Source organism: Musa acuminata, chromosome BXJ1-9 (genome assembly GCF_036884655.1).
Source record: "Musa acuminata AAA Group cultivar baxijiao chromosome BXJ1-9, Cavendish_Baxijiao_AAA, whole genome shotgun sequence".
Classification (NCBI taxonomy): Eukaryota; Viridiplantae; Streptophyta; class Magnoliopsida; order Zingiberales; family Musaceae; genus Musa; species Musa acuminata.
The window spans coordinates 5,302,587-5,579,819 of record NC_088335.1 but is presented as its reverse complement, the minus strand read 5'-3'; the positions used below and the strand labels follow the sequence as shown (position 1 = coordinate 5,579,819).

Genomic DNA, 277,233 nt, shown 5'->3' with positions numbered 1-277,233 from the left:
TGGCAAGGATCTCAAATTGGAGTTCAGCCTCTGTTCTGGTGAATACTTGAGGATAGGGAATTCTTCAGTTCATATGATAAGACTCGATTCAGCTTATTGCTTCAAGTAATGATCTGTGGATTCCTCTCAGATGAGCAATGTGCTAAGACTGCAGAGATGGTTCTTCTCCAAGCCGTGAGCACATTTGCCTCAAAAGATGAGTTCACTGGTTCAATGTGCCAAGACTGCAGATTGAGAGTCGCAGCACTCAAACCAACAGCTTTTGCCACAGCAATGCATTCCATAAAGGCATTCCATTTCATCTTTAGCAGCTGTAAAGTTCTTCGTCACCCAACTGGCGGCCAGATCGTGGATCACTCTACCTCACTTTAGGGCAGCTTCTCTATACCAAAGACTGCTCTCCTGGCTTCTTCAGCTGACTTGGTCATGAACTCAGAGATGCAAACAGAGAACTCATGTTGTTAGGGGGGGTTTTCTCATTACAGTGAAGTGTTATCACTGAGAAGAGAACAATGATTTGAGCTTCTCTGTGCTTCCCATGTGCAGCTCTTCTCCACTGTCAAACGTCTGGTGCGTGAACCGGGCTTATCTCTTCAGGTCCAACTGCTGCAGTCATCCCACTGTGTCGGGTGAATCCTTGAAAGATTTGGTGTTGTGAGGGGATCCAAAGTTAGATCTTGCGGTGTTCAAGTAGACTGCTGCTGAGTAGGAGTTGGAGACTTAGCAAACAGGCTCACAGCCTCATTCAACTGATGGGGGGAATGTGGGTTGTTCTGCTGCTCTTAAATTTGATGGCCAGGACAACAAGGCATGTCCTCGTCTTGTTCCAGGGGTTGGTGACATTATTGCCATTGGCTGGACCGGTCAAACCATTCAATTTTTTTACCTCAAATTTACTATGCATCACATTCATCTTATGCCATCAGTAATTCTCCGTATTTACCAAAATTTAAAGCTATAAAAATAATCTATCTTCTTATAGGGACAAAGCCACACATTAAAATTGCAGGGATAAAACTAGGGCAAAATTTTCAAATAAATATCTTTTTTCCTAAAACATTCTTTTTTTGATTTATTTTTCTATAACATCCTTTACTTTATAAAAGACGAAAGTGCCTCTAGCCTTCGTCCCATCGGTCATTGCATTCACCCTATCATGATTGTCTTTATTCCTCCGCACACCATCTCTACCTTGCCACCCTCACCTCTCCCCTTTCTCTACCCTTGCCTCTCCTCGCTCTTCCTTACACTACTTCCTCTTCGTCATCGCCCCTTTTTGTTGCTTGACACTTTCACTTCCACTTCTTTCTTTCTATGATCTCTTTCTCTCTATCATCACAGTCATTAACATCCTCTCATCCCCTCTTGATCAGTGGCTACTAGATTGATGGAGAGCTGACGATATCAAAATCCAACAAAAAAGGATGAGACATAAAACGAGTAGAACAAAATCGAAAGCTATAGGTAAGAGACTTCATAATCAGCTTGAGAAAGAGAGATTTCGAATACTGAAAAAAAAAAAATACATGGATAACTTGCAACGGTCTATTCATTCAAATTTTCAACGGAAAATGGAAAAAAAAAAAAAAAAAAAAAGGAGGGGGAAGAAAAGTAGCTGAAAAGGAGAGAAGAAAGTTGTGTTGAGCAAAATGTTTGTACCTCTGCAAAGGAGATTCTTTTTTTTTCTTTTTGCTTTTGTTCAAAGGGCTGCTGTACTCTTTTCAGGTTCCAAAGGAAACCATGGTCACGTCGATGATGAGCTTGTTGGTACTGCTCAGAGGCAGCTTCCAGACCTCTCCATTCGGTGGGGATCTCTCACATATTTATACCTACCGACTCCTTAACCGGCACAAATTTTGCTAACAAAATCAACTTGGTCCCTTTTAGAAATCTCGTACTCGAGGAGCGAGGCCGACAGAGGTCAGTTAATTCTCAATACATTCTAAGAGGCTTAAATGGTGATGCACACTGAGGCCTCGGCCTCGGTTCCGAGCTCAAATCCAATGGAGGTGATTCTGCCCCCCTTATCTTTAAAAAAGGGTCTATGATGACAATGATGGATCAAGTGTTTTTCCAAAAGGTCTATGATGAGAAAGATGGATCAAGCGTGATATCTGGTTTTGGACTGGGTTACCTTTTATCTTTTTTGCTCGAGTAGCGAGTCGTTTAAAAAGCAGCAGCTTGGGTTCTTTTTTCTTTCTTCTTCTCTATGTTCTATGCTTCCAAGTCTGAGGCGTATGGCTATTCCAAGGGCTGTACAAGTTTTGATCATTGGAACGAAAAATAGTAGGGTTTGGGAAATCCTACGGTTTTAAATGAGTCATACCGCCTGTTCATGAGCATCAGCTCGTTAAAAGTTTTGTTTATATACCAAGTTTGAGTATGACATTAACCCAATGAACCGAGGCCGAGGTTTGATCTAATACATGCTCATTGGGCCATATAAATCATTCACCCTCTAAGACCCATCATGGGTCCCATAATTGTCATGATGGAAAGCAAAACCAAATGAAAGGGACCGGATGCCATGTCATTTAGCATTAGGTTTAGCACAAACAACCAATAGATTGTTTGTGCTAAACAGCTGATTAAATGAACCGGATAGACCCAAAAAAGAGATCCAGTACCTCTAGCTTGGACCAACCCTTAAAACTTACTGCATATAGTTATAACCAGGATTAAGGAGTACCAGAGCTTGTATCTCTCATCTCCCTTGTCTAGGAATGGGCCTTTCATATGATACCTGCTCGTTCATTTTCAAGCTGATTAAGAAAGATCTATGTATATTTAGTAATATCTGGCACAACAGATGGTTTGTAACCAACAAAACACACTTTGAGGAGCAAATTATATACAAGACTCCAAATTATATGCACAACAGATAGTTCTTTATGTATCTTGATAACAATCTCTGTTTTTCTTATAGTACTATTGTGACTACATTTATCAAAATCTCACATTGATATTTGAGAATTTTGCAAATGGTGCCAACAAAAGCTACCATGAATAGAAAAAAAAAAATCCAATAAAAAGGTCTTACAAAAATTGAACATAAAAAACCAAAGCAATATCATCCTCATCGGAAACCTTCTCAACCACTCGTGTCTTAAAGGTAAGAATGGTGATGGGTGTTTGCAGACTCAACAATGTTGCTGATGACACTGATAACTATCGGTTCTGATGTCCTGCCCCTAGTTTTGGAATTCTTCTTTTAAAACAACAAATCTGACAAGCTGCGTTTCTCACTTACTAGTGTTTCATTTGCCAAGAACTAATCTGTCCACAAATATGAGCTCCAGCTTTTCACTTTGGTTAAAGCTCAATTTTTCACCATACATAACTTATTTTATAACAGAACACAATTGCTAATCATGACAGAAAAAGACAGGCAGCCATTATCTTTCTCTTATTTCCCTGTTGGATCATATAACGAATCATCTAAAGGTTAAGTATTCATAATTCATCAAGAAAATAAACCAACCACAGATTGCAGAATAATTTAGTCCATAATTTCGTTTAATACAATTGAAAAATCCTCAGCAACAAATTCCTTGAACATAGCCTTGTTCTTTTTTACCTATAGTCAAACTTAATATAGTTATTGATATGCCAATCAATTTTCAAGCCTTCGTATCCTAATATTTATTCTTTTCTTTTCCATGTGAAGTAAGGAATTAGTGCTCAAATGCAGATCACAACAATTTATCTCTATACCAACCACAGATTGCATCAAGAAAATAAACTAATCACAGATAAAAGAATAATTTAGTCCATGATTTCATTTAGCGCAATTGAAAAATCCTTGGCTACAATATTTCCTGAAACATAGCCTTATTCTTTGTTACTTATAGTCAAACTTAATATAGTCATTGATATGACATGAATTTTCAAGCCTTAGTATCCTAAGATTTATTCTTTTCTTTTCCACGTGAAGTAAAAAATTAGTGCCCAAATGCAAATCACAACAATTTATCTCTATACCAACCACAGATTGCATAAAAAAAATAAACCAATCACAGATAAAAGAATAATTTAGTCCACGATTTCATTTAGCACAATTGAAAAATCCTCAGCTACAATATTTCCTCAAACATAGCCTTATTCTTCGTTTCTTATAGTCAAACTTAATATAGTCATTGATATGACACGAATTTTAAACCCTTAGTATCCTAAGATCTATTCTTTTCTTTTCCATGTGAAGTAAGAAATTAATGCCCAAATACAAATCACAACAATTTGTCTCTATACCCTATTATATCCTTAGTGGGCATAAGCAGTCCGGTCCACAAGCTTCCCACCAATTAGTCCGATGAGGATCAACAATGCAGTAATCCCTACAAGAAGATATCTCAACAAAGTATCCCTAACACCATTTTAACTCAAGCCAAATTGGGCAATCCATTGTATGAGGCTTCCATCACTGCAAAGTCTATAATGGATGTGCCTAGTCAGGTCATTTCCATGACTCGGAGTTGCAAAGGAGGAATGTTACTATGGTGTCAAGGATCCTTGAGAGTAGATCCTACAATAATAAATGAAAAAAGATCAACCAGATCAGAACATCATAGATTCAAATCTTATGTAGGTATAGAGCCCTAGATTCTTAATTCGCCCAGCGGCCACATCTCGAATAACTGGATTTAATGCTATCGTTGATGTTTATATTTTTCTCGCACTAGATCAAAAAATCACTTAATTTCTGTCTTAATTTAATAAAATTTGACTGGGGGCCAAAATTAGGTTTATGATCCATAACATTAAGATGACCAATACAGACTCACACGGATCCTCAATCAACTTCACCCTGTCATTCTCAGATCGTTCCAAAGATGGATGAAGAATCAACATCAAAATTTGTTGACCAAACAGTCGCAGCACGAAGAAATTTACAGCAATACGAAACAATGCATCCAAGCAATCTTTAGCAAGAAAAATCTTACAATGTACTCTTCTGATCTGTAAAAACTCGCTCTCAGATCTCAAAAAGAACAATAGCTTCAACAAGGGCGAAGAGAACGGAAAATAATTTTTCGAACAGCTTCTCTGATAGTCGTCATGCTACACATTGCAACTTGAAACAACAACATTCGGGACACTATCTCGTCGACAGAAAGAAACCATTCAAGATCACAACGAGAAGAAAAAGAGCGAGAACCGAAGATTACCGAGGTTAGAATGAATAGAAGAGACCGGCTCTCGGGGTCAACAAAACGCGGATCGTTCGGAGTCGGTTAGGGCTTCGATCCGGGCCAGATCTTGTGGAGGAAGTAGCAGAGGAAGCAGAAGAAGACGAGGAGGAAGAGGTAATCCACCGCCATGAAGAAGGCGGTGGAGCCGTGCCGCCTGTTGACGGGCTCTCTTCTCTTACTCCGCTCCTCTCCTTTGCCCTCCATCCTTCGCCGCTTCCCGTGCTTTCCCTCCCGTCTTTCCTATTCTGTCTTCGGTTTGTATAGATATAGCGATATCGCACATTAATTGGACTCTCGCACTCAAATTGGACCGACCCAACCCGAGCCGAATTATCCTCGCACTCGAATTCTTCCCAATTGAATCCACATATTTATTTATTTATTTCTATTTTTAAATATATTTATTAATAAAAAAAATACATAATTATGCATAAAATAAAATAAACACCTACTGCAATGATACACACAAATTTCAACCTTTCCAAGCAAAACTAATAACTAATTATAAGGTATAAAATTATTGGTGAATACCCTAATTTAATTTGATCTATTAAAAAACTTAGAAATTCCTAATCCCTAAACGCGTCGAAAAGAGTTTTCTATCCCTAAATAAGAAAATGAACTCCATATAAAATCAACAGAAATAAAAAGAAAATATGATATTAGGCATATCTTCCACAAAAGGTAATTGTTTTGGTAATTATCTTCTAAATTTATGTTTCATTTGGTTAATTTATGATAATTTGACAACGAAGATACACACAAATTCTCTCCGAGTCTTAAGGTCTTCTCTCCCCAACGAACATCAAAATATTAGAATAATAATTTTTGTTGATACTAATTCATAAATTAGAATTTATTGCATTTATTAATCTAAAATATTGATTAGAAAATTAGGAGTAAAGTTATTAATGAAAATATGATTGATATTAATGGTAATTAAAATTTTAATGTCTTTTCAATTTGATTGGCAATAGTAGTAAGTAGTAGTTAATATATATTGAAATATATATATATATATATATATATATATCTAAATATATAAGGAGAGATATGCTACAAAATTTGGAGAGACCAATATACTCTTCCTAAACTTGGAAGGATGAAACATAGAGATAAGTCATTGGCATCTTATTTACATAATTTTACTTAAAATTATCTTTTTTTTCATAAAGAGAAGTGATAGAAGGTAGGATTGAAATCCTAAGACATTATGATAATATGATTAGACCCTATCAATTAAACTAGTCATAATATTTAAAATTTATCGAATGAAATTTTTGAATATTAAACTATTTATAAGTGGATTTAATACAACACAAAGACTTACTCATCATGACAAGAAAGAAAAATATTTGAAAGCATAAATTATTTATACAAATACCCCTTTCATATTGACCAAAGGCTCCCTTGGTAATTGAGACTATGGGATATTAATAGCCTCCACAATAAAAAAAAAGATATCGTAAAAACAAAGTTTAATTTTCTTGATAAAAGAAGCAGCTAAAAAATAAGTCACCAAACAACATTTATAATGATATCAATGCACAATAATCTTATGATTATATGTAATATTTTTTATAAATGATAAAATGATGAATATGAGGTTTGATCGATAATCTTACAGTAATTATCCAACATTTTTTGATCAATTAAACTAACTAACACATTCATGATTATTATTGTTAATCTTTAATTTATCGATAACAACTTTATTAGCCGTTAAAAGTAGTCGAAGTGATCGATAAGAGAATTTTTCGAGTTTATACGGATATGAATAAAAGTAAATAAAATATACTTATGTCACGATCATAAAATCCAGAGTGATCATAATTAAGGTATGTAATGCTGTACTGTATCGATGTTTTGAGGTTGGCTCAGTATAGTACGATACCGTGTACCGCTCGGTACATCAGGACGTACAGAATGATTTTAAATATTTTATTTCTTTTACTATAGTACCATAGCACTGTAGTACATTCCGTTTGGTAGCGGACGATTCGCGTACTGATATATTATCGGATCGGTACGTACCTATTTGAAATTGCATATTATGGTCATGATTATAGTTTGATTTAAATTGAAATGGTTATCGGTTCTTATATAGAATCGAGTGATTGATTTCTGTTTCTTATTTTGAGAAATAAGAATCATGATTTAAATTTTAAATCAATTAAATATAATAAAAAATATAAATAAAATTTATTGTAGTCTATAGTTTGATTAAAAAAATTATAATTTTATTTTATCATAATTTTTTTAAATATCATTACACTTATTATAATTATGCATATATTTTTAAAATTTTAGAAATAAAATTATATTTTTTATATTTTCAGATAATTTAATTAGAATATAAAATTATAATTTAATCCCTTAGATATTCGATTTTAGCTCCGATTCTAATTCCTAATATTTCGAAATCAAAACCTACAATTTTAAACCCGCGATGAGCAGCAAAATTGTGTGTATTGTTCAAACAGTATTTACGATTTTACCATCTCAGGAATCATCACGGATTTTTAACATCATCATCACCTACGCTCACGGATTTTAAAGTCTCCGTCAACCCACCTTTATTTAATGGTGTAATAGTGTACGTTCACAGCGACCGCACGATCTCCTGCCGACCCGAACGAATCGGACGGTTCCAGTGGTTTAATCGCGCGGATTAATCAGACGGTGGCCCGCCTCCGCATGGTCTAAATATCTTAGAAAGGCATCTCTGCATGGGGGTATTTTAGTCATTAGAGACCGGTCCGAGGGCTTTATTGTATCTGACGGTACCTGTACTTGGGCTTTACTCCATGTATCTGATAACCGAAAACAACAGCTAAATTAGTCCTTCACCGCACACACCTTCCTCTTACCTCATTTCTACCTAAATCTTGAATCTTAATTTTTTTTATATTAAATAAATAAATAAATATATATATATATATATATATTTTCTGTAAAAAAATTCATATAATCGATCTCAGATAATTATAGTTTAACTATTTTATCGTTATTATAAACTTGCTGACTTCACGCATGACATCATAATTAAGATAAACATGCAAAGTTCCAATGTAGAAAATATTTAGATAAACTGTAAATTTCCACCATTAAACTCCCTGTTAAATATTTAATTAAAGGTATATGTTTAGATTTTTATTTTTATTTTTGTGCATTTCGCTCTACCTGTCACGCCATTAATACGTTTCATTTCGTCAAACCATCCATCTATACATCTTTTCATTTTAATCTTATTTAAAATATTAATAAAAATAATATTGTTATTTATGATTTTTCATGATTTTTGGGGGGTAATTTACCTTAAAAATTACCATCCATAATTGCTCTCTCTCTCTCTCCATAATTTCTCATCAAATGGGCCATAAGTGTAAATAATAATTCTATGCAATATTAAAATATAAATAATTTTTTTAATGTTTTGCTCAGCAATGATCATTCCACTCATTTTAGAACCAGTAAGAACTTATCAGACTAAAAAAATAAAATAAACCTAATGGTATTGAACCCTTCAAAATTAACTGTAAACACCTATAATAAACATTATTATATTTAAAAATGTACGATAAAAATAATTTAATTTTGTATCTTACCGCTTGTGACGAAAGCATCCAACCATGCCATCCGTAAATATCTCGATGTCTGAATTTCTGTTTTGTACTTGTAAATACATACGAATTTATCTTTTATTTTGATCTTTCTAACTTTTAGGCACATAATTAGCCACGCAAATCCATCTCATATAGACATAACGGGATAAGTCCTTTTTTTTTGTTTTTATCTTATCATAAAAAAATAGATTTAAAATCATGTAAAACAAACACCCTTTTTCTCGCCGCTCCACCACGACAGGGACACGATGGCCTTTCGCGCGGGCCGCGTGGGGCCCAGAGGTGCGCCTCTCAGCGTCACAGCAGGTAAGACCGTGGGCGGGCGGAAGACGTGTCGGATTCGGATCCCTTCTCTGAAACCGTGGAAGAGAAGGAAAAAAAAAAAGAGGAAATTATATAAATCGCTCTGTGCGCTTTATTGTTTTTATTTCTTGGCTCCCTTATTTTAATCGGGAACACCAACCGAGAACCGAAGAAGACGAGGTCTCATGAACGCCGGCGAAGAATAGATCGTTGGCTGAATCCTCCTCCCCCTCCCCGCGTCCCCTTCGAGCGTCGAAGCGGCTGCCCCCCTCCGCCGCCGTCAGGTCTTCCGATTTTCCTATTCTTGTGACGATTTTATTCTTTTCTTATTGTATGTTATTGACGATGAAGATCGGATTGCTTTCTGGTGCCTTCTTCGATCTTGGGGTTGGATGCTTCTGGGTCCGTGATTAGGGTTTTTGTTTGCCCTCGTTGGATTATATTGGGGTTGGTTTTTTGGACGTTTCAAGGGTTTTCAATGTAGGTTTTGATCGATCGAATTTCGCCGAGGGGTTGCTTGTTTCCGTTGATTTTAACGATTGTGATTATTTCGGAGTTTGGTGCGGGAAAGGACTCGTTTACGTGACGCGATTTGTTTTGTGTTTGTTGCAGGTTGCTGGATCTTCGTCGATTGATTTGGGTATGATTTTGGTCGTCTAGGGATGAGGGAGTGTTGTGGCGATCCACATGCCGTGCGTGGATTGCAGGGAGGAACCGGTGAAGAAATTTCGGGGGGGAATCAAGATGGAGTGGTTGATGGTGAGGAGTTCGAGGGATTGCCGGCCCTTAAGGTGGGCGGCGCGTTCACAGATGGCAATGCTGGTGCAGGTGGTCAGGGATTGGAAAATGTGAGCGGTGGTTGCTCTCCTTGCGACGGTTGTTGCTCTCTTTTGGTAGTCGTAAATGAGCATGAAGCATTGGTAAAGGAGACAAAGGAGGTGGAGGAAGATTCTGGAGGTTTTGTTGAATCTGGTAAACAAAGTAATCATGTTGTTCCAGAACAAAGAGTTTCAGTTGGGAATTTAAAGACAATTGCAGCAGCAAATTCCGTTGTTGAGGTCGGTGTGCTGGTAGATGCCAATGCTGGTGTAGGCAACCTGGAATTGGAAAATGCAAACTGTGGGTTTTCTTCTTGCAATGATAGGAGCTCTTCTTTGGACGTTGGAAAGGAGCATGAAGTATTGGATAAGGAGATAAAAGAGATGGAGGATGATGCAGCAGAAGATTCCAAGGTTGAGATTGGCATGGTAAAGGCAATGAAGGAGATGGAGGAAGTTAATGGGAGCTTTGTTGATGCTGAGAAACGAAGCAATAATCTTGACCTAGAACAAGGAATCTCAGTTGAGAACCCAAAGGCGGTTGAATCTTGCTCTTCTCTTCCTGGGAAACCTGTGGGTTGTGTGTGTTGCAAAAGAAATTTGGTAGATGACAAATATGAAGATTTACTCCTCTCAAATATAGAGAGAATCAAGTGTAGTGCTTGCAAAGAAGACATCCTTTGCTCAAACAATGGCAATAGTGGAAGACTTGAGCCATTTAATTCACAAAATGATAAAGGGCTAGCTCCAAGTTGCATAGTAGGTCAGAAAGAAGGTGTCTGTGATGTGTCAGAGGAAAATTCTGTTTCCTCATGCATAGCCAGAGGACTAAGTGGAGTTTCACTTGATGAAGTCACATCGTGCTTCTCAGTGGAAGTATCATCCTTTCTGCAATCATCTGCCTTACATACCGCTGCACGGGATCACTCTTCTGACCTTCCGCTGGCAACAGATTGTGAGATAAAAGTCACTGATGCTTTCAACACAGCATCTACTTGCTGTAGCAATGTAAAAGTTTCTCGTGGACAGGTAAGCAATGGAGTAATTGGCATTTCAAAATCTGTTCCTTCTTTTGGTTCAAGGCGAACCAATCCAAAGCGTGCTGCTTCTTTAAGGAGCATTCAGACTGATGTGAGGTCCGATCACTTGACCAGAAACAGGAATAATATGAGGAAACATAATAAGGCCGCTGACTTAGGCACATTATTTTCAAGCATTACAGACAAAAAAATTGAAGTCAGAAGGAAAAGAAGCTGCTTCCAAAGAATGACACGAAAATCTGTATGGGGAGGAACTAGCAGCTTAGTAACACATTTCATGGAAAATGATGAGCTTGCTGTATCTAGTTTTCATCTAGCACAGATTCAGAATACAAATTTAAAGATAAGTCAGAATTCTAGACCTAGAAGGAAGAAACAAATGTGTCATGGAGACAGAAATTTGATATCACCGAAAAGTGAATGTGCTTTTTTAACTCAAACTATGCACTTAAATGATCAAATATATTTGCAGTCGCAGATTCCTAATATGGTTGATTCACAGCATTCAATCGAAGCCAATAATGATGCCGTGCCTAACATGTGTCGCCCTTCTCATCTGGGCATTTCAAGTAAACGTGGTGAAGCTGATTGCAAACCACTGACAGATAATCTTGCTTCTAGTGAAAGGTTTCTTCGACGAGATGGACAACAAGGTGAAAAGGATATGGATAGTACTTTAACACAAGATGCATCTTTGGATAACATGCTAGGCGAATGTCCTGGGGTCTCATCACACTCTGGCTCTGAAACTTTGATGGAAACAACTGTTGACAAGCACTTGGTGGATCCAGAATCGTCGCCTGACTCTGATATCTATAATCCGGTTGTTGATGTTGGTGTTGCTCTTATAGAGTCTGGCACTTTTCAGGACAATGTTGTGAATCAGAGTGTGATTGTTCCTAAACTGACTGTTCTAAATGGCACGTGTGCTAAACTTTTAAATTCCTGTGACGCTATTGTAAGTCCTGAATCTGCTTCATCCTTGGAAGTGCAGCTGCAAACTGAGAATAAGGAAGAGAGTAAATTCTGTGAAGCCAGTGCAAAAGCATATGCCTCATCAGAAGAACATGACTTAATCAAGGAGAAGTTGCATGAGTTAGATATTCAGATCACAGATGTGGAACCTGTGAAGTATGTTAGGAAGAAGCGTAATGGCTTTAAGGAAAGAAGTCATATATGTTCAGATGCCATAAAAGAAGCTAAGGGAAAGAATTATAGAGGGAAGACCTATCCTGATAATACTACAAATGGAGTGGAAGAGTTGGGCTGCAGTGAAGGATCCAGGAAAGCTGATCTTGGTCTGGGAGTGTGGGTATTGACCAAGCAGGATACTGTCAATTTACAGCCAGAAGATGGTGGATTGTTGATCACTGATAAAGCTGATGCGCACAAACTTTCTAGAAGCAGCAAAAAGAGAGTGGGTAAAAACAAATTAAGTTTAAAAGGTTCAACAAGAACCCGAAGACCAAAATCCCATGGTAAAAAAAACTGCACTATACAAAGGTTAGGGAAGAGCAGAAAGAAGGAAAATAATCAGACACTTGATGTGGATTGGGAAGCATGTGGAAGCTTGAAGTTGCCTCCGGGGAGAGCTTGTAAGACAGCTGTAACTGAATTAAGTGAATGAACATTTATCTAATGCATGCATTTCCTTTTGGCCTCTTAGACAAGTTGTTACAATGATAGGAATGCCTGCTTATTGCATTCTGTAGATGTAATTCTGGACATAGATTTTCTCAACCTCTTTATTGTACCCTTTAGGTAACAAATCGAAACCCAAGGAAGGTACTTGTGGATTGGAAGGTCAGTCCTTACCACAAAGGCGGGCATGGGTTCTTTGTGATGATTGCCACAAGTGGCGTTGTATACCAACTGAACTTGCAGATATTATTGGGGAAACCAACTGTAGATGGTAAAGTTTCCAATAGCATTTTCATATATGTATTTCTCTAGAACCTAATGCTGCATCTTATGAATCAATTTCACAGAAATTATCATGAAATGGGATGTGTGGTATGATCAAGAAACATAAAGTGTACAATAAAGCTTTTGCTAATTAAATGTAACATCATCAACCAAGTTAAGATGTTCTATTTATTTGATTCTTGTAGGCTTACTTTTGTGATGAAATCTTTGGATCTTTGGTGTGTGTTTGGTTCTGATTTGTGTTCATACATTTCCGAAGCACTTTTAATCTAATTTGTTTTTACTATTTTTTAAGGACTTGTAAGGACAATACAGACAAGGCATTTGCTGATTGTTCGATACCACAAGAGAAGACAAACTCAGAGATCAATGCTGAATTGGAGATCTCAGATGCTTCATGTGATGAAGGTGTTCCTAAACCAAAATCTTCTGGATTTGCAAAGTCGAAGTTAGCTGGTAAAGGAAGTTTGAGCCTGATTACTTTCATATCTTGTAATTATGCTCTTGGATCTGATGCAAAAAATTTTCTTTTGGTGCATGTCCTTGCTGTTATTTGCAGCCACCCAACCAGCTCCTTGGACACCTATCAAGTCCAACTTATATCTTCATCGCAATCGGAAAAGTCAAACAATTGATGAGGTCTGGGTGATATGAGCTGTTGTTTTTTTAATGTAGAACTGTGCTATTTACTATATGTTCATTGCTTGCCTACCTTTATGTTAATCTATCAAAACTTATGTTAATCTATCTTCTTATGGAATGTTGCTGAGTTTTTATTTTTTGTGCATCAGCATGCATATTTTTGATCGATACCTAAATCCTGTTTTCAGCAAAGGGCAGCTTCAACTGCATGTTATCTTTACTCATAGTCATGGATTAAACTCTCAATCTAGTACTGATACAAGTTGGTGGCTGGACTAGTACAGTGATGCATGAATACAAGTTGGTACCAGTGGGACCAGCAGAGAGAGTGAGTGAGAATATGCAAGAGAGCGTTGAGAGAGAAAGAGAAGGATGAGAAGAAGCGAATGTGAAGTAGTAGAAAGAGAGATGTAGGTAGGTTAAAATGTTAAATTAAAAATATAAAAGAACATGTGTACCAATACCAAGTAGTAGGGTTACCACCTTGAGCTTTCTTGGTAGAAATGTGGGTGTGAAATGGAGCTTGAATGGATGACAATGTCAAATGAATTTTGGAGCCAACACCAGAATCGTTTTCTTTTCCCTTTTTCCTTAAGTGTCTGCTTTTGAAAACTATCCATTTTATATACTTCTCTAGGCTTCTTATGACTTCTTGTTGTCATGGCTAAATTTTTTATTTATTGTTGCTGCAACTAAGATATCTAAAGTTGAGAACTTAATTGCTTTAAAAGAATGTAGAGGAACTAGTGAATTGTGGTTTATATAGTCTTTTGATGCTTTTAGGAAGTAATTAGAGTTTTGCTGTTGAATTCGGTGGATATACAAGGGTGGACGGATACTACACATGATTAGAACAGTGAGCTGTCAATCTTAGATCAGATTTGAGTGAGAATTAGAGGAATGCTTGAATTAGAGTTCGTACAAGTGAGATAATGAAAGGCAAAGTAAAAGAAAAAGATACAGGATTCTTTATCACTTTATCTTATTTTTACATGGGAAATGTGTATATATAGAAGAAGATGAAGAGAGAAATCAATGAAGAAAATGGAAGTTTAGTAAGTTGATTTTACTGGAGATGTAGATTGTAGATTATATAGATATGTGGAGAAGTGAAAAAAAGCTGGGTAATTGAAGGTGAATAAATATAGATACAAAAAGTTTAATTTGTAATCTCTCCTAATATAAGACTTGTAATCTAAGATTTAACTTTGAAACTGAACAATCCGCAAAATTTGTGATTAATACAAAAAAAGGGGAAGGGTTTCTGTGTAACTCAGAAATTTGATCATGTATAGTGTCATTAGTTATGTGTTTGTACATGCTAGTTATATTTGATTTGATTTTTGGAATACTTGTCCATGTTGCAGCAGATTTTATTTATTTTTTGCAAATAATGTTAGTAATCAGGATACTAATTCTTTTCTTTGCTGCTTTGATAACCGGTATACTATAGCTGCTATGAATCTCAGTGTCTCCCACATTTGCTCATCTTTTATTTCCTCTTTTTGCTGTGTCACTCTGTAGTTGCATGATATGATCTTAGTTCTATGCTTTTAGATGCTTGTCCAGATTCTTTTTCTTTGTATTGACATTAGTTTCATTTGTTATTTTTTAATTTAGACCATGGTTTGCCACTGTAAGCCTCCATCAGATAGCTGTTTGGGTTGTGGAGATCAATGTTTGAATCGGATGCTTAACATAGAGTGTGGGAAAGGAACCTGTCCATGCGGGGAGCTTTGTTCGAACCAGCAGGTTAGTTTTTGCTCCTCAGTTACTTGCACATCAATTACCGCATCCGTCTCATAAGTAAACTTTTTTGGGAAGCAGTTTCAGAAGCGCAAATATGCCAAACTCAAATGGATTCCTTGTGGGAAAAAAGGATTTGGCCTCCAGTCGCTTCAAGATGTATCTAGTGGGCAGTTTATTATTGAATATGTTGGAGAGGTAGGCATGAAATTTCTTTCCCCCCTATCTTGATATTTCTTTTATGCCTTTTTCACAATGGATTGGAAATTGTTTGTGTATGGGTTTTGTGAATTTATGTTTTATTGACTATCTTCCAAGAGTTCCATATTTGTTTTTGGTACCTTTGGTTGACATTATTCACTGCTGTGTTACTTTGCCAACTCAGGTGCTCGATTTAGGTACCTATGAAGCCCGTCAAAGATACTATGCTTCCAGAGGTCAGAAGCATTTTTACTTCATGACGCTGAATGGTGGTGAGGTTTGTTCTATTCATCTTACCTTATGCTTTAAATTCCATCAATATCCTCTCTTTAGTATGTTGCAATGTTTGGCAATGGAATACTATATTTTATTTTTGGGATGTAGACATTTATTTCATTATCTTGACAAGAATTGTGCATAATATGGCATTTTACAGAATTTTTTTTTTATGGTTGCTTGAAGTAAGTATAAATTGATTGTATGATGCATAATTTTTCATAGAAAATAAGAATTTCACTGAAGTTTTTTCTGGTTTTTGTATATTGGTTGGCCCAATTAGTATCCAAAGTTGATCTAAATATTTTGCTAAATGTTTGCCATGTAACCGTTGTTAAATTACATGGTTCTCTAACTTCTCAATAACGTATGTGGGTATTTGACCATGTACTCTACAGCTAGTGGGGTATACTAGAGCTCAATTAGATAGGAAAGAAGTTCCTGACTAGATCAAGTATTAAAATCTCGCTCCAGTTCCAATACTTGTTGGCGGTGATTTAAAAAGCGCTAGACGCCAAAATGTGCCAAGGTCTAAAAACGTCCGAGGCGTTAGGCGCTCGCCCGACCGAAGCGAGGCGCTAAATTATAAAAATATATAATATAATTAATAAATATTATTATTTAAATAAAAATATGATATTAAATTAAAAAAAACATACAAAATCACAATATCACATTAACAAAAAATCTCAAAATTCAAAACAATAACAATAATTTTAAATAAATAAAAATTAGCAGTATTAAAATCAAAATAATATATTATTAATCTAATAAATAAATAAAAAATGGTATTAGTATACAGTTAATAGTATACTGTTGATATACTGTTAATAGTATACTATCGAGTCGATGTGAGAAGAGGTAGCAGCGAGCAACGGCAGTGGGAGCGGGAGAGGCAAGCGACGACGGCGGCAACGGGAGCAAGAGCAACGAGCGACGACAGTGGCAGTGGCAACGGTAGCAGCGAGCAGTGGGAGTGGGAGCAGGAGTGACGAGCGGTGATAGTGGCAACGGTAGCGACGAGCAACGACAACGACAACGACAGCGGGAGCGGCGAGCGATGATAGTGGCAGCGGTTGCAGCGAGCAGCGACAGCGATGAGCAGGGTTAGGTTTGGGAAGTCGCGAGAGGAAGCACTGGTTCGGTCGCTTGGTTTAACCCGGGCGCTCGCCCGAAGCGCCCGACGCCTAGGCTCGGGCGAGCGCCCAGGCAACGCCTCTTTGAAGCGCGCCACCTGGAAATGAAGCGAGGCGCTCGGGCCTCATCTTGCCCGAGCGCCTAGGCGAGCGCCTATTGAAATCACTGCTTGTTGGCCGGATTGACATGAGTCAATGGCAATGCTTTGTATGAGTTAGGTACCAATTAGTACCAACCCAGACTTTAGATAGATAAATACGTACCGATAGGAGTAGGAAGCATTGTAGATTTGTAGGTGAGGATGCGGTGATGACGTGGACGAGGCGACGATGGTAGGACGTGGACAAGGAGGCATCAATAATGTTGACATGATAGAGGCGTCAATGTGGATGAGAAGGCATAAGCACAGGTGATGGACGAAGAGAGGAAGAAGAGGAAGAGATGGCAGAGGAGGAGGATGAAAAGAAGTGGCAAAGGAGGAGAGAGAAAAGTAAATTAAGGAAAAGATAGTTGTCAACAACCAACCATCAATAGACTACAAACAAGGAGGCGACAGCAAATGCAGACAAGGAGGCATCAATAATTTTGACATGATAGAGGCGACAATGTCGATCAGAAGGCATAGGCAGAGGTGATGGAGGACAAGAAGAGGAAGAGGAAGAGGAAGAGGAAGAGGAAGAGATGGCTGAGGAGGAGGATGAAAAGAGGTGGCAAGGAGGAGAGAGAAGTAAATTAAGGAAAAGATTGCTGTCAACAACCAACCATCAATAGACTACAAACATAGAAAAGAACACAGGCCCATGCTAGAAAGATCATATACCAATTTCAAGTAGTATGCGCATTGCCTGGTACAGCTTGGTACCTGTGAGTTTTTTGCTCAATAAGCCCATTACAATGAGCTTACTCGTGGTAAGCTTTGTTTTAGACTGTATCAGGCAAAATTACATCGTTTGTGTATTGTAAAATATCGGTCTGTTTCCACTGGCATGACTGAAATTAAAATCCTTGGATGACATATTGTTGCACTGGTTGTACTGCTGGGTATAGGTTGTATGTACAAGTCCAATGAAATAATGGAACAGGAACCAATTTATAGGCTTGTACCAGGTTGGCTTGAAGTGGACTATGATACACCTAAGATACAAGTAGGTGCTAGTCCAAATAGTACCAATATGGACTAGTAGCATTCTGTACAGGCCAATATTCTGTTTCATAGTAGCCATTTGAATACCTGATCCCCAACCTAGTCCATGCTTTTTGCTGGTCACTTTATCAACATAAACTATCTGTAGACACTGGTCTAGGACTTGGCCAAGTGCACTCGACCTATCTAATAGACTCTGCCAAATTAACATGCTCTAGGATTAATACTTGGTATATATTAGAAGAAATATACACTTGTGATTTGCTATCATTGGACCACCTAGCCACCAAAGCCACTTGATGTGATTATACATTTATATAGTGGGATTTATTTGCTTTGAAGGCAATATAATTTGTTTCATGTACAGCTTTTATATTTGAATTATGATTTATCATGATTGTCTTCTTGGCATCTTAAGCTATCTGATATTGTTTATATTAAGATATTGTGCTCATGATATGTTATTATAGCTCTACATGATGCATATAGTCATGATACATATCATAAATGCCAAGGACTGGTATGACACTGGAATTTCTGCCTGGCTGTAATAGTCAACCCAGCCTTTGGAGAACAAACATCAATATGAAGTCTTTGCAGACACAAGGCCTGTCCCATTACATTTCCCTTCTTGGTCATGAAATTTTCAGTGAGTGAAGCATTGGATAACGTAAAGCTAGTTAAATGAAAAAACTTTTTGAAGACGGTGCCCACGAGATTCAGGATAATGTCCAGTCTCATGATACATGACATCTCTTTTCTCTGTCATGACACTTATTCCTTTAAGAGGCTAAGAGCTAATTTCTGCCTTCTCTGTGTCCTCTATCATTATTTTCTATTTGACAGTAGAAAAGAATGTTGCAACAATGACAGTAGATGATGAACAAAATCATGATGGCGAATGTCATATGCAATACTAGTGACTCTGTGATCATTCTGAGGTTTTCTCATCTTCCCGCAACTTCTCTATTCTTCTCCCCTTTATGTGGTTCTCTCCTGGACAAATTGATTGGAGTTGGCCTAAGTTGACCAGCTTTGGGTGAGCCTGATCGGTTTTGGTTGGTTCATGCTAATTCTGATCAATTTCTGGTGATGAAGTATGGAAGTTAGCTAAAATTGTGCTGATTTTTTGGCCGTGGCAGATGCTGCTTTGAATTGGGCTAACCGTTGGCTGATGCATGAACTATATCTATAACAATTAAGTTTATCTTTTCATTGCAATATATCAAATCAAGCTATCCACTAGCCCAATAGCTTGTGTATTATGTCTTAAGAACATAACAAAGTGGCAGGAAGAGCCAAGGGTTTTTGTTGGAGTAAATCTTAAAAATATTAGGATATGTTTGGTGTTCAAATGTGTGATAATGTTGTTGCTGCCATGAGACTCTTTTGTAAGAATATGAAGCTACGGAAGGAATATAAAGGTTATAGAAAGAAAAATGAGAGATCAGGGCTAGAGGTCACATAATCTTAGTAAATAACTGTTTTGTATATGACCTATAAATCCAAAACTTCTTAACAATGCTAGTTGTCATTCTATATATTCATTTAAAAATTACTAATACATATTTGATGTATGAGGGACAGGGCAGGAGTGGTCTCATTCAAATGCTTTGGCTTTAAACTGGCTTTTTTTGTCCTACACTAATTGGTAATATCAAGTGCTTACTTTTCAGCATAGTCCTACCTTTAGGTAGGTACTAATTCAGTCAAAGTGGTTTTTTGTAGGATGGGTATTTAGGAATGCCATATTTACTCTTTATAGGTATATTTAAAACCTTGTTCATGTATCATGGTTATCAACAAACAATGATTTGTGGGCTGAACGTAGGAGATAGAAATTTTGGAGACCTGCCATTTAAAACCATGATTACCATTGTTTTAAAATTTTAGAAATTTTGAATTTACTAAACTATTTCCCTTGCACAAAGGAGGAAGAAATCACCAGAAACCTCTTAGCAAGACACTTGTCTGTCGATTGAAGCTTTAATTCTGCATGTTTGCTTCTTAATTTTTTTATATAACTACTGTTGTTTCAACTGGATTCAGGTAATAGATGCATGTGCAAAAGGAAATCTAGGTCGTTTTATCAATCATAGTTGTGATCCTAATTGTCGCACTGAAAAGGTAAGTTTTGTTTGTAATTTCATTTTACCACAAGTTATCAAACATGAATGTGCTATATTTATTGTTTTATCTGGGACTCAGTTGTATTTTTCAGTAATTATTTGCATGTTGATATTCATATGCTCTTACATCTTTTTGTTTATGTAGATTTGCAAGTTAGGTCTTTATTTTTTGTTACATGTTTAACTTGGCTGTTAAATCCACCCTTGATGTGGCAGAAGTGCCTCAAATTCGTAGATAACTTGTTGAACTTCCTCAGATTGATAACATTACGTGTCTTTCTACTAATTTCCTTTTTCCGCAATGATTTTTTTGTACCTTTTGTGAAAGATGTGACTTGTTAAACTTTTACATGTTCAATTTGGGATGATCATATTTAGTACATTTAACCCATTTACCTTACATAGTGATTCTTGATTCTTATAAGAGTAGCCCATTGCTTGGAAAACAAAGGCAGAAAACTAGCTATCCGAAGTACTTGCAAAAAGAGACAATATGGAGTCATTATATTTTCCATCAAATAAGTGATGTTCCTTCATCTTATATGTGGAAGTGGAACTAAATTTATTTTTTACATAAATTAATGCACAATGCCAATTTCATCAGTTTGCAATAGCATTATATTTACCTTTTAGACTTTTCAACTTATAACTTTACTGTGAATATCATCATATTCTTGTCTTTCTTGAGGAGTATTCTTTCCAATTGTAATACCCTCTTAGATTTCACAAATATCCTGTCATCTTTTGCTTTGAATCTTCTAGGGACCTTTAGTCATGCTAAAAGATAATGGTACCCACTTTAATATCACTTGATGCAATCACGAGTAGAATAAATATTACAAAGGGTGAAGGTGTGGAAAGTCAAGGAGGAAGAGAAAGGTTAGAAATGGGATAAAATATCGAAGGTGAAAAGGGAAAACCAAGCCACACATCCTTAGAACTCAAAATTTTCATTAATTAAAAGGTTTTTAACATGGCATGTGATGCATGCATGCTTGTGAATCCTATTCTCATGGAGTTGAGCGACAATCATTGTGCAGTTGTAATATATCATAGGATAGTAACTAGACATTTAAATTTTAAAGGGTTACAAGTCATATTCGAGAGGGGATTGGATGTTGGAGGAGCAAATCTCAAAATGGACAAGAGAAGAGGTGATGTAGATAGATAGAAAAATAGAGAGAGAGCAAGAGAGGAGTGAGATTAGAGAGGAGAGTAAGAGACTAGTAGAGAGAAGATATAATTTTTTATTCAAATTAAAGTGTTTAATCCATTGATAAGCTTCACTGTTTATAGGGGTTTAGGAGCCTTAATACAATCAATGAAGGCAATCATTACCAAGAGCAACCTTCGAGATATCCTTTGACTTCTAGGAAACTTGTAGGAAATCCAAGATGTGATTTCTAGGAGACCTAAATAACTTTTAAAAAATTGCCGTAGCAGTTGAGAAGAAAAAGAGTGCACTTAATACAAAAGTAGAGTCCCAAGGTTAAAACCTAGAAAGTTTAAAAGATCTTCATTTTTTCACACTTATAGTTTCTAGGCCAGCAATTGATGACTTTTGTTAATTTCTTCGCCTAGAATAAACTTTTCTAAAAATATTTTCTAAACCTAGATGGTTCTCCATCATTCTCCACCAGTGCAAAAGAACTCGACCTCAAAGATTGGTATGCAAGGTAGTAGTCTAATAAGTTTGGTGCAAAGTCACGAAGTTCCTCTAAAGTAATATAAGTGACATCGAAAGCTAGATGATCACATTACTTGACAAGAAAGTGCTGAGTGATACTAGTAGTAGATGTAACAAGGCGGCGATCAAGAATGAACTCTACATCATCCATGTGTTGTGAAAGAGTTGGTGCTTTGAGAGGATTGTCACTTGCAGGAACACTGTTAAACAGAGAAGGAGGCTCAAGAGCTCTCTATCAAAAATTTTTACATTGAAAATTGGACTAATATTTAAATCGAAAGACAAATCGAGCATATATGCTAGTTTTTGGATAATGGGAAAAGGACCATTGTCTCGGACATGTAACTTTTTGAATGAGTTTTTCGGATCTCTCAGGGCGAATGCGAACTAAGATATAATTTTAAGTTGTAAGTTGAAACTCTTTGACTTCTATGATGTGCATTAGCAGCAAGCTTGTAACTTTCATTACTTAAGAGTAATTTTAAGTAATTTTTCATCGAATCTTATCATGCAAATGATGGATATATTGAGCGAAGTAGTGGACTGGTTTTTGCTACTAGGGGTTGAAGCCATAAAGAAACTCAAAGTTTGATAGCAAATTCGTAAGTAAACATCTTATAGAAAAAACTATGAAAACTTATACTTGTATTAAGATAAAAAATTCTATAGGAAAAAGAAATACATATTATAATCGATTGATTTGCTCCTTTTTTTTCCTCTTTCCCATCCATAATCTTCAATATCATGTCATATCAAGCCTGATCTGTTGTTTTATTTTGTCACATCTATCCCAGTCAAATGTGGTGCTTGTTTTGGCATGGCAATGAGCTGATTAATTACCAAAATTTGTATATTTAATGCCTTACCAAAAATGAAGATGACATTAGAATTCTAAGCTAGTTAAAATATGCCTATTACTTATTTAATTACCCTCTAAAAAAATAGTAAGAATCTTTAAAAAGTGCTAATATAAATTAACTCTAGAAGTTTATAGTAAATAAAAAATTGTCTCAAATTAAACCCTTTGACATATCCACAAAAATAAATCCAAAGATTATAAAAAATGAACAAAACTCAAGTCCTGACACTTCTATACTGGACTTAAATCTAATTAAGCTCAATTTGTATTTGGGCTCAAATTGATCATCATCCTAGGTGAAGTAAATCTGTAAGAGAATTATAGAGACTATATATATATTTTGAAACGTTCTACTTCAAATATTTCTAATATGCAATATATATTTTTTTAGAAAAGAATCTAACAATGCAACTCTAGTATGCAATATATTTTATCTGCATGCATGAATAAGGGCTTTTTTATTCTATAAAATGTGCTTAAATGTCTTCCCTAAAGCATTAGGAGAAGGCAAATTCCTGGTGGTTTAGCAGTACAGCATATTGTTCAATTCAATGGGAACCAAGTGGCTTCTTAGATTTTACTATTCATACATATGTGCTACTTATCAGAATTTTAGATAAAAGATTATAGCTATCAGATGGAGAAGCTTTCAACTAGAATGAGATTGGAGCCATCAGACTTAGAGTGTGGTGCTGTCAAGTGTCGATCACTGATGATGGCTTCTCCTCCACATTCTTCTTTAACCATGTATGCTGTATCATATTTGGAATCCCTAGAAGAAACTAGCTGGGAAATTTATGTTAGCATGTTGCTTAACTTATATCTTGGTGAGATTATATTAGTTCCATTGTTTTTCCCTTGTATTATTGGTTATCTGGACAATGGTTAAAGATATTTTGCTTACATAAACAAAAATGATATTTTATTTTGTATGCTTATTATTTTTAATTCTTGCCTTTATTTTCTTATTTCCTTTTATTTGTGGAAACAGTGGATGGTAAACGGAGAAGTTTGTATTGGACTATTTGCAATAAGAGATATCAAAAAGGTATTCATCTAGATTTGCTTGTTACATGTGCTGCTCCAGTTGGATGTTCATAATATTTGATGTTTTAGTATTTCCTCCCTCATTCTTCAATTTTCCTGTTTAGTAATTTTGCTGCTATTACATTAGTGAGGGAATGGATCAAGTAACCATCAATTGTTGTCCAAGTTCTTGTTAGGATGTGGCAAGTATCATTAGGTATGGGTTTTGAATCACTGCACACAGAAGTGGCACAAAGTAAGACCAAAGCATCAACAAGGATCGACTTCTTTGGGTTGCAACATTTCAAGGTATCCGTATAAAGATTAAAATGTAAGCCACACACAGAAAAGTATCACAAAATAAGGCCAAGGTATCTGTATAATCAACTTATGTAGATTGCAACATGGACTATAATGTGGTTAAAGTGTAAGCCCCTCATAAGGGTATCAAATTCTAGGTTCCAATATTGTAGGAGTAATATGGGAGGAGAATTATCAATGTGTGGATTTCATAGCAAATGAATTATGAGCAGAATGCTCAACAAAACTATCACTCATGATGAACAAGCTTATTAATGTCAGAAAGATAAACAGATTGTCACTTGAGGAACACTTATTAGTTATTACAGAGGAGGTAATTGAACTCCAAATTGCACAGACCATGGATGGGCAGCACCTTGGTTGCACATGATGCCTTTTTGGATGTGAAATACATTGTTAAAACTCTTAGAAACGCAATCATCCCTTTCACCTTCTTCCATATCATAATTATTTATTATGATAGGTTTCATACAATTACTCTTCCGCTGCATTTCTTCCACAAGCATGTACGTCAGCGTGTCACCTTGATTCCAAGGAACTCAATAAGTTACAGAACCTGTTCCTGGACTCATTACAAATTCACTCTACATATGTTTTAGGTTTTCTATGGTACAATGCACAATTTGAGATTAAACAAAAGGAATATTCCAAACACCAATTTTAGCCATTTTGTATATAAGAAACTACTCGCGTGTTCTACAGTTGGCAAATTTAATAGTACTACCAAGTCCTCTTATGAACTTGCATTTCTTTTGTGCCAATGATAGATGCTACAAACTAAACATATTGTGCAAATGACTCTATATATTCGTAAGCTACTGTTGAATCATTTGATGGATGTATGACACATTATATCCTTCTGCAATTTAAAACTGACACTTTGCAGAATAGCAATTCAACATGCTGCCTCTGAGCAAATATACAGACACATAATTTGTTGGATGACACATTATATCCTTCTGAAATTTAAAACTGACACTAAACAGAATATCAATTTGCCATACTGCCTGAGCAAATATATTGGCACACAAATTGATGGATGCATGACATGTTATCCTTTAACAATTTAAAACTAACACTATGCAGAATAGCAATTTGACATTACTGCCCGAGTAATTATATGGGCACAATTATTCTATGGACCAAAGCAAAGATTTCATTACTGGTCAGATTGTTAAGTACCAATCAATATTTCTAGGTGCAGCCAGTGTTGTTAAAAGGCCCCCGGGCTCACCTAGGCGCTTGGGTGAGGCGAGGCCAGGCTCGAGCGCCTCGCATGATGCTCATGGGACGTGCTTTAGTGAAGTGCCACATGGGCGTTTGCCTCAGCCCAGGCATCGGGCGCCTCGGGTGAGTGCCTAGTTAAATGTAAACTAGATTGTCAATTGGTTCAATTGAACTAGGCGTTAGTTGGTTCAATTAAACCAAGTAAGCACGATAAACAAACCCTTCCCCCATACGACCCATGCACGCATAGTAAAACCCTAACTACTGTTGTCGCCATCGACGCACCTCTGCTCTGCTGCCATTGCCTCCGTGCACAGCTCTCTCCTCCATTAACGGATACCTTTGACGCTTCCTTTGCCATTGACGGACAAGTCTGAAGTTCTTGCCGCTGCAACTCTCTTGCATAGTTCCCTTCGCCACCCCTGCTTTCGTGTGTAACACACATTGCTATCGAGGGACAAGTCTACAGCTTCCTCCTCCACCAGTGGATACATATGAAGCTTCCTCCGCCCTCGACATCGTTGTCGTCTGCAGCTTTCTCCGTTGTCATTGTCCTCGCCCGAAGATTCCTCTATCTATTACTGCCCTCTCATTCCCCACCTTCCACCGTCGGTGACCCCTCTTCTCACTATTACTCACTGTTAGAACTGTCAACCCTATTACTCCTTTAAAATTGATATTAATCCTTAAAACTGTTAACCCTTTTTAGAACTACTAATCCTTATCAGTGATATAAAAAGTGCTAGGCGCCAAAAGGCGCTAAAGTCCAAAAACGCTCGAGGCGCTTGGCGCTCACCTGAGCGAAGCGAGACGCTAAAATATAAAAATATATAATATAATTAATAAATATAATTATTTAAAATTTTAAATAAAAATATGGTATTAAATTAAGAAAATCTAAGATACAAAATCATAATGTCACATTAATAAAAAGTTTCAAAATTTAAAATAATATATTATTAATCTAATAAATACAAATACTATTATTAGTATACTGTTAATAGTATACAGAAGGAGAAGAAGGAAGAGGAGTATAAGGGGGTGCTGACTGAGAAAAGAGGAAGCGACAGCGGGAGCGGCGACAGCGACAACGGCGAGCAGCGGCAACGGGAGCAGTGATAGCAGCAACGAGCAGCGACAGCGGCGAGCAGTGGGAGCGGCAGCGGCAACGAGCAGTGTTAGGGTTGGGCAGCGACAACTGATATTGGTGCTTTAGTTGGTTCGATTGAACCAACTAAAGCACCGGAGACCTAATCATACCTAAAACGCTGGTTCGGTAACCTGGTTTAACCCAGGCGCTCGCCCGAAGCGCCCAGCGCTTGGGCTCGAGCGAGCGCCCAGGCGACGCCTCTTTAAAGCGCGTCGCCTGGAAGTGAAGCGAGGCGCTCGGGCCTCGCCTCACCTCGCCCGAGCGCCTTTTTAAATCACTGATCCTTGTTTAGCATTGTTAATCGTTATTTAGAAATGTTATTAATTCCTATTTAGCATTGCTAATCTCTATTTATTTAGAATTATTATTAGAGTTTCAGGAATAATGACAAGTCTATAAAGTAATTCAGAAGATTGGTTAAAAAAACTCAAGAAAGAATCTTGGTTGAAAATACAATTATTTGAAGGATGATAATGATTATGATGATTGAATTTGATGTAATACTTTAACTTTTTTGTTAAAGTTTAATATTTTTGAGTTTTTTTAACATTTTTGTTATATGGACAATGTGACTTAGTACTCTATATCTTTTTAATCTAATGTTGTATTTTTATTTTTATAATTATATTATATATTTTAATATTTTAATATTCTAGAGCGTCTCACTACGCTCAGGTAGGTGCCTAGGCGAGGCGCTAGCATCTCGGGCATTTGGGGACTTTGGCGCCTGACACTTTTAAAAACACTAGGTGCAGCCAAGTACCAATGTCGAAACATATAACTCAGTATGAATATTTGTAGTCATTTATTATTATTATTTTCAATCATATTGGACGATACAAGTTAGCATACAAGTGTTGTACCAGTCTGATGGGTTATTGAAATCGTATTTGACCTGTGTACTTAAAACCTGTACTTCTATAGAATCATTTGGTGATGATGTTTTCGAAAGCTGACTAGTGGAAGTGGCTTCTTACCCAATGTTTGTAATACCATTTGGCACCATTCGATATGAGTGGTATTTACCAGTTCGATAGTCTATATGCACATGGAACAAGGTGAACTGGGTGGTTTACTCTTGATATTAGGAAGACTGCCTGACTTGGTCTTGCACTGCTCTATATAGATGTGTTTTTCGCTGGGTGTATTACTTGGCCTAGGACTTGTATCGAACGGTAATTATTTTTTTTCAGTCTTCAAACTTTTTCCTAAACTCTCAGTAGGTACTGATGTACCAACACACGACATGTTGGTACAGTTCAGATTCATACAGGTCTGAGCAAAGATTTGTATTTGTCTGGTATTCGAAATTTAAACCCGTGTTCTTACCATAAACTAGGAGTTAAAAATAGCACTCAGAGTTTGTGCATATATCTGGATATCCAAATTACATGAAAGGGCATGACTACACCTTTTTTTTGTATATGATGCGTAAGCTTAGTATCAATACTTAATAAGCTAGTGAGTTACTAGCATGAGAGTAGAGGTGCCCAATGGTCCTTCAACTGTGCATGAAGTCAATCTAATCACTCTGATATGTGATGGCATTTGTTCATTTGAGTTACTTGACATATCATGACATTTGGTTGCACACATTCTAGTATGGCCTATCAACATATGTATTTTCTAGGCCCTAATCATCAAAGACACTGCAAGATGCCTTTTTAATTTAAATTGCCAGTGTCCATTTTTGAAGCATATATAACATTGTATCTGACCCAAACAGTTGGAACGATATGTCTTGTTAACTTTGCACCTTGGAAATTTTTTCTGATATTAGCGTGTGATTGAGTTGCACCTGTAACAGTAATGGTTGCATTGTTGTTTACTATCTTTTCTTAAAATATAATAGTTTTTGATAGCTTGGATAGGCCTTATTTGTAGGATTCTCTTATATTTATTGTGGTCTGATGTTTGTTTTCTTTCCCAGGGTGAAGAACTAACTTTTGACTACAATTATGTTCGCGTGTTTGGTGCTGCTGCCAAAAAGTGTGTTTGTGGCTCTTCTGTATGCCGAGGCTATATTGGTAGTGATCCTTTGGATGCTGAGGTAATTGTGCAAGATGATTCAGATGATGAAATTCTTGAACCTATGATGGCCCATGAAGAAAATGAGAAGGCACTAGATATAGATGTGTCGCTCTCTTATGCTAATGATGTGGTTGAGAAAGATTCTGATTCTTCTATTAAAAATAAAGTTCAATTAGATGACTCCCCCCTTATAATCTCGGAGACTGAAGCTCATCAACAGTCATGGGACACTATATGCAAGTCATCTTATGATGTTACTCCATTGAGCATTACTTCTAATGGTCTGGACAAAGACACTATTTCCAGATCCATATCTGAGATCCAATTATCCGAAGACCAATCACGAAACTTGGATGATGTACACAACAAAGAAACCTCAACGGTACAACCTTCCCTTACTGTAATTGACCCCATTTCTGGGACTGCTCTAAAAAGCATCTTGGCATCTAACATCATTGATGAGCAGCAAAGTGTATCAAAACCTTACCTTGCAAAATCATCCCCTTCAAATCATATTATAAGGAAGAGCAAGTTGAGTGCAAAAGCTAAGCCGGCCCAGAAAGCCAAAAAATCACACTGGCGATCTGGTAATGCACAATTTGCAGGAGGTAACAACTTATTACTTCATCCAACGGTTGTTTTATGGAAAGACCTGTACATGGTATGTCAGTTAACAGGGTCCTGTTTTTGTAGTTGAAAATGAATTGAATGAGTTGTTAGACGCGGATGGTGGCATTAGCAAGAGGAAGGTAATAATTACTTGTCTTTTACTGGAATATACCTTTTTCTTGATCTCAAATTCTTTGGCTATATTGAACCTTTAGTTGTAGTATATCAACTGTTTTCTGTTATGGGTTTGGAGAAGTTGTGCTCTGATGGTAAAACTAGGATTTGATAATTATGTGCACTGGGATAACTTTGCTTTGATTGTAGCTGCTACTTGTTACACATCCATTCTCATCTATTCTTCTTGTTATTCTTTCTGCTAGATAGAGCATTAAGTTCTATTATCCTGTCCAATGATCTGTATATACATCTCTTCATAATGTATTCCTGTAAACAGATGTTAGTATATTATCATGTAATTTGTTTCAAGGCCTCACTGAAGCTATTGTTAGTTCTGGAATGATGTTTTATTTGTTGAACAATTGTACTTGGATCTAGCATGACCAGTTGACATACCTCAAGGAACACTTCTCTTCAAAGTTTCCTATGTAGTTACCCTGCTGGTGGAGTTTCTTAGACTTATTACTTTTTTGCAGACAGATACAGCTTCTTGGCCTGGCATGTGATACCAGATGTTTACTTATTGCTGTTAAATATCATTTCTTTGTTCATTTTGTTGAACACATCGACTTACTAAGCAGTAAATCATGTAATGCTAATTTAAGCACTGAATATCTTGGGACTTACTATGCCTTATTACCCATCGAGTTTTCCCAAGAATGCCTCTATAAATGATTTCATTATTTATATTATCTAACTGTGACCTTTTATTACCATTGATTCATTATTTATATGCTTTATCTTAGCATGGATGTTTTTTTCTTAATATTTGTCATCTTTAAATAGGATGCTACAAAGGGCTATTTGAAGCTTCTGTTTGTGACTGCAGCAGAAGGTGATAATGCTGGTGGTGCATCTCAAAGGTAGTATTTGTGCTACTTATATGATCGATAATGTTATATCTTATGACGGAATATCCTAACTGCTTGTGTATATTGTTTAGTATACGAGACCTTTCCTTGATTCTTGATGCACTTCTAAAGACAAAATCTCGGACAGTTTTGATGGATATAATAAACAAAAATGGTATGTTGTACTTTCATTGTGCATCTTATAACTTCTCCGACAGTGCTAATTACATTTCTTGTATAAGAAAATCATGAGCTTTCTCTGGTTTCACAGGACTGCAGATGTTGCACAATATAATGAAGCAAAACCGGAGTAAATTTAATAGAATTCCTATAATCCGGAAGCTTCTCAAGGTTAGCAAGTTTATTTCTGTTTATTGTGTCTTAGCCTTCCTATAAGGTTGTAGATAGCTCATTCTGGCTGCTAAATTGAGATATAACATTTACCAATCTAGTGTCTGATGACTTCATGCAGTCTGTTTTGAAATTTATCTTTGATGCCATATCAGGAACAGTTTAGATATCTGGACTTTATATATTTGTTCACTAACCATAAGCATTGATCCTTATGACTAATTGAATCAATATTTGTTGCTATAACATGCGTATCTTCATTTCTAAATAACCTTCTTTTCATACAGGTGTTGGAGTTTCTTGCTTTAAAAGGAATCCTTACCCCAGAGCACATAAATAAAGGTCCTCCATGTAGTGGAATGGAGAGGTTAGAAGCAACTTTGGTTAGAATATCTTTGCTTTATGTTGGTTAACCGTATATATAGTGTTGGAAAGCTTCTGCATATTTGAACTTGTTGTGGTGTCTTCCTTTGTTTAACTAGTTAAAATAGTGAATTTCAAGTTTCTGGAGTAGATGTTGACTCTTATTCTCTAATAGTTGACTGTGCACAATAATTTGCACAACTAAGAGATTGTACCTGAAAAATTACTTTATGGTTAAAATAATCAGGTGAAACTTCTATTTTGTTTGTGTTCAGTGATGCTCTTGCCTTAGCAGTGTATCAAGAGTTCCGTGTGTGTGACCTGTTAAATCTTTCTTCATGATAAAATATGGATTGTCTTGGTAGTTATTGGTCATTCATAAGTACTTTCAGGACTTATTAATTAAGAAATAATCTAGTCATGAAATATTGCCTACGTACATTTAATTAAGAAATAATATAGTCAGTTAATTCAAGTTTGTGCATCCAATATTGCCCACTTACATTTACTTAAGAAATAATCTAGTCATGCAACCTCAGCATGTCATTTTGATTACAGTTCATGTTCTAATGTTACATCATATTAGTTTCATTTTTTTCCCTTTATGAAGATTCATTTTTTTCACTCTTAATTTGCACAGATAATTTTCTTGGCCTTGAACAATCTTGTATTAAGTGTTGCTGATTGGATCTTTTTTTTTTCAGCAAGAATGTTGCTGAAATAGTAAATCTTGAAACTAGAACTTCTAAAAGATTGAATTTTCTTTCTTGAATTTACACCGTACCTGTTTTTGTGCACTCAAAATATCTAACCCGGAGTAGATCTGGTTACTTGGTTTCTGCAAGCTCTTTGAAGTAGTGCTTTCTTTTTCCTTAAGATAATGCTCTATTGATGGATGTCTTTTTTTGTTGAATTAACATATCCTCTTTTGATTGCTCTTGCTCATAATGGTTTTTTATCTGTTGTGATTATTTGTATTATCTTTTAAGAGAAGTGCGTATACACTATTCCATCTGATCTTTTTTTAGATTATTTAATAATGCAAAGTAAATATGTTCATTCTAGATTGTTCAAATCATATGTAATTAATCAAACTTCATTTCTCGGTGCAGCTTGAAAGATTCATTGTTGAGTTTGACCAGGCATAATGACATTCAGGTAAATGGTGGTATAGGAATTACTAAAATTTTTCCTAATGTTACTTGATTGCTATTTGTTATGCTTCTGGTTAGTTCCATCTTCATGTCTTTTTGAAGTTATGTTAATAATCACAATGTTTAATCAGTTAAAGTTGCATGGTTTTCTCATAGGTCTTGTCTAATAATTCATGCTGTCTGGTTCAGATTGTGTATGAGAGAGAAATAAATATGTATAAAGTAACAATAGTTTATGCAAGCTGTCCATCCTTACCAATTTTAGTTGTAAACGTATATCAGATGATCTTCACTTTGACCAGAATTTCATGTACATTTTATTTCCATTTATAGCTTACTACCCATTATTTTTCATGTTTTCATTTCTTTGTATTAAATTAATTGATAATAATAAAACCAGCCACCATGATACCATATCACGATTTCCTTGGAGTTATTTAGTTGTGAAAGATATCACAACTTTCAGATTGTTTGGCTTATTACATCATGGGCTAGACAAAATTTGCTATCCATAAAGAAACAGATTATTGGTGGGCAACAAACTGCAGAATTATTATTCCTTGTACAAAGGAAAAGGAACTAAAAAGTAGTGATTCTTGAAAAGGGGGTTTTATAAGAAAAATAAGGTACAGCAGTTCTTAATTGATGGTAGCATTAACTTAATTGAAATTGCACCCTGGTGGAGTTTAAAATCGACATTACTACTTCAGATAGTTACAGCAGGAACGACTGTGAAATAATTTTGGTCCTAGTAAAGGAAGGTGTAAAAAGAAAATTGTGTAACGCAGTTATTTCAATATAGCAAAATGGTATATCAATGGTGCTAGCGGTAAATGAATTGAAACTGCCAATGAAATAAAATAATAAATCAATTAGTATTTCTATAGGTAGCAATAGTAGAATGGCAATTTTAACTTGGGACCTATAGATGTATTATTACTTTCACTTTTATGATCTGTTCAAAAGTAACACATTGTTTAGCCAAACTACTTTGGATTCTATTTTGAGTGGAATTCTGGGAAAGCCCTAAGTACTTCTGTAGATTCTTGACTTATCTTACAGTTAAAAATTGTTCGTTTTAAATCTTGCGTGTTAGTTTGAGTTATTAATTGATTGACTTTGCATAATTCTCAACGGTGATACTAAAGACTTGTGCTTATGACATATGCAATATCTTCTAGAAATCTTATAATTGACTTGTTAAGAATTTTCATAAGTATGACTATTCGTATGGCTGAGCTGAAACCCTCATCCAAAAGTACTGCAAAGTCTGACTATTCTTGTCATAACTCTGAGTTGAATGTTATTACATTGGCCATTATATATCCATTCTGAACATTCAAAATTTAGTCATTTCAATAATTTGTCCATGCTTTGGCCATTGTTTGTGCTATTTATGAGTATGCAGTGTTAGAGGATCTGTTATACAATTGTTATCAAGAATATACGGCGTTTAACAACTAACCCTATTCATCTGGTTTTGGATTCTTAATATATTAATTATAGTTATCAGCTATGGATTTATCCGTGTTATTTATGAGGATGCACTGATAGTTTGTTGTGTCGAGTAGTTTGTTCTTTTTTAGTCTATTGATTATTTATGTGCCTAGCAATATTGTGCATAAACAGGTTCATCAAATTGCTCGAAGTTTCAGAGATAAGTGGATTCCTCGCACAATTAAACGAGTTGAACCATCAGATCGAGATGAATTTCAATTAGATTCACAGCGACCTTATCCTTGTTGGTTTCAATCATCTCCGTTTAACCACCACCTTGATCAAGGAGCAAGAGACAGTGATGCCATTGTTTGTGTTAGTGAACCCATGGAGCAGGTAACATATTCAGGTGTAGTTGATATGCCTGGAGAAACATGTTCACTTTCGTCAACATTGATTGATAATAATACAACAACTAGAGCAAGAACTCGCAAGCGCAAGAGTCGGTGGGATCAGCCATTAGAGTACAATGGTCCCGACCAACAACATTTGTGGTCAAGTCAAGACCAAGCCACAGAAGCTGGCTCAAAGCTTTTCAAAGCTTCATTTTCAGAATTAGAGCTTGGCTCTAGGACTGAAGCTCAGAAGCGGAACCTTGATAGGCCGAATGAGGATGGTTGTTCTCTCAACGGAGTTGCTGGTATGAAGAACTTTCTGCAACAGAACATGGATGATGAGGCACCTCCTGGATTTGAGTCATCACAGAAGTTACATCAGCTTACTTCTGAAACTCTAGTCCCTAGAGGTGAAGTGGTTGTGGGTTATCTTCAAGAGAGGTACCTCTCACACTTGGGTGTGTCATATGGGATTCCTCTGGCCTTTGTTCAGAAGCTTGGAACCTCTGAGTTAAAGGGAGACACCAACAGACACCAATTTTGGCAAGTTGCACCAAGCATGCCCTTCCATCCATTTCCACCCTTACCTTCATATCCTCGAGGAAAACCAAATCCTTTAACTCTTACATCGGATTCTTCTAAGAATAGCACAGTAGACCAGGGTTTGAATGCAACACAAGTGTGCAAGCTAGATGATGGGGACTCTCAGGCAACAGATGTGCCTGTTCCATCTACAATAGGAGGAAGGCCAGCAACTCACTTAGAAGCACCATCTAGGGACCTGCAGATTTCAGAAAGAACAAGTTGGTCTTCAAACAGCTATGGGAGGAGGTTATTTCGGACGCACAGATGGAACAACCAGAAATTTAGGAGACGTTGGTCACCTTGGCCCCAAGAAGGCAATGATCATGGATTTAGAGGTACCGTAAGACACAGAGATAGTGGCAGAAATTTCAGAGATGAGAGGAGATACTGGCCTCGATGGCCCCAGGAGGACAGCGGTGTTAGCTCCAAGCAAATGTGAGGGATGGTGGTGGAAATTGCAGATGGAAATTCAAGTGTAGGTGTAGGAAATGTGAGGGATGGTGGTGGTTCCACTCCGATGGTGTAAGAGATGATGATGTTAGCTGTAGCTTTATTCAACAGCTAAACCATAATTGATGTCTTCATTTAATTGAAAAGAATCAAAAGAAAAAAAAAAGGGGGTAGAAGCAGCAAAAAGGCGCTTCTCTATGTAGTTGTAATTCTTTTACAAACTAAGTTCATCAGTTGAAGTTTGCTATTTATCTATTCTTTGGCCAACTTTCTAACTCAGTCATTGAATGCAGTTTTTTTGCCTTCAGATATCTATTGAAAGAACTTGTATCTCGTTCTGGTGTGATCATTAATCAAGTGCTGATGGTAGAACTTGTGCTGTAAAATACGAAATTAAGGTACTCATTTCAAAACATCTCAATGCGTCTGCACATTTGCATTCAGCTCCATCTTGGTTTCAAATTCAGGATATTGTATGGAAGCAATAAAGGTGTTGCAAATTACTTACTGTAAGAACCGAGGTGTTAATTGTTTGATCTTTTCATGCTTTCTTCGGAGTTGTTGGGTTTTTGCTACATATAAAAGCTGATTTGGTTTCAAGCTCGCTGGTTTGATTTTTCTGAAGTATTTTGAGTCATTGTTTCCTAGAAGATATCCTAGTGGTTATAATGCAGTTTGATTCTGCAAACCAATAATTCCAATCGTGGATCTATTTGCATTTCTAAATAAATCCGAGCTTGAATAGAACGTTGTCATGCATTGTTACTGTGCTACATGGAGAAATTAGTCTCCCACCACACAGCCATGCTTTATTCTGTATTTATCTAGGTCTGTGTCCAAGCTTCATGTCTTTCCATCAGAAACATGAAGCTTCGTCGTTATATTATTTCAGATGTTGTGCTATTTTGGCATCCCTCACAACCCTATGCTAGTCTAAATTGCTATGTTACATGTATATGTTTTCACCGGATCAAAGCCTTGTTGGAGCTGCTACTTGTCTAATTTGGATATGTTTGACAACAAAATAGCAGAAGAAGATGGTAGTCACAAGTCCATGTAATGGCATTTCAGATTGTTGTGTCAGATTACTAGTTAAGAGGGAAGTCTGAAGAAGAAAAACTTAAGATTATAAGGAGTCCTCTGGACACAACTCGATTGTAGTTCCATTATGTGTTACACAACTATCTTTCAAAACCAAGTAGTAAAGAATCACCTGAATTGACCAATACTTGCATGCAATGGTGGACTAATTTCTCAAGTTGTGAAAAAGCAATCTTCAGCAATGGTAAAATAATATCCAACAAACAATATAAACATTAGCTACAAACAGATGCTCCTAATGCCACAGCAATAAAATTTTCTCTAATCAATTCAACTATGTACACAAGAACATGAAGCATATTACAAGGGCAGGCGCAGAGAGTAATACATGAAAAAGATGGAGGTGCCCATCCAAATGGAAAAGCTACACCCAAACTTTACTGTCTGCTTTAGTATCCTATAAAAGATTTTGGAGGAAATTTATCTCTTCAACAGCAAGCAAATCCCAAACACTGCTTCCGCTTATTCCACATTCAGTTATTATTGGACACTGCACAAACTGGTCTCTTTGAACAAAAGTTGTCAAGTGGCATTTTTTCTAGTACTTCCGGAACATGCTTCTTATGCAAAGAAAGCATGATGTTTTAGAAAGTGTTCGGTACTTTCTCCATCCACCGAAATATCTCCCAATGACTTTTTTGTAGCTCGGCCTGAGCTTTACCAGATTATAGTAGGCTGCTATCTTGGGCCTGCAACTTATATACTCCTCTTCTAGATTCAGAAGAGCAATTCTTGCCAGAATTGGCACAAACATTGAATCTGCCATGGTAAAATATTCACCAGCAAGATATGTCGTCACACTCAGTTGAGCTTCTGCATCATCAAGAAGACTAGACAGCTCTTCCTCACTTTGCTTCAAATTTTGAGGGTCCTTCAACTTGTCTTCTGTTTCATAGGCTTCTCGAAGTTTTACATGGTAGACACTAGCCAGATCTGGAGCTTGGGCCATCCGAGCAATTACTACACGCCGCACAAATTTGGAAACAAACAGCCTACATTTGGCTGGGATGTGAGCGAGAGTGAATATTTTGGGACTCCAATCTTCGATTTTCTCCATCCATTCCATGACTTTGCTACTAATGGGATTATCTTCACCACTTAGGGAAACCGAGAGTTTCTCTATGTACCTTGTTACAATCAGGTGCTACTATGAGTGACTTTTCTTTCGCGAAACATGCCATAAAGCAAAGAACTAGGCCACATATTTAAAGAAGATACCATTAAGATAATAAACTTACTGGATAATATCAATAGCACGGAAAATGACATGAGAACCATTTTGGAAGATAGGAAGTTTTGCAGATGGATTCGTGCGGAAGAATGACACATCCATATTCTTCCCGGTCAGAGGATTAACATGATAGGATGTGTAATCAATCACCTTCTCTTCTAGTGCTAGCCGCACTTTCTGGCTGTCCATCGAGTAAGGATGATGATAGAGCTGCATGACTGCATGATCATGTAATTATCCGATCAATTTCAATTCCCTAAATAATTATGATACCAGAAACAAAATAAGCTAATTGGACCAAGACATAATCAGTCACATAAATCTCAAACATCTAGCAGATTTCGAAAATTGCTTATCTTTTATCTTAGAGATGAATGTTGAAAAGGAAAAGATGGTGCCAAATCTTTGTTTCTCAAGTGATGATGCAATATCTATTATTGGAACTAGGTCATCATAAATGGTATAGCTACACTTGGACAGTCATCTCTCAGATGTGTTAGCCATCACCAAATGTGAAGCAAGGAAGTTTGATAATGGTCATGGAAGAAGAGAAACAGAAGCTTTTCGCTCGAGGAGCACTTGTTGTATCATGTGTCAATAATGGCTTAATGAAAAAAAATTCTAAATCAAGTAAAACTAACAAAGGTGCATACAAATATGCATCCACAACAACAAGGGGAGAAAGTACTGTAGCAAATATTCCAGAGATATCAAGAAGAACCTCAGACTTCCAAAGATCTTGTTGACAAATTTGATATTAGAACGAACACTTATTTTTGAAAAATGCTAATTATAGAGAGAGAGAGAGAAGAAACTTAGCCACTGAAGCTAGCTTGTCATTAAACTAAGTTGGAGAAAATGTCACTATCATCCCTGACATTCAAGATCAAAATGATATGTAGAAACTTGACATGGAAGCAGGACACCACAATTTTGATAAGAATTGAGGGTGAAAAGAAAAAATTGCTATGCCATTTACCACACCAAAGATTGCCATGCTCATGTCACCTCCCTATGCACTCTATTTTCACTACAAAATCAAAGGTCAATTTTCAAATGGATCTTTGTCATGTCTACTCCATTACGTCTCTCAAGATATAACTACGGCATAGTTAAAAACAATCAGCAAAAGAATCAAGTGTGTCTTCTTTTTTACCCAACTCCTAAATTCTTATTGATTCATGAAGGCTTAATCTTTACATATGTCGCATAAGATAGAATCCAAGAAACGTAAGCGCATACAATCTTCAGTAAGTGACTGACCACAATAGTTAACAGTACTAACACAAGTTATGTCAACGAGTAGCCTCTGCAATCAGTATGATCAGGATGCCGCAATCGGCAGTTCGTCGCATTTCCCTAAAAATCGACACCCAATTCGTGGTCCTTCGGGGTGGGAGAAAGTAATCTATCTCCCCATGGAAATCTTCCATCATTCAATTTCCTTAACATCGTACATATATGGCAACCGAGAAAAGGAAAACGAATCAAAAAGGAAAAAAGATTTCTTGATCCTACAAAGCGTCGCCTCTCCATCTTTGCCTCTTGGGAAACATCACCAAAATAACAGCAATCGAGATGCAGAAAGCAAAATCCAGAACAGCATGAGGAGAAGGAAGAGGAGGAGGAGGAGAGGGAGCGTACCTTGAACTCGGCGAGAACGGAGGAATTGCGAGCAGCGTGGCCAATTCGTGGAGATCCGCCGGGTGGCGTCGCCTTTTGAGCTGCAAGACAATAAAGTAGGGGGGGAACTTTTTCCTTGCTTCCCTTCTTTCGGTCGCCTTTTCTCGTTGCCTTCCACCGCAGCGTCGTCGCCGCTCTACTTTTACATATATACCCTTCTATCCATTTGCCTACAGGAAGAAATTTCTTGTCGTCGGAAAAAATATATATAGAACGCGTAAATTCACTGAACGATATAAAAATATTACTTGATGATTCTCTTTGAGACATTTAACTTTGGAATTCAGTCGCCAAAGATTATGGGAGATTAAGTGCATTATAATTTCATATAGATAATTAATTATATATGCAATAATGGTCTTCTTGAGGATAAATAGGTAATTTCAACTTTTTTATATATATTACGCAATAAAGAAATCGTATTTGGGGCATATATGTAATTTCAAAGCGTCATAATGGTGGCATCACCTGACAACGTTGACCAGAATCCGGTCAAAGTCACGGGATTCCGTCGGCGTAAACGGAAAAGGACACGTGTCTACGGAGGATGCGGCAGAATTTGCTGTCGGCTGTTCGACAGCAATTGTTGGTGGTCAAAGAAGTAGGAGCGGAGTTGACCGTGAAAGCGAGTAAGTGATGAGCTCAAGCAGTGTAAGGCAATGTTTCGTTGGGCTTCTGTGATGTCTGCGTCAATTTGCTGTCAGCATTGGTTTCCCCATCGGTTCGATTCATAAATTACCCTCTTGATTTCATTTATTATCAAATATATTTAATTTCGTTCATCAGCATTAAAATATAACGATGACCGAAAATAATTATTATTTCTTATCGCCCTTCCATTCATAATCTCTCATTATTATTCTCTTCTTTCTCTGTCACCTCACCATACTGCTATGATCATTGAGTTCCTGCTTAGGAGTAAACGAGTCTAACGATGACACCAAAGAATATATGTTCCTCTCTCATCTGCCAGTTTAATGTGCAGCAAAAGATCACGATCATTAACTCATTTGATCTCACAAGCATAGAAGAAAGATGACACAGCGAGAGTCCGATCGGTGACACTTACAGTACAAATAGAAGGATGAAAGCTTCTTCCTTCGTCCACAAACCCTTCTATGCTGAAGCTGGAATAATGTATTCGACGGAAGGATGAGCCAAACTGTAGGGTGAAGATTGAGATAGAGGAAGAAGTAGTCTCAGACAGCATCTCTTCCTCGATGATGTGGTTGGAAGAGAGAAGGCAAGATCTATATGAGTCGATGAATAACGATTTTAGGAACGAATGGCCTTCGATCACATTCTGGAGTTGCCTCGTTTCATCTAATGCTTCAATGAGTTCACGGGAGCAGAGGAGGAGTTCAATTCATGGTCGCAAAACTGGGGCTGGTCATCCCATGGTCAGGAAATGGCGACGGCCAAAGCCGTCTCGTTCTCGGGCGAATTGAGAGACGAACCCTCGCTTGATGCAACCGTGGCATGCGTGTCTGCGTTGGCCTCTCCTCCCGGCGAAGTCGCGCTTATATCTACCGCGTCGGTCTTGGCGCCGATGGGGGTAGCGTTGCCGAACCTCACCCTCCTTGCACCGCCAGGAGAGGCAACAGGGGAGTCACCTGCGGCGGTGGCAGCCGCTTTAGTGGGCGTTGCACCACCCGGCACAGCTTCAGCTTTGGTCGGCGGTCTGTCTCCTCCTCCGCGTCTTTCTGGCGTAATGGATCGGTAGATGCATGTCATGAACCAGAAGACCCAGGGGATGCCCACTAGGACCATGCCGGCGATTGGGAACCAGACTGTGTCTTTCGTTTCAGGCAAGGTGACGAACAGCACGAGAAATGCTCCTCCGGCGAGGATGATGAGGAAGAAGAGGCAGGAGATGAACCAGATGCAGATGTTACGGGCCCTGCCCCCGCTGGGCGGCATTGGTGCCAAGCAGAGGCTGCCGCCAACACGATCTTTTCGATCTGTGGATGCACTCCGATCACATCTGCATCGATTGTCCTCTGTGATGCGCGCGATCTCCAGCTGGTCGCTGGAAGTGGAAGGAGGGAGAAGACCGTCTCCCTTGGAGAGAGAAGAAGGTTGAAGCATTCAACAGAGGCTCACGTAAAACAAGGACCACCCATGAAGCAGAGAGAGGAAAGAGCGGAGCGACATCTAAGCTTCAACAGCATTCTATATAGGGCTGATGCTGTTGCATGAGATGCTCTGGCGAAGCCCCATCGCCAACTGCAAGCCTGTAATTGAAGGTGGCAGGAACTTTGGATCATACGTAATCACGAACACATTCTTCTTCTTCTCTCATGACATAAACATTTTCTCGCTGATGGATATCATAAGCACATTATTAATTGGATAGATTGACAAAAGGCTTACATCGATGTTTACAGCGAGCAGAGTTCATAGCACACACTACAGGAAGCCAAAGGGAAAAGTGCATGGAGAAGATTAGCTAAAGCTGTAAAAGGAAGAGCGACTGTAAACAGAGCTGTTGAGATCAGAGGACTCTCTTTCCCTGGACAAAAGATCTCCGAGCAGTGGGATGATTGGCTTCCTCTTTCGCAGCTTGATCTTTCTTCTTCCACCCAAGTGGTCTTCTATCTCCGCAAGACTGAGTGCTTGACCCAAGCATGGGAGATACTCGAGTCTTTCTTCCATGTCCCTTGGTCTGTCATCTTGCCATCGCTCGCTCCGAGCTTTAGCATGCTGCTCTATCGACACTGCACTCTCTGCCGCCTCAATCTCTGCCAGTTTAGACATGCTCTTGTGGAGTTGGGAATTGATGGCGGCAATTGCTCTTGCGGTCTCAGACTCTCTCTCCTTCAGAATCCTGAGCTCTCGCTTCATCTCCTCCAGTTCTGCCGCCAGGTTTCTCAGACAGCTGAAAACTGTGGTCTCATCGTCTTTACATCGGATGAAGTGAGAGGCAGAAGAGGTGTAGGAAAGTGGTGAGGAGGATGCCGAATAAGCTGGCTTTGGAGCTGGAAGTGAGCAAGTTGGCCTCAGAGTGATGTCAGGTTCGGCATTTGCATGGGCCTTATGAGGAGGAGCAGCATCGCCTGCAAGAAAGCGCTCGCCGAAAACTGCGACGGCCTCCTTCACCGAGCGGAAGGGACGAGTCGTGTCCACCTCTCCAAGAACTGAGGATGCTTGGCCTTCCATAGTTTCAACGGCAGAATCCCTACGCAAAGGAGATGAACGCATATATGTGGCGAAGAAGAAGAAGATGATGATGTGTTCGATGCTTTGCTTCTACTTCATTGTCATACCTGTAAAATACTGCCTATATTTCAAGGAAAAGAAGTTGCCCAACAGCATGAAGAGAACTTGTCAACTAAGGCCCCTACGTGGATCTGTTGTTGAAGAGTACAAAGCAGGGAAACATGGAACTGAATTCTACTTGCCAAAACCATGCATTCATCACACAGAAAACCTGAGGAAGTCGACATAAATGCATTAGTCCGAAAGAGATGATTTGCAGGTTTCACTTGGTTCTTTCTTTCGAGAAAGGAACATGGCAGAAAGCCATCATGACTCCTTCATGAGGCTTGGGTGAAACTGAAGCAAAGATCAAAAGGTCATCTCGGTGAGGAGAGTTTGCTACATCATTACTGTACAGATACTGATCAATGAAACATGCAAGAACCAGAAATGCAAAGCCAGATTACGGCACAGCACTGTTGCTCACTGATCCACCAACCTTTCTGGTGACACCAAATAGCATATGATGAAGGAGGAATTCTCGCTATAGAGAGAGAATATAATTAATCAATTGTTATTCGATAAGTAACCTCCGTTTAGTATTCGAATCAGAAAGAAAAAGACTAATGTCACCTTTCAGAAAGAAAAAGACTAATGTCACCTTTATCCACGTAGATAAGGGTTAAAGACAGACGATTATAAACTATTCCCGCTTTGTCGCTCGTATAAATAAAAAATTTAAGAAAAATTATTAGATGTAGTTAGAGTCATCTTTTTTACAATAATTTTCTTTTATAATTAAGTATAAAAATTAATTTTTAAATAAATATAAAGAAGATTATTTTTTAACACTCTAAGTTAAAAATTTCTTTTGACTTTGGTCACATAGACACCTTGAAAGTTTAATATTTTCACGTCGAAAATATTTCGAATAATCGTATGCATATAAGTCTATGTCATATTTGGCTGATCACAATGTTAATAACATCTTTCCTATAATACTGTACGACGATGTGTATGTAAAAGAAATCATGTAAGGAGATATTTATTTGTACAAATGGTATAGCCATGACAAGCATCGAACCCGAACCCGAATCCAAATCCGGCTCCGATGGTCAGAGAATCAGGCGAGCCACGATCGGATGTGGTTGAACCCTGTTTGTGTACGTCGTGCAAGATCATGGCCGTACATCATTTGAATAACGCGAATCTCGATGACACATTCGTGCCGCACTTGACGCCGCTGGTGAAAGCCAAAGCCCTCCTCGGAGCCTCCGCCCGCCCTCCCTCCCCACCGTATCTACCTCAACTCCTCCTCCTCCTCCATTAATTCCCCGTCTGGTTTCTGGTTCCCCAGCTCTTCGCTTTCCCCGACTTAGTGAAGTTGGTATTGGTCTATCATCCATGGCGGCTCTCCTCCATCTTCGACTTAACTCCTCCCTCCTCCCGTCTTCCTCCTCCCACCCTTCCCTCCGCCGGCGACCCTGCCGCCGCCCTGCCGCTCCCTCGACGCGGATCTCGGCCAAGATCCGCGAGATCTTCATGCCCGCGCTGAGCTCCACCATGACGGAGGGAAAGATCGTGTCCTGGGTGAAGTCGGAGGGCGACCGCCTCGCCAAGGGCGAGAGTGTCGTCGTCGTCGAGTCCGACAAGGCCGACATGGACGTCGAGACATTCTACGACGGATACCTCGCCGCCATCATGGTCGAGGAGGGCGGCGTCGCCCCCGTTGGCTCTGCCATCGCCCTCCTCGCCGAGTCCGAGGACGAGATCCCCCTTGCTAAATCCCAAGCCTCCTCGTCCTCCTCTGCCGTCGCCGCCTCTCCTCCTCCCGCCGAAGCGCCCGCCTCCACCACTTCCCAGCAAACCTTGGCCCCTTCGCCTCCAGAACCCTCTCCGGTAGCCGCTTCTTCTTCGACCCACCCGGCGTCCGACGGTGGGCGAATCGTCGCCACACCCTACGCGAAGAAGCTTGCCAAGGATCTGAAGGTGGACCTGGCGGGTGTGGCCGGCACAGGGCCAATGGGGCGAATTGTAGCTAAGGATGTGGAAGCTGCGGCAGCAGCTGCTGTTGCTTCTGTGCCGAGTGTTCCATCGAAAGCTGTGGTGGGATCTGTGTCAGCGAAGACTCCTACTCCTCTGGCTATTGAACTGGGCACTGTGGTTCCATTCACCACAATGCAGGGTGCCGTTAGTAAGAACATGGTGGAAAGCCTCTCGGTTCCAACATTCCGAGTAGGTTATACGATCACCACGAATGCACTCGATGATCTCTACAAGAAAGTGAGTATTTTTCATTCAAATTTCCGTAGTGTTCTTTGTTCAAGCTGATATTATTTATTCAATGCTGTTCGGGTTCTACTCTGTGTAGATCAAGTCAAAAGGTGTCACCATGACTGCCTTGCTAGCAAAGGCAACTGCTATTGCGTTGACAAAGCACCCAGTTGTAAATTCTAGCTGCAGAGATGGCAAGAGTTTTACATACAACAGCAGCATCAATATTGCTGTTGCTGTGGCCATAGATGGAGGTTTGATCACACCGGTCCTTCAAGATGCCGATAAGGTATTGATGTTCTCTTGAGAGCTTGACTGGTCTTTAGTATATCCGATTTAAAGTTGGAATGGCTCATTTTGTAGGTTGATATCTACTCATTGTCAAGGAAATGGAAGGAGTTGGTTGATAAGGCGAGGGCCAAGCAGCTGCAACCTCATGAATACAGCACAGGTACCTCGTCTTCTGCTCATATGAATAAATAGGTAGCCCAGTAGTGTCATTTTTTAGTTTGAATTTGGTTATCTCTGCTGTTGCAAAAGATAGGATTAGTTGTTTAAGAAGCTTTGCTTATGCTTGTCTTTTTATATGCCAACTTATAGTACTTATAATACTATTATGTATGTGTTTTTTACATCTTTGAAGCTTAATCTGCAAGTCAAAACCATACATAAGGTCTTATCTAATGTAAACAGGATCTGATGTAAACGATCTCTATATCAACTGGCAGTTCATACATCTAGTCAAAGACATTGTTCTGTCAATGAACAACTTGTTGGTTGCAATAATAATAGTATTCATCTTCTTATCTGGTATTTTGACTCATAGACACTTCAAACATTCGAGGTCTTATTAGGTGGGTAATGGTAATTTTTGTTAGAAACACATGTTGCACAATCCTTTGAGTTGAAAGTTACAAGCTGCATGCGCATATTTGGAAGAACGATTCTGCTCAAACATGCAATTATTGTCATTGTGTTCACCAGTGCAAAATAATATAAATCAGAATTTGGGGTTTGTGAAAAGTGATGGATGTAACAGATTCAAGAGTAGAAACTATGTATGTGATCCATCAACTTCGAGTGATGGTTAAGTACATTCTGAATCTCAGTTATGTAATTGATTCTCATAAGCATATTAGGAAAATAAGGCTCTTGGACCAAATTAACTAAAACATGGCAGTTGTGATTTATAATGAATGAAGACACCTGCAAAGTCGACAGCTTTAAGCATGTATTGGAAGAAATAGGAGCCATTTCCTTTGTTTGGTTCCAAGATGTTGATCATCAGGAAAAGAGGGATGACAAGAGAAGTTTCTTAATAGGTTAATGATTTTTTTTCTACTCATTGGATCTCGAAATTAGAAAAGATAAGAGAAAACAGGAAGCTTGTATTCATTCCAGATCATGTAGAGAGTGAAGCGCAGATGCACTTCTAGCCTGCATAACATCATTAATTTTTAACATAAACATTAGAGAGTGGATACCTTGTGACTTGATTGTTTTGCTTGCACTAGTGAAATATTGAGATTAGACTTGCTTTTCATTTGCTTGCACAATGGCAAGCAATTTCTGATTTATAATCCCAAAATGGACAAGAATGATGCGTTCTCTTTATTTTAAGAAATAAAGCTATTAGAAAATGCTAAGCTCTTTTTTCTTTTCAATTAAGGATCTAGAAATCACCAAGAGTGATAAGTTTGCTGCAATGGATGAAAGTTTTAAGCCAATCAGGACGCCAACATCCAACTTAAGATATAAGAAACAAGAAAAATTACAAACTTCATTCACAAATTTAAGACAGTGAGCTGTAAGGTCACTGGATATTTACTACTGCAATTCAATATTTGGATGAATCAAATCTAGAAACGAGTATGTTAATTATATAATTTTTTATATCCTTTTAGTTTGGCTTTTGACAAAGCTATCAATTTTTCAAGACGAGTAGCTGGGTTTCAATCCTATTCCATCAAAAGAATGAATTATGGGAAAATTGCAAAAAAAAAAGAAGGAAATCCAATATATAAAGATAGAATTAGATGTGTCTAGATGAGTATTTATATTTGCAATTGGCAACATATAGAAACAAAATTGTTTTTGTGTATCATTGTGTCAACTTATTTTGTTGTCTGCAGGTACTTTCACTCTTTCAAACCTTGGAATGTTTGGTGTTGACCGCTTTGATGCAATTCTACCACCCGGAACTGTAAGTTCTGTTCCTAAATGAATAATTCTAATACTTCTGATGACTGCACTTACAGAATGAAAAGGATTACGTACTTTTCATTATTAAAATTTCACCGGACCTCATTGCAGGGGGCAATCATGGCTGTTGGTGCATCTCAACCAACTGTTGTTGCCGTCAAGGATGGCAGAATTGGTCTAAAGAGTCAGATGCAGGTAAATTTTGTTTTGTGATACAAACCATGTTAGAGATCCTCTTAATTATGTTGAAGTTCCTCGGTGTGGCTTAATTCATAAACATAAAAAATACAATCCTTGCAGGTCAATGTAACCGCAGATCACAGAGTCATTTATGGAGCTGACCTTGCTGCCTTCCTGCAAACACTAGCAAAAATCATTGAGGAGCCATCAGATCTCACCCTGTAACCGCTGCTAAAAAGTTGGTGATCCATAGCTACCGGGAACTTCTTGACCCGAAAAAAAAAATGTTCTCTTGGGCATCATTTTTCTCTTGGTACTGTTTCTACAGAAATACTTGCAGATTCAAGATAAATTGAATTTTAAATTGGTTTATCGAACCATCCTATTCTGGAGATCTAAGTATCGGTTGAACTGATATTTCAATAAAAGTTTTGTTGTGCCAATAGCTACATAATGACAATTTATTTACTGCTCTATCTTTTTAGTAAGTGTTTATACGCTGTTCTCCAAAGATGTCTAGCAGAGTTAACAATTCATCTTTGTTGCAGAGTAATCCATTTGTTTCAGTATCGGGTGCTGGTACTGCCGTTCCAAAACAGCTGAAATGTAGCCGGCAAATAATGATCTTTTTCAGACACAGTAAGGGAACTAATCGGATGTGTAATGTAAAAGTATATTTATGTAATTAGTTATTTAGTATATTTTTAATATATTTTTATAAGTAATTATTTTTAATCTTTAAATTTTTAAAATTTATATTGGAATCTTTATATTTATAAAAATATAATTAATTATCTTTAGTATTTTAATTTTTATATTTTTAAAATTTATATTAAAATTTTTATATTTATGAAAGTAAAAATATTGAGATCATAGAATTAAAAATATAATTTTATAGGATTAAAAATCAAGAGAAAGATTTTTTATATTTACGAAAGTAAAATATTGAGATCCTCAAATTAAAAATATAATTTTATAGGATTAAATCAAGAGAAAGAGAAAGATTATTAAAGCAACAGGTTTAATTATTTCAATTTTATAAGTACGAAGATCCCAATATAATTGTTAAAAAATATAAATATTCAAATATTAAAGATAATTAATTATAAAAAATAATTTGTAAATTAATGATTGAAATGAAACAGTTTTAATAAACCTAAACATATTTATTTCTACAGATCAATTCAATAAATCCTCAAAAGATATTTCATATATATACACACATAAATATACACAACAGTTTATGGATAAAAAAATAAAAATAATTAAAAATAATTAAAAATAATAAAAGAAAATAAATTATTTAAATATTATATTTTTTTAACTTAATGTCAATATGATTAGAAATGATGAATCCAAATTTATTACATGGTTGATTGATAATGAAAGTGTCATAAAAGAAAGCTTTAAATATTTGAAGGGATGTATTATATGCTAAATCAAAAATTGGAAGGTTAATTACGCTATTTTCAAAATTTAGAAGGATAAATATGTAAAACGAAAAAACAGGCTCTTCTTCGCGCCGCGTGCGGGCCGAACCTTTTGCTGGCCCAATTAATCTATCCTTCGAGAGTATTCTTCGCGCTGCCTGCGGGCGGACGACGGTGCTGACCCTAAACCTGCAAGCCCCCTTCCGATCCATTTGTTATTCTCCCCGAAGACATCATTCTTCGATTCGATAAATCAAGCAGTTGTTGACAAGAAATCGTCCCTTCATTGGGTCGAATTGGATTTTCCTTAGCACCGCGGGAGAGAGAGAGAGGGAAAAGAGGAGGAGAAAGCGATGGTCTTTGGGCAGGTGGTGATCGGGCCCCCGGGATCGGGGAAGACCACCTACTGCAATGGCATGTTTCAATTCCTCAAACTCATCGGCAGGTGAGCATGTATATCCGCCGGTGATCGTTAGGGTAAAACCTCGATGTTCACGTTACACTATGTTTTGTTGAAGAAATTAGAACCGTACGGTTGTTAAGTCGATGGTCGTCGGTTTACCCTAAGAAACAATCTTTTCCTTGTCATTTTGTAATAAAGGTTGTCACTGTTTGCTTCGGACCAGTTGGGTTTCGCTAGAAAACCTCGATTTTATCTTAAGGGTTTATTTGTGAGCTGCTAATTGCCCATCGGACGAGTTCTTGATAGTTTGCTTTGTATGAGTAACTCCGCAGCACGGATCAAGAAATGTTCACATGACTGCAAAATTGCTTTTTGCCTTGCAGAAAAGTAGCTGTCGTCAATTTGGATCCTGCAAACGATGCGTTGCCGTATCCTTTGAGCTTGGCGTTATTGATGTTCACTTAATCTTCACGTTGGTGTGACAATAGAAATATCAAAACGTTAAAATGGACCATCAGTTGTAGGTTTCTTGACCAACTACAACAGATATGAATGTGCCGTGAATATTGAGGATCTCATAAAACTTAGTGATGTTATGGCTGAACATTCTCTTGGTCCAAATGGAGGTAAGATCTGCACTGAAATAGTTCTTTGTCATTGATATTTGTGCTCCAATGGTGAAGTTCTTAACTATAGGGTATCTTATTTCTTGGATTCTCAAAATTAGCATTTTATGTGTGTCTATAGGTCTTGTCTACTGCATGGATTACTTGGAAAAGAATACTGATTGGCTAGAATCTAAACTGAAACCCTTTCTTGAAGGTTCGTACAAAAAGTCTTTTTTGCTGAGATATTTGTTGTTGACACTCCGATTTAGATATTTTCTTTTTCTTTAAATTCATGAAGCAAACTGTACAACAAAGTATCTTGCATATGATCTTATTAATAAGAGGTGATTGTGTCATTGACTTTAAATAAACTATATGTTTCCTTGGCCAGTTGGTCACTGTGGTCTCTCTCTCTCTCTCTCTCTCTCTCTCTTATGAATTTTTGTCCTGCTTGAAACCTTTTCTTTTTTTTTCCATTCTGTAGCCTGATTCTCTCATTCTCTGTCCATTAAACATTTAAAAATTGCTTCTGCAACATCTGCTTCGTCAAGCATTGAAGTTTTTCCTTTTTTCATTTTGGCTCAACTGTCTGACATCTATACTTTAAAACTGTAGACCACTATCTTCTATTTGACTTTCCTGGCCAAGTTGAGCTTTTCTTTCTTCATTCAAATGCAAAAAACATGATCACCAGACTTGTGAAGAAGTTGGACCTTCGGGTATGGTTTTCTTTCATGCATGGTCATAACTATTTTGCTTTAAAGTCTTCCTTGCGGTTGTTAGTTATTATTTCACGATGAGTTATTATTTCATGCAGTTGACTGCAGTTCATCTAGTTGATGCTCATCTATGCTGTGACCCTGGAAAGTATGTTAGTGCATTGCTGCTCTCATTAACAACAATGTTACATCTGGAACTTCCTCACATAAATGTGCTGTCAAAGATTGATCTCATTGGGAACTATGGCAAACTAGGTATGGTTTAAATCTCGTGTACATGCTGTTGACATATACTGAATAAAACTGTGTGAAGCTGAAATCATAATCATGTACATTTTTTGCAGCTTATAACCTCGAGTTCTACATGGATGTTCAGGATCTATCTTATTTACAACACGATCTTGATCAGGATCCTCGTTCAATGAAGTACAGGTTGCTATAACTAGTTATTTTATAAATGTTAGGAAACCTGATTCTTGTTGTCTAAATCTTTAAAGATATAAATAAATCTTCGTTTTGCACATCTCAGGCCTTGTAATTCTTATGTTATTTTGAACATGGTTTATAGTTATACTGCTTTGTCTTTAATATTTGTTTTTCTATGTATTCTCATGTTACATGGCACCTCACTGTTAGATTTGACCTTTCTAATGAGGGTTTTCTTCAGTTCAAGGAGGAGCATGTTCTCCAAGTATTTATTCAAAGGAGAATTTTTTTAACTGCGGGGAAAATGTATGATAGATGAAAAAAAGAGGTCTACAAGTTCACATATGTAGACTACTATGCTTAATAAACTAAGATATGTGAATCAATGTCAGAATTCCTTTTGCTTGTCAAGCTGCTGCTGCCACATTCCTTATTTTTGCTCTATGTTTGTTGAAGCAATATATCTTTGTAGCTGATTACTAGTGGCCCCTACAGTTGCCCAATTCCTATGGTGTTTGTATTATGCTCTATTCCTTCTTGGAAGCAGGTTGTTATAAATACATGGTCACTATGTGAGGATGAGAAGACAGGATGAAATGTGTATGCTGTGATAAGCAATTCTCCACCACCATGATCACCGAGTTGCCAATTTGGGAAGGTCACAGTAGACGCCATAGCAATATCTTCCTATGCCCTCTCCTGTATGAACAATGGCTTTAGCAAACTGTAGGGTTCAGGCTTTATATTTGACATTTTGGAAGTGGCTGGAACATTAATAGCAGCAGTTAACTGGTTGAACCCCCATCCACCAATACAGTCGCCAATTGATTCTTGCTGTAGGAAGTCAACCTCATGTCCTTCGGCTTCTGAGCCACTTTAACATGGCATTTGTGGACATATCTGCTCCACCTCTTTGATTCTTTTCTCTTTAACTTGCTTGAGGTTTTCAAGAAAAAAATCTTCACCTGTGTCTTTATGATAAGCTTTGGAAGTAGTCTTATATTTGTCACCAAGAGTTCATTTATTATCATAATGACAAAACAGGTCTTTGCTTCATTGGTTCACCAACTTGGAAGTAGTTGCAATCAAGTTGGCCTATTAAAATTTACATAAGGAAATCAGTGGTTCTTCCCTGATTTCCTTGCCTCAAGCAAGTGGCACCTTGTTGCTGTGGTTAGGGTGCACCTTTATAGAACCTGCGGCATAATGCTCTCAGGAACTGCATCATGAGTAACCTGTGGTATGACTTTGTAGTTAACCACTGACAGTCAAAGCAATTTCTTTTATGTTGATGCTGATCCCTTCGTGCATTAGCAAAAGGCTTTGTATTTGCAACATAACCTGAGCAAACATGGTGTTCCATAGGTGCCGACACGAATGCTTCTATGATGTACACAGTGTCAGTAGAGGATTATTGTCATAGAAGCTCATTGGTGTTGTAAGTGATGTATACATCCTAGTCAACCATGGAAGTTTGTTAATCACTAGTTATGTATGTAAAAAGACAGGATTGGTGTAATTACTTAGTAGCATGTCACTATGACAATATTTTGCCATCATATTTTAGAATCTTGCGCTGATTCTTGACCCATACACATTGTTTCACTACATTACATAGATCAAGTTCCCAATTTAGATGATATTTTTGACTCAGTATGGGATTCTATATCACTTCTAGATTTTTTTTCTAGCAGTTATTTGTTTTCAATTTTTGTCAGTCCTACATATGAAGATTTGTCCTATTGTACTAAGATATGTGCTATTGTGTTGACCTGATTGAAGGAAACTCACCAAGGGGCTTTGTGATGTGATTGAAGATTTTGGCTTGGTTAACTTCACAACACTAGATATTCAGGCAAGTTGCCTCTTTGGTTTTCTTTTCACTAGATTCATTAATAACTTGGCACTAGACATTATGCACATCAATTTCAGGATGAAGAGAGTGTTGGGAATCTTGTGAAGCTGATAGACAAAAGCAATGGATACATATTTGCCGGTATACAGGGTAGTGTTGTGGAGTTCAGCAAAATTGCAGCAGCACCGTTAGACTGGGATTACTACAGATATCCTTTTGGTAGATGTTTCTTTGATTTTATTTTGTTGCTTAGCTGTTGCTAACTTCTTGAATGATGATATGAATGAACAATTCTTATTATTGCCACTGTTAAGAAATGCCAGATGACAATAACAACTATAACTTATTGGGATAACCCATGAATTATTTCATCTGTACTGTGAAATATGGAACTTTCCTTGAGAATAAATAGACTGCAGGAGATAATTACTAAGCTTAGTTGGTAGGCATGAAATCTCTCTTTGTATACTGTTCAAAATTCTCGTTGCAATGCAACCTTTTATTTATCTTTGCTTCCAGAGTGATAAAATAGTCTTTCGATGATTTAAGAATATGGAATATGACTAGTTTTCTACCATGGTGAGAAGATTTTTGACTACTGATGGTCTCATGATGTTATCTAAAAGGTTGTTTTTAATATTGTGTTTATGTCAACCAAAATTAAACTTATGGAGTAGAATCACTTCTATTTATTTTGGTTTGTCAATGCTGTTGATTATTGAAGTTACTTGAATGGTCATTCACCTATTCATAAGGAAAATTCTTGTTTTCAAATTTCATTCTGAATTCAGCTGTGTTGTCTTGTGATGTGTAACATGTCAGTGGCTTTATTTTTGCCTAAAATAAAGTGGAAGCTATTTTAACTGTTTATATATTTCTATGTTCCACTTGTACATGGTTTCATTTCTGTAGTCTTCTGCCTGTTTCACCTTAACTGGTGGTTACAACAGCAGCCATCCAGGAGAAATATATGAAGGATGATTAGCAATGCTTATGGTTAGGTATCACAATCAAGAGTGCAGGTAATCTGATATGCTGCTCAAGATGAAGTGGAGCCGAATGGTATAATTGCCTGAGTTTTTGTGGATGGAGACTATTTGATTGCACTCTTCTTCCTTTTTTTAATCTGATGTAGGCCCATGTGATGCTTTCAACCCCACCAACCTTGTACTTATCTGGAGCCTGCTTCGACCCTGTAGATCTTGGTGATGATAAGTTTACGGATGGTTATTTCTAATCTTCATGTTTTGTGTGGTTAAGCTTCTGTGTAGTCTCATTCATTCAAGAGATGACTGCAGAATCATGGGGGGTTCTGCACGTTGCATGGCATGTAACAGAGTGTTCCAGGGTCCATAACACCATAACTTTGTGATGTTCAAAGTGAGAAATATCAGTATTGTAGAGTTGATTGCTGCTAGGAATCAATCTCACTTCATCGAAGACCATGTTTGAGGCAATACACCCATTAGTTCTTTGTTGGAGGCACAAGCAAAAATATGTTGTCTGGTTTGGATGCCCATAACTAGTCTTCCCAAATATTAGACACCATGGGACTCTTGCTGGGGATGTTGGAAAATGGTTTCAAAAGGGAAAATAAGGTAGCAAACTATTCACTATTGAAGCTTCAAATTGAAGTTATTGAAAGATAGGTTAATTACATATTATCCTGTTTTTAGTATCTTGATTTTTATGACATCTATCTGCCTTAGTTATTTCTACTATCTCAATTTTTATGGTATTTATATAGAGACGAAAGTAAAACATTTAGGTATATTTATTCTAATGTTATTAGTTTTATAAATGAAAACATAAAAACAAAGAATAAAAAGATAATTTTAACGTTTCAGTTATTGATGGCGGATGACAATGTTGTTAGGGGTTGCAAATGGTTATTATGGATGAGGAGAGCAACGACGAGAGATAATGATTGCTCGACATCTGTGTTGGCATTGACGCAAATGTAGAGCAACATCGCTTGGTATCTGCATTGACGATCTTTTCATCGCTCAGTAGTTGTGTTGGCGTTGACGCAAACGTAGGGAGATGAAAGTTATGCTTGGTAAGGCATTAAAGTATATATAAAATAATTTTTATCTTTCGTCGTCGCTCTCCTCATTCACAATAATCAATCGCGACTCCTAGCAACATCGTTATATGCAACTATCGATGTTGTCCGTCATTATCAATTGTAATATTAAAATTATTTTTTTTATTTTTTGTTTTTATATTTTCGTTGATAAAATCGACGATGTTAGGATAAATATTTGTAATGACGTAGATGCCAATATAACTTTTTAAAATATAAGAATCATAATATTAAAAATAGCTAACCGAAGGGGAGGGGAGGTAATAAGAGGGTAATATATAATTAGTTCACTCAAGACTCTTATGAACAATGAAATGCCAGCTATACAGTGATCATATGAGATCTTTAAACATAAAGTTCACTCAAGACTGTTATAAACAATGAAATGCCAGCTATACAGTGATCATATGAGATCTTTAAACATAAAGAGGCATTCAAAGTAATAAAAAAGCTACAAATGGCAATCCCTAATCGCTTGTGCATCCAAGAAGAAATCACCTAAATTCGATGTAGAACAACATGGATTTGTCTAAGATTCGCCATTTTGCTTCTGCTACCATTAATGCTCTCTCCAAATCAATCCATGGCCAGTATTCACAGAGTGAACAAAGAAGAACTAATACATATACTTTGAATCATATTTCCAGATCTTTCTTCCGGAAATGCTTGATCAATCTTTACAGGATGAGCGGGTGCAGAACGGCCTCGAAACCTGACCTTCGTTAGAACCTACCCACCCCAAGACTTCACTGGGTAGCTGTGGAGATGACATAAATGATAACTAGGTTTTTTCCACAGTTGAAAGTGTTTTGAAGTAGACAAAACTGGTTTTGCTGTTGGCCTATGTTTCCCCACCATCATTGGGAATTCTGAGACCATCATAAGCTCTCAATATCTGTGAAGTAAAATCCTCGAGTGCTCCGAATAATGGAGTCAAACCAGTTTGCAAAGCACTGGAAGCAACATGCTTAATTCGTCTTAAAGCTTCCTTGTGCTTATATATTTTCTCATCCAATTTCTTTCTCAGCAAGTCCAATTCCACTATGCCATCATCATGGTGTTCCAGACCATCCTTGGTGACTGACACAATGTCTAGATGCCCGTATCTTCCTTTCTCCTGCAACGATCCTAACCTTCGATCGTAAGCTCCTGATAGATACTCTGCCTCAAGTCGTTGGCGTTGTTCCTCCTCCTGAGACTCTAACAGAATATGGAGAATTTTAATGAAAGCACGCATAGATTTGATGACCTCTTTTCCTGAAATGTTCTTGTTAGCATGGAACCAATCATTAGAGAGGACGTACACAGCAGGAGCACCAATTCCACCTGGTGAGAAAGGAGCAACTCCGTCAGGTGTCTGCTCCTGTTCTTGAGGCAGCCAGCTGATTAACCATCCATTGAGGGCCTCAATGTAGGATTTCTGAATGCCAATCCAGTTGTTGAAACATTGGTACCAGTTTACCAGCTCCAGTTCCAATTCCTTGGTGGCCTTCGCAATGGATTCTTTTTGGCTTCTGGTTTTCACAACCAGTTTACGGCTTGTGGTGTTAACTATAGCCTGCAACTGCTTCTGATGGCAAATCAGAACAGTCTTCCACATTCTGATAAATCTAAATTCAAGAATAATGACATTGTCAACATAGGTTTAGGTAATGGCTGTGGAACCATAAAATGCTGTCTTAACAAAAAAATAAAAATGAAATTATAAGGCACCTATAACTAATCAATATCAGAAATCATTCATATTCTTTTTCCTATAGAGCACAACAGTCAAATTTGAAATAAAAACTTAGAACAGTTGCTGACAGAACCTGAGTGATTAGTGATTCAAAATATATAGATCCCCTCGGGCACTACATTACTGCAATATTGTAAATTAAACCTTCCCTTATAGGAAAGAACATAATAATTTAAAACTTCAGCATAATTACAATTATTTAGTCAGGAATGTAACTCTGGGGGCAGTATGTCTGAGCTGAAGGGTGACATTAAGTACCTTGAGTACAGTATGTATAACCAACACAACCTATAACTTGAACTTACCCAATTTTTTTCCCCAGCTCAAATCAAATCCTTGATTAGTTGGTTAGTACTAAAATCCAATCTTCGTTCTTCACAATCTGCCATCCAAAAGTCCCAGATAGTGGGCTTTAAGGAAGGACAACCATGCTCACAATACTATATCGTTTGGATGTGGCATTCCTCTTCCCAAATTATTGTCAGGTTCTGTTATCCCATCTAGCTTGAGAAATCCAAATGCCAAAATCAGTTATTAAGGTTCAAAGGCCTTGGAACTCTACAGCTGAACCTGCAACCCTTGTCTAAATTGCTACAACTTTGCCTCAAACAACTAATTGTTTGTGAAATAACAAAAAGAAAATATTCTTTTCCTGGAATGTCCATCACTGAGCATCATGCAGCCTGAGTATCCTCAGGCTGAAAGGACTGGGGGAGGAAGGGAACTTTTAAATCAGAGAGGAACTTGATTGTTTTCACAGCGTGTGTATTTTACTGGGCTATGAAATTCTAGATTGTTCTTTTATTTCATATAGAGGTGTTTTATCCTAATATCACAATAGTGAAAAATTCATAATTAATTTCTATAGAGAATTTTTTTGTCAAAACTGCAAGATAGTATACTATATATATTATACACACAACAAACACAATGAATTTACTTTCAGAAGACTAAAGGTTTTTTTCCTTTGTTTTCATCATGATTGGTGGCATATTGATTTAAGACAGAGAACATACCACTTTGAAATGAACATACTGTGAAGGCGAAGAACAAAAATTAACCAAGTAAAAAAACAGAAAAAATTACAGTAGTGATAATCAACCTATTTTTTCAAGTGTTGCATGTGCTTTTTTAATGTATGAAAGCACCACAAAGATTCTTCTTATATTCTCATCAAGTCCAAGAAGTGCTTAATTAACTATCATGACTTTCTTTCGGAACTTTTATTAACTCAAAGCACACACTACACTTATCTGAACATTGATAACCACATTTTGAAAGATGATTCTTGACCGAAACAGGAGATGTTTCATACTCAATTAAGTAAATGAAATTAGTCCCAATTATCTTCTAATTGTCCTTATTTTGAGGGCTGATGCCCAGAGAAAAGTGAATTAGGGTTCACCTTTTCTGGGCAATAGAATGTTATTAGGATAGTTTCCAATTATCAGAGAGATCTACAGAAACTACCAAAACAAATTAGCTTGGTAAGACATGTAAGATATCTAAATGTCAACCCACACTATTTATAACTGGTCCAACGAAATAGACACTAATAAATACTAGGTTGCCACATGCCCACAGTTCAAGCTTCTAGTCATTCCATTTTCCAGAATGGAGCATATTAGTGCTTTTTCCCAAAATGAGAATATAAGACTACAAACTGACATCAGCCAGATTTGTCATAGTTGATTACATTATGAACTAAAATAAATATAACCTATTTTTCTTTAGTTTATATAGGGACATAAGAAGTTGCCAACAGATGAGTTTTTAGAAGACTTTTTTCGAGTTGAAGTAATTCCAGATGCATAAAAATGGAGAGGGACAACACCTTTATGAGTTCTTTCCTCGTGCATGGATGAATAATTAATGTACTTGCAATATTAAGGTGATGAATTAAAAAAATATTAATTGGATAATATTCTTTAATTGGTGTAAACATTGAGCTGATATGAATAATTTTCTATCATTAGCCTTGAGCAGGATTGATACGACAAGTTGTGGAATGATCAACGTGTAGGCAAGCATATTAATTACTAAGAAAAATAAAAGGTTACCTCCTGGAAGATTTATCATATAGCTCAGTGAAAATAAATTGTTCATTAGTTATAAGAAACAAGATGAAAAAGATTCATAATAGAACTCTTGCGGTTTCATACCCTTGGATCAGTTCAGTAAGTTGGGGCTGCAATTCTTCATCTCTTATCTTGTGCATCCTGTTTGAAATGGAATCAACTGACTTAATGATGACACTAATTTTTGTGTGCAGCTTCCTTACTAAAACTTGAGTCATATTAATCTCAGATGGCTCTGCTCCTCTAGCATGTAAAGCTTTTAAATGCTTGTACTTCTTGTCATAGATAATCCGGAGCTTTTCTTCATCCTAGAACAAATGCCTAGAAATTAATACATAGTTCAACTAAAAGAGGATGACAAAGGAATACAGACAACACTCTTAAAGTTTTCATAATTACACTGGTGATAAAAGAGAATATATCAAAGACAAACAATCATTGATTTCCTTAAGTAAAAGGCTTGATGCTTACGCACCCACCGATGGGTCTGGGAAGGTTTAGTTGTATGCACCCTTATCTATGCGTGGAAGATGTTTCTAGACTCAATCCTTGACACATAGGTACAAAGGAGCAATCCTATCGTAGTTCCAAAAGTAGATCTTTTAACATAATTTTATTCACTCTTTGTATCACAAACACATGTACTATAGCTTACCATAACTAAAGAACCAGAGCATGGTAAGTACATTAAACTTCAATTTAAACTCAGCAAAGATCACATAATTATTCTACTCCTTTCAGTTACTGACTTCTCCAGGATGAAGCACTCTTGGATTGATCTAGTAAGACAATTAAAATAAAATAGATGATGCCAGTAGACCCTTCACCATGCCATGGATCAAAACTTTCTTTGCTAAGTTCATTGATAGTGCATATACCAAAGCACAGCACAAATGCTCTCACGGTCTCACCCATTATTGATGCGTGCAAACCTGCTTCCTGTGCTTTTAGTTGCAGATTTCAGTAATACAATATGGCTCTGGGAAACTTGAAAAGAGGAACTTTCTTTGTGACAGTAAGCTAACTAAAATAAAACATGTTCGCTGGCTATAAGTACATTCAACAATAAAGATGAATAAACTTAGGCCCCACCATAACTCCCGACATAAAGGAAGGGGATATCCAATGTCCTTCAAGCCATGAAAACTCCTGTTCTACAGCCTGCTTGAATGATCAATTTTCTGGCAACACAAACATTCTAAATTTGATTTCTTCAGATTTAAGGACTTGACTATCCACTCCTATCTCAAGTCCTACATGCTGTCCTATGATACAAGTGGTCATAATTAAATAAAGGTCAATTCTATATTCATGTCTCTACATGAATATTCAAATGTTTGTGTGTGTATATACATGGCAAACTAAGCTGAACTCTATAAATTCAAAAGGATAGCTAAAGATGTGAAATGCTTCATCCACAAACCACATTGTTTACCTGATGCTAGAAAGGATGCTTTGAGCGTATTATGTATAACTGGTATATTTTCCAACAATGAGACAAAGGTCTAATTTAGAGAGAAAAATTAATTTCATTTAGAAATAAATTATCCTACGTCCTTCAGAACCAGCATCAATGTATTTGAGAAGGCAATGAATCAAGTAATGCAATTTGAGCACCATAATAAATTCAGAAAATAGAAAAAAAAATATTTAGTTGGACCATATGTTACCTCTCCAAATACGTTAAAAGAAGGATATCGTTTAACTACTGAAAATGTAATACTCTTTTCGCTTGATCACTTATGTTTTGCCAAGAATTGCCATTTCACTCAGAAAGTGTAGGCATGGGTGGAATTGTTACAATATGTGCCATGCTAATCCATGCTGAAGGTTATAACCTATGGCCGAGTTACTTTGGGTGTATTAACTTGAATGATGCAGAATTGTACCATCATTGTAGAATTTGGGTGTATTAACTGGCATGATGCAGAACTGTGCCATGCTAATCCATGCTAAGGATTATAACCTATGGCTAAGTTAATTTTGGTGCATTAACTGACACGATACAGAATTGTACTATGCTAGAAAAGTATCAGCACATACCCAAAATGGCAATTCTTGTATCTTGCATCGAACTTCTGTGATTCTAACTCATCATTAACTTTCTATCCAACTTGACAGAAATGCTAGAGATAAACGTATCTCTTGCTTGTAAGCAAGGATATACCTCAATAGCTGTTAATCTATAGAGTATAGTCCATGCTACAGATTTTCATATTAATGTTTCCCAACAGCAGTTAATTGGCCCTTCGTATATGCAATTAAATAACTAAGTAAAGCAATCTAATCTTGCATGAATGTTATTAAATCATACCATATAATTAACGACACCCAAACTTTCTCATGTTGCTGTGGATTATTTTGTTTTAACCACCCAAATATAGGACTTACAATAGATGACAAATCATATGATATCAATTATATAAATTCCTACAAAAAACTGAATGGCATTGCTGAATTGATCTAATGATGCTTGTACCTTCACTTCCTTGTAGAGTTTCTGCTCCCATAGATATAACTTCTCAAGAGTTGATGAAAGGTTCCCAGACTCCACAATATCATTATTTTCAGGATTGCAATTTCCTGCTTCTCTACTCACTGAACTCATATTTGTCTGTTGTTGTCGCTTAAAAGGAAGTGGAACAGGCAGAGTTATAGGATCCAGAATCCTGGAAGAAATATCTGCAGCAAGATTTGTTCTAGATTATATAGCCTTTCAAAGCAACACCTGTTCCTATTGTTTATAATAGGACAAAATTTAAGTCTTGGTATAGCAGAATTTCTTCCTTTTTCCAATTACAAAAGTCAACATGGAAAATAGGCAACAAGCAACAAAGAACACAAAATCAATTTTTAAGAACGTAAGTTTGCAACACAGGCATACTACAACTTTGCAATATAATGACCTTTTTAAAATCAATTTTTAAAAAGGTCATTCATTGTCAAAGAACAGAATAGATAAAAACTTAATCTCTTGGAAAGAAAGACCATCAAATGAAATTCATATACAATCAAGTAGAGAGGATACTAAAATCATTGATTAAAAATAAAATTTCCTTTGAGCTATTTTGCAAGCAACTACCATCTGGAAGATCATGGCAGTGCATTTTTCACCAAAGGCTCAGAAGAAAAAGTTAGACCAACAAGGGCCGTGCATGATAAGGTCCTGATGAGATATACCATAATGAAACATAATCAAGGAACATTTCACACTAAACCTAGATCTACAGAGAAGGTTTGAGAAGTAACTTAAACAGATGCCTTTTGTGGGGTAGGGAGGCATGATGAAATAAGGATCTCATTATACAGACTGTTTCTGGAGGGGCTGCTATTGTTTTTTGTTTTGTTCAATAGCAGTTCTTTTGTTTTCTCTTGGCATGTAGCTTTATCTGGTGGTGGTTCTCTACTATATGTTCTTTACATATTCTTTTAATTAATGATGGGTCCATAACCCCATTTTTCTCCCACAAAAGCAAAAGAGAGAAAGATATGCTCCAGGTCAACAAGCATCAAGTGATCCCCTGGACTTACACCTGGCTCTATGTTAGAGCAAATACCAATTCATGCTTCAAATGTGGTGATCTCTATGTAAACTAAAGGATTTACTTATCTTAGGAAAAAGACTAATAAATATACTTGTGAATTAGTAGAATAAGAGAACTTGGAAGATATATGAAAATGACAACAATTCTAGACTGTGTCACTATGGTAAAAAAAACAATATCGGAGCATTAAATTAAATTAAATGACCACATTATATGTGACCTAGTTCCCTCTAGTATGTTTTTTTCCCTTTTATTTTCTGAAGGGGATTGGATACAGTTAATTTCGTCCATGGAAAAGTAAAATTTTTTACTCCCATTGACAGCCAATTAGAAGTTAGAGGAATGACTGCTAAGGAACTTGAACTGTGCCAGGATCGGTCATGCCACTGCTGCGCAGCTATTTGTTATACCACTCAGGTACATAAACTGTCAAGATATCAAAGACAATCTTAGACCTTGCATCGTTAAAATCAAATTATAATGCAAATATTTTGTCGACAGAAAGCAGATAACTATGGAACAAAGAACAGAAACTATAAATAAAAAGAAATCATCAATGAAAGACCAACCTCCAAACCTTTTACTTCTTGAAGGGTAAGGAAACCTGTCCCCCTCAAGCATCTTTGATACCTCCTCACCACAATCAGCAGCTGAAGTGAACTGCTTCTTAATCTCTTTCACAACGTCTACCACATCCCTTGTAGCATGAAGGAAAAATGATTGCTCACTAGTGGACAATGATTTAACGCTTTGTGGTGCACTTTCCTCCGTTTCATAGGATTTATCATAAAATATCATCACTCTGTCCTTCCCATTGGATTTCTCATCCTCTCTGATACTTCTTCCTTTGCTAGATGCCCAACTATTCTTTCTCCCTTCCTTTGCAAGTCCAACAATACCATCCTTCGCATCCTTTCTTCCGACATCCTCTGCTGGTACAGCAGATAACTTTTCAACGCTAAAGTCCTTTCCTTCCAAACCATTATCCAGCACATTCTCCTTCTTCACCTCTAAATTCACCTTCTTCGCCTGTACATTCTCCTTCTTCGCCTCCTTCATTGGTTTCACGTCCATTTCGAATTCAAGATCAGGGATTCCTTCTTGCTTCCTCACTTCCCTCAAATCAGGACTACTCGTGAAGGAACCCATGCGAAGCTTTCCCTGAGAGTAATGATGCAAAAAGTGTTCATACATATTGAAAGGGTCAAGAAACTCCCAACCAGAGGTTTTGGCCGGCGACGGCGGAGGAGGCGTAGCAGGTGCCAGCGTCGGCGTGGGAGGACCATACGTCTCATCTCTAGCTGGAGTTTTAAATCCAAATGGGGCGTCATAGGGAGGATAACCGAATCCATAGGCGTCGCCATTGTAGGGAGAATTTGACCAAGGTGAGGCAAGTGGGTCCTGGTAGACTGTTTGGGGGATCTCCATGGATGACTTCAGGAACGAAGAATTAGAGCTTGAAGAAATATGCCGGCGTGGCGAAGTCGAAGAATCTCTACCACCATCACCAGCGACAGCGGCTCCACGGCCTCCACCAGCTTCACTTGCACCACCGTCTCCGCCGTCAGGGTCAGTCTCGGACTCGGAGATATCTGACAACGGCAGGTGGGAGCCGTTTCGCGAGAGGGAATGAGAGAGCGGCGAAGCGGAGGATGACACGGAAGCAGCGGCGGAGGCGCTACCTCGCCCCCTCTTTGTTTTCCTCTTGCCGTCCGACGAGGGGAGGGTGAGGACGGGGGATCCCGTCGGCGAGGAGGACGCCACCGTGAGTTCCTCCTGAACGAATCGCTGGAGCGCGTCCCCGACGGCGGCGAGGGAGTCAAAGTAGGCAGCGTGCGCAGCGGCGAGGGCGTACCGGCGGTCCACCGCGGTCGCGATCCGCTCCCTTCGCTCCCGGCACAGCGACACCGGCTTCGACTGGTCCACCTTCGAGCTCCCGCATCCCATCTCCAGCCGCAACCACCCTCAGCCGCGCCTCCGCAGGAGACGGCGCCGCCCCCCTTCGCTCTCCGACATCAAGGAATTAAGTCAAACACGAAACCCTAACCCCAGCTCACGTTCTTCTTCGCGGCCGCGAAGCCGTTTCGTATCGCTTCCTTTGGAAAGAGGAGGAGTCGGGTTCGTTACACAGAAAAGAGACCAATAGGTGGGACGACGGCGCGAAGGCGAGGAAGTGGCGTTATAATATATTCACAGAAGACTTGAGGGCACGACGAAGGGGGAGGCTCGGCTGTCCTTAGAGAAACTGCTTTGTAAGCTGTCCATTGACGTGCCAAAATATAAGAGGCTACAAAAATGGGCCCCATTTAAATATACCCAATAGAAATACGGTGTGACTTGAATACTCACGCGAAATGGACAGATGATCCGCTGCTGAAGGAGATGGCTTTGTCACGCTGACAAGGATCCAAGGTATCAGGCGAGGTCGGTTCCATTCCTTTTATTCGATTCACATACCTGCCTCTCCGTTGGATGAAATTTGAGGGACCCGCTCGCAGGACCACCAATAGAGCCAATCAGAGAGCAGGTAGTTGGTGGAACGGGCGAGGCTGAAATCGCCGACTAAAGGACAACACGGTTGGGTCAAGTCAACGAAGTAAATTGCCCGGTTGGAAGGATGACGTCAGCTGACAAGACTTAAAAGGCCGGTCAACGAGAAAGCCTGACGTACTCTTTTTCTGACGTGGTAAGCAGCGTCTATTCATTAACTCCGGAAACGTGCCACCCGCGTGCATTGGCACGTCAGCACGACCAGAAGACGCGTAATTCACACTCTTACATCACCTAACCCGTCACATTTTATTTTCTCATGTCATTCAACATATTCGGACCTCTAAATTTTTTCTATTAAAATCTTATGATTTATATATGAAAGGTCGGATTCATAATTATCAAAATCGGATCGAATTCAAAACAATCAATCAACATTATGATTTGATTCCATAATCCCTAAAAATATAGAGACTTGATCAAAATCGATCTTCCAATGATCAACTATGCGACTAAATATAATATTCTAATAGCCCAGTTAAACTCTATTAAAGAATATATATAGAGAAAGATGTGATATAGGTAGATCTCACATAATTTTATATGTTTGATAGTGACTACGAATCTTTAGATGTGTAAGAAGATAATGTAATTAAAACCAATACAATCAAACAACAATTTGTGTCATTAAATTTCATGTTAGGTGGCTAATTGACAATTTGGTATGTATGTCTCCACTCTTAACATTGATTGGAAGTTGACATGAACATATAAATACATTTCACAAAATAATTGAATTAATATGTCACCTATTATTATGAGTATGGAGATATAAGAGAATGAAATGTCCTAAGATTAGGAAGCATGAAATAAATCGAGCAAGTACGAGTTTTAAGTCGAGATGAAGACGGTTTTGATACTACAACTTTATAATGAACTGTTAAAATTTTTATCAAGTTAGATTATTTTCTTATTCATGAGAGGACTGATTAATCATCTTCCTTGTAAATTCATAATTTGACCAACAAGATTCGTATATCCTTTTCATAATTATATGGTTTCAATGCTTTGTTCCTCACAAACATATGAATTTGTAAGGAAAAAGAAGTTTCAATGTTCAATTAAATAATTTGACTATCATATTGGCTGAGTTGACCCACCTTTTCTTTTGACATCACTTATTTTTTGGGTTCCCTTCTAGCTTGTGTATCAAGATAAACTTCATGGCTTGTGTATGCACAGAATGAAGAGATATGGGATTACAGCATGAGGTGTAGATTAAACAATTGGAAGCAAATATCTGTAGAATGTGAGAATAATTATGCCTAATGAGCAAGAAAAGCTTGGTCATGTGGCTTACCTCTTCACAATAAAAGAACAAGTAGATGGTTTAGAGTTTTACATGAGCCCAAATATGTCTCTAAAAATTATAGATGGATTAGTAATGTCTCTTTATGAAGAGGCATGATAATGATTAAAATAATCAAGTTATGATAATGACAAAGGTCTATCTTACATCTAATTTAAATGAAATGTTTATGTAGTATGAGGAAGAGATAGAGGAGATAAAAGACTTATGATGGTCCAACTTGCTTAAAGGCACTATCAATGCTCAACAATTGCATTTAGATGATGGCTAGTTGGAGAAATATTATAAAACAAGTTACAATAGGCAATACAAATCTTTATAGGGTGTAGCTTTTCATCTAATGGAGCATATACAATGTGATCCAATGAGTCACTTCAACCACCTTTGAGTTCATGCTCTTTCTTTTTTGGTTTTATTTGAACCTTGTGATGTTATTTATCTTAGAAACTGGTGATAATTTCATGGCAAATAGAGTACATTAAGTGAGGATAAATGCATATAATTTCTAGGGTTGCACATACTATTATCCATTTTGCCCCTTTGAATTCCTCAAATAAATTGTTTCTTTTATCCATATAGCCAATGATACAACTTTTATTTTTTTACAAAAAACAAAAAATGGGGTTGAAATGCTTTATCAATTGAAATGAATATGGCAACTCATAAAAATATATTTTATGTATATATCATCTATTTTATGAGTTATCATATTTATAATAGTCTAAGGAAAATTCTTCTAAAAAATTATGTTTTCTCACCAAAAAAAAAAAAAGGGAATTGATTTACCTCCTATTTATAGTTTCAACTATGAATAAAAATGGATTCTATATACATTTCTAAATAAACTCTGTTTTTAGTACACATAAAAATATGAGGCGTATAGGGGAGTTGAATTATCAAATCCTTTGATTCCACAATATCTCTTCTCATATCATTAATATTAATTATCTTACACCTTACTATCTTAGATTATTCTTTCATATTTTATTATAATATTATTCATCTTTATTTTTTTAAGAAGAAATTGAATTCAAACAAATAACAATAATAATAATTATTATTATCTAATAATATCTAACGTAAAACTATATCGGTGATGATTGCATAAACCACTAATAGCTAGCATAAGACTATGTCAGATTTTATTAAAAAATATTAATAAGTCACAGAGATAACTTGAATAAAATTAAAAATTTTAATTTAAAAATATTTTGTAGTGCAAAATTAAAATATTTTGCAGCACTAATTCTAGCTGGTACTTTGCATGCAAAAGAGAGTACCTCCATACTATGGTATCATTGTTTGTTCTCTCGTTACATAATACTATCAATCATTGTTGAAGTGCATTCATGATATTAATATTATTCATGTAACATCCATCATGACTTCCAAATGTGATGCTCATATAATGTTCCACCGAATAACACAGAAAGGATGGTGAAGAATATTGTAAGCACAAAAGGTGTGTACCATTGAGTACATCAAGATTTGGCGAGCTCTAAATCCAAATAGCTTTCACAGGGAAGAATGGAATACAGGAGAGAGAGAGAGAGAGAGAGAGAGAGAGAGAGAGAGAGAGAGAGAGGTCAAATCCCACTCATCTCTCCTCTGAGGAGCCACTCGTATGGAACGTATTATACACGTAAAGTTATCCTCGACGCTACGCCGTACCGCACGAACCCTTTGCTTTGCGATTCGAGCCGTGATCGACAGCGGAAATCCATCGCACTACCATCGTTTGGACGGCTGGTGATCCGTTGCGGATGGATGAGCGGGGCCCACCTTAGTCACCCAATAAGCGCTCGGGTGGCCGAGCGGATACGATTCGGATGGGCGCCGGCCGTCGTCCCCATTCGCCGCGCGCGTCCATTTGGTTCCCGTTTCCTCGAAGAATGTTTTCCACCTGGGCGTGAGTACCCGCGTGAGATACTCTTATAATGACTGGCTCCGGGGCGAGGAGTTTTTTGTGGGACCCATTGGGTCAAAATGGGTACGTAGTGGCAGTTTTTTATGGGGGCAGCGCAGCAAGAGGGAATGGTCCCATTTGCCAGCTTCCTTTTTAAAGGAGACGCGAGCGGAGAGGCGTCGCTGACGCTGTGAGTGCCCTTCCGACGTCGAAAGATACCCCTCGGCCATCTTCTTTGCCGAATCTCGCCTCTTCTCCCTCTTTTTATAATCCCATCCTTCTATCTGATCTGATTCCTCCCCCTCTATAAATCCCCCCGTCTTCGCTCCTCCTCCTGCGTGCCGCGCTCGGGAACGACTCCAGCGAGCCAAGAAAAGGTGGTAAGTCTTCACCACCTACCTTCCATTCGATGGCTTTGATTTGTTTGTTTCCTTTGATTTCTGGATCCTTTCTCTCGAGAAGGACATGGGTTGGAGGTGTGGTTTCCCACCATCGATCTCCTTCTTCTTCTTCCTCGTTCGGGCGATTCACGGTGATTGGACCCCGTCCGTCCGATGAAGATCGGTCGGACCAGGGGAGCCTGTACGTGGTCCCCTCCGGCGTTTTCTGCAGCTTCTGTCGCGCCGTGCGCGGCGCTGCAGCGGCAGGGCGAAAAAAATATTTCCTTTTTTGTTCTGCACTGCGCACTTGCTAGTGGCCGCACCACATGGGCGCTCAGAGCGGGTGCAGATCGCACGCTCCCCATGTCAAGTCTTGTGCGTGCCACGGTTTTCCTTGTTTTGTTTTATTGAACGAACGGACGAGGCCAGGCCACCCACGGTGTCTGCGTGCGAGAGCTCGCAGTGGAGTCCGGAGGTTGGAGAAAGGGGCAAAGAGCTGGTCCGCATGAGGCTGTTGTGCTCGTCGCATTTTGGTCACACAATTGTTTCGTCTTCAAGATGCCATGAATTCATCGCATCAGTGTGTGCGCGCGCGGGGTGGACGGTTCTCTACCGCGCACGGCTCCGCTGTTTGATGAAATGACAGACAATGTTTGATTAAAGAAAACGTTGCTGAGCAGTTGGGCCAATGGCTGCTTGCGCAGAGCACCTGGTGAAAGAGATTCTTGGGCGGTCTAAATCCGCCGGAGAATGGTTTGGGACTAGTTGCCTCGTAAACTACAACGCAACGAGACCAAAGTACGTCCGATGGCGACGCGATTGAACCTTTGTCGACCCAGGGACTCCCGGCTCGTGGGGCACGGGATTCACTGTGCACTTTTTGCACGCAATCACAGCCATCCAAACCCGTCTTTTTGCTCCACCATAAGGGTTGAAGAATGCACGCAATGGGTGTGCTATGATTTGCACCAGTCGTATCGCCTTGTCAACGGTCGCACAAAAGGTTGCTTCCCCGCCCTACTTTGGGCGACCACCAGTAGTGTTGTCTTGAATCTGTCTTCTGGGCTCTTTATTCCGTAACGTTCAGCTCTCTCCTTCCTTCAGCACCAAAGCTTGATGCCTTCGTCTGTGAGTTGGACACGAGATGGAATTTTGCTTTCTCTCTCCGCACAGTCACATCTACGTGTAGTGCTATTCTTTATTTCGAATCTGCTTGTTGGTTGGTGGAGCTCAGTGGGAGCACTGCACGCCTCTCCTTAGAAAATTATTGTTCCCACTGGTCCGTAACTCGTGATAAGCTGTGCTTCAGAATGCAACTTGGTGTTGCTACTTGTTAATCCGTGGTTGGTTCTGGTTGTTGTGATATTATTTACTTTGATTCTGGATATCAAAGCCACGATGGGTCCAAAAATTTCTCCATCAAGTGCCTTGATCTGTCAGCTTTGTGAAAGCAGAGCAATCGATTGCGACACGGAAGACCATATGGAACGAAGTCACTTAGTTTTAAACTTAAGGTTCGGAGAAGTTTTAGGGAAAGCATTTAGTGTATTGACAATGAGTTTTGTTCTAGAATTTCGTAGTGAAATTGCCTTGAGGTTTTCAAGGTTGACTTGATTGGTTGAATCTGGATTTACAGATTTTAGCATAATTTTTTGGACATATTCTTCTCAATTAGCTGTTCATATTATGTTAGAAGAAATTAATTGACTTTGCCAATCGTCATTCCACAATTCAAACTTGAAAAGTTCTTACATAATAACCCATTTGTAGATTGAAAAGGGCAAAGTAATCATCTACTTACAATATCAGAAGACCTTCAACCATTTAGATTTCAGAGTTTATGTCCTACAGATCAATTTATTTTTCTTTGTTTTTTGTTTAAATAATTATTTATTGAGATGTGCAACACCTCTTTGAAGATCTTTTCTATAGTTAATAGTGAGTCGTTATGAATAGGGATCAGAGTGGAAACTTCTGGCTGAAGTTATTTCCTTCAAGTGTATACTTGCTAATACAAGATGCAAATTTCTATTTAGTTAGTTGCTCTCTGCATCTATTAACATACCATGCTATATAAGCATAGTGCAAGTTCCTTAGCCTACAGGATACCTAATCGAGATTAGGCTGCAATTAAAGGTAGGTTGTTTTGGAAAAGGAAACGAAGGTGTTACTTTGAAAATTATTGGTAACTGTTGCTTATAGCTCTTATAATGATTGTTTCTTTTGAAAAAAGGATACAATATTATCCTTTTACAATGTTAACAGCATCTATCTTTTGTTTCCAGAGAATTGTGTGCCTTTCTTGGTCCTCATGCGACCTTACTTCGACCCTGATTATGAAAATTTCAGCCAATGGATCAATCCCCCAAGGTCTCTCTCTCTTTTCCTCTCTCATTTCTTTACTCCTAATAAAGATTCTATGTTGTTTCTAGATGGCCATCAGCATTTTCTGATATATGGCATCACAGAGTACAATAAGAAGTGAGATAATTTTGTTGACATTATAAGCTGAACACTTACAAGATCAGAAGATAGTAATATCCATAATTCCATATTTTACATGCATATCTGTGCTATTAGTACCTAATCAACATATGCTTCTCATACATTGTCATTGTTATTTTGATATTTTTCCTTCTCTTCAAGATGATTGAATAAGCTGCTTGTGTAAATAATTTGCAGAGTGTGTATAGACAATGTTACCTGCAATGACTGTACACTTGTTAAGGTAAGATATCTTTATCTTTGTACCCTTTAGATCCTCAATCAATCAATATTATTCAACAGTGTTCAACTACATGATTCACAATCTTTTGTCTTTTAAGGTCTCCTATGGTTGTGTTATAGAAAATGATTATGTTCCATGTCTAGAATCCTTGTGTAATTAATGGACCTTTTTCTTTATGGTGATTATTCCAGCAAATGCATAATCATCTAAGCAGAATGAATAAGCCTTGAAGGGCCTACGCCCAGTGCAAAAATCAACATAAAGAAAGTAAAAAATACTTTGTCCCACACAGTAGATTCAGCAAAAATAATTCAGGTTAGCGTACTTTGTGAGGAAGTGGTCCTCTGAGCTGGCATGAAAGAAAGAGGAATACAGAATAAAAAAATCAAGGCCATCATTTGATAACAGAGTCTGAAGAGAAAGGGAGAGAGACAAAGGAGAAATGGAAAAAAAGTGATCTCCTTATTCGCTATATCATCATCGTTCAGCTCCAACTCTGCACTAATATCCAACCTCATCTAAAATAGCTTGACTGCCTCTAATGTTGTTGATGTAACATGGTCTGATACCAGTTCCTCAAGCAAAACAAAAAAATGCAAAAGTTGCAGTCCATTAATCTTCTTTTGTAATATATACTAATTTATTCTCTTCTTGTGCTTAGGTGGATAGTGTGAACAAGCCCGGGATACTTTTGGAAGTGGTGCAGGTTTTGAGCGACCTTGACCTAGCCATTTCTAAAGCTTACATCACTTCTGATGGCACATGGTTTATGGATGGTACGCTCATGATACAATCAACAACAATCTTTGTGAATTTTCTTCAAAGTAGATGCATTGAATTTTCTTTGGATTTTGAATGAATCAGTATTCCATGTTACTGATCAGCAAGGAAGAAAGATTACCGAGAAAAAGACTATCGACTACATTGAGAAGGTGACATCAATACTTATTTTTTAATAATAATAATAGTAATAATTTTATGTTTAATATTAGTGCTAACTGTTAAACAAGAGAGTAAACTTGTGGTTCATTTCCTTCTTCAAGTAGACAGAGTTCATAATAGAACTAAATATCTGCTTTGCTGAACATACAATGTTGAAGTTGTCTACACCAGTTAGGAGGTTAAGGTTCTGAATGTTGATTTAACTGAATCTAGCAGGCAATATAATGGTTAAATAATTTAGCAGGCTTCTTTTGTCTTCTCATTTTGATCACTATTATAATTTACTAGTTTTCTGAGATCATCATCCATTTTGAGATCAAGCATCATTGGGCAGACCTCTAGAATATAGTGTCAGATAAACCAGAATAGCATTGTCAAGGATGGCCTAAATTATCCCCACCAGGCAATGAAGGGTTGCTTATAAACAGTTATTCCTTATGAATCTAAAGGAATGAAGGATATCTGAAATGAAGAGCGTTTTTTTTTTTTTTGGAACCGATGCTTATGAAATGCAGTTTCATATAAATTTCTGTTAATTAACATAAACTAGCCACACACCTCATTGTCACCAACAAACCTAATAAACTATTTTTTAAAACTTGATGACAGCATGTTACAATACAATTATATTTATGATCAAAACTTAGGCAGAGAGGCAAAAACAGATTACTCGTTGCAATCTCATGGATTGTATTTAGCAGATGCTATCTCATTATACTAAATAATACTTGCTCTTACAACAACAACAAAAGCAATAATATCCCAGCTATTTGGGGTTATCTAAATTTTATTTTTTCATGTCATTGAATACTTGCTCATGCTGGATTTAGAATATTCTACAACCATAACTTACCTGATGAAAATTGGATGCATAAATTATTCACTTGTTTCGTAGTGTTCCCTTTGTTCATTTTCAGGCTTTAGGTCCAGAAAGCCTAAAGGCGGACTCATGGCCAGGAAAATCAGTGGGAATGCACTCATTTGGTAATCACATTGCTATAGAACTAATTGGTACAGACCGTCCAGGCCTCCTGTCTGAGATCTTTGCGGTCCTTGCAAATCAGCATTGCAATGTGGTAGCTGCTGAGGTTTGGACCCACAAAATGAGGGTTGCTTGTGTTATATACATAAATGATGAGGCCACATCTGAACCAATGAAGGAACCTAGCCACATGTGTACAATGGAAGAGCAGCTACGGAATGTTTTGCGTGGTTGTGGTGATGATGTAAAAGGTTCTTGCACTAGCTTTTCTATAGGTTCCACTCATGTGGATCGTCGCCTTCATCAGCTAATGCTTGCTGACAAGGACTATGAAGGTTATGGTGGCGCTATAGAGGAGAAAGATGACATGCTTTTCAGGCCAGTCATCACTATTGATCAATGCGAGGACAAAGGTTACTCAGTGGTGAACATAAAGTGCAAAGATCGGTCAAAGTTGTTATTTGATATAGTCTGCACATTGACGGACATGCAATTTGTTGTTTCCCATGCCTCAGTCTCATCTGATGGCCCCTATGGTGTACAGGTATTCACACAACAAACATGATGAGAAAACTTGTCCTTTTTCCTAACTACAAATCATAATATTTCAGTTGTTACGGAGGTATGGAGCAAATTTCTTTTGTTTAGGTCATGTTATTTTCGAGCATAAATTTCCATTAATATGTTGAGATGAACTAATAGTTAAGTAACTGAGCGTGTTAGATGGTTGCAAAATAGATGTTAGTGCATGGCTAGCATATGATTATCATTACAGTTGATAGAAAAGTTGAATGTTCATGATTCTTGTAAGCACATTTTGTTGTATAATTCGCTGCTGTGTTTCATGTATAGGATGCAAATTTCATCATGTCAATTTAAGTTTCCTTCTATTCTCTTTGCAAATTAAGTGGTGAGATTTTGTGCACCTTGCACCATTTTAAATTATAAAAGCCAGATTCCTCTTATGTTCTGAATCTTGTCTTTGACATGCTTTGTAAGATTCATCTAACACCGTCAATTTTTTTGGTTTAATTTATACGTTCATATATGCAATTTGGCATGTTCAAACGGATTTTCAGTTTTGTTGGTTAAGATATTGCTTGGCTGATAACGATGCTAAGCATGGTTTAATGATTGCTCAAGATGGTTGTAAAAAAACAACTCTTCATCTGCAGGAGTTATATATTCGTCACAAGGATGGAAAGATCCTTGATTCAAAAGATGAAAAGGAGAGGGTCATCAAGTGCCTCGAAGCTGCAATTCTTAGAAGAGTATCTGAGGTGAAGTAAAAGTTCTTTCCGAGTCTAGTAAATGTGTGATTTCTGCCACTTGTGATAGAGGTATATTTGAATATGGACACTAGAAGATTACAAGTTCAGCCACATTGCTATCTAATGTTTTTGACTGCTTATAGGTGCAATAAAGAGAATCTGTAGATTGCACTAAAGTCAATTATATGGACTGCTTGAGGTATTTATTTGTTGATCACTTCCTCGTAGAGGTCGAAAATTGAATTCCTTGAAAACTGGTTTGATGCATCTACTTTTGTTCCAACTTGACCAGGATGTTATATAATGCTCAGGTTCATATCAGCTAAATGATGATGCTTTGAAGAAAAACATTTTTTTTATCAAGAATATAAATCAACCTAGCATTTTCTGCAGTCTTTACATTGACAATGCAAGAAAAAGGGCACCATGTGACCGAAACATTCATTGCATTTTTTTTTTTATCTACTTGACTTGACATTGAAGAATACTAAGTTGTTTGTCAAGTCTACAAACTCACATTATATCTGAAAGATCAACTTAACAATTTAGTATTTAGTGTACAATCATAAAGAGCTTGCTGTAGGATTGTTATATGTAAATAGACCAAACAAAAGTTCAGAATAATCTTTTTGATCTATTCTCATTTTGCTACAAAATTCTGATCTAATTCTCATTAGTTATCCTTGTCATCTTGCTATCTTGTAACAATGGCATGAAGTTTTAGTAAACAGGAATATTGTTTCTTCTGTTCAATCAATCTCATCATCCTAGGACTTGGTCAATTGCAGGGATTCAGTTTGGAGATTTGTGCTAGAGACAGAGTAGGGTTGCTCTCTGATGTGACAAGAGTTCTTCGGGAGTATGGCCTCTCGGTACTAAGAGCAGATGTGACGACCATAGGAGAGAAGGCCATGAACGTGTTCTACGTGAGGGACCCATCCGGGAATCCAGTGGACATGAAGACCATCGAAGCTCTCCGACAGGAGATTGGACACACCGTGATGCTCAACGTGAAGAGGGTACCTTCCACCACCAAGTCTCCCGAGGCCAGTGGCTGGGCCAAGACCAGCTTCTCCTTCGGCAACTTGTTTGGTAAGTTCTTGAGCTGATCAGGGGCACAGGGTTGGCCTCTTAAGGAATGAGGCTTGTTAGTAAGACCTGCATGTAGATTAAACATCCCGCAAAATGTAAAGTATTCAAATATGGAATGAGAGGGACTGCTAGTAAAGCTGCATGTACCGAATGGATTCCAGAATTATCTGTTTGGGGTCTTGTAGACCAGATGGTGCTTTAAAGGTTCTGTCCCATGGGATAAGGGCATTGATCTTATTACTTGGAGACAGGTTTTTCTGCATCATTTTGTGTACATTGAAGTCCTTGTTGAATTGTCTTCTGATACTAATATAACTTGCTGAACCTTTTAGGTCACTGAAGCAGATCAGAATCATTCACTGACATGGGTCAAAGAGAGAACCAATTGGCAGGAACAGAGGTAACTAACAGCTTCTTTCTCACCCTCCTTTGCAAAGTGCATGCATGAGGGGGTTGACTGCTTATTAGCTTATGCCTTGTCATTATATTCCTATGCTTTCCTCTTCTTTCTCTTCCAAGAAGCTAGATCTAAGAGTAAACAATATAGATGAAGACCCTGGTTTATTTCACTTTTGTACCCTAATGTTTTCCAGGGCTTTTAAAATCGGATCCATTTGGTTAGTCAGATTGAAGACTTTAGTTCTGTAGAAAAATCAGATTTGTGAAATCAGAAACCAAAAACTTGGAAAACATTAGAAATCAGTGGAATACTTGTAAAGATCAAAACTAAACATTGTTTTCAAAATAATATCACTAATTTTCTGTGGCTTTATATATATGGCAATAAGAAATGATATTATATAAAATATTTGACAAAAAGATAATTTTTTTGCATAGGTAAGCGGCAGAAGTAGGATTTAAACCCAGAAAATAATATTTGTACGGGCGGTACGTACCGGTCCGACAGGCTTTCGATACGCGGACCGCCTGTTTCCGCCTGTTTTTGATACGCGGTCCGACAGGCTTCCGATACGCGGACCGTCTGTTTCCGGTCAAGTACTGTAGCAGTACGATATTGCAAACCTTGTGACAAACTGTCAATTATCGGCTAAACTAGTTAGCACATTTAAAATATTACACAAGTTACTATGATTTTCATTTTCTATAATTTAAACTAGTTAACAACTATAATTTTCATTTTCTAAAATCATTATGTCCTATGTAACTATCATTATATTTGTATGAGGATCCGTTCTTAATCAAATCTATCTCTTATTAACAACTAGAATCTTCATTTCTTAGAATCATTATGTGGCATGTAATTATCAGTATGTTTGTATGAGAATCAGTTCTTAATCAAATGAAACTAAATGTATTTATCAATGTTCGTACCAAAGTCAAGATCTCTTGAGCACATAAACATACAAGAAATTATTTTCTCTATATGGTCCTACATCGTTTTCTTTTAAGGGTCCTACATGAGTTTTCTCAAGGGTTTGGCTCCTTTAGGATTAAGCATGCTTATTAATGCAAAACCATCATAAGCGACGATGAGAAATGAGATTAATGCAGAACCCTGATATGTATGTTTATTCTCACATTGATTGAGTATCAAAATTTACATCTATGCTTACTGGTGACAAAGAGCAATGTCAATCAAACAGTCGACTAAAAAAACCTTCTTGGACGAAAATGGAGTCATATCACATCCCATATTATTTATTTTTGCTGATAAGAGAAAGAATTGTATAACTACAAGCGACTCACACACAACATGGCACACTCAAAATGACAAACTACAAGAACAAAAGGAAAGAAAACCTCACAGTAGTAGCTCAACTCCTCACAACAACAATAACTTAATCTCTAGACACTCAACTATGCTTCATGAAGATACCACGATTGATACGTTTATTCTGCGCTCAGTTCGATGGAACTCTGAATTTTTCGTATCGAGCTCCGATCTCATTGTATGTCTTCAATCCGATCAAGCTGTTGAACTCCTCGAATGTGGTCAGCTTGTGGAGCTGGTCTCTGCTGGTTCCTTCTTCCTTCATCACCTTGAGGACGTCGATTAATGCGCGTGCAGATGCATAGACGGCCGTGGTGGAATGCACGATGAGGTGGAAACCCATCTCTTTGAGTTCCTTAGGTGTGTGCAAGGGTGTAAAGCCGCCTTCGAGCATGTTGGCCGCTCGGAATCCATTTGTCTTTTTGCAAACTTCTCTCAGCTCATCGTCACTCCTCGGTGCCTCGACGAAGCAGGCATCTGCTCCAGCCTGCACGAGTCAATGAGCCAGTGCCAAAGTCATCAGTTTCTCTACGAATCGAGAGAAAGCTTGTTGCTTGTTGGAGAAACCAATCAAAGGCAGTAGGAGCTTTATGCGTATCAAAATGCGTGTGTGTGAGAGAGATTTTACTGTTAGTGGATCTTGATGCAAGATTCAAAGCAGTCTACAGAAATATGTTAACAGTTTCGGTGTAAAGTTCTTCAGAAGAATACTGAGTTTAAATTCTTACAACAAAGATCAAGATAATGATACCCAACAATTTTTGAAAGTTTAACAACTGCAACTAAAGATGTCGAATAATTTTTGCAGTGACCCTCTGTTTCTGATTCACTTACTACCTTATGTACCACACAAAGAATAGCCACATTTGACATCTAGAAGCATCAGGTAATGACATCTCAAGTATTATATATGGGCATGCTCAAAAAAACCTATACCAATCAACACATAGTAAAAGAGAGATTCTCAAAAAACCTACATCGAAGTTTCTAGGCATGTAGTAATTCGGAGCCTATCATGGAATTATAGATATACCTTTGAAGGGCAAAAATCACTATCATATAACTTCATTCAATTGTATGGTGAGGCAAGAATTGGCAAGTTAAAAACATAAATACTTGCTGGTTGTCAATTAAAAATGAATAGACCTAGTAATTCGATTAATATGATACCTCCATGTAGAGGTTAGCCCGTGCAATCGCTTCAGGTAGACCACCTGCAGTGGCACGAGCATCAGTCCGAGCAATAAGAAAGAAGTCAGCATCACCAATGGCTTCTCTTGCAGCTGCTATTTTTGCAGCATGTTCCTCAGCTGGGATCACCTAAGACAAGTGACACGAAGCAAAGTTTCATGCCTGAATTTAAAACATTATTGAAGCTGGGAAAAGAAAACAAGACAACAATTCTCGTTTTTCATGTCAGATTGTTACCTGTTTACCCTGCATATGCCCTGGTTGCCAGAGAGCAAAAAAAAGAAGCCAAAAAAGAAAACTCTCGTCACACAGATTCCACAGGAAACAACACAGTTAAGATCAGCCACAGTTGAATACCAATGGCTAGTTGTAAGAAAAGATTAATGTTCTCTTACCGCACTTCTTTGGCCAAACTTGATCCTGTAATCAATGTGAAAATAGAAAAAGTTAGCTCTAAAACTAAGAACTAAATGAGAGCAGACTGCAATTCCTAGCATGGAGGTAAGTCATCATCATCGTACCTCAAGAAACAGACCAGCGGCACCAGTAGCAATTATATCTTTGACAGTCCTTTGGACATTGAGAGCATTGCCACCTCCGGTATCTGAAATGTTTCAGAGAACTAAAATTATAACCGAAGTGCATTTACAAGATGGATAAAACACATCAAATAGACCTTTTTTTGGGCAGAAAAACAAAGAGTGAGCTGATTAAGCACATCTAATGAGATCAAAGATTTCGACTGGCTAATCACATATACATATTTCACCATGAGGCTGACAATAAATTCCATGTGTTGGATATGCTAAGCTTGCATACATATGACAGTAATAAACAGCCCTCTTATCTTTATTCCTTAATGATATTAGAAAAAACTATTCATTGCACACAGGTTTCTTTGAGATAGCGGAACCGTTCAAGTTGCAAGTATTACATTATATTTTCTTCCAATTCTATTAATTTACATATATTTTTTATTTTCATGCTGATTACATAGGTTTCTTTGAGATAGCGGATTCATTACTCACAATTCAAACTACTCGAAGTTCCAGAACTCCTTGAAAAGATTGTGGTAAAATATTATATTCATCAAATCAATTGGTCTACCTAAACTGTGAAAAGTGAGCATAAACTGTCGTGGTCAAAGTGCCTGCAAATTGCCATATTTTGTAAGCTTCAAAGCTACCAGTAAGCATCAAAAGTGACGACCAAGCACATCACTCTTCGCCTTACTGGTGCTTACAGACACATTAGGGTTTCCTGCTCAAGTAACAACAGAGCAGGACAAAATTTGACAGAGAACTGAAGAAATGCTGTTGAAAAGGAGCAGAATAATACGAGCGGAAGAAGATGATTACCAGCGTCAACGATGAATGCAACATTTGGAGCCGAGGCACAAATTGCTCGAGCTGCATCCGCCATCTCCGGCGGCCTAAAATTCAAGAAAGACAAAAGGAACAAACGAATTAGAGAAATCAGACGAGGAATGGGGAGGATGGAGGGGTTGGGGGTAAGAGGGAGATACGTGAGGAGGCCGATGTCGGGCATGCCGAGGCGGGCGGCGGAGACGGCGTAGCCGGAGATGAAGCCGGCGCGGAACCCTAAGCTCTGGAGGACGGCCGCCGAGAGCGCGTCGTAGATCCCGGGCATCAGCACGATGCCCTCCTCCTCGATGAGGCGGTGCATGCGCGTCTTCCTGGGGCCGGATAACGCAGAGATCGACCTCACAGTGACTGCCACCGGGGAGTTCGCCATCTTTCTTCTCGCTTGCAGCACTGGGAATCTTCGCACTCGGGACTGGGAGAAGAGAGAGACAGAGCGAGGGATGGAGTATCCCGAAGGGCGGGATTTATAGAGCGCGCGAGGGTCGAAGGCTGGGTCTGGGTTGGCCCACGGCGGAGGACCGTTGACCATGCGAAGGGCTGAGATTGTTCCAAAGCCCAGACTGATCTAATCATGACCGTTCAAAGCGTAGAGCGCGGTAGGTGAACCATTTATTCACACGTCAGCTGAATCATGTGCACACAAAAAAATCATCGTAGCATTTCACTCACCTGTTACGTGGCCCGATTTTCTACCAGTCTCATAATTCGTCGAAATTATGGAGCCACGTGGGACCCATTGAGATGTTATGGCAAGAGGCTTTGATTGCAGAAGGCATTCCGTGGGGCCAAGCCAGCCTTTTTATCTCGACCATTCATCCTGTCAGACTTGACAGTGCCACGTGGAGGGCCCCGACACACACGACGACTTCGGTCGCGACAAGCCCGCCAAGTCAACGTGGCTCGAGTCGCGTCTGAAGTCTGGAATTCGAGCATTGCTGAATAATTTATTCGTCCCAAAATTCCATCCCCCACAACCTTCTCAGCTCTCTCACATGACAAGCGGAGCCCACACGTCAAGTTACCGCACATAATGGATCCAAACCCGCAACACGAAAACACGTGTCATTAATCACTTAGCTTATCGTGCCAATTGATAACTCCATGTGATTCATGAAGACGTGCACGTTTTGATCGACGACAAGTCCGTCCTGATCTCGATCGAACGCTCTCTTGTCCTCACCCAATCTAATGCTCCTCAACGTGTTCCACAACTCTACCCTCACACGTGCACAATACAATAAGGAAGGATGACTTTTATTGATCATATTAAGGAGCGGTGATTATTATTATTATTATTATTATTATTATTATTATTATTATTATTATTATTATTATTATTATTATTATTATTATGAATACTTATATATTTGTTTTCGAATAATAATACTTATATTTTAATTTTTAAGAATCGAATTTAATCAATCATCATCGTACGTATTATTCGATCATCGTACGATGATGATCGAATAATTATACTTATATTTGTTTTCGAATTGATTTTGATTTGATTTAGAATCATTCAATCATCATCGTACGTATTATTGATTCGATTTAAATTGAATATCTTTGGGTGACATAATTATTCTCGAAACGTGGCACGTGGAAGTCTCTCGATCTGAACCAAAACATCGAGTACATCAAGTACTTAATCAAATACATTCTACAACATTAAGGTAAATATAATATATCATTAACCTACCTCTTATTATCTATTAATCATATGCTTGATGGTTGTCACTTGAATCGATATAGGGGAAAATGATTGCATGGATTTGTCATTTGATTTCAATTATTGTTGCAAATGGGGGGACATTTTGCACTATAGATTGCTTGGCTATCCCTATCGTTGTTGACCTCTATCAGTGATTAGTGTCGCTTCCGATTGTATTGGACACAAACTTTGTTTGTGGTTATTTTATGCTCTCATTATCATGAATTGGATTGTTGTCATTAGAGACAAAGTGGTTGAAAGGGTTATTCACCAACCGAAATTGAAACATGTCTCATAAGTGGTTAGCAATTGGTCGGGTATATCTAATTTGCTAATGTTCTATATAAAGCTTTTATGTTCATTTTTCTTAATTTTTTTGGTAGCCATATGCTTATATTCCTCCAATTTTTTAAGACAATTATATATAATTATATATAAGGTTGATCATAAAATCAAAAGAACATAAATAATATTATTGTTTTTTTTTTCGACCTAAGTTTAATCTTGTAATTCTTCTTGTGAAAAGAAAAGTATGGCTAATTACATATTATCCCTTATAGTTAAACTACTTTAGCATTCTGATCCTTAAATTTAAAATTTTTTTATTAGAATCTCTATAAGTATGAAAGTGAAACATTTAACCTCGTTTACTCTCGATTTTACTAACGAAAGATATAACACGTATAGGAATGACATGAAAATAATATGTAAAAGGTTATTTTTAATATCTTAATTATGTTTTTTTTTTGTTATATCTTAATTAAAATTTCTTAGTCAACTATTGGGTCTTCAACCCAAAATTATTACCTCGTCACATGATCATATCGCTAGCATTATGGACCCATAATGATGGTGGGAGAAGAGGAGGAGCGAAAGGAGGTAGCCACAAAATTGACATGGATTGGAAGCTAGTGGCGAGTGGCCCGGTTGCAATCTAGGCAGCAACTGACAAAGCTCTCTCTCATAGTCCGAGCTATGCTGATGCAAATGCCTCACCTCCTGCCAATGCAGAGGCAAAGCGATGTCAATGGAGGAAGAGGAGTGAGAGCGACAAGCAAAGGGTGTATCGATCAACGTCCTCCATAGGTCGAACCTTGAAATACTTAATTGAATGAGATTGTGGGAGCTTCACCAGTTATCACTTAGATTGCGACAAGGCTGCCCACCTCTAACTTCTAATCCACACCAATTATGTGGTTGCCTTTTTCAGCTTCTCCTCTTTTGCCGCCATCGTTGTGGGTCCATGACGATGGTGACATTATCCTATGATAGGGTAGTAGTTTTGGGCTGAAGATCCGCCACGTTTATAACAGGGGTGGATATACGTAGCAAGTCGAGATTATCATCGACGACTTGCTTGGTGAGGTTGGCATGACAGATAAGGCAAGTTACATGAGAGGCAAGCCAAGCATCAATATAATCCAAGTGAAAGATATTACTGCAATGAGGGAGGAGACAGAGCTCCTCATCATCCTTGAAATCATCGAGGCACACTGCACACTCGAGCGTCCTCTTTCCCACCTTTAGCCCTTTAATCTTAAAGTACACCAGCATGGAGAACATCTCGAGGACCTCGGGGCTCAGCCCCTACTACCATCAAGAGCAAGTTGTGTCGCCCGTAGTGTGGCAATGCCATCATTTGCCACTACTGCAAGTTGACTAAGAAATTTTAATTAGGGTATAACAAAAGAAAAGGTAACTAAAATATTAAAATTACCCTTTTGTCCATTATTTTCGTGTCATTCCTATACTTTATATTTTATGTCGGTAAAACCGACGATATTAGGATAAATTGGGTTAAATACTTTACTTTTATAACTATAAAATTTTTAACATAAATTTTGAAGTTTAAGAATTAGGATGTTAAAGAGGTCTAACCACAAGAGATAATATATAATTAGTTTATAAATCCCTCACAAATCTAGAAAATAGTAAGCAACATAGATAATTTTTTATCCATGCATAAAAAATTATTGCCGAACTTATAATATAAGCTTAGTTGTTCCATGTGGCATTAAAATTGAAATCGAGCATTCTTCTTCCATTTCAAATAAATATCTACAAATATTCAAGTCCTCCTTAAAAATATTATTGAAAAGTCGATTAAAATTTTCATAGCTAGGGATGATAATTGGTTGTGGATCATGTTCGGATATCCTATAATCGAGCCTATAATAATTTTGAAAATAAAGAAATTACTTAATTCGGATTGGATTCAAATAAAGGATGGGCACAATATTACCATCCCTAATGGATCATGCGATGCTCGTATCCTCCATTAGATTGGGTTCCATCTCATGGCCCAACACTTCACATTGTAAATAGTCCTTCCATTTGCATGGATTTCATCATCGTAAAGTTCCTGTTCATTATTAAGAATCACAAAATAAGTAAACTAAGAACCAAGAACAAGCTTTGATACGTAATCTATGGAGAGTGTTTATAAATACTTCTTTTCATCAAAACCATATATAGGTTTGGTAGGCTTATTATGATTACTATATTTCCAAGTCGTTCCTTTGATGCAGATCAATATAATGAAATCAGGTTGGTCGGTAAGAGAGAAGAAGATTGATGAAAGCTCGGTGAAACACCTCTACCAAACAAGACCGAAGAACTTGGATGTGACATATGGACAATTCCACAAGTTGTAGATCCTTATACATACCTTACTTCATAAAGCTAATCACTTCATAAATCAACACTCCACTTAATTCAAAACGTTACGCATTTATTACTCTCTTTTATCTTCGATCTTACTAATTTAACCATCGGAGGAGTTCTTATCGAGCATATCGGATGTAGTTTTTACAACTTCATTTGAATCCATCGATCACTCGACACCAAACTTGCGATAGGCTTAGTTGGCGAGATAAATTTTAATTCCGAACTACTTAACGTGTCGGGCAATCAATATGTATACTAACAATAAGATTCAAAGCTACTAATTGGAGGAGAGTAAAGATTCAAAGCATGACCATTAAGATTGTGACTTCATTCAGAATCTAACCATCTTAACGCTCAACACGATCTTTCATCGACGGTGGATGGAAATTCGATGATCATGATGATGATGTGAAGAGGGAGTTCAGCTTTCTTTATGCCTCAACATGCATGTTTAAGGTGGTAGATTTGTTCCATCATCCCTCTACCAACGAGACCCGAACAAGAAACCCTATTCGATCGCTAAATCCATCCATAAGCTTATTGTATCTCATTAGGGGGAATGATTACACATTACCTGAGTTTGACCTTTGTAAAGACGAGCTTTGGCAACACTGTAAGATTGCAATTTAGACGATAAAGAATCCAAATCAAAAAAATCAATTTACATTGTTTGCAGTTTTGCTAGTCTAATTATCGTGGATCATGAGGTGTTGGGTGATCTTAATTACGTAGCTGAGGAATTAAGTGATTTTTCTCATCTTCATTTCTTGTGTGTTCACGAGAATGGCGAGTCTCCATCGATTCAATTCCTCTCCCAAATTAATCCAAGACTTTGTCAAATTAATTACTCTTCTTATTAAAGCATATTTACCAATTGCTTCGCGTTAATTTCAGAATCATGGTTAAAATGTACACCTTAGAATGAATTTTTTTTATTTTTTTCTTTGAATATAAATAATAATATTATTAGTATTATAAGTTTTAACTATTTGAGGTCGATGCATGTATCTCTTATCGCAATTGAGATTCGTAAAAAGTCATATGTTTAATTAAGTATAAAGTATTTAAATTCTTATTAATAATTTCTATTAAGATTCTTTTACGTCTTTCTCTATGTCTCCTCTTACCCCCTAACATTAATCATCATTTTACTTATTCTTACAACATATACCCATATTAATTTATCATAATATCTAGTTATTCACGAATAAAAATATATTTTTTCTATATTTCCTTGTAACTCCAGACATCAATCTCCAAAATAAACTTTTTTTCTATATATATTATTTTTTAATTACCCAACACTTCAAACTATAAAACATTATTTGTTTTATAAAATTTTTATTATGTGTAATAAGAATGTTAGCCAAAAGACTTATAGGTATATCTAAGAGAGAGAGAGAGAGAGAGAGAGAGAGAGAGAGAGAGAGAGAAAGAGAGAGAGAGTGTTTGTATGGCCATTGAAGCTCACATAGTTTTAGTTTAGTAGGTTGGCAGCATTGGCTACATCTCATGTCAAGTTAACATGCAATGTTCCATAACTCGGATGGTCTCAGAGCAAACAATACATATCAAGATCCTCGTTTTCCAGTTCAGAACCAAATCTACCGAGACACTTGGATGTTCTTGGATTCAAGATGTAATCCCGACACCCAAAAAGTCTATGAATGGAACGCCCTTGCGCTTCGAGGATCGATCATCCCCTCCATGCTCTTCATTAGGGTTCGTCGACATGGCCGAGTCATCCCCCGGAGAGAACACCTTCATGGAAACACGAGGAGGCACCCACTCGTACTTTGCATGGTAAGGGTGAAAGGACCGGCCGTGGAACTTGCAGCTGCCGAGAATGGAGGCGGCGTCTTTCTCCCCGCCCAACGGTCTGGGCGGGGACTGCGTCGCCGATCCGGAGAAGACCCACGAGCGCACGGAACTCGTCTCCTCGGCAGCACTCCCGAACTGGAAGACACGGTTGGGCGAGCCGTCGGTGTAGTCGAGAAGAAGGTCCCGAGGAGCTCTCTTGTTGAACAGCCTCGATCGTCCTCTCTGCCGTCGAGCCATGATCACATGCCAGTGGTTCTTCACGGCGTTGTCGGTTCTCCCGGGGAAGACCCGCGCGATCAACGCCCACTTGTTTCCATGGATCCGGTGAGCTGCCAGCAGCCTTTCTTCCTCTTCTTCCGTGAATGGCCTCTTGTTGATTCTCGGGTCCAGTTGGTTGAACCACCGCAACCTGCAGCTCTTGCCTGCGATCAACCCGAGCTTTGGTGAGATCCACGGGGACTGACGTATTGAAGCGAGCTCTGAGCTACGCAGTACCTGATCTCCCTTGGAGCTTCTCAGCGATGGAGTTCCAGTTCTGCGGCCCAAACTGCTCGACCAGCTGCCGCAGCTTCTCGTCCTCGCCCGGCCGCCAGTGACCTCGGGGGCATGGCTTTGTGTCGTCTGACCCTGCCGTCGCCGAAGCCGATCCCATAACCTCCTGCTGGTAGACGAAAGCAGGCTGAAAGAGGAGGAGGAGGAGGAAAAGGGGGGGCCGAGGATAAGTAGAAGAAATGTGGGATTAGGGTTTGGATGGCAAGTCCTTTTTGTTAGTTTTACACGACAAAGTGGGTTAGCATTGTATCTTTCTACATGCCACCTTCTCATCAACTTGCGTGTCTGCCAATTGGTCCATCACCTTCCCCTATCAATTGCCTACTTATTTGCATTCTATACTCTCTCTCTCTCTCTCTCTCTCTCTCTCTCTCTCTAAGCTATCATGAATTTAGATTCACTTAAATTTTGAGGACTAATCAAATTATTTATTTTTAAAAATTGTAATTAAAAAATTTTTATTTTTAAAATAAGAACTATCGAATTCGAATCGAAAACCGAAACCGTAGATTTTGGTTTGATTAGGGTTCCTTAAAAAATAGGAACAATGAGGTTACGATTGAAGTATAGTTTCGACTCGAGTCGAACAAACTAATTAAATGACATGATAATCTCTCTATGGGAAGGAAATTGGGGTATGATTTAGCTGTTTTAGGTCATGTTCTTCTCTCGAAAATGGCAGACGGTTGTGGCAACAGCTAGACTACCTACCCACAGTGCCACTGCAGTGCATTGAAAGGATCAACAATTGTGGTGTTCAATAAATGGCGATCAGGTACATGTCTTCTGTTTGTTCTTCCTCTTCCTCCTCTCAACATTCCCATTCCGATCCACCTTTCTCCGAGATGGCAAGTGCTTCTGCAGACATGCAACCACGCTTTCCACATACGTATTAACTGACCGCCGAGAGTGGCAAGAGTTGGGTGCCATCAGCTCGAGGTATAGCAGGTTTTTATGGCTTCCACATGATTCAAAACCTCTTCAGAACTCGATATGTAGCACGGCATTTAATGCAGAAAAGGTGGAAGAAAATAAACGATCCGATTAAGCTTATTGTTGCTTAACCATTCATTCGTATGGCGTGTGAGAACGGCATCAAGATAGGTATATAGGTAGCCCATCTCCCTTTCTTCACCCTAATGGAGATGCCAAGTCCAACTTTACTGATAGAGAATCGGTGATGGAGATCTCAAAACCCATTTAAACGAGACTGTTCTCCTTCTCCTTCACTAAGCTTGTGCTCTTCACCACCGAACAGCTGTAGATGTATGTTGTGTGTGGTAGGAACCATACGTACCCCAACCGAACATAATTCCCAGATGTTTTCTTAGTCAAAAGTAGTTTTACCGGTCAGCATGACAACATCAGTTAGCTGCGGTCTGATGTGAGAATGGGAACCGCTGGGACTAATTAAATGGCACTGTGCTACCTAATCCAGTTTACAGCCATCTATTCTGCACAGGTGGAGGATGCTTGCTTCTCTCACTCGCCATGGGGGGGAGAAGACTGGGAAATCTTGTGGTCTTTTGACGAGTAATGGTCAAGTTTGTTCTTGGTAAAAGATTCATCTCAACAAGAAACGCTTGGCAAATGGATGAACAAACACCTGGTGGGATGCATCGGAAGCCATCAAGTCCACATCAAAAGGCAGCAGGGATGATGCAGCGCATGGGATTTTGGCTGGTCCGACAAGGAAAGGTGGAGTCTGTTTTGTTCGAAGGAGTATTGCTTGGCATATACTTAGAAGGAGCAAACAAGAAGACTTTGTCTCAGCAATCCAAGTACACCTTTTATGACCGTCTCTCCTTCGAAGATGAACTACAGTTAGTTCTTTCTTTGATCACGCAACATAGGTTCTTGGGATCTTTTTTTTTTATTATGATCAAATCATGTGGTATCTTTGTGACATTCCTCCGAAAACCTCGTAAGGTCTCCTGAACACATCGTTGGGTCAACAAGGAACTGCATTTGCCACTGAATCAACTCACTGTTGATTCATGCAGCAGTAAGAACATGGTTTCTCTTTCATGGAGATCACATCAATGCAACGAGTTCGTATCTGTTTCGAGCTAAGGCCATGTTCTTCTTCCCCACCATACATACCTGTTCTCGATGCCCTGAAAGCAACAAGAAACCAGGATGATTCGGCCATACCAAAACGTCCCCCCTTCTCATTCCCACCATCCCTTTGACCCCTATCTAATGTTGTCTTGGCACATATCTCAACCATCACCACAAGAACATGGAGACATGCAGATGTTGTATGGTACGAGAGAAAGAAGAGCAATTATGGCATCTCTGTTTTCATGCAATAAAATCGAAACAACTTCTGGTTATTATAACATCAAAGTTTATATGTGTACAGCTGATATAAGATATGAGAAAAAGTAATAATAAAGAGACACTAATTGCTACAGCAAGTTGGGATAATTACCTGTTTACTCTTTGGTAAAGCCAACTGGTTAACACAGGAAACCTGACCAGTAAACATTTGATCCAACTTCCAATTTGAAACAAGATATATCTATCCAAGTTGAATATAATAAACCTTTTAAATGACATACCAATAAATAAGAATATGTAGTTATGTGGTTCTGGAATCCAGGTAGATAAAAAGTGAGACAGAAAGTGCAAGCAGTCTTCTGATCTGCATGGATGAACAAACCAAATAAGAGTTTCTCTTCACACATTTATGTCCACCCCGTCAATCCTAACTTGTCTGCAAGGTTGTACATAACAAGATCATTCCATACTGGACCAAAAAGCTGCTCCCCTCCGATTAAGAATGTAAGGGACCATGAACCAAGGAGCACAGTGAAGATCGTAAAGCCAATTGCAGAAGGCATTACATCTGCATATGAGCCATGATTAACATGATACAGAATGATAAAAAAAAAATCATACGAAGCATATATATAAATATAAAACATAAGTGAATTACATATATCTATATACATACAACGACGACGAGCTGTGATGTTCCAACTATTTCGAAATAGCTACATGGATTGTTTCTTGTCATTCAGCTCTACAAAAAAAAATGTAAATATTCAAGAGTATTTGGATTTCTGGTTATAGCTTTTCTAATAAAGCATTCTTGGGTTTTCTTATAACTATTAATATTAATTGTTTTACCTCGACTATTCATAGCATTTATAGGTCTTCTACTAGAGCTACGTCTTGTTGGCAAATGAATTCACACATTCACCTAATGAATTATATGTATATACAGAGATAAAAGGGTTCGATTATAAACCTAAAACAAACCATTGGAAAGTTAGGTAGAAAAGAGCCTGTAAAAACACATCCAAATCTTTTCCTCGGGAAAAGCACACTTAGAGGTCTGTCTTTGGCTATGCATATACATGTCAAAAAACAATCCTTTTATTCTTCAGTGTAATCATTTTCCTTTTACCTCATAAAAAGATAAAACTTGTACTTCATTGCTAACCTATGCATGTAAGCTACAAAGACACATGCATATTACAAAAATACTTTGATGTTCTACATTATATATATCATCAGATTAGTTAACTGTTTCATAAGAGACTTCACCAACTATTTAATTTTACAAACCTATCTATCAGCTTAATTTCCACTTTACAAATACTATAAGAAAAATTAACAAAGTCAATGAAAGAAAATACTATTATGAGCCTGATTGATAGCAGTGTACACAACTTCAAAGAGATCACCATTCATATCACCCTATTGTTAAATCTGAATGCCAAGGAACAATTAAGCAGTTGACATTGATCCAACAGCAATATATCTAGCAAAAAAAACTCAGCCTGCTTGAAGCTTCACTATGATGTTTTTTCACATAGTAGTGACAAGCAGAGTAGCACCATTGAATTAGGTCAAAACCTACAAAATTTTAACTTTAAACTTATGGAGCAAAAAGCACTATGCTGCCAGCTTACACGAAGTGAAAGTGTGCAGTGCCATGCAATTTGAAGGGGAAAAACTGGTTGTTGAGATCAGGTAACTTTGCCACTCCATATAACATTTACAGATGCTCGCATACTGTATTGGAATGGACAAATTCAGGATCAACTTTTAGCTAACAAAGGATGTTCAGATAATGCAAAAACAAATTACATGTCTGATATTTCATGATAGCAGCAGAAATGCAAAGTGAGATTCCTAACTTTTTGTTTTGGTTGGTCAGCATGATACTTTAGTGTTCAAATTAAGTTGACATCCTCATGGAATGACAATGTTTTCTAGAGTTATCTCTAAAAAACTGATCAATATGTGGAGATATGTAAATTAGAATATGCTGAAAAACTATCGAGACTCGATTTCAAAAAAAAATAATCTCTTTATTCGTCACCCAAGCTCTTCTTGTTAGTGTTATTTTCCATTTTCTGTTAATAATTGCATTATTCACCAAAAGTAAAGTCCACAAGGACATGTGTAGCCCTTTCCTGTGAGATAGTTGTGCTATCCCATATTATCCATAACTAGGTTTACCAAAAAAATCACTTTTCTCCCCTAATTATTATAATTCCAACACTCACTTCCTCCAATGGATGGTGACAATACTGCAATCTGTAGCCATTATTTATCAGATCTATGATATTCCTTCCAAAACCTACTAGACAATGTATTAAGTCAATATTCACTTAAGGTTCTCATGCATATCACGGTCAAGATGGTCAATTTGCATAACTCAATTCTTTTGGGATCAAATATTCCAAAACTTTGTTTTTATTCTATTGGGAACTAAGAAGATAATTCTATTGCCACAAAATAATTTGAACGAAAAACCATCCTGGCCAAGCAATTATCACTTAAATCCAGGTTATATGCTCATGAAGCTATCAATCTACCAGAGCTTAACAAAGAAACAGGTTAACCTAAATGCAGCACAAATATACAAAAACGATGAGCAAATTCCATGGCTTCAAGGATAGTCTACTCCTCTAGCTCTAACCTCCACTTTTTGTCTATGGGTTATAACATTTGTCTTGGAAGAAAGACAATATGCTAAAAATTCCAAAATTTATTTCGTTCCAGAAAGTATACCACAAACAAACACTCGTTTTCTTCCCAATCTGAAATCCAATTAAATTCCAATTGTAACACAAAATATCACAATGCAAAACAAAATTTGTTCACTAGACCGAAAGCTAGAACTCACTGGACCTACATTCCCATATCCTGCGTCTCAAAAATCACTCATCTGTCCTCGATTAAAGTTCATAGAGAATAGCCACAATTTAAATTGACCTAATTTAGAGGATTTCACCCGACAAAGAAGAACTTCAACAAAATTGTCAAAGGAGAATTAGAGCAATGAAAATCCAGTTGATGACAGTATATAACAGATAAGACAAGAACAGCTTGCTCTAAGTCAATCGAACAGCAACAGGCAGAAAAATCACACTTTAATTGAACGAACACAACTAGGACGAGACCGAAAGCTTACAACGGCGAACGTGAGGGGAGGGATGATAGTTCCTCAGGACGGGCCAGAAGTAGCAGCAGTTGACGGCCCAGAGCAAGGGAAGGAGAGCGAATCCCCAGTAGAAGTAGCTACGGGCGTAGGCGACCGACTCTTCTTCCGACAGCCCATGAGGTCCGTCCACCGTCGGCCAGGTGCGTCGGCCGGAAACCCCTTCGCCTCCGCCGCCGGGGCGGGGACGGGGGCCGATAAGGCCCTGCTCCTCGTCGATCGTCTCGCCTCGCCGCTCCATTTCGCCCCCCCTTCTCTCAATCTCTTCGACGAGCCCTCGTCTGTTGAAGTGGGGGAAGAGCGAAGGGGTCGCATGCGCCTACCGTCGTCCAATCACCGCCATCCAATCGATAATGAGCGGCTCTGATGAATTGCTTTGATCCTTCGGCCGGTCTTTTTAGTTGATATTTTACCAATAAAATATTAAAGCAATAGTCACTGACTAATTAAAAATAAAAAATAAGAATACTTCCGGTTGGTGTAAACAACTTTATGCCGTGTCTCGGGGTCGACACGACTTGGTTCGAGGCGGAATGGCGGGGATCTTTGCTTGGGGTTTCTTGGGGCTACTGGGGTGACCGACCGCGCGGACCGGGCCACGCCTGGGATCGTCGAGATGCCTTGGGGGAAGGCGCCTCCTTCTTGCGTCCCGGGGAAATCGCCTCGTCTCCTTACCTGCACACAGGTCGGGTCGGATGCTCGGTCCGACCCCTCCGACGATCAAGTTAGATGATGTGGAGTGGAGTTTGCTCTCGATGTCGGTCCCTCCCCCCTCATTTAGAACTCGGGGATATTTATAGGGAAGTTCGGTGTTGCCTGATGTGCCTGCCCGCAGGAGCAAGATCGTACCTCTGATGGCGTCTGACATTGCTGTGGGCGTTGCGTGAATGACCAAACTACCGCAGGGCATGGGTGTGCCTCGGTCGGCGTTCTCCTCTGCCTCGGCCAAGCATATTAGGTCAAACAACGACGAAGTCATTGTCTGAGAGCGAGTGACATCAGCGTACATCGCGTCGACATTATTGCCCTCTTTGGGCAGAGTGTCGTCCAGGTGTGGCTGACGTCGTGGCGCGTCACGACGCTATTTATTATCCCCATCATCTCCCAATAAAATATTAAGACAATATTAATTAACTAAAAACAAAAAGTGAATATCTTCCAAAATAAAAGACAGTGGAAGAAAATGTAGCAAATAACTATATATTATTGTTTTCATGGATTTAAAAAATATTTGACATATAATTACAAATAAAATAAAATAAAAATTGAGTTTTTTTTTACAAGATATGATAAATTTGAATAATTATTATCTAATATGAAACAAAGTGAAGTTCTGAATCTTGATTATAATATAAAAATTCATGTATTAAATGGTATAAATGTCAAACTAAACTCTGGTGATATGTCAAAGCTTAACATGAAGTCCTGAGTTTAACAATCCATCACAACTCAGCTTATTTACATTTGAATCAAACTCTATGATGCTGGAAACTGTAGACAGCACAGCCACAAGAATTCACCAATGCCTGCTGTTTCTGCAACACATCAGCTGCTAATTTGCATCCACAAAATTCATTTCAAAGAAGGTATGAAGTAGAATGAAATCTTGTCTGTATTTCCCTTTTTTCCATTGTTTTTACTCCAAGAGGGCTCTGCTATGTATTGCATGCTATGAACACAAATCTACTCTATACAATGTGGAATCTGTCTGTCTTTGGCTGCTACATCTTTATGAACAGAACCAAGAACATTAGGAAAAATAAATCATGTTCCAACCATTCCACAAGCAATGGCCCTTATTTCACAAACCCATGCTCAATCTTCGAGGAGAATCATACTGTGATTGGGGCTTGAATAGTGTGATGTCAAACCAAGGATCTTGTCGGTTGCTGCATGGTCTGGTTGAATGGAGTGCTAAGTTGACTGGGCTGTGGTTAGCTGCTCCAGATGAATAAGTTGGATGTGGAGGAGAAGGTAAGCAACTTCTATTAGACTGTTTGAATTGCCTTAATGGACTCGAACAGGGGGACACAGGTAGGGACATGTTCATTCTCATGCTCGGCAAATCACTGCAAGAAGAAAAGCAGTGTTAACACCAGCTTAGGAACAAACAGGGGTTCATTAATTCCAGCTTGAACCTCAAAGTACCTTGGGTTCTTGCATGCCAGAGGAAATGTCGAGCGTAAACCAGATGCTCGTCTTGTTCCGCAATCTCTATCATGAAGTGGTGAAGTACTCTGGTTGGAAGAAAATTCCACAGTGCTCTGTGCATCAGCAGCAAATGGTCAGTGTTTGTATTGTCAACATCAACCAAAATAACCACTGAGAACTTAAGAATTACTTCCCACATAAGTTTCTAAGTTTGAGTTGTAATTTGCAAGTTAATCGAGCAAATATGTGTACACAGCAGACTTAAGTGTGCGCATGTAAACCAGTAAATATGAGAAGTAATTTTAGGCCAATCGAGCATATGAGTCCACATAGACAAAATTGTGAGACAACCAATTGATCCAAAATATACCCTCAATTTCATTAAAAAGCATTCAAAGAAACATAATGCATGGTGAGAATAATGAAGCAGATATCAATTTTTTTCTTGGGTAAACATACACTAAGAAAATTATTTGAAGTTGTCATCCAAAAACATAGTGAATAATACTTCATAAAATTCATCAAACAATATAGCTGAGAAAAATGTGGAACTGACTCCTAATAGAAATGTCATTATGAAGGAACAAGAAGCTAATGGGATGAAAGACCTGATGCACAAAACCCCCAACATTGCAGGGTTAAATTTGATGTTCTATAAGGATTTTGAGCACGAACCAACAACATTTTAGGAATTAAACATACCATGAAGAAAGAGCTTATCATGTAAAATATTCTAAGAGAAATTTGAGAGGAAAAAATATTTTATCATGCATCAGAAAAAAAAAGGGGGGGGGGGGATCGTTAAATCAGCCTAGTGAGTTGGCAATCTGAAGAGAATCATTAAGTCTTTCATTTATCTAAAAAACCAAGGAAATCAAACCATGGATGTAACTCTGCCTAGTGAGTTCTACCTTTTCACTATCAAAAGCTGAAACACATAAGCGGACATAGAAAAAAGAGCGCTTCCAACAAATTTAATAACCTGCTCCATTGTTTGGCGAAGAAAAACTTGCTTTTTGACCAATTGTTAACTAAAAATAACAAATCTTGATGTAGATAAAATCAGGAATTTCAAATATGCTTCTGTAATTTTTTTTTAAACTTTACCACTGCATGACTTGCATCAGAGGTAGATTGTGGCACATCCTTCATCATATTCAATTTTGCAGCCTTGATTATTGTTTGATCTCGAACAAAAGGGTGATCCATCAGTTGAGCTGCTGAGGGACGAGCTGATGGGTCACGCTGCAAACATAGCTTTAAAAAGTCCTTTCCAACAGGCGAAAAATGGTCTGGGAGTTCTGGTACATCTTTACTATTGCCAATTTTAAATATTGCAGCAACCTGTTAATTGAATCATAAAATTAGAATTACAAGAAGTTAACTAAGTAATCATATAAGCTTGAAAAACATTCATGTTGGAGATTTTGTTTAAGAATTAAGTGCAAAGTATGCAAAACACACCCCTTCAAACTGGCTCCAGGGAGGTTTCGAAGTTGCCATCTCAATAATTGTACACCCCAGGCTCCATATATCTACTGAGAGGTCATAACCACTGCAATTCATGATAACCTACATGGTGTTTATCCAAAAAAGAGGAGAGCTTAGCGATTACAAAAGTATTGAAAGAAGGTAATAGCTGAAACTTTCATGTAACACTACCTCAGGAGCCATCCAGTAAGGGCTTCCTTTAAAAGACCGTATTGAAGTGTAAGCAGATATCTGTTACAAGGCAAACAGTGTAAAAAGCTGAGTGAAGTTGACCAAAACAATAATAAATTAACACAAAGAAAATGGAATTTTCAGCAAAGTACAGTACTGCATAATGCCTCATACATGCCAAAGACAGCAGGAGCTACCCAAGGCTAACTTTTTCTTAAAGTGACTGCAGTTTGTTCTTGTGTTATTTTGAAATATCATACTTACATTTCTATACCAATTCAACCTATTTGCGAGCACTAATGATTGCAGAAGCTATTACCATTATTTGCAAAACAGTCATCAAGTTTTATTTGGTTGCTAGTTAACCACTGGTTATGCACTCTTGGAATTGGATTCCATAACAGAGAAAAGCAGAACTTGTTTTTTCTTCTTTATTGCATGTCCCTTTCATTAATGAAATCAGGTGATGTCACATGCTAGACATTGATCTCAATTATTTTCTCCTCACCAAAATCTTTTCATTTTTAATGTTATTAGTTTCTACTTTTAGCATCTTATTTTCACTTTTAAGGGCATTGGCTCAAAATCCACAGGGAAGGACATATATCAAAAAGACAGGCTAGACTCCAAAGTTGCCATCTCAACTAAACTCATACGATGGCACTAGATGAGATGTTAACCTTTACCAAGGATTAGGCTTGCATTTTCTTTCCTTTTAATTAGATATTAGTAAATTGAGAACCCAGTAGTTAAAGAAACAGTAGTTAAACAAATAATGTTTATTCTTCTTCTAATCATTGTATCTTTCAATTCTAACCCCTTTGTTCCGACATTCCAAGTTACTAAAATGTGTTTATGGATATTAGGAGACTGAAGGTGTAAGTTTCAAAACAAAAGGATGAAGCCATAACTACCACCAAAAGTCAATAAAGAGAAGAAAGACAGATTATTTAAGCTACTAAGGATGAGGGAAAGTTTTAGCTTACAATAGATGCAATCTAAAACTGGAATTTGTCTTTTGAGTCGAGAAAAAAAGGTTGTAGTCACAGTTCACATGATCTTTAATAAATGTATCTGGCATTTGTTAATATCTTTCATAATTTTAACAATTAATTTGCCTTCCAGATTATCCCATTCTACAAGCAAAAAAGAAAATTCATTAACTAAGAACCTTACATGTTTAGCCATGCCAAAATCAGCCAGTTTGATTTCACCATTGGGATCTACCAGTATGTTTGCGCCTTTAATATCCCTGCAAGGTCACAATCCATCTTCAGTCATCATAGCAATAATGAAAACAGAAGGTATTTCCTCTGCAAGGATGTCACCAGAAAATTGAGTTTTCAAGTACCTGTGCACAGTTTTTCTCCCATGTAAATAAGCAAGTCCAGAAAGGATTTGAGCGGTGTAGTTACGAGTTAAAGATTCCCCAAAAGGACCATATTCCTGAAGTAACTTGTGAATAGAACCCCCAGAGACATACTCAAGATAAACTGAGAGTGTGTCTTCAGCCTGTACAGGAAATGAAACTAATCCATGTTATACCTAATTAAGCTACTTAAGAAAGCAAAATTTTCATAGAAAATTCTAGCCAAAATTCAGTATATGAGTTCATTCAAAATTGTTTCTGAGAAGATAAAATACTATTCGTCCCTTATAATGAATTATAAAATACATACAAACCGTATTAGTGGGTCAAAACATAAATGCACATGTACTGGACTGCACAGTGAGACAATGATGTTGAAGTTTAAACACATTTCTAACTTCATTCATGGATAGATTAGCTGCAGGTAAAAGCTCAAATAGCCATCTTTAAACAATATTACTTCCAGAATAAAGTATTGTATGGGTTTCAATTTCTTGCAATTGTAATTTTTCTATAGATAACATTAGGTGATAAATATAACATCAATAGATTGATTGTCACACCAGGAGATTGATTCATACAGGAGTGCTCCAACTTGCTTCTTATGGTAAACTTGATCCACAATTTTTGGGATGTACCAACAGAAAAGATGGAAAAAAAAAAAAAAAACTCAAAAGACTTCCCCATGATCTAGAGGGTCGAACTATGAATAATTAAATGGCATGCTGGATTACAAGCAATGATTTCTAGTGGGTGAATTTGTTCATTCTTTTCGTTTAACTTTGTCTCTCCCTCAATTTTTTACTTTACTTGGATTGTCATTATGCAACCTAATTTACCGGTCCATGCACCTTCCAATTGTCACTACATGTCCATGAAAGGAACTTTAAGCATAAATCAGTGTGAACTGCTCCAACAAGATTCTTTATCAGGAAATTATAAAATATATGACATAAGGTCCTCACCGAAGAATGAAAACAAATAACTCACTAGACTTAAATTTACCAGTTCGCTGCCATAGTACTGCACAATGTTTGGATGTGAGAGCTGACTAAGCAAGACTATTTCCTGACAAAGTGAAGATAAAAAAAGCCAATTAATTACTTATTCGATGACTAGCTGTACTCAAAAGGATTGCATATTACGTCAATCAGTAAATAGTGGAAAGTAATTCAGAAATGGGAATTGATGTTATCTGATAAATCAAACAAGATAAGAAGATTGCCTGGTTGAGCTGCTTGAGACATTCTTTAGAATTTGCATCATCCGAAATGTCCTTAACCTCTTTAATCGCACACATCTGCCCACTTCCACTGGAGCATGCGCATTTAAAGTGAGATATAAAATAATTTAATATTCTGGATGTAAACAGAGAAGAAGGCCTTATTGCAGAAGAATGTAACTGAGGAAAGAGATATTCCTAGTTGAAACACTATGTAGGTTCCTTCATCTATCATTAGAACATTTAGCTTCTCTTAACCAGTACAGAGTCCTAATACAAATTTTTAGGTGCATGTGCAAAATTAAGCATAACAAGTACCTGTTGAATCCAAGATATACGTGACCAAAGGTTCCCCTGCCCAGTAATTTGCCCTTCTTCCACAGTGACTTGGGAGTACGTGAAGAAGAAGACGAACAAGACGAAGGAGAAGCAGAAGAGCAGGTGGGAGAACTTGGAGGAAGAGGCAGTGGCTGAGGTGAGCTCCTCAGATTATCCTGCCGGCGGTTAGGGGATGCTGAGCATAAACCAAATGAACTGTGGTGTACAGGTGATGTAGGAAAAGGATGATGCCCTGTCAAGCCAGGGGAAGGACTTGCAGTCCTTCTACTGTAAATGGTTTCTGTGGAATTTTGGCCACGAGAGTATGCATTTCCACCATGAGACTGCTCCAAAACTGGGCTGCATGAGAAGAGTTGCCTATCTTCAGCCGCATGCCCGTGCCTTTGCGAATCACGTACTCCATTTCTGCCCCTGGGCGTGTTGATCGGATCCGAATACCTGCAATACGAAGACAAGTTAGATGTACTTCTGATGCAGATGACAAGCTCTTTCATTCCAAATCAAGAAAGGAAAGCCAAATCCTTGGTCGTATAAAACGAAGAATCGCAAGATCAATACCCAGGAGCACCAGAATAAGCAAAGAATGAAACTTTACCTTTGACAAATAATCAGACGTGATAATTGCCACTATATCATTAAGATCTCCGAGGTCAAGTGTCTAATCATCACTTCTACACGAACAAACCCAACCAAATCCAATCTTTAGACAAAGAGAGCCAAAAATCAAAGGAAATCCACAAAAAATTTCCAGCTTCTTTACATCTAGTCGAACAGGCACAACCCGATCCAGCCTCCGAGAGATCGAAACCACAAGAAAAGAAAGGAAAAAGAAAGACCAGGTACCTATACAGCCCAAGATCCGGCGTCTCCTCCGACGAGCTGGAGGAGCTGACGCTAGACGCCGACACCGTAGACACGCCATACGACGAGATCGAGGTCGGAAGCGGGAGCGGGTGACCGAACACAAAGCCCGTCCCAGCTCCTAATCCTCCTCCGCCGCCAACGGGAGAAAGGTCTCCGCTCTTCCTAGAACCAAGAACCTCGTCAAAGCTGTTAGCTTTCTCCTTGGTTCCATGCCTGGCCACCGCCACCAGCTCGTCATCCGGAAGTACCGTCGCCGCCGCCCGCGGCGTCCCCGGCGTCTCCGGGTCCTTTGTCCGAGGGCTGGCAGTGGACTTCGACTTGGATTTCAACTTCCCCTTCCACCACGCCGGCATCTTCGCAGTAGGAGAAGCTTCGGCAGTAGAATTATATGGAATTCCGATAAGATGATAAAGAGGATCGATTTTGGGGGAGCGGAACAAGAAACAAACGAGAGAGAAGAAGAGAACTTTCGATTTAGAGAGAGAGAGAGAGAGAGAGGCGTCGTGGACTCCCGTCCTTCAAGCAGCGATGGGACATCCAGATGGAGTATGGTCCCGCATGTGTCCCACGCTATTGTTCCAGTCACCGCGCAGGTAGACTTCGGCTGGGAAAGGAACTGTGGGTAAAAAGTGATGTTCGCTAGGGAGCAGCTTACGGTGACAGCTCAGCAGAGCCCCGGCCGGCGCTTCCCGCGAAGGGGCAATGACGTCAGACGGCGTGGAGAGGAATACCTTTCTTTTCTACCTACTCGGCCGGCTACCGGCGCGATAATTGCAATAGTCTCGGTGGGACCCGCCAGTCAGCCTTAACTACTTCTCAGGGTAACAAAGCGAGTACGATAAACGCTGGTAGTAGAAAGACGCACTGGCGGCAAAGATTAGAATCCGACTCCACCGATGTATGCATGTACGTACATTGGACGGACGCATCTTAAATCGGTTGAACATTGCAGTCCTTTCATTAATTATATCCGACACATTCACATGTAATTACGATCCATTTACGTCTCGGGGAACCCACTTCAGACGCAATCACACCCATCAACGTGCACTTGAGCTGCAACAAGTGGGATGTGACTTTTCCTTCAACGCCGGTGTAGAAACTTAGAAGGTTCCAACCACCACCAGTGCAGCTTTCTGCTGCCGGGAATGTGGCCATGAGAGGTGCATGGAATCTGCATGCCGTCAGCTCTGAACACCGCAGTCGGACGTCTCGTCTCGTCATGGGCTATCCCGAAAGGGGTAACGAGGACAAAGGCTTCTCGTCCTCATCATCGACGCTGCCACTACTCGACCCTGCACACAGCTCCTCGCCATGACGAGGCGAAGCTTCTCACTATGATGGGATCGTCCACTTGTCAGGGATGAGCCGACCCACCACCATTTGTATAGAGGGAACGACGCAGGACACCATGTGAAGCACAGCGAGGGCAAGGGTCTCGTCGTCGTCTTCCTCTTCTTCTCCTTCTCGTGACGTCAGTTTTACCTCACGGAGGGGGCCATGCATGATGAGGTCCGTGGCGTTAGGCATGGTTGTATTGTGTCTGACATTATTGGATGCCTCACCCACCAAGGCGGGACAGCACGAGATCTGCCGTTGAGATCCGTGCAATGACTTGATACATAACTCATACAGTTTGAGTAGGTCAAATTAGAAGGATTAAAACCTCGAAAGAACGATCACAATCCGTCCTCATCAGTCCACGGCTGATCTGAGAATAATCGACGTATCACATCATCGTACAAGAATTCCAAGGCATGCAAAACCATATGTTTGCTCCAAAGGAACTGTACACCAAAGCTGACTCGATCGGTCTCTTGGCTTTCTACCAAAGCATACCGCTCGAAGGTTATAAATGTGGAAATGGCAGCAAGTTGGTGAGAAGAAGCAGACACCCATCACATGATGGTGCAGCTGTCCGACACATAGTATCTTCCTCCCTGTAGCAGAGACAAGAGGACTTCTTGGGACAGCTGAAGCGTCGGATTCTATGGGTTGCTGTGCAAGTGGGCGTTCGTCGGCATCGATGGTTTCCGGGGACAGGTAGAATTAGTGCCCTCAGAGAAACTGCAATTGGACGTCTTCGCCAAGAGGGAGTGGGACAAAGGAGAGTGTTGGATTCATGCTTCGTCTCCGAGTCAAACTAGCCTTCTTCATGCTGCTGCTGCAATCCAAAGAGTAATCATCTTTGATACATTTTCCATTTGGGTCTACTGATATCCACTGTACAAACCCTCCACCAACACCTCCATTATGTCATCAACAGAGTTCAACCTTTTATACAGAGAAAGATGTGAGAGAGAGAGAGAGAGGGAGAGAGGAGAATTGGACTTTGGCCTTGTAAGGTACAGTTTTGACTTCCTAATTATGCTCCTCAGTATATATGTATCACTGTGTGTGATGGTCAATTATCTACATAGAAATATCAAATATAATGATTAGCATATGATACTGTGAATGAGGTAGCAGAAAGGCCAAAAATTTGATTGCATTCTTCACAGCAATGAGCACCAAACTTTGCAAGTTCTCCTCTCTGTGTGCTGCCCAATGCATGCAGGTTAGAGATGCTTGGATTCTTTAATAGCTTGTCAGTGGGGTGTGCAGAAGAAGCTTCACAATCATATTGAAATCTCTTCATGTGGTTGGATCCAATTGCAGACTTTCTTTAGGTTAAAGTCACTGAGACAACAAGGATTGCATGTCCACAATGAGTACCATTTGTTCTCAAGAACTTTCTGTATCATTCTTCTCTTCTTTTTATAGCCATAATAATACTTCATTCTAATATGTTTTGTTTGGGTTAGAAGCAGTTAATAAGAGGGCCGGCATCATCTCATGATAAGATTGTTCCTTTATGACCTAAATTCATCTTCTCTGGACCCTACATTGATAGGATCTTTTGTGCTAGACCAACAATTTTGTATCATTCCTTTCCATCACAACCTCTAATTTATTTGTGAGGGACCCAAACATTAATATTCTCATGCTATAAAATGTGGTCCAGTGTCTGTATACTGATAGTTCTTTTAGCCCTATAATTTGGAACTATGCAGTAGATTGCAATCAATAATACACACTTAACGGCGCGTTTATCGCCTTGATTACGAATCGAGAACTTTTTGTTAATATTATTGTGATGATTGATGATTGCACATCAGATCTCCTTTCTTTTCTTTTGGGTGTAGGCCATGGCATTTGGGATTGGGATTCCATTGGCATGGTTAGGTTCTTGGGGAAGGTATCTGTTCACTAACTATAATGTAGATAGCACACAGCTTTCTGTCCTCATTCCATTGTCCTCACAGTTGTAGGGGACCCTTGAAAGCTCCAAAGCCTCTGATAGAAAAAGCCAAGTTGGAGAGAAACCAGTTTGGTTGATGATTTGGTGGATTAGGCTTTGTTTGTTTCCTGATCAAACCATGTGGTTAAGTAGTCCTAACAAAATGTTCTATCCAGAGGGATTAATTTAATCTGGATTGTTTGTGTTAAACTATTCTAAGATGATTAATCTAATATCTACACTAACATGATGAGGCAAGAGCCCTATACTACCTAAGATGTAGACTATTGCTTCAAATATTTTTGATTTTGTATATATATATAAGATGTAATTTTTATATCTTTTGTCAGAAAAATATAAGATGAGCAAAGATAACCTAAACAATCTTGCAAAGGAGAGAGAAGAAATAGGGTTGACTTTGGTTCTGCCTGAAGGCAGCATCAATAATTGCTACAAAGAAACCAGGAGACAGGAATTAGGTTATTATGGATGAGCAAAAATTTGTGTTTTGACTTTGAAACAGGAAATTTTGGGGGTTTGTGATATACCTGATTGAGAATGTTTGTGTTCTTCAATTATATATGTGGTTGAGATATAACTCACTTTGATTTAGCAATAATTTGGTCTGAGGATTAATGAGGAAACATCTCAAGAGCAAAAGCCCAACTCATGGAACCAAAGAACCAACAAGCCTCAGAAGAAACTATTGACAATATTTAATAGCCAAGTGAAGTACAAGCAGATCTCATTGCAGAATAGAAATTTCAAATATAAGAGGTATAAAACTACTGATTTTATTTACCATTTCATACAACAAGTTGTCTCATCTAATTACCAGAGAGACTGCTTTCTCAAGGAAAGAAAGAAGCATAAAACCTGTTCTATTTCATTCTGAACAGGTTCTGCTTGAAGCTTGTTTGTTTAGGAGTACAGAACAGCTCTATCCATCCATATGAATGATGCACCGGAGGCTCTCACCTTTGAGCATGTAGTCGAAGGCCTTGTTGATCTCAGAGAAAGGCACACTATGTGTGATGAACTTCTCCAATTCCAGCTCCTGCCATATTATGGATGGATTACATTCGTATCGCATTCCCAACATGTAGCTGAACTTTGTTCTGAATTCATTTACCTTGGCCATATACTTCTCGACGACTGCAGGGATATCGGAGCGCGGTTTGTAGTTTCCATAGAAGGTTCCTTTTAGAGTCCTTTCAACCAGGAAGTTCACAGGGTGTGTCTTGAACACAGCATCTTTATGAGGCACCCCAACAAGTACAGCAACACCCCAACCCTGATGTTGAAGATCAAATTTTCAGGATATGAGAATGCGGCAGCGCAAACTATATGTAGAAGTTCCGAAAAGCAAGTCTGTGGAGCAAGAAAATACATCATGGACACATTCAAATGCAGATATCATGGCACTTGTGCTGCCAGAACATTCAATGCTGCGATCGACTCCACCGTTGGTCATTTCAGCAAGCACCTGTAATAGATTTAATTGTCAGTGATCAAAATGATGCATGTACTTGAATCATTAACAATTCTATTAGTATCATGATTGAAAGCATTCATCATCAAATAAGCAGTCGTTAGTATTTTATAGCCCTCTTCCATAGATTATTGGCTTTGGAGGAGACAGAGAGGGCACCTATACCATGCTCAGCTTTCTTGCTACTAGAATAAGGAAACACCAACAAATAAATCGATAAATGTATGCTTGAACTGATAAGGTGTTAAGATTCTACTTCCAAAGTGAGGTTTCCTATCCTATTGTCCATCTTTGGTATTTTGGCTCCGATATGTCTATGCGCCTCTGCCTCTGCCTTTCTTTATGTGTGAATAGATACTTCCCTAGAGTTCTTATCCTGACAACATAGAAGAGTTTAATTGCTTCGATTGATGCTTCTATAAATTTTTAACATAAAACTTCTACAATTTATTCTCTTTTTTTTTTTCCATTTTTCAATAATATTATCAAGAAATCATAATGGAAATTGTTCTTTCTAATAATGGTTTATTATTGTGCTTCTTTTCTTATTGAGTTGCATGCATTCTGACAATCTTGCTGATGAGATCATTCTTGGTGATGACATGGTGACTAGTTTTATGTAAAATGACATAAACGTATGGGTTTTGCATAATGATGTCAGGGATGACAAAACAGAATCTAATATATGAATCGGAGTATGAAACCAGAAACAAACCTCTTGAACTGGTCTGTCATAGTCTGCTGGATTCACAAACTCGGTCACACCAAACTTCTTAGCTGGTGGCAAAATATAACAGAGAGATTGAAACCAATAAGGATGTCAAAAGCATACAAATTATACAGTAAGTTGAGCACAACAGATGACCCCTTAACTAATATAGTGAAGAAAATTATGCACATGATCTAATAGAAGTTACTTATTCTCACCTTCCTCAAATCTCTTAGGATTAATATCAACACCAATTATTCTTGATGCCCCTGAGGCCCTTGCCCCTTCAGCTGCCTAATTGTGCGAAATTATATTTCAGAAGTTTGCAAGATAGAACAAAATTTTCACAAGAAGATGGTGTCTAAAAGATATCGACAGTTCTCCATGGATTGACAGGATCTGAGGAAGAACTCACTGCAAGGCCTACAGCTCCAAGGCCAAAAACAGCCACAGTTGAACCCTTAGGTGGTTTTGCAACATTCACAGCAGCACCATAACCTACAAAAGAATCAACAAACTCAACATCACAAAGTGTTGATCCTGATCAATCTTGCCATATATATATGAAGTTCATAGCAGCCTATGTCACTCACCTGTTGAAATGCCACAGCTGATGACACAAACTTTGTCGAGAGGAGCCAAAGGGTTGATCTTGGCAACACAGCCGACATGGACGACGGTGTACTCGCTGAAAGTAGATGTTCCTAAGAAATGGTAAATAGGCTTTCCATTTATGGAGAACCTTGATTGCCCATCACTTATCATCACTCCTCTGTCAGTGTTTATCCTGAGGAGATCACACATATTGCTCTCTTGGGACTTACAGTGAGCACATTCTTTGCATTCACCCATGAAGATAGGGAGAACATGGTCTCCTGGAGAAAGATCAGTCACACCTTCTCCAACACTCTCAACAACTCTAAAAACACAAGCAACAAACATGAAATAACCTCAGAGTACCAGAGAGAAGCCAGATATGACATGATCAGAGTTCTTTTGGAAACTTGACCACAAAATGCAACTTTTTGCTACAAAACTGGATTTCCAAGAAGTATGAGATGGTGGTGTCAGCAGTTTAACATGTACATATTAATGGAACAAATCCTTGAAGTATGAGATGCATTAATTAGTAGGGAATTGAAGGGCCTAAACCAACCATAATAAACTAAGCCTTAGAATGAATAACATAAAATGAGATGTTGTCTATGTGGATTACGTATCTGAGACAAGGGAATCAATACCCTCCAGCTTCATGGCCAAAGATCCTGGGAAACACAGGAGTCTGGCCCTGCAAAGCACAAAACAAGCAACTCATTTACAGTACTTCCAAACAATCCATTTGCAATAACATGGCTCCTGTGACAGTACCTTAGCTTCCCAGAAGTAGACATCAGTGTGGCAAAGGGAAGTGTAGAGGATCTTCAACCGTACCTCCATGGCCTTCGGAGGTGCCACCTCGACCTCTTCCATTACCAATGGCTTCCCTGCCTCCCAAGCCACCGCAGCTGACCCAATGAGTTAGCATCAACCACAGTCAATTATTGCACCAAGAAGTAATCCTTATCATGCAAAGTGTAATCTTGTAGGAAAAGAAGAACACATATATGTAATGATAACACGAGATCATAGTACAGACCTCTGCATTTTATGACCTGACCAGCTGTGCTGGACATCTCTTCCACTATTGTTCTTCAGTCTTTTAGCTTCTGCAACTAAAGAGGCAGAGAACAGCATCGAGTAACGCAGCTATATATAGCCAACAAAAGAGAGAGAGAGAGAGAGAGAGTGTGTGTGTGAAGTGCTAAATTTGCTTCTCTAAGAAGGGAAATTTGTTCAGGTAAATAAGATGTGGAGGATGGAGAAGAAAATTGGATTAAACGTGTCCATCATCATCCTCTCACAATCACAAGATGAACAGCTAACACACGAATTCCTACAGGAGTATAAGATTCTTAGCTTAACATAGTGTATGTGTTGCAAACTGTTTACAACGTACATAAACGGATAAACTGGTCGGATTGGAAGAATCTTGAATTAGATTCTTGGTCGATTCGGTTTACTAATTAGACTGTTTCAGTTCCCAAAAAGCTTGAAATCTATTTGCTACCAAAGATATTTATATTTGTCAGAACATTCAAAATATTCTTTTGGATGTCTAAATCCACACATCAATTTCCTTCGTAATTGTGGTCTTTTGTGCTCTCTTTTAACATCTTTGTCAACGGAAGAGTTTGATTCTTCTACCGAAAGGATAACTCAAACCGAGTCATGAACTGACAGCAGTGTGGCAATTGATGAACTGATTCGTTGGATCTCACAACAGAGAACAGTGCATGAGCTGCGAGTCTTCTTCATCCGGTAAGAGATTGATTGTGATGTGATGCGTGTAGAATCGGATCATCGCATGCGTAGCTCCACTAGAGCCAGAAGAGGTATCAATCCCACCTTCAGCTACTTTTGTCGGATCATCATCATCTTAATCTTCTCATTCATGAGTGTGACGCTCCTCTTCGATGAGTCGTTTCATTTCATCACCTGCAGATTTTTCGATGTTGAAGTCATAGATTTCTTGCGATGAAGGATAGTGTGAGGTAGGAGAATGAAAGAGACATCCTCTTTATGATTGGAGTCTATAATCGCTTGTGTTTGGTGCATCTATAAAAGATACGATTCTTCGTCATTGCAATAGTAGACTTGTTACAGTAGATTTTAGTTTGTTCAATCTTTTTTTTTATTTTAAATCTACTAAAATTCTTTGAAATCAAATTATTTAGCATGTCATATGTCATAATATATTGTCTATGAAATCAGTCCTAAATCAAGACCGAACTAAAATCCTAAAATAAATTTTGTATAACCAGCCCAATCACTATTAATATAGGAATACAACTTAAAAATTTTTACTTGTTCATAACGAATATCTTAATTGAGACTTTATTTGATATATCTATGAACTCACTTAACTGCTCCAAATTGATGTTTGCTAGGGTTATACATAAATTTGATAAGCAAACTAACTACAAATATAATATCCAACCATGCGTGAGATAAATTAGCCCTTCAATTAAACTTCTATACTGTTTTTCATATATTTTTTCAACTCTATCATATAACATAAATTTATTATTTATATTTATTGGAGTATTCACTAACTTGCAAGTTATTATACGAAATATTTTTAATAAATCTTTACTATATTTTTCTTAACATAAATTTTTTTCATTTATATCTTGAATAATTTTTATTCCCATAAAATAATATAAAAGTCATAAATCAGTCATTTCAAATTTACACATCATATCTTTCTTAAATTTAATAAATATTCCTGATGAATTTTTAGTATAAATCATATTATCCATGTATAAATGGATAATAAGAATTTTCATACCTTGGCTTATATATATAAAGTTGGCTTACTTTTAAGAAAATATGTGAAAATATGTGAAATTTGTTTATTTCAAGTCATATAATACTTTATCTAATTTATACGCTTTATCTTTTAGTCTTTTAATCTCGATGTTTATTTCAAGTCATATAATGCTTTATCTAATTTATACACTTTATCTTTTAGTCGTTTAATTTCAAATCCTTCGTACTGCTTTACATAAATCTTTTCTTACAATTTTCATTCAAGAAGAATGGTTTAACATCGAATTGATAAACTTGTTATTTTTTTAGGCTACCAATGCTAATACTATTTTAATTATATCAGTTCTAGCAATTAAAAAAAATTCTAATTTTGTTAACAATAAAGAAAATTTTCTAAACAAATGTAGCACATATTTATATTAGATTAATTATAACCTAACAATTCTTCTCATCCTCATCTATATATCTTAATTTAAATTCTTATCTTTTATTACATCTAATCTTACTATTTAAATTAATCTTATAAGATAAAGGTCTCTCTCACTCTCGTTCTCTCATCAATCTTGAGCTGCAACTACTGACCATTAAGTTGTTAGATTTGGTGAATTCATACGCAATTTATCTGCAAAATCCAACTATTTTGTTGGCCCATTCAAACAGCATACATAATAATATCACACAAACTCTCTTCCACTTTACCCAAATTTTCCGAGGCATGTGTTTGGGTAGGTGATGACCAAAAGCATCATCTCGGACAAGTTTCTTGGAGAAGTGGTAAGCAGCATGTCCACATCCCCACTGATTTCTCGGAGAAGGGATTAAAGTAGAAGAAAGATCACACCATTGCACAACATCAACGACGACAATAATTATCAGCTGTATATTATCCTCAAAGTTGGCCACTTGCTACCACTACTTGGCCCGAGACGAGATTAACACAGGAGCTACTACGCCTATGAAGAGAGGAAAGATGAAGGTGGAAGATCTAATAAATCAAATTGGTTGAGTCCTCACAAGCTTTCATTCCTACAGCAAAAGATGTTTAAGACAGTACATCTCTTGAGATGAAGAATAGTGAAAGATAGGAGGGTGAAAGAGATGAAGGATGGTTTTGCCACTGGTGTCGTCAAAATGGTTGTCATCGTCCATCAATCATGACTCAGGCAGACAAAACAAAGCAAGCATGACTCAGGCAGTGACCTCATTTGCTGGGGAGGGAACAGACCAATACATAGGTGGCAGGATGGAGAGACATCAGCTAAACCAAAGAAGGGATAAGAGATGGACTCCAGTGGTGGTGAGGGGGACGGGTATCGTTCTCACATCCATGGAGACCACGAGAGGAACACGGAGTGGAGGTTCGGCTCTCCTCCCAACTACGATCTCGTGAACAAGCTCTTCGAAGAAGGCCGAACGAAGGTGATGACCTCTCTCCCAGCAGAAGATGATGCGATGATGTTAACTCTCTCTCTCTCTCTTTCTCTCACGCACAGGTATGGGAAGCAGGGTCCTTGGAAGAGAGAGTGCAGCACTTGGTGAAGACATGGGAGATGGAGATGTTCCACAAGAGACGATTCCAAGACTACAAAACCGTGAATCCGGATAACTACACCTTCAGCCTCAATGGTGAACACGAACACCATCTCACTAAATGCATCTCATCGTTCGGATTCTACTTCTCGAAGCATGTATAACATGGTTTGGTGATCTGATGACGAAAGGGCGAAGACCGATAACGCTAGAACAGAAGCGGAAGTTGGGAGGCGGCTACAACTCGCTGCTGCAGACGTCGCTGCCGCAAGGCCTGCGCGTGTACGACCCGTCGAGGGAGACGATGGAGTCATCTCACGCCGCCTTCACCACGGCGTTTCCTCGTGGGTTCGCGTTGGAGGTCGTCCATGTCTACAGCGGCCCGCCGGGGATCGTGTACAAGTTCCGGCACTGGGGCTTCATGGAGGGGCCTTTCCAAGGCCATGCACCGACGGGGGAGATGGTGGAGCTCTATGGGATGGCAATATTTCAAGTACTGATCGATCACTTCACCTCTACGTATAAGTTTCATCGTCTGAGACAAAGATTGTTGTGTTGTTAGGTCGATGCGGACATGAAGATCGAGAAGGTGGAGTTCTTCTATGATCGTGGTGAGCTACTCGGTGGCCTCCTCAAGGGTGCGAAGATGGAGGACGCAGGACTGCCCGCTTCAAGCTGCCCATTCTTGAAGAATGTTTAGAATGCACACGGATAAGTATCAGAGATTATGATGCTGTCAGTCATGCTATAAGAATATAATGTCTGTATAAGAATACAGAGATCATGCTATAAGAATATAATGAGAATAAACACAAGAAATCCTCACTTGCGACAAAAATGAATCATCAGAAGCACAGAGTATGCAATTAAGCTTCTCGACAACAGCTCAAACAGTGGTGAAAAATAAGTTCTGGTTCAAAAAGTCTCTGATAAGTGCCAATTTTAGACTAACCTATGTTGGTAGAATTGCTTTGGAGATATGCCAGCTTGATCAAGCACGAATCAACAGGCAAGGGAACTACAGGCAGCATCGAGGCCTGAATATAATACAGACGTCGAGATCACTATGTTAATTCTTGCATGTCTTTCCGCAAATATAACCAACGGAAACATGGATTTCAAGAGCTTTCCTGCCACTGTCATCAGAGGAAACATGAATCTCAAGATAAGCCTCTTACCGACCTTTGTTTGTGACCAGCCATTCCATCAGACGTACTTGCCTCTGTATTTTGGTTTTGAATCTCTGTCAAACTTGTTGGACTTGGCACCCAAAGCTTCCTGAGAGTCTGCCGGACTGAATACTGCAGAGTGAAGATTACCATCTTCTAACCATTTGAGATGGTTCTCCTTGAACTCCAAGTGCCTTTTCTGAGCCGATTCTCTGATTTCTTCAGTATAAGCACCTGTCTTCACCATGGTCAACAAATAACGGCTATACCGTAGGCTAAGTATCTGCTCACAGGACGCGATCAAGGTGAAGCAAGGATGCTCGGGAAACTGTGCATTAGTCAAACCATCCTCCCTTACTACAGGGAAGAAGAACACGAGCCTCCCACCCATCACCAGCAACTTTGCAGAAAGGTCGAGAAGATCGTGCATGCACTCTACTAAGCTGTACGGAGCAGTTGATGGTATGTGGTCAAGCCTTTTCTCCTCTGGAACAGTGTAAGGACCAACTGTGCCTCTCAGCAATTTCCGGCCACCAGATTTCCGACCTCCAGCACGGACTCCATAAGGTGGGTCACATATTATAGCATCGAATACCTTAAAAAGAGATAAGATACTTGAATTATTATACTGTCATTTATCGATATTATAGATAAAACATCAAACTGAAAGTTCTATTAACCATGAAACATGATGGACGGTTCAGTGCCTGAAGGCCCTGAACATCGGAATAAGCAACACCCAAGTACATCTCACCAGTTGAGCAGTAAATCACACTGAATTGTTGCAACGATATTAGTCGATGGTTCACAATACCAATTGTACTAAGAACTCCGAAATATTAGGAGCCATATTTTTTCTGAAGTTAATAGACTTGAGAAATTGAACATGCAGTATTTTCTAAGTTGTGTATATGGTTAAACATACTGATTGGAAGTCTTGGACAATAATGATGATATCTCTAACATCTGGAATACTTGAGGCACAAAAGTTGCACCTAAACTACTATGATCTTGTTTCAACATTAGTAAAAATATTGGGAAATAATTATGACACTGTACCTCGAAAATTTTCATGAAAACAAGATGCCTATGCATGTACATAGTTGACCTAGAATCCTATTACCTCAAATCGATTACGGGCTGTCCAAATCAAAGATTAACTATGTTAAGCATGATCTATGATGCTAGAAACATTTAGAAATTTGTGTGTTCTTCAAACCAACACAAAACTAATGTGTAAGAAGAATCACAGATGAAAAGCTGATCTAAGACTAATTTTATTAGCAATGAAGATAAAGTGTACCTTGATTCAAATATTGTTCAACAATGCATAAAAAATTTCAACTAAATTTGATACTTCTATGATATTGATCAAATCAAATATATTGTCATTAAAACTGCTTGTTTTTTCATCCATTTGATCTGTAAATTATAATATTTTGAAATTTTAAATTTTAGGATCAGGGATTATATTCAATGGAGCTGACTTCAATGTAGAGCTTCCATAATTGATTTTGAGGTAATAGGATTGACACCATGAATCTTTCTAATAGGATTTTGACTCCCTCTATACGTAGATGTATACACACAATTTGTGACTAATGCTGCCCCAAAAATAGGAAACAATCATTAGTATTGCAGAATTCTTTTGACATATATATAGCATTTATCCAGAATAGAGTTCACATCAATATGTACTTATGTGTTATCTAATAAAAAATAATAGAAAGTGATTTATGTTGTATAAGAAATCCAGGACTAAATTAAACATAGATAATAATAGTTCATTAGTGTTTGAATATAGGTAAAACCAACAGTTGCTATATCATTCAAAATGTCAAGCACAAGAAGCACCTCTTTTAGACCTGAGCGCCAAGGGGGCATGTTATTGTCTGCTCTCAACAAAGAAATTGGCATTGGCAGATTATACTGCAAAGACAATAAAAAAAGATAGACTTAATAATACTAGAAATTTCAAAGCACAAAAAAGACTGTTAATATTATATGCCAGTAGTGAAAAATCAGGAACAGAAGCTTTCTTATACTGAACATGTGAGGCTTGTGCATTTTGGACAGTGTTGGCAAGCCCATTTCATTTAAGTTACTGATTATAAGGTTGAGTGGGTTTGGCAGTTGAGGTGGCAGTAATGGGCTAACAAAGTGGCATTTAAATATCATTTATGTACTATGTAAAGAGTCGAGTCAAATTAACAAAATCTTTTACTTGCTGAGACTTTTGCATTTAGTTTCCAAAATGTTTTAGACTTTCATAACAAGCTTCTCTATACTTCATGTGCAGAAATTAGCCCATAATTTTATAACCATAATGCATATTGTTCTTAGTGTTCATTAATGCTAACAAAAGATCAGGAAATTTTGCAACGATTGGACTCAAGGAACTAAAGACTCATTTAAGCATCATTTTTTATCTTGCCTTTTGCTCCAAAAAGTAAAGCACAAAAACATAGACGAAAAAGTAGAACAAGACCAATCTGGTAAATATAATGCCTTTTTTTCAGAAAAGCATTTGCATGGTTTCTGATATTCTTAAAGCTAAATTTTTATGCTTCCAAAAATGTCCATGAGCTGGATAAGCCTTCATCTCAACAGGATAATTATGTATGTAGCTACACTACTTATTTCCTCCAACTCCCATCAAATTTCCCTTTCTCCATCAAATTTGTTACTGTTTTTAAACTATTAGAAGCAATAAGAGAGAAAGTTTTTCTTTTCCGTTGGCTTATAACATTAAAAAAACACCATCTCAATAAAATGCCCTTAAAATATAATTGAAATTTTGCAGAAGTGAACTAGGAACATGAACTTTCAACAAGAAAATGGTAAGAAAGAGTACACAATGTGCAATCTATTTCTTTCTGAAGTTGCTCTATTGTATAAGATGCATTGACAGCTTATGGAAACACCAAAAATTAGGTCAGGGATGACAACAAATTCTAAAAGAAGAGGAAACTGTACAAAATGGTGACATATCTATTAAGTATTGCCAGGGTTTTGAAGAGATCAGAGAGTTAAGAACAAGAAACCATAAATACTCTATCAAGTGAACAACCATATCAAATCTCCTTTTAACAATTATACATAAAAACCCTGCAAAATATAACAAATGTTCAATAAAGTCACCACTTCCTTGAAAACTCTGAGAACATGTATGATGAGAAACCAGATACCTGTTCAAAATTGCTCCAGACATTACAATTTGGTCCACGCCCATCACGTACTACTCTTATATCAATATCTGCACCCTGGAAATGTTTTATCAGAATCTTCAAGAAATATTATGAATTGTAGGATTCTTAATTATGAGCAGAAGTAGGACTTTGTCCAAACAAGACGGACCATTGTCATCGCTCCAAAATGTGCAGCAGCAACCAGTATGCTCCCAGTTCCAACAAATGGGTCATAAACAAGTTTGCCTGGTTGTGCAAGGCCTTGATTAGCCATAAGAAAGGCCATTTCAGCATCCATAGCTGTAGGACCTAGGTACCTGCGACTTTTCAGCTGGTAAGTAGGCAATAGCTTCCTATCTGCAGCTCCAACCTCTCGGCCAAAGAAAATTGTCCTCTGAACAACGGGAGGAAGGCCATTGTTTGATCCATAATCATCAGTTTCTATGAGCCAGAACCTGTGCTCAGGTTTCCGAAGATCAACTCGTCCCTGGAAGGTACATGTCAAACTCAGAAGCAGAAGTAATAGAGAATTCAATTTCAACCAACAACAGAAGGGTCATTAGCCTCATTTAATGAAGGAATTCACATTCAACTAGGAAAAACTCTCTATTAGCACAGCGCAATTAAATTTGTAGCCAAATTAGTTTCAAAATCTGGGGTTGTAAACCACCTAAAGGCTTCTTTAAAGTCTCCTTTCTTTTAAACAATTAAAGCATTTATCTTTTTGTTGGAAGAAGCAGCTCTGTATAGATATTTGAAAGGCCTTTCTCCTTTTTGAACAAGAGAAGCCCTTAGTTAGAATGGCTAATCATAACACTTTTAACCAAATTGACAGGAAGTTATACTATTCCATAATAAAAGCCACAGCACTAACCATGAATGGTATATAGCTGAGTCCTTGAATTCGTTCATTCTGTTCCTGAAAGCTGATCACCTTGCCAAAGCTATCAACAGTGATCCGGAATGTGCTGTCTGATGTCAAGTATGGCAGTTTCCTTTCATCTGGAAATTCTTTTATGGCCTTTTCCAATTCCTCATAGCTACTTCCTTGCCCCCAAAGTTCATAAAAACCCTTGACAAGTATACCTGTACATTTTAATCAAGCAACTTTGTCAGATTCCACATCTATATTTTCTTTGAACAAAATGTTGAACAAATGTTTCAGATTTTCTTCTGATAATTAAGCAAATAATTTCCAATAACATGATACATTTAGGCGGTCTTCGGGTGTTCCAAATAAATAAGTTATTCCCCTAAAGGTCCCATTGAAACATTAGATTTGGTCCAACCAAACTAAATCCAGCTTATATAAGCAGGCCTTTAGAGGTTATTTGCATACAAACATATGACATCTCCAATATTTACATAGTAACACTCATATTATTCACAGTTGCTTTAGATCATAAAATTCAAATTTACATGTCTTTTGAAAGGGTATCTGAGAACAGTAAAGAGATGTGTTCATAAACTTCATTAATTAACAACGTATGTTTCTTGATGATTTAATCCCTTTCTTCATTCCTTGAGTAATGCACTCCAAAAGTTAAAAACATAAATTTGTCCTAATTTCACTGAGATTAGACCTTACATAATTTCAATTTCAACTCCAATAATTATAAGAAAAAATTAGGGTATGCAGCACAATTGTTAATCCTTCTGTGGTGTCTACCATGTCTTCACTTAAAAAAGGTAAAGATTTGCAGTTTATAAAAGCAATTGGCCAGTGATGCCGATTCCAAGGATCCTCATGCAAATGATTTTTCCTCAGCCTTAACATGGTTAACTTAAAGGCATTATACATAAATTCGAGTTCAAGGACATGCTTAGACATGTCTAAATAAGATCGAATTGCAATCTCTAAATTATAGAAGGATGATCCTTCAACTTATCCCAGCTGGTAAGTTTGATAAACTAATAGGTAACCATGATACTTCAGATTATTTATAAAGGGAAGGCAAATCAGTCAGTCCTTTCTAACCAATGTTACCTTACCTAGTTCAACCAAGAAGAGAATACGACTCTTCTGATTCTAACTATTTACATAACCATTCACCATCAAGTAAAAGAACAATACTACTGCAGAAAACGATCTAAATGCCAACGCTCTTAAAACGAAATACTAGATAAGCATCCTGAAAACCCATACAAAACCTGGATAATATAAACAATCACTCAAATCCTTAAAACAAATGAAGGATACAGTAGGCTCTTCTTACCTTTGTATATTCACCAAACTACAACATAATGCTAAGTCGAATGGAAAAAACACACAATGCTATCAACCAAACTACGACAGAGAGAAAAACACATATGCTAAGTCGAGGGAAAAAAAGGATAAGATCATCTAAACCACAAAAAGGTTTGGTGAAAATAGTGACTCGTTTTCTTTCTCATTGTAAGAAAGATTATATGAATTCGACGAGATAAAGATATGGCATTAACAAGAAACAAATATCCCAAAAACCAACAAGCTCGTGCAAAATCAAATTTCGCCTACAACACAGATCAAACAGATGCGTTCATCTCGCCTTTGAGCTCCACCGAAGTCGCATATGTTCATGGATCCATGCACATCAACTATCTAGAACTAAAGCAAACATGATGCAACCCCAGGGTCTGCAAGCATCAAAGCTCCTGCCGAATTCCATAGAGTAGGCCAAATCAATCAAAAACTGCACCATGGACAAGAGAAATGCGAGAGCCTTACTACGGTTGGCGATGTTTCTGGCAATCTCCTCAGACGGAAGGGAGACGAAATGGAAGGGAGAGTCTATGTGGTGGTTCTCCGGAAGCTTCCATTCCAAGGAGCGCGTCGAAGGGGACTCCTCTCCGCCGCTGTCGCCTCCGAAGGCCCCAGAGAGCTCGGCGAGGGATTCGACCTCCGGCCTCCTGTAGTCCAAGAGCCTGTGGTAGAAGACGCAGAGAAACCACATCTCTTTCTACCCTTCTCCTCCGAAGCCTCTTCTCATTCGTTTGGGGGCGCGAGCGGCGGCGAAGACAAGTAACTTCCTTGTGTCAAACCCTTCGAGGAGTCGAGTGGGCGACGGAGAATGAAGGGTGTAGGGTGTCCCGCGATCATCTTTCACGAATCGTAAAGCTAGCTTGATTCCGATGCACCACGCCTGTTCGACCAATGTACCCACGACAGAGATGTAACTCTGCCTTTTTGATCTTTCTATTTCCAGTCTTATATATATTGCAGAATTATATGCACATATTTTACTGGATCATCGTATCCTGAATGCGAACATATTTCTCGTTAAATCAACCATTCAAATACTTGGATGATAATTCCATCTTATGATATATCTTGCTGCAATAGAATGATCATACATTTCTATAAGATCAGTAAGCATCAATATAATGTTACTTGTGTAACGTGCATTTGATGCTGTTGCATGTACAACGCAAATAGGACTCAATATACCATCATCAACTCAAAAAATAGTTTAAAGAGAGCATTATGATCAAGCTACCATATTTTGCATCATTCACACCATAAGTTCTAGCATGATCTTGTTGCCTGACATAATTCAAGAAATCCAAAATTTTGCTACATTAATTTTACATCTTTAACTTGTCATGCTCAGAATCCTGTGTAAATCCATTACGGTCAACAATTCTGGGTTGCTGAGCAACTATTTGTCACAAATTGATAGATCTGGAGGCATAATATGAAGAAAACAAATTGGCAATCACCAGAAGCAAAGATGAGAATTTATTTCAGTGTACATGCTTCATGCTTTTATCGCTTTGAGATCAAGACATCATCCGAAGAAGTTGATAGCAATGCAACCTTGAAACTACTCGATCCAAGGAAGTGATGCTGGATAAGGAACCGGACCACAGTAGCTGAACAAGCCTTTCAATTCAGGGCATCCATTAGGATAAGGGATAAGCCGATGAAATGGGTCTCTCTTTAGTCGCTTTCTGTGAAGTGAACCTAAACATCCGTAAGGATCTTCTTGAAACTGGGCCCTAACATGAGCCTCGCCTTTCTCTGCGGCCTCTTGTGCACCTGGAGCAGCAGGGGTGCCGATATAGAAGAACCTCCCTTCAGGAAATCCAATTGCTAGTCGATGCAAGTGAGCAAACCTTTCTTTCTTGAAATCATAGCTTACAACCTGAGACCATCATTCAAAAACAATAGAAATTTTTTTTAGAAACCATGACAAACACTAAACAACAATATGAGAATAGCAACAACGATTAGAATGAGGAAGAAACAATCTGAGAGTGTTGAAATGATTTGATGAGATAAGAAATTAGTCAATAATGTAGCTTTGCATTATGACTGAAATAGTTCATCCTAGTGGGACTCAAAGAACATTCAAGACACAGGAAGACTCTGGCCAACAGAGAGAATTTTACATGTTCAATATTTCAAATGGAAGAAATATTCAGCGCTCAATCTACAAACTTTGTTTGGTAAGACATGTTTGGGAGTAATATTAGGGTTGGCTCTTATGTAAAATGATCAGATTCTGCAATTTCGTAAGACATTTTTGCAATTAAACTCCATCCTCAAACACACAGCAGAACAAAAATAATGTGCATCTCATAAATGGATGGTATAACTGAAAAAACATTTTGTCATTTAGTGGTTTTTTGGGCAAAAAGATATGAAATGGAATGGCATCTCTTTATTCATGCTCTTCCAGGAAAATAAATTTTCTAACCTTGAGCTTAGAAAGGTACAACAGTGTACTAAAATTTATCTTTAACATTTATTATAAATAAAACTTCAATGTTTCAGAATATTCTACTTGCATGATATCGACAACTTTTGTCTGTGAACTGGAGTGTGAGATCTTAGGACTCATAAATGAAGCATCCAAACGAATAAAATTAGTGAAAATGAATTTGATCTAGTAAGAAACACAAACCAAAATCCTAAATAGAGAAATAGTGTCACCAAGTGGAGTGTTATAGATACAACCTAAAGGACAACTATTCTGTTGTACATAAGAGGCACAAGGTATTATATTGGTTGCATATAATAATACATTGTGCCTTATTCTGTTGTACATAGGAGGCACGATGTATTATATCGGTTGTGTATATTGTGCCTCCTATGAAATGCATGTGACAAAGAAGCATTAGATAGAAGAAAAGAAATGACTATTGCAAAAGAGAAAGAAGCTCACAGTAATATTCTGTGGATAAGTGCCTGTAAGTTCACGAAAGCGACAAACACTAAAAAGAAGGTTCTCAAAGCTATCTCTAGCATGCTCCTCTGTGAGTGCTCTACTCCTGACACTATCTTGCTGTCCTGTCAAGGCAAAGATAATAACAGAGCTTCTCAATAAAAAGATCAAGCTTAAAATATACAAAAAAACTAATGACAGACTATTTAAATCTTTGTGGCCTCTTAGATGCAGGTTATCTATGTAAATTCAAATTATACAAAGCACTAGATATTTGAAACCAAAAAAATTAAAAATATACCGATGTCCAACTCTCACACTGCTGCGATTGAAATTTCAATATGGTTGATGGAACAGAAAAGAGACTGCAGAAGCATGAGATGGAAAAAGCAAGGGAGCCAATTGAAGGTATAGCTCCATGTGTGAAAAGAAAACACAGGAGACAATTTCAATGATCATGAAAATAATAGTGGAGCACAAGCTATAAGATAGATACAATAGACGCCAAGCAATACCAGAGATAAATAAGATAACTAACTTCTGAGTATAACGTCTGACAAATATACATCAACAGTCCTCTAACTATTAAGCAATTACTTTAGTATCAATTGTAAGGTCCGACAACCATAATTTCCAACTAATAAGTCTAACTCCTATGAGCAGTGAAGAATACTAGGCATGCTACATTGGAGTTGGAAAGGTCCAGATGCCATAGCAATTATCTTCATCAAGAAAACATAACTGCAGAACATAGTCACATGATGAACATAGTACATGCTGCTAAAATGCTAGTAATAATGGTAAAACCAGGTTAAAATAGATCCCAAGTCACAGCTTAGAAGGATATGCAAGACACTAAGACCGGAAAGCTCAGTGGTTATGCAGCTAGTACCCCACTCCCAACACCAAATTGTGGTCAGAAAAGCTTGGGGAAGGATCAACAGGTCCTTCAATGTCAACTGGCAATAACTGGCCTCCCAAGAAGACAGAGGGATTGTAACCCAGCAAAAACATTTTGTTGCCGTCAGAGTATGCCATTCAGCCAGATCAAAGAGGATGGTAGTGAAATTGAAATTTTCTCCAACAACATCATAAGGAGCTTGGTGAATGATGGCTTTGCAATGAAAAGTAAAACTATATAAGGTCCAAGTCTTTTTTCCTTTCTTTTTACAGCAAATACATTCCCAGCAAAAAATGGCAAGGCCAGACAGATTACTTCTTTGAATATCATCTGTACTATCAGATCACATGCATATTAAAAGTTGAAACATCATCCTTGTACAATGTATTATACAAATCAGTCCTGACAAATAAAATTAATACCTAAAATTTGAATCCTTTACAGCTTAGATCTAGTTTCTACATTATGTTTCATTTTCAACCATCAACCATGCACATGCATTAACGAGAGGATAAAATTGAAGATTGGCATTCTACAGGTGAAAGTAAGTGTGTTGGTAGAAACAGCTTTAAGTTTTTTCAGTAAACTCATAAAGAGTAGGTATTTTGTTATCCGACTGGAATAGTGTTAAACGAAGAGAAAAAAAAAACTAATTTATCAAACACAGCACATGCATTAACATATATAAACACCTAAGACACGACTGAATGTCAACTGTAGCATCAAAGACAAACGAATAACATACCAAACCAGCCTTGGGACTCGGCAACAGACCAATAACTCTGTGCTTCGCTGCGAGGACCAGCATCCTTCCGAGTTTCCCCACCACTAAACAAAAGAAGTGATCTTTTATCCTTAGCTGCACTCTCTACTCCCTCTTTTATATGTGCCAAGAACGTCGCCGCTTGCCCCGGATTCTTCTGATATGGCTCCAGGAACCACGAATCCTCACTGTCGACCTTTCCGCAGGTGGTGCTCGTATAGATCGAATGCCCAGCAACCATCACGAGATTGCGAAGATTCGCCAACGGATACAAGCCCAAACTCAAACTCAGGTCATCGTTCCTCCGGAAACCCATCATTCTGAACCGGGTCTCGTATACCGAAAGCACTACCAGCATGGTCAGACAGACGAACAAAGAGGCAAGAAAGACTGCAACAGGGTGAAGCTTGCATACGTAATGGATCCTGTTCACGACGGAGTTTATCTTCCTGATTGGATCAATCAAAGGCGTACTTTTAGACTTTCGGAAGCTCTTCCGGGCGTTTCCAGATTCCAGATCAAAGTCTACCCTGGGGTAAGCATGAAAGGATTTGGGGCTTCCTGTTCCAAATGATTGGTTGTTCATATTCGCATGTACAAACCAATGGATCAGGCATCAATTAAACGAAAAATAGGAACTCAACAACCACACACATCGTCTGAAATTGCCATAATTAACTGCTAAGATCCCACCAAAATCACGGAAATAGATGAAATTCGGAACCAATTGCAAAATTGGATTTCTGATATGATGCCCTATCAGATCTAGGAAGGAAAACGAAAAGGGAAAAAGAAAGTAAAAGTGGGAAGATCGAGTCCCTCGGATTGAGAAACCTCTGATCTTCCAGCGCCGAATTCCAGAAAAAGGTTGACGGAAATCGGCTGAGATCAAAGAAGGAACAAGCTTTTACTGATCAATGAGCATTCTTGATCGAATTAAGTGGCAGGAAGGAAGCAATCGAAGCTACCAGATCGGAGTTAAGGGCACCAGATTCGCTCGGTGAGCGTGGAAGAAGGAAATGAACCGTCGATTACTGCAGCGCAAGAGGCGTTCCCACTTCTGGGGGTAATATTTCATATTCATACCCGTTTTAAGCGTTACCCCTCGCTATACTGCTCTCTGTTATTGGGCCAAGTTATGAGCCCACACAAAATTTTCCAGAGGCCACAAACAGTTCCACTAACAACCGAGGTACACAGATTGGTAATTTTTGAAGGAGTAGAGAACGCTTTCTACAGATTTAGGTTGCCATCGCAAATGCCTACCCGCCTTGTGATGGGATCAGGGTGTGGCTCCAAGTATGGGACCCACCTGTTCTGGCTCCCTTGTGACAAGGTGGGTGGAGCGGGTAGAAGACATATATCACGATAGTATTGTTATCGTCGCACGCGTACGTACGTAAGTAGAGATGCAGTGCAATTAATACTACACATTCATTCACGTACACGTTCCACTCGAGATGGCATCGCCGGTGGTGCCGCTGTACGAGCGGGTCGCCTCGGGCCATGCGTAACTGGCCGCTCCCTCCCCGCACCGGCATCTCCACCTCCGCCCACGCCTCCATGTAGCTCGACAGTATCGCGAGCGTGCCGCCACCGTAACCCCCTCAGCGAAGACGAGACTTACGGCCTCTCGCTGCCGTGAGCCGCGAAGAGAGGAGAAGGAGGAGGAGGAGGATGGAGTGCTGCAGAGGAGCCATGGGGGAGACGAGGGCGGACTCTTCTCTCAAGCAAGACTCTGTACTGAATTCTCTCCAACAATATCTTGAAACGCAGCTCAATCAACAATAAAATGATAGGAGCTCATCAACGACCGGACAAAGTCACGGGATAGGTAACATTCCATATCGTGCAACATTCTTTTGTTAAATTTATAAATATAAAAATTATAATTTTATTTTTGTATATAAAAAAATTTAATATAAAAAAATGAGATAAATATCAATAGATGGAAGATTAGATATGTATGTACCTTCAGATGTCATTCAAAATATCTCTATTTGATTTATAAAATATAAGCAAATTCTTTCTTCTTATCTTTCATAAGATTATTGTAAATTATAATACATTATCATCATTGAGAAGTTATCTCTATTTATAAGCAAGTGCGGATGATATATGATAAATATTTAGGAAAGTTTCTCTCATAAAATAATATCTTAAATATTCATACCATTTTCTTTATGGTTGATAATCATAATCAAAATTTAATTAAATCTATAATATATTTTTTTATTCAACTAAATAATATTATATAATCTAATAAAATTACTTAAAGAATATTTTGGCATGATAATCAATTTTTGTTCACTAAAATTACTTCACACTCATCAACCACTAACTTAAGCGTTGAAGGAATCATGTCATGAATTATACCTGATTTTTTGTCTTCGTATAAATTAACTATGGAGCATGCCCCTGAGTTCGTTTCAAATTTATGGATCTATATTGAATTAAACTGGACTAGACAATATCGACATTCATTATATTAATAGTGATGTTATACTAAGGAAGATGTGTCTAGTAAGTTTCTTGTTAATATAAGATTATACTAAGGATCTGGATTAAGTCCTTAAAAATTCATAGATAATGGATGAGCTTATTATCACTTATATGGTAGACCTCCATAGTATAGTTTAGTTAATGAAAGCCCAAGTGAAATTAATTATAAACTTAGTTATGGAGGTAAGTCTTAAAAATTAAAGATTTTAGATTAAGTAGAACTAAAACTAAATATCTAAAATATAATTTTAATGATTATAAAAATAGACAAGAGAATATAATTAAAATAGATCGACCAAAAATCCTTTTTAAATAAAAACTTTAGATATCTTGGGTTAATTATTCAAAAAGATAAAGAGATTGATGAAAATATTATTTATAGAATAAAAACAAGATTGTTAAAATAGTGAGGGGTGTTAAAAGTCTTATGTGATCGTGAAATACATTTGAGATTAAAATTTAAGATAATTATGATACCAATAATGCTTTATGGATTTTTGAGAGTTGAGAAAAAATATATATAACAAGCTTATGTTGTGAACATGAGAAAGTTGTGATGGATATATATAGTTATTAGGAAAGATAAAAAAAATATTTGTATTCATAAATAACTATGTATTGCTTCAATAGAGGATAAAATAAAAAAAATTATATAAGATGATATGTGCATATGTTTAGGAGATATTTGAATATGATAGTTAGAAAAGATGAAATAATTAATATTAGTGGTATGAGAAAAAAATAAAAGAAGACCTATAAAGACTTTATTAAAATTTATAAATAAATATTTATATATTTTGAATTCAACTAAACATATGACTTTTTATAAATCTTAATAAAAAAATATAACTATTATTATTATTATATCCTTTACTAAGAGTAAAATATATTTTTTACTTTAATCTAACACAAGAAAAAAAACACTTCAATTAAATTCCGAATTGAATTGAATTATTATTATTATTATTATTATTATGACATGATTAATATATCATTTATTATAGAAGTAATTAATTGATTTCAATTCCGAATCAAACCATGTGGTGTTACTTATGCACGTCAAGCACACATTATTATTAGGAATGGTGTTGGAATCAATTAACAAGCGTTATTCAATGAGATAGCGTTATATTGATCATCACAACGATTATAACGGCCGTTATTTCAAACAAGGGTAGGCGTGACCACGCGTACCGAACTCTCCTCAAGATCCGCAAAACAACCAAAGGGGTCGCATCGGGGCTTTCATGACCGTCCGATCGATGAGAACTTTTAGGCGCACCGTCCCTTCTGTCCTCCCAATCTCACCTTAAAAGTAATCTCAATTAACACGACTCGCCAATTGGGCCCCACGGTCGACACCACTCGCGGGAAACTATATATATATGCTGCGGCTTTTGACGCGGACGAAAACCCTACTAACAAAACTCCTCCTTTTGTGCATTTCAAGATCTCGTTCCTCTCGCGGAATCCGATTCAAACCCCACCAGGTCTTCTCATCAAAGACGCAAGCTTTGGGCGATCCGAACCCTAAGGAACGACAATGCACGGCGGGCAGATGCTGCTTGAGGAGCACGTGCGGCTCGCTTCGGTGCTTGCACCCTCCAAGACCGTGAGATGATCTCTACCCAGTTCTCTTATTGACTTTGATTCGTGTTCTTGTTGTGCGTTCATCAGTTTATGATAGGTTTATGGTTGCCTTTTATTTGCTTGACTAAAATCTTGTGTAATCTAGCGATTTTCTTGACGTGTTCTTTTGATCTTGACTCTTGCTCTACGTATCTCTCTGTTATTCCATGCTTTTATCCTATTTTGTTTGTGCGGAAACTGTATGGAAAAGAAAGATGAAACCGTTCAATTAATAGAAGCTGAGGGAGACCAATAATTCGGTCAATTTCTATATTAAGGGTGTATCGATTTGGTAGACGGTATTCCATCCCCGTTGACCATTGACCCTGCTCCAAATGATCCCCTTTTTCTGGTTTATTACCAACGCTTCCTTTCTTTCCAAGAAAATATAACTTTGTTCTCAAGAAAATAGAATATTTAATAATAAGCAAGAAAGGAAGTCTCCGTAATGGGTCTCCTAGAAATGAAAGCACATTGTATACCATGAATCGTATGAGTTTCAAGGGCTTCCACTGCTTAGAAAATATTTTGTGATCAAAGAACTAAAATAAGAAGGAAAGAAAAATAAACAATTGCAGCTGGTAGAAGAATTAAATCATAGATGCTTTTTTTGTCCAAATATGTGATAGAGTGTTGCATGGTTATTAATTCGAGATAATTTAAAACAGCTCAACAGGGAATCACATCCAATATGTTCAATTTGCCTAGTGCTTTGACGCCAAACATTCATGCAAACTCACTATAACATCTAATGCCAATATAAACTGTTTTGAAGGGTTTGCTGGTATCATATCGAATCTGTTGCAAGATCATTGAGGTATCTGGGCCATAATTTAATGATTCTTTTGGAAGACAAAGGTGTTGAGTTTAGAACGATCAAATGATCATACGGGTTTGGTGCTTCATGGGTATGCACTATCACAAACTGAAAGCAGATATGTATACCTTATGCTTTATCACCTGACTTTGATCTGCAAAGTATTTGTATGTTTGGAAAATTCCCAATCTGCTAGATATCAGTTGGAAGTTCCAATCTTCTTTGTTATCATAGTCTCCATATTTTCCAGTAAGATATGATGGACATTCTTTGATCAGCTCTTCCTCCATGAAAGATATCAAAGATATTTGTCATCTCTTTGTTCCTTCATGAACGATGTTTGTCATCTCTTTGTGTTTCAGATGTCAAAGATATGTGTTCATCCCTTGCATCATTGAACGTCAGACTCCCACATGAAAACTAATGCCTACTGTTACATTTGCTCTTCTCCAAATATTGACTCTGTTATTGCATGGTACATGCATATTTTTAAAGAATGTGTTCTCAGTTCTCTGTTACTGAATGTGTAAGCCTTACACAAACATGCCATACAAGGAAATCTGACCTTACCGAAGAGTAACTGTATCTATTCTAGAATAATCTTCGACAACATCAATAAATGATTCTTAAATAGCCTTCTGACCGCATTATAGATGCTGCCCCTTTGATGTTGCACCCTTAATGACCTTTGCTGAAAACTTGAGGTTTTCTGGATCCATCTGTATGGTCTGTACAAGAATCTTTGCATCAAAAGGAGAGGAAACAAACACTATGAGTGGAGATTTCGAGGATTATTCTTATGTTGGACAAACACGAATTATAGTCCCATATGTTTTATATTGCTGAGTCTAAGAGCTTTTTACACTGGAAATATCTATAGATGGCATGATATATATGTAGAAATTGTAGTTTCAACTTTCAACCATCAATTTGAATGTTGAATAATTTTAATGCAGTTTGCTTACTAGATAGCTACAAGCCTACAAGTATACTAATTATTTGTGAAATTACAGAAATTTTTCCCATCGTTGACTAAAATTGTTGGGACACTTGGGTCAAGTTCACGGTCTGTTGAAACAATTGAGGCATGCCTCACGGCAGGAATGTCAGGTTTGTTTTATGTATTCTTATATATCTTGGAAAGAGTTTGTTATGTATGTCCTATTAAAGTTTCTGAAACAGTGTTTTTTTTTGTCCCTCAAGTTGCACGCTTTGATTTTTCTTGGTTAACTGCCGAATACCATCAGGAGACTCTTGATAACTTGAAGAAGGCTGTGAGTAATGTCAAAAAGCCATGTGCTGTAAGTAGATATCTTACAATATCTTTTTACATCTTTGACAAGATTGTTAAATCTGTTAAAACAATTTTTGTGATGATCATATATTCAATGCAACAAAACTTATTTAGATAAGAATGCATTAGTGGCACATTTGCAGAGAGCTTTAGTAATTTTACCTACCTGAACAATAATATCTCATCACAAGCGCCACCCTTGGGATTATTGCTTTTGGAATTAACAAATAGTTCTTTAACTTTTATGTGACAAATCTTGCAGATACCTCTAACAAAATCCATAATCTTTTGTCTTAAGAGCATGTGTTTTAGAATCATATGCTTCTTTTGGTAATATGCCTGGGAATTTATTTCTCTAGGAGCTGATGAAGTCAGACTTGAGTAAATAAAACTTGAGATTCCTGTGTATTCATCTAGATAATGCTATTTGGAACTGAAAGATGAATTTAGCATTTGAGCTGCATCAAACATATGATTAGTGAACTGGAAAAGTATGGATTTCAGTTATGCACATGCATGGATATATAGTTCAACAAAAGTGATGCTTGAACTTAATGCTACCAAGATATTATGACTCGCTCTTGATGAAATGTTCTTAATTATATATTTTTTTTGTTTGCAAATCTTGATCATTGATCCATGCAATTGTAAGATGCAAATTTGCTTGGCATTGTGCTCCGCCAATTAGTTGTGTTAGCTAGAGTACCATCAGGAACATAGGACTGCTATAGATGCAAACTGCACAATGGGCAGGAGACAAAAAAAAAAAAGTTTCATTTATTTCATGCATATATGTGGTGCATTTAGGTATGGAGCTAATAGTTACTCATAATCATTAAACACTTCTGCTGGCCTGTTATTCTGTAACTTCCACAGATACAGCTGTGTTCTGCCACTAATCTGAGCTCTGGGGCAAATTTTGAAAGATTGCATTTTGCTCAAATGTTTTGACCTGGACTACATGCATATTATTCTGGCTGCAGATCTTCACTTCATAGTTAATCTGATAATTTCATAAGCTTAATTTCCCACATCTTAAAAAATGCTGATTTTTTTTATTTCATTTTTTTCTCCTGTGTCGAATTGTCTAATTGTTTTTGCCATTATTGAGGAGCTTGTGTTTCATTCTTAATCATTTGTGGTGCTGAACTATATTTTAGGTCAAAAGATATGTAGCTTATTGAACATATTATGAGTTATCGCCTCAGGTTATGCTGGATACTGTGGGTCCAGAACTTCAGGTTCACAACACACCTGGAGAACCAATTGAGTTAACGGCTGGTAATCATGTCATTATAACTCCAGATCTTTCTAGAGTTCCATCAGCTGAGATATTGCCCATAAATTTCACTGATCTTGCCAAGGTGAGTATCATATAATTGATTCTATGGATCTCTAAGTTTATGGTCTTTATTCTTATATTGGATGCAGGTACATATTGTGATCCTTCTGTGTTTGTATGACACACTCGTTATTTTCTTGTTGACATATTTATGTATTTGCAGACAATGAAACTTTATCTAGATGAAAATTTGTGCCACTTAATTAATTTTAGTCTAATTTGAATGTCAATTGAGAGAAGCTAAGCATTGTTGATTAGTCTATAGGAATAAAATATATTAAATCACTTTTTAGCAAGGATCGTAATTTCGTATCGTACCAGAGTTTTGAGAGTAACTCGGTATGGTACAATACATAGTACCAAGCGGTACACCATGGTGTACCGCTCGGTATATATATATAAGCGACGTCGCCTCCTTTTTCTACCTGCATGGGGAGAAGAAACCGAGGTTTCCTTCTTCCCGCGCAAAAAAGGGCGACGAGGTGATGTCGCCACCTCGTTGCCTCGTTTCTTCTACCTACGTGGGAAGAAGAAACATCGCCTCGACAACGCTCCGTTTCTTCTCCCTGCGACGTCGCCGAGGCTTTTTCTCCTTGCGTGGATGAGGATAAGTCGCCGACGATGCCAAGGCCTTGTCGCCTCAGACGAGGAGGAGGCGACACCTCATCTGCGGTGTCCAGCGAGGGAGGACGGCGACGGATCGGGATCGTCGAGGGAGACTGGCACCGGATCTCCAGGTTCTTCCTTTTCTTCTCCCTCGGCTCTACCTCAGCTAATACCACCCGGTAGCGGGCGACAACGGTCGAAATCGATCGTCATCAACCGATTTAAGGTGGTAACGGGGTGAAAACAACCCCAATCGATGGTACCGCCCGATAGCGGGTAGTCCACGTACCGCCCGCTACCAGCGGCATTATTCGAAATTAAAATCCTTGCTTTTTAGTTATCTTTAAAGGCCAATCCTTTTAAATGATTTTGGAGCATTTATTTGTCAATTGTATTTTCTTTTTAATTGTGATTCTGATGCTATATTGTTCTATCCAACTAGAATTTTTTTACCATTCAGACTGTTATCCAGTTATGCTTTCTCGAAGTTTACACATTGCCCTTTGCTCAATTTTTGATCTCTCCTTGCTCAAGCCAATTCTCCTGTTGTTGGAATCAATATCTATCAACTATATATAATATATGACATAGCAACATAGACAATTTTTTTGAAAGAAAATAACAGTACTTCAAACTTCAAAGATAGTTAAGTAGAATAAATTGGTATTGAGAAGTTGAAAAAAACCAGATGATTCTGAATGCATCAAAAACTGGGAAGAAAACGAGAAATGCTGATTGATGATGGCAATTAAAGTCAATGCTTCCCCTTATTCGTTCTTGTGCTCCAATTCATTAGTGATAAATGACAACACTACAAACTTACAGTTTTTTCTTAGTGAATAAACAAAAGTGTTTCAAACTACTGAATCTATTTAAACAAACAATTAAACTATGAGTTTTAGGTATTGGGCTTACCTAACATATCCTAGCATTAATCTCTCAAACTGAATCTACAGACAGGTAGGTAAACACTGTTTGATTAGAATGTGATTGTGCCCGACTTTTTTTGTATAATTAATCCAGTTGTTTGAAATTTATATTATATTGTCTACTGTACAAGGATTGTATAACAATCAGCTTGTGTAGATATGGGTCAAAACATGCAGTGCCAGAGAGGTTACAGCATGTTTCACACCAAACTAAAGAACTTGCCTGCATGTGGCTAGGTCAATTTCTGGCCTGTGGCGACTGACATAGGGGTGTACCAATAAATATGGAGGACATTCATGCCATGCTAAACAGATATTGGCATACCTCATGCCACAATACACAATCCTTGCTGCCCTTATTTATCATTTTAAAGTCGACTGACCTAACTGCAATTTTGTTATGTAAAGTTAGTATGGGCCCAAGAAGCAACAACAACAAAGCCATAAGCACTATTATGGGCCTAAGCACAGATGAAAAATAAGTTGACCCTAAAGTACTTATAGTTTACTATATTTTGTACAGCATAACAACAACCTTATATAAGCTAAACATGAAAAACTAGATCAAGCAAGTTCATTTTTCAGCTAATGATACATGACAAGCAAGCACTCCAGAAGAGCACCATTCTTATATGAGTCCTGTGCTTCTTACAGCTGGTTCATTTCTTGCTTTCTACATAAAAATCCAACTGCTTCTGTTTTTAATGTTCTTTAGTCTTTTAGGTCCACTAGGGCTGATGTAGCTCATCTTTAGAAATCAACTTAAGTAAATCTTCACATCTGTAGTTTATAAAGATAAAAGGTGAAAGCAGCTTGCCAAAATATGGTGTTCCATCATTCTACTTCAGTACATCACCTGGCCATGGACAACTTTTTGCTCCCCTATAGCATGACAGTATCACTTCATTTTGAAGGAGACTTATCATAAAATGCTTTAATTCGATTGTTATTAACATGCCTGTGGTGCATGACTTTGCTGATCAGACAAGTGATTTGAATAGTATATACAGCTATCAATGTATTAACATCTCGTCAAATAATTATAAGCTTAAACTCTCCGACAACAAGATGATCCTGTTATGTTATTTGATGAATCAGATGGAATTGATAATGTTAAAAATGTTAATAATTATTTTAATCTCTCCTATATTTTCTAGACTTAAAGTTGTTTTTCCATTACAGAGAATAATTACCTTATTTCTAAAGTAATCTGAGCCAGTTTGTCTATTCCTTAAAAAAAATGTAGCAGTAAATTGGTGTGTCTATGAATCCTTTTGTATTTATTTTCTGATAGAAAACTTTTGTTGAATATATTTAGTGGTTAGTGCCTCCTTTTGTTTTTCAATAATGTATTTTTGTTCTACATGGAACTGCAGGCAGTTAAAAAGGGTGACACTATTTTTATTGGCCAGTATCTTTTCACAGGAAGTGAGACAACATCTGTATGGCTTGAGGTCATCCTTCTAAACTTTTGAATTTTTGAACTCCTTGTTCTTTTTCTTGTTTTACAAATTTATTTCCAAATACTTTAAAGCATGAACTTCTTTTTCACAGGTTCTGGATACTGCAGGTAAAGACATAAATTGCCTTGTGAAGAACAGTGCTAGACTTTCTGGATCCATTTTCACTATGCATGTATCGCAAGTTGCAATCAGTTTGCCAACTCTGACTAGTAGTGATAAACAAGTAAGGATTACTTGATAGCAAGTACTTAGTTGCTCTGTTTAATATGCTTTCCCAACAGTGTCTTGGTTCTAGGTACATTTGTTTTTTAGATACCTTTGAGCCATGAATTGTCAGCGGGAATCTATATCTTATTCCCTGGAATTGCTATATGTTTGGCTAATTCCTTCTCATGTGAGAAAATTAAAAATAACTTCCAGTTCTTGGTTGTAGATTGTTTCATTATTTGGCATGTTGCATGTAGCTACTTGATAATAGAGGTTGTTACTTATTCCAGTTGTTAAATCTTCCTGAGAATGTTATTAATGGATGCATGTATATGATATCAATTAAGATACCTAAATTTAATTTTAACATTAGCATCCATTTATATTAGTTCCTATATGAAATTCGTTTGTAGCCCATGTGACCCAGATAAGGAATGATGTGCAAATTCTGACCAGCTTAGGATCCAAAACTTTTACATGTTGGATTAACGTCTTTGAACTCAGCTTGGTTATATAAGTGCTGGTGGTTCAAAACATTCTTCTAGTCTGCTAGTGTCATTTTGTCAAAATTGGATCAAAATTTAACTTATCCTCTATAACAGGAACTCGTGATATTTCTTAAGTTAATTCCACTATTCCTTTTGAAGTATGATCCAAGCTGGTTCTGATTGCTAATTTACACTCTCCATGCAATAACAAGTAGTATTTTTTTCATGTAATTTTTTTTGCTTTATGAAGTTGTTTCATGTAAAGCAAACTTATGATTGTTACTATATTAGGTTATCTCAACTTGGGGTTTGCAAAATAATGTTGATCTCATTTCCTTGTCTTACACCCGTCATGCAGAGGATGTGTGCGAGGTGAGTTCATTTACTCCTTTCTTGCTTTTATACCCTTTTATATGCCCATATGTAATTACAAACCATGTTTTTGATTAATCATCATTAAAATATGTTAATTATATATGCTAATTTGTCTTGATCCATCAACAAGCCTTCAATCCCATTCACGTGTGATCAGGTACATGGATCTTTTCCATCAGTAAGCTCTGTTTGGGGCAACGTTACTATACAATCTAAGGTCCATAAAGTCACTTATAGTTTTTCTAGGACAGTCTTAGGTTATTATTTTTAGCTTTCTACCACTATTTTGGATTCCCACTCCAATTTGGTGATATAGGTTCCTTTGAACATAAACAAACCAAGTATTTATTTCCTTGAAGGTGTCAGCCAACATAGCTAGTAAAGACCTTGATAGTATATCGCAATGTCTTAGGCTCGAATCCCGCCTTCGCCACTTATACTTTGCGAAAAAAAGTATTTGTTTCCTTATTAAGAAGCACATGTGGTCACACAACACTTTGGGTGCCCATCCCTAATTAAATAGCCTTTCTTTAACTCTGTAAGCAACATCTTTCTATTCAACAGTAGATCTTGGATATCAAATGCTTTTGCTTTTTAATTTCTCTTGTCCATGTATCTTAAATTAAAATTGAATCTTCTTGTCCAACATAAACGATGTTATCAGCATGCAGTGTACGTTCAATCTGATTGTACCTGGTAAGTTGAGATGTGCTGATATCGAAATATATTCTTTACATACTAAAAAGCTGATGGTCCCTGCAAAAGTTATTTCTTTAAATTTATCTAATCTTGATTATAAAATATAAAGCACTTTGTGATTCAGTTTAGAGAGTTGAGACAAGAGCTTTCACATTTCTGATATCCAACAATTGATTAGACTGCTGTATTTATAAAATTTGGACTTGAACTGAACTTTGAAGGACTAACTGGTTATGGCTCAGAATAATTTTGAAGGTGGAGGACAAAGGTATCTAATTTTAGGAATTTTTTATTTTGAAAGTAAGCTTTTAGTTGGAAAGACCTTGTTTATGTATAATTTGGAAGTTCATTTATAGTTGTTGGACGACTTGATAAACTTTAGCTTTAACGGTCCTAACAATGACAAGGCATGTGGTATCTAGATTTGTTATGATTTGGCTAGACAAGATGTGCAAAAAATGCTTTACAATAGATGCCAACACAAGTGGCTGGTGGACATCACAAACGCACTGGAGCATGCCTACACAGACTAGTCTAGCGAAGAGTCACACCAATTTAAGTTGGTATCTACCAAGTGCTACAAAAACGGCATACTGCAGAACTAAGATCTCAGTTGTTGTAAGGACAAGTATTCCTATTTGTTATCTGTATTTATTTCTCTCTAGATTCTCTCCCTTAGTTTTACTTCTTTCTTTCTATTTTCTACTCAATTTCCTGAAGTATGATATGTAGAAAATCTATCGGTCTTTCTTTTCCAAGATAGACTGGCTGGATATTCTACCATTGAAATACTCCATGTATCTGATATGTAAATTGTCCTCAATGTTTTGTAGAATATTTGCTTGAGATTGCTTAAAATAATAGTAACTACGAACGTCATGAAGTTATTAATTGTTTTCATTAGAATATACAGCATAAATATCTCTTAGAAAACTAAGCAATTTTGTGCACCTATTTTTTTTCTGAGGAAATAAATTAATTTTTTGTTCAGATGAAATATGAAAATTTGAGTAGTCTAGAACTCTTAGATCCATTTGTACCCGTTGCCTCTCCTATCTTCTAAAACAGGGCAAGATTATCATAAGACAGACCGAAACCTGATATAACATGGTAATGTGGTTACTCTTTCAACTTCTTTCTTCCTCTTTTTTGTCTTTAAGCATACAAGCCGAGCTCTAGAATACTAAATGGACTTGCCTAATCTAAACTAGATGTTCCTGAATACTTACACTTGAAAACTGAATAGCCCATGTAGGAACTACTTGTTATGTGAAAGATCTTTTTTATTTTTTATTTAATTTCATGATTGCTGTTTGACATAGTTTGTCATGAATGTTTTGGTTATAGCTATGGAATTTATGTAGACCTATATATGTCAGCACAAATATGATATAGTATGATGAACTTAATATTTTCTTTCCCGAACATGGGAATTAGTATTTTTGAATTATTTTGATTTTAGTTCCATGCTCATCAGATCTGGCATGAGCTGTTGTAGGTAGAATAGGTCAAACGATTGCTACTAATGGTACTAGAAGGTAGGTGGAGTTTGGGACATTTGAAGTTGTTGCATTAATCTGATCTTACATGAGTTTTGATAGATATGCTAACGAACTGCTGCTCCTTGGAGTTCTAGATCCCCTTGTTCTTCTTAGCATCTGTTTTATTCGTTTTGTGCAGCTTAGAGAATTTCTGAAGTCACATAATCTTCTCACCACTCAGATATATGCCAAAATTGAAAATTTTGAGGTAGAGCACTATATTCACCGTTGCATCTCTCTCTCTCTCTCTCACATCTCTAAAATCTGTCCTGCATATGGTTTTTATGTGATTCTAGGGTTTGGATCACTTTGATGAAATTCTCCAGGAAGCAGATGGTATCATTCTTTCTAGAGGAAACTTAGGGATAGACCTTCCCCCGGAAAAGGTAATATTGCTTCCTACAACTAATTATTCTGATATATCAATTTTTTGTTTCATGTTGTGATTCGAATATGATTATGACTAGTGAAGCATGTTAATCATTAATATTCAATAAAAAAGGTACTATGCATAATGTTGTTTTTTACAATTGTCAATTGGCAAGGAGTTTGACATATCTTCTTTAGTCTCTTGCATATTCTGCAAGTTCAGAATTGAGGATGCGATCAACTAAAGACAATACGAGTACTAATAAGATTGGTCAGTTCTGTTCAAGACTTAGGATTAGTTTGAACTCTTGTGGCATCTCCATTGAATGTTTTGTAAGGACGTCCTTATTTCCTTAAGAGGCTAAGAATCACTCTTATCTTCTTTTTTCCCTTCTATACACCCTTGTCTCTCCATCTATATCAGGGACTAATATTACAAGAACTATGGTCTGATGCAAGTTTTGGAGCTGGCTTTAACAAATTGTATTATGAAATTGTCCTCAAGATGTTCACTCTTCTTGTTTTGAGTTGCAAAATACAATATGTATATCATGTCATGTCAGATCTGCAGCAATAACTGCAATCCATTTTCTGATGTTTTCCTTTCGGAGATCCACTAAGTTTACAAACTGCAATGTCCAGGTATTTGTGTTTCAGAAAACTGCAATTCAAAAATGCAATATGGCTGGAAAACCAGCTATAATTACTAGAGTAGTGGACAGTATGGTTGACAATTTGCGTCCAACTCGTGCAGAGGCAACTGATGTAGCAAATGCTGTTCTGGATGGTTTGTTATTTTGGTTCACAATATCAATACTTTTGTTCTATTGTTGACTTTGACAATATGTCAACCCTTCAAAGTGCAGGGACTGATGGTATATCGTTAGGTGCTGAGACTCTTCGAGGCCTCTATCCCGTTGAAACAATCAGGACAGTTGGCCAAATCTGCGCAGAAGTACGTTATCGAGAGTGATTTCGTTGCTCTAACCATGATTTGCAGTTTGTTTCTAAGAACTGATATGGTAAAATCTGCTCCACTCTCTTTGCAGGCTGAAAGTGTATATAACCATTCTCATCAATTTAAAAGAATCGTACAATATGTTGGTGAACCAATGTCTCATGAAGAATCTGTCGCATCATCAGCTGTGAGACAACCTTTAGCTGTCTGTTATCATACAGTTGTAAATTTCTCATCCATTGGTTTCTTATTGATCTGTTTTGATGCCATCAAGGTTCGTGCTGCAATCAAAGTCAAAGCTGCTGTAATTGTTGTGTTTACTTCGTCCGGAAGAGCTTCAAGGTACTTTAATCTTTTCTTTCAGGATTCACAAGTGTAAGATTTCAATGCCACATCATGGCAGCAGTCTTACGCTGTTTCAAATGACAAACCGATATTGATGTCCTGAACTGACAGGTTAATAGCAAAGTATAGACCTCCAATGCCTGTTTTGGCTGTTGTCTTCCCACAGGAGGGAATGGGTTCAGTGGAATTGAGTTCTTTCGGCATAACACAGGTACTTAATTCTCTTCCTAGAATGTGCATATTCTTCCAGAATCTATATGATTTGGGGAACTTGATAATTGTTTTGAAATATCTTTAATGTGCCATTGTTTCTTGTTCAGGCCAGGCAGTGTCTGGCAGTAAGAGGTGTTTATCCTATTTTGGCCCCTTCTAGTAAGGTAAGCAATCTAGTGTCTGCAAAATAATCAGGCACATTTTATTACAGTTATCCGTAGTAAACTATGAAATTTAATCTTGCTCACACGAGTATTTCTATTATAATGTGGGAAATGTGTGTTCTCATGCTCACGAGTGATTCACCTTAGCTGTAAGTAATACCGCTTTCTGATGCAGGGCGACGCGAGCATGTCAAAGGAAGAGTCAGGGTTGAAGCTTGCTCTGGGCTACGGTAGATCTGTGGGAATCCTGAAGCCTTATGATCGCGCAGTCATCTTTGAGAAGATTGGCGACTCCTCAGTCGTTAAGATTATCGAGTTTGAAGATTCTTAACAAAGTATCTATCCATAAATTTTGTATTCCAAAGTTTTTATTTTTATTTTCCAAAAATAAGAATGAGAGAACAGTTGTTTCCGTCCTTGTTTTATTGCCGGCCCGTGAGGGATTTGATCGATATTACCGACGTCATAAACATAGATGGGAACCACCACCGTCGTGGATTCATATGAAACCATTGATTCTGTCAAAATTGCAATTTGCTTGATGCTACATGGTGTTTTGTGTTTTGACACACTTCCATAGCTCAGCGTTGTCCAAGCTTGGTGTCATTTCTTGGCATTGATTCTTTGAACCGAGCTATGCAGATGATGGATAACAGTGAACTCAATTATCGGATGCATGACTCGAATCCGATGCATTGCTCCTCGTGAGCTTGGAGTAAATAGTTTCGAGGGATAAATTTGCGTATAACGACAGAGTAATCGACCAACAAGCGAACAGTAATATCCTGAGATCCTTCTCTGGAAACTCTCAGAGGTGATTATAAAAATAATTAAAAATCCCGAAAGAAAAAACACTCCGATTTTGATCGGCGACGTGATTCTTCCAAGATCACGAGGAGAAGATGGGATAATGAGTTTGCCGTCGTAGATAGAAAGAAGATCTACACGACCGTAGGGCTTAACACGAGACGTTGGGTGGTCCCGCCTATGTGGTGGGACCCACACCCAAGAGAGAGAGAGAGAGAGAGAGAGAGAGAGAGAGAGAGAGACGACCGACCTCACCAAATAGAATAAAATCGACACGCGCGGAATTGGAAACGTGGAACCGCTAAATTATGCAATTTTACACCAACGAGATTAATTTTTTTTTTTTTATTGATCGCTTCGACGAAATCCAAACAAAGACGATTTCATCCTAATCGGAGACACGAATCGAATCGAATCGGCAATCATCACTCTTCCAATAGTTTTGATTTAAGAACCTTTATATAATTAATTATAATCAAGTAATAAGCAAGCTGCAAGCTGCAAGCTGCAAGATATAAAACAAGGCAGCAACCCAGGTCTTGATATATCAATCAAGATACACCACCACATGCATGCATGATCATACTTTAAGCTGACTAATTATCACAACAGACAAACTTGACACATTTACCACCAAATCGGGCACACAAGTTTCCATTAACGGGTCTAAACCACAGACTTTTTATCTAACAACATACAAGTTGATGATGTAGAACTTCTGTACAACAGAATCGGAAACAACTGTAGATAGATGTAAGACAGCCAGACAAGAATATCGTGCATGCTCCACCAGTAATTATCTCCCCAGAAGAAAAAAAAAAGAAAAGAAAACATAATAAATAATAATAAAAAAGACTAGCTGGGTGGGACACAGAATCATACCAGTGAGAGGGCAATTAATAATACGAAAGACTAGCTGCACTTTGCCCTTCCACCACTTTGTAGTTCTCTATGGAGACAAAATGCCTCCCCTTGGTCCTCGCTCGATGCCCTTCTTTCTAAGCTGCACAGCGTGAGTTGCCTCAGTAACTTCTCCAGGCACGAGTACAGACACCGATCTGCGTCCTTCAAATTGGGGTTTGTGGATAGAACAACTGCATTTACTGCATCAGCAACAAATTCCCGCTGTGGTCCGTCCAGTAGATAACCCACACTTGATTCCACGGGCACTTTATAGGCCAGCAGCCCAGAAACGTCCTATATCATAAAAGGACACAAGAGGGGATGTCAAATATTAAGAATTTGACACGATTGATGTAAACTTTTAAAAATACAATTGCCGAATTTTAGATGCAGCAGGATATGAAAGAGAAGCATCCTGCACAAATATTTTTTTTTCCCAACTTAATTAGGAACAAATGCTATAGGGGACTTGGTTCTTATTTCACTGTTGCGACATCAACAATGAAATACTTTAGTGACAATGATTAATCCAATAATTTCATTATTGGATTTTAGTGACAGTGAAATACTTTAGTGATGGACAGATGAAAAGGCAAACAGGACAATGTTCAATTTTAGTGACAACGATTAATCCAGTAAGTTCAATTTCAATAACTTCTAATGTTTGTATAAATGAAAACATGAAGAAACTTCAACTATGATATAAATTATGCCATGAAGAAACATGCATAGAGGTCAATTGATGGAATGAACTGAAGATAAACCTGGCCATGACGGAACAGACCATGGAATTTATTAATTGAAACTGACTACAAGTAATACCTGAAGGAGGTCAACATAAGACTTTACTGAGAAAAACTTTTGCAGCTCGCTTTGAGCATAAGATACTGCCTCTGCCAGCTGTCCAACCTACGACATCCAACAATATAGGCATGACAAAGCAACAGTGTCAATAAAGTACCAACACCATAGCAGGTACCATAACAAGCCAAATTTGTGGGTAAATTAACTTTAAAAGCTTATAGCAAAATATTCTCAAACAAAAATGTGATACCCAACTTACTGGCATTTAAGTGCAGATATTATACAATGTACGAGAACAATTTCATAACAGACAAAACAGAAAAGCTGACTACTGCCAGTGGATCTAGCCAATGAAGAGCATCAATGCAAATATTCTTTGTGACGAAGAACAGTGATACTAGTGTCTACAACCACCCGTCACAATTTTCACACAAATTTAAAGGATGGGAAAGCAAACAAGGGAAATCATTTTTAAGGTGGGGTTGTCAATTAACATGGTAACAGAAATTACCAAATTGATCAAATTGTATCTAGGGAAATTTCATAATGTGAACCCAGAATACCACAATAGTCCAAGGAACTAATTATCAGTCAATGAACAAAATCCTATCTAAATTACCAACAAGTTCTAATGGCATGAATTTCATTTTTCATCTCATGTAATGAATGTCCGATTCATACGGCATTTGCACCTGTAAGAACAGACTTCAACATATTTAGGTCAATAAGTCCCCAAGTTGATAAGCTTTTAGTGACCATGGCCTATGAAAATGGAAAGAGGAACTCCCACTGACCAACTAATAAAAGCAGCCTATATTAAGATGAAACATTTTGCATGATTGTCTTGATGAACGGAGGCCAGATGCCCCAAACTGGTCTGTTAAGAAAGTGATCTCAATTATTGTGGTAGTTCTATTGTGAAACTGGAATGATGATGTTATAAAGATTTCAGCAGTATGGCCAAAAATAGTTGAAATGCCTCAGCAACAGGCAGCGACCTCTTGAAGGCCTCATGCAAAAGGTCTAGGAACATAGGTGGACATTAGGTGTAAATTTATATAGATACATAAAAATTAAGTTCCAAGAAAGTATATAATATATCATAAGCAGTCACCGTCCATTAACCTTTCAATAGAGATCAATCTAAGGGTTCTTTGCATGCAACATTTCTTGGTTAAATTTTCACATAAAAGTCGCTTTAAAGTTGTTTTGATGGAAGACTCTCCTTATAATACAGCATAAACAAAAGTAGTAGAACAAAACAAGAAGTATAAACGCTTAAGATACCAAGAAGTATTAACATTTAAGATAGAATGGCATGTGTCGTGGCAAAAAAAAACATAATAAAGAAGTTTATCCGGTCAATGTATTCATTTTTATATTTTCAATGAACAAATGCATAAAAAAAAAACTATTTCGTTGTATCTTGTTAGAAAAGAATAATTGCGCTCATTAGAAAACTGAAAATGGAAAACATTGAATTCATAAAATTAAATTTTAGTTAAATCCTATTACTATCTATAAAAATTATTTGTGATAAAGAACCACTTAAGAAAAAGAGCAGACCTTAGGGGCCTGGGTAGCTTCCTATGTCCCATCTAGGCATACATGTTAGTTTCCTAGGATTCATCTAAGTATTCAGATCATTGCTTAACCTGAAACTCGAAAAAGTCACACGCATAGGTGGTGAGTATATCATAATGGCCTAGGCAGCCTAACCAGAGCATGTGAAAACATTGGTACAGGAATCTATTGGTTAATTTTGTGTTCGTACCAAGCAAAGAAATTTCATCTTTAAGCCAAAAATCGTTGGATAAATTGTACAATTACATCCTCAATGAGATGTATCAGATATCAATTACGGGATAGCTTAAATATGTTGTTAGAATATATCAGTAGTTGAATGCTGAATAGAAAAAGAAAATTCTGCACATGCTCATAACTTGACAAACTATTCTTCAATAAAGAAACAGGAAGTAGACAAAACTATACTGTGAGATATCTCAAAGAATTCTGAATAGAAAAAGAAAATTCCACACATACTCATAACTTGACAAATTATTCTACAATAAATAAAACAGGAAGTAGACAAAACTATACTGCAAGATATCTCAAACCTTACCCTAATGTATTCAATAAACCTTTGAGAATGAAGTAGAAAACAGACCAACGATTTGTCATCCTGCAAAAAGCAAGTTGGTGGTCATTTTAGTTGCAAGGCTCAAACTAAAGTTTCAGGTTCTAAAGTTTATACTAAATGACAATAAAAGCCAAATCGATAAACTAAGTGAACAATCATGCATCCCAAATATTACAAAAAAAATGAACATAAAGTCTGCAAAGCTGAGAATATGGCTCAATTTTTTTTCCAAACAACCAGAATTCATCATATCCTTTACAAGGATTTCACTGTCGCATAATAAAATTGTCATAGGGCCTTTAAACCAGTGGGGTACCGATGCCATAGCATACCTATTGTTGTTTCAACTACTGGTTCAGGTCAAGTGTGCCAAACCAATAAAAAGATCAATAATTTAGTATCTATAAATCAAGAGAATAAGTTCATCAGGGCCACACTAAAAAAGAAATATGAGGATAACTTATAGTTAGATATATACAATAACATAATGAGCAGAAAATTACATCATAATTCAATTGAACTAAAACATGATAATCCAATAATTCAGATGTCTAATGATTAAGAAAAATCTACCCATTTAAAAGCAATACAATCCATCTTATTAACCTAAAACCAGATCAAGTGTGCAAGAAGCTAGTCTAGCAGCATGAATATTAAAGTTATAATTTTGTCAAAAACTTCTGACCCCAGTCCGATGTCATGGTATTGGCAGACCTCAATGGTATTACTGGCTAAGCCAAGCACAGCAGTGATTTAAAAAGCGCTAGGCGTCAAAAGACGCCAAGATCCAAAAACGCTCGAGATGCTAGGCGCTCGCCCGAGCGAAGTGAGGCGTTAAAATATAAAAATATATAACATAATTAATAAATATAATTTTTTAATTTTTTAAATAAAAATATGCTATTAAATTAATCTAATAAATACAAATACTATTTCTAGTATACAGTTAATAGTATAAAGTATACTATTAACAGTATATTATCGAAAGAGGAGAAGAGTGTAAGAGAAGAGTCGGAAGATCGAGGGTGTTGACTGAGAAGAGCGGGAGCAGCAGTTGCGAGCGACGACAATGGCAGCGACAGCAGCGAGTAGCAGCAGTGGCAGCGGGAGTGGCAAGCAGCGACAGCGGCACCGGCAACAGCAAGCAGCGGGAGCGGGAGCGAAAGCGGCGAGCGGAGACAATGGCAATGGTAGCAGCGAGCAGCGGCAGTAGCAACAGAAGCGGGAGTGTAAGCAGCGAGCGGAGACAGTGGCAACGGTAGCGACGGCAGCGAGAGCGGCGACGGCAGCGAGAGCGGTGACAGCAGCAGCGACAACGAGAAATGGCGGCAATAGCATGAACGGCAAGCAGGGTTAGGGTTAGGGAAGTCACGCCGATATCGGTGCTTTAGTTGGTTCGATTGAACCAACTAAAGCACCGAAGACCGAACTAGACCTCAAACGCTGGTTCAATCGCAAGGTTTAACCCAGCCATGGTTTATAATATCTTTAATGCATAAGTTGAATTGACTTTAAAAATTAGCCAAAAATTAACTCAGCCGAACAAAATTTGCTAATAAATTTTGTTATCAAGCATCATAAGAGTGTCGTTTGGTCAACAAGATCAATTATTTCTAATAAGTCTGTATGTATGCTTCCTCGCCTACTTTTTTATCCAGAGGATCTACCACAAGTTCAATTTCTTTGCAACTGCTGGTAGCCTGGTAATATAAACAATGGTTTATGGGGGTATCACATAAAGTTAAAACAGCAGTGCACAATGTTGTTCCACACATATGTTAATCATGCTGCAGAAAGGTACTTATCATTGTTCCCATTAAAAAACATATTGTACTGATCACCAAGTTCCTCTCAATAATGCAGTTTTTCTTCTTATGGTACCTGAGTATTTTGTAACTTGATGATGTGTCAATAACAAGAATTAAAAAACCAATTGGATCAGTCAGTACCAACTAATATTTACTGATCTGATAAGAAAAAAGGATACAGACCAGATGATTTCACCTAGTCCAGTCCAGATTCTACCACACAATAACCCTACCGAACCAGACTTGCCACTATCTTTTGATAATTAAAACTGGGGGCACTGGCAGTAAGCCTACCGCCTGATATCCCTATCATTTTTTTTATATATTTTTAATGGCTGTCATTCCTTTTCCTCGAGTCTTTCCTCCCACATAACCTAAAACCTTTCCTTTTCTCTTTCTCTCCCTTCCTCCTTCGTTTCTTCCTTCTCCTCCTTGTTGCCTCACCCCAGTAATCCACCACCTCATTGCCCCCATCCCACTGTGTCACTGCTGCCGTGCAATTAGATCGATGCTTCCTTCCTTTTCTCCAGTACACCTCCTCCTCCCTCCTCTAATTCTCTACGTCTTCCTCTACCTCCTCATCCATCTCCTCCTCCACTCCACCTCATCCTGCTCTACACCTTCTTCTCCTACCCTCCCGTTCTTTTCCTCTCTCTTTGCTTGGTATCGACCTATATGCCAGTCTACGATGCATCAGCATACCAGTATGTACTGGACCCGTGTTGGTCTGACCAAGATCAATACATGTTTAGTATTGAGATTTAAAACTTTGCTCAACAACAAACTTCATGAACAAATTTATCTTTAATAAGGACAACCTTCCCTTAAACTTGAAATTCACTTTGTTCATCATTGAGAATGATCTTCACCATGGAACTGCAAACACAGGCTGAATTCCAATTTCCATGAATGCAGAAAATGAAATTTGGCCAGAGAAAACCTGGGTCATTGATATCATATGTTGTTTAAATAGTCTTTGCTTATTTGTTGAAATTTGGCCAGAGAAAACAGGCTGAATTCCAACTTGAAAAAATACTTGATATATAGTAACCAGTATAGCTTACATAGGCACATCAGTAGAAATTAACAAATTTACATCTGGTAAGCAATTGTTCCCAACTATTTCCAGGAGCCTATGTTATAAACACATATTTTATATTTATTTGCATTGATGAAAGTTACACCATACAACCTAATGTCCATCACACATTTCTTCCATTTTCTGAATTTTGTTCTTTTGAACTCCCTGCCACTCCTCTCTTTCTTCATGTTTCTCAATGTATGTCACATTCTCAAAGGTGCATTTAAGATCCTTTTTAGACATGCCTAAACAAACATGGTTAATATTACCACCCAAACATTCTGCTAACGAATAAGATGTGGTTCAATTTTTCTAAAAACACCAGATCAAGAAACGAATCTATATTGTAACAATATCAGTATGGACCATTATTTACCAGTTCGACCAAGGACCAGTAATAGATCATATATACCAATTGGTATCTTTTTTATTAGTGTTTTAGTGATACCAAGCGGTACAAGTAGGCACATTACCTAGTTTATAGGTACCATATTGATATGATCGGTTACAGAAAACATTATCGCACCAAAATCTAAATCCTTGCACCAGACAACATCCTGGTAGTCTCCTCTTAAAAACCCTAAACCTGTTCAAACTAGCACATATGGGCTGATATTTACTGATCCAACTAAAGCACTGGAATGGACCAAACAACTCTAGACCTATTGGAGTTTGCTTGTTAGAAGCTGTTTGATGCTCAATATTCTATTTTCCTTGTCACTCTGCCCTATCAAGTGCATGAATTATCTGCAATACAAACTTCAAGTAGAAATTGCCTTCTGCCTTTTCATATGGTATGAAGGGTCTAAAATTGTACCATGTTCTACAAAGACAATGATAATATAACTAGTAGCATATCAATTGTCCATGTCAATGTTGCCCCACCTAGCTGAACGTCAAAGCTCCTCCCCGAATCTTTTATAAACAGAAGGGAATCCAGACATTCTAGATTGGAGTAAGAATTTTGTTAAACATTCCCAAGAAACTTAATCTAGTGACTTCAATTAGATATATAAGTTCATAGTTTGTATTAGATAACCCATAGTTCTCTTATGTAATCATTTAAAAGACATTTTTCTTTTGCCCTTTGCAGTGCCATCCACAGTACAACATTTAACAGAAAGAATGAAAAGCAGGAAAAAAAAACAAAACTAAGAAGCAGATCCTAAATACATATGGTGTTAAAGATGTTCAAAACATACCTGCAAAACCTGAGGATACCATTCCCGAAGCTTTTGAAATGCAGAATCAATATTACCATTCTTGATAAGCTTCATTATTGAAAAGTAATTGGTTAACAAATGATAGATATTTCACTGCTCAAAGAAAGTAGGACATAATCATTTGATTCAACTCGTCTTTTTGGGAAGTATTGTAATGCAATAAACTTACAAAAAGATAGACTTAGTTCACATGTCCTGGTTATGAATGCCAAAAGTAATCAGTACATCTGAGGAAATAGTTCAGAATAGAAATTTCTTTAAAAGATCAAATTTCCAGATTGGAAATATTTTTTGATGACATGTAATAGATAAAGATCAAATTTCATTATATCACTTAGCCTCAAAATAGAATTTTAGACAAGGCTATGCATAGAAATATACCATACTAAGCATTATGCCCCCCTAAACAAGCACATAATGACCACTTTCCCTTGATCAACAAAGTCTCCTTGTAATGTCATGTTATAGTAAGCCAACCTATGTAGTTTATAAAGCTTGTGATGTATTGAACCCGAAAATGATAAAGATGTTGAATGAAACAGTGAATAAACTTGAAGAGGTTCCCTAAAGGTAGCATCGTGATTTGGCTATATATAGACCTAGGAGTTTCCATTCTGATGTTGTTTTGACATACAAGTCTTGTCCTTTCTCCTAAATAGATTTGAACATGTTTGCAATATGATATGTAATAGTAACCAGTGTGTGATTTTGCATAAATCTCACTGCAATCAAGCATGAATCATAAAATGGACAATATGCCAGAATACATGCTTCATGATAGTACAAATGATTTTTAGTACAGCAACCAGTAAGAATATAAATTTATAATCTAAAATATCCTCCTAGAATGTAGCTTCCTACCTGACGCAAAATATTTCTGTGATCAAGTGCATACATGTCTCCTTGATCATCAAAGCCATTTTCCTGTGCCATAGACTCTGAAGGATAAGTATTTTCACTTGCAAGATCAAATGACTTCAATGTGTCTTGATAGCCATAGTGCAGCAAATAAGAACGAACAATCCTGCGGAAACAAAATCTTCAATTTCTATCCAATATATTCAGAAAGAAACCAAACAAAAGCAGTATACTTGCAACATATGAAAGATGGTCATAAAGATCTTCAATTTGTTGGAAAATAAATATAATTCAAAAATTAATAATTAATTTTTTTTTTTTTTAAAAGGCTGAATACTGAAGCTCGGAATCCTGATCAATCAATCCTGCTAACTATTATTCTAAGAATTGGGAATTAAGGATGGAAATAGTTGACAGGAGTCCAGAACCATAGGTTGAAAATCTATTACATATATAAAGGTCCCTGCGTCTGAGTGAATTTTGAACATCAATTCTTGACAATCTCATTGGAATTCTAAACTCATGGTCAAAATGTTAACTGGGGCAGAATATTGATGTTTGCAATGCATTTAAGGAGTGTGATTAAAGAATCTAAATTGCATGTTCATTGAAGTATGTTTACCTCCATGTAAGAACATGTTTCTGATAGGAGGGTGCCTGTGTAAATTTTGGTGGTGATCGCAATGAGGCCAGATGGATTTGTGTGATGGCCATACTTATTAGGCTGAACATCTAAGAAAAAACCATGATGTGATGGCTTAGACAGTTTTTAAGGCCGAACACCTAGACAACCATGATAACTAAGTACCAAGTGTTAACACTATCTTCAAGAAGTCACTTATCATTAGTCATACAAAATCTTTACGGGTTGGCAGGCAGAGCCTTCAAGTGGAATCAAACTTTCTAAAACTATCATGCTAGATTAGGATGCATATGACCACAAAGCTATCTTTAAGTCTTTGAGCATTTTGTAGGCTAGATTTCCTCTGTATAGTGTCATATGAAAGAACCATTCCGTTGGTTAAGCCACATAAAAATTCTACAAGTATCTTAACAAATTCAGCAAGTTTCAAAGACAGATTGCACCCCTTCACCAAATCATCCATCAAATTACTTTGTCATACTGCTTCAGCAAAAGAAATGTGAAAAATCAACAAAGTAACAGACAAAGAAAAAAAATAACATTATACAGAAAATATAATCAGCACACGAAACAGAAACAAAAGCATTATTTAATCAACTCTCTAGAAGTAAGAATTAGAATTGCAGACAAGATAACCAAGTTAGGAATGTATTATGGTATTTTTATACAGTGGGATGTCTAACACATAAATCCATCAGTAAAAGATTTATATAATTGGAAATCACCATGTCACTGTCTTTTTCACACACAAGCAAGTAATGATAAGAGAGAGATGGTTTATATATTATGCAAACATACCAGTGACTAATATTTGGTTGTAAGGATAGCTTTTCAATCATTGCCTGCTGTTTCAATCTCTCTTCCAAAATAAAACCCTGGTCAACAAAAACAGGATTGTCTCTGAGAAAGTTGAAAGCACTAAGAAAATGCAAGAATGAAGACCATCATTGCCAATCATATGACTGGGTTTAAAGACATAACCTGTTTCAACTAAGAAAATCTTACAAAACACAAGATGCTAAAAAGAAAAGTTGTTGTTTCTATCAGGTCCAGAGATCATACAGATGTTATCTTTCGGTACCTCAAGAAACCTATATAAGATGCAAAAGAACTAAAACGTAGTGATATCTCGTGATTTTATATTTAGTGTATCTTATCATAATTACAGCTCTTTTTGCCTCTTCTTTAGTTGTAATATAACTTTCAAAATTTTCTCATTTTTATGATTTTGTAAATCTTTAAAGCACAGTATAGAAATAGGGATCCCTATGGTGATGTATGGTCAAGCTAAAACGACTAGCTTGGTGTATGGTCAAGTGTTGTAGTTAGAAGATGAATCAAACGAGGAATGGCATCATGGCGACAGGCCCCCATAATTTTATTTGTGACTAATGTCGTCTTTCTTAACTATTAAAGTATCTATAGAGTAATTTGTTAGTGTGTTTTCCTTATTAGCTTTATAGATATCTTTTCATTATCCCTTTATTCTTTATCATTTAAGCATCCACCATCCTATATAGATATATATAATACAAGACCAACCAAATATAGGACTTTCAGTACACCAGGATGAGACCAAACTTTTATGAAAAGTAGTTGCCCACAATGTTTATAGAGCCACATTTTTTATCAAATTAATAATTATTAGAACATGCATACAATGCAGAACTAGGTCACATTGTAGTTGAACTACTTGATAGGCAGCCAAAATCCAGTGGGTCAAATTTTTAATAAAGGTTGCCTAAAGTTCTATTGGCTATGTTAGGCTTAAGTACAAATTTGGTTGGCTTACTTGAGTAGCAAAAGCAAAAACCCAGTATTTCCACTATAATATGAGATCAAAAGAACTAGGCAAAGAATAGTTGATGAGCATTAACTTGTTAACATGAATCAGAACATCCATATGAAATACTCGTCCATTGCATACAAGAACAGATACAGGTTGGCACGCATGTGTACATAACTATTGTTCGCTTAGACATGTGTCCATATAACTATCATACACAGAAAGTTGGACAGTTATCTTTGTGATTAAGCAACAGACTAAGAAGGAGATCAACACTGCAGAAGAATATTCTTACTTCGATGTCGAAAAGGAATGGTTTCTTCCCAAAGTTTACAGTAACTCTACAACATAAGGGTGAACATGTCAGTAAATAAAATAAAATAAATCTGTTTAAATAGCTACAATATGCATCCTACACTACGATGCCTATAAGTTTCACAAAATGACCTGAAAATCGTCAAAATAATACCAGATGCATAGATGGCCTAAGTACAAAAAGAAAAACATAGTTCAAAACATTAAATTGTAAGTTCTTTTAAATTAAGGACTAATTAAAATAATTATCACATCTACCATTTTTGAAGAACCTTCACTTTGATTTTTGTTTCAAAAGATGATATTTTATACTAGCAGGATCTTGATTGCAATAAGTTTCCTTCCATGTAGAAAGTCTTCAACAAGATACCTTAATAATCGAGTTCACCTTAAAGACTTAAACATAAGTGTTTTTCCCTCTTCTTATTGGATAATCTTGGTGAGTGATGTAAAAATGCAGAACATGTTGATATATGACAACTTACTATATTCAGAAAAAAAATTGCATAAAATTTATTGTATTTAAAAACCCCTAAGTTAACAAATTTGTTTCAAAGACAAAATAAACCAAAAATAGCTGCTAGATCAATCTGCAATATCTAGTCCCCCTTTTTTTTTCACTTCCCACCTACAAGTCTAAAACCTTAGCAGATTCATTTATAATCTTCACAATTAGTAAAAAGTGAGAAAAACAAACATTAGGACCCATGAAACTTTTACTCATTTCTAATTCTTCCTCAAAAACCTCAAGCAAGAATGATAAATCTGTGCCCTATTTGGACTTGGACCTCTCATCACTGATGAGATCTAGCATGTTACCATTGCAACAAATCTTCAAGAAAGCTCTATGGGAAAAACAATTACAGCATAATGGTGCAGTTGGATTCTAATTAGCCTACACATTGCATGAATGTACCAGGAGTAAATTAGGTGCACCACTAGGAAGACTTAGATTACATAGACAACTTAAAAGCAAAGAAACATTATCAATTTCATATTACAAATTACTACAGCATACTCTTCATTCTGGCTGTGAACAGCTATGCTAGGATAAAGAGGGCCTTTGATATCCTTCGGAACAGTTCCGACAAGTTTTGCATTCTTTCTGCACATAAAGATTAAAGATTCAAGTTATTACATACAATACATAGTCAGACAATTAGTTATCGAAAAGATAGATGGGATATCATCTAAGTCAACCCTAGACAAGTATAGAGATGCAAATCAAGATAATAGATACCAGTTCACGAAAAATCAAGATAATAATAAGCAAGGTTCACCGTACCATAATGTATCGCTCGGTACAGATGGTATGTACCTAGGGGATCGATATGTGCGGTACATATCAGTCTATCAGTAGATCTCACCATACCATGTGTCGGTATGTCGGTACATGTCATACCGACAAGGGGTCAGTACACTGATACGGATCGATAAGGTGAACCATGATAATAAATCAACTATCTCTATAAATATTCACAAAATCCGAGAACTGCTTACTAGATTAAGGATCCCTGAACTCCGCAACACAAGCATGTAAATTAGGACAACATATATGAACTCAAAGAGCTCCAAAATTTTGGAAATATCAACCATCCTAGTAGCTAATGGTACAATTTCTTTATGCTAAACAATCCATTGACTTACGTGAAAAAGAACTCCTGTGATGCATAATTGATACCAGCACCAACAGTATCATTAGTTGTAAATGTTGGTCCAAAAGATTCTCCTTTTCCTTGTCCACGATAAAGATATCCATCATCTCCATGGTATCCACAACTATTAGCTTCCCAGCTACACAGAAAGTAGTAGTTCATGAAAAATTGAAATAGCAACAGAACAGAAAATTATTTTTTTCTTGCAAAACTAAAACATGATTTTCATTAAAACTAAATGTATGCAAGTAAAAAATACCTTTGTTGCAGAAGGAATTAAGAACCAGAAATCAACACGCAAAAATGTCATTACTTGTTTTTGGGTAATAAAGTATTCAACCGAAAAAAGCAAACTGCAAAACGAGGGAAAGATGCTCCAGCCAAAATTGACAAATGCTTTCTACACTTGCTTTGTCAAACACTTGGTCAATACCCACATCTTCGATATGGTCAAATACCTTCTTACCACCTTCCCAGCAATTTGTGGCTAAAATTATTCTGCATTTGACCTATTTTTTTGTTTTAACTGGCAAATTTTGGCATTTTACAGACCAGGGTCTGGGAAAACCTATTCCATAATTATTAAAGTAAAGAGGAATGAACACCCACTAAAGGTTAAGCCAAAAAATGCAAGTCCAAAGACAATATAATTGCACTATCTGCAAATAAGCAATCATGTGCCTCTACAAATGGTTATGGCAAAGGAGACCATCCACTTCCTATAACATCTAGGTACCTCTCTAAATTCGTTCATACTCAAAGGTTGGCCCAATTACAGTACCTATATTCTTAACTTTATTATGATTTCCACCTTAACGGCACCATTTTTCAATTGTGAAGTAATAATTAACAATCATCATGCCCCTTCAAAATATTACAAAGATTCCATGTATGTGAACTAAGCAAAATAAAAATCATTACCAAAATCTACTAATTGCAGTTGACCTATGATAACCACATATGTTTAATGTAAACAAAAAATAATTGAATCCAATTATTCATCCAGGAAATTCTATGATAAACAATATTTAAACCTATTTTTTTCATTCAAAGCGAGGGTTGTAGCTGGACACTTTCCATCTTCCTCAAGATGGGAACTATCTCCTCACCAAACAAGGCATATACATCATATATCTATGATTTTGAACATCATTAACACCCACACATATCTTTTTTTGTCATTGACCTTAATGTTGTACTACTCCGACACATGAGATAGGTATCCTCTGAGAACTATGGCTGACATTTTATCCTTACCTTCCTTTCCACCACCGTGGACGGGACTTGAAATGACAGGACCCCCGGAAAAGGATTGAATTTCACATAGTATGTCATCATTGTTATATTGAGAACACAAGATAATTCGGCCCTAAGCTGCAGGAACTGAGAAACTTATACAGAAAACCAGGGAACAGGAAGGATACTTCAAACTTCGAAGTGCAGAACTAGATGTGAAACTATTCAAGATCAGATCAAAAGCAAACAATTTAAGTTAAACATGTGCAAATACGGATACCCAGGTTGCCGCCGCATCTTGAAATGCTGCATAGTGAACCCAATAGCGACCTGCCCCTTCTGCCCGGCATTCTTCACCGTCATCTCGAAATAGTAAGCCAGCCTCCTGGTGGGCGCCGGATAGTCCGCCTGCACAACACCGACATCGTGCCCATGCTGCGGGGAACCCACATACTGGACGGACATCTTGTCCGTCGACACGATCTGGAACAAGCCGGAGCTGTTGATCGTGTTCAAATGCGACGGCACCGGCTCTGAATCCATCTCCTCGACGATCTTCTTCCATTCGGCGCCCGACCTCCAGCGCGAGGCCAGTCGGAAGAGATCGATGGATTCTCCCGCCGGCTCTTGATTGATCATCATCAAGCCCTCGTCCAAGAATCCAAGACTCAACTGTTCGACCCAACCTTCTCAATAAATGTAGTGCTACAAACGACAGAGATGCGCGCAAATCGAAAACCCCAGGAGAAATCAGCAATCGAATGCTTACCTGAAGGCCCAAATCGATGGTCGGGCTCCTCTCTGTCGGAATGATAATCGAAACCCTAATCTCGAGAGAAAAAGGGGGAAAGGGGCGGCGGATGGGATGAAAGCTGAGGCCTTCTCCGCTGCTAACCGCGGTAGCGACTTTAGTGAGACGTAAATGACCTTTTTGTCTACAAGTGAAGAGGTTAACATTTGAGCTTAAAATACGGGAAATTTGAGATTCGTGGGGGTTAAAAATGTCATATTGGCGCCTCTCGCACTGCCGTAACGTAGTGAACTAGATCGCATACAATGCCAACTCTAAGAGCCATGAGATCCTCCTCTCATCACCATAATGGACGGCTCAGGTACGATGATAATTCTATAAGCTATGGATATTCTCTTGACGTCACCTTTTGTATATTATAAAATTTTAAATTAAATTATATATACAACAAATTATCAGAAAACATGAGCTTTTCCGGATTGATGCCTCCCATTTTTTGTTTTTGCTGGTGGCATACTTCTGCAGCTAATTATATATTATCTAATTATCTATTATAGTTAATTTTTTAATATTTTGATTTTTAGATTAAAAAAATTATGTTAAAATTTATATAGTTAAATATATAAGTAAAATATTTAATCTCATTTATCCGTTGATTTTATCGATGAAAATATATAACACATAACAATAGACACTTGAATGGAATGAAAATTATGAATAAAAATATAATTTTAATAATTATGATAGGTTAATTATATATTGTCATTGTGATTAGATCTTTTTAGTATATTTCGAATTTTAGACTTAAAAAATTTATATTAAAATCTCATTTATCCTAATACCATTTAACCTTGTAATTAGATCTAACATTGTAATTAGATCTTTTTAGTATATATTGTCATTTAAAAGTAAAGCATTTAACCTCATTTATCATAATACCATCGGTCTTACTAACGGAATAAATAGCACATGCCATGAATGGTGTCACACCTCTCTGTCTCACTTGTCTCCTCTTCCTCGTCTAACATAGATGCCTTACCTGTCACTTCTTCCTCATTTGACGCTGATGCAAATTTAGGGTAGCGCCGAAGGAGAAAGAAAAGGTAGAGCAGTGCGACACCAATGCAAATACATCACCTCCCTCATTTTCCTTTTTTGACACTGATGTATATATCTCATCGTTTTGCCTCCTCTTCCTCCTTATCGCTGATATTTAGATCGATATCGCTAAAGCAGACCACCATATTGTTAGTGTCAACCACCATCACAATAACCCACCCACGGTGTTATTGTCTACCACTACCGTAAATTACTTTTTTGCTTATCGTTTTCATGTCATTCATGCATGTGTTGTCACGTGCTATTATCTTTCGTCAATAAAATCAATGATGTTAGAGTAAATAAAATTAAATATTTTAATTTCATAACTATAAGGATTTTAATATATATTTTTTTAATCAAGGCACCAAAATACTAAAATGATCTAACTTCAACGGATAATCTATAATTAGCCTATCACCATAATTAAAAATAATTTTTTTTATCTCTTTCGTACACGTCTTGTCACCTGCTATACCTTCTGCTGATAAAACTATAGAGATTTTAAATGCTTCATTTTTATAACTATAGATATTTTAATATAATTATTTTAAAGTATAGAGACCGAGATACTAAGAAGATCTAACTACAAGGGTACGTAATTAGTTGTGTACTTCTTTTAATCCCAAAATGTATCATACAGGATATGTCAAAAAATATTTCTGATCCCAAAATCAATCTATAGATCCAATCAAAATGTTTCTTACTAGGATTATAATATTTTTGATATCTTAATAAAAGTACTATAAATCTATATAAAAAATACTATAATTAAAAAAAAACTTAAAATACTACACAAATTAATTTATCATTCTTTGCGAGGTTTCAAATAAAACATTAAAAAAAATTGACCTATACGTCGCTTATCGTGTCTTTAAATAGAGTTACAATGTCTTTGTTACTTATCTAAAAACACTCTAGTCGGTGAATAATAACTCAAATTATAATATAAACTAATTTATTATCCTTAGTGATTTTTAAATATGTATTCTTTTTGGTTTAGGAATAAAAAAATAAAAAATTAAAATCTATGCCAGAATTTTTAATTTTAACATTTTCATAAGAACACTATAAAATCAATTGGATTGGTTCAATATAAAGAACGGATGACTTATAAAGAATGGGTGACTGTTTTTGGATATTATATCAAATGAATTTTTGGGCATCCTATCAAAGGCATTTTTGAGACTAAGGTAAAAGAAAAAAGAAGAAAAAAGAAACCATTGGATAAAAGCAAAATGTGAGTCACGAAAACACCCAAAATGAGAGACTTTGTCCTAAAATTCACCTTATAGGACTGAAAAATTGATCTGATCTTTATTTTGAATTATTTTTCATGAAAATTTAAATAAGATCACATTTTTCATGAATTTTTCACCGTAGTAATTCATCTCATGGGAATCATAATTTTTTTTCACAAAGGGTACATGATGAAAATGAAATTTAAGCCCATGACCTCATAATAAACTATTAAATCTTTACTAACTAAGATAACTAGCACCTTCATAATCACAAGTATTACTATCTATTTATCCCAAATGACATATATCTCCCAGATTGATTCAATCAAGATTATTTCCTACAGCTTGTAGTACAGCCCCCTTAGACATATTTTCCCCACTTGGAAATCATTTTCAAGCCAATAGATGCATTCTACCTTGATATATCAAAGAGATTCCTCATGGTCACCACTAAAATCATCAAACAGCATTGCTGTCCTTGTTTAACAAAGCTGTTTTCATAACATCCAAAATTACAATCTTCCTCAAAGCATACATCTGCTTCACAGTCATCCAGGAGTAAAAACTTTTTTAACATTGACACAAGACCTAGTAGTTCTTCCAAGCAATTGACCAATGGTTTCAGTGTTCAGATGCAATCTCTCAATCAGTTATTGTCCTCCTGTATAAAAAGACAAAAGTGAGTGAGTGAGAGAGAGAGAGAGAGAGAACATCCATTAGTATAAGACATGGTGAAAAGGCCTCCAATAGCTAACATGACAATCGTTGAGGCCGAAATATTAGTTACACTGGATATCAGCGAAAGAAAAGGTAAAATCATGCAAGGTTTAAGTAGGCTGGATTCGTCATTGTGTTGACGAATGGGGGAATCATAGCATCCCAGATACTGAAAAATATTTTAAGCTTATTTTTTAAATTCATTGTATGGTACCTTCCTTCTGATCTCATTTCAGCAGTAAACTGGAAAAGTAATCTAAATTTAGCATCCTAAAACTAAATACTAAAATTCTATTTATGACCGGAATTCTCTTTCCAAAACTTGTTTTTATTTTCCACTTAGGTGTATCCCACAATCACAATCACTTTATGAAATGATTGCCATCCTAGCTTTTTTATTTGTTTTATAATGCATATTCTTTGGTTTATGATTTGAAAATTTAGATTTTTTTTTTCCTGATGAAACTTCGTCACCTACTTTTGCATTGTTTGTCAAACTATTTTCTTACACCAAGCACTATACATTGCCACATGTTGTCTGAATTTCAATGATGTGGATCAAGCATTATTATCATGTTGAATTAACCATACACGAATGATGTATTTTCTCTTGTTTTCATTTTATTTTATCAATTTTGTTTCTCCTTTGATCATCACATGTTCTTACAATATCCATTCATGCTCTTTAGCAATTATCTTTTATTTTTCGGGGAGCTTATGCTTCCAATCACTTTACTCCAATTTGTTGGATATTCCCCTGATGGGAGTTTAATAAAAATTTTCCTTTCAAAAATAAAATATTACATGCATTATTATTTCATATTAAAACGTAACATTTCGACTTGACTTCATTCCTAAAACTGCATCTTTACTAGAATCCAGTACAATGCAAATTCCAGCAACAAAATACCAAATATGTAAACGTGGATTAAGTGCAGAAACAAATGAATAGCTGAGAACTTACTCAAGGAGAACCAGAAGAGATGGATGAGACTTCCGAAGATGAGACTTTCTGAGGAAAGCCATCAAATATGCATAAGCAATCTGTATATGCTGATCCAATACCCACTCCAGCAGCAAATGCTACAGATGCCCATCGAGTAACTGGACTCCCTGTGTGAATGAAACATGAAAAGTAAAGATGGGCCCGATGAATCAGGTGAGAAGCAAGTAGTTGACAACAATTATTCTTTCCCTAGTCATGAAGCGGATTATGAGTTCTATGTACTTATGTTCAGTAAGTCACTCTAATGTTAAATTACTCAAGTAGTGATTTGTTATAATAAGGTGGTAGTAACATTTTGACATACAAAAACTATAGATAATCATAAACAACTAAGTTCATGTATTTGTCATCTGAAATTTAAATAGATTTCAATTCCTTGTACAACCATGGACCATGCTGAAATAGGCACTTTCTCCTTCCTCACCCTTTAGCAGGAACCTGTTCAGATATGTGCATGCTGCTATAATTCGTCGCCATCGTCCATAACTATGCAAGACCAGTCATGCAAAGATCAACAGATGAAACATTTCTGTTAATAGTGAAACCTTAATTTATATATGTTAGCAAGATGGAACAGTTGAATATAGGTCACATAATCAGAAAGAGGATTTTTTGAGACGAGGTTTATCTATGGAATCAATACTGCCGCCAAGTATGAAAAACAAGCAATACTTTACAGATGAGAATGCTTAATAGTTAGGAAACAGCAAACCCAAAATTACTGCAGCTGAAATTAGGAATGCATACAAATTTCTGATGTTACAACGAAAAGTAGGATCAGGGATTGTTGAACCCATAGCAAGTAAATTGAAGGTAATGGCATATAAGGCAAGACAAACTTAAATCGTCTCGGACATGTATCAGACAACATACGAGTCTAGGGAAGGAAAGCTATAACTTTTAGTAACAATATAGATCAGGCAGGAACGATGAGGCTGAAGACTAAAAACTCAAGAGAATCCAAGAATGAAAAGAGAAACACAACAATTTGATACTGGAAGAAACGAAGGCGATTTGGGGTATTTCTCAGAGACGATCACCCAGACGAGTACATCCAGCCCACAAAACAATCGATCTTGGTGAAAGTTGACGCACTGGGCTCCAAACGGAAGGAAGGAAAACAGATATCGATCGGGGTGGTGAGAACTCACTGAAGAAGAGAAGGGCGGTGAAGGCTCCGGCGAGAGAGGAGTAAGTGAGCCGGCGCATGGTGATATCGAGGCAGGCGTCCCATTTGGCGTTGAGATCATACCGCGGCGGAATCCCCTGGGCCTTCTGCTGTTGTTCCTCCGCCATTAGAGCAGGCGAAAGCAAGCGCGAGAGGGATAGACGCGTGTTTTGAGCGTTGTTTGGGGCATCGCCCGTTTTAGGATGCATAATAGAAACTGTGCCATCTGTGAGCGCAGAAAACAAAATAATATACATATCAATGAAAATAATAAAGCGTATTTTCGATATTTACAGTTTTTAATATATTTAAAAATATGAATATGAATGCCAATGGAAGTTATATATATATATATATATATATATATATATATATATATATATATATATATATATATATATATATATATCATCTCGTCGTCGACCATAGCTTTTATGATTGTCTCTACCTCATCCACTTCCTTGATATCCCATATCATTTTGTCTTTGTCACTCTTTACTAGATTCAACAGCACAATTGCAGTATTTTTCCTTGCCCTCCCACTCCTCTTAATCACCAGATCCACTAGGACGTTGACGTCATCAACCCTCCGGAACAACTATATTCTTTCGTCGCATCCTACCACCTAAGTAATCACTGTCATCATATCCTCCACCACCCACCTCTACCCGTCCTTCACTACCAACGTGAAGAGGGGTGACATGGCGCCACGCTCTATGAAGGTAGTGCGGTTGAGCGAGTAAAGGGCTAGACTAAAGAGGGCCTTTAAGTGTGTCCTTGATTAACCTAGTCAACGTGTTAAGGGTGCCAAGGAGGTCCATGAGAGCAACGATCAAGGGGTTCTTTGACCCAATGATGGATCAGTATACTTTGACAAAGAGGAGGCTGTAAAGGGTTGTAGCGGTGTGTTGGGCAATGGTGGGGGAGAGGAGAAGGGCGACGATGAGGGTATTAAAGATGCCCGAGGTGCACATGAGCACATCGCGGGCAAAAATGGAGAGATTGAGGAGGGTAGTGGTGATGGTGGTTAAGGAGGCGGGCGATGAGGAGGGGCTCGACACTGGCGTTAACGAGGGGGGCGTTTATCTCCGGGTCTTGCTTCGACAAGCGACGATTCTCCGTGATGACTTCGACAACAAACTTTGATTCCACGACGATGGAGCATCGATGCAGATGTAGAGCGACGAAAGGACCGCTCGACAACTATGTCGATGTCGATGCTAACGGCGCCGTCGTCTATCATGACTGACGTCGTTCGTCACCATCAACTTAAACATTAATTTTTTTTATTTTTATTTAATATTTTTATTGATAAAACTGGCGTTACTATAGAGACTGCTATTGTAAATTTTTAAAGTGTAAATACTGTTGTGATGCTAACGGTAGTTAGCTATAATCTAAGTAGCCCTAAACTTCGAAGGAGTAACTTGTTATTTTTGAGTTCTGCAAGGATAAATATGTAAAAGCGTCACGAACAACGAACCCTCGGGCTCGAAACGGTACAAAGCGAGACGTTTCTTTTCGTGATGCCGCGGCGATGAAAGAGGACGGCGGCGATCCATCCCTGGCGATGCCGTCATCAGATTCCCCGACACAACCGAAGCGAATCCTCGACTCCCCCTCGGAGTCGCCGAAGCCGCAGAAGCTGCCGAGATCCGTGGAAGAGGGTTGTGGAGAAGGACGCGAGGGGATGAGCCAAAACCCTAGGCTCCAGAGGTATTTGGTGGCGGTGGAGTACATCGGAACGCGGTTCTCGGGGTCCCAGAGGCAGCCCAACTGCAGAACCGTCGTTGGCGTTCTTGAGGTTGGGGGAGTAAATTTGCATGTCTCATTCGCCGAAAGCGGGTTTTTGTTGGCACGGAAATGTTATTTAATGTTTTTCCAGTTACTTAGCGTAGTTAAACTGTCGAAAATCTATAACATTTTAACTTTGAGGATTCTAAGAAACATCAAGGCAGGAATGCCTCGGTTGTATGTTGGGTGGTCTATTTGTTTAGGTGCTGTACGTGATTTGATTTTCATCAAAATATACTCGAATAGTTCGTACATGGTCTTGTTACTAAACTTTAAACAATCGTATTCCATTCAAGCATCAGATATTACTACGCATTAAGGTTCACTGGAAATATTAATTGATTTCTATGTCATGCGCAATCCTAACAACTTGAATTCATCGTACATGGTTAAGTCATGATGGTATGTCTTCGTCGCATTTGGCATTGCATAATAGGAGAAGACATCTATGTGAAGATTAGATCTGGGTGTAAAAACGAGATAGATTAGCATTTCAGTATTATTAGAGTCTGATGTCTTAGGTGATAGGAGGTCCATATCCCCAAATAGTTGGGACATCACTTTGTATCCAACTCATGACTACTTATCTGGGTTGTGGAGATGTATTTCTTCAAGGGTTGTGAAGATGTAGGTAATAATGGTCTCATTGAGTATCCACTAGTGCCTCGTTGATGCAGATTGTCCTTTTCTGGTCACTTTATATTGTGTATAATCTACACAGCATGCTATCCAGGCTAGTTTTGGCCTAGTCTCAACAAGAGTTTTGCATGCTAGCAATAGTTTGTGTCAGTTAAACTTGCAAATTTTGGCTGGCTGTCAAAAGGAGTGGCAATTTGATTCTTGCTATATATGCAGACACATTTATTTAACACATTTTCAAAAGAAATCTTTGGCCTGCGTATAGCAGAAAAATCCTTAATGAAGGTCATATCTAAAAGTTTTCATTTACCTTTTATTCGTCCAACTTGAAAAACTACAGCAGTTAAAGTTCTAATACGATATACCCTTAACATGGTAATCATACAGGATGTCCTAACTGACTTGTTTACATAGGAAACAAGAATTTTACTAAAATTTTGATATTATTTCTAAAACATTTTTCTTTATGAATATAAATTTTTTATATATAGTATCTATTGTGTCAGACAATGGATTTCTTTTTTCATTGATGCTTTGCTAACTCATGCAGGATGCATTTCATAAATTTATCGGACAGCCAGTTTCAATATCCTTCTCCAGTCGAACGGTAATTTGTTCTTGCGATGTAGAAGTTTGCTGCATTTGATACTTGTATTTTCAATAATCTAATTATGTGGTGCTTTTAGTATGATCAAGTTAAATTTGTTAATGACCTGATGATGTCTAATGTGCCTTCCCTGAGAATCTAAATTTATTTATCCTTGTTCAACAGATGCTTTGTCAACAATGATATTTGTTGTACATAATCTTATTTTATGGAGTTGCCAGGAACTATATATATATCAGAAGTTTAGATCAGATATTTAATCTTAAAAAAGTATGACCTAACATCCTTGGTTGTCCAATTTTATTTCGTTAAATTTGAGCTGCATTTGATATTGATGGTGAATACCATGTTGGTTTAAATCCAAGAAGGATGCACTTGGTTGAGAACTAGTGTCTTATGTGTTATAGCCTCAAGATTTATTGTGAAATATTTAATAAAATATGATGTCACTCCATTTTTGTAATTGCAAATAAATACCATGAAAAAGAGTCTAGCCTTCATTTGCATGCAAGAGTGTACAAGTCACAATTGTTAAATTTTTCTATACCCTAGGAAGAGACAGAATTTCTTTGAATGCCTCACACTTTTGTCCCTTTTTCTTTCACATTGGTTGACAAATTACCATAATTTGGCTAGGGTATGATGTAATGTTGTTTTTGGTTCAGGATGCAGGAGTTCATGCTCTATCAAATGTTTGCCATGTTGATGTTGAGCGCATAAGTAAACGAAAGCCTGGGGAAGTGGTATGTGATTACCAGAGTGCTTTATGTACTTCAACATTCTTTATAGAATGCTTTCCTACTTTTCATATCAGAATACTATTGCTTTATGGAAGGAACCTATTATTTGTTTACTGTTATAATTTGTTCTTGTGGTTTGATTTGTCTTGTAAATCAGCATACAATTTTGTGGGTAAATATAGTAGTTTCAAATTTATTGCCATTCTTTAGGTTATTAGGGTGTTGTTTTGTATAAATTAACAGATAAACACCCCCCAAGATACAGAGCTTGAGTGTAAGAGTATTGGGAAAGTATAAAATGAATAGCTTGAATATTAGATAATGAATATCTTGAATATACAATGTCCTTGAAGGTTTTTTTCTTTTGTTTGTGGCTTCAAGGTGATGCTTCCAAGAGGAAGCATCTAAAAGAGAGAAGAGTTTGTTGTTTATTTGCTCCAGTGCTCTTGATACACAGTTTTTGTTTTCATGTCAATCAATGTAATTTATTTATCTAATCACCTCCGTAGAAAGTTTTATTTTACTATCTTTAACTGAAAAAGATATTTCAAAAGAAACAAAACAAGGTAACATTCAAGTATGTCCATTATTTTGTATGTCAGTGCTCCTCTTTCATTCTCTGACTCCCCAGATTCACAGTGCTGTAAGTTCGTTGCAATGCATCAAGTGGTTCACCTAGTTTATTCGAAGTGTTATACTGAATCACTGATGTTTCTTTTTTTACAGTTAACACCACATGAACCAGGTGTTGTAAGACGTGCTGTTAATCACTTTTTACAGGTTTGTTTCCATCTGTTATGATGCTATACTAACAAAAGTTGGATTTGCAACTTATACCATATCATTTTGGTACTGGGCCATAGTTCCTTTGCCATTCTACATGATGTTTATGTGTCTTTATGAGCAATAGAATAGTCTTACCTCTTATAATAAATTTGTTTTTTTTTTCCATCTTTTGAAATCATGGTTAAGTGAAGGTTATTACCTTGTCCTAGCTGATGCACCTATTTTGCAATTACATTTTGAGAAATGATATGCATTCATTAATTACTTCTGTTGTCCAACATATTTTTTATGTTTATAGATGTGCATTTGATGCAAAATAATGAACATATTTTCTTTTTTTCTTATGTGTATGGCAGAAATGTGAAGGTGACATAACAGTAATTGATGTTCGATGTGTTCCAGCTGATTTTCATGCACGATTCAAGGCCCTGGAGCGGACGTAGGTATCAGAAAACCTGTCTTTAATATGCAATTATTAATACATACATCTCATTAAATTCTTGATCACAAAAAATTGCACTGTATGTTAATATGCAAGTTTAAAGTTTCCTACTTAAGTTAAAAAGAAAAGTATGTTGTGTTGAACAGAGAGACCGAGACAGAATGTTGGTAATACATTTTTTTCTTGTAAGCCTGATCTTTTCCTATTTATGCTTCCTTTGTCATGGTTAGGACAGTACACTCTTTGGTCCTTTTAAATGCACATTGTTTGACAAAATACCAGCTCATGAACTAACACTCTTGATAATTTGTGAGTGGTTCACTAATTGTATTTTGTTATTCGACTTTTTCTTTTTCTCCAGTAAGTTCCCATGATACTACTAAGAATTGTAGTGATGGTTTACAGTGTTTTGCACCTGCTAAACCTACTGGCTCCTGCAAAAGGCCTACTAGAGTGTGAGATTGATGTAATATTAGCTTAATGAAGTTAAACATTTTCATCTTTAATTTTTTTTGCTATTGACATAAGAATATTGGTTGTTTAATGTGTTCTTTGTCGGAAATATTGGTTTGTTGTCCTTGTGTGCTGCTAAATGATTTTTCATCTAACAAAGTTTGTGACTAATGGCTTTTTACTGTCATCCAGTTAGATAGACTTTAGATTCTTTGTTTGTTACTCGATTGAAACTTCCTAGTATATATATTATTAAAATCATGGATTTGTTATACCGATGTGTATGTTGATTTTGGTCATATATGTTTGAGTTTTAACTGGTATGCTAATTTAACGAATTACCTTTGTGTTCTTTGTACTGTTGACCGATCCAAAGATTTCCCTCTCTTGCCCTTCCTGATCTCTCTCTCTCTCTCTCTCTCTCTCTCACCTTAATTTCTTTAACTTCTTATTCTCCATCCTCAACATTCTGATAATACCCTCAGGTAGACTGGCTGCCTAAATCATGTGTTGGCATGGTCAGTTGCCAGAGACCGCTGCCAATTGTTTTTTCCTTCGCCTAATGACTAATGCTATACTTGCCAGCTGCTGAAGAGCCCTTGTGATAGGTAATTAGTGTTTCCTTTTCTTTCCTGGGTTTATTCCTCTAACCCGCTCCCCCCTCTGTTTTGAGCTGTTAGTCAGATTTAAATATTGTTATATTTTATGTTCTCCTGTCAGTTCATTGGGTTGACTCCATTCTATCCGCACTTTTAAAATTTTTCCAGCATGGCAAAGTACATGGTTTTGGCTGTTGCTTAACTGAACCCTTAATATGTCCAGGAGTCTCTAATTGTCTCTTAATAACTCTAGGAGTCTTTAATTGTCTTGAAGCTTCTGTTTAAATTTGTTTGTGTAGAATTTATCTATCTTATCATACAACTAAAATCTTGTAATTCTTTGTAGATACCACTACCGCATCCTCTCAGGGCCAGAGCCTTTGTCAACCTTCGAGAAAGACCGTGCTTGGCATGTACCTGAGGAACTGGATATTCTTGCTATGAAGGTTAATTATTTCGTGAATCATATCTGAATTTTGTATGATATTGATTTTCTCTTATAAATGGTTTCCATGCAGAAAGCATGTAGCATTCTGATCGGGTCTCATGATTTCAGCTCATTTAGGGCTACCGGTTGCCAGGTTCTAGGCTTCAACATTCTTTTTCATTTTAAACCATCCAGATATTTTTTTTGTTTTTTATTGTTGTTAAATGACAACTGACTTGGTATGGACCTATATTGACTGGTCTGACCATGTACTGGTACCAAAACATATAGCTTGAAATTGGTACAAATACCATTCATTTTTATTTTTTTATTATTCTATCCAATGAGGCTAGGAGGTTCAGGTCCATATATCATCTGGTATATCAGTATTGTAGCAATCTGGTTGGTTCCTAAAACCAGTATAGTACCATGATCTAAATCCATGATCTTGAGGGATCTTAATAATATTTGTTTGACTTTAATTGGCTCATTATTAGTCATATCTTTAATGATGGATGGTTGTTTGAGTGAAGTTCCAACTTCACTTCATGCAGGAATTTCTTAAATTATTATACTTGTGCACTGTTAAAATTTCTGAAGTATTTGGATTTCTGTTTTCTTCATTTTTACTCACGAGAGCGGTATATAACATGTGTATTTTGCTCATTGATGTGCAGGCAAAGTCTCCTATCAAAACTTTGGACGAACTTAGTGTCACAGAAGTTCTTCCATCACTGTACTTCCCTTCAATCATGGAGAGGTCAGAGATGGAATCATTAAATGGTTCTCTTTCTTGTTCCAAGACATCCGACCATGAATTACCTGCAAATTATTTGGACACCTCTCGCATGAGCATTCAGAAGAACAGTACTGATTGCTGTCAAGGGTTTGGACATAGATCAACGCATCGTTGCTATGTTATAACAGCAAGAGCTCGCTCTTTTCTTTACCACCAGGTTCACTTCTTACTTTTTCATGCTTCCTTACATGACCTTGCTTTTCTTTTATTTATATGTTTCACTCCTTTTCCAATTTTCATATTATCCATAGATAGAAGTGTCCTTTTTTTTGTGGAATTATCATGTGTTATCAGGAAGAGAAGACATTGCTCCATTTATGTGCTTTGATAATGTATGGAGAATTTGTATCTTGCCAAAAACAAAGTGTATCTTTTGCTTGTTGAGGCTTGACACTGGTTGTATGAGTTGAGTGGTTAATTAATCTGATAGCACAGATGAAGAATTTTCGGTAGCTAAAGGTTTTATCTCAGTTTGCTACATTTCTTGGGGATCTGTTCTCCATATGATACTTTTAGATGCTCTATCCCAATCAGTTGATATTTGCTGCAGTACCCTCTCAGGTTAATGAACATTTGATGCTCTAAGGATTCTTTATCACAATCATAATTCATGTATCACACTTTTTCTGCGGCTGCAGAAAACAAGTTTGCTAAAGATTCTACTGAGTCTATATTGATTCAAGTTATATTTGAGTTTTCATTATGTTACGATATTTCTTGTATGATAATTCTAGGGTCCTATTCTGAGGTTTCTTGATGATAGTAGGTCTCTTTTGGTTATAGCATTGTTTGGAAAAAGCTATCAAAGAATCCAAAACTTGAAATTAGACACAGCTATTGCCTCCTGGGCCATTTTGGAGCCTGGTTGAACGAATACATGCAGTCAGGCCACCATAGTCTAGTTCATGTATTTCTGTACAGATTTTGGTGTATTGTTTTCAAGGTAAGCAGATTCGCTTATTCTGGACATGTTTTTGTTTAGAAGGAACACTTTGGTAGGAGTTTGATTTGATATCAAAATCCCCTTAGAAAATGGTTTGACTAGTTATTTTGTCATGAAATAACTGGTAAATTTTTATTTTTCAGTCACTTGGAATACTGACATAATTGGTTAAACTTCACTGTAATTATAGTGAATATCATTATCAGTAGTTATTTGATATGAACAAAAAATTGACTATATCTGCTGGTATCTTGTATTTGCTGTTTCTCTCTCTTTCTTTTTCTTCACTTCATTCTCTCTCTTCATTCCTGTTGTTTCACATCTGCGGCAATTCAAAAACCTGCTCTTCCTTGGTTTTTTAGCAGTAAATTTTTGGAAGTATCTTTGAACAAGATAAATTTGGGGACTAAAATGCTATTAAGCTAGTATATTAAAATAGATGTGTATATTTACAGCTATCAAGAAACTAGCAAACCAAATATTCCTGTGACTCTATTATCTTGTTGTTTCATGGTTTTGAAGGGCATTAAGATTAGTCCAATTTCGCAGGTCAGGCTTATGGTTGGTGGTCTAAAATCTGTCGGGACTGGAGAGATAACAGTCAGTGATGGTATGTTCTCTCACATTCATTCAATGAAAAATGTGGTCATTCTATAAGATATTATAATCCTAAATTTGTGTTCTATCAATTAATTTGATGCAGTCGAAAGAATTCTGAATGCAAAATCGGTGACTGCTGCAAGCCCCATGGCTCCTGCCTGTGGTCTGTATCTTGGCACTGTGAAGTATGATATTCCATAGAGTTTTGGAGGTGTGCTTTCTCTAATCACTAATTGCATTGGAGTCAGCATACTTGCTGCATCAGTTTTAGCCATTTTCCAGACTTGTGTTCTGATATGATACTTGTAAGCATCGACTAATTTGACCTTCCTTAGGATGCTTGTTTGTCTAATGTACCAAGAAGAAAGAAGGTGATGAATTAACAGAATAGAAGAAAAATTATCTTGGAATAATTAATTTTTTGTTGTAGAACATAATATCTTGGATATAATCTTCGTCTAATGGTTGTTATTATTGTCAAAGGCTAATTCATACCCTGTTTAACTTACACCTGACTGTCGCTGACTATAGCTGTGTTATTTTGTCCAAAAGATAAAATGGTCTTCATTCATCAATGTCTTAAATTGCATTAGTGGAAGTCATACATCAATGGCTAATTCATACTTTCTTGGTCTTTAGCAACTAGTGGAAGTCATACATCATCATCTAAAATTGCATTATCTCTTTCATTAATTTTTGAACAAAGATTTCAAATATTAGATTACCATCCCAATTGTTTGATCTTTTCTAACCTCAAATTGCTCTCTCTTTGATTGACAAAGACAGAACACCACCTCAGTCAAACTATCATAAAGAGCCTCATGATGGGTCATAGGTGACAAACATCATAATGTCTTGTGACATCCGATGGTGGTGATATGCCCAATGAGTGGTATGAGTATGCAATCATCGTTGCCTTGTTATATCAGTTGCATTTCATTCTCTTATCTTATGACAAGTAGCAATTGAAATAAAAATGTCAAAATGACCACTAGTTTCAGAGCACCAATAAAGTAGTACAATATATTCTTTGGTCCTACTTATCCTTTTCTTGGATACCATTAATTTCCTAAGTTTTATGAACTTGAACTGCAGCAATTGACATAAAAATTCTTTATCTTTTGATCGTAATGTGTTGTGTTGGGTAAAAAAATATGGATTTCATCAGTCAAACAGAAAGCCAATGATGTCAGAAATCCATGCAAAAACAGAGAGGAAGGGAAAGGAAATGATTGGAAGTCAATGGATAGCTGTTAAAACGCCCGCCATTTTCGCAGGTCAAGCGAACAAAGAGAAAAGAAGGCACTGCAGTGCATGGGATAAAAGCACATGTTCATCATCTTTTGGGACAGTGCCGTATGATTGACGTGATGGCTTCATGGATTGACATGGTTTCTTGCTACTGCTTTCTCTTTGCTTAGGTGTGGCACTCGGATATGTCACCAAGGTTCATGATGACCACTGGGGCCTTTTCTTCCCCTTGGCGTGCATCACTTCAAGCCATTTTGTCAAACACTTTAGACGTGAATGAGTGAATCGTCAATTATGATGGCATCTTATAGTAAGAACTGATATTTGGCTTGAACTATTCATTTACCAACCAAACATTGCAATTTATCCTCAGTGGGGAAGTTTGGTTTGATTCTTCACTGTTCTTTAACATGACTGGTCTCTTTCTACGTTACTGTTCAACTTTCTTCCCCACCCAGGGAGGAGAGAAGACTAAACCACAGGTAGAGGTTTGCATGCATGTTTGACTCGTCAATAATTCAACTCTCTTCACTGCTGAGAAAACTCATTTGCAGTTTTTTGCTTAAGGAAAAAAGATGAATTAATTTAGCAGTGGTGAGGTAATTGAATGGGGACTTTGGTAAAGCAAGAAAGCTTGAATGTGATGATTGCTGCTGTAGGGAAATTGAGATGGCACCACCCTGTTTGTGTGTGATCATGACTTTCACTTTAGCATTCTCATCTCATATCATCATCATCATCAACATTTCAATCCTATCTGTGATTCGCACAAGAAGGGATGCTTCAATTTGAAGTGGTGCATCAGTTTTGTCATATCAGTCTACAGGACGAGCCAAGGGGAAAACTATTTGATCCCATTTTGAGTGGTCTCTGATGGGTGTCTTCCATTGTCTAGGAGCCGATCAATGAGATACTCCTGTGCTGTTTTAGTTGTTTGGCTGTCTTGTTTTATGCTTCCATTTCTTGTTCTAATAAAACAAGGTTGAATATGGTACATTTATACAGAGATTATTATACAAAAATGAAGGTTGATTATAAGCGAATCGGCAGACTACTTCAGGTGAAATTGGAACTACAAGGAATAACTTGATCATCTCACTGTGAAGGTTAATTAATCCCTAAAACTGCTGCATCACACTGAATGAGCTTCTCAATGGCATATAATGAAGGTTGGTCTACAATTTTGTTGACCAGAAAAAGCTTCATTAATGATTCACACTCATCCTTATAGTTTTGCTTAATCATAGCCAAGTCCTAAATGCCATAGGTTTAATCAGTCAGCTTGTTAGGTGATTACTAAACAAAAAAGCAAAGTACTTTAGCATGACTTTTGAGAACACTAAACAAGAAAGTTTAGCTCATAAGAATGATAGGGTTGGCAAAAAGAAAGCATATGCTTCAAGTCTTATTTCTCTAAAAGGTCAGAATGGAAAGAAGAGATACCAGATACCAGCAAAGATTTCTGCAGCATGCAGCAACAGTTCATTGTGAGTGGAGGGATCAGAAGAGAAGAAGATGCCCATCATTGCCCTCATGAGCTCCAAATCTCCAAAGCCAAATCATACTTCATCCATTTTTCTGGTAAATGTATGTAATGCAACTACTGAAGATTGGTTTTGTATTCTTGTATATACTGAAAGAAACTGACAAAGGTTGGGCCATTTTAATCATTCATAAAACAAAAAATGATCTGTATTTTTTATTTATTTCTGCCCCCACCCCCAAAAAAAAGAGCAGCCACTAGACTTATAATTAAGATGCTAAGATTTGTTTGAAATGAAAGACATGTTATAGTTTTGATTTAATTGATTGCACAATAAATTTATACTTTCCATGATTATGTTGATCCAGGAAATCCCTCCATTGTGGTGTTGGTGTCATTAATCATGCCTCTTTAATCAAAGTAGTTGATAAGTACATATATTGTGTTCTATATGAAGTCTTTATTGGGGTAATAATTGTTTGTAGCTATGAGCAAACTTTTGTTGGAAATTGCAAGTAATTATTACCAACTGTTCAGGACATTAGTACATCACGCTTCACATCCATGTCTTAATGCATGCAGCTCTAGCAGCAATGATCAGTGAGAAAAGCATGAACTCCTGTGGTGTCCTTAACCTAATCATAGTTCCAAGCCTTTCTCATGATGCTACTACATTGGTACATCAACCACTTCAACGAAGCTCAAACGAGAGAGAGAGAGAGAGAGAGATGCATGTCTTCTTAAACCCACCAAACCAACCTAATCGCATCACCTTTCTCTGCCGTTCCTGCGAAGGTCGATCATGAAGTCCATACTGTTTGAACCTCCAAGCAGAAGACAGGAGGGAGGAGGAGCTCACGATCAAGATAAAGCCACAGAAGCAGCCCATGGTTTCCGGAACCCCTTGGAGCTCAGTCTTCGCATCTCTTCCGGTGTCATGGCCTGCAACGTTGGCGGTGGTGATTCCGGCGAGTGCCGAGGACTCTTAGCTACCAGAGATAACCTTGTGGTGCACCGAAGAGACCAAGGAGCTAAGGAGTGGCTTCCAGCTGAGATCCACAGCGGATTCATCCACCCGTGGAGTCTCGCTGCTCGGCAGCAGAAGGCAGTCTTCGAGCAAGCTTCTTCTGCGCCGAGGTCGGTATAGGTTTCTCCTACACCATGCATCTCTGCAGTTTTGGTAAGATGAACACTTGCTCTTCTTCCTCGGGGGTACTTGCTACTTAGTTGGAATGGTTGGTTTTGTTCTTACCATTCATGATGGAGTGTTCTTGATGACGGTTGTCTGAGGAAGAACATGATAGGAGACTACTAGAGAAATGTGCATGTCATATCGAGAATATGATGCATATCTCAACTATCACAAGAAAACTTTTAGTTAGGATTGAAATCTAACTCACTATAGATTGACAATGTGATGCATAATTATATAGAAGGGTTTGGTAGAGATAAGTTGAGAGTAATCTCCGACTTCCTCAATAACTTAGTCAAAATCCAATGAAAAGACGGTCGCATGATCTTTGAGTTATCTTGTTTGGATTGCTGTTTGTGCTAGCAGAGATGCGCATCCTTCGTCTTCCACGCCGCCGCCGCCGCCGCCGCCGCTGCTTGTCGGCTGGCCGCCAGTGCGAACCTCTCGAAAGCATCTAAGCCTGCTGAAGCCCGGGATGGACGGAGAGAACGACGCGAAGAGGCGAAAGTTAACAGAGAGAGAGGCAACAACAGTGCTTACGACAGAATCGAGATCAAGACCTGCGATGTTCGTGAAGGTTAACATGGAAGGCTACGTGGTGGGTAGGAAGATCGACCTGGGAGCCCATGAGAGCTACCGGTCGCTCTATCGCGCCCTCTCCAAGTTGCTCCGCAACTTCCTCTCCTGTACGGGAGCTCGGATGCGATCAGGTTTCCACCCCCGCTCTGTGCGTGTGCTTTACGTCGAACACCTTATGGCCATTTACCATTCTTTACAGGGAGTTTTACATATTTATCCCCTCAAAATTCTGAAAATAGCATATTTGCCCCTAAAGGCTTATGTGTGTCTTCAAATGTTAACATCCTTCTTCATAGAAGCCAATTATATTAATAAATATAAAAAAACTTAGGCTAACTACTATTAATCATCATTATAAATTTTATATTATTTTTTAAAAATCAGATTCACAATGATAATTAAACATTTTGCGGTATCAGAATGCTCTGTATATTGATCACAGAAAAAACCAGTGTGAACATTTCATTTTTCCTGATATGCATGAGAGCATTTGAGAGTCAGTCATGGAAGAATCATATGTGAACTTTTCTGTCTTTTTTGTTTTCAGCTAATTATTCAAACAATTCAGGAGAACAAGATGATGAGGTTGCTGATGATGACTTTGTTCTGCTTTATGAAGATAGTGAAGGTGATCAGATGCTTGTTGGTGATATCCCCTGGGAGTATGTGATTTTGAGCTCACTTGCCTTTGCTCCAATGAGTTCTTTCTCTCATGGAATGAAATGATTATTAATGCATGCTTTTTGATATAATTGAAGCATAATTATGCTTGTGTAGGTTGTTTATTACTTCTGTGAAAAAGCTCTACATTGCTCATGGCAGAAAGAAGGCTGCTGCAGGTATGGTTGAGTGAAAGCATATGGTTTTAAGTTCTTGTTTAAGTTGCAAATATATATTAGCAGTAAGTTCAATGCATGTTTGCTGCAGGAGGAGAGGCACAAAAGACTCATCACAAGCAACAACTGAATCACTGACAGCAGAAATGAAGCATATGAATCAAATCATCTGCTAACTCCTTTTGTTGCTCCTTGTATTTCTCTATGTGCTTGTAGGTTATCTGTTGTGTCATGGAGATTATGTTTTAGGAATTTGATTAGATGAAATAGTTTATAACCTCTTGATCGATTGTTTCTCTTTTTGAAGGTCTATCACATCATGAGTACCAAATCCTAGAGACTACTCTATTGAGAATACAAATAAAATTTTAGATCCTGTAAAAATGAGTAGAAGGTTTCTATCCATAGAAAGAAGCAAGAAAAATATTCTGAAGAATATTATTTTCTTAGGCTTCTGTTGATATGATCAATTTGATCAATTCAACACAATGAGTCATATCGAGTACATGACACCAAACTTCAAATTCAGCAGCTTATGCTTGGAATTCAGAGCACCTCATCAGGCTTTTCTGATGCATGTTGGGCATTTGCCACAGATGAGAGACAGCATGCAGCCACTGCAAGAGGTAAAAACCACCTGCCATTTACCGGCAAATCAGTAATCTTAACCTGTGGATTCATGTTTGCTTCCAACATAAATGATTGATCATAATTCAACAGAATGAATCCTTCTGCAATTCATCTGTCATACCAAAACAAATTCTCCTTCCTATTCCAAAGGTCCTTTCTCAAGACAATGTGCAATATCTTGGCAGTATGATACTCCATGTGTATCTGTTCTTGGGTGTCATTGCATGACTCCATGCACACACACACTGAATTTATCCCAGGCTACCAAAGAGGTATTGTTCTTTTCAATCTGCTGCACATAATCTAGATGAGATGATTAGAACCCCTCAGGTATTTGACATGTCTTCTTCCTTTGGAGCTCCTCAGCTGTTCCTTCTTTTAGTTCTGTTCTCTTTTAATTAGCAGATCAACTTGAAAAGCTGAAGAATTTATCCAAGCTTTGCTTCAAAATCTTTTATGTGATTTGTATCTCCTCAGTTATCAGCCAGAAAACTAGGATTTAAAGGAACTCTTGCTAGTATATGTATCTATTCAGTACCAAACAAAATCCATGGTATGCTGAAGATAGAGAGATTTCTGTGCCATGATATGCTTCTGTACTGATCTTCTCTTTTCTTATCTTCCTCTATTATATAATTAGATCCACATGATTCAACTTTTATGAAGGGAGAAGAAAGGTTCACTTTTGAGTCCTACATTTTGGTGACAGTAGAGTCCCTGATTCTGCCCTCAATGCAAAGAAAACCATCACACGTTCTGTGATCATTCAAATAGTTGCAGTTGAGCTTTGGTATCTACCAAACCTCAGTTGCAGAGAAGAACGCATGCCTAAAAGCACCAAAACAATGTCAAAGAATTGGAAGAAGAGAAAGAAGTGTCAGGGGGCGCCCAAAGGGTATTCTGCAACCCAACTTAATTGTGGCAAAAGCTCTTTTCTCCTCTTGATCGCATATTGTTGCCTACTCCTCAAGCATTCACTCCACAACTATTTTATGGCTCCAGGTTGCACCTTTTAAGTGCATCATTGAGCTGCCTTTGATCCATATCCACATTCTCTAACATTTCCTTTTGGTCTCGAGCACTTCTTCCTGCATTATTGCCTTCTTTTGAGATGTAGGACATGTTTGTGATGTATGTATGTACGGTAGTACTCTGGTGAGGATGTCAAAGAACTTGGATCAGTTCAAAGAACTTGAGATTTGCCCCAGTTTGGATCACTCTCAAATCTCCATGTTTGGATCAGGATCTGCGCAATCTTGCAGTCTTTTTGAGAGGGAATCACATATCAGATGAGACCTCTGTGGAAAACTTGCAAGCCATATTGATGGAAACAAGCAGAGAATCCAACAAAGACAGAGGAGGGAGTTAGCACAATCCATCAAATTTGCTGAGGCGAGGCTTTCAGCATCACTCTCTGCTGCTTTTAATTATGTCGCTGGTGCAGTCTGCGTTGGCCATCGACGGCCGGTCTTTTCTCGGATGGCCCCTCCACTTCATGCAGTGCTTGACTCCACACTCACCTTTCCAAGGGGTGACCAAAAGCTCTTTTATCTTACTACAACTTGAGCTGCCACTCCTAAATACTTATGTTTGTATCTTAAATCTCTTTCATTAATACACATCTTACAGAAGATGTCCAAAATGCAATGCCTTAATAAGAAGAAGAAGAAGAAGAAGATGATGATGATGATGATGATGATGAAGAAGAAGAAGACTATCTAAAAGGACATATAAGTTAAATTTAGCTACTTATGTTGGAGTCTTTTGCTTCAATGAAGTGGGACTCTAATGGTGGAAGTTACTCAAAAGTAGTAGGTTTGATCGGTTGATGGAATTCATCTCCTACATAGTGATCTGAATCCAATTGCTTTACTTGTCTTCTAATAATGCAACTCTTTTCCTTCACTTTACTGAACAAACTGCAGCCCCTCTGTTCCTTTCACGCTGATCTTTGCCTCAGAAGCTTTCGTGTTGAAGAATCAATGTGCTGCATGCGCTGCTATATAATGCGCCTTCTCCATCACATGTTTGGTAGTCTCAGCTTCCTTCCTTTCTGGTTTTAGCCGCAGTTCAGGGCAGAAGAGAGGCCATGGAGAAGAGCACAGTGACGGACATTGAGCATGGCGACCATGAAAGACGAGGTATGCAGGCACCTGCAATGCTTTGCATGACGAGCTTCTTGTTTGTGTGACAAACCCTCTCGAGTGCAGGAACTGTGTGGACTGCGACAGCCCACATCGTCGCTGCACTGATCGGCTCCGGTGTTTTGGCGCTCGCATGGAGTGTTGCTCAGCTGGGGTGGATCGTCGGCCCTCTCGTTCTCCTTGGCTTCTCCTGCGTCACCTACTACACCGCGGTTCTGCTTGCCAACTGCTACAGGTTCCCAGATCCTGTCGATGGAACCGTAAATCGTGCCTACATCGATGCAGTCAGATCATACTCGGGTAACAATCTTCGAGAACCGAGCACTTCGATTTCTTTTGGTGGGAGCTGAGCGACTGACACAACTGTTGCATCTTCTGCTCTGCAGGTCCTAAGCATGTGTTCTTGTGTGGATGTGCTCAGTATGTCAACCTCTGGGGGACTCTTGTGGGCTACACCATTACAGCCAGCACGAGCATGATGTGAGTGAGTGTGTGATGCTCGTTCTGTTGAATCGGAGTTGGATTTGTTTGATGTTTGATGAAGGATGTGTTCTGCTTTCTTCCCGAAGCGCGGTGAAGCGCGCGAATTGCTTCCACCGGAACGGGCACAGCGCAAGATGTGACGCATCTGGCAACACCTTCATGGTGGTGTTCGGCCTCTTCCAGCTGGTGTTGTCTCAGTTCCCCAGCTTGGAGAACATAACGTGGCTGTCGGTGGTCGCAGTGGCGACGTCGTTCGGGTACTCCTTCATCGGCCTCGGCCTGTGCATGGGCAAGTGGGCTTCTCATGGTGAGTTCAGGGGGACGTTGGCTGGTACCAGCGATGTGGCCGCAAGTGACAAGGCGTTCGATGTGCTCCTCGCGCTGGGGAATGTAGCTTTCGCTTACACTTTTGCTGATGTCTTGATTGAGATCCAGGTGGAGTTCTTAGCTTAGCTTCTTTCACTTCTACTCCTCCTCCATCGTCCTCTGTTTGGATTCAGGTAGAACATCTACGTTTGATCGACTGTAGGACACCTTGAAGTCACCTCCTCCGGAGAACAAATCGATGAAAAGGGCGACGTTCAACGGGATTGGGCTCACCACCGTTTTCTACCTCCTTCTTGGCTGCATAGGGTACGCTGCATTCGGTAACGATGCTCCCGGCAACATCCTAACTGGGTTCGGCTTCTACGAACCCTTTTGGCTCGTCGACATAGCCAACATATGTGTCATCGTCCACCTCATCGGGGCATATCAGGTGAGCACAAGATGCAGCCATTGCCCTCCCTCTCGGTCGTTCCTGGAACCGTGGGCTCACCACCTGTTTGCTTGAATGCATGCCTTTCAGGTGTACGCGCAGCCAATCTTCGCCAGGTTTGAGAACTACCTGTTGTTCCAGTGGCCGGACAACAAGTTCATCCGCAAGACCTACTCGGTGCGAGTGCCGTTCATGGAAGTTGGTGGCTCGTGGAGCTTCACGCTGTCGAAGCTCGTCTCGAGGACCATCTTCATCATGTTCACGACGCTGGTCGCCATGCTGCTGCCATTCTTCAACGCTGTTCTGGGTCTGATAGGCGCTCTGGGCTTCTGGCCACTGGCCGTTTACTTCCCGGTGAGCATGCACATGGCTCAGGAGAAGATCCAAAGGGGAGCACTCAAGTGGTTTGCCCTGCAGGGCTTAAGTTTCTTCTGCCTGCTTGTCTCTGTTGCTGCTAGCATTGGTTCTGTGGCAGACATTGTGCATAATCTCAAGGCAGCTGCCCCTTTCAAGACTGTGTATTAGAGATGAAATGTACACAAAGCCATGCCATGTGATGTGAGGGAGAACAATTCTGAGTGAAAGATATCATATTCCTTTGCTGCTGATGTGAAACAACAACTAGTTTTATGTGAGTACTCTGCAAGCTTGCTGACTTCTTTGGGATGGACTATATGGATCTTTTTCTGTGCTATCAAACTGGATATATGATTATACTAGATGCATCAACTTCTTTGATTTTAAAGGTAAAAGAATGTAACATAACCATGACAAGTACAAGAAATCAAAATTTCTATACCATTTGAGAGACTTACTAGAAGTTCAAGAAGGGTGAAGTTGTCCATAGTACAACAACCATCTTCTTCATTGTAGGTTCAAGAGAACTGTACTGCACTATGGAAGATTCTGCCAACTGCTGATTAATTATTGTATGGTCCAAAAGTGTGTTAGGTATCATGGATCTTATTTTATGGCATTTCACACACTAAATAATTGACCTTTGATTTGCTTTTCTAGTTTGCAGTTGTCTCAAAAGATAATTCACTATCCATCTACTTCTCTTTTCCTGCCATAGCAGAAGTCTTCAGAGGTTGGAAGGGAATAGGAAATACTTGAAATCTTAGACTTGGATGAAGTATTTTTTTGTTTGACAGATACTTTTGTTTACTGATAGATAGATGGAAATAGAGTGCCACTGCTGCACTAGCATCAACATCAGGAGAGACCACCAATATAGCTAAAGCTAGTAGTAGTAATCTTTGATTGGGAGACTGGTGGAAAGGGAGATCCATTAGGGGAAAATGTGGCTAAATTTGCACTAAACAAAATCAATTTCACCTAAAAGCATTAATCACTTTTGAGCTAGTGCCACATGCTGATTTCTTCTCTTTGTCCTATCTTAATTATGACTCTGATGATAGGATGGAAATCACTAAAAAGAGAACTAACTCCATTAGGAGAAAAGGTGGGTCATTCAGTACTCATCAAGATCATTTTTAGGTAGTCTGTTGATCATTATTGGCAATTCATTATCTATATCAAGCTATTCCAAATATCTGCAAGAGAGATTTTCTTTTCTGCTATCATAAGAAAGGTTATATACAGTCCTGTTAGGACAACTTAGAATGTATGATAAATAATACTCTTTCTATCCTTCAGCTATAATTAGCCGTGTTTCCTATTTAGCACAAAATTGAAGTTTGAAGTGATCTTGTAATGGAGTGCAGGTCAAGCAGATGTTGATACACAGGCCATATGGAACAATTTGAAGATGCAGAGGCCGGCATCAGCTTCACAGTGAATTTTTATGCAAGGATCAGCAAGCAGTTGGAGTGCCATTTAATGCATTCAGATTATGCAAGTTCAAGCCAGAGCTCCTCAGTTCAGATATTTCAAGATTTTTGTTGTGGACACAAACAATTTGACTCATAACTTCATGACAAGGTGAAAAAAATATAGCATCAAAATCTAGAGATTAATAGATTCATTTATTACAGGATAATTTTTTTTGGAGTTTTGTTATAATTACACAGATAAACAAAACCGAAGAAAACTTCACATACTGAACCATATTACTAAACTGAACCATTCAATTGAGATACTTCTAACCATGATTGTTCTTGTTGTTCTTTTGACTTTTGAAGAAATAGTTGTGTCCTTGACTTGCTGATTGAAAGGAAGACAGGTGTTTCTGAACTGCCATGAACAGATCTAAAAGCTCATAGTCATGGCACAGAGGCATGGAAGCTAAAGATTCTTGTAGTAGTTCTTTTCCCTGGCAGCAAGATTGCAAGGATCTGCATCGATCAGCATATTGACCACCTCTCTCATGGTAGGTCTTAGATTTGGCAACTTGGTGGTACACAGGATTGCAACCTTCAGAACCTTCATCATGCATTCTTCTGCAGGGCTTGACACTCTTGAGTCCAAAATCTCTGAAGCATTTTGCTGATTGAGATGAGTGGAAACCCAGTAGACTATGTCTTTGCCTTCACCGTACTGAGGCTCAACAGGTCCATGCCCGGTAAGCAATTCAAGCAAGACTATACCAAAGCTATACACATCACTCTTTTCTGTCACCTTGACTGAATATGCCAGTTCTGAGATCAAACAATCCAGCAGAATCAGTAAGTTGAAATGCATATGATCCTTTAAATTGATAATTGTGTAATCTAAAATGGTGGCTAATTATGCATTCAAATTTTAGATGCCCAGAGGAAAAGAAGTAATATGATGATGGAGAGCAAGCATACCGGGAGCGATGTAACCATGCGTGCCAGCAAAACAGCTTGAATCTGACTCCTCTGCTATTTTCGCGATCCCAAAGTCGGCAATTTTAGCTTCATAGTCCTCATCAAGCAGTATGTTGTTGGATTTTATGTCCCTGTGAATTATGGCTGGGGAGCAGTCATGGTGAAGATACATAATCCCCTTTGCTGCACCCATGGCAATCTTGTAGCGCTTGTTCCAGTCCAACTCTGGCTCCCCAGCTTTTACTTCGCGGCGAAGGGCGTGATAAAGATTGCCATTGGGCATGAACTCAAACACAAGGAGACTAAGATCCCCTCTTGTCAAGCAAGCATGAAGCTTCAGTATGTTCCTGTGCCTGATCTTTCCTAGTATGTTCATTTCTGCCATGAAAACTCTAGCTTCATTCCCCTTCAGCAGCTGCTTCACGGCGACCGTGCTTCTGTTCCTTAGATCCAATCTGTAAACTTTGCCAGTGCTTCCACTGCCAATCAAATGCTCTTCATCCAAATTCGACATCTCTTCTGCATCCAGTTCTAGTGGATAAAATGACTCAATTTTCCACTCCGGCTCATCTTCCATGCACTCATCAAGATCCTTATTTCTAATGGATTCATCAAGCTTCAAGCTCCTGTAACTCACCAACACTAGTCCAGCTAGAAATATGATCAGTGCTGAGAAAACAAGGGCTGTGAAAACCATTCTATTTCCGAAAACATATCTGTGTTTGCTGCTTACTCTGCACATTCCCAATTCAGGATCCCATCTGTTTCCTGATCTCCCATCGATGCAGAGTGCTGGATTACCAGAGAATGCTTCTTCTCCAGCTATCACGAGAAGACCGGGAGGAACTCTTCCGGATAATTTGTTACCGGAGAAATCGATAGAGCTGAGCTTAAGAGACTGCAAACCATCTGGAATTGGACCTGTGATCAAGTTCCGCGAAAGGTTTATCGAGTTGAGAGATGCCAACTGGGACAGTGTTCCCGGAATACGACCACCCAATGTGTTCTGTGAAAGATCTATCTCCACCAGCCTGCTGCACAGTCCAAGTTCTGATGGTATGGATCCACTAAGATCGTTGTCTTGCAAATGCAGAGTTGTCAACTGGTACAGGCTGCCGATTTCAGATGGAATGCGACCTGAGAGGGAGTTGTTGGATGCGTACAGCTTCTGTAGCTGTGAGAGCTTCCCAATCTCAGCTGGAATCTCACCGGATAGCTTGTTGTTCCGCACAGAGAGCTGGCTCAAGCTGGTGGACTTCCCTATCTCCGAAGGTATTCTTCCGGTGAACCCATTGTCCGATACATCGATGATGACCGCAAATGGCAGTCCCCAAATCCCATTCGGAAGCCTACCCGAGAAGCTATTCTGGCTGATCCTGAACCTACGCAGAGTCTTACAGTTAGCATATGAATCCGGAAATGCACCTGAGAACTTGTTCTCGAGGGCAAGCAGGAACTGCAGGTTGTTGTTTTGGCACAAGAATCCGGGGAACCGCCCGGAGAAGTTGTTCTCCGAGATGTCAAAGCTGTTCAGAGGTGAGAATCTTCCAAAGTTTGCAGGAAACTCCCCGGAGAATCTGTTCTCATAGATAGAGAATGCACTGAGGAACTGCAGGTCACCGAAGCCTCGTGGGAGCTCACCCCAGAAGTCGTTCCTGTATAATTGGATCACTGTGAGCTTCTTGAGACTGCCGACTTCAGCTGGAATTCTCCCACTGATCTGATTCCGGGAGACATCGATCTCTCGGAGCTCAGTGAGGTCTGATAGCTCAGGAGGTATCACACCAGTTAGATTGTTCTGGTAGAGCTCGATCTTGAACAGCTTGCGCAGCTTCGAGATTGCCTTTGGTAATGGTCCTGAGAGTTTGTTCTGAGAGAAATCGAGTGTGCCAAGTGAGGACAATTCGGATACCGAGTCCGGGATCTCTCCGCTTAGATTACAGTTCGCCATGTAAAGCCAGGTCAAGTTCTTCAGGTTCCCGATTCCTGGCGGAATCTCCCCCTCGTCGAAGTCGTTCTCGGCCAGGCCGAGCTCAACCAGGCCTGACAAGTTCCCGATCCATGGTGGAAAGCTACCGGAAAGCTTGTTGCTCGAGACATCAAGGACTTTGAGGTTCTTTAAGCCTGAGAGATCTGGTAATTGGCCCGTCAAGCTATTGGAAGACAGGTTGAGGACCTGGAGATTCATGCAGTTTGCCAGCTCCGCAGGAACAGTCCCCGACATGGAATTCTCTTGCAGGAGAAGAGTGGTGAGGCTGCTGAGGAGGGCGATCGATGGTGAGATCTCACCAGAGAGATTACTTCTTGGCAGTGAGATCCCAGTGACCTCACCAGAGGTGGAGTCACAAGTGACACCAAGAAACCTGCATGGAGAACTGGATTCCTTCCATGTCTCGAGAAAATTTGCAGGGTCAATTAGGGTGCTCTTCAAATGCAGCAGCGCCTGGGCTTGCTCATCTTGGGAGTTCGAGATTCGCAGAGAAGCTAGCAGAAGAAGAGTGCTCAGGAGATGGAAGAAAGGGTGGAGGAATCCGGCCATGCCTGCATCTATCAAGGCCTAAACGGTGATCAATCTCTCATATGAGCCCTGTCAGTCAGAAGAACGAAGCAGATTTGATGCGAAGTATTCAGGTGTTCTTCAAGATATCTAGATTTGCTCTTTACACAAACAACAACATCAACATAGAATGTGAGAACAAGAGTGGATTGATCATACTCAGACAAATCAATTTTGTTCTTCTTGTTGCTGTTAGTATTCTCTGATTATAAGCATTGCTGATCTCAATCTTCTTAGTCTTAATTTGTGGAGGGTTCTTCGTTTGATTCCCTATGCAGATCTACTGTTTGGATTCACTAACGTATGAAGATTGAGTGTGCCGTATCAGAACCAGACAAAGTGTTCCTTCCCAGCAAATGCGTGCAAGCAAGCTCGCGCAGCCCACCGACAGCCGGTGGGACCCTTCGCCATATGCCAATCTGGGTCTAACACGTTGGCACCGAACTCACACGTGGCCACTGTGTGGCCCCACCTCGTGTCATTCCCCCTATGTTTGACCTGTGTGCTAAACGAACCTCTTGACCTCTCTATCGACCACATTCTGTGTCACTCCTTGGCACTCTTCATCTTATCCCACGGATCGTATGACACACTCGATTCATCTCCAAACTTATGCAGCTGATCGTAGCATACAAAACAAGTTTTCCTAAAACTACAACTTCGGGGAGAGAGAGAGAGAGAGAGAGAGAAAGAGAGAGAGAGATAAATCACGTACCAGTGGAGTTGCCAGTTCTGGTGTTCCTTCTCTACGATCTCACAGCGCTCGTCATGGGAGAACAGAAGCTCAAATCTGCTTTGATGGAGCATCGAAGGAGATGATGGCGGTCTCCGGTCTCCGAGCTTCCTCGGCCACCTGAGCGGGCGAGCGCGTGAGAGAAAGATAGAAGAAGAAGTGGAGCAACGGAAGGGGTGCAGATCTAGAGAGAGAGAGAGAGAAAAATCCAGGAGAAGAGAAGGAAACTAGTGGAAGCTGTGTACTCCACTTGGTCTAGAGGCAGATCTCGTGGTGTGTTCGATGGCAGCGGTGCCTCTAATCATTCAGCAAAAGAACATGACGACAAAAGAGATTGCTTGTGGTGCATGGGACCTCTTCAAGTGTGTTCATGTCTGTGTGATGTTTCTGTCTTTTTGGCTCCATTTTTCAGTGAAAATATTGTAATTAGTTTATCTGATATTTTATTTTTCTTTTTACCTTGTATTCTTCTGAAATTACACCACTCTTAATGCTTTTTGTGTGTGTGTGTGCAGAAAACTAAGAAAATAAGCTGTCTGGCTTAGAGAAATTACATAGAATGATGATATTAATTTAGAGCAAGTTCTACAATTGAGTTGCCATCCAAGTCTCATGAAACCATGATGAACAGCAGTCACCATGTTTTATGAAGGATTCTTTTCTACTGAAACAACTTGGATATACAAATCATAAAGTCATTAAGTGGTGGTTTACTTCAGTAAAGGATTTCTAATCTGACTTTTCTGACCACAAAATTATAAGAGATTGAGTATGATTGAATGCTTGCTATAACTAAACTGAATGAGACATTTGATCAGCTTGGGACAGCTAAGATCACTAGTGAGATAGATAGAGAGAGATAGAGAGAGAGAGAGAGAGAAACAATTCTACAGTGTACTCTTTTTTTTGCCTTTGTCACATTGCAAACATTTGAAATAGATAGATAGATACTGTGAATGAAAATTATTGTTTCTAAAGCTTACTATTGGCACTGATGATTTGTACTAACTTCAGTAGATTTAACTATTCATTAGGATCAGCAAAATCAGCAGATATTTATGTTGCTGGAATCAACTTGGAAGCAGAAACATGAACTCTTTGGCAGTGACCCACATCTGTGTTTTGTGTGTGTCTCTTCTTTGGAAGAAGATCAAGTTCATCTCTTTTTGAATTGTGTTCATAGATTGCTGGACTCCAAACTATTTCCTGATGACACCACAAGCAAGACAAAGAGATCTGCCAAAGCATTTATGTTTGTGGAGGAAGAAAACAATGTGCACTTGATGACTCCACCTCCATCTTTTGAGCTGCTATTCGAAGTCCCATCATCATGGTTTTAATTATCTGTGGTCCAATTTCTTGTTTATCTGTTTGCTTTGTTTGCTGATATGGTTCTAAAATTAAATTGGAGAGGTTTTATGTCATCATTAGATATCTCTCAGATAAATAGAATCATGTTTTTTCAAGAAAAAATAAATTTTTATTCATTATATTAAAATCATGATCGTAGATTGATTTTAACGTCGATGATGTGAGATAAATGGTCTATTAACTTTAAGTTTATCGTCGACTTATAATACTTAAATTTAAATTTTTTAATAGAATTAAATTAAAACATTATAAGTAATTAAGGTTTTTACATTAGAGATCTGCACGTGTCAAAATTAAAAGATGTCGGCGAGAGATGAAATTTGCTAAAATGCAAAGAATTATGCAACAATTGGGAGAAACGAAATCTACAGTGAACCCCACAAAGATTTGCTGCCTTTGAGAAAGCTTCGATCCACAAATAACTCGTGAAACATTTGAGTGAATGATGAGACCTATCTATCAAGAAATCAATGGGGGCCACATTACATAGTGATGTCACATTTATCGGGAAAAAAAAACAAAAATCATGGTTTTTTTTCCTCTTTAAATAAAAGAAATCAATAAGCACAATAATTTTATTTTCGTTTTATAAATTAAAATTAATATATTGACGAAGGCCGAGTCACGTCGTGGTGGGCAAACGAGTCCGTTGGACGAGTCGCATCAACTGGAGAACTCAACCGCTCCGACTCAGAATTCTATCCTATCCGGCAAAGTATCGGTCTTTTCCCGATAAAAGAAGCTGTCGTCGCTGTCGCCTCGATCGCGGCTTCGCCGTCTCATCGATTCCCTACTCGACTTCAATTCGATATTTGCGGTCGACACCCTCCTCTTCTCCAGCTGATTCCAAGATCGTTTGTGCCCCGTTGTCGTGTAATCGAAACTGATGGATTTCAATTTTTAGGGTTTTCTAATGTCCTTGGCTGTGCCCTTTTCAAGATCCCATCTTTCGGTATGATTTCTTTTTTTTTTTTTCTCCCAATCTTGTTTTGATGTCTACTTATATGAGAAGTTGGTTTTACTTATGTTTTCTGATATTGTACAATCTGACATGCTTCCTCATTTTTTGATGGTGCACCAATATGCTCTCTAACTTTTTCGCTATTTTAAAGATTTATTGTATCATTTAGTGATAAAATTTGACATCTTTATGGATGAATTGATTGCCTAGTGAATCAGAAGTTTATATCTTTGATTTTTTTTTCCCCCCCTTGTGATCTGACTGTTCTATGTATTTTTCTGAGCAATGATCAAAATGGTATTTTGTGATGGCATTGAACTTTTTGTATTTGATTCTCATTTTCTTTTTCTGTTCTTGGTAATTTCAGATTTTCGTGTTGAACAATGAGTAGAAGCAGCATAGATGATGACCGGGACTTCACCAACTCGGTTAACACTGTTAATACTTTTGTTCTTTTTGGAAAAACTGGCAATGGAAAAAGTGCAACTGGCAATAGTATTCTGGGCAGAGAGGCATTCTTGTCAAGGCTTAGCTTGTTTGGCGTGACGAGTACTTGTGAATTGCAAAGCACTGCGTTGCAGGATGGTCGGATTGTGAATGTCATTGACACACCGGGTAAGCTTATATTATCTATGATTGATATCCATTCCACAAGTGTCTTCTTTTGTTCTTGGTAACATCATTGTTTGCGTTTGTAGGACTGTTTGATAATTCTGATGAATCAGAGGCCACCGGCAAAGAGATTGTTCGATGTGTAAATTTGGCAAAGGATGGCATTCATGCAATACTTATGGTTTTTTCTGCTAGATCGCGTTTCTCACCCGAAGAAGAGTCTGCAATTGAAAGTCTCAAAACCTTTTTCGGTGAGAAAATCCTTGACTATATGATTGCAGTTTTTACTGGTGGAGATGATCTGGAAAGCTGTGACCAAACTCTCAAGGAATTCATAGGTTGTACAAAGCATCAGTCTCTACAGGTTTCCTTTCTTCTTTTGCCTATTCAGTTAATATTCAAGTTCTTTCATATGGTCATGCATGTATTCGAGAAGAATAATTGTCATAGGTAGGCCTATGATATGAATCTCATGTTAAATAAGGTGCCTGTGCATTATGTTTGCGAGATGTCACTTATGGATGATAACGATCTTTGTGTCGTCACGCTCTGATTCTGCCAACTTATTTGGTTTTGAAGAAACATAAGTATTCTTAAAGTGCTAATGCAGTCTGTTTGTTTTATTTTGTTGCTGAACTTCTTTCAGAAATTTCTCGAATCCTGTAAAAATAGGATTGTGCTTTTTGATAACAAGACTAAAGATGAGACCAAACGAGCTAAGCAGATGCAAGGACTTTTATATCTTGTGGATTCTGTCATCGCAAGCAATGGCGGAAAACCATTTTCAGATAAGCTGTTTGATGAACTTAAGGTAAGGAGCCAATTGTGCACCTTCGCATTTATGACACTAAATTGTATTGTTTAAAAAAAAAAAAAACTATGACAATGTAGATAAGTCTTTGATTGTCTCTTCATTTGTTTGTTTGTTTATTTACTTCTTTTATCCCTTTGGGGACAGGAAGGAGCTTTGAGGCTCCAGCACAAGGAGAAAGAGGTTGAATCTATGAAAGGATATTCTGAGCAACAGATATCTGCATTGAAGGAAGAAATATACAGTTCCTATGATGATCAGCTTGCACGAGTAACTGAAATGGTATATTGTATTTGTTCCTTTTTCAGAATATCTCTATACTAACATCGCTTTGTGGAGTCAGATAGAAATTGACTTGTATACTACATGTAAAACGATGAATCTGATGTCTTTAACTTTCTAGTCTGTCACATATGTATTTCATTACATCAGCTGCCAAAAGAAACCGTATCTAAATTTCTGGAAACAAGCAAGAAGGCTGATTTTCAGTTTATTCTAGTGACAATTGCCGTAGATTTGATGCAATTGAAATACCATTGTGATGTCTGAAATCTGAATAGACCCTAGATAACCAGAAATATACATTAAAAGTATTTATTGAATTTATTTGAATAGCCACAAGTTTTAGTTGCACTGAAGTAAAGTACGATGGTTTCATATATTGCTGGGTTCTTCACCAGCACAAGTAGCATCTAAATCAGAAGCGTTTTTTATGGGTAGATTCTATGGCTGGTCAAAATGCTTGGAATCAGAGTTCTTCACCGGCAAGAGAAGCGTCTAATGAAGACACCACACTTAGATGCTACTTGCATGTACAGATAACGGAAATCTATCTATATTTTTATATATACAACTGAAAGGACTGACTGAGAAATAATATATGGAGCCTCTATAGGAGCTTCCACAAGTACCATAAATTTGGATTATTGCATAACTCGAACTATGTTTACAAGTGTGCTGTTTGTTCTAAATTCCATCACATCTAATTCATATGGTTCCTCGAATTAGCATTGTCTTGGCGATGGTTTTAGACTTATAGATTTAAGCATGAAGTTTTTCTGTGGCACATAAATGTGAAGAACATATTTGGTCAATCATCGTGATCCTGCTGTATAGGTTGTGATATTGATTCTGCAGTTTTCTCATTTCGAAATGTGTTTGCAGATAATGTTTTAATTGTTTATGTGATTTGTGTAAACAACTTGCAAGCTGCAATTACATGTTATCTCTTGTGTTGTTTATAGAACATGGACATTAGTTTAATCCATCATTGTCCACTTTGAGGTGGATTTTGCTATTTGTGATAAATACACTTTAACGACGTCATTGTTTATAACAACATACTGGTTTTGTGTGCCCATCGAAAGTTTCACGTTTGTAGTTTGTACTTCTCAAGCCTTCTCAAACATTTTGGCATTACCAGTCTTTCCTGTGTGACTTATGTTTTGAAAATAATATTCTTCCTGGGTATTGTTACTCACGTATTCCAGCCAAAATAGTGTACTCCACATAAAACTGCACCCTTTATTAGAGTTCTTCATCTAGATTTGCAGCAATTGGCTGTGATATTTTTCTTTGATGATTATATCTTCATGGGCTTTATTCTCCATGAGTGAACTTTGGTGCTCCATCAATTGCTCTCTGCATTAATTTGTTTTCATTAAGATCTGTGACACTTCGTTCTGTTGTCTTCTCTTTATGACAGTATATCACTTTTGAGTTCCTTTTCTGGCTCCTTTGTAGGTCGAGCATAAGCTAATGCAAACCGTGGAGAAACTCAAGAAACTGTTGGCCGAAGAGCAAGCTGCACGCCTAAAAGCAGAGAAGATTTCGCAGGAAGCCACAAAGAGGTCAGGCAAAGAGATCGATAGGCTAAGGGCGAACCTGGAGAGAGCTAAGAAGGATGCCGAAGAATTCAGAATGCGTGCCGAGAGTAAGAAAATGTGTGTCTACCTGTGAAATCTCATCGGCCGGTTCCATAGTTGCATTTGTCTAGTAGTTTTCGGCTAGTTATAGATTCTAGATTTCACTATGAGAAATTTTTCCTCATATATGGGAAGAACTACTTAGCACTTGCATCTATATGGTTTGCATCATGTATTTTGTGCAGTCATTGTTAGCTTTTAATCTTTTGGTATATTTGTCCATAGCTCATCTCCTCTTGGTGATTGTAGATATCTGATGAACATGGTAACTACATTGTTGGTTCATATCATATTAAATGGTGTAAGGCATGCTTCCCCATTTAAAAATCGTTATAAAGGAATCTTAAAATTGGAAAATACTCTCAGATAAATTTATAGATTATGGATGTACAAGATGCTGATTCAGGTGTATAAATCTGTAAAAGAAATAATTTATAGGAATCAGGCAATTATGGATGTCAAAAGATTGTATGGGACCCTATAATATGGTTGTTATTAGCAACAAAAACCATGTTTAAACTTGCCAATTTATACACCCTTGGTATCATTATAGAATCATCCTTTATGGTGATCTACCAATCCTGGATTGGGTCTTATTCTTCTAAGTGATGCCGGAAATTAAAAGTAGATTGTCCCTTGCACTATAATATAATTATTAGTGATATTTAACTATTAATTTGCATGTAAAATTTATAGAACAAGATTTTGATCCCTCAATCTAAAATAAATGAGATAGGTACATATTCATTACCAAGTAGAACAACACAATCCCATGCATTACTAGGAGATGCATAAAACTTCATTTCCAAATTTCAAACCATCCAAAAACATAAATTGATATAAACAAGACTTCTTGTATCTTATGTTTGATCTGCTTGGATGTATATTACTTTTCAACAACTATGCCAGTTTCTAGAATATGGATCTTCATAAGAAAAGCTAATCTGGCAGATCAGTAACACATCAATTTTCTATCCACAAACAAGGAGTGACATGATAATGGCAAGCAGTTCTTGTTTGGACTTGGATGGGACCTATGTGTATGCAGCATGTCTGGCACAGAAAGGTACCTTTGCTGATGCATTGGAGCTTTGCTCCTCTGGTGGAGTTTCCATTCATCAACCCACAACACACTTTGTTTAAATCACCTCAACAGCAGCTGTGCTGTGATGTGCCAATCCACCACTTCAATTTGTTGTTTTGTTCACAGCGTAGCTGATGATGCCTTCTCTGATGAGAACAACCACGAAAGAGAAGAAGACAGGAGAATGCTGCTGATGGAATTAGACCTGACATTGGTGTGGAAGTGTGATGCATCACAGCCAAGCCAAGCATTAAACAAAGAAAAAGTTTACCAGCACTAAGTGTTTTGGTGTGGAATCGACATGATCATCTCATGCTTCCTCTTCTTTTACCTATCCTGATACAAGCTCAAGAGTACAGATAAAGAATCATGGAAGAGGTGATGGCTCTTTACAGAATGTCCTGATCGGCTGCAACATGCTTGGAGGAAGTGAAGTTGAGGTGGTTAATGTCTTCTCCATGGGGACCTGGTGGTAGATCAGCTGATGGAGATTGGTTGCTACAGTACCATCTTGAACAGAGGAGGTAGCTGAGGAAGTTTAGGAGGCTGAGGGCAGCCATCAGCCAGTAGAAGAGGTCGAGCCTGTCCTTGTTGAGGTCATTGTCGCTGAGCCAGCCATCCCTGGATGAGCTCGATGTGATCTTGTTCACGAGAGAGACGAGAAGGGAGCTCAAGTAGAACCCAAAGGAGTAGGAGCAGTAGGTCATGGCTGTCAAGAAGGACTGCATGCCCGCCAATGACTGCTTGTAGAAGAACTCGATGAGGCCGACGGCCGTGAACATCTCAGAGACCCCGAAGATGAGGAACTGCGGGGCGATCCAGAAGATGGAGAGCAGCTCGCCGGAGTCGACGTACGTCTCCCTTCTCTTCCTCTCGATCACGGCGGCGGCGACCATCGAGAAGGTGACCGCGAAGAGGCCGACGCCGATGCGCTGCAGGGGGGTGATCCCGGAGCTCGTCCCGGTGAGCTTCCGGGCGAGGGGGACGAAGCATGTCTCGTAGACCGGCACGAGGACGATGAGCATGATGTAGGGGATGGCTTGGAGCGACGCAGGGGGGACGTGGAACGAGGTGGCGAGGCGGGTGTTCATGGCGCTCCCCTGTTGCACGGAGAAGGTCTGCAGCTGCGCCAGGATGGTGTTGAAGATGATGGTGCATGCAAAGATGGGGATCACCGAGATGATGATCTTGACCTGCTCGACTTCGGCAGCAGTGCAGAGTCTCCATGAGCTCTCCTTCATCCCACTGCCATCCCGAGCTTCGATGCAGGCTTTGTCCAAGAACCTTCATCACAAGCAAACTGGCTGCCATTACGGATGTATGATCAGAGAGATCTTAAAGGTTGTAAGGTTGTGTGCATTGCTCACCTCAACTTGTTGGTACGTGGAAGGTTGCCCACATATGAAGAAGAGGGTTCAACATCACTAGAATTAGATGGGCAGACTTGCTTTCTCTTGGTGAATGCAGCTACGAAGACCTGCACAATGATTTTGCAGGGCCAAACTGAGAAAGGTCAGAACAAGATGTGTGCATGGTTTTGAAGTTGATGTTCTATATCTATGGCACACACACAGTAATAACATCATGGCTTGGAACAGTCTCCATCTGTTCTGGTTTAGCTAAAGAAAAGGTTCGAGAGAGATTTATCATTGGTCATTTTGGAGAGTAAGAAGAAATGCTTACAGGTATTGATGATTTGTTGTCATGACAAGTATCCTAAATGATGAAAGTTTCAGGCCACTGTAAACTCAGATCTACAGATAGATTGTAGGCTCTGTTCATCCACCTGGAAAAATTTTTATGTTGGACAAAAACTACAATCACAAGGCTCCAAAACACTAGTCGAATAAATTCTTGGAGTTGACATATCTTTTGTTGGTGATGGGCTAAAGAATCTACATGCTGACATCAATCACTCTATCAAATCAATCATGAATTATCTGTCCCCCAATATATATGAAATTTCTAGTCCTGGAAACCTGACCAACTTGAGGGTTAAAAGTTAACAGAGATGATGTATATGGTGATGCCATAGATTCTTAGCCTTTTTCTGAAAATGACAGGAGCACCATAAAAGAATTTGTTTTTCTGTATCTCAATCATAAGGATTGAAATTAACTGAAGATTTTTCAGTAATTAGGGAGTAATCAGTTTATGCATCTTAATCCTACAGACAAGCATTTGCTTGGATCAGTTGACTGTGCTGTGCAAGAAAATGGAAGTGTTGGATCATACCCTGGCAATTGGAGTAAAGATGCTGCCTTGGGGGGGCTTATTCCTGTAGAAAAAGGCACCAGAGATTAAGATGGCAAGCCCCATTGCCATGGCACCTGCTGATACACCAAAGCCCACATCCATCCCTGACCTTGTCTGCACCCAAACAAGGACAGTGAGAGCAATGAGCTCCCCTACACAGAAGCTGAAGTAGGCTGTGTTGAAGTAAGTGGAGAGCTTCTTGGAGTGACATGGGTCTTCTTTCCTGAACTGGTCAGCTCCATGGGAGATCATGTTAGGCTTCAGGCAACCACTTCCCAAGGCCACCAAGTAGAGAGCAAGAAAGAAGATGGTGGCCTTGAAGCCTTTGGCCTCCATGCACTGCTCTTCCTTGGATATCATGTTGCATGGTGGTGGCCTCAGCTGTGGCAGATGTGCTTGGACTGATAGAAGTATGAATCCCTGCCCAGAAACCAATGAGATCAGACTCATTTTGAGAAGCACCAATACATGTTTCTTTCTGTTCTTTTGGAACATTCTTCCTTCTTATCTTCTCTGGTCTGTAGTGGATTGCATCTTTTCATATTAAATGAGATCTACTTCAAAGAGGTGAGAGTGGTTTGTTTCCTACTGTTCCAATTGTGAATTAGGATGCTGTATGCAAAAGGAATCATCTGCCTTCCAAACAAGTTTCATTGGGCACCTTTTGTGGTGTCAAACTTCATTTGTGTTATATGAATAGCCAGAATAATAGGAAGACTATAGATCAATGTTCCTTCATAAACTGAAAGCCAAAGAAATGATGATGCATGAGGAGAAATGAGACTTACTGATAGTTCCACAAATCCAAAAACCAGCATGGTCCAGAAGCTCCCCAGATAAGAATCCGAGAGGAATCCACCAAACAGAGACAGCAGGAAGACAGTGCCTATGAAGTCGGTCACTATGTTGGCTGATTTGGACAAAGGAAAATGCATATCATTGAAGACATATGTGATGAGGTTGTTCCCAACTGCAGCAATTGCCATGATCTCAAATGCTTGAATGGCTGCAGAACAGGAAGAACTGTAGTGAGCAAAAACACCAAAGAAGCTACCTTTGGCAACTCAATCATTTTCTCTAATCATAATACAATAAGCAACCAAAGACCATCTCAGGATTTCTGAATCTAAGCACCAGGCAGATGCCTTGTATATTCCAATAAAGTACAGACCAACAAGTTTAGCTACCAATATGTTGCTATGAAGCTAAAGGACTTCCTCAAAATAAATAGCAACTAGAGTGGCTACTGATATCCAGCAAAGAAATTCTTCAGAGAGAGAGGGAGAGAGAGAGAGAAAGACCTAGCACAAAGACAGCAGCTCTCATGCCACCATGCTTGTTGGGCTTGCATGGTTTTCCTTTCCAATCAACAAAGACTCCAGCATGCATGGAATCCCCCTTGGAAGTATGACCTGTCTGAATGTCCATGCCTCTTGCTTCACACAATAACACCTTCTTTCCTCTGCCTCAGCAGAAGAGGATCCCTTGGAAAGCTCACAACCAACAGAACAAGGTAAACCTCCCCTTCCAAGAGGGCTCCAATTATCCCAAGGCAAGCTGATGCAGTTATTTATAATAGTGTGCTGTGGAGGGTGAGAGGAAGGTGGGGAGAGGTGGTGCGGCTTTTTTGTTGCTGTGATATGGTCCTCATTGGTGGAAAGATTTATGGTTTGAACAGTCCTATGGCTAATGGGAGTCTCTGTTGGAGGTTCAGACTTTGCTGTGCCTTTGAATGTGTGAAGTGGGAGAGCAGCAAAAGAAATGTGCCCCCCCCCCCCCCATACACAAAATTCTTGGAAGACCACAACACTTCATTCGATTGTGTCAATCACCTGGTTGATGAGCATGAACTGAAATAATACCAACTTAGAACTTGTCATAAAGCTCAATCCTCCTTCTCTGCACATCATTCATTATTTGGTGGCTGGTAGATTTGCTAGTTCCAAACAAAACAATGGAGGAGTCTCAGATGATGCATGCATCTATCGAATGATCAGCTTGAATTTTCCACCGAGTTAGTGAAACCTTAACTTTACCATCTTGATTCTGGAAGAAGGAGATAGGTAGGAACCTTGTTCCACCTGACAATGGACATATATTGTATCGATACAGATAAATCATTCTGGCTGGCGTTCATGCTCTGTACAGCTTCTGTCTTGTCCGATCCAGCAAGCAGAATATGTTCCTGATACCTCTTAGCAGCACAAATGTGATGGGACATTTATCATGCTGCTGATTTCCCAAGAAAGATGGTTGCAATGTTGTAGAAGGAGCTAAATGCTTAGTTACAGTAGTGAGATGTAATCGATCACCTTCTTCTGATCCTGGGGAATATTTACGTCCATTCCACTTGAACAACATGAGCGATGTCAAAGAGCAGCAGCAGCGTGACTTCATGGACAGATCCATTTGGACATTGCTGTGGGAATCCCCTCTCAGATCGAATGATCTATGGAAAGCGAAGAATCCATATTTGATTCCCTTAGAAGGCTGACATGGATATGAAGGAACCTTGTTCCATCTGACAACGGGCATAAATCGCCTGACACAGACAAATCATTTTTGGTGTTCATGCTCTGTGAGAAGCAGCAGCAGCAGCAGCAGCTTCTGTCTTGTCCAACCCAGCAAACAGAACATGTTCCTGAAATCTCTTGAAGAGGACACTCGTGATATTACATTTATCAGGCTACTGATTTCCCCCAAAAATGGTTATCGTTCCATGCAAGTAGTGGGATATGATCATCACCTTTGATCCCAAAGGAATACTTGCATCCATCACCAAGAAATGTTCTTTTCGATTTGGGCACTGCTGTAACAAACCTCTCTTCGATTTCCTCATAGCAATCATTGGCACAACTCATCTGAAGTCCACCTGAAGGGTATCACCAAGGCTTGCCATAGAACATGCTCATCTTTTCTACCTTCTCTGCTTTCGATCAACTTGCATCTTGGAGAATATATTCCGGCATGAACTATGTATTCCTTCATGCTGCAAACTCACATGAAGGAATCTAGTGAGAATTCCAGGGATGTGCTGATCATTAATTAACAATAGAACTCACAACATTTTCCACACTGGTTGGTAGTGCTGCACTCCTACTAAACCACCACCACCACCACTCTCTCTCTCTCTCTCTCTCTCTCTCTCTCTCCCGACAGCTTTTCACCACTTAGAATTCCTGCAGCTGTCATTTCATATATTTACCTTCCCCACTTTGAGTCCCCTGTTTTACCAATTACCACTTCCTACCGGATTTGATCTTTCTTGTTGTATGGACATGGCAGGCCATTGTTGACTGGTGACTCAGAGTACAAATATAAATATGGATCAAAAGGAGGAGATGAAGATGCTCCTCAACTGGACGTCGAGAAAAGTTTGGATTTGACTTTGAGAGAATTCAGCAATCAGCATCATATTTCACTGGTTACAGTGAGAGAGAGAGAGAGAGAGAGAGAGAGAGAGAGAGAAGTTTGGACCACAGTGATTGGGCTCTTATGGGGCCCAGCCCAGGATTGAGTGGATAAGGGAGCAGGTATGACATAGAAATCCTGAAATATAATGAGACATCTGATCCATTTCAGTGTGATCTTGTGGGTCCTACCAGATCCAGAAACCCACATAATCTGGTGGGTGTCTAAAGAAGGGTTTCAGAGGGCAGCAGCACTTCTCCTCGACTATGCTGGGTCAAAAAGACGGTACCAGGCAAGAAGTTGATGCTCTCTTCTGTGTTCTACATCTCTGGAGTGCAAATGAATGCCTTATCATGGTTCCAAGAGATGGGACTACTAAGAATTCAGAGAGAGAGAGAGAGATGGTGCTGTCTTTGACGAGGGATGATACTGGCCTAAAGAGGGAGTCGGGTCCTCTTTCATGCATGCGACACACAAGTCTATCTATAAAATGCAACCTTTTTTCTGGCCTAACTTGTATCCTGATGTAGCAGACAAGAATGCAATCTCAAGAGTTGTTTATTCCTAATGGAAAGCCAGATCGTAGCGTGTTAGGCTCAACTTTGATTCAACCACAAGTCTGTCTATCTATGGTGTAGAAATGGTGGGGCTGTTCCTCTCTCTCTTTCCGCCGTGATGTGCCCAACAGTAGTGGGAAACCCAAAAGTCAACTCTGAGTTGAATCTCGGTACCATTGCGCCTCGGATAAAACATGTAGACATATTTGTGCCGACCGACAGCACTTTGTATTATAATCTACGACAGGAAATGTTTAGATGCCTAATTGGATTAGTTGGTGGGAGAGCACACACAAAAAGGTTGTGCATTGTGCCTCTACTCTTACTTCTCTGTCTCAGTCAGTTGTTGCTTCGGGTCCACGGTGATGTCTTCTTCCACAGGATCTGCTGTCCTCGGTGAACGATCCATGCACGTCACTGGGATAAGCTTCGGAGATTGTTCGTTCGTGCTCTTGCCGACGGTGTTGGTCGCCGAAGTCGCTCGGAAGATTCGTACGAGGAGAAGTGGTGTTTGGATTCGGGTTCGATTGCATGTGATGGAAATGGAGGGGGAGACGCGTGGCCCGGTTTGGTCTGTTCTTTCCGTGGGGAAAGCCACCGCGGTTGACCTTTTGATTCTTTTACGCGTGGAGCTGTAAGACACTTCGGATTATAAACGCGAAGGAAAGCATGGATGGAAAGAACAAGTTAGGCTCCATCCCTTGCATTTAGTTGCAGTGACATGCAGAGAGGAAGAGGAGGAAGAGACGTCAGGGATGTCGCATGCAGCCATCCATTCGACTCGAGGAGCATAGAGAGTCGGTAGGCTGGAACATAGAGAAGAAAACTGGATCACGTTTTCGCCACTTGTACTCTCTCTCATAGCAACTGGAGATCGATGCAGCATATCACCTGAAACTTCAACTCATTTTTATATCTCAGAAACATAACTTCCAAAGCCTCTAGATTTTCTAGATGATTGATGTACGGAAGGAGATAATGATGGAGAAGAAATGCAATGGGAAAAATGGAATATGTTCACACAAGAATAAACAGAAACAGATGATTGAAATATGGGGCAAAGGATAAAAGTGGACACAACTATAAAACTTTGCAGGAGAGAAATATTTGAGCTAAAATGTTTGATCCATATACTTGCTGGTGTTGGGCCGAGTCAACTCCACATAAATGGTCAAGCAACACATTTTAACTGATCTAAAGAACAGAAAACAGCATAAGCAGACACAAAAGGTGCGGCTAAGTTAATTAAATCTTCTCCACTGTTCCTAAACTGTTTTTTTTTTCCTTTTTGGGTCATGTTTTCCGAGCATAAGATTCCATTAGGAGACACTGAAAAGTATAATTGTCGACGTCGAAACTAAGAAAATTCAGTAGATATTTCCGAATTCTATCCGTTTTCTAGGGTTTTTTAGTCCTAAGAGTTGCTACAGGAAGCATGGAAGCTACTAGGAGCATACTTCTCCATCAATTTCGTCAGTGCAGCATCAAATTTCTTCTCCAGCTCAACTTCATCTGCCAGATATTTCCGCCTAAGTTCAGCATTATGTTCTTCATGTGCAAATATAAGTTTCTCTCTTTCTGCCTCAAATTCTTCAACTCCTTTCTCTTGGCTGTCGATGAACCTTGCTATCTCTTCCTTCCTGTAAAAAAGGAATAAAAATGACTTAACAAAGGTACAAATAAAATCTAAGCAAACACAAACCATCTAAAAGAAATGGTTAGGAGCTCATGATTAGAAATGGAAGAACATGAGAGAGAATATTAGGTACCATGTAAATCCACAAAGTGACCTAGGAATATAAAAAAGGAACGACACATTCATCATGTATCAATCAGAAAAGAAAACAAATGTTATAATAACATTTGCTAGTGTAATAAAATGGTCAAACTATGTGCTGAAACATATAAGAATAAATATACTTAATATAGAGTGGTTGATCTTGTAAAATGAAGCACTTGATGCATCTTATGCTACGTAATAGTGAACACGAGGAATACCTAAGCCTCTGCTCTTCATTGGTTCCACAATTTACATCTGAATGCTTCGCCTTTGCCCGCTCCTCTTGCAGCAACTTCTCAAAAGTTCTCTCTTTCTCTTCAGTTGCCTTGTGAATTTTGTCCATTTGTTCCTTGAAAAATTTCTCTTGATAGTCCATCTAAAAAACACCAATACAATGGAAAGGTCAGAGACCACAGATAAAGGAGTTCCAGATTAATCGCTTAGAAAGGAGAAACAAACTTGAGAGGGCATCCGGAGTTCCTAAAAATGCCAAAATTCCTCAAGTATGTAGTCGTCTTCTCAGATTATATCCACCAAAAGAATCAAAATACAACATTGCTATATAAAATTTCTCATGGAACATTTGGGGCTGCTAAAAATTCCATTCCCTAAAGGCTGTCCTCAGCTATGATAATAATCTTAAAGGAATTAAGAAACAATATTATGCACAACCAAACAATTTCGGTGAGAAAACTTTTGACAACAATAGATACACGAAATTTATGTCATAGTAATAACGGAGAAGAGACATTACCTCTTCTTTGTTTTCTTCGTGTTGGATCTTGGTCCTAAGCCTCACAATCCTGTTCTCTTCCATGGTTTCGCGCAATTTTTGGGTTACCACTCCAAAGGTCTCTTCAAGTGCCTTGGATCGCTGCTCTTGCTTAATGACCTTGTTTTTCAGCCAAACTAATTGCTGGTTATCCTCGCTCATTTGTTTCATTGGAATTACAACCATTTCCTGGTATGATCTCAAATCATATTTCAAACGAGATTTACCTGAAGTTTCAGTTGAAGTCAGAAATTTAAAATAAAAATATACTGTGTAATATAGGCACACAAAGGAATAAACAATAATTATTTTAGGAGAAATGACCAAGTAAAACCCATCCAATACAAAGCCTACTTAGTTGAAGATGAGAAAGTTCTGTTACATTGTTGACTTGGAATGGTAAATGGAGATCCATTAGAAAATAACAAAACCTATACATCACACCTCTAATAAGTAATTTGCTCAAGCATACATATAAGGAAAGAATGAATTTGCCAAGCAAGCAAGAGAGTAAAAACCAAGCATGCCTCACGAGGAAGTAATTGTTTGTAAAAAAGTACAAGGATCACTTTGGACAATGCAAGATAAAATATAAAATATAGTGCAAGGATCACTTTGAAAAAAATGCAATATAGCATTTTCTTTGTCAATCTTCAACTATGCATTTCTCCAATAGAATTTGTCATAACATAACCATAGTAAAGAATGAGCACGCATGTGCATGATTTATGTCCAACATTGCACGTGTAACAGACACCCATGAGCCAACTTAAGCAACACTTTCCTATCCTTCACTGAACTTACATCTGATATAATTGTATAAATACATTTCTTGTCATATCTTTCCTCTTAGAAAATGGATACAGTAAAGAGTGAGCATGCATGTGCATAATATGTGACCAACATTATGCACCCGTGAGCAAACTTAAACAACACTATGTTATCCTTGACTGAACTTACCTCAGATTTAAATCAATAAGAACATTTCTTGTTATATATTTCCTCTTAAAAATTGTCATGCTTGTCATCTCACTATGCTCATGTTCATCTTTTTGGTAGCTGCTTTTACATTGCATAGATCCATAATAAGTCTTATAATCTAAAAGCATATTCCCTCAAATTGGAAGAGATAAAACACCAAGGGCAATGCCACTAGTTTGGAGTAATACCTCCATGTTGATTGATTGAATGAAGGTACCAAATACTTTTTATGCTCATTCACCATTGATCTCAATTGAATCCTTATTTCTTAGTTTAGAATTACTAAAGATTCACTTAGTACACTCAATTTTAAAATATAAGGTTTGACCTAATAATTATAACAAAATATGGATTTTTTTTTATTCACAAGTTATGGATACTCCTTTTCCTGATAAAATAACAAAAATTGTTAGTGGCAAGCATAATAAAACTTTGACCATAACTAAGACAAACTGATAATGTAACACCACGATTAGTCTCACATTCGAAATGAGTAAAACTAAGATTAACTTATAAGGGTCTGATGAGTGTACTATTATCAACGTCAACCTAACTAGTTTAGCATGTGACCAAGTCATGACCAATAAGAACTTAGAATTGACACAAATCTATCACGACTAGCAACTAGTATGTGACATGACCTGCATCCTGTTATTCTCATGCTTATCTGTTATACCATACATGAAGCAGCTAGATAATCTGAAAACAGGGCATACCTTGACAATGATGGTTGAAAACGTCCATATCTTCTTTAGATGCCAAGTAACCATATAACTGGCGTTTACCGCCTGCAGAGAATAGATTCCGACGAGGACGTTCCCAAGCATCCCTATCAGTGCATTGCTCTGCAAAATGTTTATGCAGGCGCTCAGCCTCCAAGTAGCCCATTGCAGTAGCTTCAAAAACTAAAACACTCATTCCGCGATGCCCGTTAGGGCCATAGGAATGACGGGCTTTCACTGCTGCATACGAGCTGAAATAATCAAGGAGCTCTTGGTTTCCCATGCCAAGCCACTGTAGTTCAAAAACATGAGAAACAAAAATAAGCAAATTATCACACAAAGGATATAAAATGGGAATGACAACAATAATATGAAGTGGAACCCAAGTTTGAAACAAAATGAACTTCAAGTCTTGTCTTGTTATTTGTTAAAAGGTTTTAATATATCTATGACAAAGTTCAGTACCTTTTTAAAGTATCAATTTAAAATTGAGGGGTAGGTTCTGTTCAACATATTCTTCAAGAGCTACGAGAACAACTAAAAATAGTATTTATGATTTGATCAATCACAACACAAACAGTTGAATGTTTACATTTCTTAGCTCTCAACCAATTGTAAACATAATAACAAAGTTGAAACAATCATTAGAAGGTGGTGAGAGGCTCAAGACTTCAACATTTCAATTTGTCAACCCAATGAAAATAATCTTATTGTCTTCAAACTCAAGCTATCACTTGTTACTGAAAATTCACTTCAGATGGCGGAGAATAATTCTATTGACAAGGCAGGATAAAGCCACTTATTCATGTACAGAAGTATTTGACACTCATTAGAACAAACCAAATAAATTGCTCTCTAAGCAAATGTAAGTTCCAAAGACACTAATTCAGTTGTCCATGACATGGAGATATTGAAAGAAAATTAGACATAAAGAGATATATTCAGCAACAAATAAATAATTTGATGCTGGAGTTTCAATCAGCAGAAAACATCTGTGAATAGTCTAAAACCTTACAGAAGAACAAGGTGAAGGAATTGACTAGTCAGCTTCTAGAGAAACAACTGAACTACTTCATTGAACATTTTACTTGTTACAGTCCAAAGAACACCTGGCATTCACAAAAATACCCACATAATAAATTATGAGCCATCCATACGGCATTGCTTGTGGGATCCACATGGGAACTATATTTGTTCTACCATTGCAAGTGCCATGCTGATACCATGCAGGTGCCGTGTACATACGATTGTGTGCAGAGTTAATGCAGTGCACTTGTGAAGTAGTGCACTATCATTGACCATTCTGCTAATTCAAATTATTTCAAAATATTAGTTACAGAACAATGAGCCACAATTATACTATTTTAAAAACTTTGTTATAATGATTGAGTAAAGCATGATTCATCGTAGCGGTCCATACTGGTGTACTGACCAACTATCGTATGGTACATATCAAACCATACCGATATACTAACACAGTACGGTAGGACATACCGACAAACCGGTATGTACCACCCATACCGATCCCCTGTCGGACCAGTATGCACCACTCATACCGGGCAATGCACCATGGTACGATGAACGTTGGAGTAAAGTATCACAAGCACATGCAACATAATCATAAACATAGACCATCACCTTTAAATATTTACTCCATTTTTTCCCAGCTCAAACAGGGATGCTCAAGTATATACCACATAAAGATATGTAAAGCTGCAACCATTATGAGGGTTTTGCATCTGAAGAACAATTATATATGTGGCTAACCATCATGGAAGCATGACGATGCAGAGAGAAAACAGTTAATGTATCGAGATATTGGTCAATTGTATATTGGTCAAGTATAGAAGTTGCATTTGAGCGTTGACTCAGGTATTTTATCTATTTTTGGATGATTTCCTTATCATTGGTAGCAAAATTAGGAGGATTTTAAAGTCCTATTTGAGGACAACTCATGTTTTCGAGGCTTATATCATTGGTGTAGCTTGGTCTAGGAAAGTTTGTTGTGCTACTAATATTTGGAAAGTTCAAGATGTTGGCTCTAGTCTCTAGCACATAATTCAGCTTCACTTTACACTGATGCAGACAAAACTATAAACTTATTAAAACAGATAAGTGAGGATCTAATAAATTCATCAAAAGCAAAGTTGATGGATGGTATGGGTTAAAATAGAAATTAATATCAGATGAAAGTAGCTAACTGAGAACTGAAGATTTGAAGATCTGAAGGGAACCAATGCTAGTTTCCCAAAGGCTCGCACTCGAAAGGACTACACAAGCTAGATATGAACCTTGCAAGACTTTTTTTCCATCTGATGGACAGAACTAATATCACAAAGATATATGACCAGTTAATGAGTTGAAAACATTTAGATTCAGATGTAAGACTCTTGTCTACATAAACAACCAAAGTCTAACAAGTCTGTGTCAACAAATTTGCTGGACTGCTTGAGCAATCTTTCAACCGTCCAGTGAATGAAAAAACAATATTAATCAAAAGAAAACTGGTAATTATAATAAACACAAATAAATATTTAAATCACACTCCAAAAGTACTCAAGTGGTGTTGCATATGGGCAATTACAATCCTCCAAAATAGATAGACATTTTTCAGTTCATGCCAATTATTAAAACTATCATAGCCCAGATGATGAAACAAAATGTTGATGCAACAAATCTCTATGCTGTTGCAAGAAATCCTACAAATCTTATTAAAGAAGATATATTCGTTAACAAGCAAAACATGTGCATCATAAATTTTTGGAAGCTTGGTCCACAAGTTCTTAGAAAACAAAAAAGAAAACAGACAGAACAATTGCTGGCATGACATAGGATAAATTAAAAGAAAGAATAAGGCAAGCATAGGCAGAAGTACCCTTTCAGTCTCGTCTTGCTCCAATAAAGTGTTCATAACAACCACCATTGGAGGCCAAACTATTTCATGGTCCGTTGAAGTCTCTTTGAGTCCCTTCCATTTACCAAATACTTCACCTGCAGGTACCACAGAAGTTCCCCTCCGGCGAAGCTCTTCTTCTAAAAGTGAAGCAAGCTCCCGATGAAGTTTCACCCTGGTAGCACCTTTGGTCTTTGCATGGGTCATTAATGGTTGCAGACCTTTGTACCAGTCAATGGCACCTGGAGCATTATGGCATGCCGGACAATGCCATTGTCTAGTTGGTTCATTAATTGCTTCAGCTGTCAGTTTATCCAGGTCTTCAAAGAATCTCCTGAACCATTTATTTTTCTTTCTAGTCTCATGGCTGATTTGACTTGCATCAGAATCATAATCATCACTGAAATCATCGCTATCATCCAACAAATCATCTTCATCATCATCTAAATCATCATCATCATGTTGTTTAGGTACTGTGTCAGCATCAGAGTCGTCTCCACCAAAAGAACCATCACGGGGAAGATCTTTGGAGATAAGTTCTTCTGCCTTTGGTTGAGAACCAGATGAATAACCTTTTATAGGCCATTGCCAGCCATGTTGCAGAGGTGGAGGTATAGCCGAGGGTGGTGCCATATATTGTGACTCCCAGCTTTTAGTAGGTGGTTGCTGCTTTGAATTACCTCTGCCAACAGGCCTACGAGAATCATTGGCTTGGGCATAATTATTCCCAGATGTCCTACCAGCTCCTCCATCTCCACCCCATCCTTGCCTAGACACCCCTTCTGAATGGGCCCATGCTTTAGATGAAGCATTTGAAGAATCCGAAGGTTTTGATGGTGCACCACCAGCTCTGTTCCTTGATTTTTTTGCATACACCTCCCATCCATCCTCCTGTGATTCTAAACCCACATTAGCCATGTCCTTGTTCAACTGATTAATAGTTGGATTGCCTTTTCCAGAACCTTGTTGTTCGGCAACTCTTCCTCTTGATGGATTACCCCCAGTAGCTGAAGCAGTAGAATTTTTTCCTCCATACTTCTTTGGATACATTATGTGCTGTTACTACTCACGTTTCTGCAACATTAACCATGGTGAATTACCAAGCAAATTTATAGCATTTTATCTCTTCTTTACATTCTTGAGAAGAGATTAAGAAAAAGCAGACCATACATATTCTTTTCACATTACTAAGAACCTTGTCAACAAAGAAAGAGTAAATGCAACGAGAAGAGTTCCCAGTGTGTTAGAGATGAAAGTGTAGATGTCCATTACTTACTGCACGCTCAATTAATATGACTTCAACAATGTTTTAATTGTTAATATGCTCTAACAGAGACACATATGGTTCAATCTCTAGTAGAATAAGGAGCAGCCATCCTATGAGGATGAAACAAGGTATAACATAACAATGGCAACAAGAAAAGGTGAGGTTAATAAAACATTTTAGTTCACATCGTGTATATCAGAAAACATGCAGTATCAAAGATCATCATCCTTATTCATCCACAGCCTTGAGTTGGAGATCTGATTCTTTCATATCCTTGTGCAGCATATTTAAGTCTTAGGAACTGCCTTAAGTCAGATTGACCATCAGTATGTTGGGAAAAAAAAATGATAATTGAAGGCAGTGAAGTAAAAAATAAAGATATTCGTCATATGCTACCCAATCCAAGGTTCTATTTATCCAATCATTGTCAAACAATGCACATGAAGTACTAGATGAGAATAAGGCATGCAACTATAGAATCCAAAAGCAGCAACCAATGCAGAAAATAAAAATGACTAGCTGCTTAAACATCCAGCATATGTTTCAGGATTCAAGTACTACTCAACAGTTTTTTTATGATATTCAGATATTTGAATTTGTTTTTCCAAGGGCAGAAACAATTAAAATCTAGGATTTTGAGAACTATTCATTATAGTACCGACATGTTATTATTTCGAGACCAGATTGTTACAAGGTACAGGATTCTGAGAGAACTCACACCTCACAAATTTCTGTCATCAAACTAACTTCTCCAACCGAGCAGCCCAATCAAGCCAGACGACTGAACTATCCTAAACATATAAATTGAGTTTTTTTAAGGTCAATTTTGATATTATGTTTCACAACCCTTTAGACTCCTCACAGATAAAGTTGAGTCCAGAAAGGGCTCAAGGGGAGGTTAGACGAACCCACTGCTAGAGACCTAACAGGCGGAAGCACCGTCTAGACAGGTATCCTCTCTCTCACCGATACATTTCTTTTTCTCTCTTTTTCCCACCAAGACCCCTCCTTCAACGTAACACGCAAAACCAACAGTAAATGCCAGTCGCCAGGCCGATTACATAGTGCAGCAGTTCACGATCACAAGGAGTAATTTAAATTCAACAGAAAACAAGCGTAGAGTCAAAAAGTTCATGACATTACCTGGTTGAGAGAGAGAGCGTTGCATAATGAAGGGAAACAAGTGCCGAAGCTTGTTAACAATGAAAAGAAATAGCGTAGAGAAACAGAAAAGCCAACGAAATCGCACAAAGCATCTTCCATATGTCCGTACCCTCATTCTGATAACCATAGCACTGCCACTACTTGTTTTTGGCTAGATAAAGAATTGCATATAAAAAAGAAAAAGAACATATATACTCTCCTTCCTGAACAAGTCATGGAGGACAGCTTTCTAAACTAGCAGAATCTTGATTTCCATCAGCTTCCCGATGCTCACCTCACCAGGTATAAAACGAGAAACAACGAGAGGTATGAAACATGGAAAATTTCCAGAAACTAAATACTCCGTTGATTTTATTCTGGCATTGCTAAAAGAGCGAGAAATCACGACCCCTGTCTAATAAAGAACATCAAAATCAAAGCAATCGGCAAACCAAAATAGCGAAACCAAGACAAGAGTTCTACCATCCGGAAACGAGGGTTACGGGATTTCTACTCAAATAGCGTCTAACAAGAGAGATTTCATCAGAATACGACAGCGATCGTACAAAACGCGATGCATGACAGGCAGGAATGACCAAAAGGAAAACCGAACCCATATCCGTATTGAAAAACAGAAAAAAGGCGAAGAAGAACACCTTCTGATGACGGAAAAGATGGCGGCACGGCCGATCGGAGAAGCCGATAGCCGATCTCGGGAATGCTCGCCAAGGGACGGCGATCGCCTCCGGGAATCCCAGCTCGGATCTGCCGCTGCTACTACCGATCGATGAGCCTGTGTCTCACTCTCGCTCGCTCTCCGTGGGTAGCCCGAAGGTTTCAAAGAAGAAGAGAGGGGATAACGAAGGGTGGAGATCAAGGGAGAGCGTTAAATGGACGGGGTGGGTAGAATCCGGACGTGAGGACAACAAATCAAATGCAGCTCATTGAAAACGATGGTGTACGCAGAGCAGTGTCCCCCGAATGCCTGCACGCCGTCCGATGGAGGGTGGCGCAGTTCGTCGAGTCATCGCGACCGTCAAGCCGTTTCGAGGCAGTACCGTTGTACTGCCGTCTTCATCCCAGGATTTCCTCTTTCATACAACTCAGGAAACATTGTTTCTCCCTCACGTGGTGACCGTGGACCCGTGTTGCTGCTGACCCGTCACTTGACCATCGAAAATGAGCGGTGTTCCCTAGTTCGGGCAGTGCAGGTGTGCCGCACGTGCCTTTGTGGGTGGCTGTGTTATCATTTTGGGTTGAGAAAGTCTCGGAAAGAGAAAGCAGCTAAATCTAGGAATGGACGGCTGTGATTCTCGGGATCCCGGGCTCTAGTTTATTAGTACGGGTTAATTACATATTACCCTTATAAGTAATTATGACCGAAATCACCTTCCCTAACTTATGCACTGCACGGGTTACCCGACTTACACCGCACCTTATAATTGGACACCGTCGTGGAGACCACGCGGGACCCGCTTTCGTAGGAAACGGAATTCTGTCTGCACATCGTATCGTTTCTACCCGTCCGATTACCCACGTTTTTATTGGAAAAATGATTGGAGCCACGTGGGTTCACGTTGAGATCCTTTCTGCGGTTAACCAGCTGGCAGGTAGATTAAACGAGTAGGCCACAAATGGGTTGGACGAAGCACTCCTGCTTATCCCCGTCAATTCCCGTAATCCAATTAGATAGAAATTAAAACTGAACCGGGTTCGTCGTCGATTTCGAACCAACTCAGAATTAAACCTAAATGGTTCGGTTATAATTCTTGATTTTTGAGAATCAAAATCGACGATTTTATAATTAAAATATACATAATTTTATATTCAATTATAATTTTAATTTTTAATAAATTAAAAATTGATATTTCGAACCAAATCGTTGACTTCGATTTCAGAATCGATCCAATTTGATTCGATTCTGATTACTGAGTTTTGAAAACCAAAATATCATTCCGAAATTATTAAGATTATATAAAGATTCTGAATTTAAGGCAATAAAGATTATATGGTGTGTGGAATCCAATCAACTTATTATGAAACACCAATCAATCAGTTTATTATGAATTTGGTAAGCTAAATTTGAACATCCATTTTCATTTGTAATAAAAGATTATTGTCGGATATGCATGTGATCTTTTATAAAAATTGAACTGAAATAAAATATTGGATATAAAATATAAATTACTTTATCATCGAACTAACTTTTCCATCGACTCTCATATAACAAAGTTGTTTTTTCTTTTTTACTGGATGAGTTCTAACTTAATTTTATTACATAATTAATAATAAAATTTGATTGTATCATGTGCCCAAGAAAAAATATTGGCTATCCTATATTTATATTTTGACGAGGATGAAAGATCCTATGTAAGCTTAGAGTAGCTGAGTAAGAGGGCTCTTCATTTTTGTTGAAGATATAGGGCTAATAATATATTACCCCATATATTTATATTTTATTAGTAATACGATATTCTTAAAATTTTATAGTGAAATCTTTATAATTCTAAAAGTGAAACAAATAACTTCATTTGTCATAACAATATCAGTTATATTAATAAAAAATATAATACATGACAGCACGTATTAGATTGATACGAAAGCGATAGACAAAAAGATAATTTCAACGTTCTTCCGTTTTTTAGCATGTAAGATATTGAAATTATATTTTTACCACTAAGATCATTGAAAACGAAATCGATATTAAAATTATATTTTTATCTATCATTTTCGTATCGATCCCATACATGATATTACGTGTTATGTTTTCTGCCAACGTAACTAATGATCGGTGAAATAATATTATTTATTTATTTTTAAGAATTATATGGATCATAATATAATTTTTTTAAATACATAAATCAATGATGCTAGTAGAGTTATATGCAATTAGTCCGAAATCATCTCACCACTTGGCACAAAGCTGCAAGATCCGCCCAATCACCGTCACACTCAGATGTTGTTTGTTTCGTTGCGGGAGCAAGCAAAGTTGGGTTGCAAAGGATCATACTGTGTCAGATTGGACTTGTGTCGGGCATGGACAGACACAGACAAACATGGAAGAAGAGAAACAACCACCATGGCTACTGGACTCGGCAGGAGGGCCGGAGAAGGGTGAGCCATTCATTCATTGCCATGCCTGCTTTAGAGTAAGAGACATTTCTTTTAGCATGCCATCACTACGTGTGTGTTGCAGACAGAAGTTTGATCCTCGTGCACACAAACAACATGGAGAAACGCCATGACTGACACACAACATGCAGATGAGCAATTTGAGAAAATGCCACTGCAAGGTGGTGACGTCTTGGTCATTGCTGTCCACAGAAAACCGTGTGCCAAGCAATAGTGAATGCAGAAGGGACTAAACTGTCGTTGAAGATACCTTGACTTTGAAGTGAATCAAATCATCAGAAGGGGTTGCAGTCATTTCAGCAAGACATCAATCTTGTTCTACACAGTATATAGTGTAGAATAGAATTAGTTCTTGGCTCTCCTACTATGAGCATTGATAAGTATATTCAGTCGTATATTAATCGAAAAATATGCTTTTTCTACTTATGTTAACTCATATATTTTGATGATGTAAATAGATTTTGCCTTTCATTCATCCAACCTTTTGCATCTCGTGCAGGTTAAAGGAGGGGATGGCACTCACATGTTTAACAGCAAGAAAGGCAGCCAAAGATAAAGAAGAATCAGGACATGCACATCAGCATAAAGATGATGCTTACCCCACCCTCGAAGGGATAGGAAAAAGAGGAGCATGGAGCTAAGAATTCAACAAGACTAATGCTTTGTCAACATGAGGATGTTGTGAAGGTCTAAAGAAACACACCAAGTATTATTAGATTAAGTATGAAAGGTCTTTGGATTCAAGTTTGGTTAGGAAAACCAAACCGAGGGAGAAAAGGATGAGATGGGAAAAGATTTTGACATTATATACATCAACATATTATGCATATTTCAGTGGTTACAAGCAGTAAAAGTAATTATTGGAGAGGTCTTGTTTGATGTATTTGTCTGTCAGGATGATGATTAAGATATTACTGGAGTTCATATCAATTGTCCTATGATTCTTAACCTGCTAAAAGTATCATAGCAATATGTCGGTGCTCATCATTGTTCAAACATCTGTGGATCGAAATTAATTAAAGGGGTAGAGATTCTACGTAAATTCACTTTTATATTATGTTTGACGAGTAATCATAAATCAAATCCAAAACCGCAGGAATCGACAACTCGATGCAAGCCATCTCCGGCACAAATTCTTTGGTGTTAGCTTGTAAACAAAGCCAAACGAATCAAAAGATGGATTTGACATCATTAGATTAAGCAACTGCAGCCCCTCCTCTTAAGCACACAAACCCACAAGTTTCCTCCCCTTAAAGAAATGTTCCGCCCATAGACTAAAGTAGGGGAAGGAGTCCCAAATCTTGTTTCTTGGCAACTGCTGTTGGACGGTGAAGCCTTTTATAATATGGAAATATTATATGGATAAAGTTAATGATTTTTAAATTTATCCCACTAAATTTATTATATATATATTATTATAAGACTTAAGAAATTAAACATGGAGTTGATCTATGTTAAAAGGACCATTAGCAATTTAGTTTACATCGATAATTAATTTCATGGTCAAATCGAAAGGGATGTTTTATACTAATTCACTTCCAAATTCCTTTAGAAAAAAATAAATTTAAATATTTATAAAAAAATAAGTGAAAATAATAATTTCAGAACCTTAATTGACTATTTAAAATATATATTTCTCATAACTAAAGTAATCGAATTTAGAATCAAGAATATGAGTGTTAAAGCCTCAAAACATTATAAATATTTTTTTACATTTATTACTTTAAATTTATATATGATAATAAAAAATTAATTTAAGATTTAATATATATATATTTATAACTCATTAATAATAACCAACATGAGTTTATTAAACAGATACTAATAAGAGCCACATATATGAAATATTTATATATTCGAAGGGATTTACATGTCACATTATGTTATTTCTAATCTTCTATATAATATATCTATTTTCAAATAGGTAAAATTATATACACATCAGTACAAAATTTATGATATTTATATTTGTCACTTTAAATTTAAGTTTAGTGTTTATATCTCTATAAAACTTAAAAACCTTAAACAAATATAATACAGTGAATCATTTTAGTTCAAACTTCATTTAATATTAATATCCTTCATGTAGTAAATTAACCTTAATAATGAACAAATGCATATATATATATATATATATATATCAGTCCAAATTTTATGATTTTTATATTTTTCACTTTAAATTTAAGTTTAGTGTTTATATCTCTATAAAACTTAAAAACCGTAAACAAATATAATACAGTTAATCATTTAAGTTCAAACTTCTTTTAATATTAATATCCTTCATGTAGTAAATTAACCTAATAATGAACAAATTCTAATGATAGGGTTGGATTTGAAATATATATATATATATATATATATATATATATATATATATATATATATATATATATATATATATATATATATATATATATATATATACCATAGGGATAAATATGTTATTCTCGAACTTGCAAAAGGGTAGATGTGTAAAAGTATCATTTTCAGTAATAAATAAGTAAGTAAATAAATAAATAATAATGCAATACATATACTTACTAAACTGAGTCCAACTCGCACCACCCACTCCCACCCACCCACCCCCCCACATGCCAACAACCGGACGTGGCGATACACTGCATGCCCCCTCCTCCCCTGGCCTGCTCCTCACCTTGACACCAACACCCTTGACAGGCCCCCGGTCTTGCACGGCACACCATTGCTCCCACCCAATAATTGCCTCTGTTCCCTGTCACTCTGACTTCTGACCACCGCACCTGCCGCTTCGTCGCCCCACCGTCTTCTTTCTTATCCTTCTCCCCGTGCGTTCCCCCCACCCATCATCGTCCTACCTAAACCCACCTTTTAATATGGCTTCTTCGCAGGTTAAACTACTCGCTTCATGTGACCCACTCACATGTGAGACTCCCGCTTTGAGGATTTGGTGTTTAGTGTGTCTCGTCATGATGGGGACGCTTTGGTCTCCGATTTTGCCCTTGATTAGTTTTAGGGATTTACGCGTGGATCGGAGCCGTCGATTGGCGGCTGGATCCATCTCCGACCGCTTGCGTGGCCGCCCCCGGGAGCCCTTCTAAGATCGCCCGAGAGAGTCGCTCGGGGAACCGAGGAGACGGGGCGCGCCGGGGGTGGTGCTCCCTCGGAGCAGGATAAGGTTGCGGGAGGGGGTGGTGGTGGGATGCTGCCGCGTTCCGTGTCGGAGAGCGGAAGACCAGGTGGTCCGACGGACCGAGGGGATACCAGAACCGAGATAAAGGGTGGGAAACGCGAACGGGGAAACTGGGGTCGGGAGGGGACAAGAGGGGCGGTGTAGGGTCTCTCAGAGACAGCGAGGAAAAGGTGAGGAAGATTGTATTTGCGAAAACGCCCTTCCGCCTCTCCTCGTTAAAGCAGGAGTGGTTCCTTTCCCCCTCCCCCCTCCCCCCTCCCCCAACCTTTTCCTTCTGCTCATTTCCTCCGCCATTTCCTCCTCCTCCGTGGTGATTCCTAGGATTCTTCTTCGGCGCCTCGATCGCGGCGTCTCGAGCAACCGGGGAGATCGTTGTTCTAGGAAGAGGTAGATTCCTTTTTTCTCTGGGTGATTTTATCTGGCTGTGATGGTAGCGTTTATCTTGCTTTTCCTTTCGTATTCCTGGAGAGGATTTCTTAGATTTGGGGTCTGGTCGACGACTGTGGGATTTTGCGGTGGAGGAGTGTAACGAGGTCCGCGGGTTCCCCATCGCCTTGGTGTTCTTTGCCCCAGATCTGTGGTTTCGGAGGAGAATTATCGCCAAAGGCGGCGCTCTTCTACCGTAGCGCTTACGGTGAATCCGGAGGCGTAAAAGGGGTGCTTTACGCGCCTCCGGCGGGGGTCAAGGGACCAAGCACCTGCGGTTTCAAAAGTGTGACGGAGGCGAAGAGTGGGGAGCGTCGCTCGAGGCGCTTGTACTAGCGTGCCTCGTCACGAGAAGCAAAAAAAGTCAAATTTGCAGAGGAGGGGTCAGAAATAGGAAGTTCAGATTCTATTTTTAGCTGTGGCACCTTTCACCGAAGTAATCGAGTATTCATTGGCATTTTGCTAGGGGCTTGTGTGAGGGTGCATATTTTTTGGGGCTGCTTCAGAATTAACGCGATAATCTCGAGGGCTTGTACGATTATTTAAGCTGCTTTTGGGGCTTGAAAGTGCAGAGCCGGCTGTTCTTGTTGTTTTTGTCTGTAAAGTTGAGCGTTTACTATGACTGCGGCTTCACCGAATAGTTCATCCACAAGACACGGTTCAGGTTACCTTGATTTTCTTTTTTCGTTTGATGCATGCCATATAGAGCTGATTTTACTTTTTTGTTCTCATGTTTGACGTTGTTGTCATTTTTTTTAGTTCTTTATATATTTTTGATCTGATGCTTGAGTTAAAATTTTGTGGAGATTAATATGGCAGCAGATGTGATATCGAGATTTACCCGATGAGTAACTGGTTTTTCAATCCCTTCAAATTTCGTCATCTTTTTTAGATGGTGCTTGTATGCTAAACTTAATCTACTTTAGAGGGGTTTCTTGTTAGTTCTAATATGCTTTCCGGTTTTTTTTCGTATACCTAATTTTGTAAGCATTCGTTTTCTGAACTGGTCTTGGATGATCGCCTTGTTCTCTTCTCTGTGGATGCTGAGTATGTTCGTTGAATTGAGATTATTCATTTGGTTCTGGTTCTTGGATTTGGTCAAGGAACCTCTTTTGCCTCTCTTTTCATTTCATCTATCCTCCTGCGTTGAAGATCCTGTAACGTTTCCAGATTTCAGGAATTTTGTGTTCCCGTTTCAGGAGATATAGTTATATTGCTTTTTCATTTACCATCTTATTAACTGCTTGTCATTTATAGAAAAAATTGGCTCTAGATGCTGAGCTCAATATTAACGTTAATACTTTTGTTCCTCGCTGTCGGTGGAAAATTTCTATATCTAGGGCCCAGTCAAGATGTCTTGTACCCAGAACTATGGAAAGCCTGTGCAGGACCTTTGGTTACTCTACCTCGTGAAGGAGAAAGGGTTTATTACTTTCCTCAAGGTCATATGGAGCAGGTACTTCATACATATAGTAATTTTTGCATCTATTTTCTTTCTATATGCTTTGTCTTTCAAGAGTGATCAAGCGGACCTGTCTAGTAAGTTGCAATGTCCATTAGATCCTGCATATTTTTGTTGGCCCTTTGTGTTGATCTACATTTTCGTTCTACACCATCTACCATCTTCGAGTAAAATGTTCCACCGCCTGCTAGCGATATAGCCCCTAATCTTTCCTTTAGGACAGCAGAGTTGATTAGTGTTTCCATTAAACTCGGATTACTTGAAACAGTGTTTTGAGTTAAAACTATACAGTTAAAATGGCCTATTGTCCAAAAGATAAGATAACTGGATGCAGATACTCATATGTAGATTTTCTTTTCTGTTGTCTTGTAGCTTGAAGCATCAACAGATCAAGAGCTTGACCAGCAAATGCCCTTGTTTGATCTGCCATCAAAAATCTTATGCAGGGTAGTTTATGTTCAACTTCAGGCAAGTCACTTACTTCCAAGACATGATTTAACTGAGTATTCACTTGTTACCCTTCGTCCTTCATGTTTAATTCACTGGTGGACTGAATTATGTTCTTTTGTTTTGTGTACTTATTCAGGCCGAGCCTGATACAGATGAAGTATATGCACATATTACATTGCATCCTGAGATAAATGTAAGTCTTTCTTATTTATCTTTGACTTCTAGATCATGCCACAGTCTATATCAGTCAAGATTTTCTGATGCTCTCCTTCTAAAGATGGTTTGCAAAATCACAAAATCAGAACATAGTTATTTTCTGCTTCATATTATAATATCAATGTGTATCTTTAGAATACTGATTCTGTAAACAAAATGAAAAGTTTCTGTTTCTAATTATTGTGTGACCTTGGAGTGACCACAACCAGTAACCTGATAACTTTGCTTCCTGTAAACTTGCCGTTTGACCTTGGTTTCATTTGATGCTTCTTTGTTTTCCTAGCAAGCATATTTTCATTTTTCTGCTGACCTCTTTCACTTGTTACTTCTATATTTAATTAGCAAGGTGAAGTTACCAGCCCAGATCCTCCACTGCCTGAGCCTAAAATATGCAACGTCCGTTCCTTCTGCAAGACACTAACTGCATCAGACACAAGCACTCATGGGGGGTTCTCAGTGCTTAGGAAGCATGCAGATGAGTGCCTTCCTCCACTGGTCAGTTGCTGTTACGATGTTCATATTGCTTGTATGCCCGTTGATCATGTGTAACTTGCATTTACAATTTGATAATTTGTTTCACTTTGTCTATTAATTTTCTTTCTTGCTACTTTTGTTCATTGGATTTGACTCAGAATCCACCGTGGCAAGAATTGGTTGACTTTGTTTTTCACTTTGCCTAGTAATTTTGTTTCTTGCTACCTTTCTTCATTGTTTAGGATATGACCCAGAATCCACCATCGCAAGAATTGGTTGCCAAAGATCTTCATGAGAATGAATGGCGTTTCCGACACATTTTTCGAGGTACATGCATATATTGTCAAATTGCTATAAGTAAGATAATTTCTGCTACTTTTTTGCTCAATGTCACAAAGTTTTTTCTCTGTCATCCGACTTTCAGACTAGAAGTCTAGAACTTTGTTTTTTGTCAGGATAAGAGAAGTTTTGATGTTTGAAGTCTATTGTTCTTCCATTTGCCATTTCATTCATTACTTCATTACTTTCTGTAGTAGAATGTGGCAACCCTGTTTGACTTCCTAGGAGAAGGTTGCCACTGTCTTTTGGTAGTACATTTCTATTGTAATTTTTCTCGGAGTACACTGTGTTTCAATGGTTTGATGTGATAGTGATTTATGATGGTCCATACAAGTCTCTTAATTAATGCCTAACATTTATTCGTTTAGTTGGTTTTCATATTTGTAAATTTCTAGAGGTTTGTTGTCTTTTTCATGCCACCTGCAGTACTAAAAAAAGAAATATGCTAATATGAGTTTCAAATTCTCTTTCAGGACAGCCCAGGCGCCATCTGCTCACAACTGGTTGGAGTGTCTTTGTTAGTTCTAAGCGGTTGGTAGCTGGTGATGCATTTATCTTTCTAAGGTCATGGCTACTCTGTTGGCACTTATCTTTATTATTTGTCATTGAAGATACATGTTGTGCTCATAGTGGACCTTGTTGGATAAAAGATTCCTTTAATCTTGGGAAATGATAATGAAGTTCTTGTATCCCTGTACATGGCAGAGGTGAGAATGATGAGCTACGGGTCGGTGTGAGAAGGCTTATGAGACAGCTAAATAGCATGCCATCGTCAGTCATATCCAGTCATAGCATGCATCTTGGAGTTCTGGCTACTGCATCTCATGCTATTGCTACAGGGACTCTTTTTTCTGTTTTTTACAAGCCCAGGTTAGATTCTTCTTTAGCTGTACCATTGTTTACTTAAAAGTAAATGCCAAGTCTGATGTTCCTTTCTTGTTTCCTCGATCTCTATCTCTCTAACAAGTAACATGAACACATACTCACAGGCAAGCATGTTAGTGGTGTTTTGTTTTAATTGGATTAGCAATGCAGGTCTAGTTTTATCAAGCTGCTTGGTTCTCGAACATTTTTGTCCGACTATATTGAGTTGGAAATATTTCCATCATTGTATAGGTTTTCAGATGAAAACAGAAACATGAAATATCACACTGGGTTTCCTTTTCTCTGCTCTAGTTTTTCTAGTAATTGCTTGATATGCTTCTAGTTTGTGTAAGACGCAAGGAGCTTTGCGTTGTGTATGTACTCAAATTTGCACAATTTTATTTAAAGGCAATTGATCTATTAAAAATTGTTCGTTTTTTCAGGACAAGTAGATCAGAGTTCATCATAAGTGTCAACAAGTATCTTGAAGCCAAGAATAACAAATTTTCTGTTGGAATGAGATTTAAAATGAGATTTGAGGGTGACGAAGCCCCAGAACAAAGGTACTTATGCAGTCGATTATAATGGTCACCAAGTACATTATGATGTTAAATCTGCAGTTAGCAAGGTACTGTTTTGCACTTTTACAGGTTTAGTGGTACTATAATTGGTGTAGACACCGCATCATCTCGTTGGAAAGATTCAGAATGGAGATCCTTGAAGGTGGGGACTTGTTGTTATTGGGCTTCTATGCATTATGCCAACTGCAAGTTTATCATATCAACATAGTTGATATTGGTGATTTTAAACTTTGGTTGCTGGATGCATTTGTATGTTTATTGCCTTTGTTTCATAAGTGGCGGTTTGATTTCTATGTTTAGGTCCAATGGGATGAACCTTCATCCATCCCACGTCCAGACAGAGTTTCACCATGGGAATTGGAACCACTTCTTACAGGTACTCCAAACTCTCAACCAGTGCAGAGGAACAAGCGGACACGACCATCGGCTTCGCCCACTATAACATCAGATGTTACTCCAGCGTTTGGTATCGACTTCTATACCTTTTCTATGAGATAGTTGAACTCAGGTTATTCTGAAGTTGTCCCTTTTTATCGATATGCCATTTTGGATGTTATATGTATCCTACAATTTTGTTTATTTCCTTGGTACTTTTTGTAGATACGTAAAATTATTGTTCCCATAATGCAGTGTATCCTCATTTAGTGTTGTTACTGTCAAACAACACTCTTAAAATTGTTTTATCATCAAACAACGTAAAAAAATGGTTGTTTTCATTATTTAAGGCTTCTTATGAATATCCTGGTTTGTTGTCATGTGAGTTTTTTTCAGAAAAAAATGAAAAAAACTTTCTACCTTTTTTTCAAGATGGAAACTGTAAACTGAAAACACGCAAAACATTGAACCTGTTAAAAGTTTGAAGGTAAAAGTACAAAAGACCAGCAAATCTTTCTGTTGATGGCATTTGTAATACATGCATAATCTTATATCACTATTAAGAAACCATCATTAATTTAAGATAAATAAAAGATCCTTATATCTTATTTGTTTATTTTAGCCTTTAATTGGTTTTTCAACATTTTTTAATTAGCTCTCATGCTGTTGCAGGTTTATGGAAATCTCCTGCTGAGAGTACCAGGACATTCTCAGTTTCTGGTTTGCAAAGAGGAACAAAACTACATACATCGTCCTGCCCTACATCTCAGTTCTTATCAGCATCTAAGCCTGGCTTGATTGAATTTAATGTAAGCAATAAATCATCAGCTGCTAACATCCCCATGTGCCGGCCAATCACGTCAGAACATCAAACTGATTCTTTTGGGGCAGATAAAGAACATAGTGAAAGGAAGCAAGAAACTAGTACAGGCTGCTGGCTGTTTGGGATTCAGCTAGTTGAGAGTTCTGCGGTAGAGGAAATATCTCCACTGACTACCATTTCTTGTGTTAGAGATGAACAACCAGTGACATCTTTAGATGTAGAATCAGATCAGCAATCTCAACCATCAAATGTCAAAAGGTCTGACACTCCTGCAGGCAGCAATGAGCCAGAGAAGTCATGCTTAAGGTCAGCCCAAGAGTACCAAAGTCGGCTATTGAGGAGCTGCATCAAGGTCATTATAAGTTACTTTTTTCTTCCCGGTTGCTTCTCTGATCACCATAGCTTCAGTGATCTGAATATTTGTAGTAATACTTTAGTACATTGATGTTGGAAGCAGTTAATTTCTGCAAAAAGAATGTCTGACATTCAAAATGTACCATAATGATCCTTTTACTTTTCTGCAGGTTCACATGCAAGGAATGGCAGTTGGGAGGGCAGTGGATTTGACTAGATTATATGGATATGATGCGCTCCTTCAGAAACTGGAAGAGATGTTCAATATTGAGGGAGAGCTTTCCAGTGTGGTAAAAAAATGGGAGGTAGTCTACACAGATGACGAGGATGACGTGATGATGGTTGGTGATGACCCCTGGCAGTAAGTCTCTAAAACCATTCCCTTGTACTAAACTATGAGAAAGTTCCTAGAAAATGAGATCTTCAGTTATCAATCTGTGACTAGTTAATTGATCATTCTTTGTCGTAGTGTCTCAGTGTGTCATATTTATTATGATTGGATTTCATGCACTTGCAGTGAGTTCTGCAGCATGGCAAGAAAAATATACATCTACACATGTGAGGAGGCCAAAAGGCTGACTCCCAGGGTGAAGCTTCCAGCTGTTGGTGAGGTCATCAGGTCCAAGAAAGCCGCAGCCGATGCTGACGCCACGGGAAACAACCAGGAAGATCAAACTTGAGTTGCTGATTAGGATTGCTGACTCCATCTACGAGTATGAATCTGCATATTTTGTTCTTCGGCATAGTCTGGCCGTCAGATTGTAAGCTTGCGTAGACCATGTTTGTTCTTTTGCCGAAGCTGCTACCAAACTGGTCACACCGTTTCGTGCCGCTAACATAAGCAACCAAAAAGATGGATAGGGATGGTGCATCAATTTAGGGCTCCCATGTTATTTTCTGGGTCATGGTCTTGATAGCTAGGCTGATCCTTGCAGGAAGAGTCAAAAATAACTTGTGTAGAAGGGATAAGGAATTTGAATGGAGGTTGATGGAAGTCAGTCACTATGTCTTCTGTTGTCTCCTTTTTATTTTCCTTCCTCACCATCAAATGGAATTTGTATATATCTAAATCATTATGATACTGCATTATTGCTTTTTATCTGATTTATTAAGTTAAAGACTTGCCAATGTTGCCTCTTATGATACTTTCATGCACATTAATATCAAACTGGGCATGTCATGTATCTACTGCCACATACATGTATATATTGAACTAGACTGTTAAATTTGTTACTGGTTGTGTTCATGCATATTATCTGATGTAATTTTTTTTGTTCTTTTCTGCACTAAAATTGCTACTAAAACATTTTCTTTGAGGTTCCAATGTATGTTTTGTTCCTAGAGAATGTCTAAACCATTTGATTTAACATAAGACTTATGATTAGATATTTCCGAGTACATAAGTTTCTCCATCATTTAGGTACTTGGTAGGGAATAATTCTCCCAAAAAAATAAATATTATTAAGATCTTTGCTTGCCTAGAGATATTTTGGATGGAAGAAGTAAAATAAAAAAAGACGATTTTCGACACATTAGAAAATTACGTATTTGTGTTCCAATCGGGTCGATCTCGATCAAATTGAGCCACTGCTATTTGGGTCGTCAGATCATGTCTGATGCTGATCGGATCAGATCAGTTCACACGGGGCGCCCAATTTATTTGTGTTCGAATGAGGAGTGCCTTTTTTGGTTCACCTGTTTTGGTCGAGGCAGGGAACTGAATGTATCACTCTTCAGATGGCGTTGTGGTGGATGATGTCAGCCATGTTATTCGGGGCCACCTCTCTTTTTAGCGATCGAACCGTGTTCGCTGTCTCGAAAATTGCACGCCTTGACTAACATTACCCATTAATTATTATTCCCACGACCTTTTTCCCGCTCCCGAATATTTCCAGGTATTAGTTCGTCGAACGGGATCGGACGGCCAGGATCGTTCTTAGACCCTATAACTTTGTTTGCCGCCCTTGTTCGTGTCTCCACCGTTCTCACGCTTTCGGGAAACTCGCACTCGCCCTGTGCCCTAATTCCTACAACGATGAGGTTCTCCCGCTTCCTTTCGTCCAGGTAATCGATTTCCTTCCTTTACCCGGTTACCGTCTCTTGGCTTCTCCCTCTGTCGGGAAAATCTTGATGTTCTTGCTTGTCGCCTCAATCCCACCGGACGAAACGAACCTCTCCAGTTCTTTTCGTCCTCGATATTAGACGCCTGGCAACGCGTTCAGATCTGTTCAGAAACGATCGATGGCCCAGTTTCTTTTCTTGATTTCTTTTATCTACTGAGAAGTTGCTCGTCTCTTTTGTCGTCGCAATCCCACATAAAGAAACGAGACTCTCTGTTTTATTTCTTCTTCGTTATGACACGTTTCTTATTGTGTTGAAATCTGATTATAGATGATGGATATACCATGTTGTAGTCTAACTGTTTGTCAAATGGTCTCTGAAGTATAAGAAAGGGTTTTGCAGTACAGTTATCCCCATCTTTATGGCAACCATGACTGAGTTGATCACTCTTTCTTCTGGTTGAGTGGTGGTTTAGGTTTTGCAAACTGTGGTGGTTGGTAGGGATGCGAACGAGACTCTCTGTTTTCTTTCTTCTTCGTTATGAGACGTCTATTATTGTGTTGAAATCTGTTTATAGTTGATAGATATACCATGTTGTAGTCTAACTGTTTGTCAAATGGCCTATGAAGTATAAGAAAGGGTTTTGCAGTACAGTTATCCCCAACTTTTGGCAACCATGACTTAGTTGATCACTCTTTTTTCTGGTTGAGTGGCGGTTTAGGTTTTACACACTGTGGTGGCTAGTAGGGTTGCGAACGAGACTCTCTGTTTTCTTTCTTCTTCGTTACAAGACGTCTATTATTGTGTCGAAATCTGCTTATAGATGATAGATATACCATGTTGTAGTCTAACTGTTTGTCAAATGGTCTCTGAAGTATAAGAAAGGGTTTTGCAGTACAGTTATCCCCATCTTTTGGCAACCATGACTGAGTTGATCACACTTTTTCTGGTTGAGTGGCGGTTTAGGTTTTGCACACTGTGGTGGTTGTTAGGGATGCGAACAAGTTGAGTTTTAGGGTTAAGTTCGCAATGCAATTCATGTTGGAAAACATGGGCCATGTTTTTGAAATTATCTTCTGACCTGTATGATCTGTAGTAGCATCACAAGGATTTGTATTTCAATGACTAGGTGCTACTTGTAACCTTTAGTTGCAGGTAGTTGAAAGAAGAATAACTGAGCACAGTATTTGTGGCATATAATTAATGTGTCAGCAGATGCTGAGCAATCAAGTCTACTATTTCTTGCAGTATTATGTGGATTTGGCATGTGATTTTTTTAAAACTTAGTACATGATTATGATATGATGTCTCAGTTTCACCCCAGACACATTATGTTGGTCATTTGGTTATGTTTATGAATTCTTTAGTGTATAATCAACTAAAGAAGGTTTACTCTTGGAGATTCTGACACACTATCACATAACATTGCAACCATGCTTGCTTGGGTACAGCTATTCTGTTATATTTTGCTCAAAGATATTGCTTTAACATATATATGAGTTTTGCTATAAAGCTATTAATATTCTGTGTAAACTTGCCAGTAAATCTGTACTGGGGAGAGCTGCTAATATAAAGGATTCTTATTGGTTGAAAACTCAACATGGTTTTTCAACTTCTGGACCAGATCTTGTGACAGATGGTATGGATTGAATAGAAGTCTAGTTGTGTTTTCAACTTAACAAACAATGCATTCGTTCACCACCTTTTTTTCCTAGCGGGGAGCACATCTATTGGAAGATTTGCAAACTACACTGTTTTTAAGGGCAAAGCTGCCTTATCGATGAAACCAATTCTTCCAGCTATCCGAGAACTGGATGTATGTTCTATTTGTACACCTATTCTGCACTTCTCAGTATAGGTGTTGGTTTGGACTTTTAACTAACAGTATGCTTGTAGCAGTCTAGGAGTTCTAGAGTATACAGAAATGGCTCTGTTATTTTGACATTTTGGCCTGCTGTTGGACAAAGAAAGTATGATTGGGAAAAGAAGCAGGTAAAGAATGTATTCCTAATTCTTTTTTGTTCTTATTGGAGCATTTCTATTTGTTGTTTTACTTGTCTAGCTATTATTAGCAAAATTAGGGTGGAGTTCTATAAGATTTTGTTTGCTGAACCACAACTTTGTTGATTTATTTTGGATCGTTGCTTGTTCATAGGTCTTTGCTTTGTCAGCTACTGAAGTTGGAAGCTTGATTGGCCTAGGTCCTACTGAATCTTGTGAATTTCTTCATGATCCTTCGATGAAATCGAGGTTCCTGATATTTGATCGTATATTGTTGAGAGCATTTTTATTTTACATGTTGTTTACTTCAAATTATACTCATACTTTCATTTAGTAATTGAATTGCAGTTTAGAAGGCCAGGTGAAGAAATCACTATCAATTTCCCCATTGGGCAATGACAATGGATACTTTATAAACTTATGTAAGTCATGTATGGTTTCTTAGTTAATGTATAATATCACAATGAGTTTCTTGTTTTGATTATTTCCTCCTCCCCTAGTTATCTTGTGGTAATTTTTAGCAGAAATCTCAGAAGATATTATTGTATTAAAATAGAAGCCTCTGTTGCTTCCAGTCTCTAAGAATGACTGATATTTCAAGCTGCTCAAGTTACAGGGAGATTAAGCTAATCAATCATACTATAGAAACTGTCATTGAGTTTTCTAGTGTTTGATTTTTCCCTGTCATATACATCAGGTTTGATTTTTTTTTTTTTAGTATGCTTGGACAACCTATACCATGTTAAACAAGAGATATGGCAAGATTGTCTTCCATACTATACTTTTATGTAGTGAGTGCTCCAAGAAGTTACAAAGCACCACACTATGTTGTCCATGAGCATTACTATATATCTTGTATATGTAGTAATTTTAAGAATTTGTATGAAATAGTTCCATTGTATTTTCATGGTTTTGACTTATGTGCTATTCCTTCTCCATTTTGATAAAACTAATCTTCCAATTACTGTCACTGTAAATTGTTGGAAAAAGGATGTTATAGAAAACTAAGTTGTTTTTTTCCCTTTTAAACCATTGATAGCTTGATGATGGACGGAGTTGGGTATTTGGAACATGTAAAAATAGAGATGAAAACCCATTTCCAAAAAGTGGAAAGTCCTGATTGCTGTGAAACTGGTAGTGGTTTTTGGAACTTTGCATTTGGTTAGCATTAATCGAGCTTTTACAGGGTCAATTTGCTTACATCTTCCAGTTAATGATTACTTCCCTAGATGAAAAACTGCATTACCTCTGTCATTGAAGCATTCAGTTTACAAAACATTTATGGACAAGTTTAATCTATTTCCACAAAACTAAAATAGAAAAACTAAATGAAAAATTAGTGGTCTTGCCCTACAAGCATCCTTGTCCTAGAGAGGCACACATTGTCTAGTAAATTGCAATTCAATACAGAGCAACTTTGAGTGGAAGAATCAAGAGAGAAACATGATATTTAAAAGAAATTGGACATTTGTATACCAAGATCGAATGTACTTTGTATCTGACCTTTTCTTTACATTTTGGAGTACTTGGAGAGGCAGAAATAACATCATTTTCTGTAATTTTTGTTTTTATTTGTTTATGATCAATATTTAGCTTTATCTACTCCTATTTATTCCCGTTAATGAAAAATTTTCTTTTCTGCAAATTTGCAAACTAACATCATAAGAGATTGAATGGACAGCTGTTGTAAACAACATCCAGAAGACAAATGAGCGACTTTCAGTTCCAATTTCCAAGGCTGAATTCACAGTTATTCGCACAGTATTAAGTGTAAGATTCTCGATGTGATGCTGCAGTTTCTTTCTATCATGAATTCTTCAAGATTTTCTTTTGATGAAACTGTAGATCTAACCAAAACATAAAATGAAGCCAATCCTTGATATATAGTAGAATTTGGGTGCCTTTTTTTTTTTCATATTTTAGATGACGCATGATGTGCTGCATCTCAAATGTGTAAATATGCATGCATAATCATAGAATTAAATCCCACTCCTGCAACATAATTTGACAGAATAATTGTCCTTTAACAACACCTGCAATGTCAGTTCTAAGCCCGGATGAAAATGATGAAGTACATTAGGTCATTGACAACCAATGAAAAACTTTGTTAGATTTCAAGAGCATGGATTTTAACTGCTTTCAGTATAGGGATTGAATCGACACACATGGCTCATATGGCAAAAGATTGACGTTTTGTCTTTTAACAACATCAGTGACTCAACTTTCTACATCGCTGGTTTAATTATGCAAATATCTAGCATGTTATAGACCTTAAGATTTAAAGCTCTGTGCTGTATACAAATTGTAGGTTAGATGAAATTTGAGAATTAGTTATGTAAACATGTGAGGTATGTGTAGAAGACTCTTTGTGAAGGACTGGACAAGTGACAGATTTATTAGGGTGTATCTGCAATTTTTTGTACTGTGATACAAGTTGGTTGTCGTGTTTCTAACATACATGACAACCCTAAAGTATTGGTTGAAACTGCAAGTTTTTTGTACCTTGAGACAACATAGTATACCTATTAATTCGTAAACAAATTAGTATTCTAACATACAAGGTGCCTTTTTTTTTTTTGTAGTATGTATTGCCACATATCATGGGTTGGCCCCAGGCCATGATGAGAGCACAACAACCAACCACTGAGACAAAAACGTCAAAGAGCCGACCAGATCCCATTTTTGAGTGGGGAAGGTAACTCAGCACACTTTTCCAGCCTAGTGCAGTCTTTGTTCCCAAAGAAACAGTGGTGTCGGCTTATTGTCAGCGTAGAACTTGCATTGTTGGATGCTCAGTATGTCATTTGAACTTGCGTTTCCTTTACAGAAGTGGTGATTTATGGTTCTGTATTGGGTTTCCTTTACAAAACCATGAACCGAGGATGCTTGCAAGTGCAATTTGTGTTAGTTTGTGGCCATGATATCTGCAGAAAACTGTACTCTTTTGTTTGGTAGGATTACTTAGATATCATATTTGCTGCATGCACCATCATGTTTCGAGAGGCCAAACAGGATCACGAGGACAGGAGATTTTGCATCAACTTTTTAGATATGAGTTGAGCTTTTACTGCTGCATGATATAATCTAGGAAGTCATGCTATGTATTTCTGGTGCATATTGGATGCTGCATGTCTTGTTTATCATCATGTGCTACTACCCTGGTGAAAGAGAAAGGGGGGGGGGGGGGGATGGGATTTTGGCATGCGTGTTGTAGGCCATAGCAAGCCATGAGAGAAATCTCAAGGAAGCCGTGTTTCTTCCTTGCTCGATGAAGGCTGGCACTGAAAAGACTTGAGGTTTAGTTAGAGCTTCAGCTTAGTATTACGTGGGTGGTGGTGGTGGGTCTGAGGAGCCACAAGACATGACCACCCTCCCTTGACAAGAATGCTAACCTCGAGAACGACGAGTGTGGAAACCATTCACACACACACACACAAAAGGGCACCCAAATCCTTGAGAAAGGAAAACATCACGAGGCAGGAGGCTTTTATTGCAAGCTGTTTTGGTCAGGGAGGAAGATGTACGGTTGGAGTTTGAAACGAAAGAGAGACCGAGAGAATCTTTACATCGAAGTCGCTGGTGGCATCCGGACAAGCTGTGTTAGACATCTGGTGAAGTCGGTCCTCAGCCTGCCTAGAACCACCGAGACAACCCGACTTGGTCTCGAACCTGAGAAAGACGCAGGAGCTGGAACCGCCCCCTCCACTTGTATGAATCACGGAGACAACCTGACTTGGTCTCGAGCCTGAGATAGACGTAGGAGTTGGAACTGTCCTTGGTGAAGCCGAGCTGAGTTTTAAGGAATATTAATTATTTTTTCTTTGATCGTGATCGGGAGTAGAGGAGTTACCCCGTGCTTTATCCCTCCGATGTCTAAATATTTTAATTATTATTATTTTTTATTGAAAAACGCTCAATTTACAATCGGGAGATCTTAACAGCTTCCGATTAGAAAAACCTTGTCTAAATTCCTTCTTGATCCAGAGAATATTTGTCAATTGTGATTTATAGATAAAATTCGGTACCGCTATCTGCTAGATCAATATTCACGTTTTTGTTCTCACCAACAAAAAGTATCGGCCGTCTAGCTCCGTACAGGACCCCGCCGGGGCCAATTTACTTCAGCGATGAGGGCACATGAAATTATTTACACGATAGCGAAGAAAGCCAAGCCTTGATGTCTCAAACGATTGACCCTTTATCACGGAAAGTGTCTTAAGCCAGACTGGCACAACAATATAAGAGTTCATCTATCTTGTAGCATGATATCTTCATCCAATTGCTTCGTGCTGCGCTCCCCTCTGCTGTCTCGCAGAGCTCAGATAGCCCGTTGCTTCTTTGGGCTCGAAGGCGCAGCATTAAATCTGTGGATGAGGAACTTAAAACAAGGAACAAAGACGACGTAAAGGGCACCGAGGATGAAAGGTGCCGCAACGATCCAACCCAACAACTGCAAGAACATGTTTAACGCAAAGTGTTTTGTTAGTCGAAACATAATTCTTATTATTAAGGACAAACTACTTAACTTATAACGAGCAAAATGTGCGGTTGACGAACCGCATGGAGTACACTGATTAGGACGTCTCTTGAGGCTTCACCTGTTACCACCTTCATCAGTGCATCGGATGTCAAGGGGAAATGAGGACCGCCAGAGATGACTTCGCCAAGGCGCAGGAATGGTACAACCAGACTGAGAAGAAACCATAAGTGATAGCTATCAGAATTCATAAAACTAATACAAGGAAATCAAAGCTAAAAAGGCAACCTTTTCTTTTTCTGTTTTATGATGGGAAACAAGGTCTAAGCCTCTAAAAAGATCATTTTGCACCACAGAAAGAGAAAGTAATTTTATTAAATGCCGTGAGGGGATATCAATAAGCCTGTGAAGGGCACCAGAGCCCACACACAAGGAGTAGCAATTCACAAACATGCATATCGTGCATGAACATATTATTGCATCTACTTGCGTTTGAACACTAGATGAGAGAAAAATGCCTCCCAGGATCAAGAATCTTGATAGTAATTCGATAAAAATAACAATCATTGTGTTTAGAAAAAGCTATTAGTGCATTAAAACTACCAGGGAAGTTTTAAATCAAGATTGTGCATATACAAAACATATAAGCCTTACTGTGTTTGCAGTGTTATCAGAGAACATAGGAGTGAGTGAGAAACAGTGAAAGTAGGAGCAAGTCATAAACAGAGAGAGAAACAAGCAAGTCTGGTGATTAGTATGGAGGAACACGATTGATTCAATGAAAAGTGAATATTGGTTTGGTGCCGGGCGAAAATTACCTCAACTCAATTGGGGTCGCAACAAAGTTGGCAAGCATGACACTTGGAGCATGGCAACGGTTTCCAATTAATCCAATGGCCGCACCACAAAGAAGAACCGTGGTCCCTGGTAACAAAAGAACATTTTAGTAGAGTACAAGTATTTTAAACTATAATGTGCTTATGGCATGTGTGCATGCACATCAGAACAATTTTGAACCAAGATTGCTTTCCAATCTGCACATATCGGCAATTACTTGTCATGGACTATACCAACCATAGAGGTCAAAAACAATCTCCTGGTCCTGCAGTATCAGAGTCGATAAAGAAATTAAATATCTTAATGAGATGGAGAATCACACATAACAGTTACTTCATAACAGCTATCGCGGCTGCATTTTTCTTATCCAAATGAACAAATTCTCAGATTCGTATCAGAATCACAATAACACAATTAGGTTCTTACATAGACAAACCTAGAAATTCCGTTAACAAACACTAGCTACAAGAATCTTGACTTCAAACCTGGAGAAAGAAACAAGTTCAGTTGTACCATTCCGAGCCCTTGAAAGTGGTTCAAGTAAATTCATGGGAGGTACCATCATAATCTGGTCAGGTAAGATAACTCATCATTAACTTGTTGAGCCTAGACTATTAGCTCAAGATTTTGGAGGTATCACAGAACTTAACATCTTCATTAAGGCCCAAAGATAATCCAGAATCAAACCCTCGCTGGAAAATAAAGTTGTCATCCTACTCATGGTAGCTGACCTTAGCGTATTCTGCTCTGATACCATTTGTCATGATTCCAATATGATAAATGACCAATTACTTATTGAGTCTAAACCATCGGCCCAAAATCAAACGTAGGACTAAATTTAGAAGTTTTACAAGTACATCCTGGTCTCTATCATCCCTAATGACATGCTGTGTGGGAGCATGCACAGAGTCATTCAATTTACTAGTTGGAGTACATAAAAAATTATCATGTTAACAAGCTTTCATGCCATCAATCGGTTGCCGTATTTTCCAACTTGGAAGCCAAGCTTATAGTGTACAATATCCATCTAAGAATCTTATATCTCTTCAGCAGTACGACGATATTGAATAAGTTTGAAAATGGTTTATCAGTGCCATCGATCATTAAGCAAAGACTGACATAAGCATACTTTGAATCTTACCACAAATGGGAAACACTCCAAGGGTGACGCCAAGAGCAGTTGAAAATGCCAGTTGCTTCGGTTCTGCACCCCTGCAGGCAATTATCAACTCGACATCATTCAAAGCTACCATTGTAGCTGAAATCAGCACCATAATGCACAATTTGCAGTAAGGCAACAAGAGTATGGACGAATCACAGGATCAGCAAGAAACACTTGAGGATGTTATAGAATATAAACGGAGATAAAGATCCGAAGAGAAAATAACAGATCAAGATATCTCATGAGACCTCGAAAAACTCAGATCTTGAATTGCAACATCAATCTTACGACGGCTGGGAAGTCGGAAAGCACCGATTATTACGACGACCACACGGCAACAGGCACAATCAATTCGAATCTTGCAATGCACAAAACCCAAAAGCTGCTAAGCTCGAAGAGTACCTTCTAATGATTTGCATAAGTGGATCCACGACCTTCGTCTTGAGCCACGCCGTCAAACCCACTCCCCAAATCGGCATCTTTACCACCAACTCTCCCGAAAAAAGGATCAATTCTTTTTCTCGCTCTTTTTCTTGTAGCACTGCACTGATTCAATAACTTCCTCAAGAGGAATAAACAAAAAGAAATCCAAGAAAAAGCTTCGAAGCAGACCAAATGACGCTAAGGACGGACGGAAACAAGGCTCCGCAGGATTAATTTCGAGACGGCATACGAGCTTGGACGAGGAAGAAGGTAGGGATTTTGAGCTGCGGACAGGGTAAGATATCCCTTCTTCGATCCTTTTCTTGATGACCTTTTCGTGCTCATACTGAGAAGACCGGTTGTCTCGTTCGGCGGTATATTTGGGGAACGGACGGACACCAAAAGAATCCATACCCGTGGACCCCGCGTCATATCTCTGAGAGAGCCCGCATAAGTGAGGAAGTTACGTGTATGTGTTTTGTGTACTCTCCGCTACAAGAAGAGGGGGTTAGGTTATCGGACCTCCTTTTGCGGGTCGGATCATGAGCTCAGTAGTACTATCTGTACCCATTCGAACGGGAAACGAGTTGAATCCCCTGTTAGAGGCTTATCGGATTCTTTGGTTGACACGTTTCGTACCCGCATCCGTTTTTCCAAGCCCCATCGACCGGAGAGCTTTGACTCGAAGAATTCGGCCTGTGGAGATATCCGTGGACGGGAGCTTTCCCTCTTGAGGTTCTTCTTGGGTTGATCACCGAGAGCGACGGCGAACGATCTTGGGAAGCAAGTTTGGAGCCTTTCTGTGGCTTTCGGAGAAAGCTTTAAATTGAAAGGTATGCGAGAAAAAAATGAGGAAACGATGTTGAACTCTCATCCCCCTCGGTTCAGTGCAGGAATGGAGACCGCATGCAGTCTCATCCAAAGAAGCTGTTTACAGTGATGATTACTGGTCGGCAGCAGCTGTCAATGATCGTGAGGCTTCGGAGAGGTCAGTGGAAACAAAGGCAGCAGCTCCGGCTCGGCGTTCTGCGATCTTGACCGGGGCGAAGGGTGCAAGTAGAACCGCCTCTCCTTGATGGCCTTCTCCTCCTCCTCCTCGTTCAGCTCGTCGCATATGCCAAGCCCGGCGAAGCCGGTAGAGGGCGACACCAGCGCGGTCATCAAAGAAGGCGACAGCACCGCTGGACCGACGGCGGGCTTCATCACGGGGAGCTTGAGCCGGGAGCCTCGCCTCCGTTCATGGAGCCGCTTGAGGCCTGCCACCTTGGCGGGGGCGAAGGGGGCGAAGGGGGCAGCGTCGGGCGGCTGCTCGTGCGGGCCGGTGAGCCGCTGGACGAGCTCCTTGAAGGTGGCGGTGTCGGTCTGGACGAAGGTGGTGGGGCATCGCTGTGGTGCTTCTCCGCCATGCGGCTTCTCCATGGATGCTTTGTTGCGTGAAGCGATAGGCTTTTGGTGTCTGCATGCGGTAAGAGAAGATGGCATTATAATATATATATATATATATATATATATGGCAAACCACATCACACATTATTAATGCTTCTTATAATGCTAACAATTCCTATTGATGCTCATATCTCATCTACAAAGAGGACCATAGAAGAACCATCTTAAATGTGGTTCATCTTTGAGGGAGAAGAGGAAAGGCCATTACAAAACTTAACAAGAGACTAAGAATCTTCTTATACAGATTCATCTTTTCTCTCGATAAAGGCAGCTATTAATGAGCTCTTTCTGGTTTGATTAAGCTTGTAGCTTAATCCAGAGGCTATACAAGGAAGAAGAAGAAGGAGAACGGTTGAATTCTATGACTCTTGTCTTAGCTAAACAAAGTTAATACATACAGGCAAAGGACATCATAAATTGAAGGAAACGATCAAGTGCTCAAATCACTGCTTTTACGAGAGATTAAAACGCAGGCATTGGATGAATTCAAAATCCACAAGAAGAACATGCAGTGTTGTATGATTCAACTATAAGAAGAACAAAAGATGAAACCTTGAAACAAAGAACACTGCTAACGAGAGATGATCAAAGGTGGCCAAATTCGAGTAAAATTGGCAATTGCTCGCCGCGGTTTCTCCGAATCGATCTGAAGTCAATAAAAACAAGAAGTTTGGCATCAAACAAGAGGTTCGAATGATGGGGACATGCTGTTCGCGTGAAGGACTTCACAGGATATCCATTCTGGGACGAAAGAGAAGAGTCAAGACTAACAAGAAGTAGGTTTGCAGCGTCGGGAGTTTTCTTTTGGTCGCAGTGTCCATTTTAGGCTTTTTGTTTTGTTAGATGGAACCGATTTAAGAGGAAAGCGTTGGAGACAGAATTAAGAGGTTGAAGTTGACTGGTGGTTTGGTACGTCAAAACCAATATCCGAAGAACATAAATTGGATATGTACTTATATCCGAAGAACAGTTATTTTGGTAATGGTTGACATCATATATGATGACAAAGGGAAGAACGAAACCAAGAGCTTTTGTTGTGCTTTAAATTGACTGTTGAATTGCTTCAAAAGGACGAGGGAGGCGTAGATCGTATGTATATCCATGTGGTGCCGCCGTGTAGAGTAGATCAGGCTCAAGTTCAAGTCTACGAATTATATATATATATATATATTCTGTAGCTGTCCTCCCACATCAACAACAAAGCTCATTTGTCTCGTGTGCTTGGACTATCTCACTGCAGCAGTTGCACGTCTATTTTCCATGGCGGCCGGTGCTATCAGCGTGCCCTCGGATGAGACCGACGTCTCCTCTCGGTATAGACGGAGACTCTCCAACCGGACAGACATCTTCCCCTAACATTTGGATCTCTCCACGTAAATATGCCGACGGCAACACACGCTAAATGCCAATCTTTGATAAAGGGTACAATGCATAAACACTTACGATCAAAGCTTTGTATTCTGATGGGGTCATCACAGCGTCTTCCCTAATAACAACATACCTTTGTTACATGTATATATGCCACTGCCGGTTATCTAACATCCGCCGGTGTTTTCCTTCGATGGTCGATGGCCCTCGATGAAGCTTCTGACATCCTCCATGAGCACCGCTGACTGCTTCAGGTCGGGGAAGGCGAAGAAGGCGTGGAAGGCCTCCGGGTACTCTACCAGCCGCGCTTCCTTCCCCCTCGCTTTCAGCCCCTCGTAGTACCTCCGTTGCCAGTCCTGCAGCGGGTCGAACCCCCCCACGACCACCAACGCCGCCGGCAGAGCCTCCTCCAGCTCCCCCGTCGCCCGCGGCCCGAACACGTTCGATGCCTCGTGGTCCCTGTCCGCCCCCTCCGGCAGGAACGCCCGCCACAGCCAGTCCGTTCGCTCAACAGTCACCAGCGGCGCCCCGGCCAGCCGCACCTCCGCCTCTGTCCGCTGCTCACCGCCGAAGTACGGCTGGATGAGCACCATGCCCGCGAGCCGCAGCCTCTTCCACCCGCTGCCGGCTCCTGCAGCCCAGCGCCGGGCCACGTGGTGGCAGATGTTCGCGCCGGCGGAGTCGCCGACCAAGAAGCATCTGGACAGGTCGGCGAGATCGGCCGCTAAAGGGTCAGCGTACAGCAGGCCGACGCGATCCAGGAAGCGGAGCACGTCGACCCCGTCCTCGTACGGCGCGGGGTGTCGGTGCTCCGGAGCCAAGCGGTAGTTGACGGATACGACGATGGCATTGACCGTGCGGCAGAGCCGGCGACAGACGTGGTCGTAGAGGTAGGAGGCGGGGGAGAGGAAGGCGAAACCGCCTCCGTGGAAGTAGACGATGACGGGGATCTTGAGGCCGGCGGAGTCGGAACAGGGGATGAAGAGGCGGAACCAAACGTCACGGGAGGTGTCGACGGGGACGTCGACGGTGCGGATGCCTTGGACGGGTTTGGCGGAGGCGGAGGATCGGGCGTCGAGGAGGGAGACGAGTCGGCGGTTGACGGTGCCGTCGGATCGGCAAGCGGCGTCGTTGATGGCGGAAGCGGCTGCAATGATGAACCGCTTGGTGATCGATAGGGGCGGAGCCACGGCGGCAAGGCCGGGCTCATCCGGCGAGCGCATCTCTGCGGCTACCGCACCGGCTCCCTCGGAAGCGGTTTCACAGTGTCCCGCGAGGGAGCGAGTTGGAGGGCTCATCCGGCGAGGGACTGCATATATAGAGACCGATCACGACTCAGGATCCGCCACGTGTCATCCAGCCCAAGGCCCCACCAACGGCGATAAAAAACAACTAAATCATCTCCGAAACCACCTCCTCCTCGTTGGCTCTCTCACAACTATAATTTGTGGGCCCCAACACAAGCCTGATGTGGCCTGATATGTGGACCACAACCATCTCAACGATCGCTCACGTGAACGTTACGATGTGCATTAAATCGTGCACGTGGTTGGAAAGACTAAGAGATCCACGTGACACTCGCCATGTTAAGGTCGTATTTATACACTGCCTTAGATGCAGCCACGTGGCCATAGACTATCATCTCAACCGTCCAAATCTTCTCATGGGAGGGACGTTTGATTTGATGTGCATTAAGCTAAAAATATATATTATCATCGAAATTGATTAGTGTATTATTGTGTAAATAATAGATCTATGATTTAAATCTAAAATAAAAAAAATAATCTAAAAAATATTCCATATATAATCCAATTTCTCATAATCCATTAAATAACAAATCAAGGGAGAGAAATATATAATCTCACCAATTAATTGACTATTATCTACATATAGTGGACTAAAAATACTCAATATAGACGTTCGGCTACTGTATTGATATACCCCTATCTTTCTTATGTACATTGCAGGCAATACCTCCGTCACAAGTTAGATTATCCCAAATGAAACAGTTTTTAATGGCATGTACAAATTGAGTCCCACCTATTAGTTGAACATTAAGTGCAAGTAGTTGACCACTCACAGCTTGCATCACTCCCTTGCAAATATAGTAAACCTCGCCATTAGGAGGGGTGACTTCAAGCTGTGAGGGGTGACCACTCACAGCTCCCAACGTGAAATGCGTGTTGTTTCATTTTTGTGCAACTCAACCAGCCATTTCTTAATGGTTTAGACGATCGATCGTATTTGATTGTGAGCCACATTTCGGCCCGTGTTAAATTCATATACTACTCGATTCGATTCGATTCGGTGGCGTGCAAATGGTGGTTGGGATTAAGTCGATGGAGAACATATGGCACGTGAATACATTTTAGCTCTTTAGTTGTTTGTAGATATTGGGAATATACAATGTTTAAAAATAACATTTTAGTGTGTGAAATATATATATATATACATATATATATATATGTATATATATATACATATACATATATATATATATTAGTGTTTGTAGATATGGTGGTACTGTTGTCGCGGACCACTGCTCAAATCACATGGGAGGTTGAGCTTCAAGTGGTTCCACCGTCCAGTCTAGACAGTGCCACCGCCTGACATGACTCCAAGTGGCTGAATAAGTCATCCAATCAGCCCAATTCAATCTTATTTAGGGCCTAGTTGACTGATAATTGAGTTACTATGATTTATACTAAAACTAACTCAAATTAAAGTCATAATTATCATAGTTAAGGCTAAAACAATTTATGATACAAGAAATCTAAGTTGTATTAATTATGTTGAATCTCATATTTTGATGATGAAATCAATTAATAATGTTTATTTAATCTACGTTTTGAGTGACACAAGAAACTTCAATCAGGGATTGACAATTAAGGCGGGAAGAATCATGTTGGGTCGGAATGGAACATATCAGAAGATTAGACATCAAGACAGAGGATCGATTGACGTATCGGCAGAAGGCTTCAGGTCATGGGTTTGGGCATCGAGCCAAGAAGAGCGAAAATTGCGCTAAGGAAATCAGAATTGTGAAGGTCAACTAGTCAATTGGGCAATAGGCCACAAGAGAGGATGATGCACCAAAGAATCAAACGAAGCATCGATGAACCAATGACATGCTAGACAACATTTGATTTAAGTCTTATAATAATTTTCTAGATCAAAGTAGGCTTTAAGTGTATAGGATTAACTACGATAGCAAGATATAAAGCAAAATGAAGTCCCGGAGTCAATAATGAGATTTCGTTGGGAGTTCGAGAGTTCGTCAGAAGTCAAAATGTTCATTGAAAGTTCTGCCAAAATTGATCGAGAAGTCCAGGAGCTTGCCAAAGAAGCTCATCTGAACTCGCTAAGAAGATCGTCGTGAATGCAGGAGCTTGCCGGGAGTCCGCTGGCACATTGTCGAGAGATCGTCGGAAGTTCGCCGAAAGATTGTTGGAAGCTCGCTAAAAAAACCTAGACTTACAGACTTATTTAGCTTAGTAAATGTCTTAAAATTCATAGTTAGTACATAATTAGGTTGGAATTAGGCCAACTTAATTAGGGGTCAATTGAGTCCAAATTTAGGATTTGTTGGGCCAAAAGCAAGGCCCAAACAGTGACCCAACAGGTGGCACCATTGTGGCACAATCTCTGAGATTATGTTAGGCGGTGGTATCATCCAGTGGTAGTTGTTAGGATCAAGAGCACTAACAGGGGGTGAATTAGTGCAGCGGTAAAATAACATCTCAATTAAAACTTTCGTATAATAAAAAATTATTTCCGACGAAAGATCGATTTCGGAAACCTAACTTGAAAATCGAACTAGGAAGATAACTTGAAATTTCGTTCTCGTTTGAATATAAAGTGAAAGCAGTAGGCAAGTAAAGATTCAGTTTATAGTATGTAAATGACAGGAAGTTAATGCAAGTCAAAGAGCACGACAATTTTAGAGTGGTTCCGTTAACGTGACCTATATCCACTTTCGGCTTCCTCCTCCGACGAGGTCACAGGCATCTACTAGAGGTCTTCCTTCAATAGGCAAAGACCAACTCCTTCTTTCACCCCTCTTCTCCTTTTACCGGGTTTAGGAGATAACATTTACAAGCACTCACTCTTCTCTCTAAACAGGATTCTAAGTTTAAAGCTAGAGGAGGGATTACACTTATGATCGCAATAGCGTTTTTTCTCTTTTAATCTCTCTGTGCTTGTGTTCTTTACCAGGGATGAGAGGGGTATTTATTGGCTTCAAGTTGATTCAAACTTGGAGCATAAAACTTTTCCATTCTGGGTTCCCCGGGCACGGGCGGTACCACTGCCTGCGCTGGACGATACCATCGCCCAGGTCTGGCCATACCATCGCTTGGGGTGCAGTGCTGGGCGGTACCACCACCTAACACTGTAATATCCCATTAGTCCCACATCGGAAGTGGGGAGTGTGTGTGATTAGCTTATAAGGGCCTGATGAGTGTACTACGTTACCTCCCGCTTAAGCATTTTGGTCCGCCGTTGAGGACCAAAATGGAGTTATTGGCCAGTTAGCTCATCAGACCCGGGTCGTGACATTTGGTATCAGAGCCGACCTAGCATTAGGGCAGGGTGAGAGGGCTGCAGTAGGAAAGGGCTACCCGTGGATGGAGTCAGAGAACTCATCACGGCGTGGAGCCACCACTGAGTTAAACCTCACATGCACTATGCTAGGGTTCGATCTGGGATATGTCGGGCCTTGACGAGGACGTCAAACTAATTGAGTTGGGGATAGTGTAATATCCCATTAGTCCCACATCGGAAGTGGGGAGTGTGTGTGATTAGCTTATAAGGGCCTGATGAGTGTACTACGTTACCTTCCGCTTAAGCATTTTGGTCCGCCGTTGAGGACCAAAATGGAGTTATTGGCCAGTTAGCTCATCAGACCCGGGTCGTGACAAACACAGTCCCAAAGACTGTGCCACGACGGTGAGACTCCTTGGAGCATTATTTGGGCTTTTTATTGGGCCCAACACAGTTCTTACATGGGCCTAGCTGACCCGTAATTGGGTTGGCCCAATCCAAGCCCAATTACGTGCTAACTACAATTCCTAAGACATATTTTAAGCTAAACTAAGTCCGTAAGTCTATTCTTCCAGCGATCTTCCGGTGAACTTCCGATGATCTCTCGGCAATGTTCGGCGGACTCCCGGCAAACTCCTGGACTTGCGACGATCCTCTTAGCGAGTTCCGACGAGCTTCTCTGGCAAGCTCCGAGACTTCTCGGTTGGTTCCTCCAGAACATCCAATGAACGTCCGGACTTTCGATGAACTCTCGAACTCCCAACATGATCGCATCCTTAATTTCGGAACTTCATTTTCTTTCATGCCTTGCTATCGTAGTTAATCATGCATATGTAAAAACATTCTTCGATCTAGATAATTAATATTAAGCATTAATTAAGTTGTCCAATATGTTATTGGTCTCTCGATGCTTCGTCCGATTCTTCGACGCACCGTCCTCTCCTACGGCCTATTGCCTAATCGGCCAGTTGACTCCGCAACTCCGATATCCTTAGCATAATTTTCGCTCTTTTTGGCCCGATGTTTGAATCCATGGCCCGACGCCTTTTGTTGATACGTCGACCAATCCACCGGTCCGACGTCCAATCTTCTAACATGTTCCTCCAGCCCAACATGATATTTCCTGCTTTAATTTTCTCATCCTGATCGAAGCATCTAGCGTCACTCAAAACACATATTAAAATATAAACACATATTGTTTGGTTTCATCATCAAAATTCGAGATTCAACAGTAGTATCAGGCGATGGTACTGCTAGTTTAGGCGGTGGTACCGCCTAGACACAGTCTTCCAAGCGGTGGTACTGCCCAGTGTCAGTGCTACAAGCGGTGGTATCGCTAGGACCCAGGATGAGATCTTTTTATGATCAAAGTTTGAATCCACTTAAGGCCTATAAATACCCCTCTCATCCCTGCTTAACATACACAAGCACAGAGAATTTAAAAGTGAGAAAACCCTGTAGTAATTACTTGAGAGATTCCCTCATCTAAAGTTCTAAGTTTAGAATTCTGTATAGGAAGGAGTGAGTACTTGTAAAATATTGTCACCTAAACCTATGAAAAGGAGAAGAGGGGTGTAAGAAGGTGGTTGATCTTTGCCGATTGAAGGAACACCGTTAGTGGATACCGGTGGCCTCGACGGAAGAGGAATCGAGAATCGAGAGTGGATGTAGGTTATGACGACCGTACCACTATAAATTCTGTTGTGTTCTTTCCTTACTGCAAATTTTCTTTACCGTATTCAACTTTACTATATTGTAAATTGTACAACCTTTTCTTCTCTACTCATTCAAAGTGAAACAAATGATTTAAGTCGAAACATATTTTTATCATATAAAGGCTTTCGAAATCGACGTTTTTACCGCTGCACTAATTCACCCCCCCTCTTAGTGCCGACTCGTTCCTATCAAATTGTTCAATCAACTCTCGATGAACTTTTAGTGATCTTCCGATGAGCTTTCGGTGAACTCCCGATGAACTTCCAGTGAGCTTTCACTGTATCGTCCGATCCTTTGAAAGATCACCCAACTCATCCGACTCGATACCCAATCATTGCCTTTGGCCCAACATTGGATTCTTCTTTAATCGTTTTGCCTATCTCACGATCGTAGTTAGTCCTACATCACATATATCAAAAAATAGATTAAATTATTAATTTATCAATTGATTTCATCATCAAAATCCGAGATTCAACAATCTCCCCCTTTTTTATAATGATAATAAATTGACGACGGAGTTAATCTTAACTCCCCCTATCTATATGTCATATTGAGGTAAGGCAAACTTAAATTCAAGTGAAACAATTTCGATCAATACAATATATCAAAATTTCATATATTATACTTCATTATAGTTCCATGTTATTAAAGTATAACATACACAATTTCATAACTTCATAACAAATCAATATTACTTTGGGCATAACATACTAAAGCATTGTATCATACTAAAATTAATATCATTTTGGGCATAACATTTATGATACCAAGATATTCATATTTTCAATCATTTTAGGCATAACATAAATGATATCAAATTAGTCATATTTTCAATCATTTTGGGCACATAACATTCATGATACCAAAGCATTTATATTTTTAATTATTTTGGGCATAACATACAAAAGCATTCATATTTTCAATTATTTTGGGCATAACATACATGGTTCTAAAGAATTTTTTAACCATCACTTCATGCATGATATCAGATATAACATTATGATCCCAAACATTCATCATTTCTCCCACTTTGTCATCAACAAAAATAAGAAACTTTCAATAATTTATGCGAGTATTTTAAACTATACAAGTTTTACTCTCATTTATGTAAGCTAACAAATTTGTAAAATGAGAAGTTAAGCAAAAAATTTGTAAGATAACTAGTTTTGCTTCTTTAAATGGGCAAGCTAGCACTTCTCTTTGCATGTGCAAGCACTTTTTAGTTCTTCTTGAGATATAAGCTAGCATTTTTCCTTTTCTTGATATGCTAGCAAGTTTTTTTTTTTTTTTTTTTGTCATAAGAATAGGAAGAAGAGGAAGAAGAAGAAGGGAGAAATTCATTCATCATAAGAAAAATTAAGTTATAAGATCCAAAAGTCCATGAATCAAACTTCTACTTTTGCAAAGAGAAAGGATTCATCGTAAAAGATCAAAATATGTATATTAAAAATTTATGAATCAAATCTCTATTCTTACAAATAGAAGGAAGAAGGATTCATAAAAGATCAAGTTTGCCAAAAATTCATGAATCAAATCTCTTCTTTAGTGAATTGCAAGAAAAAGGAATGAAGAAAACGATCTCGATTTAAAAAGAGAACTCAAGTTACGAAAAATAAAAAAAATCCAAAAAATATATAGAGAAATTCATGCATTTGAAATCTTTAACATACCTAATTCTCTTTTAATAAAATCAAATTATTTCTCATCGAAAGGTTTTATAAAAATATCAGCTAATTGATGTTTTGTATCAATAAATTCTAAAGATATATCATAATTATTAACATGATTTCTAATAAAATAATACATAATATCAATATATTTAGTTCTACAGTATTGAATGAGATTTTTTGTTAAACATATTGCACTAGTGTTATTATATTTTATATGTATGTTTTTCAAGTAAATTTCATAATCTTCTAATATGTTTTTTATCAATATAACTTGAGCATAACATACACGTGAGACTATATAATCAGCTTTAGTTATAGATAATATAACCGAGCTTTATTTCAGATATCTAAAAATTCTATTAACAACTTTTAGGTGAGATTGCTTAGGATTAGATTGAAATCTAGCACATAATCCAACACTAAACATAATGTCTAGTCTCCTTGTGGTGAGATATAGTAAACTACTTATCATACCTTTATAAGTTTTTTTATCAAAATTTTTTCTATCATAGTTCATATCTAACTTTGTGGAAGTACTCATTGGTATATTAATAGCCTTAAAACTAATCATATTAAACTATTTTAATAAATCTAAAGCATATTTAGTTTGACTAAAAAAAATTCATCACTTAGTTGTTTAATTTACAATCATAAGAAAAAATGAATTCGCTCATTAAGCTTATTTTAAATTTTTGGTTCATACTTTTCAAAAAATATTCACATAAAGAGTCATTCGTAAAACCAAAAATAATATCATCAATATAAATTTGAACTATAAGAAAATTATTTTTAAAATATTTAATAAATAATATGGTATCAACTTTACCTTTAAAAAAAATATTTTTAATTAGAAAGGAACTAAGTCTCTTGGATAACTTAAAAATATGATTCGAAAAAAATGGTATTCTCAAATTTGAATGGTTGTTCAATATAAACTTCTTCGAAAACAAAGCCATTAAAAAAAGTACTTTTAACATCTATTTAAAATAACTTAAAATTATTACAACTAGCATAGGTGAGGAGAACTCTTATAACTTCAAGTCTAGCCATAGGATCGAATGTTTCTTTAGAATCGATATATTCCTCTTGGTTGAAACTTTTGGCTACTAATTTAACCTCGTTTCTAACTACAATACTAAGTTAATATTGCTTGTAAAGACTCATTTAGTACAAATTACTAAATAATCACTAGGTCAAAGAACAAGCTTCCATACCTCATTTCTCTAAAATTGATTTAACTACTCTTGTATTATAATAACCCATGAATCATCTTTTAGGGTTTCGTTAATGTATTTTGGTATAATTTGAGATAAAAAGACAGTATTCGTATATATATATATATATATATTAAGAATGAGTTTAAACATATTTTGATGTGTCTCCAATGATTAGCTCCTTACGATGAGCATTTACATACTTCCAATCCTTAGGTAAGGATTCTTTGGAAGAATATGCATACAAGTTGCTTGGGGGAGAAGAATTTTTATTCAAATTTAAAGCATCAAAATTAAAGTCATCATCAAAATCATTTTTCTTAAATTTAGGAAGCTCATTAAAAATAACATGAATAGGTTCATATATAACCAAAGTTCTTTTATTAAAGACATGGAAAGCTTTATACATAAAGGAGTAACCAAGAAAAATACCTTCATCGGATTTTACATTAAATTTTTCTACGACATCTTTTGCATTTAAAACTGACAATGCGGTGTCATCGCCTGACAGCATTAGCAGCTGATGATACCACCGCCTAGGCCACTTGGGAGGCTGAGCCTCAGACGGTTCCATCACCTGACGAGGATCCAAGTGGCTAAATGAGCCATCTAACCGGTCCAATTCAGTCCTATTTAGGACCCAATTGGCTCCTAATTTAGTTAGTAAGATTTCTCTCAAAACTAACTCAAATTGAAATCCTAACTATGATAGTTAAGGTTAAAACAATTTATGATACAAAGAATTTAAGTTCTCCGACACGTCTATTGTTCAACCAAACTTTCAGTGAAGTTCCAGCGATCTTCCGACGAGCTTTCAACGAACTCCTGATGAGCTTTTGCGCGAACTCTCAACGAATTTCCGACGAACTTTCACTGCATCGTTCGACCCTTCGGTGTATCACTCGATTCATTCGGCCCGATGTTGACTCCGGCCCAATATAAAATTCTTCTTTAATCGTTTTGCCTATCTTACGATTGTAATTAATTCTAGATCACTTATCTCAACATATCATTAATTCATCAATTGATTTCATTATCAAAATTCAAGATTCAATAGTATTACTTGATGCTTATAATTACTTTAATCATCAATTGATTTATGTAGAGAAAGTAACAATCTTTTCGATTATAATTACTTTAAAAAATATTAATATCATTTAACCTTTAATTAACAAGCTCTTAGATTTTGTATAGATATACTTGATGCTAATCTTAAATTTAGATGTACATACATAAATTTAGGTATTTATATATGGATAAAAATACTAGAAATATTTCAGGGTTTTAAATATTTTTAGATTAATATTAACTATAACTAGTCATGGTTAAATCGAGTTCCTCTTAAATTGAATCGAAACAAAATTAAAATCGAACCAAGTCAATGTTTCGATGGTTTTAAACCTTATCAAACTATATTAGAGGCCACATGGTTTCATTCCGATTCCTATAAATGGAAACTGATATCATTGATTTTATTTTAAACTGATAATCAAAAATAAAAATAAAATATAAAATATAAAATATAAATCAAACCAATCTCGTATGATAAATATTTTAGATTTAAAGTTTATTGACATGTGTTCGAATTTTGATGGAGTATTTTATTTTTTAATTAAAATCAATACGTCAATCAAAATGAAACCGAAAGTTCGGTCCGAGGAGCACTGTGAGACTGCTTTCAGCAGTTGTTCGTTGGACATCGATACCAGCAGCATAACTGATCGGCCCTCCATGAGTTGGCCACCGAAGCGCCGCCACCCCCGCCCCCGCCCCTACCGCCGATGTGAAGCTCCGACGATGCCAGGTTTGTCTTCTTCCTCGTGTTGCGATCAACTTCATTACACGACATCCACCTCGACGTAATCCGTGTCGTCTGTCAGAAAACGATACCTCACCCACATTCCAGTCTCATTACTCTTTTCGTATTTCGTATCCGGAAACATTCCCGATTGCGTAGTGGAGGAGTAGGTTCGGTCCCTTAAATGCCGCGTGTCGCGACTTGGGTGGTGGTCATTTTGGCAATGGCGGACGTGGCCGCCGCTGGTTGCATTTCACGCCCCACGTCGCTGTTCGTTACGTAAGTTTTGCGTTAAGTGGTGGCTGACCAGGTTACCAGATCAGTCCATCTCCGACGACGCGACATGTGATGAGCACGTGACTGTTATCTTTATCTACCCTTCTTCGCCCCCCTCGCTCGCCCTCAGCTTACGAACCGTTTCCCGTGAGGTACAGAGGGGGAGTATAATAAAATGACGCAAAAGGCCTCCTCGCTGGCGAGTGGCGGCCGTTCTTTAACTTCGCCGCCGCTCCCGTGGACGACGCGGCTCTACATCGCTCTGCTCTCCGTCGTCACCGACGGCGCTCGCCGCTCAAACGGCACCATCAATCGCCGCCTCCTTTCCTTCTTCGACGCCCGCTCCTCCGCCTCCGCCAAGCCCCGCCACGGCGTCCGCACGGCCGACGTCCCCGTCGATCCCTCCCGTGACCTCTGGTTCCGCCTCTTCGTCCCCAGTTCTGCGTCGTCCGGCCGGATTCCCGTCATCGTCTACTTCCACGGCGGCGGGTTCGCCTACCTCTCCCCCGCCTCCCGCGCCTACGACGCTTTCTGCCGCCGGATCTGCCGCAAGATCAACGCCCTCGTCGTCTCCGTCAACTACCGCCTCGCCCCGGAGCACCGCTACCCGGCGCCGTACGAGGATGCGGTCGACGTGCTTCGATTCCTGGACGACGGAGGCCTCGCCTCCGCCGACCCTACCGCCGCCGGCCTCGCCGACCTCTCCCGCTGCTTCCTGGCCGGCGACTCCGCGGGCGGGAACATGGTCCACCACGTGGCCCGGCGCTGGGCCGCGGACGCCGCGGGGGGATGGAAAAACCTTCGGCTGGCGGGGATGGTGCTGATCCAGCCGTTTTTCGGCGGGGAGGAGCGGACGGAGTCGGAGAATCGGCTGGTGGGGGCGCCGCTGGTGTCGGTGGACCGGACGGACTGGCTGTGGCGGGCGTTCCTGCCGGAGGGGGCGGACCGGGACCACGAGGCGGCGAACGTGTTCGGGCCGCGGGCTGATGGCGAGCTGGAGGCGGCGCTGCCGGAGGCGATGGTGGTGGTGGGGGGCTTCGACCCGCTGCAGGACTGGCAACGGCGGTACTACGAGTGCATGACAGCAAGGGGGAAGGCGGTGCGGCTGCTGGAGTACCCCGACGCCATCCACGCCTTCTACGTCTTCCCCGAGCTGAAGCTGTCGGCGGCTTTCATCGACGAGCTCAAAGCCTTCATCAAGTAGCAGTCGTGGGTGAAATAGTAACCGGAAAGCGGTAATGAATGTAACGTGTTAGTGGTTGTGGTTGTGGTTGTGAGGAAGAAGACTGAGATGGCAATTCTGAGTGACGGTCAATATTGTGGTTTAGGTGTGTAATTTTTGCGTGTAATGTGAGCAACTTTCTTTATATGAGTTCATTAAATGGGCGGTTTGTTGCGCCCCATTTAATGCCTCAAATTTGCTGCAGTCGTGTTGAAGGCATATATTAACTCAATAACTTATTTATATGATTATTACTAAATTCAAAAAATTAAAATTTTATGTTTAAGTACTATCTATTTATTTGCTAACAGACATATGGAAACAGTGCATCGGAATAGACAGCTGTAGATAAATAAACCAAGTAAGTTGGTGGTTGATGCAACAAGTCACGATGCCACGTGAGTCCACGTTCCTAGTGTCGGATAAGTGGTACCATCATTATCCATATTTAATTTAAACTCAGAAATGGTAGACCGCATGTTTCGATGCCCGAGTCATCATCGAAAATGAGCTATTGAAGATCGAGACATTTGCATGTGTGTGTCTTTCAGAAGTTCAATATTATATTTATGAAAAATTGAGCAGGAAATTTAGGCTTTTTATCACAGAGATTTTCTTCATTAATTACAATTTTACTAGTTCTTTTAATATTATTTTACAATATATTTTCGATTTAATATTTCACACTATTTTGGAATACGATCATCAATTTCGACTACCCGACCTAACAGACTCCTCTCATACTGGCAACCATCCTCACATGGCATGTTGTCCTCTCAACACGTTAACTTGACCGTTACTCAGATGTGTTAGTTCGGGTCGCCAGATTGAGCTCGGAATACCAATCCCTTCGAATCGAGCTCAAACTAGCAACACGTTAACTTGCACGTTACTCGAATGTACGCGAAATATACCCTTCAGGAAGCCAACCCGACGTCACATAACGGCCCACATGGGCCTCCACCGTCACCCAAACCAATTCCTTCCCTTTTCCCGCCAACGGACTCGCCCGCTTTTTCCGCCCACCATTCTCTCATGCTCTATTTCTACTTCTTCTTCCTCTGCTCCTCCTCCTCGGCCTCCTCGGTACTCTTCTCGAAGACCTATGCGATAATGGTGGATTGTGCTCCATTATATTATTTAGACCACCGAAAAAAGACCCCATCGAGTCTGCACTCTCTCGCAGCTTTACAAGATGAAAGAGCTCCATCCCTGCACCCTATAAATACCAACCCCGGCGGGCTCCACTCTGCCCACACCAAGCAGCAGTTCTTCCACAACAAGATGGCCAAGCTTTGCGCTGTTCTCTGCCTTCTGTTGGGTGCTCTCGCATTCTTGGCGATCGCTGCTCCCGGCAGCAGCTCCTTCGTTGAGAGGCAAGGCACGCAGTTCGTCCTCGACGGCTCCCCGTACCTCTTCAATGGGTTCAACTCGTACTGGATGATGACTGTCGCGTCCCAACCCGCCGAGCGGGCGAAGGTCTCGCAGGTGCTCGGCGAAGCTGCCGCCGCAGGGCTCACTGTTTGCCGAACGTGGGCGTTCAGCGACGGAGGCGATGGAGCTCTCCAGATCTCACCCGGAGTGTACGATGAGCGAGTGTTTCAGGTGCTTCGATGGCTCTCGTCAATCGTACGAGCTTAATGATTTGACTAAAAATGCAACGTTGCTCGACTGTTTGTGCATTAGGGACTGGATTTTGTGATCTCGGAGGCTCAAAGTCATGGTGTTCGCTTGATCCTGAGTCTGGTGAACAATTACAAAGACTTCGGAGGCAGAGCTCAGTACGTGCAATGGGCGAGCAATGCAGGTGCTGCTGTCGGTGGTGAAGACGATTTCTATACCAATCCGGTTGTGAAGGGATACTACAAGAACCATGTCCAGGTATAAGCAGTAAAGAACACCTTCTATTTTCAGCATTTTACGTGCATGCATTTGATGCAAAGCAGACATGCGAGTGCAATTCTCTCCTGATGAAATCAATTGCAGAGAGTGTTAACAAGAATCAACACCATCACCAACGTAGCCTACAAAGACGACCCAACGATCATGGCATGGGAACTAATAAACGAGCCTCGTTGCCAGGCAGATTACTCAGGAAAAACGGTGAACGTGAGCATCACCACCCATGATCTTTTCTTCTCTCTTCTTTTGACACCTTCAAGAAGCAATCTTAATCTTAATTTCTCGTATATTTCTCTCACTCTGGACAGGCCTGGGTTCAAGAGATGGCAAGTTACACAAAGTCGCTGGACAGCAAACACATGCTAGAGATAGGAATGGAAGGATTCTACGGAGACTCCATGCCGGAGAAGAAGCAGTACAATCCCGGTTACCAAGTTGGCACAGACTTCATCACCAGCAATCTCATCGACGAGATCGACTTTGCCACTATCCATGCGTACCCAGACGTTTGGTAACCTAGCTAATCAGCTCTTTCCCTCAAAGGTTTGATCGAAGCACACAAACTCGCCCTCCCTGGTTTCAGGCTCGCTGCGCAGGACGACGCATCGCAGACCGCCTTCGCTCAGCGGTGGATGTGGAGCCACTGGGACGACGCCACGAAGATACTGAAGAAGCCACTGGTGCTCACCGAGTTCGGGCTGTCGAAGAAGGACCCCGGCTACACCGAGAACCTCCGGGACGTGTACATCAACGCCATCTGCACCGACATATACAACTTGGCAAGGAGCGGCGGCGGGTCGCTCAGCGGCGGGTTGGTGTGGCAAGTGATGGCGGACGGGATGGAGTCGTACTACGACGGCTACGAGATTCTGCTGTCTCAGGATCCGTCCACGGACGCAGTACTGATGAGGCAATCACGCGCGATGTCGGTGCTGGCGCACACGATGAGCAAGCCTGCCGGCGGCCAGGTAGGGCATGCCGACGAAGCCGTAGCTGGCGAGCAGGAAGATGGCGTCGCTCATGGCACGAGGTTGCATGGCCTTCACGTAAGGCACGTGCATGCGAGGGATGGAAAGGGGAGCTCCCACCCTTAGAGAGAACAGCAATTGCTTTTAGGATTCACGAGGGCTTGAATAGATTTCTACGTCAATAAAATCTGGTTTCGTTATCCTAAATTGCCTAAAAACTTCTGCTAATGCAATATATATATTTATTTGTATACATATAGTTTAATTTTATTGTGATTTATTATCCGAAATGGATAGAAATAAAACTAAGATATAAATTATAATATTAATTCCACCACTAATAGATTATTTTCAGAATTGTCATGAAATGTACAGGCCAATATGAGCGTATTTATAAACCCAGATTTAAGCCCATTAACTCTATAACGAAGTTAAAGCCCATCTGACGGCCCAAACTCTATCACTATAAATAAGCAGGCGTTCCATCCACCCCATCCGTAGACCCGTTCAAAAACCCTATCCCGAGCCTCTCCCTTCGACCTCAAACCCTAAGCCTAATTTCCCACCCCTCGGAGCTTTCTCCAATGGCGGATTCCGGAGTGGAGTTGGCGATCGCTCAGGTGGTAGAAGAAGTACAAGAAGAAGCGGAGGCCCTGGGAGGAGCGGAAGCACCGAAGGACGACGAATCCCCCGCCATGGCTGATGGGACCGTGACAGCCGCCGGAGATCACAAGCGGAAGCTAGATGATCTCGAACCCCGCGAAGGCGACGAAGAGGCACCCCTCAAGAAGCAGGAGGTCTCCGCCGATGCCCTGGCCCTTGCCGCCGACGAGCCCGGATCGGGCGATGGGGAGGTCGCCGCCGCGGGTGGATTTGTGGATCGCTCTGGTAATTGCTCGCTCGCTTTAAGCGCCTTCTGCTTTGATTTGTTCGTTGTTGGAGTTTCATTTTTTTCTTTATTTGGAATTCTCTATTGCTTATTGTTTCTTTTGATTTTAAGACGCATCCGCTGTGGCACTGCTTACTGTTACTTTGGCAGATGAGGTGAAATCGGACATTGCAGAAAGCGGTGAGCCAAAGGTAGAGGAGCCAGGGGCGGTTGATGTGAAGTTTGATGCCCAGGAGTTCCAATCTGGTGGAGAGTTGGATGGTTCCGGTATTGAATCTTCTCATTCTTTTTTGAAATTTATCTGGTAGATTCATTCGAGCACATGCTTGTCGGTTTATATCAAGGGTTGGTGGGTTAGGACATCTTTTGTTCGGGTTCTGAGCATCTGAAAGTTAGAGATTTTTTATTAATTTTAGAACAACTAAATTTATAGATATTATTCATAATTGATGGGATGGCCAATTATGTCTTTTGGGAGGTGCTATTTGCTGTCTTTGGTTGCTCTACTACATGCCTTATGTATCCACTTGGTAATAATTTTATATGTTATATGCATAATCAACAATGAAGTGGTCCTGATGTGATTTTTCATTTTATTTAAGCTCTTTACTTTTGGGTTGGGTATTTAGTCTATTTGTACGTTTGAAAGCAATAGTTTCAAGAGTTGATTGCCTCAGTTTGTTTCAGTGCTTATGAATCTTTTAAAAAGTTCTGATTCAGTTAATAACATGGTTACTGGCTAGCGTATGCAGTGGCTGCTGACACAGGAAAAGAGTTACATAAGCCAGAAACTCAAGAACTGGTAAATGGTGACGGACAGGGTGATCAAAGCGCCATGGTACCTCCAGCAGATTTGGGCACGATGTCTCGCAAGACTGAAGTTCCTAACAATAAGGTAATGGATGCCTGTGCTCTCAGCTGCTCATTGTCTTGCTTCTAACTGAGAAATTGGACCATCCAGTCATCAAGTTATAAATTAAAAAAGATACTGGTGCATCCTTGTGTTTCTTGCATTGAATGTGTATAATGATATTTTTATGCAAAATTTTCTTGTACATGTAATATTGATGGTTTTACTGCATCATATGTTCTTATTAGAGCTCTGCTTATCAAAACTGAGGAGCCTAGTTTAGATGCATGTATGATCATGCTCTTTTAGACCAACTTAATTAACCTGATAGTTCACAGTTCATCCAGTGATAATTGTGTGGGTGGGTTGGGCAAAGTTTGCTTTGCTGTGTTAGAATTGCCATTCCTGCCATAATACTGAAGAAGTGGATGACAATTGATAAAGTAGTTAATAACTTCAACATCTTGAGCTCTTGTTCTGATAAAAGAAAATTTTATAAGCTGATGAATGAGTGCTAGAATCAACTAAATAAAATCATTCTGCATAGCAGTGGTGGTGACCTGGAAGCTAAGAAACATGCTGCTGTCTGAAATCATTCATGTCCAATGCAAGTCATTTGCTTAGTAATGTATGGCTTCATTAGATTGGGGAACATGCTGCTATCTGAAAGCATGAAAAAAATTTCACCATCTCTTCTAAGATCTTTAACAAAGAACCCATGGGATGAGAATTCAGGATAAACTTTATCCATTACCTTTGGATTATTTCAAGCAATCTGATTCAATTAAGACCAAATGTATTGTGGTATGGATTGCCCTTTGGCTGTTTGCACTTCATCAGCATCTAAGTTGGAAGTTCTTAAGATACTGCTCCTTGTTTGGTATTCAGTACTTAAGAGCTTTACAATAAGCTAGAATTATGCTTATTGAGTTTGATCATGCACTTTTTCTCCATGATGTAACTGACAAGGATGTGCCTTGGTGTAATGGTTCTATTGTGACCTGTGCTTTAATGAGTCTAAAGAGCTAAAGTACAGGGATAAGAGTTAAATCTTGCTTAAGTAATTAATATGGATGGTACTGAAGTAAACAGAGCATAATTACTTTCAGACATATGATGAGTTGCAAGCTTCAGGAAGCAAACCTCTGCCACTTTTTTGTTTGCTGCCTGTCAATCATTCTGGCATAATTTTCATGAGTAGGTAGAACATCTGGAGAATCTATTGCATAAATGTACTGCAGGCACATTTGTCCTTTAACCACAGATGACATATTGTCTATCTTTTTACGAGGAAAAAAGATAATGACTGATTGCATTATGTTATGGAAGTCGATTGAGGTTATTTAGAGTGGCATCGAGCTTTGTGTTGTATCTGTCTTTTTGTAATTGAACTAGTGATGTACCAGTTGATCTAAGTTGGGATCGAGCTTTGTGTTGCATCTGTCTCTAAGTTGATCTTTGGGACATCGTGTACAGGTTGGTGTTCTTATTGGTAAAGCTGGGGAGACAATAAGGTACCTGCAATTAAACTCAGGGGCAAAAATCCAGATCACGAGAGATGCTGAAGCTGATCCTCATTCTACGACTCGACCTGTGGAACTAATAGGGACCTTGGAGAGCATTAACAAGGCAGAAAAACTGATAAAGGATGTCATTGCTGAGGTTTTTTGTTACTCAAATGTTAACATTTCTTTTTTATCTTTTCCTGTTCTTGTGATAATTTATAGCAGCTTTCTTGGTTACCTTTGTTTTTCGAGTTTTTTTTATGAGTTGCTTTTTTTTTATAGGCTGATGCAGGAGGTTCCCCATCACTTGTTGCTAGGGGCTTTAGTACTATACAGTCCGGTGGAGAACAATTTGAGATTAAAGTACCAAATGAAAAGGTATGAATTGTATGTATACAAATGTTCTTTCTTTTGTGATTTGCATTGAAATTGTTTGTGTTGTTTTGTAGGTTGGCCTAATCATAGGCAAGGGTGGTGAGACTATAAAGAACTTACAGACCAGATCTGGTGCACGCATCCAGGTAAAGATCCTTATGTCGGCAGTTTGAAGTTCATGAACACTGTACAGTTTTGACAATGACTGGACGAATTTCAACTGATTTTCATTTCAATCTACTGTTTTTAGTTGATACCACAACATCTACCTGAGGGTGATGCATCAAAAGAAAGAACTGTACGAATAACTGGAGACAAAAGGCAAATTGAAACTGCAAAAGAAATGATCAAGGAAGTAATGAATCAGGTCTGTTGTGAGACATGATTTTTCTTACTTTTTGTTGATAGCCTGCCTTTTACTTTCCATAACTTCAATTTTACCATCTGGAACTTAGTAGGCATCAATTGTTGCAACTTGAATAAAACGATGGTAAGGTGGTTATTTCTCATCAATATTATCTCAGGAATGTTTGCTGTGAAGTTCTGTTTGTTTTTGGTATGGAATAATCGACTTTGTTGTTTAACCTAGTACTTTGTTAGCTACTTGTTAAGAAGTTAGGTGGGAAGTGGAAAGACCACAAATTATTTTTCAACTTGGCAAAATCAGAACCAACCATGTCTGAGGATGAATATAAGACTCGAAGGTCCAAGGGTTTGTTAACAAGTAAGAGGACTGGGTGTCCATGCAATTGTATTATTAGGTCAAGAGAAAATGGCAGCTATATTTAACCTGTCTTTTGACCAATGATGACTTTGTGCCCCACTTGTGGCCATTGCAACCTTGAGAACCATGAATTCTAAATTTCGAAGAGAAAAATCTCTCTCGCATAAGATATAAGTGCGGAACCTGACTCCTATTTTCGGTGATTTCTCATAAAAGAAATATAAGATTTTTCTGTGTATCACCTTTCTTGGTCGTTTCAGTTTATCTCTTATATGTCAACTGTCGTAATCATGGTTTCGCAAAATATGACAAATATGGTATATGATTTGGGTTGCTGGTGTGGAAGGTGTTCTATTAGTTGGTGTCGGGTTTCTTACTTCACCAGGCTGAGGCTTTGATCCTATGAAATTAATTATACACTTGCATTTTGCTGCATGATTCCTTGTAGTTTGAATTGGATCAATATTACTTCAGATGGTCTGTGGGTTAAAATCAGATGTTATCAACACTATCTCTAGAGATTCCTTTTTTTCAAGGCAAGGTCCTTGATATGATATTGACTTTCATAAATGATTGTTGGCCTACTATAAAAGTAAACATATTTGATGAAATGTCCATGCCTTTACTAAAGCAAGTCAATACGTCCTGTTTAAATTGCCACCAAACAGAGTTGAAATGTTGTTTCATGAAATTCTGTAGCTCTTTTGTTTTGTGATATTAGGGTTGAGATTTTTTATGTAGATTATTTGTCTTGCATCCAAAGAATGATATCTTTGCCTTCATGATCACCTTTGGTGAATAAAAGATGCTATTCCATGTCAACATCTATCTACTTGCTTAGAATGATCACCCTTTTTTCCTTGCGATCATGGTGGCCGGGAGTGAAACACTAATTGCTCATCTTGAGAATGAGTTTTTTGTAAAAAAAATGTCTAACAACAGTTGTGTGATGAACGTAAAGCCTTCTTGCTGCCAGTTGCAGTGGTTTAATTGTGCAGAGGTGTCAATTCCAAATTGGTTGGCTTTCATAATGCAGATTTCGCTATGCCTTACAATTGAGGTCAACATTGGTTTCTTGGTGTAGCAAAAAACTCATTCCTCAGTCTCGTCCACAGAAAGAGGCATAAGTGGCTTTAACCTTTGCCATTGAAGAAGTTTAAAGTTGGTAAGACTGCTTAGACTGAAGATCAAATTCAATTTGTAGAAGTATCATGATGACGTTGGTGTTATCTGGTATAGTGGATGCTCCAAACATTTGCATGTGTTTAGATAATACATCATTCTGCAGAGTCATTACTGCCTTATGATAGAGTGGTGTACATGTTTATCATCTTGCAGTATGTCATGTATATACCCATGAAGTCTAAAGCTCTGGAATCTTCTCATTTGACGATGATATATCCATATCTTGCTCCATGACCAACCTTTGGAATCTGACATGCAATGTATGCTATTAAAATTTTTTAGATATTACACCATTCTGTATAGAGTCATTACTGCCTTATGATCGTGTGGTATGCATGCTTATCAGTCTGCAGAATATCATGTATATACCCATCGAATCTAAAGCTCCTGTATCTTTGTTCTCAGTTGATGATACTATATACACATCTTGCTCCATGACCAACCTTCTGATTCTGATTTATGCAATGTTTGTTCATACTTCATAACTTTTTCTCCATTGCTACCATCTTATCTTCTCTTGCTTCACCTAAGCAAATAATTAATTATCTATTTTGGCTTGAATATCTGTTGCATTAATCAGACAGTTTCTCTTTCTTTTAGCCCATCTTCTCATATAGATGATAAATCTGATGCAGTGTCTTTCTCCATGTACAGATAGTTGCATGTCAGTTGAGATTATTGAAGGATGTAATGTATTTGTTTTTGTTCTCATGTAGCATGAGACATTACTAATGGAAATTATGCACATGACGATTGCTAAATTGCTATATTATATTTGAAATGCTGGCCCTTTAGATAGCAAACTTGCCCTTCTATTGTACTCATGAGTTGATTTTTCATGACAATGGCCAAGAAATGTGATATTGTTTTTATGGTTAATATTATAATTTGCTAATTCCTTCAGACATATTCTCAATTGCAAGTGACTTGTTTGTGCTAGAGTTTCCAACAATATCAATATCTGGTGTAAACAGAAAACTGCTTTTCCAATTTTTTGTAGTTGTGCAAATTTCTAATGCAAGGTTATGATTGAAACAGAGTTAACCTTGTGAAAGGAAATGATTTAAACCTTAATATCAACATAGTACTTGATATTTCTCTAGTATGTAATTGCAGCAGAAGTCTTGGTGTCACATATTTGTATGAGATTGTTTAATTTCATTTTTTTTCACTGACAATCATTCCAAATGGTAACTTTGTGGCTAAATGTTTTGCCTTCTGATTGTGGACGTGAACCTCAAAGGTAGGTCTTGTGTTCACTTGTTAGCTTACTGATGCTTATTGATGCCATTTCATTAATGTCCTTGTATTTCCTGCACATTTTTCATTACATGATTGCCACTTGGAATAAGTTGCTTGCATCAATAAAGAATGATTGTTAATTCTCATCTCTGTAATTCCAAAACATGCATCGGTGTCATGCAAACACATTCATTAGTTTTTTCTCTGAGGTTTTGATTTTTTAAACTACCTGTAGCTCTTTATAGAATGTTTGTGTGATGCTTATCTATTTTTCCATTGTGTTACCTGGATATCATCAGTGATTATTAAGTTTATAGTAATTTGCAATCTTTGGCATGCCTGCATCTTCCATATCTTTGCGGAAGAGTTTCTCTGATCAGCAAATGTTGTACATTTTTTAGCTTAACCTGTTAGTTTGGCCTTATATTTTTCTTGTACAGTGCTCTCCAATCCTTCAATTCTTGTTTAGTAGCATTACTTTTGCCAATATATATATACACACTTGTTGCTGTGTTTTTTTGACAAAGTTGTTATTTTACTTTCATTTCTCTGTTTATAATGATTCATACTATGATCTGATTGTTGCATGACCTCAGAGAAAGACATCACGTGGTAGTACATTTAAATCTGTATTTTGTATTTTTTTTAGCCTGCTGTTTTTATCTAGTTGATTATGCACTGACAATCTGTATCTTCCCTGGCCGGTAATAAGGTCTATTGTTTTCTTAATTTTAACTGAAAATTTGGTGTTGGCAGACGCCTAGGTCATCGCCTCTCTCAGGTTATGGCCAACAAAACTATCGCTCTCGTGGGCCCACTAGCATGTCTCACTGGGGAGCCCGGGCAACAGCTCCGACGCAACCGACCATGGGCTACGAGTACCAGCAAAGAGGCACATACCCGCCCCCTCAGACGGCACAATATCCTCAGCCTTATGGTGGCTACTCGCAGCAGACCACTCCACGAGGCAGCTATAGTGGTAAAGACTGGGATCAGAGGTCATCAGCGCCTGTCCATAACACTCCAACTGGTGGATATGATTATTATGGTCAAGGTGGTCCAAATACTGGAACTCAAGCTTCATTGCCCAACCCCATGTCTGGCCCATCCCCAGGACCTGTGAATTATGGACGACCGCAAACTCCAAACTATGGACAACCTACTCCTTATGGACACCCTGCTCAACAGCACTACGGTCAGGGTTATAATGAGCCCAGCAGGTATGATAGTCAAGGACCAGGCCAACAGTTCTATGGCCAACAACAAACAGTGGCCTCGCAGCCAGGCGTCCAGTCCGGTTTCAGTCAGCAACAATCATATGGCAAGCCCCCTTATGGTGTTCCCCATCAGGAGGTGCCCCCATATGGTGTACCCTCAAGAACAAGTCAACCAGGGGATCCAACGTATCAAGGTCATGCGACATCAGCCTATGGATCTGGCACTACGACCCAGCAATATCCCTATGGTTCCAATATACCTTCTCAACCAGCCCCTTCTTACAACCAGACTTATGGGCCTGCCTCTGGTGCTGCGGATGGATACACTCAACCACCTTCGGCAGCTTATGCCCAGCAGGGTGGCCAAGCGGCTCCTCTTGGCTATGGTCAAGTTGCACAGCCAGTGCCAGCTTACACGCAGCCAAGTTCACATTCTGCTGGTTATGGACAGTACGCGTCATCCCAACAGGGTTATGGTGAAGCTGCAAGCAATGGTAATTATGGATATCCCAGTGTGCCTTCTGATGCAGCATATGGAACTACCATTCCTGGCTCGGGCTATGGTGCACCGCCAGCAGGCGGCGGTCAGCCCGGTTATGCCCAGCAGCCATCAAACCCATCAGGCTATTATGATCAATCGGTGGCCCGTTAATGCACCGTTGTATACGGAAGTTTCTCGCAATGGCGACCAGTGTGATTCTGCTCCCATGTATGCTCAAGTTCAGCTGTTGTCAGTCTATTTAACTTTAGCGTACTTGGTATATGATCTCTCGGCAGTTGGATTTCTGCATGTGGGGCAATATGACCCTTCTATTGTCTTGTTGACTTTTAGTTTCAATGGATTATATTGACTCGGGATTAGGTTTTTCTACTACTGTTTCCCGGTTTTCCTGTGTATTGTTTCTGTTTCAGGGTGGCTATGGACAGCAATGATATGGTCAGCTTGTTTCGCTTATTCTTGCGGATGTATTTGTTGCAGCACACACACTGGGAAGGTGTGTGTGTTGGTTCGAGCATGCAATTAGGTGCAACAAATGGGATTGGGATGCAACCACAATTAAATTCTCTTATATCAGGAGAACGGTCAATCTCAAGGAATGGAACCCGTAACAGAAGCATGGGTTGGGAATCAGAATTTTATTCGCTCCTGTGAATTGCGTCACCATCATAATGTTAGATGATATTAGATTTGATCACCCTCCGCAAAACTCATGATACTGTCAGTTGCTCGAGATTTGCCTCATGTTATTTAACACTGTTACAACCCACAAATGACATTATAGAAAATAAAATCCCTTGATTTCTCTGAAATGAGGCAACTCCTTTAAGGTAATGATGACATCGAGATACAAAATATACTCTCGTAAAGTTTGTTTACGTGTAATGTGTCCGGATTTGGAGTGCACCAATTCATCTCGGAGATTGCCATATTTTCATTTCGAGTACACAATTCACATGTACACAAAAGGGTTTGAAGTACACTTTTTATTTCATTCTGATAAATCGATGGGGCCAAATGTAGAGCTGAAAGCTAAAAATTGCTGTAGTTTGTATGCCGTGTGTGCCAATGCAGACACACAACCTTGTGCCCCAGCTCAGCAGTTTTGATGAATGACAAAAGGCTTGCACGTAACCAAAAGGAGTCGAGGGCTTCTCAAACCCGAATCATGATCTAAGCCGACTGCAGGTGATTTCGCAGATGACTCGGAGAATGCTTTTAGAAGTTTCTTCTTCCGGTAGTTTAAGCAGTTTAGCGACTCTTGAGTACGAGGCATGGTGATTTAGATGAGCCTCTCCTTGTAATGCTGTTTCAGGTTCTTTATGGAGCACCGGTGGTGACAAAGCCCACTGCATCGCCCATATTGCTAGAGGGCGCATGTAGCAAAGCGACCGATACTGGTCGTTGTTATTCCAAGCTTCAGGTGTCTGAAATGAATACCTGTCATCCAAATTAACTCATAGTAAGATGACAACAGACTTTATTAGGATGGGTCCATTCAAAAAGAACCTCTCCACTTTAAAACATAGTGGGCAAGAGTAAAGATATTTATGCTAAATCCTGAATCTCGGGAACTATTATGGCACGGCAGAACACTATAAATAATATCAATAAAAAAAATATCAGAATGTTTTTTGATTTGACTAGAAACATGCCTTGTACAGAAATCAATGACTAGAAAAGATCCATTAGTTGAACACAAATTAATTGGGACATTAAGGCTTGTTGTTGTTACAAGACATATATAATCCAAGTTCTAATCACACCACCCTAGACCTGACCCAATGGTATTGTCATCCACAATATAAATACTAATAGTCATCCTAACCATTTGAGTAGAATCTTTCTGAAAATAATTCTAATTAGGGGTTCATTATTGTCAATAACTCTTGTGAATTCATTCCTTATAGTACTCGCCTTCCGAAACATGAAGTGCCCGTACATCTGAAACATGGTTTCCAACACTTGTGGTCGGCATGGGGCATATTAATAGGTATTTTCTGTCTAAAATAGGACCAATACTGGATCATATAGTTGGGGTAACAGTTTGTACTTTTTTTTTTTGTGGCTACCGATTGGGTTATCATGTGATACACCACTACTATGCTAGTTTTGTTATACTGGACCGAGTTCTATCAACAACACATCAGCACAATTAAAAACAAGGGTCTAGTGATAGCATGTGAATGCCACATTTGCACCATGTCATTGCTGATCTGCATATTGTAGAGTCCCATGAGTCCCACATTTATCTATGCATCATATGGACACTACATTATCATGTCATTGTGATGCAAGCGTAACATCAATATCATGTCAAATTACATTAAGTTTATTGCCTAGTAGGTTACAGCAAGAGCTAATTATCCAGTGGTGTAAAACATTGGTGAGTTTATATGTATTATGTGCTTTAAACCATAACTGCATAGGTTGAAGCTGGGCAAACCATTGGTGTATAAAGTATAAACTATAATTAGTCCTAATAAATTTGGTCATAACTTAATCTTTGTCCTACTTTGGTGCACAGACTATTTGCCATGAATAATTCGCAACAGGTTTATTAAATGGCAAGAAATTGTTGGCCAGACAAGTTAGCTGCTTTGCCTAAAAAAAAAGGGCCAGATAGAATAAAATTAAAAGGTGCAAAGATAAAATAGAATCTATAGACACCTGGAATTTGAAGGTGCTAAGATGGAATAATATTTTCTGATATAAAGAATTTATAAAACTGATATGCAAGCTTATGACACCAAAAAAGGGTAAAAAGGGCCCAGGAATGCACATGTAGGAATGCAAAGGAATGACACAAAAGGTCAATAGTGAACATGCCACTAGTAGGACCATGTAATTAGCTATGTTCATGGTGTGTAGAGAGGAAGTACCCTACATGATGGTTAACCTTGGATAAAGAACATTGACTGATGTTTCACAGTGTTGGAATTACAAAGGGATAGATACTAACCCCAATCCTTCTTGAGACCAGGCAGCTTCATATATCCCTTGTGCAGTTCTAAATGCTTCTTCCAACATGCCTTCTTGAATCATTGCGGCAGCAACTGAATATGTTACACCAGACCATATCTCTCTTGACTGCATGGAAGACATATCAATAGTACCATCTGGTCTCATCCCATTAACTGCTCCTCTCTTTCCATCCTTGAATTTTAAGACATTAAAGCAAAAGATTTTCTGAAATGTACTTTTTGCTTTCTCCTTATCAACAATTGGCATAAGACCACAAGCTCTAGCATACCTGAAATATAGTCAAGTATTCGAATAATTGAACTCTCACAAAAAGGGGATGAAAAAAGTAGCCTTACCCAACAGTAGAGCTGAGAGTCAAACATCACAAATACAGTAAGGTAAGAGAAGTAAATGAGATAAAACCAACAAATATTGTTACATATGAATGGATGCACGTTATTAGGCTACAGGGAAAAAATCAACTTGGATGCTGACAGAAGAACAACACAACATATATCATATAAATAAAATTGAAGTATAAAAGAAATTATATTTTGTTCTACAAAATTACCTTTGTGATGTAAACCTTCTGAGACAAATAGATTGTGTATGTATGAAACATCCACCAGGTAGCAAAATCCAATTAAATGAATATTTTGAACTAAAACAAATCACTTTTTTCTTTATGTACTTACCAATGTCCAGCTAATTGATCAGCCTGAATAGATGAGCTTGTCTTGCTACCAGAATTGTCATAATTGAAGTAAGAACCATTCCACAACTTGTAATAAACAGATTTTGCTTTCAGATACTTGTCCCAGAAAAGTTCTTCAGAGGCTCTGTCACCAACTTCACGTGCCATAGCCGAAGCAGCTTGCAGAGCAGCCACCCAGAGTCCTCCACTATATGAGCTAACACCGGTAGCTGACCAGACATCGTAGGTTTGATCAGGAAAGCCTTCATTTTCAATCATTCCATCTTTATCCTTGTCAAACTGATCCATGTACGACATGGCCATGTACACCGAAGGCCAAACAGCTTTTGCAAAGGACTTATCACCGGTGGCTACCGTGTCTCTCCAAACTTGAAGTACGAATTTAGGGTTCAAGTCCTTCCATCTATCTGTGTTGTAAAGGTTGTAAGCATTAACTTTAAACCATGGGTCATAAAGCCCAAGATCATGAGGAACAGCCCCAAGAACTTTTCTTGCAGAGCACTTGCCATCGTGCAGAGTTTTGACCTTCTCAGGATCATGCATCATTACTGCAGCAGCGAAGTCTCGTTGAATGCTCAGTTCAAGTTTTGGAAACAGCATGATCAGGGAAAAGGATGAATAAAAATGGACATCATAGGTATTCCACATATAGTACTCAATCCCTTCAAGATAGAGAAACCGGCCAATGTTTTCTTCTCCTTGAAGTAGTGATGTCCCTATAGCCGAGTTAGATGCAATGGGCGCGTGCAACTTTTCAAGTATTGATGCCATTCTATCAAGGAGATTGACTGCAGTGTTCTTTCTTGTTATGACCTCAGTCAAGTTGTCAAAATCTCCATTCGACATATCAAGGGAGAACTTTCTTTCCTCAATAGTTGCTAAACTCTGAATTGGTGGTGACCCATCTGTGGTAGGACATGATGAACTATTAGTTACAAGAAAATATTGTTTGTCAAGTATGGTACAAATGGAAAATCACCTGTCCAAATAGTTCCTCCAGCATTAAAATAATATAGTTCATTAAATAATGTGACAGCATACCTGAAATGAAACTTTAATAAATGTCAAAACCATTTTGAAGCATTAATTTTTTATTGTATTTGGTATGGTATCTAAAACATACCAAGCGGGGAACCTCTTATCCTGCAAAATAGGATTTTGCCATTCCTCAATCTGTGTCTCCCAGGAACCATGCTCTATTGAAGTTAGAATGAAGGAGAAAGATTTAGATGTGAACTAATTTAGGAGCAAAAGCTATGAAGGCTGGAGCAAAAGCTGTGAATTAATTTAGGAGCAGAAGCTAATAAATATATATTGGTCCATCAGAAGAAAAATCAACCCAAAGACATGTAACAAACTGAGCTAAATATCATACCGATAATGGCATCATGCACAAGATTTGCTGCTGCATCACAATCAATTCCATAAAATTTTGTATAGCGCCTGTCATCACAACTCAATTCATCAAAAACAACAGAATTACTTGTGCTCTTAAAACTCATGCAATTGGATCGTAGCTTGCTTACCTGTGATAAATCTTGCCACTAGGAAACTTTACTTCAGGGCAAGCCCACGATAAAGAAAATGTCACAGTACGGGTCGTTTGTGAAGCAAGTGCCACAGAAGCTGCAACAGCTGCTCCAATTGATGATCCAGGTTCAGAATGAAAGGAAATTTCATGAGCATCAAGGTGGTCAAAAGATCCATGCTGTTTGGTGTAAGATGTTCAACAAAATGGCAATGTAAGAATTATGATAATAAAGAAAGAAAAACAGTTAGTTCATATGATAGAGGATTCTGTACTAATAAACTCTTCATGAACTTCTTTCTAGATAATTGATGCTATAGCTCAAAGACTTAATAGATGTGTTCTGAATGACAGGAAGTAAAAGAGAAATGAAGGAACCTAAATCAATAGCAGAGATTAAATGTCAAATCTGATTCATATGATAGTCTACATGGATACCTTCTTCAACACTGAGATTATTTGTCTTCTATATGAGATTATTTATGTTCTCTAGATGAACACAGCTCCTTTTTTCCAGATTTAGCAGATTATTTGAAGGTTGCTACTAATTTAAATGAGCTTAAAACCGTCAGGGATAAGGTAGATCATCCTTGCCACCAGCTTGACTTCTGGGCATATGAAAAAGCTCCACTCTTGCTTAGATAATCCTTGATCGAGAAATAGACACAAATACCTAGAGAATCAATGTTAAAGACAAATTGACAACTTGCAATGCTTTGAATTATGACCGAGCATGTTGTCATAGACTGAGCTTCACAACATAGGCTATATGGTGTTCCTACACTAACCTTCTTAAAAGAACCATTCAGCAAACGGAACCAAGGATAAATACTTTGCCTGTTGATGAAAGGCACATGAGGTAACACAGTTTTACAGGAAACATAGAAAACATCATTGATAAGTGAAGAGCTTCAATTGAAAAGTAAGACAAGGCAAAGGGGCCAGTAGAAAAGGAACAAACAATCACCAGAAATTCTATATACCAAGAAATCCACTTAATTGTTCTTGCCCACCTCCGAAGTATTTCCTAGAAGTCAATCCAACCAAATGCCTACATTGGTATCATAAATGCCAAGATGGATGGCATTTTTTTTTGTAGCATCTCAGTTCTCTGCTAAATCATAGTCGAGGCCATAGCATGATGAAAACCTAGCCATCACAGTGTAAAATCCCCTTGTGTATAAACTGTCGAGGATCTTAACATTCTGCGCCACATAATCAGATGGATACCAAACAATTCCAAGAATTGACACCACACAACAATGAACACTTTTGCTAGTAAGTCTTATATTCATGCAAGCATCAACAAAGTTACAATCCCTGGTTTCAACAACCAATATGATATTGTATGAACCACGTGCAGATTGACATGCAACACAAAATTAGACTGTCCTGCCTGGTACACATTTAAAGCCATTGCCTTTCATACCCCCAAGTGAAACTAAAAAAGAAAACACGACTAGTTGAAACTAATGGTTATCTGTTCCTGTTTAGTGTTCACGGCTCAGGCTAATTTGATTGAGCTTTTAAGGGTTCTCTCAAAATGTCAGCTACTCAAATTGTTTTCCTTCTTGAGGATTGGCCCTCATGAATTCCAGCATAAGCTGACCAAGGAATCTACCACCAAGCAACTGTTGACTGATGTATAATCCTCCAACTTAGATGAGGACCTAGAAAGGAGGCTCAAAGATATTTTCACACCAATGGACCATATTGATTGGTCCATCAACCAGAATGGCATAAAACACCAAAAAGCAGATCCTTGATGTACTGGATTGGAACTTCTTTATTTTAGACTACCAAACAAAACATGCAATAAAGCATTACTGCCACATCTTATGAAAAAAATTGCAAAACATCAGCCAACATGCTATGCAAGCAACTAAATTCAGGTGACCAATTTAGGATTGGGAATTGTGGGATGGTTTCAGCATAATGAGATTAAATGTCAATTAATATCACAAACCTCTTTGATTGCAGACCACATGTCCTTAGCTGTAAATGCATCAGAATCTCCACTTATCATGAAGCAAGGACATTCAGAGACATGGACATCAGCTGTTTCTTCTGCTGCTATGGCAAACGTTACTGGAGGTAGACCATCATCGGTCCTGTATCCACATATATAATACCCCAGAATAAGTAGGATCTACAATAAAAGGATATTACCACCAGCTCAACAACCCAATGTTATCATTCATGATATTCTGTTCAGGGTCTCAATTTTCATATTAAAAAATACCTATGATGTAAAAGTACTCCACGAACACCATCTTTCTCTCTGCAACAAGAATACATGTTAAACACCATATCTTACATATTTAATAAGGTACAAATAGAACATCTGCTGAATAGAAAAAAGGTGAATGAATTTTATGAATGAGCTGGTTAGTGTATTATACTCTTACACCATTTTTGAATTAGAGTGATATCCAGAAAACTCAGAGGTTCCACCCACAGAATTCTGCAGAAATCAAAGAAAGTAACTAAATGGCCATTTTTCTCCATTTAGGTTATATTAAATGATTAAAACGCATAAATAAAATTAATTAAAAGAACATCAATGACCAATAGTACAAGCATAAAATCTCGATAGATTTGTAAAATAATGATGCAAATAAATCAGAAAAGTATTTTTTTCTTACAGCCCATGTGAAAAGCAATGTTACTTCAGCAGCAATCTTTGCCAGATTGGTCAGCTGGAAATATCATAAAACAACAGCTTAAAACAATATATAGTTATTTGCCATGACATAAGTTATCAATTTGTTTTTCTTTTTTACTGTGAATGTGAACACTGCAACAGGGTAGCTGCTCTCTTTGTAATTGTGAGGTATAAATGGTGAAATTTGGCAGCAAACTATTTTAAGATCTGGATCAGGTTCTCCTGCATTGGCAAATACAAAGACAGAGCAAAAATGAACCACATACAATGATCATAAAACATTTTCAAAATCCATATCAGGTAATGGTGATTACCGTCATAGATAGTCCAGGCCCTTGGATACAGAGCATGATAGGTAGTATTCTTACCATCCAGGTTCCAATCCCAAGATCCAACTCCTGAAATGGAATTTTGTCTGCATATCAAGAACTTCAAATGGTTTTAAGCTTTCTGAACAATGTGAACCCGAAAGAAAGATAGATATCTAAGTTAATAAATTCTTAAATATTAATTTTTTTGTTACTCAAGGATACAAGGGAAAGCCAAAAAAGAAAGTAACTGCTTACTTGATCAATTCTGGGTTCCTAGGAGACAGAACAGTTGAGTACTTCTTACCATCCGAGCGTGAGATAAAAACCTACCAAGATAGACATTGGATGAGATAAGGTTCTAAACTGTGATGCTGGTATTTATGGATATTCATCAATACTTCATTTCAGGGAAAGTGAACACCCTTCACTTGGTTCTTTAGAAGACGTGCAATTTTAGTGTTGGATGCCACAACATTATTACCAAGCAATTAGTTGAAATGCATAACTGTGGAAAACTACTTTGCTCTTTCGTGTATTTAAAACATCAAATGAACATTCATTTTATAGGGAAACAATCTGATGGTGATCATGCAAAAGTTAACAATCTAATTTCATGTTTCATACACATTGTAGAAAACAATCACTGAGATGAGGATGTCAAGATAGATGCAAGGGTTTAGTAGAAAAGATAGAGTAGGGTTTACATTCATGAACCATAAATAATAGTTCCAATTGAGGATAAATAACATGAACTAAAAAACACATTAAAATATGTAGAAATATATGGAGAAAAATAAATAACACTTATCACACATCTCTTTACCAACATCATATTTGAAACAAGCTTAACATATAAATGTGACTTACAGAAAATTGATTTGCTAGTACAGATTTGTCTTCACAAACTCCAGGGAACAATTGCCATCGTTGAAAATCACCTCTGTAGCTTCTTCCAATACTTCCTACACTAAATGCCAAAAAATCCAGAGAAGGAAACAAATCAGCTTATTAGCAACTACTGATGCAGAAGTGGACATTCTCTCTCATCTGAAAATAGATTAGCATAAAATAGCTAGAAGATATTTGAAATGAGTTAAGAGTTAAAACCAGCTCTTATAGAATGGAATAGAATTAACTTGAAGAACAAAAAGGTCTTATGCACTAAAGTAGTACAAAGCAAGGTGTTAATATTCAATAGTATACCAAGCAGTAAACAGCCTATATTATCCAACTATATGGTTCTGTACCAGTCCTTGGTCAAGCCAGTAAATATTGACTGGTATATACTAGTTTGGCCATTATTTGAAACTACCAAATATTGTTATCAATTGGTATCTAATCGGACTTTAGTGCTAGCTTTATAACTAGTGCTAAATGCACTGCCCAGCATAACTGGAGAAAAATGATAAAACACATAGACTTGATGATGTTGTTATTAAATGAACAACCAAACACCACAACCTGCCATGATAACCATTCTATAAAGTTAATCCATTCTTTGCTTCCTAACATCAAATGAAACTCCATTTACCTCGAAACAACAAGCTACTCTAAGCAAGGTTTAAAATACTGTCTGTAACAGTGGGTATGGACCAATACTTATCAGTTCAACAGTCAACCAAAATATGAACCGAGCACTTTTGTGCCAGTTCAGTGCATTGTGGATTATACTGCCTAGTAAGCTTACCAGGCGATAAGCCACCTGGTGCCAAATTGTACGAGACAGTATGCCTACTATTGGTACCTGTAGTCATCTCTCTGTCACATTTGCTTTCTCTCACATGCTCTCTCTTTCTCCCCTTCTCTGCTGTTGCTCCTCTTCCCTGCCATGTTGCTGCAGTCTCCTCATCCAGGTCATCACTATTTCCTCCTCTTTCTACCAGCGTGCCTCTTCATCCTCCAACGCCTCCTCCACTCTTCTCTCTGATCTGAGCAGTATCAGCTTGACTGTTAGTATGTCAATCTGTACCCAAACCATGCTGATTCGGCCACTGACTAGTATCTATATCAGACCTAGATTTTCTAAACCTTGGCTTCAAGTATTGGTAGAATGTTATATTTATGTGACTTCAAATGAAATAAGATACTGATAGGTACATTGCTAGCTTGCCTATCTATAATACTATTATTGCCTGGAATCGCACTTGAGACCTTGAGTAAATTAGTAGTGTTATATTCAGTTTTACCGTTTATTTACTTCAGTTGTTCTCATATATTCGTATCTTAAATATATTGCATAATCTCTTGTAGCATAATTAGTTGGAAGAGTCATTGCATTCAATCTCATTGTTAGTGTTTTAAGGTTTACCTATAGGTTGTACTAACCCTGCATTAGCAAAGTTAGAATATAGAGTCCAAATTGCATGAAAGATCCAAGAAATTTCCATAACATTTTAGAAACAAACTGTTCCTCATAAAAGCATGTTAACCTGCAAAATAGAGAAGTACCCAATGCCACCAAGAGGAACACCCTGGCAGGACATACCAATGCGCTTCTTCAGAGGGTCAATCACCGCAACCTAAAGCCAAATATCATTCCCAAAAATTATGCTAAAAGACAACAATGTTGAAACGATGGTATGATATAAATTTGCATGGAACAAATGTAATCATATTATTCACCTGTCCTCTTGCAATGTCTTCAACAATTTGTCTTCCAAGTCGAATACCCAGTGGAGCCTGCAAAAACCATATAACAAGTAATCTGACAAGAGAACAAGTTTCTGTGAACCTGCATGGCTAATCTGTCATAATGAATAATGGCCCAAAAACATCAGAGTTATTTGCATGTTTCTAAGTGATAGTCCAGAAAAGAAAAGATACTGCTGAATCTGACATCAAGAGACAGAGTTTTGCATGTAATCATAGGAGCATGAAAACAAGTGGCCTACCAAATTCCTGGTAACTAGATGATATAAGTAATGCAAAAGCAGTAAAGTCCATCCAAAGGAAACTAAGATCAAATAGGACCATCAAAATGACAAACTTCATTAGAAAAATACTTCATTTAAGCAGAATTTTAATTGGATATTTGTTGCCACAAAAATAACAAATCTTTTGTTTATTACTGTATAGAGAGTCAAATAAGAAATATTCAACTTCTGAGATATGAATTCAAAGCTTTAAACGCTTCAGATGTAGCTAACAAGATGAAATTCTAAATGAACTTCAAGCTTTCTTGTATTATATGATACAACAAGTAGAATCGTAATATGTGATTGAAAGCTGTTAGGAGTTTCACCTAGCAGGAAAGGCATTATCCAGCGAAACATCTCAATTTGTTACCCAACATAAAGTGAAACATCTAAATAGGAACTGTGAAATGGATGCTGTCGAAGCAAAGACAATATTAAAGTTCAAGTAGTGACAGACACAACTAACTTGGTAAAATCACTGATCAGCAACCTCATGTTTTGGTTAGTAAAAATCTTATCAAACATACATGTTTATGTGCCATTTCTTCTGCGCAAAAATAGCATATATATGATATCATTATGGTTAAGAGAGTCCTCCATGCACTTTTTTCCTTCTCTCGTGCTGTCGTGTCTCAACTGATAATAGATAGTATGAACTGTGAAGGCGTATTGACATTGGCTTTAATTTGTGACAATCAAGCTTCCACTAAAGGTCCACCTGCAAGGGGGTAAATTTTTCTTCATTCTTTCTATGGTTAACTATATTCATGTTTAATTGAAACTTTTCCTCCCATCACAACTTTCAATGTCATAGCTAAACCTAATTTAATTATAACAGCTACACTGATTTATTCCAAATCTTTAACTGGACATTGTATACAATGTTTTCTTTCACCATTATCGTTAATTATTTTCTGCACTCCATTAAAAAGCATAACTAAGCTTGCATTTGACTAGTGTTCTTTTCAAGATCATCTTTTTTTTCGGAATCTTTAGATACTCTATACAGTTTCCTTAAGATACACTTTCTGCTTTGTCGTTTATCACAGAAACAAGCAACAAAAGGATATTTTTGCTCTATATAAATCTAAACTAAGATCCTTACCCACACATATTAAAGCTTCTTTTCCTAAACAATATGTACTTTGAATGTGAACATTTAACTTAAAAGGACACAACAAGGAGCATGTAAAGGACATTTTATAATGGCAGAAACTCATACTTGTCTGTGGACTATGGTGCTACTTAGAACTAAATGGACAACTTAACAGAAGAAAAGGAAATATAATGTTTCATCAGTTAAAACAGGCATCAAGATTCAGAAAGACAAAATGATAATTTGTAATAATTTCGACTAAAATTAAAATGTCATGCCCCATTTTGTCCACTCAGCACATCTAAATTGTTAGGTTTCCAGTCTATGACCTAAACAACAAAAACTTGGCAATGGGAACAAGTTCCTAGTTCAGAACCCAATATCATAACCAAACCTCTTCAAATTACTTGTGAAATATCTTATTTCCACTGAATCATGATTAGCCGTACCATTAAAAAAGAAGAAGATTCAGCAACAGCAATACCAGTTTTAGCTTCTCTCGCATGGTTAGAGTGAATTCAGACAATTGGTGGCCCTTGTCATTTACTTTCCTCTGCCATGTTAACGAGGGAGGTTGTCCATTATCATGGTTTACCTAAAGGATAAGATAATCCCAAGTCAAGTTAATATCAACGATAACAGTGGATAGCATGATGTTGAGAGATAAAATGAATAGTAGCAAGACAACTGTTGATATTGAAAAAACATTCAAATACTCTGTAATCAACAACCAAAATATTAACTATATTTAAAAAACCAAAACATACCAAAAGGTCATCTGCCCTGGAATGTGGATCGCTCAATAGTGGATCCTTCATTCTTTTCATGTTACCATTCTCAGACATCTTGATTCGGTCAACCTGGTCAGGTTGAAGCTTTACAAATTAGGTTGAAAATTTTGGCTCAATTGTTGTATTAGACTAAATTTAATAGGCTAGAAAAGAAAAGCAAATTTAAAAATAATAAAGGTCGCATGGTTTTATAATAAACTTTGACTGACATATCACAAGTTCCATAACCATATACCAGAGAAATATTCTAAAGCATTGGAAAATTCAACGCCAATTAATATTATGGTAATTTTGCTCAGTCAACTGCTACTCATGGGGACTTGTGGAACAAAACCCAATTCGTTAAAAGACTAGGATTAGAGTGGCATCATCACCATTCAATTGCTATTAAAAAAATCTGAAAAAAGTGAATAAAGACTGATTGAAAATTTGGAGTTGCAGCACATCTTAGATTTTCTCACTCATAATGCTCTTATCGGTGTAAGTAACCTAGTAAAATGACAGATATAAAATTATATGTAATTGTTCTCTTTTTTTTTTTCTTTTGGCTTTTTCTTCTTTGTTTCCATCTGTTTGGATTGTAAACCAGACTTGATACTATGCCACAACTTTTAAAATCACAAAAAGAAAATCAAGGAATTATTACCATGCAAGGGAAGTGATGAATACAATGTGCCAATACATACGTTACCTTTTCAGAGGCAGTTTCAAATGAAATTATTATTTGATTCATGGCGAAAGAAAATGTAATCAACATGCATCTCTACAATGTTATTCCATATACTTGAAGATTATAAGAGATCTATGTAAATCCTTAAAGATCACATCAGAACTCTGATCTCTTGTTCTAACTGCAATGTCAAATTCGATTAAAATTACAAAATCGTGAATAGGATCAACGGGGTAACTTTAACAACATCGCATTAATCAAATCATACATAAAATCGAAACCAACGTTCTCACAAGGATTTAAAGATGGATAACTCAAAATTTCCTCTAAACCGTTACATCAATTGCGAACAAGAGACAAAAAGATCCTTCAACCAAATAATGCACCAGAAGAACCACTTTATTACCGTCTAAAGAACTCGTTTGAACCCCAAATCTAAGAAGAGCAAAACCTCTCCTACCTACTGCAGACAGTACTCAAATAAAAAAGATCATAGGAACAAGCCAATGTCTTCTGAAACCGTGATGAATCGCCGGTTAATGACGCTCAACCAGAAGATCAAGAAACATCATTCCACAAGCAAGGGCCGGCACTCGATATTAAAAGAAGAAACACAATATTTAGTTTGTAGATCACAATCTACCTAAAGTACCGAGAGAGAGAGAGAGAGAGAGATTGCCCAGATTGGATCGGAACTGGGAAGGAGGAGGAGAGATTTGATCGGCAGAGAGCCCCAACCTGTAACAGCGGGCGCGGGCGAGAGCGAGAGCGAGAGCGATTAGTGAGATGTAAATGTCGTTGTTGTAATTGGTAGCCAACGTGATATCCTCTTGCCGTTGTTGTAATTGGTAGCCAACGTGATATTTATTTATACTGTCACAATTCAGCATAATTACGAGGGGACCAGGTGTCCCCAGATGATCTCAGTCGTTCATCACGGTGATCACCCGATCGATCGGACGGATGGTGATCACCCGGCCGGATGGTTGGATGTCTGGGTCATTGTTCTCCGAATGGGAATATCTTAGTTTCGACGGTTCGATCGGGATCGGACGACAGGTGTCCGATCTCTCCGGGAGAATCGTTGGAGATTTGGCGAGTGGGTGAAGGATGGCGTGAGAATGACTTTTGGATTCCGATCCGACGGACCAGGGCGCTCGATGCCCCCGCGAAAGCGACGATCTCGCGGACCAATTGGGTCACCCGTAACGGATCGAACTTTAAATACGGTTTTATTTATTTCAGCATATACATAATTATAGACTAACATAGGAAGACACGAGCATAAAGAACATGTATAATATTCAAGCTTGGCATATCTTTCCTCGTAATATCTAATATATTTTTTGGGGTGGAAAATAAATAGGATATTGAGCAACAAAATATACATATCTTCATATTGTGGACCGCCACTTGCCCTCCAGTGATTCTATCAGCTGACGACCTTCAGACACCAAAGAAGAATTAAGATTGCTTAGCATCGCTCCACGTGACCCGTTGCAATTTACTACCTGTTCGCGCTCCGTGATTCGTGCACGGACGAGGTGCGCGATGACGACGACGCCGGCACGCCATGTCGGCCACCGCCCAGCGCCACGGCGGCCGACTCGACGTGCGCGATGAGGTAGTCGAAGATCTTCCTCCTCAGCCGCTCGATCGTCTCCGGTGGAACGCCGCCGTCCTCCGCCATCCCGTCGCCGCCCCTCTCCCCGACGCCGTCTAGCCAGTCGTTCACCCTCTTCAGCTGCGACAGCGTCCCCGCCACCAGGTCGCGGTCGCGTGGCCCGTCCGCGGCCGCCGCGTCGGCGTCCAAGAACCGCTCCACGAACCCTAGGAACCACCCCCTCGCCTCCCGCCTCAGCGCTCGCCCGACCGCCGCCACCTCCGCCACGCCTTGCCCGCTCATCCACTCTCGCGGCGGGGGGAGCGGCGGAGGCGCCCGGGGCTTCTGGATCGAAGCCGACGAGCGCTGCTTGATCTGAGAAACGGCGGTGGGGGCGGATGAAGTGGAGGAAGACGAGGGCTTTAAAGGGGATGCGGGTTTGCGCGGGGCTTCGAGGACCACCGAGACCGTTGTCCCCCGATGCTTCGAAGGAGAAGCGCCGGGGCCGTAGAGGGAGAAGGCGGAGAGGTCGGTGGCGATGGCGGTGTGGATCCAAGCAGCGGCGAGCTTCCGGTGGACCCCGGAGACGCGGAGAGCCTCCTCCATGGTCGGGTCACCACCCAGGGGGTCGGTCGGTGAGGTTACAGCGAGCTTGAAGAGGGAGTCAGCGACGAGGCCGGCGCGGGTGAGGGTACCGAATAGTGCCAAGAACTGCTCCACTGCCTGCTGCGGGTTGTCATCCTCCGCGGAGGATCGTAACTCGGCGTACATGCTGCTCAAAACAGGTAGACAATTAAACCATGAAAGAAGAGAGGAAAGAAATATTTTTTTGAATTATAATAAATACAAATATTCTGAAATAAAAAGGATCACATGATTCCAAAATGGGAAGCATTTGTTATTAATGGTTATGATTTGATTAATCTCACTTTCTCAATGTTGTTATCTATGATTCCTCTGCAAGTAGAGGTTGCTTGCTACTATACATATATTCACTTGTATTAGATATCAAGTTCCAAATGCCAAATGTCATAATAGTTACATATTAGTTGACATTTGGTACACAAAATTTGCCACACAATTCAAATCAGACTACAAATCCTGTACTGAAGATTTATTAATTGGAAACATTTGTTGCAAGTTATTGCATTGCTATGATTCTAAAGAGAGCATCTCATGAACATTTCATCTACTAAGAGAGAGAGAGAGAGAGAGAGAGAGAGAGAGATGCACATGACATGTGTGAGAGAAAAAAAGTAAATATGGGTTGGAGATCTGTCACTGACATTTTATTCTGACATAAGAATGTCTCCCTTCAATGTCATCCAACACAGTACTAAAGGAAAAATTCTATGGTTTTTGAAGCTTTATGATGACAAAATCTCATCAACAAGCCTTTGGGCAAATTTCTTGTGCCAGATTAGCACCAGAGGCATGGTAGTGCTATTTACTTCACATGAGTTTTAGCAATTCAATTAGTATTGGTTATGTATGTCCACAGGCCTTTTAGGATGTTCGACTTCTCTGACTACTCAAAAGACTGCATTTAGCCAACTACTAAACTTGGCTAGGAGCTTTCTAATTACTTTTGAATCAAGTGACCATTTTTATCTACCTTTGATTCTTTGCGGTTTAGCTTCCTAAATAGTAAATACTTTTCTAATAACTTCAGAGTTGACATGGTATCTCCACATACACTAATATTGATTTGTGATGTTATAATCAGAGTGGCTAAACAAATTTGATTCAGACTGTTATCAAGTAAAAAGAAACAAGAAACAAGAGGCAGTAATGTCAGAGCATAGGTGGAGACTCAGTCCAATAATGCAGAGATTTGTCAGAGTCGGGATCTTACTGTGATCAACACAGTAGTAAGTTTGGTCAAGAAGGCCCACTGTTCAGAACAATCAAAGGTGTTCTTCATCTTCTCTACAAACTAAAAGGATCTTTCTCTTGAACATTGCACTGTCAGCATTAGTGGTATCATTTGGCATAAAAAAGTACCTACTCTACTTGATGTATATCAAACTATAATAGTCTTAATGAGTTTTGCTGGACTCAACAGGATTGCTCCGATTGGTGGGGGCATTACTTGTAATCATTTTCTGTCTCTCTTTGTAAAAAGAAAGGTTTTAGTGAGTTATGCCTATATCACGACATATTGTTTTGCTCTTCAATTACATTAAAGAAAGTTAAATCTGAGCTTCTGACTAGTATTTAATATGGAGAATAGCAGCATGTTCATGACACCCTTCTCTGCCATTCAGTTCATTGAATAACTCAAGAACAAATAGATAGATATTCACAGTTTCTGCTCAAAAAGGACAAACAATTAAAGAAAAGCATGACAATTCTGGCCAGAGAGATAAATAGTTTTTGGATTCTAATAAATCTAGGATTCTGAAAGAAAGGATTACATTACATATGCAGCTCATGCTGTCATATTAATTTTATAGAATAAAACATAGTCAATGATGTTATGTTAATCACATACATCTATACATTAATCCATAATCATCACCTTGACTTTTTTTTTTAATTGTGTGGTTTTTCATTTCAGAGTTCTTGATTTGTCCTACTTTTATGTAACAGATTTATGCACATTAATCACCTGCAATACATGATTGCCTTTTAGAATATTTGATGCTATCTACGATGATATGCATACAGGCCATGTTATGCCATGTGAAACCCAAATTGCAATGGGACATCTCTTAGGGGTAGACATTAACCTCCAAGAATATAGCAAAATTTGAAATTAGAGATGACTAGAAAGCCGAACAAATGATCGACAATTTATTGAGTCGCGAACTAATTTGAATTACTGTGATTGAAGCATAAACCAATTCTAAAAGCAAGTTCCATAGAGTTCAAGATACTAGGATAGATTATGCCCTATATTCATGGAAAGCCATGTACCTCATACACTGAATCAGGGTCTCTGCAGCAGAAGCTTCCTGCAAGGCCTCAATAGCAGCTCGTTGTGCAGCATCTCGATACTCCAGTACTTCCTAGAATGAGTACCACAAAGTTAACAGAGAAAACAAAGAACAAAAAGAAAAGATGCCAATAAAAGATCTAGATACACTTATGTGTCAAATTATATTTGTTTGATCAAAGAACCTAACCGTGAGCTAACATAGAAGAATATAATTGAATCGATGAACAAAGAAATGGAAAGAGATGCTTTTCTGCATGCTTGTACAAGATGACACAAACAATACCTTTCCAAGTTTTGCTAGAGAAGATGGAAGTGATGCCCAAGAAACATTACTGGGGACAAATGTAGATGAGCTTTCAGGGGTTAGATTACATGAGGAAACTGAAGTTTTCTTTACAGCAGGCTGTTGCTTAATCGACTTATCATGATCTTCCAGATCAGCATCAGCTTTGCCTTTCTTTCCAGTAGTCTGAACCTTGCTGTCCTCTTTATGTGACAGCCTCTCAGTTGTGAGTGTGTTTTTTCGGGGAGCCTGCAGGGCATAATGGAAAATTATAGATTTTCTGATACACTGCAGCATAGTTGCAATTACTTTTATTTATTATCTTTTTTATATTCCTTATGTGGATTGATAATTCGATAGAAATTGGTATTGACATAATCAGTTATCATGCTATATAATGATCAACCATTTATTCTAATGTCATCATTGCATTGATTTGTTTTATTACTCAATTTACTATTCTATGTGCAACCATGACTTCTTTGCATCCTCATAAATTCTTGCTCTTAAAGATAATAGTTCCATGGCAAGCCTAAGTACAAAAAAACTAGTGAAAAATCAGTATTTCCATAATGACATATAACATAGAAGTTCAAAATGAAAAGGTCAATCGAAATTGTATCTGACAGTGCAAAAATAGAAGATGCTAATAACAACCCAAGAATGATGTTCTCGTTTCAAAAGTTTTCAAAGAATTCTAATATCGATTAAGAAGGATCAACAAGACTATCAGCAAAATGCTGCTCCTAGATTTTGACATAGATATAAAGAAGCTAAATGAATTACATAAAGCTAGCAGCTGCTAATTATCATGCATAAAGAAGATCTGAAGTATCGGCATCTTACAGAAATGCTTCGGGTTTCAGGTTTGATCTCTTTCTTTGTTGCCCTAGGAGTAGAATTATCCCTGTCCTTTAACTCCATGTTCTCTTCCCAGCTCTTCCTCAGAACCTTTGATCCTGACTTGAAAGCTGGAACCAAATTTCCAATCAAAGTCCCAGCAGATGATTTCCTACCAGCTGTGGTTGCTTTTAAAACAGAAGCTGCCCTCCCCAACAATCCAAACCTTGAAGGCGAAGTCTTCTCTGGCACATTAACCTTTGCCTGCTGCTTAACTTCAGAGTGGAGCTTCTCGGACACAGGCGACGGGAAACAGTCCGATGGAGATGAAGGGACTGACCTCAGATTCAATGATCTTGACCTCACATGGTGGACTTCCTTCTTCTCCACATCACTACTAGTCAATTGTTTTGACAGGGAAGAGCTCGACCGACTGAGTGACGACTTCTTCTTTTCCACCACCACAACTTTGGAACCGTCCTCCAATTTCCCAGACTTGTTCTTCTCCTTTGCAGATGGTGGATCATCATTTGCATTGCCACTAGAGCCATGCGACACCTTTGATTTCTCGCTGCCAAGCAACCCCGAGGAACAAGTGGCCACAAGATCTTGAGGTTTGCCAACAAAAGGATGACGACCAGGGAGAGGCATGACACCTCTAAGAATGGGCACAGGGGAGGCTGCCTCGAGGCGGTCGACATGGATGAATTGGCCTAGTTGGATTTCATCACTCAAGATGAGGTCAACTTGCTCATCAGGTAAGGAGACAAAGGTAGCATGGGAGGAATCAGACACCCTGAGGTAGAATCCCTGGTTCGGATACAGCTCTCCACCGGCAAGAGCAGGGACAATGCTGACGACCTGGAGGACAGATGAGCAATGCTCAACGCCAACTTTCGCATCAGCGTTCATGTGCCGGAGGAGCTTGAGGAGAACACCAGGGACCAACACAGCAGCCATTTCACCTCCGATACAACCAAACTCCTGCAATCACGTGCCCAAATTCCACCTTAGAATGGGAAGTTCAGCAGCTACGGTATCCAATCCGGGCAAAAAGGAGCCAATTTTGACAGGAGGAGCTCGATGAACAAGACCGTAAGGGAAAGAAGACGTTGACTATGAACAGATCAAGAGATTCCACAGAAACGCAGTTCGACCATGGAAACCGAGAGTTGGAAGCAGCAAATCAACAAAAGATCAAACCTTTGACCTTGGGGGTTTCATTTATAGTGCTCACGAGGACAGGATGACCAAAGAAAGACATACAACGAAAGAAAAAGTTGGCATTTTGCGTCCTTTCAAGCATTACGTGGTTCGTCTCCGATTTCAACAGGGGGAGAAAAACGAAACGATCGAAGTCAAACACCGTCACAACAAGCAGTACCCGATCAAAGCAAGTATTTTCACTCTACGGGCCGTCAAAAGGGAGGGCAAAGATTAACCTTTCAGCAAACCAGACGCCGAGGGCTCTCCGGCTTTCATCGAAGGATGATGCTTCCGCTAATCAAATCAGAGCTCTGGAGACGGAGCAGGTGATGATTGCTCTGCCGCAGCTGCAGCGCTGGGGGTTACTCTGACAGTCCACCTGTTAGTCCTTGTTCGTGGATTCCTATCAGGAAAGAGGAGGGTGGGTCTTCGCTCTCCGGGTGAGAGGGAATGAATCGAGAACAGAAGCGATCAAATGGCAATAATTACAACGAGCGCGGTGTTGGCGTCGCACCGATGTTTGTAAGCTTATTATTACTCTCTCTGGTTGGGGCACTCAATCATTCAACTCATCCATAGTTACTATGGCAATAAAATACCATACATACATACATACATACATACATACATATATATATAATATAAATATAAATAATATAGATTAATTGCTAATTATTGTTTCATAAATTCTTCATAAATATATTCGATTTATAATTATATTCGAAGCTTCAATTATATGAATGTATAATATGTTAATGACCGAGATGTCTCCATGAATAATAAAATAAAAATATTTTGTTATCTATGCATGAATGCCATATTTCCTTTCTTTATTTTTCCTCAATAATTTGCTTAAACTTTTTTTTTATTGATTTTTCACATGAGTTATACTTCTTATCATAGGTAGTGAAAACCATCTTGGATGCTCAAAATATCCCCATCCTCTCATTTAAAAGCTTTGTCTCATCCTTCACTAAGTTGGTATATATGATTATTTTTGACCCACTCAAAAATTGACATTATCAATATCTTATTAGAGTAAATAATAACATTAGTATATACATTTCTTAAAATAATAAGGAAAGTGAATCATCATAGATTTTTATTTTTATTTTTATTTTTTACGAAGATGAGATTTGAGTCACGACTTTGCTCTATAAATATTTTTTCCGATTAAACTAATCAACACATTCGAAAATATATCGGATGAAGTTTTAAGCACTCAACCTTTTGATAAATGGGTTGACATATCATCATCATATCAATATTTTAGGTATGAAAAATAAATCTAAATTGACCACTAGATCTCTCTACAATTTCGACTTTGTCAGATCAATGCATGATGGTTTAGATTTGAAATTAGCATTTCTAAGTAGATCACAGCCAAAATATCAATAAATGATCAGCCATAAAATATTGCTTTCATTAATATGATTTGTTTCATAAGAGACTTATTATTTTTAATATTCTTTAGGAGCTCATTATGGTGTTAAAAACATTAGAGATATTTTATGTTTTTATGTACATCTTTAACTCAACAAATTAATATCAACCATGGCCACAAGTGAGTAATCTAAGTTTTCGATATTGACATTTAATGAAAATGAAATATATTACTATTATATAAGATTAATAATGGAAATATGCTATTTTAAAATCTTAAGACATATATGGGTTAAAATATTTGGATTGATTAGTACATTATTGCATAAGTAATAAATTTCAAGTTTGACACCTTTTAATATAATGAAAACTTTTTTAGATTAAAAAATAAAAACCTAACAACAATATACATACACATCAAAATCACTCCAAAGAGAAAAAGAAAACAGAAAATTCCCAATGCTAAAACATTGCTCTTTGAATTCAAGAAATAATCATAGAAAGGAAAGAAGAATAAAATGACCCCACCAATCATTTCTAGTTCACAAGAATCTGATCAGAGTTGGTTCAAGAAGATCCTTTAACCTGCCACAATTGCTAGAATGTCCCTCTCAAACACTAACCCAAGAGAAGTTGTTGAGCATGGTGCTATCATAATAATAACTCCATGAAGATAAGGACACTGCAATATC

The 277,233-nt window shown here is 38.5% G+C and overlaps 33 protein-coding genes and 3 long non-coding RNA genes across 67 annotated transcripts; 17 read left to right on the top strand and 19 right to left on the bottom strand.

The window, feature by feature from the left end:
• Positions 1 to 9,244: 9,244 nt before the first annotated feature.
• Positions 9,245 to 35,129, top strand: LOC103997440 (uncharacterized). Of its 2 annotated transcripts, XM_009418652.3 has the most exons (19): positions 9,245 to 9,402; positions 9,731 to 12,571; positions 12,738 to 12,888; positions 13,198 to 13,358; positions 13,462 to 13,541; positions 15,165 to 15,296; positions 15,372 to 15,488; positions 15,676 to 15,768; positions 20,098 to 20,175; positions 23,715 to 23,771; positions 28,378 to 28,860; positions 28,945 to 29,086; positions 29,172 to 29,227; positions 30,051 to 30,127; positions 30,208 to 30,290; positions 30,387 to 30,466; positions 30,754 to 30,833; positions 31,942 to 31,987; positions 33,613 to 35,129. In XM_009418652.3, exons 2-19 carry the CDS (start codon positions 9,781 to 9,783, stop codon positions 34,837 to 34,839), a joined length of 5,934 nt encoding a protein of 1,977 aa, XP_009416927.2. In that variant the 5' UTR covers positions 9,245 to 9,402; positions 9,731 to 9,780; the 3' UTR covers positions 34,840 to 35,129. The 2 variants fall into 2 exon arrangements, with proteins under 2 accessions (XP_009416927.2, XP_009416926.2); XM_009418651.3 differs by having other exon boundaries at positions 28,378 to 29,086.
• Positions 35,130 to 36,166: 1,037 nt separating this feature from the next.
• LOC135592713 (glutathione S-transferase TCHQD-like) lies at positions 36,167 to 38,984 on the bottom strand. Its single transcript, XM_065082345.1, has 3 exons — positions 38,827 to 38,984; positions 37,190 to 37,400; positions 36,167 to 37,078 (listed from the first exon to the last, which is right to left on the bottom strand). The coding sequence occupies exons 2-3, from the start codon at positions 37,396 to 37,398 to the stop codon at positions 36,490 to 36,492; spliced, it is 798 nt and encodes a 265-aa protein (XP_064938417.1). The 5' UTR covers positions 37,399 to 37,400; positions 38,827 to 38,984; the 3' UTR covers positions 36,167 to 36,489.
• Positions 38,985 to 41,193: 2,209 nt separating this feature from the next.
• Positions 41,194 to 42,265, bottom strand: LOC135594222 (uncharacterized). Its single transcript, XM_065084626.1, has one exon. The coding sequence runs from the start codon at positions 42,064 to 42,066 to the stop codon at positions 41,311 to 41,313; it is 756 nt and encodes a 251-aa protein (XP_064940698.1). The 5' UTR covers positions 42,067 to 42,265; the 3' UTR covers positions 41,194 to 41,310.
• Positions 42,266 to 43,338: 1,073 nt separating this feature from the next.
• Positions 43,339 to 47,162, top strand: LOC135592711 (dihydrolipoyllysine-residue acetyltransferase component 5 of pyruvate dehydrogenase complex, chloroplastic-like). The gene is made up of 6 exons (XM_065082344.1): positions 43,339 to 44,346; positions 44,435 to 44,626; positions 44,701 to 44,792; positions 46,474 to 46,540; positions 46,651 to 46,734; positions 46,840 to 47,162. Exons 1-6 carry the CDS (start codon positions 43,468 to 43,470, stop codon positions 46,942 to 46,944), a joined length of 1,419 nt encoding a protein of 472 aa, XP_064938416.1. The 5' UTR covers positions 43,339 to 43,467; the 3' UTR covers positions 46,945 to 47,162.
• Positions 47,163 to 48,254: 1,092 nt separating this feature from the next.
• Positions 48,255 to 53,577, top strand: LOC135585537 (GPN-loop GTPase QQT1-like). Of its 3 annotated transcripts, XM_065082342.1 has the most exons (11): positions 48,256 to 48,594; positions 48,936 to 48,980; positions 49,099 to 49,178; positions 49,300 to 49,374; positions 49,776 to 49,879; positions 49,978 to 50,134; positions 50,224 to 50,311; positions 52,088 to 52,160; positions 52,238 to 52,369; positions 53,107 to 53,182; positions 53,296 to 53,577. In XM_065082342.1, exons 1-10 carry the CDS (start codon positions 48,503 to 48,505, stop codon positions 53,143 to 53,145), a joined length of 885 nt encoding a protein of 294 aa, XP_064938414.1. In that variant the 5' UTR covers positions 48,256 to 48,502; the 3' UTR covers positions 53,146 to 53,182; positions 53,296 to 53,577. The 3 variants fall into 3 exon arrangements, with proteins under 3 accessions (XP_064938415.1, XP_064938414.1, XP_064938413.1); XM_065082341.1 differs by having other exon boundaries at positions 53,107 to 53,577; XM_065082343.1 differs by lacking the exon at positions 49,300 to 49,374 and having other exon boundaries at positions 48,255 to 48,594; positions 53,107 to 53,577.
• Positions 53,578 to 54,570: 993 nt separating this feature from the next.
• Positions 54,571 to 63,768, bottom strand: LOC103997444 (protein ROLLING AND ERECT LEAF 2). 2 transcript variants are annotated; one of them, XM_009418659.3, is made up of 5 exons: positions 62,177 to 63,768; positions 60,542 to 60,744; positions 58,147 to 58,370; positions 55,551 to 55,856; positions 55,224 to 55,438 (listed from the first exon to the last, which is right to left on the bottom strand). In XM_009418659.3, the coding sequence occupies exons 1-5, from the start codon at positions 63,552 to 63,554 to the stop codon at positions 55,375 to 55,377; spliced, it is 2,175 nt and encodes a 724-aa protein (XP_009416934.2). In that variant the 5' UTR covers positions 63,555 to 63,768; the 3' UTR covers positions 55,224 to 55,374. The 2 variants fall into 2 exon arrangements, with proteins under 2 accessions (XP_009416933.2, XP_009416934.2); XM_009418658.3 differs by having other exon boundaries at positions 54,571 to 55,856.
• A 3,777-nt stretch (positions 63,769 to 67,545) lies between these two features.
• LOC135582483 (ACT domain-containing protein ACR3-like) lies at positions 67,546 to 75,564 on the top strand. 4 transcript variants are annotated; one of them, XM_065082338.1, is made up of 9 exons: positions 67,546 to 67,752; positions 70,038 to 70,122; positions 70,435 to 70,480; positions 71,142 to 71,256; positions 71,345 to 71,412; positions 72,340 to 72,948; positions 73,580 to 73,684; positions 74,464 to 74,767; positions 75,100 to 75,564. In XM_065082338.1, exons 2-9 carry the CDS (start codon positions 70,064 to 70,066, stop codon positions 75,105 to 75,107), a joined length of 1,314 nt encoding a protein of 437 aa, XP_064938410.1. In that variant the 5' UTR covers positions 67,546 to 67,752; positions 70,038 to 70,063; the 3' UTR covers positions 75,108 to 75,564. The 4 variants fall into 4 exon arrangements, with proteins under 4 accessions (XP_064938410.1, XP_064938408.1, XP_064938407.1 ...); XM_065082336.1 differs by lacking the exon at positions 75,100 to 75,564 and having other exon boundaries at positions 67,547 to 67,749; positions 74,464 to 75,029; XM_065082335.1 differs by lacking the exon at positions 75,100 to 75,564 and having other exon boundaries at positions 67,547 to 67,752; positions 74,464 to 75,029.
• Positions 75,565 to 76,400: 836 nt separating this feature from the next.
• Positions 76,401 to 79,509, bottom strand: LOC135592709 (carboxyvinyl-carboxyphosphonate phosphorylmutase, chloroplastic-like). The gene is made up of 7 exons (XM_065082339.1): positions 79,216 to 79,509; positions 79,049 to 79,122; positions 78,212 to 78,294; positions 78,086 to 78,110; positions 77,928 to 77,947; positions 77,670 to 77,819; positions 76,401 to 76,986 (listed from the first exon to the last, which is right to left on the bottom strand). The coding sequence occupies exons 1-7, from the start codon at positions 79,443 to 79,445 to the stop codon at positions 76,630 to 76,632; spliced, it is 939 nt and encodes a 312-aa protein (XP_064938411.1). The 5' UTR covers positions 79,446 to 79,509; the 3' UTR covers positions 76,401 to 76,629.
• A 5,390-nt stretch (positions 79,510 to 84,899) lies between these two features.
• On the bottom strand, positions 84,900 to 86,083 carry LOC135592710 (transcription factor MYB52-like). The gene is made up of 2 exons (XM_065082340.1): positions 85,770 to 86,083; positions 84,900 to 85,696 (listed from the first exon to the last, which is right to left on the bottom strand). The coding sequence occupies exons 1-2, from the start codon at positions 85,924 to 85,926 to the stop codon at positions 85,086 to 85,088; spliced, it is 768 nt and encodes a 255-aa protein (XP_064938412.1). The 5' UTR covers positions 85,927 to 86,083; the 3' UTR covers positions 84,900 to 85,085.
• A 2,220-nt stretch (positions 86,084 to 88,303) lies between these two features.
• LOC135592707 (uncharacterized) lies at positions 88,304 to 91,642 on the bottom strand. The gene is made up of 2 exons (XR_010479200.1): positions 91,261 to 91,642; positions 88,304 to 88,677 (listed from the first exon to the last, which is right to left on the bottom strand). It is a non-coding gene; the product is annotated as an uncharacterized LOC135592707 (long non-coding RNA).
• Positions 91,643 to 92,881: 1,239 nt separating this feature from the next.
• LOC135592706 (mitogen-activated protein kinase kinase kinase 3-like) lies at positions 92,882 to 99,388 on the bottom strand. 2 transcript variants are annotated; one of them, XM_065082333.1, is made up of 11 exons: positions 98,874 to 99,388; positions 98,010 to 98,468; positions 97,695 to 97,782; positions 97,475 to 97,537; positions 96,452 to 96,612; positions 96,277 to 96,352; positions 95,101 to 95,160; positions 94,903 to 95,010; positions 94,546 to 94,782; positions 93,436 to 93,551; positions 92,882 to 93,356 (listed from the first exon to the last, which is right to left on the bottom strand). In XM_065082333.1, exons 1-11 carry the CDS (start codon positions 99,245 to 99,247, stop codon positions 93,089 to 93,091), a joined length of 2,010 nt encoding a protein of 669 aa, XP_064938405.1. In that variant the 5' UTR covers positions 99,248 to 99,388; the 3' UTR covers positions 92,882 to 93,088. The 2 variants fall into 2 exon arrangements, with proteins under 2 accessions (XP_064938405.1, XP_064938406.1); XM_065082334.1 differs by having other exon boundaries at positions 97,460 to 97,537; positions 98,874 to 99,382.
• Positions 99,389 to 102,945: 3,557 nt separating this feature from the next.
• Positions 102,946 to 106,173, bottom strand: LOC135592705 (alcohol dehydrogenase 3-like). The gene is made up of 10 exons (XM_065082332.1): positions 106,012 to 106,173; positions 105,744 to 105,880; positions 105,617 to 105,663; positions 104,969 to 105,294; positions 104,791 to 104,873; positions 104,594 to 104,669; positions 104,382 to 104,443; positions 103,565 to 103,660; positions 103,307 to 103,468; positions 102,946 to 103,231 (listed from the first exon to the last, which is right to left on the bottom strand). The coding sequence occupies exons 1-10, from the start codon at positions 106,046 to 106,048 to the stop codon at positions 103,115 to 103,117; spliced, it is 1,143 nt and encodes a 380-aa protein (XP_064938404.1). The 5' UTR covers positions 106,049 to 106,173; the 3' UTR covers positions 102,946 to 103,114.
• Positions 106,174 to 108,969: 2,796 nt separating this feature from the next.
• Positions 108,970 to 110,112, top strand: LOC103997452 (pathogen-related protein). The gene is made up of 4 exons (XM_009418671.3): positions 108,970 to 109,163; positions 109,238 to 109,370; positions 109,466 to 109,767; positions 109,837 to 110,112. The coding sequence occupies exons 1-4, from the start codon at positions 109,026 to 109,028 to the stop codon at positions 109,972 to 109,974; spliced, it is 711 nt and encodes a 236-aa protein (XP_009416946.2). The 5' UTR covers positions 108,970 to 109,025; the 3' UTR covers positions 109,975 to 110,112.
• Positions 110,072 to 116,691, bottom strand: LOC103997451 (uncharacterized). The gene is made up of 6 exons (XM_009418669.3): positions 116,339 to 116,691; positions 114,506 to 114,717; positions 113,801 to 114,118; positions 113,632 to 113,706; positions 112,298 to 112,372; positions 110,072 to 111,038 (listed from the first exon to the last, which is right to left on the bottom strand). Exons 1-6 carry the CDS (start codon positions 116,562 to 116,564, stop codon positions 110,481 to 110,483), a joined length of 1,464 nt encoding a protein of 487 aa, XP_009416944.2. The 5' UTR covers positions 116,565 to 116,691; the 3' UTR covers positions 110,072 to 110,480.
• A 443-nt stretch (positions 116,692 to 117,134) lies between these two features.
• Positions 117,135 to 121,507, bottom strand: LOC135592703 (uncharacterized protein C57A10.07-like). The gene is made up of 3 exons (XM_065082331.1): positions 120,425 to 121,507; positions 118,779 to 118,903; positions 117,135 to 117,755 (listed from the first exon to the last, which is right to left on the bottom strand). The coding sequence occupies exons 1-3, from the start codon at positions 121,026 to 121,028 to the stop codon at positions 117,435 to 117,437; spliced, it is 1,050 nt and encodes a 349-aa protein (XP_064938403.1). The 5' UTR covers positions 121,029 to 121,507; the 3' UTR covers positions 117,135 to 117,434.
• A 2,850-nt stretch (positions 121,508 to 124,357) lies between these two features.
• LOC135592702 (pyruvate kinase 1, cytosolic-like) lies at positions 124,358 to 136,930 on the top strand. 2 transcript variants are annotated; one of them, XM_065082329.1, is made up of 16 exons: positions 124,358 to 124,556; positions 126,404 to 126,500; positions 126,594 to 126,691; positions 127,893 to 128,048; positions 130,938 to 131,015; positions 131,116 to 131,247; positions 132,011 to 132,091; positions 134,474 to 134,542; positions 134,631 to 134,720; positions 135,346 to 135,490; positions 135,570 to 135,658; positions 135,753 to 135,848; positions 135,936 to 136,003; positions 136,118 to 136,217; positions 136,327 to 136,383; positions 136,559 to 136,930. In XM_065082329.1, exons 1-16 carry the CDS (start codon positions 124,488 to 124,490, stop codon positions 136,712 to 136,714), a joined length of 1,581 nt encoding a protein of 526 aa, XP_064938401.1. In that variant the 5' UTR covers positions 124,358 to 124,487; the 3' UTR covers positions 136,715 to 136,930. The 2 variants fall into 2 exon arrangements, with proteins under 2 accessions (XP_064938401.1, XP_064938402.1); XM_065082330.1 differs by lacking the exon at positions 124,358 to 124,556 and adding an exon at positions 125,343 to 125,481.
• Positions 136,931 to 137,816: 886 nt separating this feature from the next.
• On the bottom strand, positions 137,817 to 152,559 carry LOC135592701 (ran-binding protein M homolog). 2 transcript variants are annotated; one of them, XM_065082327.1, is made up of 11 exons: positions 152,412 to 152,559; positions 151,923 to 152,314; positions 150,399 to 150,545; positions 149,770 to 149,856; positions 148,732 to 148,777; positions 147,449 to 147,525; positions 146,011 to 146,173; positions 145,129 to 145,197; positions 141,020 to 141,079; positions 138,916 to 139,002; positions 137,817 to 138,387 (listed from the first exon to the last, which is right to left on the bottom strand). In XM_065082327.1, the coding sequence occupies exons 2-11, from the start codon at positions 152,282 to 152,284 to the stop codon at positions 138,103 to 138,105; spliced, it is 1,383 nt and encodes a 460-aa protein (XP_064938399.1). In that variant the 5' UTR covers positions 152,285 to 152,314; positions 152,412 to 152,559; the 3' UTR covers positions 137,817 to 138,102. The 2 variants fall into 2 exon arrangements, with proteins under 2 accessions (XP_064938399.1, XP_064938400.1); XM_065082328.1 differs by having other exon boundaries at positions 151,923 to 152,328; positions 152,412 to 152,546.
• A 6,546-nt stretch (positions 152,560 to 159,105) lies between these two features.
• On the top strand, positions 159,106 to 168,131 carry LOC103997456 (uncharacterized). Of its 7 annotated transcripts, none has more exons than XR_672653.3 (12): positions 159,106 to 159,427; positions 160,607 to 160,663; positions 161,329 to 161,406; positions 162,130 to 162,183; positions 162,546 to 162,628; positions 164,030 to 164,129; positions 164,202 to 164,264; positions 164,788 to 165,066; positions 166,402 to 166,462; positions 166,556 to 166,663; positions 167,239 to 167,344; positions 167,730 to 168,131. XR_672653.3 is itself a non-coding variant. In XM_018831190.2 (11 exons), exons 1-10 carry the CDS (start codon positions 159,161 to 159,163, stop codon positions 166,651 to 166,653), a joined length of 1,140 nt encoding a protein of 379 aa, XP_018686735.2. In that variant the 5' UTR covers positions 159,106 to 159,160; the 3' UTR covers positions 166,654 to 166,663; positions 167,730 to 168,131. The 7 variants fall into 7 exon arrangements, 4 of the variants coding, with proteins under 4 accessions (XP_018686735.2, XP_009416953.2, XP_009416954.2 ...); XR_010479196.1 differs by having other exon boundaries at positions 167,621 to 168,131; XR_010479197.1 differs by having other exon boundaries at positions 167,235 to 167,344.
• Positions 168,132 to 169,625: 1,494 nt separating this feature from the next.
• LOC135592699 (auxin-responsive protein IAA25-like) lies at positions 169,626 to 174,484 on the top strand. Of its 2 annotated transcripts, none has more exons than XM_065082326.1 (6): positions 169,626 to 170,323; positions 170,745 to 171,088; positions 171,526 to 171,619; positions 171,735 to 171,796; positions 171,885 to 174,238; positions 174,349 to 174,484. In XM_065082326.1, exons 1-5 carry the CDS (start codon positions 169,989 to 169,991, stop codon positions 171,929 to 171,931), a joined length of 882 nt encoding a protein of 293 aa, XP_064938398.1. In that variant the 5' UTR covers positions 169,626 to 169,988; the 3' UTR covers positions 171,932 to 174,238; positions 174,349 to 174,484. The 2 variants fall into 2 exon arrangements, with proteins under 2 accessions (XP_064938398.1, XP_064938397.1); XM_065082325.1 differs by having other exon boundaries at positions 169,641 to 170,323; positions 171,505 to 171,619.
• Positions 174,334 to 176,442, top strand: LOC135592698 (amino acid permease 6-like). Its single transcript, XM_065082324.1, has 6 exons — positions 174,334 to 174,564; positions 174,634 to 174,867; positions 174,954 to 175,047; positions 175,137 to 175,485; positions 175,580 to 175,807; positions 175,898 to 176,442. The coding sequence occupies exons 1-6, from the start codon at positions 174,513 to 174,515 to the stop codon at positions 176,330 to 176,332; spliced, it is 1,392 nt and encodes a 463-aa protein (XP_064938396.1). The 5' UTR covers positions 174,334 to 174,512; the 3' UTR covers positions 176,333 to 176,442.
• A 1,310-nt stretch (positions 176,443 to 177,752) lies between these two features.
• LOC135592696 (receptor protein-tyrosine kinase CEPR2-like) lies at positions 177,753 to 182,259 on the bottom strand. 2 transcript variants are annotated; one of them, XM_065082322.1, is made up of 3 exons: positions 181,833 to 182,259; positions 178,561 to 181,147; positions 177,753 to 178,407 (listed from the first exon to the last, which is right to left on the bottom strand). In XM_065082322.1, the coding sequence occupies exons 2-3, from the start codon at positions 181,097 to 181,099 to the stop codon at positions 178,055 to 178,057; spliced, it is 2,892 nt and encodes a 963-aa protein (XP_064938394.1). In that variant the 5' UTR covers positions 181,100 to 181,147; positions 181,833 to 182,259; the 3' UTR covers positions 177,753 to 178,054. The 2 variants fall into 2 exon arrangements, with proteins under 2 accessions (XP_064938394.1, XP_064938395.1); XM_065082323.1 differs by having other exon boundaries at positions 178,561 to 181,107; positions 181,833 to 182,141.
• Positions 182,260 to 183,878: 1,619 nt separating this feature from the next.
• On the top strand, positions 183,879 to 187,752 carry LOC103997461 (immune-associated nucleotide-binding protein 9). 3 transcript variants are annotated; one of them, XM_018818154.2, is made up of 7 exons: positions 183,882 to 184,038; positions 184,126 to 184,173; positions 184,550 to 184,797; positions 184,881 to 185,158; positions 185,441 to 185,605; positions 185,753 to 185,887; positions 187,349 to 187,752. In XM_018818154.2, the coding sequence occupies exons 3-7, from the start codon at positions 184,566 to 184,568 to the stop codon at positions 187,562 to 187,564; spliced, it is 1,026 nt and encodes a 341-aa protein (XP_018673699.2). In that variant the 5' UTR covers positions 183,882 to 184,038; positions 184,126 to 184,173; positions 184,550 to 184,565; the 3' UTR covers positions 187,565 to 187,752. The 3 variants fall into 3 exon arrangements, with proteins under 3 accessions (XP_009416964.2, XP_018673699.2, XP_018673700.2); XM_009418689.3 differs by having other exon boundaries at positions 183,879 to 184,173; XM_018818155.2 differs by lacking the exon at positions 184,126 to 184,173.
• A 1,037-nt stretch (positions 187,753 to 188,789) lies between these two features.
• LOC135592695 (protein NRT1/ PTR FAMILY 4.3-like) lies at positions 188,790 to 192,579 on the bottom strand. The gene is made up of 5 exons (XM_065082321.1): positions 192,172 to 192,579; positions 191,659 to 191,876; positions 190,850 to 191,290; positions 189,982 to 190,091; positions 188,790 to 189,898 (listed from the first exon to the last, which is right to left on the bottom strand). Exons 1-5 carry the CDS (start codon positions 192,296 to 192,298, stop codon positions 189,004 to 189,006), a joined length of 1,791 nt encoding a protein of 596 aa, XP_064938393.1. The 5' UTR covers positions 192,299 to 192,579; the 3' UTR covers positions 188,790 to 189,003.
• A 3,479-nt stretch (positions 192,580 to 196,058) lies between these two features.
• Positions 196,059 to 205,265, bottom strand: LOC103997463 (protein SUPPRESSOR OF GENE SILENCING 3 homolog). Of its 2 annotated transcripts, XM_065082320.1 has the most exons (7): positions 205,053 to 205,265; positions 202,949 to 203,060; positions 201,969 to 202,877; positions 199,088 to 199,385; positions 197,373 to 197,617; positions 196,837 to 196,994; positions 196,059 to 196,478 (listed from the first exon to the last, which is right to left on the bottom strand). In XM_065082320.1, exons 2-7 carry the CDS (start codon positions 203,018 to 203,020, stop codon positions 196,253 to 196,255), a joined length of 1,908 nt encoding a protein of 635 aa, XP_064938392.1. In that variant the 5' UTR covers positions 203,021 to 203,060; positions 205,053 to 205,265; the 3' UTR covers positions 196,059 to 196,252. The 2 variants fall into 2 exon arrangements, with proteins under 2 accessions (XP_064938392.1, XP_009416966.2); XM_009418691.3 differs by having other exon boundaries at positions 201,969 to 203,060.
• A 2,036-nt stretch (positions 205,266 to 207,301) lies between these two features.
• Positions 207,302 to 208,458, top strand: LOC135594221 (uncharacterized). The gene is made up of 2 exons (XR_010480035.1): positions 207,302 to 207,510; positions 207,593 to 208,458. It is a non-coding gene; the product is annotated as an uncharacterized LOC135594221 (long non-coding RNA).
• A 2,051-nt stretch (positions 208,459 to 210,509) lies between these two features.
• Positions 210,510 to 218,189, top strand: LOC103975052 (auxin response factor 7). 3 transcript variants are annotated; one of them, XM_065082313.1, is made up of 16 exons: positions 210,510 to 211,084; positions 211,178 to 211,506; positions 211,590 to 211,787; positions 212,464 to 212,579; positions 212,958 to 213,053; positions 213,172 to 213,228; positions 213,594 to 213,746; positions 213,968 to 214,052; positions 214,538 to 214,628; positions 214,770 to 214,934; positions 215,372 to 215,491; positions 215,579 to 215,651; positions 215,810 to 215,975; positions 216,557 to 217,059; positions 217,232 to 217,422; positions 217,579 to 218,189. In XM_065082313.1, exons 3-16 carry the CDS (start codon positions 211,742 to 211,744, stop codon positions 217,739 to 217,741), a joined length of 2,025 nt encoding a protein of 674 aa, XP_064938385.1. In that variant the 5' UTR covers positions 210,510 to 211,084; positions 211,178 to 211,506; positions 211,590 to 211,741; the 3' UTR covers positions 217,742 to 218,189. The 3 variants fall into 3 exon arrangements, with proteins under 3 accessions (XP_064938385.1, XP_064938386.1, XP_064938387.1); XM_065082314.1 differs by having other exon boundaries at positions 211,166 to 211,506; XM_065082315.1 differs by lacking the exon at positions 211,178 to 211,506.
• A 795-nt stretch (positions 218,190 to 218,984) lies between these two features.
• On the top strand, positions 218,985 to 224,041 carry LOC135592692 (single-stranded DNA-binding protein WHY2, mitochondrial-like). 2 transcript variants are annotated; one of them, XM_065082312.1, is made up of 8 exons: positions 218,985 to 219,125; positions 220,664 to 220,761; positions 220,838 to 220,938; positions 221,022 to 221,114; positions 221,278 to 221,372; positions 221,472 to 221,545; positions 222,805 to 222,893; positions 223,706 to 224,041. In XM_065082312.1, the coding sequence occupies exons 1-8, from the start codon at positions 219,097 to 219,099 to the stop codon at positions 223,820 to 223,822; spliced, it is 696 nt and encodes a 231-aa protein (XP_064938384.1). In that variant the 5' UTR covers positions 218,985 to 219,096; the 3' UTR covers positions 223,823 to 224,041. The 2 variants fall into 2 exon arrangements, with proteins under 2 accessions (XP_064938384.1, XP_064938383.1); XM_065082311.1 differs by having other exon boundaries at positions 221,019 to 221,114.
• Positions 224,042 to 225,297: 1,256 nt separating this feature from the next.
• Positions 225,298 to 228,449, bottom strand: LOC135592693 (uncharacterized). 4 transcript variants are annotated; one of them, XM_065082316.1, is made up of 6 exons: positions 228,212 to 228,449; positions 228,002 to 228,140; positions 227,579 to 227,649; positions 226,419 to 226,524; positions 225,681 to 225,813; positions 225,298 to 225,573 (listed from the first exon to the last, which is right to left on the bottom strand). In XM_065082316.1, exons 1-6 carry the CDS (start codon positions 228,432 to 228,434, stop codon positions 225,442 to 225,444), a joined length of 804 nt encoding a protein of 267 aa, XP_064938388.1. In that variant the 5' UTR covers positions 228,435 to 228,449; the 3' UTR covers positions 225,298 to 225,441. The 4 variants fall into 4 exon arrangements, with proteins under 4 accessions (XP_064938388.1, XP_064938389.1, XP_064938390.1 ...); XM_065082317.1 differs by having other exon boundaries at positions 228,002 to 228,131; positions 228,212 to 228,381; XM_065082318.1 differs by having other exon boundaries at positions 228,002 to 228,125; positions 228,212 to 228,381.
• Positions 228,450 to 228,985: 536 nt separating this feature from the next.
• Positions 228,986 to 229,441, bottom strand: LOC135594489 (VQ motif-containing protein 31-like). The gene has a single exon (XM_065084866.1). The coding sequence runs from the start codon at positions 229,439 to 229,441 to the stop codon at positions 228,986 to 228,988; it is 456 nt and encodes a 151-aa protein (XP_064940938.1).
• A 1,382-nt stretch (positions 229,442 to 230,823) lies between these two features.
• LOC103997466 (probable carboxylesterase 18) lies at positions 230,824 to 232,134 on the bottom strand. The gene has a single exon (XM_009418697.3). It carries the CDS (start codon positions 232,132 to 232,134, stop codon positions 231,004 to 231,006), a length of 1,131 nt encoding a protein of 376 aa, XP_009416972.2. The 3' UTR covers positions 230,824 to 231,003.
• Positions 232,135 to 242,170: 10,036 nt separating this feature from the next.
• Positions 242,171 to 243,419, top strand: LOC135592690 (probable carboxylesterase 18). Its single transcript, XM_065082310.1, has one exon. It carries the CDS (start codon positions 242,228 to 242,230, stop codon positions 243,254 to 243,256), a length of 1,029 nt encoding a protein of 342 aa, XP_064938382.1. The 5' UTR covers positions 242,171 to 242,227; the 3' UTR covers positions 243,257 to 243,419.
• Positions 243,420 to 244,355: 936 nt separating this feature from the next.
• LOC103997469 (mannan endo-1,4-beta-mannosidase 5-like) lies at positions 244,356 to 246,344 on the top strand. Its single transcript, XM_009418699.3, has 5 exons — positions 244,356 to 244,879; positions 244,961 to 245,155; positions 245,261 to 245,383; positions 245,485 to 245,687; positions 245,760 to 246,344. Exons 1-5 carry the CDS (start codon positions 244,388 to 244,390, stop codon positions 246,268 to 246,270), a joined length of 1,524 nt encoding a protein of 507 aa, XP_009416974.2. The 5' UTR covers positions 244,356 to 244,387; the 3' UTR covers positions 246,271 to 246,344.
• A 288-nt stretch (positions 246,345 to 246,632) lies between these two features.
• Positions 246,633 to 255,002, top strand: LOC135592688 (uncharacterized). Of its 2 annotated transcripts, none has more exons than XM_065082309.1 (8): positions 246,633 to 247,032; positions 247,184 to 247,300; positions 247,786 to 247,928; positions 249,360 to 249,545; positions 249,671 to 249,766; positions 249,838 to 249,909; positions 250,014 to 250,130; positions 253,671 to 255,002. In XM_065082309.1, exons 1-8 carry the CDS (start codon positions 246,729 to 246,731, stop codon positions 254,781 to 254,783), a joined length of 2,148 nt encoding a protein of 715 aa, XP_064938381.1. In that variant the 5' UTR covers positions 246,633 to 246,728; the 3' UTR covers positions 254,784 to 255,002. The 2 variants fall into 2 exon arrangements, with proteins under 2 accessions (XP_064938381.1, XP_064938380.1); XM_065082308.1 differs by having other exon boundaries at positions 247,777 to 247,928.
• A 542-nt stretch (positions 255,003 to 255,544) lies between these two features.
• LOC135592687 (uncharacterized) lies at positions 255,545 to 269,143 on the bottom strand. Of its 4 annotated transcripts, none has more exons than XM_065082304.1 (20): positions 269,024 to 269,143; positions 267,592 to 267,684; positions 267,309 to 267,419; positions 265,436 to 265,492; positions 265,262 to 265,332; positions 263,681 to 263,780; positions 263,069 to 263,139; positions 262,817 to 262,917; positions 262,621 to 262,724; positions 262,483 to 262,536; positions 262,246 to 262,301; positions 262,080 to 262,118; positions 261,804 to 261,948; positions 259,836 to 260,017; positions 259,685 to 259,752; positions 259,433 to 259,505; positions 259,289 to 259,350; positions 258,290 to 259,214; positions 257,593 to 257,883; positions 255,545 to 256,070 (listed from the first exon to the last, which is right to left on the bottom strand). In XM_065082304.1, the coding sequence occupies exons 2-20, from the start codon at positions 267,667 to 267,669 to the stop codon at positions 255,797 to 255,799; spliced, it is 2,862 nt and encodes a 953-aa protein (XP_064938376.1). In that variant the 5' UTR covers positions 267,670 to 267,684; positions 269,024 to 269,143; the 3' UTR covers positions 255,545 to 255,796. The 4 variants fall into 4 exon arrangements, with proteins under 4 accessions (XP_064938376.1, XP_064938377.1, XP_064938378.1 ...); XM_065082305.1 differs by having other exon boundaries at positions 268,929 to 269,080; XM_065082306.1 differs by lacking the exons at positions 267,309 to 267,419; positions 267,592 to 267,684; positions 269,024 to 269,143 and adding an exon at positions 264,558 to 264,741 and having other exon boundaries at positions 263,681 to 263,775; positions 265,243 to 265,332.
• A 427-nt stretch (positions 269,144 to 269,570) lies between these two features.
• Positions 269,571 to 275,708, bottom strand: LOC103997472 (uncharacterized). Its single transcript, XM_009418704.3, has 5 exons — positions 275,395 to 275,708; positions 273,959 to 274,936; positions 273,113 to 273,361; positions 272,808 to 272,899; positions 269,571 to 270,660 (listed from the first exon to the last, which is right to left on the bottom strand). The coding sequence occupies exons 2-5, from the start codon at positions 274,910 to 274,912 to the stop codon at positions 269,793 to 269,795; spliced, it is 2,163 nt and encodes a 720-aa protein (XP_009416979.2). The 5' UTR covers positions 274,913 to 274,936; positions 275,395 to 275,708; the 3' UTR covers positions 269,571 to 269,792.
• LOC135592689 (uncharacterized) lies at positions 270,534 to 272,060 on the top strand. The gene is made up of 2 exons (XR_010479191.1): positions 270,534 to 270,673; positions 271,615 to 272,060. It is a non-coding gene; the product is annotated as an uncharacterized LOC135592689 (long non-coding RNA).
• Positions 275,709 to 277,233: the final 1,525 nt, after the last annotated feature.

Coding starts and splice junctions, on each gene's coding strand:
- LOC135592687 (XM_065082304.1), bottom strand. CDS start 267,669: ATGTCTGAGAATGGTAACATGAAAAGAATGAAGGATCCACTATTGAGC. Junction 262,918..263,068: donor AGGAACCCAGAATTGATCAA/GTAAGCAGTTAC, acceptor CTTGATATGCAG/ACAAAATTCCATTTCAGGAG. Junction 262,119..262,245: donor CACTCTAATTCAAAAATGGT/GTAAGAGTATAA, acceptor TTCTTGTTGCAG/AGAGAAAGATGGTGTTCGTG.
- LOC103997452 (XM_009418671.3), top strand. CDS start 109,026: ATGGACTCCAGTGGTGGTGAGGGGGACGGGTATCGTTCTCACATCCAT. Junction 109,164..109,237: donor TCGAAGAAGGCCGAACGAAG/GTGATGACCTCT, acceptor TCTCACGCACAG/GTATGGGAAGCAGGGTCCTT. Junction 109,371..109,465: donor CTACACCTTCAGCCTCAATG/GTGAACACGAAC, acceptor TGATGACGAAAG/GGCGAAGACCGATAACGCTA.
- LOC135592696 (XM_065082322.1), bottom strand. CDS start 181,099: ATGGCCGGATTCCTCCACCCTTTCTTCCATCTCCTGAGCACTCTTCTT. Junction 178,408..178,560: donor GCATGGTTACATCGCTCCCG/GTATGCTTGCTC, acceptor GTTTGATCTCAG/AACTGGCATATTCAGTCAAG.
- LOC135592705 (XM_065082332.1), bottom strand. CDS start 106,048: ATGTCCAGCACAGCTGGTCAGGTCATAAAATGCAGAG. Junction 105,881..106,011: donor TCAGGTCATAAAATGCAGAG/GTCTGTACTATG, acceptor TCATTGGGTCAG/CTGCGGTGGCTTGGGAGGCA. Junction 103,661..104,381: donor ATGACAGACCAGTTCAAGAG/GTTTGTTTCTGG, acceptor AATCTATTACAG/GTGCTTGCTGAAATGACCAA.
- LOC103997461 (XM_009418689.3), top strand. CDS start 184,566: ATGAGTAGAAGCAGCATAGATGATGACCGGGACTTCACCAACTCGGTT. Junction 184,798..184,880: donor GAATGTCATTGACACACCGG/GTAAGCTTATAT, acceptor TTGCGTTTGTAG/GACTGTTTGATAATTCTGAT. Junction 185,888..187,348: donor TTGCACGAGTAACTGAAATG/GTATATTGTATT, acceptor GCTCCTTTGTAG/GTCGAGCATAAGCTAATGCA.
- LOC103997469 (XM_009418699.3), top strand. CDS start 244,388: ATGGTGGATTGTGCTCCATTATATTATTTAGACCACCGAAAAAAGACC. Junction 245,156..245,260: donor ACTACAAGAACCATGTCCAG/GTATAAGCAGTA, acceptor AATCAATTGCAG/AGAGTGTTAACAAGAATCAA. Junction 245,688..245,759: donor CATGCGTACCCAGACGTTTG/GTAACCTAGCTA, acceptor CCCTGGTTTCAG/GCTCGCTGCGCAGGACGACG.
- LOC135592713 (XM_065082345.1), bottom strand. CDS start 37,398: ATGCAGCTCTATCATCATCCTTACTCGATGGACAGCCAGAAAGTGCGG. Junction 37,079..37,189: donor CGTGCTATTGATATTATCCA/GTAAGTTTATTA, acceptor GATTGTAACAAG/GTACATAGAGAAACTCTCGG.
- LOC135592695 (XM_065082321.1), bottom strand. CDS start 192,298: ATGGACATTCAGACAGGTCATACTTCCAAGGGGGATTCCATGCATGCT. Junction 191,291..191,658: donor TTGGATTTGTGGAACTATCA/GTAAGTCTCATT, acceptor GTTTCTGGGCAG/GGATTCATACTTCTATCAGT. Junction 189,899..189,981: donor CCACGTACCAACAAGTTGAG/GTGAGCAATGCA, acceptor CTTGTGATGAAG/GTTCTTGGACAAAGCCTGCA.
- LOC103997440 (XM_009418651.3), top strand. CDS start 9,781: ATGAGGGAGTGTTGTGGCGATCCACATGCCGTGCGTGGATTGCAGGGA. Junction 13,359..13,461: donor TGCAAAGTCGAAGTTAGCTG/GTAAAGGAAGTT, acceptor TGTTATTTGCAG/CCACCCAACCAGCTCCTTGG. Junction 20,176..23,714: donor CTAATTGTCGCACTGAAAAG/GTAAGTTTTGTT, acceptor TTGTGGAAACAG/TGGATGGTAAACGGAGAAGT.
- LOC103997456 (XM_018831190.2), top strand. CDS start 159,161: ATGAAAGAGGACGGCGGCGATCCATCCCTGGCGATGCCGTCATCAGAT. Junction 162,184..162,545: donor CTGTTAATCACTTTTTACAG/GTTTGTTTCCAT, acceptor TGTGTATGGCAG/AAATGTGAAGGTGACATAAC. Junction 162,629..164,029: donor TTCAAGGCCCTGGAGCGGAC/GTAGGTATCAGA, acceptor AATTCTTTGTAG/ATACCACTACCGCATCCTCT.
- LOC135592702 (XM_065082329.1), top strand. CDS start 124,488: ATGCACGGCGGGCAGATGCTGCTTGAGGAGCACGTGCGGCTCGCTTCG. Junction 124,557..126,403: donor TGCTTGCACCCTCCAAGACC/GTGAGATGATCT, acceptor GTGAAATTACAG/AAATTTTTCCCATCGTTGAC. Junction 136,384..136,558: donor TTTTGGCCCCTTCTAGTAAG/GTAAGCAATCTA, acceptor TTTCTGATGCAG/GGCGACGCGAGCATGTCAAA.
- LOC135592692 (XM_065082311.1), top strand. CDS start 219,097: ATGAGGTTCTCCCGCTTCCTTTCGTCCAG. Junction 221,373..221,471: donor GATCCTTCGATGAAATCGAG/GTTCCTGATATT, acceptor ATTGAATTGCAG/TTTAGAAGGCCAGGTGAAGA. Junction 222,894..223,705: donor TTATTCGCACAGTATTAAGT/GTAAGATTCTCG, acceptor TTTTTTTTGTAG/TATGTATTGCCACATATCAT.
- LOC135592706 (XM_065082334.1), bottom strand. CDS start 99,247: ATGCCGGCGTGGTGGAAGGGGAAGTTGAAATCCAAGTCGAAGTCCACT. Junction 96,613..97,459: donor AACTGGTAAATTTAAGTCTA/GTGAGTTATTTG, acceptor TTTCCTGTACAG/GCTGAAGACACACTCTCAGT. Junction 94,783..94,902: donor CCTGGAGCCAGTTTGAAGGG/GTGTGTTTTGCA, acceptor TTCAATTAACAG/GTTGCTGCAATATTTAAAAT.
- LOC135592698 (XM_065082324.1), top strand. CDS start 174,513: ATGGAGAAGAGCACAGTGACGGACATTGAGCATGGCGACCATGAAAGA. Junction 174,868..174,953: donor TGCAGTCAGATCATACTCGG/GTAACAATCTTC, acceptor TCTGCTCTGCAG/GTCCTAAGCATGTGTTCTTG. Junction 175,486..175,579: donor ATGTCTTGATTGAGATCCAG/GTGGAGTTCTTA, acceptor GATCGACTGTAG/GACACCTTGAAGTCACCTCC.
- LOC103997444 (XM_009418658.3), bottom strand. CDS start 63,554: ATGGGATGCGGGAGCTCGAAGGTGGACCAGTCGAAGCCGGTGTCGCTG. Junction 60,745..62,176: donor AAGAAGTAAAAGGTTTGGAG/GTTGGTCTTTCA, acceptor ATCTTGCTGCAG/ATATTTCTTCCAGGATTCTG. Junction 58,371..60,541: donor AACTCTACAAGGAAGTGAAG/GTACAAGCATCA, acceptor CATTTGTTCTAG/GATGAAGAAAAGCTCCGGAT.
- LOC103997472 (XM_009418704.3), bottom strand. CDS start 274,912: ATGGCTGCTGTGTTGGTCCCTGGTGTTCTCCTCAAGCTCCTCCGGCAC. Junction 272,900..273,112: donor CTCTAGCAAAACTTGGAAAG/GTATTGTTTGTG, acceptor TACTCATTCTAG/GAAGTACTGGAGTATCGAGA. Junction 270,661..272,807: donor ACCCTGATTCAGTGTATGAG/GTACATGGCTTT, acceptor TGTTTTGAGCAG/CATGTACGCCGAGTTACGAT.
- LOC135592711 (XM_065082344.1), top strand. CDS start 43,468: ATGGCGGCTCTCCTCCATCTTCGACTTAACTCCTCCCTCCTCCCGTCT. Junction 44,347..44,434: donor TCGATGATCTCTACAAGAAA/GTGAGTATTTTT, acceptor TACTCTGTGTAG/ATCAAGTCAAAAGGTGTCAC. Junction 44,627..44,700: donor TCCTTCAAGATGCCGATAAG/GTATTGATGTTC, acceptor CTCATTTTGTAG/GTTGATATCTACTCATTGTC.
- LOC135594222 (XM_065084626.1), bottom strand. CDS start 42,066: ATGCGTTCATCTCCTTTGCGTAGGGATTCTGCCGTTGAAACTATGGAA.
- LOC135592710 (XM_065082340.1), bottom strand. CDS start 85,926: ATGGGATCGGCTTCGGCGACGGCAGGGTCAGACGACACAAAGCCATGC. Junction 85,697..85,769: donor GAAGCTCCAAGGGAGATCAG/GTACTGCGTAGC, acceptor GGTTGATCGCAG/GCAAGAGCTGCAGGTTGCGG.
- LOC103997451 (XM_009418669.3), bottom strand. CDS start 116,564: ATGTGGTTTCTCTGCGTCTTCTACCACAGGCTCTTGGACTACAGGAGG. Junction 114,718..116,338: donor CAGAAACATCGCCAACCGTA/GTAAGGCTCTCG, acceptor TAAAATGTACAG/GTATACTTGTCAAGGGTTTT. Junction 114,119..114,505: donor TCAGCTATATACCATTCATG/GTTAGTGCTGTG, acceptor TGTACCTTCCAG/GGACGAGTTGATCTTCGGAA.
- LOC135594489 (XM_065084866.1), bottom strand. CDS start 229,441: ATGGAGAAGCCGCATGGCGGAGAAGCACCACAGCGATGCCCCACCACC.
- LOC135592709 (XM_065082339.1), bottom strand. CDS start 79,445: ATGGCGAACTCCCCGGTGGCAGTCACTGTGAGGTCGATCTCTGCGTTA. Junction 78,295..79,048: donor TGCATTCATCGTTGACGCTG/GTAATCATCTTC, acceptor GAAACATTTCAG/ATACCGGAGGTGGCAATGCT. Junction 77,820..77,927: donor GGCATATGCAGGGTAAACAG/GTAACAATCTGA, acceptor CACTTGTCTTAG/GTGATCCCAGCTGAGGAACA.
- LOC135592690 (XM_065082310.1), top strand. CDS start 242,228: ATGACGCAAAAGGCCTCCTCGCTGGCGAGTGGCGGCCGTTCTTTAACT.
- LOC103997466 (XM_009418697.3), bottom strand. CDS start 232,134: ATGAGCCCTCCAACTCGCTCCCTCGCGGGACACTGTGAAACCGCTTCC.
- LOC135592693 (XM_065082316.1), bottom strand. CDS start 228,434: ATGGATTCTTTTGGTGTCCGTCCGTTCCCCAAATATACCGCCGAACGA. Junction 228,141..228,211: donor TCCGTCCTTAGCGTCATTTG/GTCTGCTTCGAA, acceptor GAATCAGTGCAG/TGCTACAAGAAAAAGAGCGA. Junction 226,525..227,578: donor TGGAGTGTTTCCCATTTGTG/GTAAGATTCAAA, acceptor TTTTGTTACCAG/GGACCACGGTTCTTCTTTGT.
- LOC135592699 (XM_065082325.1), top strand. CDS start 169,989: ATGAAGTCCATACTGTTTGAACCTCCAAGCAGAAGACAGGAGGGAGGA. Junction 170,324..170,744: donor CAAGCTTCTTCTGCGCCGAG/GTCGGTATAGGT, acceptor TTGTGCTAGCAG/AGATGCGCATCCTTCGTCTT. Junction 171,797..171,884: donor CAGAAAGAAGGCTGCTGCAG/GTATGGTTGAGT, acceptor TGTTTGCTGCAG/GAGGAGAGGCACAAAAGACT.
- LOC135592701 (XM_065082327.1), bottom strand. CDS start 152,284: ATGATGATCAATCAAGAGCCGGCGGGAGAATCCATCGATCTCTTCCGA. Junction 147,526..148,731: donor CATTCCTTTTCGACATCGAA/GTAAGAATATTC, acceptor TTTGTTGACCAG/GGTTTTATTTTGGAAGAGAG. Junction 141,080..145,128: donor GGTATCCTCAGGTTTTGCAG/GTATGTTTTGAA, acceptor TGCTTTTTGCAG/GATGACAAATCGTTGGTCTG.
- LOC103975052 (XM_065082315.1), top strand. CDS start 211,742: ATGACTGCGGCTTCACCGAATAGTTCATCCACAAGACACGGTTCAG. Junction 214,935..215,371: donor TCTGTTTTTTACAAGCCCAG/GTTAGATTCTTC, acceptor TCGTTTTTTCAG/GACAAGTAGATCAGAGTTCA. Junction 217,423..217,578: donor GTTGGTGATGACCCCTGGCA/GTAAGTCTCTAA, acceptor ATGCACTTGCAG/TGAGTTCTGCAGCATGGCAA.
- LOC135585537 (XM_065082342.1), top strand. CDS start 48,503: ATGGTCTTTGGGCAGGTGGTGATCGGGCCCCCGGGATCGGGGAAGACC. Junction 49,375..49,775: donor ACTGAAACCCTTTCTTGAAG/GTTCGTACAAAA, acceptor TTAAAACTGTAG/ACCACTATCTTCTATTTGAC. Junction 52,370..53,106: donor TAGACTGGGATTACTACAGA/TATCCTTTTGGT, acceptor CTGGTGGTTACA/ACAGCAGCCATCCAGGAGAA.
- LOC135592703 (XM_065082331.1), bottom strand. CDS start 121,028: ATGAACAACCAATCATTTGGAACAGGAAGCCCCAAATCCTTTCATGCT. Junction 118,904..120,424: donor CGAGTCCCAAGGCTGGTTTG/GTATGTTATTCG, acceptor TTGCCTTGACAG/GACAGCAAGATAGTGTCAGG. Junction 117,756..118,778: donor CTTATCCACAGAATATTACT/GTGAGCTTCTTT, acceptor TGATGGTCTCAG/GTTGTAAGCTATGATTTCAA.
- LOC135592688 (XM_065082308.1), top strand. CDS start 246,729: ATGGCGGATTCCGGAGTGGAGTTGGCGATCGCTCAGGTGGTAGAAGAA. Junction 247,301..247,776: donor TGGAGAGTTGGATGGTTCCG/GTATTGAATCTT, acceptor GTTACTGGCTAG/CGTATGCAGTGGCTGCTGAC. Junction 247,929..249,359: donor CTGAAGTTCCTAACAATAAG/GTAATGGATGCC, acceptor CATCGTGTACAG/GTTGGTGTTCTTATTGGTAA.
- LOC103997463 (XM_009418691.3), bottom strand. CDS start 203,036: ATGTATCCAAAGAAGTATGGAGGAAAAAATTCTACTGCTTCAGCTACT. Junction 196,995..197,372: donor ACGAAGAAAACAAAGAAGAG/GTAATGTCTCTT, acceptor GGTGTTTTTTAG/ATGGACTATCAAGAGAAATT. Junction 196,479..196,836: donor AATGAAGAGCAGAGGCTTAG/GTATTCCTCGTG, acceptor CCTTTTTTACAG/GAAGGAAGAGATAGCAAGGT.
- LOC135582483 (XM_065082336.1), top strand. CDS start 70,064: ATGCGACCTTACTTCGACCCTGATTATGAAAATTTCAGCCAATGGATC. Junction 70,481..71,141: donor ATGACTGTACACTTGTTAAG/GTAAGATATCTT, acceptor TCTTGTGCTTAG/GTGGATAGTGTGAACAAGCC. Junction 73,685..74,463: donor TTCTTAGAAGAGTATCTGAG/GTGAAGTAAAAG, acceptor GGTCAATTGCAG/GGATTCAGTTTGGAGATTTG.